Here is a 288,358-nt window from a genome sequence, read left to right as displayed (position 1 = left end):
ACCACTGGGCACTTATGTTAAAAAGTCTTAGTTACTGGTTTGAAGACGACAAAATATCAGCCTGGAAAGGTATAGAGCAGTATTTATTAGCACCAACTAGGTTGCAGGATTTTCTTCTGGTAGGTATATCTTCCAAAAAAAGTGGTTTGTACTATGGTCCGATTCTGTCTCATGTGCTTCAGGTGTTTAGAGCAGCTGAAAAATGTTTAAAGGTTAAAAAGGTGTGGTACAAATCGTCACCACTATGGTACAATAATCAGTTACTAACAGGTGGAAAGCCTTTTGTTAATAGAGAGTGGCAGAATAAGGTTATTAAAGTGCTCCAGGACATTAGTGGGGCAAATAATATTCTTGACTTCCAAGAAATGGTGGCACGATATGGTATTAGTAGGAACTCCCAGTTTTTCTACTTTAGAATAAGATGAGCTTGTAAAGCCTATCGGGTTCCCTGGGGGACAGAATTAAAAGACCACCACATCTTAGAATGGATACAGAATGCTCCCGTATGTACAGTTTCATACATTTATGATAAGCTGAATTCTCAGAAATATATGCCCACAGCAGGAATGAAAGCCTGGGAGAGAGATTTATCAGATTCGGGGCAAAACTTAGACTGGAAGACGATTTGGGACAATGTTATTGGAGCATCAAAAAACCCTAATCATCAATATATACACCTGAAATTCTGTCACAGAGCATATCTAACACCTAGAATTAGACATCAAATGGGATTAACTACGGACCCATATTGCTCATTTTGTCCCCTGGGAACCTTTGGCTCTTTTGAACATGTTCTATGGGAATGTCCGGGGATTTTGGATTTATGGGAGAAGGTAATTAGCACAATAGCAGTGCTAACAGGGGTACAGTTACCAATGGAACCTGCTCTACACCTTCTGAATGATGACTCCCAGCTCTCCCTTGGGGGAAAAACACGTAAAATCTGGTTGTGCGGACCACAACATGAAAATCTGCCATTAATCAGCTCAAAACGCAGCGCTTACTTCCTGTTGCCAGTAGGTGGCGCTATCACTATGTCTGAATATTGTCATGTACACGTGTTTAGGGCAGGACTGTTATCAAGCATTTGAAGTGTGGAGCCGATTGGACAATGTACACTCAAGTTATAGTGAATTCGTGTTTTGTGGCGGTCCATCAAAATTTCCCGCCACCCCACAGACACGCCCCCTCACCACAGTCAACACATATCATCAATGTGTTTTGCATTTTATAAGTAAATTTCAGCTGGATCTGATCATCCTGCGAGGAGTAGAACATGAAAGTATAAAACGTGATACTTCCTGTTACCAGTATGTGGCGCTATCACTATGTCTGAATATTGTCATGTAGACGTGTTCAGGGTGGGACTGTTATCAAACACGTGAAGTTTCATTGAGATTGGATCATGTACGCTGAAGTTATGAGGACGTGTTCAGGGTGGGACTGTACACTGAAGATGAGTACTATCTGTTTGATGGCCAATCGGTGGAATTCGACACGTCGTCACGGGCACACGGTTAAACATACAGTCACAAATAGCACAACTTTTGATAACCAATGTGTGTAGATTGAAGTGATCGAATTTGAAGTCAATCTGATAAAATCTGTAGGAGGAGTTAGTTAAAAGAGAAGCCCTTAAATGCAGGAAATAGCATCACAGTTTGACATTCGATTCAACCTGGCCAACTTTGAGGGAACGCCACGAACACGCCCTTTAACGTACATAATACCAAATAAAATTGACTTTTCGTATATATGTTCAGGGGGGCGAAAACGCAATCAAAAGTGCTAAAAATAATAAGGAAGAAGAAACAGCAAATAGGAGTCATTTCTGTCTTTTGTATCTGATGTGTTGGTAGGAGCTAAGAAAGCAGCTAACTGCTCAGATATTATCAGGTTAGTGGTGGGGGCAGCTGAAAGGTTCCTCGGTATAACGCAGTTGCCAGAAGAGTTACATCAACACATGAAGGAGAGTCAACCTATGGATAGGTCACAGTTGGTGAGGGTTAGCAGTATGGAGGATGTTGGTGAAGTGGAAGAGGTGGATCCTCATTAGCATCTTAATGTGGTATATTCTTCAATGGAATGCCCGGAGTCTAATAGGAAATGGTCAGGAGTTAAAAAGGTTTGTTGATGAATTTAAAGAAGCTCCAGAATTGATGTATCCAAGAGACTTGGTTAAAGCCTTCTCTAGCTTTTGTAATCCCAGGGTATGAATGTTTGAGAGTAGATAGGTCTGATAGATCAGGTGGGGGCTGTGCAACTTTTGTTAATATTGGGCTGCACTATAGGAGAATTGATATTAATTCCAATCTTGAGTGTTTGGCTGTAGAGATTTGGAGTAGTCAAAATTCTATTACTGTGCTAAATTATTATAACCCTTGTCAACCTTTGGTATTGTCAGATTTTGATGAGTGATCATAGGGATAAAAATGGTGTTATTGTAGAAGAATTTATAGATAAATATGAGTTAGTAGTGTTAAATGATCGAAGGCCAACTAGGTATCATATTGTCAGAAATACCTGCAGTCATATAGATTTGTCAATTGCTTCGTCAAACTTAGCTAGAGTTGGTGAATGGGATGTTATAGACACGTATACATTGGGTAGTGATCATTATCCTATTTTATGCAGGTTTGGTAGGGATTTGAGGAGCGAAGTGGAAAAGAAAGCCCCTAGATATAACTTTTCTCAGGCTAAATGGGATAAATGTCAGGAGAGGGTTCAGAGCTTAGTAGGAGAGATTGATAGTGAGGGTACTGTAGATAGTTGGAATACATCCATTAGTCTCATGATACATGAGGCCGCTTGTGGTACCATTCCTCTGAAGCAGGAACCTAGGACTCGTAAGCTGGTTCCTTGGTGGAATAATGAATGTGATCAAGCTGTAAGGAATAGGAATAGAGCATATAGAAGATTAAGAAAGTTTCCAATGTTGGTTAATGTAATGGAGTACAAGCGGCTAAGGGCAGTAGCAAGAAGAGTTATAAAGGATGCAAAGAGGAATAGTTGGAGGAAGTTTTGTGGTACGCTAGGCCCTGAGACTCCTGTAAGGCATTTGTGGTCTGCAATACGTAGAATGTCAGGGGTATATAAAATAAGATTGATACCAGTATTACAGAAAGGTGAGACAGTAGCAGTTTCCAATAAGGAAAAAGCAGACATGTGTGTTGATAGTTTTCAAGCAGTGCAGTTAGAAAACGATAATCCTATTAATCTGTTTTTTACTATAAAAGAGCTGAAGGATGCAATTATGTCTGGGGCAAATACTACCCCGGGGAGAGATAGGTTGTCTTATGAGTTTTTTAAGCATCCGGATGATATTGTACTTGATGAAATCTTAGCTTTGTTTAATATGGTGTGGGCAGAGGGTTATTTGCCCAAGGAATGGAAACATGCAGTTGTGGTCCCTATCTTGACGCCAGGCAAAGATCCATCTGACCCTAGTTCATACCGCCCTATAGCGCTCACAGCAGTGGAGAGTAATGGAGAAGATGGTAACCAACAGACTAGTGTGCTTCATAGAAACCAGACGACTCTTTGTTGATGTCCAGAATGGCTTTAGGAAGGGAAGGTCGACAATGGAATCAGTGTCAGTTTTGGATCAGGATATCAAAAGGGCATTTAGCAATAAGGAAATAGTATTGAGTGTATTCCTGGATATTGAGAAGGCGTATGATTCTTTGTGGATGGAGGGATTAATGATTAAAATCTTTGACTTGGGAATTAGGGGACGAATGTTTAATTGGATTAAGGATTTTTTAATGAAAAGAACAATACAAGTAATGGTTGGTAGTGTCTGTTCAAAGACTGTAGAAGTAGAGAACGGAACCCTGCAAGGAAGTGTTATCAGTCCAGTTTTATTTAATATAATGATTAATGATATCTTTGGCAAAATAGAGAGAGGATTTGGGTTGTCTCTATTTGCAGATGATGGGGCCATCTGGAAAAGAGGGCGTAATGTAGAGTTTGTTTTAAAACAGATTCAAAGAGTATTATTGTCTATAGAGGAATGGGGGAACACATGGGGCTTCACAATTTCTGCATCTAAGACTAAATATGTTGTATTTGGTTTTAAAAGAAAGTTACCTAATAAAGGGCTGTATATGTATGGGTCTTTATTGGAGAAGGTAAAGGTTTTTAAATGTTTGGGTGTATGGTTTGAAGAGCGTATGACTTGGGCTGTGCATGTAGATAAAATTGTGCTGAAATGTGGAAAAGCTCTGAATGTTATGAGAAGTCTGGTTGGGTGTGAGTGGGGGGCTGAGAGGGAGACGATGTTGCTAATTTTTCAGGCCTTGATCAGATCTGCTCTTGATTATGGGAGTTTTGTGTATGGATCTGCTTCTAAAACTGTTCTGGCTAAGTTAGATGTGGTGCATGCAAGGGCGATGAGGCTTTGTTGTGGGGCCTTTAGAACTTCCCCAGTCCCTGCCCTGCTCGTTGAAATGGGAGAAATGCCCTTATGGTTAAGTTAAGTTAGGGTTACAGTACTGGGTTAAACTTAGGGGGTGTAGTCATACCTTTCCAGCAAGGTGTCTGTTACAAGAGATTGCACGTAATAAATATAATATTTTTTTTGTCACTATAAATCAGTGGGCTAAGAAGCTGGGCTTGGAACGGGGAGGTAGAGCACACAAGATGGCTACCTATGCCCTATTGGGTGATGCCTGAATTTAACATTGAGCTTTCTTTTCTTCAGGAAAAAGATAAGAGGAAAGTGACTCCAAGAATAGTGGAATATCTTAATTCAATCAATGAGAGTACTTTAATTGTTTTTACAGATGGATCTAGAGATCCAGTTAGTGGGAGAGCCGGCTTTGGGGTGTATGTGGAGCAGATTGGGTTGAAGATTGGTCGACGTATTTCTAATGGAAGCTCTGTTTTCACTACTGAGTTAATGGCAATTCTATGGACTTTATGGTGGATTGAGGAAGCCAGACCTAAAGAAGTCACTATCTGCTCTGATTCTGCAGCTGCTCTGGAAACTTGAAGAGCAGGAAAAACTACAGCTCGTCCTGACATTATGAATGACATTTTGAATGTGGTTTTTAGAATTGGGTTTGCTTGCAGCATTACTTATTGCTGGGTTCCAGGGCACGCTGGGGCTAGGGGGAATGAGCAGGTGGACCACACTGCAAAGGAAAGCTTAAGCAGAGAAGTAGATGTCCATTTATCCATGGGGAGAGTGGAATTAAGGGAAATAATCAAAGAGGGCTTAACAAAACAATGGCAAATAGGGTGGCAAAGGGAAGCCAGGGGTAGACATTTCTTTTCTATACAACCTAAAATTAGGAAAATATGTTTATGTAATTCTCTGTCCCGTAGGGATTCAGTGAAACTCTGTAGATTGAGGTTGGGTCATTGTGGGTTAAATGATTCTTTGTGCATTGTAGGAAAACATGTTTCTGGCTTGTGTGAATGTGGGATCCTTGAAACAGTAAGGCATGCTTAACATTCCTAGAATGTTGAAAGTATAGGGAAGAGAGAAAGGTATTCTTTGTTAGATTGACAGGACTTGGAGTTGAGGCTTTTTCTGTTGTATCTTTGTTTAGACACAGTGAGAAATACAAAAATACAAACTCCAAAGCAGTTCTGTAGTTTCTACATGATACAGGACTGTATGTGAGAATTTAGATCTAAATCTGACCTGTGGAGGGCAGTAATACGCTTAACAGCGTCTACACTGCCGAAATCCTATAAGAAGAAGAAGAAGAAGAAGAAGAAGAAGAAGAAGAAAAACCACGGAAAATATGACAAGATGGCGGAGTGTGAAAACAGCAACGATGTTCGACAGCCACAACATTCAGATACAGGGCCTCTTAAATTATCTGACTTACTAGATCGTGGGTGGAAAATATATGAGGAGGTAGACAGCACAAATGAACCGCTCGGCTCTAACAGTGTCCAGGTCAGAGTTAAACGCGGTATGAGTTTGTTGGAAGAAGCCTCTAGAATGGTGGCTCAGCTCGACCTGTTCAGCCGCAATGAAGAGCTGGAGGAGATAGCCACGGTGGACCTGAAGTACCTGCTGCTGCCCGCTCTTTTAGGAGCTCTGACCATGAAGCAGAGCGGCCGAGACAAACGACTAGAGATTGTCCAGACAGCCAGGGCTTACTTCATGGACTTCTTGAGGAGATGTAAAGAGTATAACATATCCCCGTTTGAACTGCCAAAGTCGACAAATGAAAACAGAAGTCCTAGTGAAGAATCAGAAAATGGACGCTATGCAGCTAAGGTAAGTGCTGTAGTTTGTTAGCTAAAGATTACACTAGGTGTTTTTTGTGCAAACCCTGAACAGTAACGAGTGCGTTACGTTAATGGTGCACAATGTACAACGTGCGAATGTAACTGGGGTCATCAGAATGAAGCAGTTAAAGCAGCAGTTAGTGTTGTTATAGCAACAGCAGTGACGGTAGTTTATGTAACAGCAGCATCAGTACCAGAGGAGTTCGAAAAGTTGCGAATGGAGAGCTGCTTTTATTCAAAGTTCACACCCTCGCTCCACAATTTCTATCAAACCTTACTGAGGCGACATTCACACTGCAAGCCTTTGCGCTCAACTCTAAAGTGACATTAAATATAAATATGACGGTGCAAAAAATCAGACCTGTTTCTGATTTGGACCATAAATGAAAGCGGCTGACTTAGAATTGATAAGGTCAGATTCTATGTGATTACGTTTTTTAATTAGTACAAACAAATAATGCTGCTTTGTTGTTTTTATCTAAAAATGGCCACATTATTAATCGAATGCTCAAATCTCTCGCAAATAGTTCATTACACTGGAAGTATGTGCCGACAGTGCTTGCATACACTCACTTTTCTACACTTTTTCCATAATCATAGGTAACACAAAATCTGTAACACTCCCATGCAGCTGTCTGAAAGGATGCTGGGGGATCTTCAAACTGTAGGCTACTCGGTGTGTCCGCTTGCCATTTTTTACTTGAAGTGTTCCATCCCTAATGATTAAGCAACTGATAAAAAAGCAGAGATTTTAGTGAAATAAAGGTCAGCTCAACAGCATCAGCAAACTTGTGATGGTTAATTTGCCCTAAATCAATCACATTCCTTTACTAAAGCCTTGGTTACACTAAATGACTTTCAGAGTCATCAGATCAGATCACACACTACAAGATCTGACAAGTCTGACTAGTGTCAAAACTATGGACTATATTTAAGAATGATCAAATTTGAACAATTCCTAACGTGTCCGTAACAACAAGTAACTCTAAAACACGTTGACAGTCTTTTTGTCAGTTCGGTATCAATATAATCCATAAAGATAAACTGTATTCTGCATTTTGTTGCCTCAGTGCTTTTAGCCTCTGTTGTATCTGCACTCTTTTCAGTGTGCGATGATTCACCGTCCATTATGTGTGTCGGTATCTAAGGAGTTTTTTCAGCTGTTACTACTGGTTACAAACCGGTGGATCTGTGGTTCTGGAGAGAGGCTGCCTAAGCCTTCTCTCACTGGCTGTAAAGCAGGCAAGTGTAAAATCAGGCCTAAAATGGTGTGCTGTGAACTTGGCATGAATTTCACTCCATATTTTTACCCTATGACCCACAGTTTGAGAACCATTGCCCATACTAAGTGGTAATATTATGGAGCATCGTGGAAGTTCACACCTCATAAGAGCTAGCTCAAAGTTCAGTTCAAACAGCAATTAAACAATAAAGTAGTTCACATTCCTACTTTTTATATTCCCTGAATGCCTTGTTTAGCAGTGTCTGTACTAGGCTGGGCGATATGGCTTAAAAATAAAATCTCCGATTTTTTCACACCAAACCCGATTTACGATTTTAATCAATTTCTTTGTAGACTGTTTTTTTAGCGGGTGTCTGTGAGCTGCAGTCCTGTATATCTCGCAGAGAGCAACATTTCTCCCACTCGGCTGCATGCCTCTGCTTGAGGTGCTGGAATAAATTGGTCGTACTGCTACCTTTGGTTGCAACAGCTTTCAAACAAACTTTCCAGTGGGTCGTGGTTTGTTCGCTGTCGGACGCCACAAAACCAAACCAGTTCCAAACAACCGACGACACTGTGCCTTTTTTGGGGACAAGCTCATCCTGGCTTGCTGCCATGTTGTGTTTATCTGTGGAGAGGTGGGGGGAGGGGTCAGCGCACTCTGACCTACGGGAGCCCAAACCTCACATACCACCACAGATCATAGTTTGAGAACCAGCAAAATAATTACCTTGGTTAGGAGGGCTGGGTAAATTGACTCTCAGTTCATTAGGTTTGTAAAAAAATATTGTAGATATTATAGATATTTTATTTTGTGATATTGTATCGATTCTCAAAATCAGTTTTTGTGTTTAAACCCTCACTCGCTAGCAGTGTTGTAATCATAAACTGGTGTTGGATGTCGCAGGGACTGTGAATAATACAGAAAGAAGGAAAAACGTTTTTTATATATTTTACTATTTCACAGTACCAGCTGACTATGAACAGAGCAGAATAGAAAGTAATGGAGTTCCTGGTGGGGCAGTGCAGGAGAAAGTAATAGTAATAAATAGACCCATTATGCACAAGTAAATGGATGTAGAGGAAACACACAGAAAGAAAGGAGCACCGTGACTAATTACATGAGAATATTAAAGTCAGCATAGTTTGAAAATGAAACGTGTGATACCACGACCTGTGATGTGTGCTTGTTGTTCCAGTCTGCCCCCTGCTCGTCAGACCTGGTTTCCATGGCAACACAGAGACAAGCCAAGATTGAGCGGTACCGCCAGAAGAGGGAGCTGGAAGTCAGACTGTCAGATGTTCGAAAGGCTGTGGACAACGGGCAGGCTGACGATGCAATCAGCAGAGATTTTTACCTTCTGAATGTCCGGAGATGGGTCACTCTGTGTCTGGAGGAAATAGAGAGCATCGACCAGGAGATGGAGATACTCAAGAATATGGATGGTCTGAAGCAGGGTGCTGCCAAACAACCAGCTCGGCCAGCCAGGCCTCCCATGAAACCCTTCATCCTCACAAAGGATGCTGTACAGGTGAGACTGTGTATATGTAATTCTGATTTATTAATGTACAAAATGACGTATTTCACTGTACTTTTTTCTTTATGATGGAACAATACATTGTGCCCCTGTGCACATTTCACTGTCCTGGCTTTATAGCTGAGTTGTGTTTTGTTTTGTTTTGTTTTGTTTTGTTTTGATGAAACAAAGGGGGCCTACATGATCTTATTTCTACTAGGTTATCTCTTATCTCACCATTTGAATTCTACTTAATTGTCCACCTTAATAATAAACTATGTAGCTCACCTTGCCTTTCCCTTTTCCGTACTCACACATATATACACCTACACAGGAATGGTTGTTGACAGAGGTATTTCATCATAGTTTAATGAAATCAACAAATAAAATAGCAAATTCCTATCACGTGTAAAGGTACTAAGCAGTAGTACATGTTGTAGTTTCATTAGCATGCTGTGCAACAGTGTTTGATAGAATGTATTTGCTTCAACCACAGGCCCGGGTGTTTGGGGCTGGTTACCCCAGCCTTCCCACCATGACAGTAGATGACTGGTATGAACAGCACAGGAAACAAGGAGTCCTGCCTGACCAAGGGACCCCCAGAAGGGTTGCTGTGGAGGAAGACACTGATGCAAATGAGAGGGAAGAAGAAGAAAAGGAGAAAAAGGCTGAAAACGATGATGAGGAGTCTCTGCTGAAAGTCAGAAACTGGGATGACTGGAAAGACACTCATCGCAGAGGTTACGGAAACCGCCATAACATGGGCTAACTGATCCCAACACAGTGTTCAAACAAACATGGCTCTGCCTTCATTTCAGTTCTAATAATGTGAAGGTCACCAAACCAAAAACATTGCAGCATCACTGACAACCCCTTTCCACCAACGCTAACCTAGTGCTAGTTCCAGGCTGGTGCTTGTGCCTTTTCGGACTTGACAACCTCCTAATAACCAGTTTGCTTTTCCATGAGCTAGAAAGCCATGTCATTACATGGAGTAACATTAGCTGACCAACAGCTAACTAGCTAGTCTGCTAGCTCAATTATACATTCAGAAAATCTGTTACGTTGGTATCATTGATGTGAGAAATGAGTAGCTTGTTAAATAGCTGATAAATACATAGCTGACTGGCAACAAAGCGCCCACAGACCCTGACATAAGTGGTTCTTTGTTCTAAACCAGCAAGTTGTTGGTGTTCCCGGCTGAGAGCCAGTTCAAAACGCAAAGAACTGGTTTGAGATTAGGCACCAACCGGCCCTCAACCTGCTTTGGTGGAAAATGGGTAAAACAAACCTGTTGAGTTCAGTGATTGGTTTCTTGGTTTAAGACACTATAATGATTTACTCATGTTACATTTTCTGTTGTCAGTCAATTACAAGGTTGGACTCAACAATCCTCGACCATGTTTTTGGTTAAGTATCTACAATTTGGCTGGATTGAATAGAGCCCAGCCATGATGTCAATATTTCTGCTCTGTATTTCCCTAACACTGTCATTGGAAAATAAAGAGACTGGTGGAGCAAGAAAATCAGTGTGTACAGACTATTGTAAGAATCTTTATAGTAACATTATGTGTTTTTTCTGTTGTTGATCTCCTTTCTTCATGCCATGATCAAACACCATGATTATCTATTTAACTTATAAGAGGGATCTGAGTACCACAGAAGTGATTGGATAGCTAAAATGCGGGCGTGGTTTAGGGAATATAGCCCCATAGAGTGCTGCTGGCATGGCATATTTGTGTAGTGTCCCAGGGATGCTGGAAGTCAGTCAGAGTTGGGGGTGCTGAGAGAAAGTCGGTCTATATAATCATATACAAAATGCGAAATGCATGACATTAATGATTTTTGTATACATTTTTTTGAAAAAAAACTATCAAACCAATAAACCAATTTCCTGCCAAATAAACTAGATGTAAATCCCAGTAAAAAAGTAGAAAGTCATTAAGGTTTATGAGTTAACATTTTTTATGTACTAATGGTTTTCATTATGCTAGATTTTAGTGGGTATTGCAGCTACCTCAGCACCCCTACTTCCTGCACCCATGTCTAACCCTGAAGTGAGCATCGGCTGGCTCCTTCAACAAGAAGCCAATGGGATCATCTTGTTAGATTCTGGATTGAGCATGAATGTGATCTCCAGAAGTACAAAGCTAACATTAGGCTATAAACAACCTGCATGACATCAACATCACCACCACTAGACATCTAACTTTTAATTAAATCTACAAGTAGTAAAGTTTGATTTAGAATAGTTTGCAAGAGTGCAAGTATAAACACAAAGAGGCTTGTGAAGGCAGACTTTTGAGTGGATATGTCTCAACCTCTGTCGTCTCATTTAGCCACTTGTAGCAACCGCCTTTTTTAAGACACATAAAAGCTTTGACATTCACAGGTGGGGTATTTACTGACGTATTTTATGTTTTTTTAGACATCTAACCAGAAACCCATATAAAAAATACTGACCATTGGTTTTAGGACTAATTTCTGCAGCACTCTAATCAGGGCTGCAGACGACTGTTGGGCTCCACACACACTTCCCTCACCCATGTTGTATCTCAGGGAGGAGAAAAACGACCTCATCCATCTTCGGGAATGTAAAGTTCAGTTCTGCCAGCTGAAATCTAAACCCTAAGATATTGCTCTGCTAGCAAGCCACCGGCTAACGGTAAAGTAACTAATTTTATGTGATGGCCCGTGGTTAGGTAGTCACCCTAAATCAAATTTGATTGGATAAATGTATGTTACCACCCTGAGCTTGAGATGAGTCCTCAAAACTATTGAATTCAGTTTTATATAACGCCAATTCATAACAAAAGTTATTTCAGGACACTTTTCAAATAGAGCAGGTCTAGACCAAACTCCTTTTTAAAATTATTTACAGAGACCCAACAATTCCCACCATGAGCAGCAAGGAAAAACTTCCTTTTAAGAGACAGAAACCTCGGACATACCCTGGCTCTAGGTGGGTGGCCGTCTGCCTCGACCAGTTGGGGTTAGGGGGGGAATTGAATCAAGCAGGACCATGGCAGCAGGCACCACAGTGAGAACCTGCAAGGCAAGAAAGCACAAAACTTCAGGGGAAGAAGTGAAGTTAGTAACATGCATTATTGGGACATGAATGTGTGCAGATAGAGAGGGAGAGGATGAGAGGAGCTTAGTGCATCATGGTGTTATGGAAATGTTCTTGTTCACGTGTGAGCTTCTCTTGCAAGAAAGGTCGGGGAAGAGCAAGGTCAGGTTTCTACATAACTAACAAAGTGTCTCTATTCCCTATCAGTTGGCACCTGTGGGACTCCAATTAACTATGGGTCTGAGAGTATCACCAGGTGCAGGAGAGATAAATCTGCAACTCTTGTGACCCCAACATGGAGGATACATTTCTTGCTAAACCAAAGGAATCTCTGCTGGGGTACAGACAACATAAAGAACTATAAAACATCAAAGAGACAGTAACTCACAGGATACACTGCATAAACATGGTCATAAAAAGAATATATATTGTATAAACATGGTCATGGAAAGGTTACATTGTATAAAGCACACATGGAAAAGGCACTTTATATAGGGTAATATAATAATTTTCCGTTACAATGGGAAGTCCCCCGAAAGTCTAGGCCTATAGCAAATTGCTCTGAAGCTCAATTCTGAGGCTGTTCTGTTAATATGTTTCTAATAAATACAACAGCTTTTGCTCAATCTATATCAGTTGGTCTTGCTTGGCACCCGCGGCCATCAGTGTGTGAATGGGTGAATGTGAATGCAGTGTAAAGCAGTCGGAAGACTGGAAAGGCGCTATATAAATTACCATTTTTAGTCTATTTGTGTGGTCCCTTCTGGTTCCTCTCAGAGTCCCAGGTGGATTTATCATTGCTGATATGATCCATAATAAAGATTCCAAATTCTCATTAGACACTCAATATGTAAATTAATTGTTCAGTGCAGATTTTTCCTAATGATTTTCAGGATTTGATTTCAGGAAAAACAGGATTTGGAATGTATGTAGTGAATATTGGTATTCAACAAAGCAACTACCTTTCTAAAAGACTTCTGTGTTTACTGCAAAGTTGATGGCAACCCTGTGGGCTATGTGGTGGATTAAGAAAACAAGATTCTGCTGCTGCTTTGTTTTACCTAAAAAATGAGACATGGACGGCTTGTCCTGACCTGCTACAGGAGATTTTGCACTGTTTATTCAGAATAGAGAGGGTGGCATTCAGGAATAGCGGGTAATGAAGTTGCTGTGAAGATTTGCTTTAAGGCAAACCCAGATGCAGACACAGACACTGAGAGAGCAGTTTAGTAAGATGATTTAATGAATTAGATTTGGATTGATTTGTGGTCAGGGGTCAACAACCTTTTCTATCTAAAGAGACATTTGTGTCCACAAAAAAGAAAAATCTTTGGAGCCACAACACATATTTGAGGATTATAATGCTAATTTCTCCCTGCAGGTCAAGCATACATTGCATAGCATTGGTGGTGAACGCAAACAAATCAGTCCATGGTCCATCAGGTTTCTCTATTTTCCTTTGAAACTTTTCTTTATTTGGATTTGGAATCCATAGGTACCCTAGCTAGGAATACTCAAGACAAGTAGCCACCACAATTGAGGTTTGGCAAAATATAGAGGAAAAGGCACCAGGACACAACTTATGATGCACATTTTAGTTGACAAATTGTTAAAGGACTAGTGTGTAAGATTAAGAGGCATCTAGTGGTGTAGTTACAGATTGTAACATAGGTGTTTCACCCTCCCCTCCATGTGAGGGAGGAACTACAGTTGTGTGTATGTGTGTATGATTAAAGTTTAAGTTAAAAGTTTTCTTACACCCCTTAAAATCCAAAAGGCCTTGTGACCCCCGTGAAGCTTTAGCGACCCTGAATGGGGGTCCCAACCTGGGGGTTGGGAACCACTGTTCTAATGTCAGGAAAATTATTCTTATATTCTGGCGATTATACACTAATGAAAACATTTCCATGAATATTCCATTCTTATATTCATATTATATTTCTGCCAAATGTTTTGCCAAATGATAATAACTGTTAATAATTTTCATACAATTTTTGTCAGATCCACAGGGAGCCACTGGAGAAGGGCTAAAGAGCTGCAGGTTGCCTACCCCTGGACTAGGTCATTGTGGCCTAGCAAGCTGTTCAGGGCGGGACTCTTATCAAACATGTGAAGTTTCATTGAGATTGGATCATGTAAGCTGCAGTTATGACAACTTCCTTTTTCATGGTGAGTCGTTGACATTGGACACCACACCACTGGCACGCCGTTTGATGCACAGTCACAAATCATAATGGTGTTTACATTATACTGACCAAATTTGATGTCGAGTTGATAAATTCCCTAGGAGGAGTTTGTTCATATACAACATGTGCAAATCACCTAAAATGACCATGAAATTCAAAAGGGCCGACTTCCTGTTGGGTTTGGGTTATGGGTCCAAGAGGCTTTTCTGCTTGTCCCATCATGAGACAAATGCGTACCAATTTTCATACATATCGGTCTTACGTGTCTTGGGGGCTGACTTTAGTCCCTCTGAAATTGATAATCTTGTCGATAGTACTGCAGGCTCACTACGATCAACATTAGACTATCGCTCCTATAAAAAGGAAATTATTAAAACATAGGAGACTAGCACCTTGGTATAACCACCAAACCCGCCAGTTAAAACAAATAGCTAGGAAATCTGAAAGGAAATGGCGCTCTTCCAAATTATCAGAATATCGCTCAATTTGGCATGATAATCTTAAAATTTATAGAAAGGCCCTCCGTAATGCCAGAGGAGCCTATTACTCAGAACTAGTAGAAGAAAATAAGAATAACCCTAGATTCATCTTCAGCACTGTAGGCAGGCTGACAGAGAGTCACGGCTCTATTGAGCCACATATCCCCATAAACTTAAGTAGCAATGACTTCATGAGCTTCTTCTATAATAAAATTATTACTATTAGAGAGAAAATGAATCACCAACTGCCATCAACAGCTATCAGTGGCTCCCCAAGTTCAGGGACTTCTGCCAATGTAAACTTAGATATATATTTAGACCATTTTTCTGCTATCGATCTTCATCAGTTAACTTCAATCATTTCTTCATCGAAGCCATCAACCTGTCTATTAGACCCGATCCCAACTAGGCTGCTTAAAGAAGTTGTTCCCTTAATTGGCACTTCTTAACTGGATACGATTAATCTTTCTTTATTATCAGGATATGTACCACAGTCCTTTAAAGTAGCTGTAATTAAACCCCTTTTTAAAAAGTCCACTCTTGACCCAGGGGTTTTAGCCAACTATAGACCGATTTCTAACCTCCCCTTCCTCTCTAAGATTCTGGAGAAAGTAGTCGCCAAAGAGTTGTGTGACTTTCTACATAACAATAGTTTATTTGAGGATTTTCAGTCAGGATTTAGAGTTCATCACAGCACAGAGACAGCTCTGGTTAAAGTTAATAATGACCTTCTGACTGCTTCTGACAATGGACTTGTCTCTGTACTTGTATTATTAGATCTTAGTGCTGCATTTGACACCATTGACCATAATATTCTTTTACAGAGACTTGAGCATCAAATTGGCATTAAAGGAACCGCACTAAGCTGGTTTAAGTCATATTTATCAGATCGCTCGCAGTTTGTACATGTTAACGATGAATCTTCAATAAATACTACAGTTAGTCATGGAGTTCCACAAGGTTCTGTACTTGGACCAATACTATTTACTTTATATATGCTCCCTTTAGGCAAAATTATTAGGAATCACTCCATTAACTTTCACTGTTATGCAGATGATACGCAGTTATATCTATCAATCAAGCCCGATGAAATTAATCAATTATCTAAATTACAAACATGTCTTAAGGACATAAAATCCTGGATGACCTGCAATTTTCTGATGTTAAACTCAGAAAAAAACGAAATTCTTGTTCTTGGCCCCAAAAACCTTAGAGACTCACTGTCTAAAGATATAGTTACTCTAAATGGCATTAACTTGGCCTCTAGCACCACTGTCAGGAATCTTGGAGTTATCTTTGATCAGGATTTGTCATTTAACTCCCACATAAAGCAGACCTCTAGGACTGCCTTCTTTCATTTACGTAATATTAGAAAAATTAGACACATACTATCACAGACAGATGCAGAAAAACTAATCCATGCATTTGTTACTTCAAGGCTGGATTACTGCAACTCTTTATTATCAGGTTGCCCCAATAACGCTCCAATTAATTCAGAACGCTGCAGCACGAGTACTGACAGGAACTAGAAAAAGAGAGCACATCTCTCCTGTACTAGCTTCTCTGCATTGGCTCCCTGTAAAATGTAGAATAGAATTTAAAATCCTCCTCCTCACCTATAAAGCTCTTCATGGTCAGGCCCCTTCATATCTTAAAGAGCTCATAGTACCCTATTACCCCACTAGAACACTACGTTCTCTGAATGCTGGGCTACTTGTGGTTCCTATAGTCTCTAAAAGTAGAACAGGAGCCAGAGCCTTCAGTTACCAAGCTCCTCTCCTGTGGAACCAGCTTCCATTTGTGGTTCGGGAGGCAGACACCCTCACCACATTCAAGAGTAGGCTTAAGACATTCCTCTTTGATAAAGCTTATAGTTAGGGCTGGATCAGGTGAGTCCTGAACCATCCCTTAGTTATGCTGCTATAGGCCTAGACTATCGGGGGATTTCCCATGGTGCATGGAGCTCCTCCCTTCCTCTCTCTTTCTGCACTCATTCATGTTCCATTTATGCATGTTACTAACTTCACTTCTTCCCCGGAGTTCTTGTGCTTTCTCGTCTCGCAGGTTCTTGTCGATCCTGATGGAGCCTCCTGCCATGGTCCTGCTAGATTGCCATTGCCAATACTGTTGTTGCTGTGCACCTGTCTGTCTGTCTGTCTGTCTCTCGCTCTCTCTCTCTCTCTGTCTCTCTCTCTCTCTCTCTCTCTCTCTCTCTCTCTCTCACCCCAACTGGTCGAGAAAGACGACCACCCACCTAGAGCCGAAGGATCTGTCCTAGGTTTCTGCCTTTTAACAGGCAGTTTTTCCTTGCCCTTGTCGCCAAGTGCTTGCTCATGGTGGTACTGTTGGGTCTCTGTAATTAATGTTTTAAAGAGTTCGGTCTAGACCTGCTCTATTTGAAAAGTGTCCTGAGATAACTTGAATTGGCGCTACAAATAAAATTGAATTGAATTGATTCTGGGGGGCGTGGCTAAGCCATTATGCAACGTCCATCTGCGGGACCAAGACAATACCTTAGCCACGACAAAATTTTGTGCAAAGTTTCATGATGTTTTGGACATGTTTAGCCCCCCAAAAGGTGTTCAAATGTTAACACAAAGGCTGATTTTCGCTGCGTCGCCATGGCAACATGGTTCCACGAAATTTCTTAAGATCCATAAGATGTAATCGCCATTGTCCTAAGGGATCGCTGACAGAATTTCAGCTGGATCTGGTCAATCTTCTAGGAGATATACATAAAAGTGGAAAAAAATCCCTTTCACCACTAGGTGGCGCTATCACTATTAGTGAATGTTATCACATAGATGTGTTCAGGGCGGGACTCTTATCAGACAAGTGAAGTTTGGACCCCAATGGACAATGTACACTCATGTTATAGCAAACTTGTGTTTTGTAGCGGTACATCAAAATTTCAACAATGTGTTTTGCATTTTATAAGTAAATGCCAAACCACTAGGTGGCGCTCTCACTATTACTGAATATTATCACCTCGACGTGTTCAGGGCGGGACTCTTATCAAACATGTAAAGTTTCATTAAGATCGGATCATGTACGCTGAAGTTATGACAACTTCCTTTTTCATAGCGAATTGCTGGAATTAGACGCAGCTTAGCCATTTGGCAGCGCCCGTGCACGGGGACAATTGCATACTCGAATTGTTGATGTTTGAAATTTGTGCAAATTTCCCTGAGCTTTCGAGCATGCTGCGCCATCCAAATATGCAGTAGAATGGGTCAAAAATAATAATAATAATTTCTAGAGATACAAGAGGGACCTCACAGTGGTCGCTGGCTCGGCCCCTAATAATATAAACTAGAAAATTCCTAAAGAAATTTTGAGTGTGCCTGCCTCTGGCCCATATGTTAATACCATGTCATTGTCCCTAGCTAGCGCTAGCATATTAATAACTTGTAATCCTCCTTAGCTAGTTGGGCTAGTACATTTTTTTTTTTTTTTTTAAGCTTTATTGAAAAAGTACAAAAATAAACAATAAACAATTCTGGCACTTTTCATAGTACATACACTTCGCAAGTGTAAAGAGAATGCCAGGTGAATATCATCCAACATTAGTGCAAGCCAACTCACAATAACAACATGCACATTAGTGCTTCAATACAGTAAATTCGGAGCAATTGAAATAAAATTAAAATAAACATCTCAAAATAAATAGTCAAAAATAAAATAGAATAATATTATAATTATAATATAGAATAAACATTGCTTTCATAAGGGGGATTCAAGTCAATTTTAACTATCCATTTCAGTGGGAAAATTCTTTAAGTTATCCTATAATTTTTGTGCCTTAATTTCTGTTATAAATTTTAGAGATTTCATGTACAATTTAAATTCATTCATGAAGACAATAAATTTGGGTGATGAGTTCATAACTCTATTCTTGTGGATGAAAAATTTGGCTAGACAAAGGATTACATTGCAACAGAGTTCATCATTTTTGTTTTGCAAGATCATACCGAAAGTGACATCATCTCTAGAGATAGCAGCTGGAAATACTATTTTTTGTTTGATCCAATTGTGAATGTTAACCCAGAATGTTTGTATTATATCACATGAGAATAAGATATGGTCCGCGGTTTCAATGTCATTTTCACAGAATGTGCATAAATTGTCACCGATAAAAGCGTAGTCTAAGTAATTATTTAGAAGGATAAATGTTGTTCATAATTTTAAAGTGTGTTTCTTTCATTTTGGGGGGTATAGGACATTTTAGGTACATTGTTCTTAGTTTATCAATTGATTTATTATCAAATTTATGTAGGATATTGTTTTTGTTTTGTCTACCAGGGAACAATGTTTCAGTGAGGCAGTTTCTTATAAAATGATTGTTACATTTTTTGTCCATGATTAAAATCCCCTGTATTGACAATGGGCAATTATAGTTTGGTGGGCCAATATATTTTTTGTAAGAAATATAAATCCACAAGGAAGTGCTTTTTGTAATTTAATAAAGTCTGATTTGGAAGGGTTGAATTTATGTTTAGTGCAAAATTGTTGATAATCTAAGAGTTGATAATCTAATCTTAACTAGCATTACCATTGGCATCCATTAAGTCAACCACAGACCATATATTCCTCTCATACCAATCCTGATAATATAATGATTTATTTCGGTATAAAACATATCTATTATTCCAAAGCATAATAGTGTGAGGTGAAAAGTTATGCACATATAGCATTTTCCAATATAATAGAATTTGTTTATGAAACTCTGACAATGGTATAGGTAATTTATCGATGTTGAAGTCTGCCAAAAAAAGACATTTTAAACCTCCAATCTTATTGAATAGGGAATTTGGGACACAGTACCAATATGAGTTACTATGTTTGAGCCAAGATTTCAGCCAATTAATTTTTAAGGTTCCATTGAGGCAATCAAAATCAATAACTTTTAAACCATCATCTTTAATTTCTTTAACCATATTGCTTTTTTTCATATAGTGTGGCTTGTTTATCCAAATAAATTTCAGATTAATTTGGTTAATAGATTTGATTAGTTTTTTTGAAATGGCATTAGCGTAGGCTGGGTAAATGCACCTTGATAAACATTCCATCTTGGTTAGGTAAATTCGGCCACGTATTGAGAGGTCTCTTTGGAGCCATACATTTAATTTGGCTTTACTCTCTTTTATTTTTTTTTCTACATTCAAGTATTGACTTTGTTTTTGGTCTTTTGTAAAGTGTACTCCAAGGTATTTAATTTCTGACTTGATGTTACAGATGTCTTTTAGAGTTGTATCATGAATTTGCAAATAGTTCACATTTGTTTAAGTTCAGAGTTAACCTTGAAGCTTTGGAGAATTTTTTTATTTTTTCAATTGTTATTGGAATTTGGTGTCTGTCTTGTACAAAAAGTGTTGTGTCATCCGCAAGTTGGCTGATGACAATATCGGTACCACATTTACATTTTTTATTTCATTACAATTTTTAATATAAATTGCTAACATTTCTGTGACTAATATGAATAAATATGGTGAAATGGGACAACCTTGCGGAATTCCCACATTAACATTAAAACTGGGGGTGGTGCCACAAGGTAGCATGACACAGCTGTTGATATTCTGATATAATCCACCAACTAAATTCCTAAATTTGACTCCAAAACCTATATGTTCAAAAACTTGGAAGATAAATGGGTGCTCTACGGAATCGAACGCTTTATAGAAATCTAAAAAGAAAAGAAAACCATCATGTTCAATTTGATTTCTATATTCAATAATGTCCATTACCAGCCTTATATTGTTGTGGATTGATCTTCCCTTTAAGAAACCAGACTGTGTTTGTGCAATACGATTTGAAATTCCTGTCTGAAGACGAGTGGTGAAAATGTAGGTGAGTAATTTATAATCAGGGTTTCTAAGAGTAATAGGTCTTTGCCGGGCTTAGGAATTGAGATGATGAGCCCATGTCTCATTGTGGGTGGAAGTACACAAGTTTCAAATATTTCCAGGAATACTTGATGTAGCAATTTTTTAATATCTTCCCAGAAATGGCGATAAAAGTCTCCTGTGAGTCCATCCGAGCCCGGTGCCTTGTTAAGAGATAGGCGGCCAATTACTCTGTCCAGTTCAGTAATTGTTATTTGACTATCACATGTTTGTTTAAAGTTATCTTCAACTTTGGGAATATATTTTTCTATATCCTTAAAGAATTTATGGCAGTCTTCATTAGAGAATTTAGAGCTGTAAAGCTGTTTATAGAATTTGAGGATTTCTGAGGAGATTAATTTTGGTTCTGTGATTTCGATATCATTTACTATCAAGGAACTGATGTTATTTTTTCCTTGTCTCCTTTTTTCAAGACCACAAAAGTATGCTGAGTTTTTTCCCCCTCCTCTATCCATTTAGCTCTCGATCTAATGAAAGCCCCTTGTGCTCTTTGAATATACATTTCATCCAGTTTAGGTTGAAGATTTAGTATTTTCTGTTTATAGCGCTAGTACATTAATACCATGTCATTCTCTTTACCTAGCTAGCTAGCGCTAGCATATGCATACCATGTCAACCTCTTTAGCTAGCTAACTAGCGCTAACATAACCTTGTCATTTTCTTTAGCTCGCTAGCTAGAGCTAGCACACATAAACACATTAACCAAAGATAGCGCTTAGCTAAGCGCTAATCGCTAGCTACGCACTAATCGCTAGCTAAGCCCTAGCTTTGGTTAATGTGTTTAATTGTATTATGCTCCTGAAGGACTACTAATGTTAATGAAGGAACAGCTCATAGCAGGGTAAAATATTTAAGGTGCATTGCACTTATTTTGTGTTAATATTAAAATCATTCAGCTTTAAATTGTTTGCTTGTTAGCCACCTTCTAATTATCTTTAGCCAGCCAGCTGGCTAGCGCTAGCTTATTAACACCTGAAATACTCCTCTGTAGCTATGGAGGACTGAAAGTGCCACAATTAAATAAATAAATACACCATTAAATAATTAATTAAATGTGTCATTCATTCATTAAAATTGGAATTAAATACATAAATGTGTAATTAAATATGTCATTCATTAATTCAAATACCGATTAATTTGATGTAAAATACATATATAATTATTTCACTATTTACATTTACATGTCATGGTCCTGCCTGGCAGTGCTTCATGAATTACTTAAAACTGTCAAACTCATCCATCAAAAGTTGGTAGGCGGAACCTAACGCCTGATTGGTTACCCTGCGCATCAAGCCAAGACAAATCAATTCCAGATAATGGATCGATGCAGAGCTAGTGAACACATTCCAATACACTGGGTGGCGCTATTGGACTACTTCTTCTAAATCTGCAGTCACTCTGTGGTCAATATCTTGGTCAGAAAGTGCTGAAATAACTCCAAGAACTTCAATAAGTTCCTCTGCTTTACTCGCTACATGCTCTGGGTCAGCAGCTCCTGCTTCCACATCCTAAAGTCTAAAAAATAAAATAAAGTGTTTAACTTTGAACAATAAAGTGTAGCAGCAGCTTGAGTTTCCCTTTTTCTTTGTTAACTGTTTCATATCTTGATTAACAGTCTCAACAAATTTTATAAATGAATATCAACACATCTTTACAATTGAACAGTTTCTCTTTCTTTCCCTTTTATATCTTTCTATACACTTTCTGTTGTTCAGTGAGAGAATTGAGCTCTAACCTCTCTCCCTCGTTGGGCAGTGAATGAATGGGTCAGGATCAGTGTTGTAAGTAATTAGTTATAGTTACAAATTACTTATCCCAAAAAGTAACTGAGTGAGTAACTCAGTTACCACATTGTAAAAGTAATTAGTTACACAGCAAAGTAACTGTAACGTTATTTTTTATGGTCTATAATTACATTCTATAACATCTTCTATAACATTAAAGATGTTTATAATCACTGAATAAAGAATAAAACACTATATACAGTATTTTAGAACATTTGGTATTTATTTGAACTCAATAGATTGCGTTAGTAACGCCATTATACTTAAACACCGTTACTCCCAACACTGGTCAGGATACTGGTTGACTGATCATATTGGGATCTGAGCCTGCTTATTTTCTGTGACCTTGTTCAGACTTGAGGGGGTATGTTTGATGAAAACTTTGTGTTTTGTCTCATAGTGGCGTTTCACACTGACACTTTTAATCAGCGCCACGGTCTCTGAACATATAAGACACACTGGTTATGTGCTCCCAGTGGGAAGAATGAATGTGAATGAATCTGTCCATTAAAAGCTCAATTTTCTATCCACTTTTCTCTTCTTAGAGAGCGCCATAAATCTTCTGTTCTCTCCATGTATCTGTGACGTCTCTTTCCGTCTGTCTCTCCTCTCTCATCGCTCTCATCTCTGTATTCAGTCGCGCTGTTTAAACAGATTTGATTGGCTGAGCAGCATCACGTGGGATGACTTAACTAGCATGCGATTGGTCTGTGAGCTTCCTGATCTGCTAAACAAATACCGTAAAGACTAAAAAAGCTGTGCTGGTTAAAATAGAAGCTCCCCATCAAAATTTAGAATCCTCAATAATGAATTGATTATAGGTCTGGGTCCGCATAGGACGGTGTCTGGGTCCAGACTCGCCTGTTAGCGACCTCTACCCTAGAAAGTTCCTGGCACTCTACTTCAGACCAAAGCAATGGATCAGGCTAAATTCGCGTTGGCCCCACCCACTGAGTTTGATGGTTGGCTTTGACAGTTTTAAGTAATTCATGAAGCACTGCAACGCAGGACCATGAAATGTAAATGTAAATAGTGAAATAATTATATATGTATTTTACATAAAATGAATCGGTATTTGAATTAATAAATGACACATTTAATATCACATTTATGTATTTAATTCCAATTTTAATTAATTAATGACACATTCAAGTAATTATTTAATGGTGTATTTATTTATTTAATTGTGGCACTTTCAGTCCTCCATATATAGCTAGCTATGTGTGTGCGTGTGCGTGTATGTGTGTGTTCACTGGCAGGCTTTGGTTGTCGTGGCAACCAGGGGAGGCCACAGCAGCTGCGCACTCTCTCTCTCTGTCTCTAACTCCTCAGAGAGACAGAAACATTTAAAATGAATCCCCTCGAACCCATGGCCAGGAACGACCGAAATGAAAACCGAAAAGACCGTGAGCGTCGTCATCTTGTTGACTATAGCAGTGCCGAGTTTCAGTGGCTAAAGTTAAAAAATGTGACCTGGGGAGATTGAGAGAGAAGAGGTTCAACGAGCTCCTTTAAACATTTCTCCTCTACATTTTAACATGGGAGTAGATGGGGCCCTGAGAGGGTGTTGCTGGCGCATCAGTGCGTCTCCCGCCAAAACTATTTGTCTGACAGCTTCAGGAGTGGTATCACTGCGACCCCAACGAATTTACCTACGTGTATCTACAAATTATTTCTGTAGAGTGGCATTTGTGGCCTTGAGAGTGGTTTACAATTTTTCTTTTTTTTGACAAATTTTTCTCTCACTCTCCACTCTAGGGATGATGTCACGCACTCTAGCGGTTGAAGATTCTCGCAATACACACGCATTCATTTTATCAGCAAACCGTTTGGCGACACGCTTAGAAAAGTCATAGCACTAATGTCCTCACCGAGCTGCATGTTTTGATACCTTTTTTGTGTACGTGCGACCAAAACTGCGGGAGAAGCACGCCGAAAAACATACGGAAGAATAATAACACACACGGCATAATAGTAGTGTGCTGTCCCAGGCACACTAATAAAACACAGGTGTTACAATGATACTAATTAAGGGTCCATTCCATTTTGTGTAGAAGAGCCTTTCCAGTGAGCCAACATGCACAATGACAGCACCAAGACCTGTTTGACCTGAATGGAATAGAACCTTATTTAATATAACTGTAATGTCTGTGTTTTGTTTTTGTTTTGTTTTTGGTGTTTATTAAGCTTCCTCAAGTAATCAGGAAAAGATCAATCGATGGATGTTAAGAATACCTAACAATAAATCCATCCGAGCAGAAAAGAGATTCAATATGATTTTGACAAAATATACATTACTATCTTTATTAAATCTTATTCTTCAGAATTCACTGCATGCATATAACGTTATATCATTAAATGTTTTTAAATTAACCTCCTTCATGTAAGGTAACGGAAATTAGAGATATCATGTTCCAACTTGAAAATCTTTGCAAAAAAACCCTTTAACGCTTGTGTTTACCCTATGTCATGTAAAAATGGCTGGTGTAAAAAAGGTCGAGCGCTGGGGGGCAGCCTGCGTACAGCATGCCGGAAATGGATTAGAGAAGAAGACGGCGCAGTCCACTCACTCGCCCTCGGAGGACGGTAGCTGTTAGCTAACTGCTGCAGGAGATCCACAAGGATAACAGACAGATCCGTGTATAGTCTGAGGTAGTATAACGTTGCTGTTACTGTCCGCTGTATGTATGTCTGCCTGTTTGCCTGTCTGCCTCAGTCACGCCCTGTCGGTCTGTCTGTACGTTGTCTGAAGCTAAGTTAGCTAACTTAGATAAGTTGAACTTCGGATATCAGGCATGTCCTTTTTACAGCATATGTTAGAGCTGATGTGTGCGATAATGTCATTAGTTTTCATATTTATCACACAGCCCCCTAAATGAGCTTACATAACATAGTATAATGTCAGTCACTGTTACACTTTGTTACGTTGAACAGTCTCATCTGTGACATTGTTAACTGTCCTTGCTTCAGCTGTGAAAATGCCATCTTTTAGTAGCCATGCATAGGTCAGTGCATCATTCTCCATACTACTGAAGTACTAATAGTAATACTATTGTATTTGTCCCGTTTGAATGCTTCCACAGGACTTGAGCCCCATTCTGACGGGACTACCCTTACATTTTAATAAACATCGTACCGCGGTTAGTTTAAAGTTAGATATTCAACAAACATTTAGTTCAAAGCCAGAATGAGTTTGGAAGTTAAATCTCAATATCAAGTAGAGAAAGAAATCAGTGGTGTCAATGTATGTAAGAAAGTTTGTGCTTGCATTGTTTCATGAGGCTGTGGTTGTTCTAGAGGTCATAATAGCTCTTTTTATACAGTGAGCTCAAGTTTCAAACAATGGTCCCACTACAATGAGATGGCTACCTTGGGGACAAACATTATAACACATGAATACAAACGGGCAAAAAAAAAAATCATAGTTTTTGCCCCAAACTGCATGACATTAGCATAAAGTTGGTATGTCTGCAACAGGGAGACTCATGGGTCCCCATACAACCCCTTTTCATTCAGATATGTTGAGGTCAGAGGTTTGAAAATAACCATACCAGTTTTTCCATTGCCAAAATGCAGCCTAACTTTGGAGCATTAGGTGTTAATGCTACACAGGGCGTGTTTTGGCAAGAGAAGTAGTGGGATTAAGCATCGGGGCAGCTGGGGTTCAGGAGGTGGAGTGGGTCGTCCACTAATCAGAAGGTTGACAGTTCCTACTGCTGCATGTCGAAGTGTCCTTGACACTTGACAAGATACTGAACCCCAAATTGCTCCAGATGCTGTGCATTGGTGTGTGTGTTGGCTCTTAGTCTAAAAGATTGTCCTGATCAGAAGATTATATCCAACATCTCAAAATATTCAGTCCAGATTAGGTAAAGTAGTGTTATCCTTCAGATGGAAAGAAAAAATAACACGCAGGATTCTTCAAGGCTGAGAGTAGAATAGAGCTTTATTGTCTTAACAGACAAACAAAGCCCGAGGCATCCATGGAAAGACTGAATTTCTCATCTCAGAGCATCTCCTTTTATACTCTTCAGGGTTTTACAACATTGTCATAGGTCCTGCCCTCTTCTCAACTTTTACTGACCCATGACATAATGGTGTCACTTTCCATGACATACCCGCATATGCCAGGGCAAATCTATCAAACTGGGGATTTTCCTCTCTATTGGTGTCTTGTCTGTGTCCCGTTCAGCCATCTCACACCTGCTTGGGCCTGTGCTCTCTTATCAGTAACCTTGCAGGCTTCTTGGCCTTCAGCAGTATGCCAAGACCTTTTCTTTTTACTCTTCTTTCTCCATGATTACACCATTAACATCTATTTTGCTGTACTTCTATTTAAAAAAAACCTATATTACCATTTTCTTACACCATTTTGTCATAGATGTCTTTTACTGTATCTTTTAAAACTTTATAAACTTTACAATATGACAAGAAGCTTGTTTTACAATCATTCACATACTTTTGGTACAAACATTACTTGTTTCTTGCTACAACTACACATTCGATATTTTTCTACACATTAAATCAAACTTTCACTAAAACCATGGTGCTTACTACTTCATTAACAGTGTGCTCACATAAAATCATCTTTACTTAAAACATAGTGCTCTTTTACTCTAATTCTAGTGTTCTGTGTGATTAACACATAGTGCTTATAACATAATTATCAGCACTTTATAATTAAAACTTATTGCTCTCTATCTGATTTCCAGCATATTGTGTAATTACTTAATTTCCAGTATTTTGGCATTCACCAGCAAGGATTAAACACCAAATTTTTATACTACATGTGACTGAATTACTTTTAATTTGTGAGGGCCTTTATCATCACGTGTATGAACGGGTGAATGTGGCATCTAGTGTACGGCAGTTTGAGTGGTTGAAAGACTAGAAATCCAGCCCAATCCAATCCAACTTTATTTGTTAAGCACTTTAAAACAACCAAAGTTGATCAAAGTGCTGTACAGGAGAATAAATAGAAATAGAAAGGCAGTCCATTTGCCATAATTACACCTGAGTGGCAGCTTTTGAAGTTGCAGTATAATTGTAGTCACATCAATATGTTGTGTAGTAAGAGTGAAAGACAGAGTACTATAACTTTATCATACTGCTATAAAATTCAATACAAAGACTTTATGGATCGAGGATGTTTTTACATTTTCTGGCATCAAACAGGCGAAAATTGCATGCATGATAAACAATGCAACAAAGTTTTAGCCAAACAAGAAACGGTAGAGTATAAGTATATAGACCACTGGTTCTCAAACTATAGTGCGTGTTCCACTAGTGGTACACGGAAGAATCTCTGAAATATATTTTTTTAAATGACACAACTTAATGAAAAAAACCTACAAAACTGTCAAAATATGTTTGAATGAAAATACTTAATGTATAACGTTGCTGAAATGTAATTTAAAATAAGTTTAGCATTTCCTGTAATATTAAGTTTCAATGTTCTTTCTTAGATTTTGTGCTGGGCAGGTAGTATAGCTTGTATAGCGCCTTTCTAGTCTTCCGACCACTCAAAGCCCTTTCACACAGCGATGGCAAAGTCCATCAAACAGAAACTAACTCATTCATACACTGATGCTGTGCATCAGGAGCAATTTGGGGGATACTTCATCACGTGGCAGGAGCAGCCGGGGATCGAACCAACAACCTTCCAATTAGGAGGACAACCTGCTCTGCCTCTGAGCCACAGCCGACTCACTTGCACATGAGGACATATTCACTCTGACTTCTTTCAGATTTTATGTTAAATAATACTCGAGGAAGCATTTTCTGTACATTCTGAAGGAACTGTGTGTCTCTCTGTGTAGATGCCAGGTGCTGGTCCATGGGTGTGAGCAGACTGGATATATTTTACAGACGGCTGCTCCTAACCAAACTCTTCATAGGGGGATGGGGCAAGCCTGAAGACCTCAAGAGGTATGGAAAACCGAGAACACAACAGAACACAGCTAGAGATATCACGTCACTGGACACGTGCCCATGTGAGCAGTGTGTGACGGCTACCTCGCTGAACTGCTGCAGCTCACACAGGTCTGGTTTGGGGAGAACCGTTTTGAAACTTAGAATTCTGCGTTTTGGCCGCAGCCAAAACGTGACGTACTGCGAGTTGATCGACGCTCATTGCCTGCGCATTTTTGACTTGTCCGGTAAAACAGTAAACGGTACACTAAAATGTTTCTGAAGTGATTTTAAATGAGAAATGGGCAACGCAGTAACATAATCTTGCTTCGTATTTGATCAGCACTGCCTAGTTTGACAGTTTGATTTGACTTTCATGCGCTGAGATGGACAGACTTACTGAGAATGACCTCTCAATCAAGAGATAGCCCCACCCAAAAGCATACCCTGTATCGTCTAGTTTACTCTAAATGCGATACCATATTAAATAAATGAACATCATAATATATTAAAGAAGACGTAGAACTATTGATTGAGGCCATAGACTCATTAGAAACTGTTTACTGAGCTCATAAATGAAGTGACAAGTCTGCTCATTCTCTATTAGAGTGAAAGGCATCGGTGTGTTATTGCAGTCAATGGAGCTCCCCCTGCTGGCCTTTACATAGAATGGTTTTAAGACACTGCCGTGTTGGCTTCACTTTTCAGATCCAGAAGCTCTGTCCATACCTCTGCTAAATGCTGTGACATTCATTCACTGGTAGACAGCCTAATTTTAATTAATAATAAAACATTTTTATTTATTTATTTTAAAATTTTTATTTAACCTTTATTTAACCAGGAAAAGTCCCATTGAGTTACAGTAACTCTTCTCCCAGGGAGTCCTGGCCAAGACTGGCGGCAAAAAGTTTAATATATATAATATATATATATATATACACACACACACACACACACACACACATAAAAGACAGGACAAAGGTTACATACTACACCACAAATCTCAGTACATACACTATACGTACTAGAACACAAACAAGTTGACTTTAAAAGGTTTTTAAAAGTATTGAAAGGTGGAAGCGATTCTAGATTTAGGGTGTTTTGAAATTCATTCCAGACATTTGGTGCATATGATGAGAAAGCTGTTTTTCTGTTCTTGTTGATGGAATAACTAATAGTATTTTTTCTGACGACCTTGTCCTGTAAACACTATTATGGTGAGAAAGCAAATTTGAAATGTAGAGGGGTAATTTACCCATTAGAGCTTTAGCAATGAAAATCAATAAATGGAATTTCCTTCTGAGGGAGAGGGAGGACCATTGACAGTTTCATACAGAATGCAGTGGTGAGTCCTGGCTGCTGCACCTGTAATGAAACGCAAGGCTGAGTGGTATAATACATCTAGTTTTTTTAAATAAAGATGAAGAAGAGTGCATATAAATTAGGTCACCATCAACACTGATAAGAATGTGCTCTGCACCAACCTTTTCCTTGCTGAATAAGGAAAGCACTTCTTTAATCTAAAATAAAAACCTAACTTGAGTTTTTTTAAAAGGCTCTCAATATGGACCCCAAAAGACAATTTCTCATCCAACCAAACACCTAGGTATTTGTAGAAAGTTACTCTCTCTATTGGAGTACCATTTTGTGTTGAAATAGTGAAATCTATAGGAGAATGTGAACGTGTAAAAACAATTGATTTTGTTTTTTTAGCATTTAATACCAATTTTAATCCTACCAGAGATTTTTGTACCTGACTAAAGGCAGACTGTAAATGATGAATTGCTTCTTTCAATGACTTAGCAGAAGTGTACAAGATAGTATCATCTGCATAAAGATGACCCTTTGTTTGATTCAGATTCATACCGAAATTATTTATATAAATAGAAAATAAAATAGGACCCAAAACTGATCCCTGGGGGACATCCATTTTTACTTCTAGCAAGGATGAGGTACAGTTATCGAATGCCACACACTGAGTTCTATCACTCAGGTAATTAGAAAACCAATTTAGCACAGTGCTACTAAAACCTATGCTTTGCAGTCTTTGCAGTAAAAGATGATGGCCAATAGTATCAAAAGCTTTAAATAAGTCAATGAAAAGAGCAACATAAGACTTTTTGTTATCTAAAGCATTAACAATATCATTTGCAACAGAGGTTACAGCCGTAATTGTACTGTATCCTTGAAACCAGACTGAGTAGGACTTAAAATACAGTTGTCAGCTAAAAAATGTTTTAGTTGCTCATTTATAAGAGATTCAAACCGTTTAGCCAAGACAGATAGTCTGGAGATTGGCCGGTAGTTGTCTAAGGCCAACGGGTCTCCACTTTTTAATAGTGGGAGAACAAATGCAGATTTCCATGACTTGGGGATAGAACCACTGTATAGACTAAGATTGAAAATGGAGGAGATAGGACCAGCAATCAAGTTTGTAGCAGTTTTGAGGAAATAGGGCTCAATCTGGTCTGGGCCAGCAGACTTTTTACAGTCCAGGCCTAACAGTGCCTTTCGTACTTCAGAGACAGATATAGGAGTAAAGTTGAAATTATTCAAACTTACATTAGACGAGTCTGTGATGGAGGTTACACTATCCGTAGGGTTGGCTGGGAGTGTTGACTGAGTAGCTATTCCTGCATTAATAAAGTGCTTGTTGAAAGTATCTACTATATTTTGTTTACCCCTTACTTCACCCTGGCTTGTTATTATAACTTCAGGGATAGTGGGGGGTGGCACGTCACCTGAAGAAGATTTAATTGATTTCCCAAATTTTTTGGGGTCATTAAGGTTTTCATTTATTCAATTCAGATAATGTTCACTTTTTGTACTTTTTATTAGCACAGTTCTGAGACCCAAGATGAAAGTCTAATTATATATACTGTCAATGGTATATACGGGAAAAAATTCTGCAGTGTATCTTTTTAATTTGTGTCTGGAGGAATGTAAACAGCAGTAACACCATAGGGATCATAATGTGGTTTCATCTCCACATAAAAAGAAGTTTTCATCTACTTTGACATCGAGAACCAAACATCACTGCATCGTTGAAAACACAGAATCCACCTCCTCTTGTCCTGGGCTCTGTTGGCCCGGAACACAGTCCACCCATTAAGTGCTGGATCTGGGATGTTGATGGAGCAGGTCTCTGTAAAGATGTGGGCACAACTGTCTCTGATTTCCTATTGTTTGGCCAGTCTCATTTCGTCCAGACCGGACAGCATTCTTCAAATGCTGTTGTGTAATCAGTCATGAAACAGTTGGCTCTGTACTGATGTTGTACTGATATGTTCCTTACATGTGTTTTGCAGACTCTTTGAGTTCCGTAAAGTCATTGGAGACAGAGAGAAGTGCAAGTCTCTGGTGCCTAAGGACTATCCAGTTTACATAAACAAGGTACTCCATAGAGGTGGGAATCTCTAGAAACCTCACAACTGATGGATTTGATTCTGATTCACAGGGCTTTGATGCAGTTATAAAGCAAAAGATGTTGTGTTTTTGTGCAGTAAGCAGTGAGGCCCGGCCCCAAAAATACTTTGCTCCGGTGTTTGTGGGTTTTTTCAACCTAATTGTCTCAAATTCAGTTCCTTGAATTGCTAGTTTAACACAAAATCAATGAATGAAGTTCATGCTCTTGCAGAGGTCCACCATTTTCTTTGCAGCTAGGTACTTTTGAAATTATTACAGGCGGTCATGTCGAGAATTTAATTTTTAATTTCCAATTGTTGAGTTTCCTGCAACGCGGCATAATCGTTCAAGAGAGAATCACACATCTAAGAATCAAGTTTTTGTCCCACCCCTAGTACTCCATCTGTTTTCTCTTGACTAGTATAACTATTTTTTGTAGATATGTATTTGTTTGTGCCTTTGTGTCCAGACTGAGGAGCACACTGACTGTCAGATACACGATGGGTTCTTCATATCTCCTCTGGAGCACTTGGTCCCTGGAATCCTGCCGCCGGAGGCTGTCAAAGCCAGGTACAGAGTATGATGTCGACCTACTTCTACTGCTAATGTGATGATGTCACAGCAGCACATATGAGCCCTGTGATCACTGGTAGCTGTAAGGGAACTGTCTTTCTTGTTAAATGCAAGCTTAGGAATGGCAATTACAAAACTTGAACAGAAAGTTGCAACAGATAGAATACATATTAACAAAGCAAATGTAATCCAAAAATCTATGAGGTCTAATACTGATGTAGTGATGCTAATAAGAAGTAAATTAAAGTGTTAGAGAAAACCAGAGAAAACAACAAGCAGAACACAAACTTGGTTGGGTATGATTACCAAAGACAGGCTTTATTGAAAACCAGCTGAAGAAACAGTGATGTGACGCTTCTGCTGGCAGTGGTGAAAGGATAATGTCTGAGATCCAGACAGTGTGGCTGATAGGAAGGAGCAGGCAGGTAGCTGAAGAGAAGGTGATGATCCTGAGGCACAGGAAAAAACAAGATTAAGTATGTCAGCACAAGGGGGAAAAAACATATCTAACTGGTCAAGAGAGTTGCTACCAGGCATGTAGAGACAATGATCTGGCAGAGAGTGGATGAAGAACCAGAGTTCAAAAATGTGTATCAGGTATCAGGAGAGTGTTCCCACCTGCTTCAAGAAAGCCACCATCGTTCCTGTACCTCAAGTCTGTAGTGTCTGGTCTAAACGACTACTGCCCTGTGGCACTCACACCCATTGGGATGAAGTGCTTTAAGAAACTGGTTCTCCAGCACATAAGTAATAACATCTCCTCCAGCCTGGACCCTCACCAGTTTGCATTCAGAACCAACAGATCTACAGAGGATGCCATCTCCACTGCTCTCCACTCAGTCTCAGCCTCAGGGCTGTGTGCTCAGCCCCCTCCTGTACTTGTTAACTTTTACAGAGGAGTGATAGAAAGCTGGAAACATCACAAACAAGTGAAAAACTCCCAGAAGATTATTGGTACTCAGCTACCCAGCATCAGTGATATCGGTTATGCAGTGTGCCTGTGCAGAGCCCAAAGGATACTAAAAGACAGAACACTCCCTAGCCACTACCTGTTCACCCTGCTGCCATCTGGGGAGAGATACAGAAGTGTCCACTGCTGTACCACCAGAATTAAAGACAGGTTTTCCCTCAGGATGTGAGACTGCTTCATTCATCCTCTGCACTGTATAAATATTTGTTGTTTTGTTTTGTGTGTAGTATAAAGGGACTACATCTTGAATTTATTTGTACAACCCTGTGTTGTTAAATAAATTAACCTTGAATAAATCAAATGCCAGGTCTTCACTTTCCATGAAAAAGGTGCCAAGTGGGTGGTGTTTTGGGGTGGAGGAAGTTGTAGCAAACCCAGGCCAGACAATGGTGAAGCTTACTGATGTTTTAAAAGAGTTTTCTGAAATAATCATAATACTACAGCTGCATATAGCTTTGTTTCACAAAGCCAAATATGTTATGTAATCACTGATAAGGATAAGTCAATCTCAACGTGTGTGTGTGTTTTTTCAGGTTCCAGTTTATAGTTCCTAAGAGGTGGCAGAAGAACAGACCAGTATGTATCCACCTGGCTGGGACCGGAGACCATGTAAGGCTCTTAACCTTTTAACCTCAACATAGCTTGAACCTTAGTGTGCGCAGCCCCCACCAAACAGAAAATACTGGACAAGATATGGCCAAACAGTACTGCAGTCCTGATATTGGCCTTGTTTTTCTTATTGATTTTCTTTATTAGTATGTGTTTTTATATGAATAAGAAAGTGTTTAAAGGACCAGTGTGTAGGATTTAGTGGCATCTAGTAGTGTAGTTGTGAATTGAAAAACACAAAGGCACCTATCTAGAGCCAATGTTTGACCATACTGTCAATGATTATAACCTACAAGAAAGGTGGAGCTGGCTTTGAGAAACAGGCCTCAGACAACAAAAACCCATGAGCAACAAAAAATAAAATCTTGATATTGGTATGCAGCAAATGTATGGGAACAAATTAAGTGATCATGATTTGGACCCCAAATCCTTCTAGCAGCAGATTATTTTGATGTTTTGATGTTTTGATATTTGTGTGTGTGTGTGTGTGTGTGTGTGTGTGTGTGTGTGTGTGTGTGTGTGTGTGTGTGTGTGTGTGTGTGTGTGTGTGTGTGTGTGTGTGTGTGTGTGTGTGTGTAGTTTTTCTGGCGCCGGCGGACCCTGATGGCCAGGCCCATGATCAAAGAGGCAGGAATGGGTTCACTGCTTCTAGAGAACCCTTATTATATCCTTCTATTGTTTTTTCACATCTGCTTTTTTTTTATTTCCCTTGAAAGTAACTGATAAACTATATCTTCTTTATACTACTGTGTTTAAAGTTATTAAGGCATTTTTACTACGTTCGCAAGGATTAAATCAAAAGTAATAGCATTTTTCGAATGTGATCATTTGAAGCAAGTAATTAGTATGATAAATGGTCAAATGCTGAATGTTAGCTTGCTTTAAAGGGGCAATTCAGTGATATAGTGTTGCACTTCCATCAAGTTGAGACTCACAACAGACAAATGATTAATCCAATAACTTGAATACCTTGTAGGCTGACTGGCTTAGCACTGCTGATGCTTTGGAAACAATAATTAAATTCAATTAAATTCAATATTATTTGTATAGCGCCAATTCATAACAGAAGTTTTCTCAGGACACTTTTCAAATAGAGCCAAGGTCTTGCTCATGGTGGTACTGTTGGGTCTCTGTAAATAATGTTATAAGGAGTTCAGTCTAGACCTGCTCTATTTGAAAAGTGTCCTGAGATAACTTCTGTTATGAATTGGCGCTATACAAATAAAATTGAATTGAATTGAACCACCACATGGAACTAGCAAGAGGAAAGAATTGAGAAATGTGTCCTGACAAGTGTGACCATGTTTTTATTCCCTGACTGACTGTTTACATGGCTACCGTAAACCCAAAGACCAACTGTAAGTTAACTACCCTTCACACACACACACACACACACACACACACACACACACACACACACACACACACACACACACACACACCACATAGTAATGTGATTGATTTAATTGAAAAGAATCAACAGTTTAATCAAATATTCAATTAATTGTTTGCTTGTGATGATTCAGATACCAAACTAGAGTTTTTTGAAAAATATATCACACTTTTTGTTTCATTTGTTTTTTGCTGGAGCAGCTGCACTACCCATGTGAGGTGTTTGTCTCAGGCGTGCCTGCAGCGCCGCTTCACTAGACAGTCTTGCCTATTTTTTCAATGTGCTGTTACCAGCCATAATCTGTTCAGAGTCATATTAACCTTATACCACCAACATATACACTTTTCACTATCTGTAGAATATGTCACAGACATTTTTTTTTTAACTCAACACCTCCTGTATCTGTTTCACATTAAAAGCTGGTGTTTTTTGTGGACAGAATCCATTAATTTTTAATGAGGCTTTTATTTATTTATAGAAATGCTCTCTGCATGGACACACAGACGTGCAAGCTGCAGCAATTCAATGAGACAGCCGTCATGCACTGCTCACGCGTGCAGTGTGTCCAGACTGTAAGATAAAATATAGGTATAAAAAAAGTTAGATTTAAATCAGTTATGTCCTGGTTAAACAAGGTTATGAATCTGACCAGACACGATTTTTGTACCTAATCTTACACAAAAGCCAAGTGAATAAATGTATATTTTTGGATACTCTGTGCTACAGACACGTCAGTCTCTACCACAAACTTATAACAAGTCAGTACCCTGCCTTAGTGGCAGTGTGTAAGCAAGGGTGGAAAATTTAGGAGAGAATGAGTCAAACCCAGAGCAACTTTTGTCCTGCAGTTACACTTCTGGGAGTGCAACTGGACCTTTTTAAAGCTTGAACTGGGATTTATTCAGTGTAAAAGTAAACAGGGACGTTATTTGTGAGCATTTTAGGCGGTCCAGTCTAAAGAATGTGTCCGACCTGTTTGTGATGGGAGGGGCTTTGATCCTGGAGTCAACAGTGCTTCTCCGTTGGCTGGAGAGAGAAGGTTACTGGCCACTAGGAATGACTGGCATCTCCATGGGAGGATATGTGAGTCACCACTTTTATTAAACCCATATATTCTACCAGTATTGCACTAAATAACTATTCAACATGATCACATCCTGAAGACCCATAGTCCCCTGCACCTTGCTTAACCTTTGAAAGTAAATATTTTACATGCAAGCCCATGTACAAATACAAGTGGGTCCAGTATAATATCCAAAGACCATATTTTTCATGAAGTTCCTTGTGTGTCTTTGTGTCCAGATGGCATCCCTGGCAGTGACTAACTGGCCAAAGCCCATCCCTCTGGTTCCCTGTTTGTCCTGGTCCACTGCCTCTAGTGTCTTCACCACGGTAACACACTTGTTCTACTTGAGATCAGTAAGGAGGCATTCGGTTATTAGCAGCTTTAGTTGACATAATAACCAAACATTGTAGTAGAGGTGCTTTAGAGGGTTTTTCTCTATTTACTGGTTGATGAAAACAGTGCAATAATGAAATATTGCACTAATGACAAGCCAACTGCAGGGGATGGCAAGCTACCGCCTTAACCGCACGTGATGTCACATCATCACATCACGTTCAGTATTTGTTTTTAAGACAGAAAAGGCTAAAGAGACTTGACACAGCAGATCGCTGTCTGAAATGCAGTTCTACTCAGTATACCTCAATTCACAGCCCAGGATTACAAAACCACACAAGAAAAAGTCATGCAGCCCCCGTCTTACTTGCTCTGGAAAAACTTGTGACCGGAAACACCATCAGAATCGTGGTAATTATCCCAGTTGGTCTTTTGATGCAACAAGTGACCCAGTGAACTTTCAGTCAAATATGTTAAGTAACAGGATCAAAGACTCAGGAGGCAGGAGGAGGGGAGAGTGCAGGTGGTTAGTACAAGCAGGTACTGAGATTAAACATTATCCCACTGTACCCCTTACAGAGTAATTGGCAAAAACAACAAAAATGACAATAATACTGCATACTCCGCTGTTGAAATGCCCTAAATCACTGCAGCGGAAATTCCTTCAACTTCTTTAGATCCTTGATTAGATACATTTTACAAACAGTAGTCTGATGGTTGGAGTATGAAGATCACATACCAAATATTCTTTTCAATTTTTTAACTAAAATGGCCTTCCTGTCAACATAAACTGTAGCAATAGTCTTAAGTTTGATGAGATTTTATAAATCCTTTGTATATGCTCTGGCTTGAATGTTTCACCAAAATGTCAGACAAAGGACATATGGTAACCTGAGGTAAATTTATTCATTTATTTTGAAAGTGCTGACATTTTGAAGTTATAGTTTTTTTTTTTTTTTTTTATTGAAACAAATGGAAAATTTGATCATAGATGAGTTTTTCAGAGCAAGAAAGTCAAATACAAACACTATGACATCTGATATTTCTGTGATCATGGGATACATTTTTTGGGGTTCCTCTCCATGAAGAAAATACACCAGCTCAGCATAATGGTCCTCTCTCATTCATAGTGCTGCAACTTAAAAATCCACCTTAAAGAATAGCTTCACAAGTTTGTCTTAAAACAATACTTGACTAGTGTCTATATGGGTTATTAGTTGCTGTAATGTCAGGGCACAGGTAGTACTGGTAAAAAGATTAGTTTTCAGGTCTAGGGTTTTTAATTACCAAAAAATGCCATCTGGTTGTACCAGCTACTAACAGGCCATACACACAGAAATGCTTTAGGTTGTCAATGAACATGAATAGAATACTGGCCTTATAAGCTTCACTAACTTTCTCCCGTCGCTCCACTCTATGTGTGAGTATTGCTTTAAGACAGCCTTGACAAAATGTCAATGTATTGTTTGACATTAGAATGAATTGGTTTGGATGCAACTCTGCAGAAATGTGCTCTGAAATTCTGAAACTTTAACTTTTTCTACCTTCATCACTAAAATTGAAGCCCAGTGGCACTTTGTGTGTGTGTGTCTGTTTTCTATCACATATTGTCCCCAAGTAAGTAAGTAAGTAAGTGTGTGTGTGTGTGTGTGTGTGTGTGTGTGTGTGTGTGTGTGTGTGTGTGTGTGTGTGTGTGTGTGTGTGTGTGTGTGTGTGTGTGTGTGTGTGTGTGTGTGTGTGTGTGTGTGTAGGGAGTGCTGAGTAAAGCAGTGAACTGGACGGAGTTGGAGAAGCAGTATGCCATTAACTCAGTGTATGAAGAGGAAATCATTAAACTGTTGGAGTACTGTGGGGTATGTTATCCTTCAACTTGAAGATCACTCATACTAAGTGACTGAACATTTTTATACAGTGTTTGAATTTCTCCAGGGAGGCACAATTGGCTATAAAAAAAGGTAATATGGTGTTTTTGCTCATATGTGACTGAGATCAGATCTTTTTTATTTAAATCACATGGAATCTGGCCTTTGCCATGTTCACATGTGGTCCAAATCAGATACAGGTCATATTTTTTGCAATATGACCTGTGTGAAAAGTCATATCAGAATTCATGGGACTCTTTTGTCACTCTAGATCTACATTTGTCATGTAGGTCATTTCAGGACCTAAGGCTTGCAGTGTGAACATAGCCTTTGTTTAATGTTAATATGAAGCAACACTTCAGGTTTTTTTGTTAAATAATGAGACCACATTAGAAATCTTTAAGCTCCGTTGGGCTCTGGTAACATGTGAGGGGCATTTGTCAATATTTTAGTCAGAGAAATTTTGCTCTTTTAAAGAAGAATCAGAGAAGCAACAAGGATTGTGCTGGAGAACTAACCCTCCCTTACCAAACACATACATGAGCACACACTGGCATTAATAAGAACATTGTTTCTGTCTTTTGATCTGTATGTCCACATCTGTCAGGCTGATTCCTTTAAGATGGGTCCAGAACTTATGAAGAACACAGACTCTTTAGAGCATCTTCTAGGCCTGTCCGGAGAGGACAGTGTGTCAGTGGGCCACAACTCCAAAGCTGGAGGAGAAGCGGAGGCTGGACGTGACCTGTTGATTGGTAAAGGTCCTGAGGGGGGCGGGGCAAGAGACAGAGTACACCAGTTCTTATCATCAGTGAACAGCAGTGGGACAAGCTTGGAAACTCCATCAAGGTAATCACTTTAAGTTATTGTGAACAGATGTGTTTGTTTGCAGTGGTTTAAGGACATTCTTCAAATATGTTTCATCTAGATAGCACTGCTCGAGTGGTAGCCCGTTGACACAGGAAAGTTTGTATTTGGTGGTTTTTGTATGTGTCTAATTGCTTTGATTTTACTGTTTTTTACCTCATTTTAGTTTACTTTGTCACCAAAGATGGATATTATGTTGTTTTAAACCTTGCTTTCCCTTTTTCCTATACACACACACACACACACACCAGCAACTCTGCACCTCTGCTGCACACACACTGGCTAGCCCTGCTGTGGGGGAGGGACCGAAATACGCAGACTGTGGCTGTGTTCCAATTCAGGGGCTGCATCCCTGAATTGAGCTTTTTTCTATACAACGTTGCACAACAGAAAATGAAAAGAAAATTGTTTCCCCCCGATTTTATTATTTTTGAGATTGTTTGGCCCCAAAATCGTAATCATGATCAAATTTCGATTAATTGAGCAGCCTTAGTGCAAAGGGATTTACCTGTGGAAACTGTAATAGATCAGTGAATGATTTTGTAGACCAATAAAAAAAATAAATGCTGTTGCGGAGATGATAATTCACTATTAAAACATTGTGTTATCACAACACAACCTAATTACCATACTATGTGGGAATGAACCCACAGTGTGTTCCAGTTTAAGTCATTTTTTGTTGTTTGTTTTGTCTAGCTAAATGTTTGAATGCTCAGAATCCTACTGTTACCTGTCACTCCAGTGACACTGTTTTCATCATTTCATTTCATCTAAAATCTTTTTTCTTTTATTGTAAGCCTTCACGCAAACAACATACTGAATGGTATGAAGACGGATTCAGCCAAATGCTGTCGACCATCTTTACACAGAGAGTCTATAGGCTTCATGAAGGGAGTGATGGATGAATGTACACACATGGCCAACTTCTCTGGTGAGTTTAATGGTGCAGTATAAAGAACTATATTAAACTATACTATACTTATACTATACTATAATATAACATACTATACTATACTATACTATACTATTATATACTATACTATACTATACTATACCATGAGATAATATACTATGCTTTTTTTTGTTGCTTTTATGTGAACATAGAAAGGGTGAGGTATTACAAAGTAAGGATAAGCCAAAAGAAAAAGTACAAGTACAGGTCATTGAAAGGTCTAGTTAGAAAAATAAAAAAATACAGTACACATATACATATATATTATAGATCTACATGGTTGTAACAGTCCCATGTTTTCCAATATTTGTCTCCCTTCTTCTTTTGTAATCGAATAGTTAAAGTCATTTTCTCCATAATGCGTATAGAGTTGATTATATTGATAAGAAGGGTGATGGTAGGAAGGTTCCTCTGGAGCCAGCATTTTGTAATCGCCCTTTTTACTGGCGGCCAGAAAGATCTTCAAAAGGTATGAGTCACTCTTATTGAGATCCTTAGGAATATGTCAAGTTACATTGAGGTAAAAGAAAAGTCAAATCTCAGATCCAGGATCTCTGAGACCAATCGGCCCACTTCTTTCCAGAAAGGCAACACATAAGGGCATGACCAGAAAATGTGAGCATGAACTGCTGAAACTGATCAACACTCCCTCCAGCAGGAGCACTAAGGCCCACTAAACTTGGATTTTTGGTTGGGGGTAATAAAAAAACTGAGTTAGTAGAGGTAGACTGGGTCTCCCATATTTGAAGCCACACATCCTCAGAGATTACTATATTGGTTTCCTTTTCCCAGCGCTCCCTTATATAGTTAGTTGAATTTTTATATAATGTATGTTAAGGAAAAACCCTTGTATAATTTGCCTATGATACCTTTCGTGTTTTTTGAACTATAAGCATCAGTAAGTATCTGGGTTATTCTTGAGGGCTCAGTAGGATCAGAGGGCCTTATTTCCTTTAAAAAAAATTGTCAAATCTGTAGGTACCGGTAGAAGTCCTCTTTGCCCAGCTCATACGCCTGGCATAAGTCCTCAAAACTATTAAGTCTTCCATTTGTTAATATTCAGCAGAAGGCAGTAATACCTCGCTTAGCCCATTGTCTGTACCTGTGGTCCTGTGACGCTGGAAGGAACTGTGGATCGTATGCCGGCCAGCTCAATAATCTTATCTCTCCGTGTAGCTGAAATCTCTTCACCACCTTCAACCATACCCTCACAGAGAAAGCAACAAACTGATTTTGAAGCTGGAGAGCCTGTTTAAGAGGCACCTCCACTGGAAGTGCTGTGAATAGGTATAATAATCTTGGAAGAATGTTCATTTTAATTAGGGCTGCTCGATTATGGAAAAAATAATAATCACGATTATTTGGGTCGAAATTGAAATCACGATTATTCAAACGATTATTTTTTGTTCTTGTTCGACCAAACTGCGCTGTAATCCTCCTGCTGTCATGTTCCATTCAGACAAGTGTAGCTGGCCGCGTTACCTGTTCCAACGAAAACAACGTGATTGACTCATGTGCAGTGCATGCTGTGGGGGAGGGACGGAAATACGCATGCGCGAAATACGCAGACTGTGGCTGTGTCCCAATTCAGGGGCTGCATCCCTGAATTGGGACACAGCTTTTTTCAATACAACGTTGCACAACAGAAAATTAAAAAAAAATTGTTTCCCCCCCGATTTTATTATTTTTGAGATCGTTTGGCCCCAAAATCGTAATCATGATCAAATTTCGATTAATTGAGCAGCCCTAATTTTAATTGTCCTTATTCTGACACCGAGGTCAAGGGAGCAAGCCCCACCTATCCAAGTCATCATACACTTTCCTGTTAACCTGTTTATAATTAACCTCAAACAACTGTGACATGTCCTTCGTAAGAAGCACTCCCAGATATTAATGTGCTGCTGATGCCAATCAAACGGTTGTTCCTCCATCAGCTTTGGAGAAGGTGCAAAATTAAAGGCTAAAACTTGAGTTTTCTGCTTGTTCAATTTATAACCTGAAAATCTCCCATATTTCCTGAGGATCTTCATCAGCAGTGAAACTCCATATTCAGGATTTTTAAGTGTTATAAGCACGTTGTTAGTGTATAAGTAAATTTTGTTTTCTACTCCCTCTATGGAAATACCCTCCAGAGCTGACTCCTCCCTGATAGCCTGGGCCAGATGTTCAATAAAAAGGTTGAAAAGTGATGGGCTGAGTGGGCAGCCTTGTCTACATCCTCATTGTAGCATTATAGAATTTGAGAGACTCCCATTCATTTTTATCCTCGCTAATGGGGAGGAGTAAAGTGTTCTTATACATTGTATAAAAATTTCACAAAAGCCAAATCTTCTCATAACTTGAAATAAGAAGTCCCACCCAACCGAATCGAAGGCCTTCTCAACATCAAGACTGAGAAGAACCGCACTCAATTTTGTATCAGAAATGTGGTTAATAATATGGAGGACTCTTACAAAGCCCGTCTGGTCCTCATCTATCAGGAAAGGCATCAATGTTTCCAATATCCTGGCCAATATGGCTGCATATAATTTATAATCTGTATTTAAAACACTGATTGGTCTATAGCTCTTACATTCTGTTTTATCTTTTCCCTCTTTTGGTATGACTGATATAAATGCTTCCCTCCATGATGGTGGGAGGGCTCCTCCCTTAAGTATATAATAAAAAGGATTTTAACAAGGGGAGCAATGACTCTTTCATACATTTATACCATTCTGATGGGAATCCATCTTGTCCACCCATTTGTTACTCCTGAGCCCTGAAATTGCACTATCAATTTCTTCTGTTGAGATTTCAGACACAAGTTTTTCATTTTAGGCTTTACCGATGGAGGGGAGATCTAATGAGGTCAGAAATGTTTTAATTGTTGACTCGTCTGCCTTATCAGACTGTGTATATCATTTGTAGTATGTTTCAAATGCTTTCTGAATACCCTCCAATTTAGTAGTTACCTTATTTGTTTAGGGATCCCTGATTCTTTGAACTGTACTTTCTGCTTGTTGTTTCCTAAGTCTCCATGAAAGTAGTTTAGATGCTTTAGGACCTGCCTTATAATAGCTTTGCTTCATGAATGTAAGTTTTTTCTCAATTTCCTCACTAAGAATCTTGTCGATCTCCTGCTTAACTGGTCTCATTTGTTTAAGTATATCAATGCCTTTACTGATACTGTGGGCTTGTTCCATGTTCTTTAGTTGTTTTTGTAGGCCTAGCAACTTTTCAGCTTTAATCTTTTTTAGTCTTGCAGACTTAGCTATGACTTTCCCTCTAAGACAGGCTTTATATGCATCCCACAGAATGGCTGGGTTAACCTCCCAATATCATTATGTTCCAAGTACATTTTTAATTCATCAGCCATTTCACTTTTAAATGTGTGTTTAGTCTCCATAGAGTAGTTTTTGGTTTCCCATCTAAATTTATTTTCAGGTTTAATCCAGTATGATCAGACATGTCCCTCTGTCCAATTGTGCAATCTTTCACTTTATGATAGTCTTTGTTAAACATAAAAAAGTAGTCGATTCTTGAGTGAATATTATGTCTTGCAGAGTAAAATGTGAATTCTTTATCAGATTGGTGTAGGTGCCGCCAGATATCTATCAGTCCTAATTCCTGCAGCATCTTGTTTATTTGTTTTTCTATGAGACTCTTTTTCCTCATTCTATTGGTTGTGTCTAGCCTGGAGTTCAAAAGTATATTGAAGTCTCCTGCACAAATATGTGTGACATATGTTTCTGCTGCAATCAGACTGAATATCTTTTTGAAGGAGGTGAGATCACTACCCGGTGGGGCGTAAACATTACACAAAGTAACTTCTTTATGTCCCAGTTTGCCCCTTATTAAAATGAATCTATCTTCTTTGTCTTTATGTTCTCAAACAAGTTTGAAGCATACATAATTTGAAATCAGTATAGCAACACCTCTTTTGTTCCCAGATCTATGGGAAGAGAAAAAGGAATTTCTGAAGCCCATTTTCTTCAGTTTCTCAAGTCAGATAAATGTGTTTCTTGCCAGAAAGCAACACTCATTTTTTCCCCATTTTAACTTGGCTATCATTTTGCTCCGTTTGATGGGACTGTTTATACCAGTAACATTCAACGATTGTATGTTGTGATACTGCATGATCATTAGCAAGTCTAAACCTGTATTCCTGTACCTGTAGAAATGTGAACCCAGACCTCAAATAACACAAACACAGTAGAACATTAACAGAACATGTAGTGAACAACATCCAAATACTGAACAGGGCTTCCAATTTAGAGTGGCCTTTGTCACCTCACTGTGAGGAGGGGGGAGCTGCCACAAGGTGGGGCCCCTCAGCTATTACAAAAAGACAAAAAAAAAAAAAAAAAATTACCAAAGAACATACTAAAAAGAGAAAATAGGGTGGCTAAGATTTAGTTTGCATTGATTATTGTTATTGCCCAAGTTTAAAGGGAGGTTATCAAATCAGTCACAACTATTAGTGTAATTGTTGCTACTGTTGTTGCTGTGCAACTGTCTCTCTCTCTCTCTCTCTCTCTCTCTCTCTCTCTCTCTCTCTCTCACCCCAACTGGTCGAGACAGACGACCACCCACCTAGAGCCGAAGGATCTGTCCTAGGTTTCTGCCTCTTAACAGGCAGTTTTTCCTTGCCCTTGTCGCCAAGTGCTTGCTCATGGTGGTACTGTTGGGTCTCTGTAAATGTCCTGCTCTTCATGTCCATACATAAACTATAATAATATAAAAGTTTTGTTTAATGAAGAGCATTATTCTCAGTTTGAATTAAGGGTGAGGGGAGTAAGACAAAGTTTCTTAGGAACTGAGCCAAGATTCATTACTCATCCATCACCGCATCCTCTCTGTCCACTCTTTGAAACTCCTTGAGCCTCTCATTAAGGTGGGTGATGTTAGGTTTAAAAAAATCTAATTGGTAAGGTTATAATATGTGCTACAGGGTTTAAGGAATTGAATATTGGTGGTTTTAAGTTAGGGATTTAAGTTTAGGCATTATAATATGTGCTACAGGGTTTAACTAACCATTAACGCATGTCGATGGCACAGCATTTGGAGCAATTTGGGGTTCAGTGTTTTGTCCAAAGGAGCCGGGGATTGAACCGCTGCATATCACAGGCAATGGATTAAAAAAATTTATTGGCACATTCACCTACCTCTGTAGCTACATATTTTGATTTACACTACTGCATTTGTATACATTCCATGCTGTCAATCATTATGTGAAACCCCCCTTTTTATAGATTCAAATAACTAATTAAATCCAAACTGATAAGAAAAATAAACACTTAACATCATTGTGATAAGAACTACCTAAAATGCCAGAAATATCTTTGGGAAAAATGTATTTGACTTTTATGTAGATTTTTTTGTTTACTCCATGTCCCATCTGCTAACATGGAGGCAGCAGGCTTTATTAATATTAGTCTATACTGCATTCAGTCAGGGGGCGATTGAGATGTTTTGGCTTCCCGTTTGAAGAGCTCACATTTTTACCTATATGTACTGTGTGGCATGTTTTGTATGCATTAAGAATCTAAAAAAAATTGTCCTTCCATCTGTCCTAGTCCCTGTAGACACCAGTCTCATTATTGTGGTCCAGGCCAAAGAGGATGCCTACATCCCTCGTACAGGGGTCCTCAGTCTGCAGGAGATCTGGCCAGGTTGTGAAGTCAGATATCTGAATGGAGGACACATCAGTGCATACCTGTTTAAACAGAATGTCTTCAGGTAAACTACTATCTCAAAGTCACACATCATTCATATTTGGCTCCTTTGTAGTATGACTTCTGGAGGTGAAGTGCTGCTGAGTGACCACTAACAAAATCAAAAAATGACCTGCAACTGGACTTTGACTTCAAAACCAGTGACTCATGACTGCACTTGGACTTCAGCCTTTTGACTTAGAATGCCTTGTTATCATCCACGAGCCAACCCATGTTAGTGTAGAGCAACAGACGGACAACAGAAGTTAAATCAGATTATCACATTCGTATGATCTTTTCCTAAAAAAAAGAAGAAGAAAAGGGCTTTGTTTTTTCCTTATTTCTTGGTAGATTAAAAACTTACAACAACCAGAATACACTGGGCCTTTTCGGGTAATGAGTCAGGCGGGGGTTGCTGAAGTGGAAACATCCCCAGCTCCTAGAAACAGCCGGTCAGAGCCACTAACATTAGGCTAAACCCAGATAGCACCTCCAGGTATCAACCTGGGGCAATGTATGTGCTAAGCTAGCCTTGGACGGGCCTCACAGTTGGTGCTACCCTTACTATCTGCTCACACATCCATAACCCTAACCCTAACCCTTTCCCCCGCTGACTTCGGATGTTTTTTCCAGTTTCTTTTCAGGATCCTGAAGTATGTCTCAAGCACTTCTCCTTGGTGTGACCTTGCACTTGTACCCCTTCCTCTGTGATTCACCAACTTCACCAGTGTACATTTAGCACAGCAGCACCACCAGCTCTGTATCCTCACCGGCTGCCCGTGCCTGACTCTTGGCTGTTGCGGCCTTCTTCCTGTATACGGCGTAATTCCTCTGCACTGCAGTCTGGGTCTGATTCCAGCTTTACATTATTAAATCGTTTACTTCCATATCTGCAGGAACATTGCCTTGGTGTTCCAGCAGTTGTTCTAGCCTGTACAGGATGTTTTGAAAGTAAACAGCAGTGTTTTGCAGTTAGATGTCCGGATTGTTTTGGGGTGTATCCTTGTGGTCTTAGTGATGATTTCGTGTATTGGTTTTCTACCAGGCTGTCAGAGTTGAGGAGATTGTGTTATTCTTACAGTAATTCAGTTTCTTAATGATGATTGTGGTAGGAAAGCAAGGTCTGCATTTGTTTTACATTGATTTTGTTAGTTGTGCTTTTGGGTCTTTTTGATTTAATATTGTCGTTGATTTGACAAGAAGTAGTTGAGACCTTGGTGCTTTGGTAATATTAAAGTATTTTTAGGCTATGTTGTGATCTACAATGTATCTCTCCATACACATTTTCCAAGCTAACTAATAAAAAAGGATCCAAGTTGAACTTTTGTGAAATAAAGGTCCACACAATAGCAGCTATGAGTCAGTCAAAATACAAATTAAAATAGCCTAAAACCAGAAGCCTCAAGAATCCATTTCAGAGCTGCGGAGTTGGAAGCTTCAGATAAGGTAATCAGATATTGCTATCCAGAATTCCTTCAATTTTATCGTTTTATCATACTGCTGTTGTGAGTGGTTCAATAAAAATGGGAAATAGGGATGTTGAGAGTGGGCGTCCTTGTCTGGTTCCCTGATGAAGTGTGAAGGATGGTGAGGTGACCCTCTTTGTGATGATTGGCCCTCGGTGAGTCCAGTTGATTTTAGCCAATGCTTTTTTGGCATCTAATGACACAATTATGGTTTTATTTGTTTTTGTTGTGATATATTGATTAACATAAAAAGCCTTTGAGGCGTCTGGTTAGCTCAGTCAGTAGAGCTGGCAACCCATATACGGAGTTGCTGCAGTGGCCCGAGTTCGAATCCGACCTGTGGCCCTTTGCTGCGTGTCATCCCCTCTCTCTACCCCCCTTCCCTGTCAATCTTCAGCTGTCTCTGTCCAATAAAGACATGAAAAGGCCCCAAAAAATAACTTGGGTGTTATCTGAAGCATACTGAATGCGTGGACTGTACACACTGCACCTACACACTGTACCTTTTTAAATAAACATTTCGCAAGTATTCAGTATTTCTGTAAATGTGTAAAATCGTATTATATTAGGTAAGCACTTGGACTGTACTTACATAGCGCCTTTATAGTCTTTTGACCACTCAATGCGCTGTACACTACATGCCACACTCACCCCATTCACACACATTCATACACTGATACTACAGTTAGTCATGGAGTTCCACAAGGTTCTGTACTTGGACCAATACTATTTACTTTATATATGCTCCCTTTAGGCAATATTATTAGGAATAACTCCATTAACTTTCACTGTTATGCAGATGATACGCAGTTACATCTATCGATCAAGCCCGATGAAATTAATCAATTATCTAAATTACAAACATGTCTTAAGGACATAAAATCCTGGATGAGCTGCAATTTTCTGATGTTAAACTCAGAAAAAAAAACGAAATTCTTGTTCTAGGCCCCAAAAACCTTAGAGACTCACTGTCAAAAGATATAGTTACTCTAGATGGCATTAACTTGGCCTCTAGCACCACTGTCAGGAATCTTGGAGTTATCTTTGATCAGGATTTGTCTTTTAACTCCCACATAAAGCAGACCTCTAGGACTGCCTTCTTTCATTTACGTAATATTAGAAAAATTAGACACATACTATCACAGACAGATGCAGAAAAACTAATCCATGCATTTGTTACTTCAAGGCTGGATTACTGCAACTCTTTATTATCAGGTTGCCCCAGTAAGTCCATTAAAACGCTCCAATTAAGTCAGAACGCTGCAGCACGAGTACTGACAGGAACTAGAAAAAGAGATCACATCTCTCCTGTACTAGCTTCTCTGCACTGGCTCCCTGTAAAATGTAGAATAGAATTTAAAATCCTCCTCCTCACCTATAAAGCTCTTCAAGGTCAGGCCCCTTCATATCTTAAAGAGCTCATAGTACCCTATTACCCCTCTAGAACACTACGTTCTCTGAATGCAGGGCTACTTGTGGTTCCTATAGTCTCTAAAAGTAGAACAGGAGCCAGAGCCTTCAGTTACCAAGCTCCTCTCCTGTGGAACCAGCTTCCAGTTGTGGTTCGGGAGGCAGACACCCTCACCACATTTAAGAGTAGGCTTAAGACATTCCTCTTTGATAAAGCTTATAGTTAGGGTTGGATCAGGTGAGTCCTGAACCATCCCTTAGTTATGCTGCTATAGGCCTAGACTATTGGGGGATTTCCCATGGTGCACTGAGCTCCTCTCTTCCTCTCTCTTTCTGCACTCATGCATGTTCCATTAATGCATGTTACTAACTTCACTTCTTCCCCGGAGTTCTTGTGCTTTCTCGTCTCACAGGTTCTTATCGATCCTGGTGGAGCCTCCTGCCATGGTCCTGCTAGATTGCCATTGCCAATACTGTTGTTGCTGTGCACCTGTCTGTCTGTCTGTCTGTCTCTCTCTCTCTCTCTCTCTCTCTCTCTCTCTCTCTCTCTGAAGATGGATTAAGTTAAGATTAAGTTTTTGTTGACACAGTGTCAGACAGCTTTTGATTGATTGATTAATCTCCTGTCTAACTTATTTTCCATGAATGGGGATTGTATTCTTTTTGCATGGGAAATGGAATGCTTGCAGGTTTTATAATTGACTGCGTATCTTTTTCATTTCCAGACAGGCCATATATGATGCATTCAACAGATTCTGCCTCAAGTATCCCAACCTGAACTAGCAATGACAGACTGAAGCCCTTTCCTCCCTGTAACAGCAGCAGGACCTGTGCCTGGACACTGGACAAAGCAATGCCTGTCCACAGACCAGAAGCATCAGCATGAAGTATGGTAGTTAAGATCTCTTCTACTGAGACGTGATTTGTCTGAACTTTACAGGCTGTCTTTAGATTAAGGCCACTTTTCAAATTTCCTACTTCTAAAAGGGAACCCTGGTGCACCCAAACAAATATAATCAACTGAAACTGAATTTAGTTGTTGATGTTGATCCGTCTCTGCTTGTCGAAAGAACACTAAGGCCTCTTGTTTCACTCTGGTATCAATTCACTGGTCCACACCACCAGGCTGGATGTGTCCATCCTGATGTGTTCTGTTAGGAAACACAGACAGTGCCTGTTATATTGATATCATATCATATCATATGAGCAGAATATTAGCTACTGCAGAATGTAGATTACTGCAGTATATGATGAAAATACTAGGTATAAATGCAATACTGAAGACAGAGAAATATAAGAATATTGTAAAATATTATAGAATTGTTAGTTACGTCAAAGAATATAAGTATATAAGTTAAGCTCACTGTAAAGCTGCTTTCATGACAGAGAAATTCAGTAACTAATAAATAAGTCTAAGGGATTTTTCACAGTTATGGAAATGGAAATTAAATTTAAAAATCCTTATAGTTTCGTTGACCCTGTCTGATATACCTGTAGTAATTTTTTGTGGCAGAGTCTGCCATTCCCACACATTGTTAAAATGGCCTGCATACACATGCAGTATTCTCTGCTGCCTCGTATCACTCCACTAAGCCCTGCCCACCAAACCCACAAACGTCTCTGAAATGGCCTGTGATTGGCCAAAGTCTCCTGCAAAGGGCTGAATTTTGTAAAGCCTGAAAGGTGCAGAAGACTAGTTATCTCTCGGGCCACATTTTTGCGCAGAGATACCAAGAACAGCTGCCCAGCTATAAGTACTTTGTGGTATTCCTCACACTAACAACATTTAGTGTTCTGGTGTCAAAATATCAAAAATGATAAAGCAATTCTAATGTTGTACTCTAAAAAGTTCATGGGGTTGCTAGAGACCTGGGTATGTAAGAGATGCAGGTAATGTTGTGTTTTTCTGTTTGGCATCATGGTGGCACTGTTTACTCATGGTTACTATGAATAAATAAAGACACAATGATTAAAATGTTTGATGATGGAGCAGCAGCTTTAGTGCAAGTCAGCAGTTTCTTTGAGATTGGTAAGGGTTTTGTTACTGTGTATATTTTTTCTAATTCTTCCACCCCTTAAAATCAAGAAGGCCTCTGAGGTGAAGCTCATTATTTCTAATTAGCTCCACTTGTCTTTCTGCCAGAACAAATCATTTTCAAATGATAACATACCATTTTGAAACAAGAGGCCTCAGTGTTTCTGACAGAGACATACTGTACATAACAAGACAGTAAAATATGGTAACAGCTTGGCTTCTTTGGTCCAGATACCATATTATGTGCTACATTTCAGTAAATTATACTGAAGTGCATCAAATGCCACACATATGTATGAATACAGTATGTGAAAAAAAGCACAGGTTTTAAAGTGTGTTTCCTCAGAGCAGACAGGCTCTCTGGACTGACTACTCATCCTCTGCTGTCCACCCACTTCCTGCACCATGTGACCGCTGTTCATCCAAAATTTTCAGTTTGCTTGTGACAGAGAAAGCTCATTGTAGGTTCCTTTTTAATTTAAAGATGTGTAAACATGAAATTGAAATAAAGTCAAACCTACAGAGCAACTACAGGAGCTGTGATTAGTCAGATTACCAGCTCCTGTTGCCTCTCTGCGGGTTGAACCTGGAATTTAATTTGCACACTGCTTACACATCTTTCAATGAAAGTGGTCTGTAAAACTGTAAAGCAGGCAGCAGATTAATTGTGAGATGGAATAAGGTACATTGCACACTGGTAAATGAAATATGAAATTAAATGCATTTTTGCTTTTTTGATTATAAAATGAAATTCTTAATCATTTAAAGTCAGAATAAGGCATTTTCTTTGATAATATTATTTTGCTTTTGGGTTCATTAGTGCATTATTAAATAAAACAATTTTTAGATAATGTTTTGAAGATCCACTGTAAAATTTAGGAGGATCTATTGTCAGAAATTAAATATAAGCATTGTTGTGTTTTTATTACCTTGGAATGGGTGACATGAGCCGACAGATGCTGCGGGTCGTCTTTCATGGAGTTCGCCATGTTAAACCACCATGTTTCTGGCAGCTGGTGTGGAAACAAATTGACAGATGTGTACAGCCTTTCTGATGTCTGTTGTATTGTCATTCCCTTCATGGAAAGAGTCAAACTTGAATTTGACAGAGCACAGTCCTGACTAATGTTCAGCAAAAATGTCTTTAAAAGACCACACTACTGTATTTTTTTTTTTTTTTTAAAGTTTTAGCTTCTTAACTATAAATCATGTATGCTTCACATTTTGCTGACTATTTTGATTTTATACTCTACATGTTATAGCATGGCTTCTCCCTTTCTGCAGTTAATCATCTTATAATTACAATCAAACGTTGTATATTGAAAAATTGATGCAAACTTGATGCAGATGTCCATTGTGACGGGTTACACAACTCAACTAACTTTATTGTCATATTGTACATAAATAAGATGAAGACAATGGCTGCCTGGAACACCTAAAACATACCTAAAACAAAATAGTATGGTTTGTAAAATGGTTAGCTGTGATGTAAAGTGTAATTGATTTGTAGTAAATGGGCTAAAACATGGAAAACCACTGATTGGGTCCTGTAAGAACCTGCTGATGCTGCTTTCTGGAAGAGATCACAGTATTAGGTTCACAGCGTTTGATGTTGATGTTGTAGCAGGAAAAGTACAGATGGAACTAATATTAGTTTTTTGCATCCGTTCCATTCATTGTCCCAGTCTATAGCAAATAAACCTCCATAAATCAAAAATTGTAGGGAAAAAAAAGCTATTTAGACCTTGCCTTAGAACAATCAAGTTTTTAAGTTTTCTACATTGTTTTTATAATTCCAGTTTGCCTATATCAGCAAAAAACAGGCCTCAAAATTGTTGCAGTACCAACATTACAACAGCATATTTGCCTGTACGTTGGTGTTAACGTGATATTCTTAATTTTTACGCAAAAGTCAAATTCCACACAGATATGATGAAATGCAGTAGAATGGAAAAAAAAGATCTACTTGAGAAACAAAAGAACATTGCTGTAGGGTGTGAATTAGAGAAGGAGCAGCCAGTTCACAAAAAAAGGTGGCTGTTGTGGCTGTCATTATTACTGGGGTGAAAAAATGACCCGCTGTGGCTAACTGCTGTGGACAGGATCAACATCACTGGTAATGTTAAAATCACCCCACCTCCCCTAGAGACACAAATTAGTGTTTTTCTTTGATGATTTTTTGAGTGTTTAAAAAAATTTGGGAATGTTTCTTCACCCACATTCATTATCCAGTGAACTGTGCCATGTTGTTCCATTTATATAATGTTAATGTAATGTTGCCACTGACACAGCAGACCTTCTTTGTTCTGACCACCACAGTTCCAGCTAATTCAGCAACTAGATGTTTTTTTTATATCTGTTCATTTGTACAGTTAGTGAATCATGCTAATTTAAAATCTATTGTTAGAACCTAAAGAAGTCAGTTTTTTTTTTTTTTTTAAATGACGTGCTCAGATTTCTATTGGTTTCAACACATTTTAAAACCTCAGCTGCACTGATGCCAAGTGCTACAGACCCAGAACACAGCGGCTCTGCATCTATAATGTCTGTTTATTCCGAATTAAAAGATAACTTCTGTATTTTTCTTCTTTTGTATTGCTCCTACTAACAACTACTGTGTGTGTATCAAAGCCTATTATATCTTCTTCCTGTGTGCCATGGAGGTCCATTGTTGTCCAAAAAGTATTAAACACATCAATGAGCCACACTGTTGCACTGTTCCTTCATTACCATGAAGACACAGTGTAGTTAATTTTGATCCCAATCCCAAACACCGTCATGCTGCCCTAAATACCCACTAGACCAGTGGTTCCCAACATTTTTCCTCTCCATATTTTATTCAATGCATAACAGTAACAGAAAACAACTGATAAACTGTACAATGAACACAAACAGTGAACACAATAACTGCAGTAGGTTTGTGTAAACCCTGAGATTTGGATGAATTTTCAGCATTATACATTTTTTTTATCAGAACCGGAAATCTCAAATACACTAGGCAAAATACCACATGCAAAAAACTGCATGTTTTTTGTCCAATTGTATGGGATTAGCATAAAGTGGGCATGTCTGCACCCCCCAACTCCTTTGGGTGAAAGCAGTGCCTCTATTTTGTCTTGTAGTAAATGCAAATTCTGAGGTCTTTGGGGATTTTAATACCATAAAACAAGAATTTATCTCCACTTCCTACGTCACATTATGCTGCTTACAAGGTTCATTATTAGAAGGTAGGTTAGCTCAGTTTATGTGAATTATTAAAGTTTAAACACCCTCTGCTGCACTGTCAAACCAAACTCCATTTGTAAAGCAGGTGTTTCATGGATTTTTTTCACAATAAAAGCTTTATTTACATCATCACTAAGACTCTTTACTGATTCACTTAAATCTACAGTTACAATCGGCACATCATCATTCATCATCATCATTTACTCAGTAAAATCATTAACTTAACCATTAACTGTTTGCCACAGGCTGACGCATACTGACTGTCTGGTTCCCGCAGTTAAACATTTTTATCCTCTGCGGATTGCCTGAAGACAGATATTTTCTTTTACTGTCTCTCCTTGATTAGGAAAGGAAATACAATTGTGAACTGGCTTTTTTTATTGTTTGCATCAGGAAGGGTGACAATAGGCACAATTACAGCGCTTGCTCCACCTAAAAAGAGGCTTATTTTGAAGACAAGAAAGTGACATATGGCTGCTCTCTTCTATGATTGTGATGGTAAATCAGATTTCAGTGCCAGTGACACCACCACCCAACCCCGCTGGAAACACCCCTGTATAAACTGTCTTTTAAATTAAATGATCTATTGTTCTAGTTTTATTGTTTTTTTTTTTAGTCTGGGTTTTTCTTTTCAGTTTTCCTTCCTTCCTTTGTACTGCTTGTGAGTCAGAAATAAAGACTGAGTTGAATTAAAACTCTTCAAGACTTTTATTTTGTAGCTTGTTTACATGGGCGAGGTGGAGCCGGATGTGTCGTCATCTCCTCTGTGTACACCAGCTGATCGGAGCAGGAGCAGGTCCGTCATTATTATCGTTATTTGTAGAGAATATCTGGGAGCACGCAGGGTCTGGGTCTCTCTCTGCGCTCGCGTTCAGCGGGAAACAGCAGCGCGTACAGCTGACACCGAGCCTCGCGAGGCTTGTTTGTTTTTGTTCATACATCACCAAGGCCTACCTGCGATGCTAAGCTAATTAGATAGCAGGATTCATGGAAGTGAACCGCTGATAAACGAAGCGAACGGCCAGGGAATATCTTCCCAGCCACCCTCGAGCTAACGATGGAGGTGTGATGAACGTACAGATATCGATTATTGAGCTAATATCGGTCGTCAATGGCTAGAGAGTGATCGGAAGGTGGCCACAGACAGGCTCTGACAGACGAACACAGGTACCTGGTGGCAGCAGCGCTCTCCTCTAGCTGAAGATGTGGCTCAAACTGTTCTTCCTGCTGCTGTATTTCATGGTGCTGTTCACGCTGGCGAGGATTTTTGAGGCAGTGGTCTGGTATGAGACCGGAATGTTCGCCACCCAGCTGGTGGACCCAGTTACTCTCAGTTATAAGAAGTTGAAGACCATCCTGGAGTGTCGGGGGCTGGGGTACTCCGGACTGGCTGAGAAGAAGGATGTGAGCGAGCTGGTAGAGAGATCAGGTAAAGGTCAGGGTCTGGGCTGGGGGTGTTTGCATCGTAATCATCTGCACATCAGCACACAATGATGAGTCATAGTTCAGTTTCTAGGGGCAAAAACTGATACTTCATGGTGGGCCACTGCTCATAGCCCTTAACAGTCTCTACAGAAACCTCAGATATATGTTTGGGGTCAAACCGTGTCCTAATAATATGATGATTTAGGAAAACATGTTTGTTTGGCACAGACAACCAAAAAGTTCACATGATAGATAGATATATACTTTATTAATCCCCTATTGGAGGAATATTTAGAAAAGAAAATGAATAAAGAAAATGAAAAGAAGGTGTGACAAATAATAAATTCTATTCCTCAAAGTCAGTTCTTTAAGTTGTATGGGCCTTATCCAATCTGATCCAATCTTGTTAACCCATATCCGTATAAGCATGATATCACTTCTGCGTTTGAAGATAAAGTTCCACCTTATTGAGTAACCTGAATGATACATAGTTTACCAAGCTGGATGTACCTATACGCTATGTGGCGGAGGCTTTCCAATTCATAACAATGAGCTTCCATCCCAGTCTGCCTCAGATCTATGGTAAATGGCCTTTCTAGTCTTCCGACCACTCAAAGCGCCTTTACACTACGTGCCACATTAACCCTTTCTTACACATTCACTCAGTGATGGCAAAGCCCATCGAACAGAAACTAACACATTCACACACCGATGCACGGGGTTCAGTATCTTGCTCAAGGATACTTTGACTAGTGGCACCAGGAGCCAGGGATCGAACCAACAACGTTCCGATTACGGGATGACCCGCTCTGCCTCTGCACCACAACTGCCCAGGGTCTCCCAAAATGTACCAGGCTGGAGTGAAACGGACATCTTTGTCAATAATTGTTTAAATGTAGTCATTTATATTAACCAAAATGCATTGAGGTAAAGACTTTTTTAACTTTTATTCCATTTTTGGGAAGTTGGGGAAAAAAGGGAATAAATAATTCAATTTTCAATTCAATTTTATTTGTATAGCGCCAATTAATTACAGAAGTTATCTCAGGACACTTTTCAAATAGAGCAGGTCTAGACCGAACTCTTTAACATTAATTACAGAGACCCAACAGTACCACCATGAGCAAGCACTTGGCGACAAGGGCAAGGAAAAACTGCCTGTTAAAAGGCAGAAACCTAGGACAGATCCTCCGGCTCTAGGTGGGTGGTCGTCTGTCTCGACCAGTTGGGGTGAGAGAGAGACAGACAGACAGACAGACAGACAGACAGGTGCACAGCAACAACAGTATTGGCAATGGCAATCTAGCAGGACCATGGCAGGAGGCTCCACCAGGATCGATAAGAACCTGTGAGACAAGAAAGCACAATAGGGTTGGTTGTTTTAATTGATAGGTTTATGACAATATATGATTCTAGTTGATATATGATCCAGTCTACATGTGCTCTGATGCTGCTTTCCATTTGTCTCGTGAACTCGGAACCCGAGTTGTTCTGCCGCGAGAACGTGACGTCATTGCCTGGCTTGTACCACTTATAGTGTTCCAGTTTGTCTTTGGGCATTACGAGTCGGAAAGAAGTGCAGCAGCTGTCTTATTATTGCTTGTGGCTCTTCTAAACAAGCTCAATGTGAAATAATAATATGTTTTTCTACAGAAACACTAACATTTCAAGTAATTCCGTTATTGCAAGTCTTACATTTCAATAATATTTTGCCATTTTCGCCTATTTCAATTTCAATAAGTGCTGTGGCGTTTGTCTCGAGCCACCAGGGGCAGTGGCGGGCTAGTGTTATTGTTAGCTACATTAGCCTATTTAGCAAACCAGCTCGAAAACAAAACTTTACATTGTATTGCACGCACAGCAACACTGTGCAATGCATAAATTGGTGACCGGACTAAAGCAGCAATGTAAACAAGTGTGTAGGAGCATTTAAAATCGACATTAAAACGACCAACATGGTACAAATACAAAGAAAATACATCTTAATATGGGTGCTGCCATCTTTGTTTTGCGGGTCGTATGTGACCCCCCGTCCAGCTCGGGGTACCCTGAGGCACCCCGAGCTGGACGGCTGAAATTCCGACCAAAAGGGGGTGTGTCTCGGTGAAATCTCGCGAGATTTACACTTTCCAACTCGGATTCCGAGTTCACGAGACAAATGGAAAGCAGTATGAGGATTTGGAGGTCATACGCCTTGTATGACCGGGTTCCCCAGAATATTCTGTGGGAGGTGCTGCGGGAGTATGGGGTAATGGGGTCACTTCTCAGGGCCATTCAATCCCTGTACTTCCAAAGCGAGAGTTGTGTCCGGATGCTTGGTCGTAAGTCGGACTCGTTTCCAGTGGGCACCAGGGCTGTGCTTCGTCACCAATCCCATTTGTGATTTTCACAGACAGGATATCGAGGTGTCGTCGTGGGAGGGAGGGGTTGCAGTTCGGTGGGCTGAGGATTACATTGCTGCTTTTTGCAGATGATGTGGTCATGAAGGCATCATCGGCCTGTGACCTTCAGCATTCACTGGATCGGTTCACAGCTGAGTGTCAAGCGGCTGGGATGAGGATCTGCACCTCTAAATCGGACGCAATGGTTCTCAGCAGTAACAGGTGGATTGTCTACTCCGGGTAGGGAATGAGTCCTTACCCCAAGCATCTCAGGGTTTTGTTCTCAAGTTTTTTTTTTTTTTTCCGGGGGGTGGCCAGCGTTTCCCTTAGGGATAGGGTAAAAAGCTCGGTCATCCGCAAGGGACTTTGAGTGGAGCCGCTGCTCCTTCGCATAGAAAGGAGCCAGTTGAGGTGGTTCGGGTATCTGGTGAGGATGCCTCCAGGGCGCCTCCCGAGGGAGGTGTTCTTGGCATGTCCAACTGGGAGGAGTCCCCGGGGCTGACCGAGGACCAGGTGGAGAGATTATATCTCCACACTGGCCTGGGAACGCTTCGGGATCCCGCAGTCAGAGTTGGCCGATGTGGCCAGGGAAAGGGAAGTTTGGGGTCCTTTGCTGGACCTGCTACCCCTGCGACCTGACTCCAGATAAGCGGATGAAGAAGAAGATGATGATGATGATGATGATGATCCTAGTTTGATCATTGATTTAGTATGAAGACTTTATTATCTTTAAAAGTAGAAATTTAAATATTTCTCTGATTGGATTCCTTAAGATAGATTCCCCTCAAGTCTAACAAAAAAAAAACAATCAGAGTCAAGAAAGATAGTTGATTGAGTCTCATTCCAGAGGAACCAGATTTTTTCACAGATTATCTGTCTCTTGTACTACTGTCAGGACACAGTGAAAGTTTCAGAAAATATGACAAAAAGTTGTTAAACAAAAAGTTGTTAAACAAAAAGTTATTAGTTATAAAATTTGCCTACTGCAGCTTTAAAAGTAACAGTAGGATGGGCTGGCTTCTACAGAAGCAAAGCCATTAAATTTTTTAAAATGCTGTTATGTTGTGATTACGATTATTTTGTTATCTTGTCAAACCTGTTGCTAAATGCATGGAGAAATTACATGCATCATGCCAGTTAATATTCATTTTCATACTGACCAAAATGAGCCAGCAGCCAAGAAAAAGTGCATGAAAACACATTGCAGGGCTCATTTAATAAATCTCAATATTTCCCTGATATATTTAGTCAGTATTATAATAAATAATGTCTTAAATAAACTCTCAGATGTACATTTGGTCAAGAACTTTTCAGTTCAGTTATGAATTCTCCGACCTGATGTTGAAGGATGAAATCAGGTGTGATCAAATGAGCAAGACATTTTCCAGCTTTCCGTAATTATCCCGTGGTCTTAACAAACCAGTAGGCCTTCTGTTTTCTCAAGATATGTAGATAAATTAACTTCGTTATAGAGTATATATAACTTAGTTATTACAAAGACAAGTTAAAACTATTCCTCATTAAGACCCTGTGGATTTAGTATGTAAGGGTGTATGCAAGAGAGGATGCTAATTATCGGTTTTAAGGCTGATCCGGTATTGGCAATCTTAAAGCTGATCAAAAACCTGATCCTTTCTTTACTGAACTCTCATTTATTTGCTGTAACCTCCTGTGTTTTGTTGACCTCAGCTTGCTAGTGTTGCAGCACTGCCCTTCTTTTTACTCGTGAAAAAAATGAACTCCTCTCTGACTCCATGGATCCGCTAAGCTCTGACCATAACAAATCTGTTGCAAAACAAAAATAGTAGGTATGAGTCTATGTCTCATGTCGCTGTATCCACATTTCCCTAACTTACGTCTTTTCCTTGCTATTAGTCCCTCCCACCAGGGATGCATGGAGAGATGCAAGGAAATGAGGAGAAGGAAAGAAGGAGCAAGGAAATATGTTTTTAGTGAATTGAGATGTCCTTTCTTCTGAAGCATCACATGAAGCAATGTCCATTTCTGATGACAGCATCACACATACTTTCATACAGCCTTAGACCTAACTGGTCACCACATCCCTTCAAGCTGAACATGACTAAACTGGCCAAAGTGTGATGAATGGTTCCCCCACAGACGTACCAAGCACAGAGTGAGACATACAACCAGACGTCATATCCCTGAGGTATGACAGCACAAGTTAGAGATGTGAGACCGTGAAGAAGCCAGGCAATTTCATTAAACATGGCCCGTAGAGTTCGGTTTACAAAGCAATGCTTGATGACACCGTCGTAGCATTTAGCCGTGAACACACACCCAAAGCGCCCAATACACCCTGGAAGTGGAATGCATTTTAGTGCAACAATTGTGGCTGGGAGACGGATGCTGCTAACAGTTTTTCTTAGGCCAATCAGTTTTTCTCGACCCAAACCTAAATTTAGAATTGGGTTTGGATAAATACGTCCTGAGCCCTTTTCAGATCATGGCACTTTTTTATTCCCCTACAGGAGAGCTGACACAGGGGGAGCTGTACTCAGCCATCAAGAAAGAGAAGGAGCAGACAGAGGCAGGAGATGCCAGCACTACACACTTCAGTGGAGAGATGCACTTCTATGAATTAGTGGAGGACACTAAAGATGGGATCTGGCTAGTTCAGGTAAAAACATGCAATAATGGTATATTGAAACAGTAGGAAAATCTCTATCATCTCTAATCAAATACTCATTTATCACAACATGAGCCATTCTAGTCTGAATATGTCATTGTATGCTGTCTTCATTTTTTCCATTTTTCTTTTAATTGTGTCCCCAATATTTATGGAAGCAATACCAAATAACATTGGGATTGGATGTCAACCAGGGGCACAAAAGCTAGTTGTGACTCTGCTTTCACACGCAGATCAGAAATGGAGTAGAGATGTCCTGAGTTCACCATAAGTATCAGTACTTGGGTAAAAGGCTGTATACCGGCTTAGTAGTACACTTTCAGAGTAGGGTGGATCATGACTTCTGGGGAAACAAAATGGTGAACAGGATGCTGCTGGGAAGCCTTTCCAATCTTCCAACCACTCAAAGCACTTTTACACTGCATGCCACATCCACCCATTCACACACATTCATACAATGCCCAGCATTGGGAGCAATTTGGGGTTCAGTATCTTGCTCAAGGACACTTCAACATGTACTTTATAGTTGCAGTGTCCCTTGACAGATTTGTTCAGTATTACCTGTCTGACCCTTTCCTGTCCCTGTGTGAACCTGCAGGTCATTGCTCAAGGCCGGGAAGCTCTGCTCAGTCAGTCCAACTGGGAGAAAATGGTTCAGAAAGTGTCTCAGTTTGGGATCAGAACTGGAACCTTCAATTGCTCTAATGACTACAGGTAGGCAGCAGGGCCTTCCTCAAATGCACCAACACTTTCCATTCACTCCAGGGCTCACTGACACCAGACAAATAGTATTTAGTATTGGACCAGTTATCCTAGTAGGGATGTGAGATTTCTTCTTGTTCTTGAAAACATTCTGCTCTTTGTGTACAGAAAAAATGTGTGTATTTGTCAATAAATCTAATAAAATAAAACATTTAGATGTCAGGCAGTGTTTAGAAGTGTGAGCTTATTTTTTCCATTACTTACTGCTAAAGGTGAAACGAGCTCAGCTCCAGAATAGTGCAGTTGCATTGAGATTTCATCTATAGGTGGTGCTATAAATCTGCTGTACTTGGATTGAGGAAAAACCATGACAGCCAGCCAATCAGCAGTAATTTGACACAGCAATTGTGTATCAGCACCAAATATTTTGAGTATATGCAACAGTGTGAAAGCACAGCTCCCACTCAGGGATAAATTGACCACTGGAGGCGCTAAAGATCCACTTTAATCATCTGATAGTGAAAACAAACTTTTACCTATGGATAGGTCGAGGCAGACGGCCACCCACCTAAAGCCGGGGTCTGTCCTAGGTTTCTGCCTTTTTAAAAGGAAGTTTTTCCTTGCCGCTGTCGCCAGGTGCTTGCTCATGGTGGGAACTGTTGGGTCTCTGTAAATAATTTTATTAGGAGCACGGTCTGGACCTGCTGTATTTGAAAACTGTCCTGAGATAACTTTTGTTATGAATTAGGATATTAGTCTCACTAGCCAGTCTCTAAGCGCTTTGCTCAATAGAGACTGCAGGCTTTCCCAGTATATAAACCTGTATTGCAGTACCAATCCAAAGTATTTAGGGCAGAGGACTTGTGGAGGTGCTTGTAAAAACTGTCGTACAAAATAATATTGCTCTGGACACCATTTTCAAGGAACCCATTCAATTTCAGTTTCAGTGGTAACACTGCTGTCTGTGGATAAATGAACTAACCCTGTCATAGTTAAAGTGAAGTGAATGGTGTCCTGTGACTAAACAGTACAGAAAAACATAACAGGGTGTGCATTAGTGCACAACCAAAACTTTGTTTAATCTCCATAAAAACAGGCAAGGAAGAGTCACAACCAAGAAGGAGAGCTCATTATGTGAAGAACTATGTATATGGTGATTCTCGTCAGATTAAATGTGGGCAGTAAACAGGGGACAGAACGCTGGTGGTCCAGTGAGACTGATAAAGAACATCCCGTTGTCTGTTTTCATATGCCATGTGTATCACTAGATTAATACCTGTCTGTTACACTGCTCTGTGCGGTCTCTCTACCAGGTCATGTATCAAGCGTGGCTGGCAGCGCTCCACTCTCATCATGTCTGTTCCTCAGACTTCAGCGTCAAAGGGCAAAGTCATGCTCAAGGAATACAATGGCCATCGCATTGAAACCGAACACATCTTCCGCTGGATGACCTCACATGTTGCTCATCGAATCAAAACCCTGCGTCGTTCTGTGCAGCTGGTGGAGGAGTGGCGCTCTGACCCAGCCCACCCAGTAAAGATGTTTCTGTTCGCCCGTCTGTCCCAGCCACCTGCCTTCTTCTCCTCGCTGTCCATCAAGTTCACTGGCAGGATCGAGTTCATCTATGTAGACGTACGTCACTGGGACAACCGCAGCACCCTATCAGAGATCGGTGTGACACATAGCCCCGCTTACATCCTCAAGATGCCTGAGGGCATTTATCGCTATGGCAACAGGTAATGTTTGAACATGGAAATGATAATGTTATCCATTATCATACAAATACAGATCTCCTTTAATTGTCTCTCTTTTTTCTTTCCACTCCACCTCTCCTGATCTTCTCCTCCTGTCCTCCATCCTACCTCTTCTTATATTCTCCTAATTTCCTTAACTCCTCTCCTCCTCCACTCTTCTTCTTCATCTTCTCTCTTCCTCTTCTTTTTTTTAAATTCCTCCTCTCCTCTCCTCTCCTCTCTTTAGTACCGGGGAGTTTCTGTCCCTGGCTGCCATGGATACTTTCCTGCGTTCTGTCCAGCCAGAGGTCAATGACCTGTTTGTCCTCAGTCTGGTTCTGATCAACTTGCTGGCCTGGATGGACCTCTTCATTACACAGGTCACTTCCTGTTTTGTCCATTAGATTCAGTCAACTGTGTATCTTAAAAGCACACTATACTCCTTTACTCAAATACAATTTTGAGATACTTATACGTGGAATTTCCATTTAATGCGACTTTATACATTTCAAAAGAGAAATGTTGTAGTTTTTACTCCAATACATTTATTGACAGCTATAGTAAAGCTGGCAGCATGCTTCTTGCAATGGGCTCTGCAAATACGTGCCCATGCCTCTCGATATTTGAGTTGTCACTGGGTCTTTGGCTGCTCCTTGCTGATGATTAGAAAGTAGAAAGCAGCGCATATGCTGTACAGTGGAGACATACAACCACTATAAAAGTTTAAACTAAAAACAGTCACATTCAGCTTTTCCTGCTTTCGTCTTCTACAGCAGCCTTGCTGTGTCCTCTCTGTAGACTGGTCCATAGCACCCCCTACAGTGTGAGACATCAATGGATGAGAAGTAGGGCTCGCGGCAGTATGTGCACATAAATTGTTATGGACGGTGCACACACCCAAAGATGGGCGCAGGTCGCCACAGGAGCATGCTGGAGCCCTTACTATTAAACATCTTATACAGAGTATTGGAATAGAGAGATACAGTTAGTTTTGTATTTACTGTGCTGGGCGGCTGTGGCTCAGAGGAAGAGCGGGTCTAATCGGAAGGTTGTTGGTTCGATCCCCGGCTCCTGCCGCCACATGTCACAGTATCCTTGAGCAAGATACTAAACCCCGAATTGCTCCAGATGCTGTGCATTGGTGTGTGAATGTGTGTGAATGAGTTAGTTTCTGTTCGATGGACTTTGCCATCACTGAGTGAATGTGTGTGAAAGGGTGAATGTGGCACGTAGTGTAAAAGCGCTTTGAGTGGTCAGAAGACTAGAAAGGCGCTTTACAAGGCTTACAAAGCTATACAGGTCCATTTACCATTTACCATTTCTTTACCCTGTATTCATTTTCACGGACAGGGAGCAACAGTGAAACGATTTGTAGTTCTGATCCGAACACTTGGAACCTACAACTCCATACTGCTGGTGTCCTGGCTTCCTGTTCTGGTAGGAAGTCCTCTATACCACTCGGTTCTCGTAACTGACTTCATCAACAACTTGTTATTTTCCACACCTGCCTTTTTCAGTGACATTGTCACATCATGGGCCTAGTTGTTTCCTGTTCTGATGGGCCTGTTCCAGAAAGGTGGTTAACAAACCCTGAACCTAAACCAGAGCTATAAGTTAACTGAATACACTTTTTCACTAATTACCAAATAACTAGCTAATATAAACAAGCTTTTGGTATGTAGGCATGCAACATTAAATATTCATACCTTATTAAACCTCACTATTAGTATTTTAACTGATTGGAGAGCTGAATTGATGATAATTTATCACTAATCACTCATTTGTCACTCCCCCCAGGCTCTCCTCCAGCTGCCCTATCTGGACACTCTGTATGGATACAGTCTGAAGCTTCTTCGTTATGCTGACACCACCACACTGGCCAGCCTGGTTAGAGCTGACTGGACATTCTACTCGTCCCACCCAGCTCTCTTCCTGTCCACCTACCTGGCCCACGGCCTGCTTGTTGACTACTTTGAGAAGAAACGTCGCTGTGGCATCAGAAGCCAAGAGGACAGCACCACCAACTTAGAGTGGCTGGCCAGTCTGTGGGACTGGTACACTTCCTACCTGCTCCACCCAATTGCATCACTGCAGCAGGTCCCATCTGACCACTCAGACTGGGAGGATGATCCCAACTTCCTTTTTGAGCGTTTGGCTTTCCCTGATCTCTGGCTTCGCCCATTAGTAAACATGGACTACATTAAAGCCCTGCCAACTTGGAGGTTCAGAGCTGTAGGTCTGCACGGGGGGGAGGGGTCTGGTGGAAGGCTGGATGATGAGACAGATAGTTCACATTCAGACACAGAGAGCAGGGAGCAGAGAGATTCCCCTCCTGCAGGTCCCAGCAGCTGCAGAAGGCACGAGAAATCATTGTGCAATCAGGACAACAACACACAGCTCTCTGTGTACAACAACATGGACTCTGCCTCTGCCACTGCCGCTGCATCGTCCTTCTGCTGTCGTCATGGGAACAGAAGCTCACCATCAACCGACGAGGTGAAGGAGGATAGCTGCCTCACATTTGAAGGTGTCTCAAACCATCAGCACTGTGATTGGTCAGTGTGGCCCGTTGACATTCTGCAGTGTTCAGAGTGTGTGGTGTGTCTGGAGAACTTTGTCAGTGAGGAGCTGCTGATGGGTTTGCCCTGTGGCCACGCCTTCCACCAGCAGTGCATTGTGGTGTGGCTGGCAGCAGGCAGACACTGCTGCCCAGTGTGTCGTTGGCCCAGCTACAAGAAGAAACAGCAGAGAGCTGCAAAGAGCAGCTCTACTAAAAACAGACTGCAGGACTGATGAGTAAATCTAACTGAGCCCTTCTTATCTTCATGTCTCCTCTCTTCTCTCTCTGTTCATTGGCACCAAGCTCACTGGGCATTGAGACTGTGTCTGTTATCATCACAGCTTGCTTGGGTGAAGTCAGGACTGGGGAGGAATGAAGTAGGATACATCAGTCAGTTGGGCTGATGTTGTCATGAGCCATCAATCAGCTTGTTTCCATTCCTGTTGAAGGCAATGTGCTGGCCATCATAGCAGACAGACGGAATGAATGCCCAGTCAACTTGCTTTCTGAATACAGAGGATATTGAGTCACAAGAAGTTGCTTACTATATCAAGTCAACTGCATCAAAATACAATTGTATAATAACACATGTACACTGTCTGCTCCACCCTGTATCATGACTGACAAATGCAAAAACCTCTGTGTTTGATTTTGTATGTTAATTAGACTTTTGTTAAGAATAGAGGGAAGTCGATAGCTCTTACTGAACCCTCTCTCATAACAAAAGAAACGTCAGTCAGCACAACAATGCAATTCAAATTAATCGGTGTGAAAACTACTTCTGTTTCTGAAGGTCTTGACATGACCCCATTGACATCTCCTCACAATGTACATTTTTACATGACTTAAGTATTTATTTTGATTATCCAGAAAGAATTTGCTTAAACCAAGTTTCCTACCCCAGCAGTGTCAATAGTTATGACCTAATTCCTGCTCTAGTTTGTCTCTCTAGTGTAAACATGCAGCACTTGAGTTGTGATTTATCACTAAGAACCGTTACACATACTGTTAATAGCTGTTGTAAACCTTGATTTTAGATAAGGATACAGAATACAGCCAGGTGGTCTAAGGGTCTTTTCACACATGAAAGTCCAAACCAAGGTTTGCGTTTTTGATACACTGTATAACTTAGATCCAGTTTAATTTGGTTTCACATTGCAACTATGCGAGTGCATTAAACAACTGTATATGACATACCTAGATCCTGTTGTCATCACCTACATGGGCTGCGTCTCCCAATACTGGCAAGTGATTTCTTTGTAGACAGGCTTAATGTCAGTTCAGCAGATGGCCTTCAATTGCAGTTTGAATGAATGGACAAACATGAATGAACAGCTTCATTTTGTTGCCGCTATGATAGTAATAATGTCAATTAAACATTCAATCTCCTCTTCACATGTACTACCACAGCTAATTTTGTTTTATTGCGTGGTTTTTATATTTGCTCGGTCCTGATGATAGCCTGCCAGGACTTCCTGTAATTGACCCTTTTTAAGTTCCGCCCCTTTTTGCTCTGTGCTCCAATAACAGCTGATCAAGCCTCAATAAGAACCTCGGTCAACTTCCTCCTTGCCTTTACTTAGATATGCTGGCTCATCTGTGTTGAAAAGACAACCACATTTTGAAAATGGTAAAAAGATTAAAGTTTTACACTTGAAAATACTATTTGATCTGGACTGAGACCACCTCTTTACGTCTGACCAAGGTTCGGCTGTTAAGCCAGACCGTGTGACAGGGCCCATAATGTGGATACAGTACCTAATCACTGAGCCATGTAAGGGCCTCTAGATCACCCTCATTGTGCGTTCCTTGTTCTAAGTAGCTTGATGTTCACTAAACCACAGACGATGACGGTTGCCCACCTACAGCTGGGGTCTGCTCGAGGTTTCTGCCTTCTAAAGGTCCAGTGTGTAACATTTAGGGGGATCTATTGAAATCTACAGAAATGGAATATAAATATAAAGATGTTTTTAATAGTGTATAATCACCTGAAAATAAGAACTGTGTCTTTATTACTTTAGAATGATTACATGATTATATCTACTTTATATCTACATAAACCGTGGGCCCATGGAGTCTGCCATGTTGAACAGCCATGTTTCTACAGTAGCCTAGAACAGACAAAACCAAAGACTGGCTCTAGATATGGGTGTTCACATTTTATGTGCATTTCACATCCACCGAAATTCCTCCTTTGTACTTCCAAGGGGAGGGTGAAGCAAATGCAAACTACACTACTAGATGTCACCAAATCCTACAAACTGGTCCTTTAAAATCGACGTTTTTTTCCTTGTCCCTGTCGCCAAGTGGTAATAGTGGGAATTGTTGGGTCACTGTAAATAATTTTACAGTATGGTCTAGACCTGCTGTATTTGAAAAGTGTCCTGAGATAACTTCTGTTATGATTTGGCACTATACAAATAAGATTTAATTTAATTTAATTTAATTAATGATTTTAAAGGTTATACTATAACAATATAACATTTTAGAGATTAGTGATCAGAGGCCACACCCACAACATTCCACAGCATAGCCAGTACCACAGCTGAAAAACACATGAAAGCTGTGATAATCAATACAACATATCAATATAACAATCAACATATTATTAACATATATTAACAGTGGGTCAGTAGGTTGTCCTTTGAATTTAAACTCTCACCTCATTTTCAGTGACCGGCTCCAATAAACCCAATGCACACTACCTGTCCAGCAGCAAACAGCCTTTTAAAAACTAGCTGTTGAACATAGTAGAGACACAAGCAGCTAAAGAGACAGATATTTCCCCCATGAGCTGGTGAAGATGAAAACAGCCAGAAGGAGAGTGACTATTGGACTTATATTCATCAGGTTGATACAAACACCACTACAAGCATAAGGAGTTCGGTCTAGACCTGCTCTATTTGAAAAGTGTCCTGAGATAACTTCTGTTATGAATTGGCACTATACAAATAAAATTGAATTGAATTGAAATACAATGATCATGTTCCTCTGCAGCAGTTTTTATCCACTGTTTCAACTTCACTGGGTGATGATACGGATGATAAGGACTACGGTCGAGACCTGCTCTATTTTGAATAGTGTCCTGAGATAACTACTGTTATGATTTTGCGCTATATAAATAAAATTTAATTGGATTGAAAAATTTAATTGATATGTAAGATGTGTTTTGAGCTTGCAGCTTTAGTGATATTATTTAATGAATGCTGTATCAGGACTTTAAACCATGATGTCAGTTTTCCAAATTGAATATTTTAAAATTAAGGCTAAAAAAGGTTTTGAACTCTACCATTTGCTGTACATCTTTCAGATGTCCAATGTGGTTGTCTCTGTGAGGTATAGTCTGCGTGGCTGTTATTGGCTGACCCTTGCTTTTACCAGAAATGGACCTGTGTTAGTGAGAACTGATATGAATTTAACATTGTGGGTATCATGTATGAAGGTCCCAAGTCTTTACTTACATTGACAGATGTAACAGAAGGGCCCCACAATGATGCTCAGTAGTACAGAATAGAATAATTAATCCTTTTAAAAGGTCCAGTAGATATTTTTTATAAAAGTATTTGTATCATATTTGCTGAAACTTTCACTATATCTCTAAAGTAGTACATGAGACAGATAATCTTTGAAAAAATCTGGTTCCTTTGGCTCCTCCAAGTGCTCCTAATGGCATTTGCTAGAATTCAACAACCAATCAGTGCCAAGAATGATTATTATATCTTTCCCTGGACATCGAATGCAGACACTTTGAGACCCTGGGAATGAAACTCAACAATCATCTTTCTTCAATCCTCCAACCCAAAGCTTCCTTGTATCTTTTTCAGCTCTAATTGGTTGTTTTCACCCAGCCCTGTTGGATTCTTGAGCATTAGGAGTAGCTAGAGTAACCAGATTTTTTCACAGATCATCTGTCTCAGGATATAATGAAAGTAAGCAAATAAGTCAACAAATTATTTTTATAAAAACTGACCTATAGTGGCTTTAATAAACAACGCTCTTATTAAAAGTGAATTTCTTGTTATATTGAGGATTTTTAAACAAATCAGTATAAATGACTTGCAGATATTAGAATAAGACTGGATAGTCCTGCTTCTGGCAAATATAGAAACTCCAGCAAGTTAAGGAAACATATTCTCTGTATTGGATTGCATATTGTATAAGTTACAGTTTACCTTTAAAACTCACATGTCTTGCTGATGTCATTCTGTCTAAAATCCTACTTGTGGAGCTGTAGCAGGCTGTTTCTTTACCTGTATTGTTTTAAAAAAAAAATCCTGATTTAAAACTGTAATTTATCAACTTTTTTTAAGGGTGCTTAACTATAATCGTTCAGTTCCTTCCTGTCCTCTTTCTGTCTGTGAAGGGCAAGAAAAGAAAAATGATATGTAAAGTAGTAATACAATAAAATAAAAGATGTTTCAGCAGTTTGAGTTGTTCCGCATTCTTCTTCTTCTTGGTGGTGAGGGTCTTTAAGTGTAAAGAGAAGGTCTGATTGATACATCAGATCACAAATGCACAGAGGAACATAACCACTGAAAAGGTAATGTCATCAGTACTTTTATTTTTGTGGAGTTCGGAGGGTTTAGCAACATTAGGAAGTTCACTGACAATTTTTCACTAAATAAAGATGGTGGGTAATTCATAAGGTGAATCATCCAGTGATTAAGACTAATTTAATTTGATGATTATTAGGCCAACAAACATAAATATATCAATAAAGGCCACTACTACACCTGAATGTGAGACCTAGCAGTGTGGACGCTTTGAAACTTTTAGAAATTTAGATCTTCCTGTATGGGGGTGATGTTGTTCATGATAGGCACCTTAAACGCTAGGCAAGACTTAGATATAACTGAAAAGTTAACTGATTAAAAAAATAAGAGAAAATTCAGATGATTTTAAAAAATCTGAGATTTTTTCTTTTGGTTTGTCTTCAGAATTATCTGATGGTGGTGTGTTGGGGGACTTTTTCAATTTCAAAAAATCTGGCTATGTCTCTGCATAGGAGCTACCTATAGTGGGCTTTCACTGGAGCAAGACAAAGGCTGGGTTACCAACCAGAAAAGGTATACAACTGCCCTTGGCCCCCAGGCCCTATGATCACTGTGTGGCCATTGGTTTTTGGTTACACATAACAGAAATTTACACAGTGTTCGGAGAACGACGGTCAACTTTCCATGATACTTCACAATGTTTTGAGTGGTAACCAGTGAACAATTGAGGCATGAATGAGGAGCCAGCTGCTAGTGAGTTCTAGTGGAAGAGGAAAAACAGGCAAAAGAGGCAAGTTCCCATGAAGACAGAGTGATAAGGTCTAGTGATTGTGCAGAAAACTTTCAGTAACACATCACAATAAGGGACACAACATTTTGAATAGTTACAAATTAGGTACTAACTACGAGTAAACAATGAGTTAATGAGTAAGTCCTAATCAAATTTTATAGAGTAGCTAATGATTAGTTAATGATTAGTTCATTAAGAAACAAGTGAGGAACAAATCAGGAATTACTTGATAATTGATGAATTGTTAATAAGTATTTCCCTAATAATTCCTAATGGAGGACTATATAGTAGATATTGATCAGAGAGAGAGAAAGAGGTAACGACAGAGACAGAGACAAAGGCGCACAGCAACAACAGTAGCAACAACTGCACTAATAGTAGTGACTGATGATGATGATGATGAACATGAAGAGGATGATGATGACAACGACAACAACAACAACAACAATGGGGGATAATGAGCAGTGATTATAGTAATAATAGTATCTGTAGTAATAATAATAGTAATAATAATAATAATTAAAGCTGCAAGCAGCGTTGGGCGGGACCTCGCACTCCACGCAACTCGGGGCGTGCTGCAGCCGCGTCTCGTGCCGTCGTAACACGTGCGGACCACAACACGAAAATGTCACGTAAATCAGCTCAAAATCACCACGCAGCGCTTACCTCCTGTTGCCGGAAGGTGGCGCTATCACTATGTCATGTAGACATGTTCAAGGCGAGAAGTTTCACGTGAAGTTTCATTGACATTGGACCATGTACGCTGAAGTTATGAGGACGTTTTTCAGGGCAAAACTGTTTCAGAATATATGAAGTTTATTGGAGATTGGACATTGCACACTGAAGTTATGAGCCCTATTTTATGGCGAATCTGCTGAAATGGACAAGTTGTCACTGGCACGCGGTTTAATGTACAGTCACAGCTCAACTTTTCTATCAGTTTGTATGACGACAGCATTCAGTGGCCAACACTGACCTCACGCCATTCGACGCCGTTCAACGTACAGTCTCAAATAGCACAACTTTTAATCAGCACCATTTTTTGACTGTACTGACCAATTTTGAAGCAGATCTGATAAATTCCCTAGGAGGAGTTTGTTCAAATACAACGCGAAAAAATCACCAAAAATGCGCACGGAATTCACTATGGCCAACTTTGAGGGCACGCCACGGACACGCCCTTCAACGTACATGCACAAATAGCACAACCTTTAATCAGAACCATTTTTTGACTGTACTCACAAATTTTGAAGCAGATCCGATAAAATCCCTAGGAGGAGTTCGTTCAAATACAACGCGAAAAGTTCGCCGAAAGTGAAACTTTAAATCAAAATGGCCAACTTCCTGTGGGGTTTTGGGTATGGGTCCAAGAGGCTTTTTTGTAAGTCCCGGCATGTTACACGTGCCTACCGAGTTTCGTACATATCGGTGAAACGTGGCACCGGGCCTGCTGTTTTTTTATTCTGTAGGGGGCGCTACACACACGACAAACACGATTTTTGGTATGTGAGCTTCAGGCACTACTCTACACGTGCCCTGTGAATTTCATATTCATAACTATTGCGGTCTCCGCACAGTGATTTATCATGCCAAAAGAGCGCCACCTAGTGGTGTATTTTTTTGTCCTTTTTAAGTGAGCCTCAGGGAGCCACGGGGAAGCGTACCAAGTTTCATCTTAATCACACATACCATTGTAGAGATATAAACTTCTTCATTTTAAAGAGCGCCACCTAGTGGAAATGGCCTGAAATTATGCACAATGCTTAAGGAAGACATGTGGAACTATGGACCCAAGTTTGGTGTCAATCGGACAAACCAATGTGGAGAAATGGTCCACTTCCTTTTTTGACGAAAAATCCACAGGAAGTGCTAACTTTATAGCGTGCCTATTGTTTGAAATTTCAAAAATGTTCAAATTACTTTTTTTGCCAGGGTGGTCCCCAAGTGCTAGGTGAAAAATTTTGTGCGAATTGGACAAAGCGTGTAGGAGGAACACGAAAAAGTAGTTTAAAGACATTTTGCGCTCTAACGAAAAAAAATTATAGGCGGAAGTGGGCGGGGCCTATATAGGAAGATTCACCTCCATTCACCGAACGCGTGGATATACGTTTTTTTAATGTGCGACAAACTATGCAGAAGTTATTAAACGCATTTTTCATGATAGTAGCGCCACCTAGTGGCCAACCCGAAAGCGACGCATAGAATATAACATTTTTCACCAGGCCTGACCACTTTGCCAAATAAAATTGACTTTTCGTATATGTTCAGGGGGGCAAAAACGCAATCAAAAGTGCTAAAAATAATGAGTAAGAAGAAACATAGCAAATACAATAGGGACCTCCAGCGGTCGCTGGCTCAGTCCCTAATAATAATAATAACAACAACAACAATATCAGTGATATTAGCAATGGGTGTCAAGCAGGACCATGGCACGAGGCTCCACCAGGATCCATGACAACTGCGAGACGAGAAAGCACAAGAACTCCGGGGAAGAAGTGAAGTTAGTAACATGCATTAATGGGACATAAATGTGTGCAGAAAGAGAAAGAGAGGAAGAGAGGAGCTCAGTGCATCATGGGAAATCCCTGATAGTCTAGGCCTATAGCAGCATAACTAAGGGATGGTTCAGGACTCACCTGATCCAGCCCTAACTATAAGCTTTATCAAAGAGGAATGTCTTAAGCCTACTCTTAAATGTGGTGAGGGTGTCTGCCTCCCGAACCACAACTGGAAGCTGGTTCCACAGGAGAGGAGCTTGGTAACTGAAGGCTCTGGCTCCTGTTCTACTTTTTGAGACTATAGGAACCACAAGTAGCCCAGCATTCAGAGAACGTAGTGTTCTAGTGGGGTAATAGGGTACTATGAGCTCTTTAAGATATGAAGGGGCCTGACCATGAAGAGCTTTATAGGTGAGGAGGAGGATTTTAAATTCTATTCTGAATTTTACGGGGAGCCAGTGCAGAGAAGCTAGTACAGGAGAGATATGATCTACTCGTGCTGCAGCGTTCTGAATTAATTGGAGTGTCTTAATGGACTTATTGGGGCAGCCTGATAATAAGGAGTTGCAGTAATCCAGCCTAGAAGTAACAAATGCATGGATTAGTTTTTCTGCATCCGTCTGTGACAGTGTCTAATTTTTGTAATATTGCGTAAATGAAAAAAGGCAGTCCGGGAGGTCTGTTTTATGTGGGAATTAAAGGACAGGTCCTGATCAAAGATTACTCCAAGATTCCTGACAGTGGTGCTAGATGCCAAGGTAATACCATCTAGAGTAACTACATCTTTAGACAGTGAGTCGCTAAGGTTTTTGGGGCCAAGTACAAGAATTTCGTTTTTTTCTGAGTTTAGCATCAGAAAATTGCAGCTCATCCATGTCCTTAAGACATGTTGACTTATGTTAACTTAGATAACTGATTAATTTCATCGGGCTTGATTGACAGGTATAACTGGGTATCATCTGCATAACAGTGAAAGTTAATGGAGTGATTCCTAATAATATTGCCTAAGGGAACATATATACAGTGAATAGAATTGGTCCAAGTACAGAACCTTGACCAACTTTAGTATTTGTGGAGGATTCATCATTAACGTGTACAAACTGAGAACGATCTGATAAGTATGACTTAAAACAGCTTAGTGCGGTTCCTTTAATGCCGATATGATGCTCAAGTCTCTGTTAAAGAATATTATGGTCAATGGTGTCAAATGCAGCACTAAGATCTAATAATACAAGTATAGAGACAAGTCCATTGTCGGAAGCAATTAAAAGGTCATTATTACTTCAACCAGTGCTGTCTCTGTGCTGAACTCTAAATACTGACTGAAAAATGCAAAAGTTTTCTCTAGTACATTGTTCTTTCATTCATCAGAAAATGGACATTTTTATGGACATTACATTATTTTTACCTTTATAAAGAGGATTAGGGCCATGTGAAAAATTTATTTGAGTATTAATAATTGTATTAATGCAGTAGGTAACTTTTATAGAAAATAACGTTGTCATATTTGCTGATTTATTCCACTAAATTCTGACAGTAGTACATGAGACAGATCATCTGTGAAAAATGCAGGTTCCTCTGTAGTGCTCCTAATGGCATTTACAAGAATCCATTGGGTCTGCACAAAAACAACCGATCAGAGCGAAGAAATATACAAGGAAGCTTTGGGTTGGAGGGTTGGAGGGTTGGAGATAGTTGATTGTTCTCATCAAATGCAGACACTTTGAGACCCTAGGAATGATACTCGCAAATCTTTCTTAGTTCTGATTGGTTGTGTTCATTGGGCCCAGTGGATTCTTGTAAATGCCATTGGGAGCACTAGAATGAACCAGAGGAACCTTATTTTTTCACAGATTATCCGTCTCATGTACTACTGCAAGGATCTAGTGAATTATTATTAAATTATATATATTATTCTTGTATACAAGAATATTATTATAAAAAGTTACCTTCTGCAGCTTTAATGTTAGGATTCTGACATTAAGATCAAGTTTGAAGATAAAGTTTTGAGTACTTTCTTATATTTCTTTTTAATTTCAACTTAGAAGTGAAATCAGTTTTTCTCATGTGGCCCTAATCTTTATCCCTCGAACAGCTTTATTTTGAATGTCTTACGGTGTATTTTTGATTGGGCAAATTCAGTAAAGCGTAGGAGGGGGTCCTGCTTCACGCCAGCAAGAGGCGCTATTTCTGTAACTGAATAGAAGATCATCTCTCTTTTCCTTTATTCGAGTCTCTTGTTTGCTACAGCGGCTGCTAATACTCTCTTTCACTCTCTCTCTCTCCCTCTGTGTGTGTAAGTGAGTGAGTGAGGCTCGAGACAGATCCAGCCAGTCAGACGCCAGCAGTTAAGAGGAGCGCGAGCCGCCTCTGCTCTGTAACCACTCAGCACCACTCTGAACGCTGCACGCGCTGTTGTATTTCAGGACAGGCAGGGAAGCAGGACCCCGAGAGACCCGGACGACCGGACCAGGACCAGATCAGCTCAGAAGACACACCAGTGGACTAGTTAAGCATTAATTACTGCGAATACTTAGTGTAGTCCAGCGGACTGTACACTGTGTTGCACACTGTTACACACTGTACATAGTACCGATGTCGGAGCTTTCTTCAAGAAGGGACCCTGAGCTTCAGTGAGGGATGGATCGGTGCCGGGGAAGCATGTAGGGGACAGGATCATTTTGGAATAGTATAGACCTGCTGCTGTGACATTTTGACAAAGGTGTGGTGGTTGAACTCTGTGGCAGATCAAGTTTGGAAGGTGTTTTTGTTTCATTCTGTAAATAATATAAAATAATAAGATTCTGTGACTTGTGGTTGAGCTGTCCTGTAGAGCCTGTCTGCTCAGTGTAACTGCATGTGGAGCTGTGATTTTGTCCTGTTCATGTGCCATTCCCATTATTGTGTCCAGCAGCTGCAGCTCCACTGCAGCCTATCTGTGCTCAGTGTGTGTATCAGTGTGGGTTATTCACAGTGCTGCTATGCAGACTGACTGGAGCCACGCTCAGACAGCTCCACTGTAACCCTGATTCTGGGGCACAGGCCTGGACTGCTTGCACAGAAAGGAACCTTTACAGCTGAGGAAAAACTCCCTGCAAGTGTTGATCCAGAGGGACGACTCGTGCGGAATAGCAGATGTTACACAGCTTTGTGTCCTAATGTAGCAAGATTATTCAGGATGCTGCTATGCAGACAGAGTGGAGCCACGGAAAACCTGCTGGTGAAGTTAAAGTAACACACACAACTGCAGATTCTGTTAGTGCAGCTAGTGTTACACAGCTGAAAGTTTGTCTTATTGAACCAAACTCACACTAGTTGAGTATGAGTACATTCTAAATTAAAGTCTCACATAGACTGGGACCAAAGGTTGTGTCAAAGTCCCCACTGACTTTCTTACAGTAATGAAGCAAATGCTTCCAGCAAGAGAAAGTTCAGAAAGATGACATTCAGTGAGTGAAATATTTTGTTGGACAGGCTTTAGTTCAGTTTAATTTACATTTTGCATATTGAAAATAAGATTTGTTGTTTCACTTCAGCTTGTTAGTTACACTAATTGTTGGAAAATGAAGAACCCTCATCCACTGAGTAATACCTGGAATAGATCCTTGAACAAAGACCCAGTACTGATCACTGCGCCAGGCACTAACAAGAAGTTCAAGAGGAAGTCCCGGGAGCCTAAGAGGCTTTTCAGCGACCCTGAGCCTGAGAAGATGAAAACCTACCCAGCGGACATGTCTGATGCGGACTCTGTGGATGAGACAGAGGCCTGTAGTGTCAGCAGGTTGGCTCCGTTACAGAGGCAGCTGATGATGTCACAGGAGGCGATGGCCAGCACTGCAGGGATTCTGTCAGGACTGCCAGAACGCAACGTAGCTCCAGCTCAGAGTGGTGCCATAGACATGAGAATTGGGATTAATGTGCCTGCCATCACTTCTAAACCGTCCCAGTTACCTGCCTTCTCTAACCCAGAGATCTCCCACTGGCCCACGGCCATCTCCCAGCCTCTGTCCAACAGACTCAAACTGGGCCTCCGCTCCACTTTCCCTCTGTCAACATCTACCAGCAGCCATAGCCACTCACCCAGCCAGCAGGTCTTCTCCCTGGATCCCCCTCAGTCAGGCCAGAGTGCAGCTCTGTCAGTCCCTAGAGCCTCCCAGACCTCCCAGTGTCACGATCACACGACGCCCCAGGTCCAGTCACCTAAGGTGAATGTATGGAGTGTCACTATTTTACCTATGAAATATCTATGATATATCTGTTATGAAATTACAGCTGAAATAATTAATCAGTTAATTAATTACAGAAAATTAAGAAGCAACAATTTTGTAGTCTATTAATAGTTTAATTATTAAGTTCCAAGCATTGACTGGCTGATTTTTGTGTGAGGATTTGCTGCTTTTCTCTCTCTTGATGTCATTGTAAACTAATCATCTGTCTGTTAGTCAGACAAAACAAGATATGTGTCACCTATGTGACTCACTATTCACTATTTTCTCTCATTTTATAGACTGAGTGGATTAATGGATTGAAAAATAATAAATAGATTAATCAGCAATTAAAATAATCATTAGTTATAAGTATATTACTCCTGTGCAACTGCTGTGCATCTCACCTCTTTTCAGGTTTATCTTGTGCTAATCAAGGATGAAACGATGCTCAACTTGTAGTTCAATTCGCGATTTTGGGTTCAAAATTTGATTTTGATTTTTGATTTTGATTTTAACAGTAAGTAAGACTGAAGACCAATTATGACTGAAAAAAATATTTATTTTGATACACACACACACAACATATTTTCTCTTATATTTTCTTTATAAAACTAAAGAGTCATTTTTATTTCTGAGGTAGGGTATAAGCTGTCCAAAATAATGCATATTAGGGCTGCATGATATGGTAAAAGGTCGAGACAGAAGACCACCCCCCTAGAGCCGAAGGATCTGTCCTAGGTTTCTGCCTTTTATCAGGCAGTTTTTCCTTGCCCCCGTCGCCAAGTGCTTGCTCATGGTGGTGCTGTTGGGTCTCTGTAAATAATGTTATAAGGAGTTCGGTCTAGACCTGCTCTATTTGAAAAGTGTCCTGAGATAACTTCTGTTATGAATTGGTGCTATACAAATAAAATTTAATTGAATTAAAAATATTATACTGCGATTGCAATATGATTCACAATTAGTGTTGGAATGACCATTTTTGCATCACACATTTAATTTGTATTAAGTATTAAAATCATGATGATGGGGGTCTTAAACAAACTAATATGTTTTACTAAATCTGATGAATAAGATTTGTAGAACTATACTACTTCTTTAATGCTGTTTGTCACATTTGACCTTTATCAAAAATTGCAGCTTCTGCAATTTGGATATTGCACTGATATTGATATTGATAATATTTAGATTAATCGTGCAGCTCTAATGCATATTTCCTTTTCTTTGCAAAAGTGAAGCTGAAGATATAACCCTGTGTCAACTACAGAAAACAGCCTCATATGTCTTTCCATGTCTTGTCTGTTACCTTCCTACCCTTTTCATTTTCTGACTGGGTCAAAAAGCAAGCTCCCACAACTCCAAAGTTAAACAGGATGGTAAATCTTCAATTTCAAAGTCTTTACCTGCGACTGCCATGTATTTTTGCCTTGATACAGCTACTGATGTGAGTGATGCAGGATGTTGAACAAGCAAAGTCAAAAGTAGAAAACGCTCTCTTCTGTTTAAAAAGAGCATCATCCTTCCCGATACTGATTCTAATACCTGAACTTTGCGTATTGTACCAATTAGATACATGTAAATTAAAGAAATATATATATACTGTATGTATATACTACTGCTATACTACGTATTGTTTAAGAAGCATACACTACTTAGCCTATTTTGCTGTCATTGTTGTATGTCCTAGTTCAGGTTAGACTGTTTATCAGGGTCAGAGTGGAGCGGGTCATGACTGATGCTATCCTGGGGGAAAATAGTGAACTGGGACACTGCTGGGAAGTAGGGACCCTGCTACTTCCCAGCAGTGTCCTGTTTTGGGGCTAATAAATTATGTGGTTACTGGCCAATACTAGATAGCACATTTTAGGCAGTTAGTAACTGTATGCTGTCTATGAGTACAGACCTGAGAGTAAGTGAACTGAACTGTTCCAGTGAGCTGCAATCAGTCTGACATTGTGATTAAACAAAAGCAATATGATGCCTCCTTGTTTCCTGGTTGACATTATGAACTCACCACAGAAAATCTGGCTTAACCAGTTATTTCCTCCTCTACTGAGTCCAAAAATCGTAAAATATCTGCCCACCCAGTGAAGGAACATTTTTTTTGAAAGTGTTTTTTTGCCTTTTATGATAGAGACATCTGAAGATAGACAGGAAAGGGGGACAGAGAGAGGGGATGACACACAGCAAAGGGCTGCAGGTCAGATTCGAACCCTGGGCCGCTCCAGCACTTTTAACAAAACAAGGGAAAGGCCAACAAAAGTTTTAAACAGGACTTACGTGAGACTAAATGACTGGTTCAGATGGACTGTTATATTTACTAATGTTTCTTCATCATTTACTGTAGTTCAGTTCATATGATCCAGATTATGGATTATATGGTTATATGGTTCTGATTATGGTGAGGTGTTAACCAGGTTGGGTCAGAATAGTGAACTGCTGCCACCTGGATCTGAGAGAATGTATCCATGGGCCTGGGTCGCAGTGTACCATGCGTGGTACATCCGTGATGTCCTGTGTTTCTGCTATAGCCTTACAGCAGGTCATAGCCGCACTGTGCTGCACTGCTGTGTTAATGTGACCACAGCCAACCCAGGAGAGGAAGTCTGTGTTCAGCTCTCAGTACCTAAATGTCTGTGGTTGGGAGTTTACTTTTACTCCTGCGTACCTGTTTGTACTTTCACATATCAGCCTTATTTTACTGTTAATGGTGGCTTTCAGCTGTATTGGTTTTACATTACTGCTCATACAAACAGAACCTTTCCTACTGTTGTTCTTAACTTTTTAGGTGGATGCTTTTATTGTGGAGAATGTGTTATGTGTTCGTCACAAAGCAAGCAGAGCTTCATTATAGTGGTGCTAGTCTTCAATACAAACAAAATCAACCAGATATAGATAAATTCTGCGCAGTGGATCATTTTAAAATATTGTAGGGAGGAATGTGGCTCAGGATATAGAGTGGGTTGTCTCTTATTAAAAGGTTGGAGGTTCAATCCCTGGCTCTTCCCACTGCATGTCAAGTATCCTTGAGCAAGATACTGAACCCCAAATTGCTCCCGATGCTGTGCATTGGGTGTGTGAATGGATTTGTTTCTGTTCTGATGAGCTTTTTCCATCAGTGTGTGAATGTGGCATATAGTGTAAAGGGCTTTGAGTGGTCAGAAGTAGTAGATCTAAAAAGGATGCTATATAAATGCAGTGAAGTCCATTTAAGACAAACAGAAGCCACCACAGTGAGCTGCAGGCGACAGGCTCTTATTGGGGTTTGTGACTTGCACAACTCTAATATGTCATCAAGGTCATCAAAGTTTTTCTTGCTGTGTTTTGCAGTGGCAAAATACTTGCAATAGTTACTGTGCCAGTCCAGCTCGCAGCTTTTCACAGTATGGCTTGCTACAATCCCCTCAGTGAAAGTTGAAGGTGCTTTGATAATAAAAAAAAAACTCAAGATGTTGAAAGTGCTTGGATTTAGCCAGACACTCATGCACTGTGTCATTTCAAAATTCACCTATGATTAAATTTTTAAACGTCTGGAGCGTATGATGATGTAATAAAATGACCTCCCCCCGATTCTACAGCCAACTATTTAAGGTAAACCATTCAAAGTGTGTGCTGTGAAGGGTGATTGATAAATGTGAACATGTAGGTGAGTTATTGGCCCTATAATTTGTCCTTGAAATGTATCATTACAAAAGAGTGGCATCCCTGCCTCCCTGCCCCCCCCCCACAATGCAAAACTCCTATGTGGGTGAAAATATCTTTTCTAGAGAACTAGAAGTTGCCACCTAGAAGTTGGATACTAGTGTGCTGTTGTTCAGTTCAGAAAAACAAATTGGTAACGACCTACTTTTGAGCAGTGCTATTATCTCTCTTCTCTTCTGCTCTCAGGAGTCTCCCAGGAAGCGGCTTGTGGGGTGTGACGAGGGCCCTGGGCGTCTTCCAGAGGTCAAAGCCATCCAGCAGACCAGGAGGCTACTAGCCAACGCCCGAGAGAGGACCCGTGTCCACACCATCAGTGCTGCGTTTGAGGCCCTAAGAAAGCAGGTCAGACTCACTGTCCACACTGAAAACACATAAACAACAGTGTATAACAGCGTGTGTAAGCTCAAGCACATACAATCTGTACTCAGAATCCCATACAAGGTGTTTTTGGTAACAATATATGTGTAGAGGATGGTCTCAATGTGCAGAGATCATCTGCAGTCTGTAACTAAAATGATGCATTTTTTTCTGATCCCAAGTTCTCCGAGTTTGTCATTTGAAGCACTGTATAATCACACCACATCCAGTGCCGCAGTGTAGACCAGTGCAAAAGAGAGATTATATTAAGATCAGATTGAAAATGTAACTGTTGTGTTATGATTGTACCATTTTATCTGTGAACAATAGGCTGCTGAATTACAGAAGCTAGTGAACCAGGCTATGGAGAAAAATATATGAGATACAGTCAGTCAGGCTCAGGGTTGGGATAAGGCTGGAATTTGTGTAGCTCTTAATTTTTTTTTTAGCAGTCTTGCTTAAGAAGGCAAAACGCCTCATGAATCTCCCATAAAGCTCCACTGTGATCCACAATTGACAGAACCATGAAGGAACCATGTGAAGAGTGTGAACACAGAACTGGGCATGTTCATTGACCTCTGACACTGAACTACTGTTGAAGAATATACACTTGTACTGTATACATGTGTTTGTATGTATATCTCCCCTGGAATAAGATGCACCAAAAACAATTAAATGTGCTTTGTTGTGGTTTTTCTACAGGTCTTCCATCGTCCTTCTCTTTGTTTCCATTCTAATTAATGTGCCAATCAACAAGTAAAAAACATCTTCTGCCCATCTGCCTCCATTTCCTCCTCTCTCCAGGTGCCATGCTATTCCTATGGGCAGAAGCTATCCAAGCTGGCGATTCTACGAATAGCCTGCAACTACATCCTGTCTCTAGCTCAGTTGGCTGAGCTGGACTACAGTTCAGACCACAGCAGTTTGAGCTTCTCTCAGTGTGTGGAACAGTGCACCAGGACCCTGCAGGCCGAGGGCAGGAGCAAGAAGAGGAAGGTGAGGCTGCGCTCTTTCACTATTCTAAAATAGTGGCTACAAAAACCAGTGAATGAGGCCTTTATTTCTAATTTCCTCTGCTTTATAATTATATATTGATTATATTTTAGTAAGAAGCCTGCTTGTTGCTAGGCCCTTTGTCCCACTGTAACCAGTCCACTTAACCTGTCTGTCCCACTATAACCAGTCCACTCAACTCACTGCCCCACTATAACCAGTCTACCTAACCTCTCTGTCCCACTATTATTTCGCCAGGCTTCCAACAGGCTGTATAAAAGAGCTTATGATGCTTAGTGTTGAAATGTAGTCACAGCTGATGGACAATGTTTCCCACATGTCAGATTTTTAATTTTAAGATGCCAGCCGTATTATCTGCCTGGAGATTTCACCAGTTGTTGTTTTTGTTGCTGCTGTTTATATTACTACACATACAAGGAACTGTATGAGGTCATCAGCATTCACATGACAAAACAACCCTATTTTTATTAATAGACGTCAGAACTGTTTTACCTAAATTCCACCAGCATGTCCACATCCCCACCAAGGAAACATTATCACAGAAAACTTTCCTGGGGGCCTGGACCCTTGCCAGTTTGCAACCAACAGATCCACAGAGGATGCCATCTCCACTGATTTCAGCTCAGCGTTCAACACAATCTCCCCCGTAAAACTGATTGGTAAACTCAGTACTCTGGCCCTGGGTACCACACTCTGCAACTGGATATTGGACTTCCTCACAAACAGACCCCAGATCGTTCGGATTGGTGGTCACACACCAATCACTCTAGTGCTCAACACTGGAGTCCCTCAAGGCTGTGTGCTCAGCCCCCGCCTGTTCATGTGACTTTTTGTTTGCATCTGTTAACTTTGTAACAGATGCATCTTAGAATGTAGCAAATTATAATACTTGTTATATAAAGTACAAGTAAAATGACTTGAGAAAAGTACACAAAAAATGACTTTGTTACGGTAATGATAATTGATAATTTGCTCCTTAACGCTTCAGTACCACCAACAATACACTTTCTGCCCATGACAGGCTACAGTGCAAGTATAAGTTTACTTTGTCTCTGGTTCCCTACAGTGGGACCAAAAGGAGTGTTTCTATATAGTTTTCTATATCTAGTGTTTCTATAGAAGGATAGACCTTTTTTTCTTCCTTCTAAAAATAAAAAACATTTTAAAACATATTTAAATTATTTGTGTCTCCAAAAAGGGATGACTAAATGATATTTCAGTTGGACTTTGTTTCTAACAAAGCGATACAGGAGCAAGACCGAAAGGGCCAATATAACACATTCAACACCCTTGAGGTTAAAAAATAAATATATTTCAAAGTGAGTGTACAGCTCTCCTCCAGCTCTGCACTGTTGCAGCCATGTTGCTCTTTTAGATGCACACTAGCTGAGGACTTTTTCCCTGTTTGCTTTGCTGTTTCTCTGTGTGCATGCTGGCGTTTGTGTGTGTGTGTGTGTGTGTGTGTGTGTGTGTGTGTGTGTGTGTGTGTTCACAAAGTCCCAGACACCAGATGTTTAGAGTGGAGGGGAAGTGGAGCTGGCGCCATGAAGGGCAGAGGGCAGGGAGAAGGCACGCGAACTGAAACCACACACACACACACACACACACACACACACACACACACCTTGGCACATTCCCCAGCAGTCTCTCCAACACATTCCCCCACTCTGCCTCTCCAGGCCATCTGCTCCAACATACTTTGAAACAAGGAGGGGAAAAAACACAGTCATCATCAGCTTGTCAGACAGCAGCAGCTGGTGGAAAGAGAGAGAGGGGGTTGGGGGTGGAGTGGTGTGTGTACGTTGTGGGGGGGGGGGCAAGAATTAAATGCTTTTTTTTTATTGTCTCAGAGCCACTGAGTCTTGTGTGTGCACAGTTTGCAGGGGAAAAAATACTTTTTTGCTTCATTGTGATTTTGCCACCACCATAGGCCACCTCAGAAACAGCAGGACAAACCTCAGACCTGGAGCCTGACTGGAGGAAAACTGTGTACTAACTGAGTAATAATGTGCTGTATAGAATAAGTATATATTTTACTTAAAGAGGAACTCCAAACTAAATCATGGGGGGGCTGTTGGGGGGGACCATGGTAGCAGCTGCAGCTGCAAGTATAAATAGTGCTGGCTGATCGTAGCCATAGCCCCAGTCTGTGTCTCTTACTCATAGCTGCCAGTAGTGTTTGCATGCTGTCGTACATGAAAGAGATATTTATTCCTCTTCATCCTCTTTGTCTTAGTGTATTGTATTTTTTGATACATTTCCTTTCAAATGGTTTACATTATCAAGTGGAATGATTAGGTTTTCTTTTCTGCTACAGAGTTGGTAATTGTCTTGTCTTCTTTCTACCCAAAATTCAGATTTACGATGATTAAAATACAGTTTTGTTTGTTAAAATCAAAGTAATGGAAATATCCAGCTTCCAAACTAGGTTCTTCCATGATTACAAAAATGAATCCAAGGATGTGGTTGGATTTCAGATCAGTAGGGGGTGACAACAAGGTTGTAACTATTTTTTTTATTTTTCATTTTTAGTTGGTTGGGGGATTTATTAGTAATTAGTTTTTGTCATATACTGTATGTAGTTATACTACGAACACTGTGTAAGGATGTCCTCACTGTGTGGGATTTAAAGATTTCGGATTTCCATAAAAACTTCACCAGTAGATGTTTAAACCAGGAGCAGTCAGAGCTGATGAGAGTGGCCTGTTTTAATGGACTCTTTCCTCTGTGTTTCAGGAGTGAAGCTGACAGCAGTGGACAGGTCCAACACATACCCCTTTGACAAAACTATGTGGATGCAGCACACTGGGAGGACGAGAGGAAATGGACAAATGGACAGGATGATTTATACATATGTTGTTATGAGTTGCTTTCACCACACATTGCCAGATTAACTAACATATCTAAGATGAAAAGTTCTGTATGTCGAGGCCATGACAGCTAACTGATTAAAAAGATTCAGCAAACAGAATCCTTCAGCAATAATCTTCACTCAACTATGCATACAGCTACACATATTGCATTACTGTGCTCCAATTCTGCATTTTCCACTGCCACCCTTTCAATTCCATGTTTGAGTCTGTATTTCCTGGCAAACCTAATTTCTGTGCTGAAATCATCAGAGCATGCAGCTGGTCTGGTGGCAGGTGTGTAAAAAGCTCCAGTTTAATGAGCAGAAAACATTTGAAATCAAACTGCAGTTCAAGAAGCTCATTCATTCATTGGTTTTTATATTAGACGTTTGCTTTATAGTTTATGTGCCTGTTATATTTCAAAATATGCAAATTGTTTATTCAATAAAAATAAAAATAAAAAGTAATACCTCTGCTGATTTTTCACTGACACCAATACAATAGCTCTACTATACATTGTATTTCTCACCATGTGCATTAACATTAATGCCACAACAACAGATACAACCAACAGTAATATTAAAGGGGAATTACAGTGAAAAAATCTGTGCATCACTGGATTCCCATAATACAACTCGATTGCCCATATTCCATAGCTTTGATATCCTGATACCGTCAGACACATCAACAGGGTGATTTTCTCAGACCTGACTAACAGCTCCTCCAGAGCCACAGAAGCAATGTTGGGAGGTAACTCAGTAAAACTAGTAAGAATATTACTTTCCCCGGTAACTAGTAGTGTAACTACATTGATTTGAAATCCAATGATCCGACCACATCCTTGGATACATTTTTGTAATCAAGGAGGAAACTAGAGTAAACTAAGGTATTACAACAAGTAGTGCAACAGGTTATTTTTGGCAGAGTAATACGTTTTCAATTACTTTTGAAAAGACTAATGAGTAATACATTACAAGTTTTAAGTAACTAGCCCAACACTGCACAGAACACATTATACAAGTGATTTCACAAGCTGAGTAGTGGTGACCATGGCTGGTACACTGATGTTAATATTAATATATGGTGCTGTTGATGCAGGAGGATGATGTGCATGAGTGACAACACTGACAGAAAAGCAGAAAGGACCACACAGCAGCAGACTCCGGCTCTTCGAGGGTCAGGGGGGGAAAAAATAAAAAGGGCATCAGTATGCAGAAAGGTGATGCATTCATGGTGAAACAGTTTAGTCAGGGTTAGGATCGGCAGCCTAGATGATAGTTCACCACATTTATCCACTGGAAGGGCACCCTAGAGCAATTTTGTATCATGTTTTATCTACCTAAGGGGCATCCATGTTTTTTCAGACATATAAATGTGAATATTATGCCTGCTTCATAGATAAATACATTTTTTATTAAAATACAAATTCTCCAAAAGCTCCAACGTTTGGGGCTCCATTTTCCTAGAACAAGGCACTGATGCAAAAAGCATCAGATGAAGAGATGCTCATCTCGATGAAGCACCTGAAGTTTATACACTGAACAAAATTATAAACGCAACACTTATGTTTTTGCCCCCATTCATCATGAGCTGAACTCAAAGATCTAAGACTTTCTCTATGTACACAAAAGGCCTATTTCTCTCAAATATTGTTCACAAATCTGTCAAAATCTGTGTTAGTGAGCACTTCTCCTTTGCCGAGATAATCCATCCACCTCACAGTGTGGCAAATCAAGATGCTGATCAGACAGCATGGGTATTGCACAGGTCACTAACACAGATTTTGACAGATTTGTGAACAATATTTGAGAGAAATAGATCTTTTGTGTACATAGAGAAAGTCTTAGGTCTTTGAGTTCAGCTCATGATGAATGGGGACAAAAACAAAAGGGTTGCGTTCATAATTTTGTTCAGTGTAAATAAAATAAATTCACCTCACCCCACACAATATACATCACATCTAACAGGCTGTCAGTGGCAGGATGAACAGAAAAGTATGTTAGTGCCTCAGCTGCAGGAATTTTGGTGGTGCTGGTTACATCAATCATAAAAGCCAATTAATACATTTAAAGTGAGCGCCTCTTCTCTCATTTATATATGAAGTCCAATAAATATAAACACGTCCATATAATGAAAAAAAAATTAGAGGCATGCTGGTGACTGTGTGCTGTAGCTCAGGGGTTCCCAACTTTTTTTCTGCCGTCAATAACTGCGGAAGTTTGTGTAAACGAGCAATTTGGATGGATTTTGAGCACATTATTTCCTGTGAATGTTACATCACAGATGAGTTTTCCTGATAATTTTATAGTTTTTTTTATACAATTGTCTGTATTATGGATTATTTATTTCTGAACAATCATACATACTTAATAGCCTTTTTTTTTGACAAATCCTGTTTTTTCTTCTCATTGTTCTATTAGATTATTTTTTTCAACATTTAGGAGGATCTGTTGGCAGATATGGAACACCACATTCATGTGTATGTTTACATTGGTGTATAGTCACCTGAAAATAGGCATTGTTGTGTTTTTGTTACCTTAGAATGAGGTCACCTTGTATGGAGTCCGCCATGTTGAACCACTATGTTTCTACCATAGTTTCTCTTACATGCTTTACAGCCCGTTCTCATTCCCAGGTCGTCAGATACAGACACCACTGGTGTTCAGTTAGTTGCAATCTGCAACTTGACTACTAGACGCCACTAAACATGGAAATACTACTAAGTAAGTACATCAAAAAGTACTTATTTACACCCGCCACTGGCTTCAAATGTATATCGTTTCCAAATATCAGTTACCTTTATTACTAATAATCGTTACCTGTATCATCCATAATCGTCGGCCCTTAATGGAGGGTCAAAGTAACAAATGACATATAGAATAAGATGAAAGGTGAAAGAGAGGAGGGCACAATCTCAGAATGTAAATGCTTACTTGAACTGCTCTTTTTTTTTTTTTTTTTTACGTTTAACTTAGTTTTAAAAGGAACTCCCTGACTTTCAGGGAAATGTGCTTGTTTACAGTCTTGCGTGGTTACAGACGAGAAGTATCAGATTCATCTGTGGAGTCCTGCCCAGATACTGTAGGCTTCAGATGTGTTTACATAGCTAAGCACAGAGGCTAGAGGAGCTGCTGGCATATAACACAACAGTTATATTGAAAAAGTTTGAGTGGTCGGAAGACTAGAAAGGCGCTGTACAAGTACAGGTCACATGGCTAATTTTAATATTCAAATAAGTATTAAACTAATTTGTCTGTAACTAAAAAATAAATGTAAATTAATCTGTAACCTTTTTTGTTACAGTCCGCATTTAAATGCCCTGTCCTGCAGCCGGACACTCATTTGTCCTCCTTTTGAGAAAATAACAAAAACGGTCTGTCTTTTGACACATTACCTTGTTAGTTTAATACTTATTGGCTTAAAATGGGTGTCAAAATAAGTAATTTCATAGGTTACATTTTTTTCAACACATGGCTAATTTTAATATTCAAATGAGCCATGTGTTGATTGCCACAACACCTGATCTGTATCTAGTGCTCACAAGATAGTGTCCAGTGCGCACTAGAAATGTTTCTTTTTTCTTTTTTTTCCCCCATGTCCCTTTAGGGGCTCCGTATGAATCAACACAATGCAATGAAAAATAATATGATGCTATGCAACTCAATGTGGTACAGATCGTTTGACTTTATTATTTTGGTTCTTCTTCAGCAGCTTGAGGAACAGTTTAGAGAGGAAATATCAATCTACAAATAAAATTACTGGTCACATTTCTGTATAATAAAGGCTTAGGATGTCAACAAATAATTATATACAAATAGTTTTTTACCAATGCAAAGATGTTAGAAATGATGCATCATACTAAAAACATCAGCACTGCATCTTCAACTTTTGGTTGCACCAATGGGATCTGTGAATCTTACCATATCTAACAGAAGTGAACTTTCTTCACTTTCACTCTCACTGACAGATTTAGAATATAGGTTAGGGCCTGCTGGGCTCCTACATTGCACCTTCACAAACACATTTATGGCTATATAACAGTGGCATGTTAACATTGCTCATCATGACCACTGTTATATTTTTAAAATGTATCTTTAAAAAAAGATGAGAATTACATTCACTTTTGATATGATGTTGGACTATTTTTGCCTATTTTCCTCAGGGCTATAAGGCATAAAGCTAGCATCAATTCTGCTTGCAATCTCTTTCCATGCATCCTTTAATCCGGTACTAAACTGCCCTTTTATTTTACATTTTCTCTTATGTACCCCATCTACCTACTACCTACCCTTGTTGTAACTGTTTGACCAAGTTTAACAAATTCCCCCCCTGGGGATCAATAAAGTATTTCTGATTCTGATTCTGAAGTTTAAAGGTTCAGTGTGTAAATTTCAGTGGCATCTAGCAGTGTAGTTGCTGTGCGTTTGTACAATTTTGATGTACCTATGAATATTGTATTCCATTTCTGACAATAGATCCTCCTAAATGTTACACTGGACCTTTAAACTAATAAAAAGGATACATGCGTTCTGTATACACAGTCCCCATGATTCATATTTTACAACACAAACAAATATTTCATTGCAATGCAGTGGTATAAAACACACACACCAACAACACACATCAAAGCTTGTATTAGAGCAGAAAAGAGAAAAAAGAAAACTTCTTCCAGTGTTGCCACTCTTTTACATAATTTTCCAGGAGTAAATTCCGGACACAATATAATTTATCGGTAGGCGTAGCATTAACTTTAAGTTCAGTTTTATGCCTGCCTCAGGTTCATTATGACACCACAAAGACTGCTGCAAATCTGCTCCACTCTGCGTCTGGTGTGAACAGTTATATTGCCTGACATGGCCAAAAGGAAAGGGGAGCATTAAAAACGTTTTTCCGTTCTGTTTCACGTCTGGTTAACCCACTTTGAAGTGTCACACCACGCAGCTACCAACTGTAGGCAACCTGAGTGAGGGGCTAAAATACAATTAACATTTTTCAGGACAAAATAGATTATTTAATTTTAATCAATTTCCAGGTGTTTCCATGACTGTAAAACTAGTCTCTAAATTTCCAGATTTTCCAGGACGCACGGACAGTCATTATTTGGGCAATTTCCCCAAATTTCAACAACTGTCCTATTATTCAAACCACAACTGAAATGATTGAAGGATGCTGATACCAGTAATTAAAATCCCTCCGATACTGCCTAAAATGTGGGATTGGGTATCAAGTATGCCATCCAATACCACATCATTTATTAGCCACCTTCTCTGAGGATTGGTTTACCCTGACATTGTCAGGTTAAAAAAAAAGTACAATTTCCACATTAAAACCCTTGGAGTCATCTACTCCTTCTACCTCATTAAAAAACTATGAATATACAAATTTGGGTCAATTTTGGGTTTTCTTGCTAGACACACGATATCTAAGTCCATTCTCAGTGTATGTGCACTGGTGACTTCAAGTTTCTAAATCATATTTTTCACTTTGATTTTCGGGATCACACACCAAACAAGCAAAATGTCACACTGATCATGCCACTTTACACTATGTTAAGATTCAAACCAAATGTTTTTGAAAGTGTTACATCATTACTCTAAATGATCGCTCCTTATTGAAAGCACAGAATAGGCAGGTACATAACCAAGTTCAGTCCAGTGTCCTGTCCATTCCTTCTCCTCCAGAGGATTTTTGCTGTATGTTGCTTAAAAACGCACCTCACTTCAGATCTGTATGTGGGTCTTGTCAGCGCACCACACAGACGTCCAGTATACAGAATCTGGCTCTACAGGTGGGGCAGGGGACCCTGCTGGACAACCAGGTCTCAGGTCTTTGCTGGTCTTGGCGGCTTGCAAACCATCGACCCAGACAGGAAAGACACCACATGGGTCTACAGAAACACTGCTGGCACTCATTCTCAGCTCCTGTAACACACATCAGTCACAGTCAGAGGCACAGCCACAGTAATACACACACGCACACGCACGCACACGCGCACACACACACACGCACGCGCACGCACGCACACACGCACGCACGCAAACACACACACACACCTTCTGTGTGGCAGAGACTGACGAGCTTGGTGTTTGCCGGAACCTGCATACAGCCGATACAGGGCTCCATCTCCTGGAGAGAGGTTTTCATTGTGATCACACAGACAGGACTATTAAACGCAGCAGTTACAGAAACACACATACAGTAGTGTACCTGTCCACTGGGGAGCGTGTATGGCTGGTTGAGGTCCACCTGAGCTCTGAATGTTTCCAGGAAGAGTTCACTGATGGTTTGGTGGATCACTACATTGGCTGAGTTTCTGATGGGAGCATGGAGCTTCTCTCTGAGCTCTGCATACTCTGTAGAGTTAAGCCTGGAAACACAGAAAAACTTACTTGGGTTTTTGAGACATGGCATTTGCTGTTTTGTCGTGACAGCTCAAGATCCACACTGGTCTAAAACACACCTGATATCAAAGGATCTGACAGCCGGGTTGATGCTTTCCACTCTCAGAGTCAAGATCTGTGCAGGGGAGACCGAGTCTGGACTAAGCTGGTGCTGTCTAGACTCTGTCACAGTCACATGACAATCACTCTGTAAGGCCATGTAGACGTGATATGTGGTCACCTAGAGAGTGTCAGACATGTGGATGAATGTAAATAGTTTTTGATTTGCTGATTTGGAATACTTTCAAAATGAAAACGGTAAACAAGACATAACCACCCTGATGAAAGCAAGATAATCGGAAATGTTGAATAATGGACTTTCAAACTGGTGTAAGCTGTTAACATGGGCACCAAAAAAAGCAAAACGTTCTGCAATATGAGCAATTATCTCTACATCTCTGTATATATAGAAAGTGTATATATAACTCTCATTTTGTATCTGTATTATTATTACGTCTTCTATTTAGGGACCGAGCCAGTGTCAAACACTGTGAAGTCCCTCTTGTAATCCTAGGAGTTATTATTATTAACTCCTGGGGTGAATGCATATTTGGTGGCCTAAACATGCTCGAATGATGATGGAAATTTGCACAAAATTCAATCATTTCCAAACTAACAGTATACAACTGTCCCCGTGCACGAATGCCATCAAATGGCGGAGCCCCCGCCCCCCCCCAAATCAGCCCCCAAGACCTGTAAGGCCGACATGTACGAAAACCGGTACGCATGTGTATCGTGATAAAAGAAGCAGAAAAGCCTCTTGGACCCATACCTTAAACCCAATAGGAAGTCAGCCATTTTGGATTTTATGGTCATTTATGGCGATTTTCTGCGTGGCATTGCATGCAGGGAATTTATCGGATCGTCTCCACACTTGGACACAGCCATCTAAAGACCTTCATGACTAAAAGTCGCACTATTTACGACATTCTGTTGAACAGTGTGGACGTGGCGTGGCGTCACGTGGCATCCAATTTCGATCCTCGCCATGAAAATAGGGATTATTCATTACTTCAACGTCCATGATCCGACTGCAACGAAAACTTCACGTTTGATAAGAGTCCCGCCCTGAACACGTCTATGTGATAATATTCAGTAATAGTGAGAGCGCCACCTAGTGGTAACAGGAAGTATAACGTTTTATACTTTCATGTTCGACTCCTAGCAGGATGATCAGATCCACCTGAAATTTACTTATGAAATGCAAAACACATTGTTGATAATATGTGATGAATGTGGTTAGTGGGCGTGTCGGTGGCGTGGCGTCAAATTTTGATGTACCGCTACAAAACACTAGTTTGCTATAACTTGAGTGTACATTGTCCATTCGGCTCCAAACTTCACTTGTCTGATAAGAGTCCTGCCCTGAACTCATCTATGTGATAATATTCACTAATAGTGAGAGTGCCACCTAGTGGTGGAATTCATTACACTTTAACGTATTTCTCCCAGCAGATTGAACACATCTGCTGGGTCAGAAGACCCTAAGAATGTGGACAATGACATCTTACAAATTACAAAACGCATTTTGCGCGGGCTAAACAGGCTCAACACCTCATGAGACTTGGCACACACGTCCCACATGGCAGCATTTTAAATTTCATATGGATGTTGCCTGTGGGTGTGTCAAAATGACTCGATAGCGCCCCCTACAAACTTTCAAAAAAACAGCCCTGGTGTCCCGTTTAAGGGACATGAATGAAAATTGGCAGGCATATATAGCAAGTTAGGACGTACAAAAAAGTCTCTTGGACCCATACCCCAAACCCCACAGAAAGTCAGTCATTTTGATTTTCATTTTTGGCAGCCATTATGATTTTCATTTTCGGACAATTTTTGCCAAGTATTTGAATGAACTCCTCTTAGGGAATTAATGTGATCTAAACGCTGTGCTATTTGTGACTGTACGTCAAAAGGCGTGTCCATGGCGTGCCGTCAAAGTTGGCCATTTTGAATTCTGTGGTTACTGTCAGTGAATTTTTTGCCTTGTATGTGAACGAACACCTCCTAGGGAATTTATGTGATCTCCTTCAAAATTGGTCAGTACAGTCAGAAAATGTTGCTGATTGAACGCTGTGCTATTTGTGACTGTACGTTGAAGGGCTTGTCGGTGGCTTTCCGTTAAAGTTGGCCATTTTGAATTCCATGGCCATTTCTTGCGTTGTATTTGAATGGACTCGTCATAGGGGACTTATCAAATCTACTTCAAAATTGGACAGTACAATCAAAAAATGTTGCCGATTAAACTTATTTGTGACTGTACGTTAAAAGGGCGTGTCTATGGCGTGCCGTCAAACATGGCCATTTTGAATCGAATGTCAAACTGTGATGCCATTTCCAGCATTTCAGGGCCTCTATTTTAACTAACTCCTCCTACAGATTTTATCGGATTGACTTAAAATTTGATCACTGCAATGTAGACACATTGGTAAGTATTTACTGTGCGTCAAACGGCGTGTCGGTGGCGTGGTGCTGAATTTCCATGGTTCGCAGTGAAAAGTCTCACTATGAACGCCTAAGTCTTTTGCATGGTGTCTGAAACGCGTGGCGACGTAGAGCACTCTCCCTTGGCTTCTGGCAATTAGGGCTTGGGCGTGGGTGACATGGCTTGGCGTGGCCACGCCAGGCGACCACCTTGCAGGCCCCGACGTGGGTCAATGGCAAGGTCCCGTCCAATGCTGCTTGCAGCTTTAATTTTATATTGGATTTTTATTTTATATGTTTTTACTTACTTACTCTTTTTTGTATTGTGCTATTTCTGGAATTTGCTCTAACAAGCAAATTTCCACATTGTGAGTGCCTTCTTATAAATTTCTCAGCATAGACTACAAATGTTGAGATATTATTGATGAGCCATACTGCCCAGCCTTACAGTTGCTTTTTTACACATACAGCCGACAGAGATCAAGATTTGCATTTATTTAGTCCTGGTGAATCCAAGTCCAATATTCACTCTCCTCGCCGATTATACACATAAGCAACAAGAGGACCTGCAGTGTTATATAGTGATAAATGTCTGCAGGTTCATGAATCAGTCACTTCTACAACCTCACACAGTAATTTGAACTTTCTGAAGTATTGCTGATGTAGAACACATTGATTAAGGCAGCTTTAACTGGACTTTCTTACATTTTGGTTGCTGGAGGCCAGAACCTTTCCCCTTACATACGGAGAGAGTGGGATGAGAGTGGGGTGTGCTGTCTCTATAACAAATATGAAAAAAAAAACAGTGATGATTGGGCCCTCGCACTCCACGCAACTCGGGGTGTGCTGCAGCCGCATCATATGCCAGGGTAACACGTGTGGACCACAACATGAAAATTTCACATAAATCAGATCAAAATCGCAGCGCTTACTTCCTGTTGCCAGTACGAGGCGCTATCACTATATCTGAATACTGTCATGTAAATGTGTTCAGGGCGGGACTCTTATCAGACGTGAAGTTTTGTTGAGATTGGATCATGTACACTGAAGTAATGACAACTTCCTTTTTCAAGGTGAATCGTCGAAATTGGACTCCACGCCACGGGCCCCTTCGCACGGTCATTGCTCGGGCCCTAATTAAAAACCTTTCTTACTCTGATTAAGACCTACATGAACTTAGAGGTTCCAGGTAGTCTAGCCAACACTGAGGGACAGCAGGAGCAAACCAGAGGGTAAGTGCACTGCTACCCGCTGAGAATGTTACAGTATATACAAATGTTTTTATTTCTACCAGGGGTGTCAAAACTTTGATGCCAGAGGCCACATGGAGAGTCAAATAGTATAGTATATAGTCCTGGGCCATGAGACTATCTTAACAAGTGAGTTTTAAACACACTCAGCAGAATATATCACTCCTAATGGGAGTGGGTCAGGTGGAAGTGCTGTAGTGGAGATTTGAAATACATCATGAAGGTGGCCGTCAGTCATCTTGGACCTCAATCCGCAGAGCGGGTTGACCACTAATCAGAAGGTTGGCGGTTCAATCCCCGGCTCCTCTCGCTGCATGTCGAGGTATCCTTGAGCAAGTACAGTCCATTTACCATTTAGCTCAGCTGTGGAAATCTGGACTAACGTCTGTTGAACTCTAACTGTGGAAGCTGCTGGACGCTGGAGAGTTTCATCACATTACATTTCAATAAGAACCAACTGCAGGTCCTCCTGTACTCCTTCCACACAAACAGAGAGAGGCTTCAGTCACATATTTCCCCCATTTTCAAATAAATGTTGCAAACTGAAGCTAATTTCCCACAGAAGTTGCCTTTCAAAAACTTAAAGTTTCACAGTAAATGATTTCATGTGTGCATACACACAAACAAGTCCTTTTTTTTTTTCTAAAAACAAAACAAAAAAACATAAAAAGTCCATTTCAGATGGAATAGCTCTGCTCAAGGACTGTCCTATAACCAAGCTAGTGAACATCTGAGTGGTAGATTACGTTCTCTGTATTGTGTGTCACACCTTGCATTCACAGTAAGAACTGCATTTTAATATAACCAGAAGACGAAATCTAAGTTTTCATTTAAAATAAACTCCTATAAATGAAGGTATTGGGCAGCACATAGCTCTCGGGCCATAGTTTGGACACCCCTAATGTAGACCAAAGCAATATGGACACAGGTGAGTTTTTTTTTACTCACCTTCACCACCCAGCTGTCAGTAACAATGACTCTGGCTCCAGGCGCCCCTGTAGCAAACTTATCTATGCGTCTGAACTCAGTGTTTATGCTAGTTGCCACAGCGCCCCAGTTGGAGTGAGGAGGCTGTACGTGGGCCTGTAGGGCCCGGCTCATTGGATGGTTGTGCCAGTGACGGCGGGACCAGTAGATGACGAGCGTCCAGCTGGCCAACTGGAGGAAGAGAGAGAGGAGGAGAAAGGCTCTCCAGCTGTCTCTCACCTGGTGAAACAACAACACAGCAGATACTGTAGACCGTAACTACTACCAACAAAGTAGAGTGCAGAACATACATCAACAGACACACAGTCAGTCAAAGATTGTTAATTTCATTGCTGAGGCAAAAAAAAACAATAATAAAATCTCATAACAGCACCAAATCACTGCTGTTTGGATTGCCATGATGACAAATTAATATACAAATCCAACCCAAAGCGTCTTTATTTCTTTCTCGGCTCTGATGGGTTGGTTTGTCCAGGTACAATGGATTCCTTGCAAACACCATTAGCAATGCTAGAATGAGCCAGAGGAACATGACTTTTTCACAGATTATCAGGACACAGTGAAAATTTCAGCAAATATAGCAAATGAACTAAACCATGTGCATCCTTCAGAGGGGTATGGCTCCTGAGAAGAAAAAGTTTGTAAAACTATTTATGCAGCCAACAATAACAGTTTACTTGATAATGTAGCCATTCTAAATTGCAGATAAAAGCATAAAAGGGTCGGCTGTGGCTCAGAGGTAGAGTTGGTCATCTACTAATCGGAAGGTTAGTGGCTCCTCTCGCTGCATGTCGAAGTGTCCTTGAGCAAGACACTGAAATTGCTCCTGCATCAGTGTAACAGTGTGTATGAATGATTAGTTTCTGTTCAGGCGAACAGTTGGCACCTTGCATGGCAGCCACTGCCATCAGTGTATGAATGTGTGTGAATGGGGTGTTGATGTGGTGCATGTAGTGTACAGCGCAGTGGTTGAAAGACTAGAAAGCTATATAAGTACAGACCATTTACCATACTTTTAATTCCATGATTCTTCACGCCCCTGTTGACACTACTACATGCTACTACACCAGGGCTTTCTACATGTTTAAACAGGCTAAATTTAAGACTTTTTAAAACCATTATGAATTCTATAGAAGATTTAAGACCCATTTTATCACCATACTGGCAAAAAAGTACTGAGTACGCAGGATATAAAATAAAGTATCAGTATCGGCTCCATGATGGTTATGTTTTTTAGTTTTTAGAGCATGATCAATTCAAATCCCAATTCCCAAAAACACATTTACAGCCAGAAAAAATTTTATACCAGTAACATTGACTTCATTCAGTGGCAGAAATTAAATATTGTACAATTAAGACAGCAAGTATTTTTGTGCAGCTCCACAATAAATCTCATCAGTCACATCATGACAAACTTTACATAATCTGAATTATGGGAAATTAAACAGAGCAGAGTGTGATCATAAATCTGCAGACAGAAAGGCTGACCTGGTGAATGTATCCCAGGTTTTTTTCTGGAGCAGCGATACACATCCCCATGTAGTAACCTAGAGAGATGAACAACAACATGGACACAATCAACAGCATCAAATGACCCATCGCAAACAGATTACACCCACAACAGCACTGTGATAGGTTGATTTGTCATCTGTACTGTTGGATGGTAACTGATTACACATTGTCAGGATTATGTAATCTCAGATTGCAAATCATAAATAACTATAATCAACCCAGATTACAGTTGACAAATGTATAATTAGTTCATAGTTACATTGTCAAGGATTAACTGATTATATCTTTGTCTTTAAAATATGGCAATTTAATTTTCTTTATGATAACAAATTCTCTATGAACCCTCTGGGCTCTATAGATCTTGATAGTGGAATAGGGTCAATATCATGTTATTCCACTGTCACAAAGATGCCCTCACAGCCTCAGATTGGTTGACAAGTCAGGAACACAGCCTCTGATTGGTCAACAGACATAACCCAAGGCATCATGGGACTGCTAGTGGACGGCGGACAACAACAACAATGATTTTCAACAAAATAAAAATGTATCAATAATCACAGAAGACTTTCATTTACAGTTTGATTGGACAAACTGTAAATGCTGAAAATGCTAAATTTAATTTGTATTGACTGATGTTTAAATTGAAATCCAAATGTTTTTGTAACACACACACTGGACATTGTTGGTGTCCAATCAGCTGCAGGTTCATTGCATACACTGTTAATTCACTTTTTATTTGTATTTGTTCTTGTTCTCTCTTGACTTAGTCTTATGTATGTATGTATGTATGTATGTATGTATGTATGTATGCATGTATAGACAATACATCTTGTGCTTTTGCATAAGCATAAGCTTTTGCTCTTCATCTTTTCTCTGTGATTTTCCCTAATACTCCATGTATTGTTATTTGCAGTGTTAATATTGGTGGTAATATTACTATACTGTTAATAAAGAAGGCAGAAGAACAAAAAAACAAACATAAAAGTATTGCCCATTTGACAGGAGCCATATGTAGTTAGGCGCTATACAAGTACAGGTCCATTTACCATTTACATTAAGCCATATAATTTTGAAAATATAATATTAGTGAAGAAGTTAATGAAGTTAATTATGTAAATGTGATCTGCAGAGATGTTTGGATTGTTATTAATGAGATTTACATCAATCTTTGGTAGTATACTTTATCAATTTCTCCTGAAAGGTTCTTCTGTAAATCAAACCAAAACATGACAAACAATCTACAAATACGTGTTCCATGGTTGGTTTAAAAGATTGCCCCCCTTGTATACGTTTGTAGATACTGATTTTAAAACGAATTTAACAACTACTGAAAACTTAAAACTCAAAGACCATAAATTGGCAAAAACTATTAGATTATTTAGACATTTCACATTTACTCCAATTGTTTAGCAAACCCCGAAGGTTTAAGCGTTTGTTTTTTCAGGGCTGAACAATTAATAAAAATATTACAGAAATCACAATAAAGCCAAAAAGCAAATTGCAAAAACTGTAATTAATGAGATAAAGGAAAAATAAGACAAAACAGAAAATAAAGAATTACTGTAGTTCTGAAGAGATACCCTAGCCTACAAGTCTTGTTCTAACGTTACAGATGTAAGAAAACATATTTGTTTGGTACAGGCCCCAACAAATTTCACCTCATCATGATTATGAAATTTTTTTAGTAAAAATGTATCCTGAATCATATCTCAATCACACTATTTAAAAATAATCGCTAATTTATTTCATTATATTTGTATTTGTTTAATATGAAGTATACAGTAGTTGCACTTTTTATAATGTTTCGTAAACTCATATAGTTAATGTATTGGATGAACGGAATTACTTTTAGGTTATTAAGGTACATTAAGCTAAGAGATGTTGTTAAGAACAAAGTTTGTTATTAACTTTTAACAAAATACAAATATGGGACTTTTAATGCTACATTAGCAACATGGCCACTGCTGCGAGCTGTGTGCGAAAGTTAAGGTTAACTTCTTCAGCATTTGAATGTGTCTATGATACACATTAGTTCTGCCCCGGTCTGTCTGTCTGTCTGTCTGTTTGATTGAATGTTAGCTGTTACCTAAAGGAAGTGCGGAGTGGACCAGTACGGTAATGCTGGTCCTCCTGATGTGGTACTGGGTGAAGCCCACATCCTCACTCCCCAGCCAGGACGAGAACAGGTTCTGGATGGTTAAACCGGCCGTTCGGAACTCATTGGGCGTAAACACGAAGCAGAGAGAGAACACTATGTAGGCCAAAGTAAAATTTAACTCTGGACTCTCCATACTTTATCTACGTTCACTACTGCCGTCTACTTCCTCATATGTTTCTTCCTCTACGCGTCACTATCTTAAGACAAATGTAAAAGTGCTGCCACCTGTTGCTCCGAAAGGGAACTAACGTTACTAGATGGTCCGTGTATGTTTTGGTCATTGGATTTTCCTTTCAGAAACGGGTATTAAAAAACAGAAAACGAGTGGTTATTTGATTTTCGTTTTAAAATACAAAAATTTAAATTGAAATACAAGGCGTTATTCTTTTTCATGGTCAGAAAGGGACAAGCGAAATTAAAAAAAATATTCGATTTTCATTTTCTATTTCATATAACAAAAAATAAAATCACTAGAAAACAGAAACGGAAAAAAAGCCTGTTTTTTCATATTCTGAGACCGGATGTTATCATTTACAGGACGGTGCTGTGTAGAAGAAACAGTAGGCTAGTAGACTGAGACTGCATATTTGACCATATTTGAGGTACTGTAAAAACATATTGCTCAGTGTTTCCTGGCTACTGATGGTATATTTGACTTTTACACATATGAGACTACAAACATACTTAATATCAAGCATTTTTACTGTACCAATTTGGAGAAATTCAACAATAAAAGTCCATATTTGTACCTCCAAGTGGTATTTTCATATATTTGAGCTACTGTAAAAACACTTTGCTCAATAATATCCATATGGAATCTGGAAGTATAAATATGGGACTTTTATTCTTCAATTTCTCCAAATTGGTACAGTAAAAATGCTTGATATTAAGTATACTTGTAGTCTTAGATGTATAGAAGTCAAATATACCATCCATAGCCAGGAATTATTGAGCAAAGTGTTTTTACAGTAGCTCAAATATATGAAAATATGCCACATGGAGGTACAAATATGGCTTTTATTGTTGAATTTCTCCAAATTGGTACAATAAAAATGCTTGATATTAAGTATGTTTGTAGTCTCATATGTGTAAAAGTCAAATATACCATCAGTAGCCAGGAAACACTGAGCAATATGTTTTTACAGTACCTCAAATATGGTCAAATATGCAATCTCTAGAGGCATAAATATGAGACTTTTATTTTGGCATTTCTCCACACTGGTGCAGTAAAGATACTTGATATAAAGTGTTTTTTTATTCATCAGGGGCGCATGACACACTTTAATGTAACATATTTTAATTATAGCTTACTGTTCTAAATACCTTTATTTTGAAAACCGGAAGTAAATACGCTGTTTCTCCGCATTTACCATAATGCTGAGAATACTTGTACACTCGAAATTTAAGTGCGGCTGATTTGACCCCGGAGGTCGGACTCACGGCTGGATTGACCGCAGTCTACTGCTCTACTGTTTCTTCTCCACAGCACCGTCCTGTAAATGACAACATCCGGTCTCAGAATATGAAACAACAGGCCTTTTTTCTGTTTCTGTTTTCTAGTGATTTTATTTTTTGTTATATGAAATAGAAAATGAAAATCGAATCATTTTTTAAATTTCGCTCCCTTCGAAATCCCTTTCTGACCATGAAAAAGAAAAACGCCTTGTATTTCAATTTTAATTTTTTGTATTTTAAAACGAAAATCAAATAACCACTCGTTTTCTGTTTTTAATACCCGTTTCTGAAAGGAAAATCCAATGACCAAAACATACACGGACCCAAGATACTGCTATCCATTTGTCTCGGGAACTCGGAATCCGAGTTGGAAAGTGTAAATCTTGCGAGATTTCACCGAGACACACCCCCTTTTGGTCGGAATTTCAGCCGTCCAGCTCGGGGTGCCTCAGGGTACCCCGAGCTGGACGGGGGGTCACATACGACCCGCAAAACAAAGATGGCAGCACCCATATTAAAATGTATTTTCTTTGTATTTGTACCATGTTGGTCGTTTTAATGTCGATTTTAAATGCTCCTACACACTTGTTTACATTGCTGCTTTAGTCCGGTCACCAATTTATGCATTGCACAGTGTTGCTGTGCGTGCAATACAAGTAAAGTTTTGTTTTCTAGCTGGTTTGCTAAATAGGCTAATGTAGCTAACAATAACACTAGCCCCACTGCCCCTGGTGGCTCGAGACAAACGCCACAGCACTTATGAAATTGAAATAGGAAGCAAAATATTATTGAAATGTAAGACTTGCAATAACGGAATTACTTGAAATGTTAGTGTTTCTGTAGAAAAACATATTATTATTTCACATTGAGCTTGTTTAGAAGAGCCACAAGCAATAATAAGACAGCTGCTGCACTTCTTTCCGACTCGTAATGCCCAAAGACAAACTGGAACACTATAAGTGGTACAAGCCAGGCAATGACGTCACGTTCTCGCGGCAGAACAACTCGGGTTCCGAGTTCACGAGACAAATGGAAAGCAGCAGGAATGCTGCATTATGCATTATGCATTATGCTGCTTTCCAGCACTGTAACCAGGCTGACAGAGTCACAGCTCTATTGAGCCACATATCCCCATAACTTTGAGTAGCAATGACTTTATGAGCTTCTTTTAATAATTAGGGACCGAGCACTAACAAGTGCAAGGACCCTATTGTTCCTCTAGGAATTATTATTATTATGGCATGAAAATTTGCACAAAATTCAAACGTAGCAAAAATACCGATAACATTGTCCCCGTGCACGGGCGCCGCCAAACGTCTAAGCCACGCCCCCCAGAATCAGCCCCCAAGACACGTAAGGCCCACATGTACGAAAATTGCTACGCATGTGTATCATGATAAAAGAAGCAGAAAAGCCTCTTGGACCCATGCCCCAAAACCCACAGGAAGTCTGCAATTTAAATTTTTAATATTCATCATTTTGTGGTCATTTTGACTTTTTGGGCTTGTATTTGAACGAACTCCTCCTAGGGAATTTATCGGTTCTGCTTCAAAATTGGTCAGTACTGTCAAAACATGGTGCTGAATGAACGCTGTTCAATTTGTAACTGTACGTTGAAGGGCGTGTCCGTGGCGTGCCGTCAAAGTTGGCCATTTTTAAGTCCGTGGTCATTTTCGGTGAATTTTCGCCTTGCATTTGAACAAACTCGTCCTCGGGAATTTCTGGGATCTGCTTCAAAATTGGTCAGTACAGTCACAAAATGGTGCTGAATGAACGCTGTTCATTTTTTCACTGTACGTTGAAGGGCGTGTCCGTGGCGTGCTGTCAAAGTTGGCCATTTTGAACGAATGTCACACTGTGATGTCACTTTTGGCATTTCAGGGCTTCTATTTAACTAACTCCTCCTACAGGTTTTATTGGATCTGCTTCAAAATTGGTCAGTGCAGTCAGTTTTTTTTGTCCAACATTGTGCCCGTGGCGTGGCGTCCCGTGGCATCCAATTTCAAACCTTCGCCATGAAAGAGGGATTCGTCATAACTTCTGCGTACATGATCCGACTGCAACGAAACTTCACATGTTCGATACCAGTCCCGCCCTGAACATGTCTATGTGATAATATTCGGTAACAGTCAGAGCGCCACCTAGTGGCAACAGGAAGTATCACATTTTATACTTTCATGTTGTACTCCTAGCAGGATGATCAGACCCAGCTGAAATTTACTTATAAAATGCAAAACACATTGTTGATGATATGTGATGACTGCGGTGAGGGGGCATGTCTGGAGCGTGGCGGGAAATTTTGATGTACCGCTACAAAACACGAATTTGCTATAACTTGAGCGTACATTGTCCAATCGGCTCCAAACTTCACATGTCTGATAAGAGTCCCGCCCTGAACATGTCTATGTGATAATATTCAGTAAAAGTGAGAGTGCCACCTAGTGGTGAAAGGAAATGTCATTTCTTTATACTTCCATGTTCTACTCCTAGTAGGATGATCAGATCAAGCTGAAATCTAGTCAGAAAATGGAAAACATGTTCTTGATGATATTTCTTGATTGTGGTGAGTTTTTGTTACAGGACGTGTCCATGGCGTGGCGTCAAACTTTGATGTACCGCCAGAACACACAAAGTTGCTATAATTTGAGTGTACATTGTCCAATCAGCTCCAAACTTCACATGTCTGATAACAGTCCCGCCCTGAACACATAGTGATAGCGCCACCTAGTGGCAACAGGAAGTAAGTGCTGCGTGGCGATTTTGAGCTGATTTACGTGAGATTTTCATGTCGTGGTCCGCACGTGTTACGACGGCACGTGACGCGGCCGCAGCACGCTACGAGTTGTGTGGAGTGCGAGCTCCCGTCCATCTCTGCTTGCAGCTTTAATAATAAAATTATTACTATTAGAGACAAAATTAATCACCAAATGCCCACATCAGGTATTACTGGCTCTCCAAGATCAGGAACTTTAACTAATGTAAAATCAGATATATATTTAGAATGTTTTTCTGCCATCGATCTTCATCAATTAACTTAGATAATTTCTTCATCCAAGCCATCAACCTGTCTGCTAGACCCGATCCCAACTCGGCTGCTTAGAGAAGTCATACACTTAATTGGCACTTCTTTACTAGATATGATTAATCTTTCCTTATAGTCAGGATATTGTAAGATGAGATTTATTTTGTGAATTACTTTACTATGTTTATTGAATTTGCATGAATTAATTAAGGGTAATTACATATATAAGCATATTTGTATTCTGTTCTGCAATGTAGATGAGGAACTACATAAGGTGCATGTTACCTGGAATGTTACCAATGGTTAAGATTGGCGGAGTGATATGATGAAAAGTGGTGTTCAGTTGTCCTACTGTTGAAAACGGACATTAAAGTGGATCGAGTAACCAAGATGAAGTTTTCCCCGTGCTCTTGCTTCACCCACGACCCAAAAAGGTAGTTAATATAGTAACTATCAAGTTATAGTTAACGCTAAGAGTAACCAGCATTACAATATGTACCACAGTCCTTTAAAGTAGCTGTAATTAAACCCCTTCTTAAAAAGCCCACTCTTGACCCAGGGGTTTTAGGCAACTATAGACCAATTTCTAACCTCCCCTTCCTCTCTAAGATTCTGGAGAAAGTAGTCGCCAAACAGTTGTGTGACTTTCTACATAACAATAGCTTATTTGAGGATTTTCAGTCAGGATTTAGAGTTCATCACAGCACAGAGACAGCTCTGGTTAAAGTTAATAATGACCTTTTGATTGCTTCCGACAATGGACTTGTATAATAAGATCTTAGTGCCGCATTTGACACCATTGACCATGATATTCTTTTACAGAGACTCGAGCATCAAATTGGCATTAAAGGAACCGCACTAAGCTGGTTTAGGTCATACTTATCAGATCGTTCTCAGTTTGTACACGTTAACGATGAATCTTCCATAAATAGTACAGTCGGGGCGGCTGTGGCTCAGAGGCAGAGCGGGTCGTTCCTAAATCGGAAGGTTGTGGGTTCGATCCCCAGCCCCTGGTGCCACATGTCAAAGCATCCTTGAGCAAGATACTGAACCTCAAATTGCTCCCGATGCCGTGCATCGGTGTGTGAATGTGTATGAGTTTCTGTTCGTATTAGTTTCTGTTTGATGGACTTTGGAATGTGGCACATAGTGTAAAAGCGCTTTGAGTGGTCGGAGGACTAGAAAGGCGCTATACAAGTACAGGACCATTTAGTCATGGAGTTCCACAAGGTTCTGTACTTGGACTAATTCTATTTACTTTATATATGCTTCCTATGCTTAAACCTAAACTAAATTATAATTCATTTGAAAGCCTTGTTCTTAGTCTTTCTCACCCAAACTGGAAAACACTGCAGCCAGTTCTATTTGTTATAGTGTACCGCGCTCCTGGACCGTACTCTGATTTTATATCTGAATTCTCAGAGTTTTTATCAAGTTTAGTCCTTAAATCAGATAAAGTAATTATTGTAGGTGATTTTAATATTCATGTGGATGTTAACAATGACAGCCTTAGTAATGCATTTATATCATTAATAGACTCAATTGGCTTCTGTCAGAGTGTAAATAAACTAACTCATTGTTTTAATCACACTCTTGACCTTGTTCTATCATATGGCATTGATATTGAACATTTAATAGTCTTCCCACATAATCCTTTCCTATCTGACCATTATTTAATAACTTTTGAATTTATATTATTAGATTATAAGCCATTAGGCAAAACTTCCTACAGCAGATGTCTATCTGACAGTACTGTAGCTAAATTTAAGGAGGAGATTCCTTCAGTGTTTAATTCAATGCCATGTCTGAATTTAACAGAGTCCTATAACGACTTTAGTCCCCCTGAAATTGATAATCTTGTCGATAGTGCTACAGGCTCACTACGATCAACATTAGACTCTATCGCTCCTATAAAAAGGAAATTATTAAAACATAGGAGACTAGCACCTTGGTATAACCACCAAACCCGGCAGTTAAAACAAATAGCTAGGAAATCTGAAAGGAAATGGCGCTCTTCCAAATTATCAGAATATCGCTCAAGTTGGCATGATAATCTTAAAACTTAAATTGGTCTATAGAAAGGCCCTCCGTAATGCCAGAGGAGCCTATTACTCAGCACTAATAGAAGAAAATAAGAATAACCCTAGGTTCCTCTTCAGCACTGTAGCCAGGCTGACAGAGAGTCACAACTCTATTGAGCCACATATCCCCATAAACTTAAGTAGCAATGACTTCATGAGCTTCTTCTATAATTAAATTATTACTATTAGAGAGAAAATTAATCACCAACTGCCATCAACAGTTATCAGTGGCTCTCCAAGTTCAGGGACTTCTGCCAATGTAAACTTAGATATATATTTAGACTGTTTTTCTGCTATCGATCTTCATCAGTTAACTTCAATCATTTCTTCATCGAAGCCATCAACCTGTCTATTAGACCCGATCCCAACTAGGCTGCTTAAAGAAGTTGTTCCCTTAATTGGCACTTCTTTACTGGATATGATTAATCTTTCTTTATTATCAGGATATGTACCACAGTCCTTTAAAGTAGCTGTGATTAAACCCCTTCTTAAAAAGCCCACTCTTGACCCAGCGGTTTTAGCCAACTATAGTCCGATTTCTAACCTCCCCTTCCTCTCTAAGATTCTGGAGAAAGTAGTCGCCAAAGAGTTGTGTGACTTTCTACATAACAATAGTTTATTTGAGGATTTTCAGTCAGGATTTAGAGTTCATCATAGCACAGAGACAGCTCTGGTTAAAGTTAATAATGACCTTCTGATTGCTTCTGACAATGGATTTGTATTATTAGATCTTAGTGCCGCATTTGACACCATTGACCATGATATTCTTTTACAGAGACTCGAGCATCAAATTGGCATTAAAGGAACCGCACTAAGCTGGTTTAGGTCATACTTATCAGATCGTTCTCAGTTTGTACACGTTAACGATGAATCTTCCATAAATACTACAGTCGGGGCGGCAGAGCGGGTTGTTCCTAAATCAGAAGGTTGTGGGTTCGATCCCCAGCCCCTGGTGCCACATGTCGACGTATCCTTGAGCAAGATATATTCGAATTGAATTCCTTTAGGCAATATTATTAGGAATCACTCCATTAACTTTCATTGCTATTTAGATGATACACAGTTGTGTATCTATCGATCAAGCCCGATGAAATGAGTCAATTATCTAAATTACCAACATGTCTTAAGGACATAAAATCCTGGATGAGCTGCAATTTTCTGATGTTAAACTCAGAAAAAAACGAAATTCTTGTACTTGGCCCCAAAAACCTCAGAGACTCACTGTCTAAAGATAGTTACTCTAGCTGGCATTACCTTGGCCTCTAGCACCACTGTCAGGAATCTTGGAGTTATCTTTGATCAGGACATTTCCCACATAAAGCAAATCTCCAGGACTGCCTTCTTTCATTTACGCAATATTACATAAATTAGACACATCTTATCACAGACGGATGCAGAAAAACTGATCCATGCATTTGTTACTTCTAAGCTGGATTACTGCAACTCTTTATTAGCAGGCTGCCCCAATAAGCCCATTAAGACGCTCCAATTAATTCAGAACGCTGCAGCACGAGTACTGACAGAAACTAGGAAAAGAGATCACATCTCGACATGTTGTCGTTGTCACTGTCTTCTTCATCTTTATCATCATCAGTCACTACTATTAGTGTTTTTGTTGCTACTGTTGTTGCTGTGCGTCTGTCTGTCTGTCTATGTATCTCTCTCTCTCTCTCTCTCTCTCTCTCTCTCTCTCTCTCTCTACCCCCAACTGGTCGACCACCCACCTAGAGCTGAACGGTCTGTCCTAGGTTTCTGCCTCTTAACAGGCAGTTTTTCCTTGCCCCCGTCGCCAAGTGCTTGCTCATGGTGGTACTGCAGAGACCGTAATAGTTATGAATATGAAATTCACAGGACACGTGTAGACTGGTGCCTGTAGCTCACACACCAAAAATCGTGTTTGTAGCACCCCCTACAGTATTTCAACAAAGCAGCCCCGGCGCCACGTTTCACCGATATGTATGAAACTTGGTAGGCATGTGTAACGTGCAGAGACCTACAGAAAAGTCTCTTGGACCCATGCCCCAAAACCCACAGGAAGTCGGCTATTTTCATTTTCATTTTCACTCTCGGCGGCCATTTTGTGGTAAATTTAAATTTTTTTGGCTTGAATTTGAACAAAGTCCTCCTAGGGAATTTATCGGATCTGCTTCAAAATTGTTCAGTACAGTCAACAAATGTTGCTGAATGAACGCGGTGCTTTTTGTGACTGTACGTTGAAGGGCGTGGCCGTGGCGTGCTGTCAAAGTTGGCCATTTTGAATTCCGTGGTCTTGTATTTAAACGAACTCCTAGGGAAATGATCGGATCTGCTTCAAAATTTGACGGTACATTAAAAAAATTTTACTGATTAAAATTTGCGACTGTATGCTGACTGTCTGTGGCGTGCCGTCAAAGCTTGAATCAAATGTCAAGCTGTGATGCCGTTTCTGGCATTTCAGGGCTTCAATTTTAACTAACTCCTCCTACAGATTTTATCGGATTGACTTCAAATTCCATCACTGCAATCTAGACACATTGGTGATCAAAAGTTAATCAAATATTTACTCAAACATCAAACGGCGTGTGCGTGGCGTGGCGCTGAATTTCCAAGTTTCGCAGTGAAGAGTCTCACTATGAAAGTGTAAGTCATTTGTAGTGTCTGAAACGTGTGACAACGTAGAGTGGTCTCCCTCAGCTTCAGGCGATGAGGGCTTGTGAGCATTTCATGTTGTGGTCCACACGTGTTACGACAGCACGTGACGCAGGCGCGGCACGCCCTGAGTTGCGTGGAGTGTGAGGTCCCGCCCAATGCTGCTTGCAGCTTTAATTATCAATATTATTACTACAGTTACTGTTATTACTATTGTCACTGCTCATTGTCCCTGATTGTTGTCGTCGTCATCATCTTCTTTATGTTCATCATCAGTCACTACTACTAGTGTAGTTGTTGCTACTGTTGTTGCTGTGCACCTGTCTGTCTGTCTGTCTGTCTGTCTCTCTCTCTCTCTTTCTCTCTCTCTCTCTCTCTCTCACCCCAACTGGTCGAGGCAGACGACCACCCACCTAGAGCCGAAGGGTCTGTTCTAGGTTTCTGCCTCTTAAAAGGCAGTTTTTCCTTGTCCCCATCGCCAAGTGCTTGCTCATGGTGGTACTGTTGGGTCTCTTTAAGATTTCAGAAAAGCAGCAAGAATTTCATGGTATGACATTCAGAGGTGAAAATAAAACTTGATAAGCTGAGTTCTCTCCATTATATGACAGCTGTGTGCATCTGAAGCCGTTAGAGATGCATATGAATTTATAGTAAATTATCTTGTGCGCACAAGATAAAAAGTATTTCCTTTAGGGGACTTTAGGGGCTCCGTAGTAATCAAACAAAAAATTAAAATTGGTTTAACCTAGGGGCATTTCCTGACTGGGTACTGACTTGATGACTTAATGGAATGCTATATTTACTAAAAATATGTGTTGCCTAAGAAAGAACTATTATTTAAAATCATACATATATTATCCGATAAACTTCATTCAATTCTATTATATTTACTTATAGCGCCAATTTATAACAGAAGTTATCTTATGACACTTTTCAAATAGAGCAGGTCTAGACCGTAAGTTTCAGTTGGATTTTTAAAAAAAATGCATTTTGGAATTTTTTTTTTTACTTAAAGCAATTTTAAAATAGAAAATCAGGGTAAAGGAATTAAAACGCAGATACTCACCTGACCAGGAGTGTGGAGGGCCAGAGGGGCCAAAAATATGTCCTGTCCTGTTGAACACGTTTCATCCACACATATGTTCCATAAGGCCATATACACTTAAATATCAAAGAACATTTTAAATTGTCACTAAATCGAAGTTCAGTGCTCACTGATGTGCAGAATAGAGACACCCCAACTGATTTAAGACAAGGAAGAAAGCACTGCGTGGCTCCGACCACTAATTACTTTGTTGTTACTTTGTCACCATCTGCTGGACTGCTGGCATCCATTACGAAAGAAAATAAAAAACAGACCAATTTTGATGTTAAATTCCTCCTATATTGCTTCATTTCAAGTCACTCAAGTCATTCTTGCTGATTCTGGATTAAGCTTTATGGATGGTGCACATTTTTCTCAATAATTAAACAAATGTCAGGAATCAAACAAAACAATAATAAATTGAAAATTAATAAAAATAATTTCAAAGGCAAAACTTAAAAGGATGCCCCATTGATTACAATATTCTTCACTTTTCATTCATTGATGACTAGAGTTCTATTTTACTATCACTTAAGGGACCCCTTTTCTATCATTGAGTAAACTGATGACCTCCCAGCAAAGGGATATTTCATTTTACATAACAACAATAGTAGAGAACAACAATTTAAAAACAATCATACATTATTACTAGGCTTCTTTTTTTTTTTTTTTTTTTTTTTACACATTCCGTGTTTGAATTGCTGAGATATAGATCTCCTTTGTATGTTTTTTTACATTTTCTTACACGCCTGAAATTCAAGAAGGCGTCGCTCTGGTGACATGTGGATCTTGACTCACGGCTCTAAACCATGAAAGTTACACCTATCTCATGAAGCTGGAGGTATGACACCTTGAAGGTTCTACCCCCAACTTTGAATGGTAAAGATTATGTAGTCTTATCATCCATGCTGCAACTCATCTACTGTTATTATTCAGCAGTTTTGCTGAGTGTGCAAAAGCTACAACCACAGGAACAGGACGAGGAGTTCCTCTTACATTCAAAGTTAAGCTGAAAATTCAAACTATGTAATGCAGTAATGCAGAATATGTAAAAAATACCAGTAGTGCATTAACGCAACATGTGTCTGCTGAAATCCACCCCTAATTGTTTTCCATAGAATTAAATGAATTACAAAAAAGAAGAAATAAAATAAAAAAAATGACTAACCAATGTGGCTCTGGCCTTTTGCATGTATTATATTTAATAATTATATTTTGTGTTTCTGTGTTTTGAGTTGCATGCATTATCTAAAGTTTGCTATTTTGCTTTAGATGTCATTATATAAGTTGGTTTAGTTCTTGCAAGTATTGTGTTGAATTTCAGTGATTCACAGTTTCTACATCTTTTAACTTTTTTAGTTTTTATGTTACCAGTTTTACTATTTGATTGCATTTGTTTTATTGAGTATTTTAAAATAAATTCTCATATTTGACGTCCTAGGCTCTCTCATAATGACATTGTCATAAAAATATATCTTAACCAGGCCACAAATGCACTTAGAAAGTTTCCACATTACATCCCTTAGTGATATATTTGATTTTAGAAAGAAGATGTTATTCTTCACAAGGCTTAGTTATGGCCTTTTAATGACTGAAGTCTGACTTCTAACACTTTAGGTTTGGTCTTCAGCTCTCTGCCTAATGGCAATGACCATAATGGCAAAATCCTTTCTCACTTTTGTCAATTTCTGCCTTCCTTGGAGCAGCATAAGGTATTCCTTTGTTCACCTATGCCAGAAAATACCAGCCATACATTGGACCTTTTTCCAGCTGAGCCTGGCATAAAGGTCAGATTTCAGGAAAGTTCCACAGGGAAGTTTAGGTTGTGTTTCTAGCAGGAGGATATGATTTGGAGTCAGTGGTTCCAGGTTGTGTGGATCAGAGGACATGGTGGAGAGGGGACAGTTATTATGGATTGACTCTACCTCTCAGAAGAATGGAAAGATGATTTTGGGATGTGGCATGGCACTTCTGCTGGAATCATGAGCATTGTCTAGAACGGGTGTGATCAACTCTGGTAGCCACAGCGCATGGCCACACCTAGTGGAATTCAGGGGTTAGTATGAGAATTGAAATATAAGCATCTATAGGTAAGATATAAGGGTGCTTGCTTGGTTTCATCAGGCATTGCAGATCTATGTCGATGGCCACCTTCTTCTTTTGCCCTGTGGTCTTAGGGAATGGAGGCTAGAACTACCTTACTGAAACTCACCTTTGCTGCATAATGTAGTGGTGGGTCTTGTACTAGCTGGATGGCTTCAGATTCTTTGGACACTGATCTAACACAGTTAACAATGTAAGAATTGTGTCAGACTGTTTCAGCTACCTACGGAGGAAACTCATTGTCATCAGCTGTTTTTGTTATACAAAACTTTCACTATTTGGGGAGGACACAGCACCATGATATGTGCTCTAGCAAGTGGTATTATTTGAGGGATTGATTGGTATCACCCTGTGGCCACTAAAAGAGGTTCTAGTAGTCCACGTTATATTTTTCCACTCTTAACATGATGGAACACGGACTGCCAAGGATAAGGGCAGACTGCAGCGTATGATTCACTCCCCCATACTGTCTTGCTTACTGCTGAAAAAAGACTTACTTATTTGATGTTTTCTGTCTATATGACATATAAATGTGGCATAGGTTGTATTTATGAAATAAACAAAAAATATTTCAGCAGTAAGCGAGACAACTTTCATCTAGTCCTCAATTTTCTATTTCTTTCTATTTTTTTTGTACTTACTATATCTATTGTTATGCACCAAAACCAAGGCAAACTCCTTGTACTGTTTCTCCCTGGAGTACTTGTAAGATCATTTTGATTTGATATTCAATTCAATTAAATTTTTTTCAATTCAATTCAATTCAATTTTATTTGTATAGCGCCAATTCATAACAGAAGTTATCTCAGGACACTTTTCAAATAGAGCAGGTCTAGACCGAACTCTTTAAAACATTAATTACAGAGACCCAACAGTACCACCATGAGCAAGCACTTGGCGACAAGGGCAAGGAAAAACTGCCTGTTAAAAGGCAGAAACCTAGAACAGATCCTCCGGCTCTAGGTGGGTGGTCGTCTGTCTCGACCAGTTGGGGTGAGAGAGACAGAGAGAGAGAGAGAGAGAGAGAGAGAGAGAGAGAGAGAACAGATAGAGAGAGTTATGCAGATGATACGCAGTTATATCTATCAATCAAGCCCAATGAAATTAATCAATTATCTAAATTACAAACATGTCTTAAGAACATAAAATCCTGGATGACCTGCAATTTTCTGATGTTAAACTCAGAAAAAAACGAAATTCTTGTTCTTGGCCCCAAAAACCTTAGAGACTCACTGTCTAAAGATATAGTTACTCTAGATGGCATTAACTTGGCCTCTAGCACCATTGTCAGGAATCTTGGAGTTATCTTTGATCAGGATTTGTCATTTAACTCCCACATAAAGCAGACCTCTAGGACTGCCTTCTTTCATTTACGTAATATTAGAAAAATTAGACACATCCTATCACAGACAGATACAGAAAAACTAATCCATGCATTTGTTACTTCAAGGCTGGATTACTGCAACTCTTTATTATCAGGTTGCCCCAATAAGTCCATTAGAACGCTCCAATTAATTCAGAACGCTGCAGCACGAGTACTGACAGGAACTAGAAAAAGAGATCACATCTCTCCTGTACTAGCTTCTCTGCATTGGCTCCCTGTAAAATGTAGAATAGAATTTAAAATCCTCCTCCTCACCTATAAAGCTCTTCATGGTCAGGCTCCTTCATATCTTAAAGAGCTCATAGTACCCTATTACCCCTCTAGAACACTACGTTCTCTGAATGCTGGGCTACTTGTGGTTCCTATAGTCTCTAAAAGTAGAACAGGAGCCAGAGCCTTCAGTTACCAAGCTCCTCTCTTGTGGAACCAGCTTCCATTTGTGGTTCGGGAGGCAGACACCCTCACCACATTCAAGAGTAGGCTTAAGACATTCCTCTTTGATAAAGCTTATAGTTAGGGCTGGATCAGGTGAGTCCTGAACCATCCCTTAGTTATGCTGCTATAGGCCAAGACTATCGGGGGATTTCCCATGGTGCACTGAGCTCCTCCCTTCCTCTCTCTTTCTGCACTCATTCATGTCCCATTAATGCATGTTACTAACTTCACTTCTTCCCCGGAGTTCTTGTGCTTTCTCGTCTCGCAGGTTCTTGTCGATCCTGGTGGAGCCTCCTGCCATGGTCCTGCTAGATTGCCATTGCTAATACTGTTGTTGCTGTGCACCTGTCTGTCTGTCTCTCGCTCTCTCTCTCTCTACCTCTCTCTCTCTCTGTCTCTCTCACCCCAACTGGTCGAGACAGACGACCACCCACCTAGAGCCGGAGGATCTGTCCTAGGTTTCTGCCTTTTAACAGGCAGTTTTTCCTTGCCCTTGTCGCCAAGTGCTTGCTCATGGTGGTACTGTTGGGTCTCTGTAATTAATGCTTTAAAGAGTTCGGTCTAGACCTGCTCTATTTGAAAAGTGTCCTGAGATAACTTCTGTTATGAATTGGCGCTATACAAATAAAATTGAATTGAATTGAATTGAATTGATTCCTAATAATGTTGCCTAAAGGGAGCATATATAAAGTAAATAGTATTGGTCCAAGTACAGAACCTTGTGGAACTCCATGACTAACTGTAGTATTTATGGAAGATTCATCGTTAACATGTACAAACTGCGAGCGATCTGATAAATATGACTTAAACCAGCTTAGTGCGGTTCCTTTAATGCCAATTTGATGCTCAAGTCTATATATATAGTCTGTAATCTCAAGAATATTATGGTCAATGGTGTCAAATGCAGCACTAAGATCTAATAATACAAGTACAGAGACAAGTCCATTGTCAGAAGCAATCAGAAGGTCATTATTAACTTTAACCAGAGCTGTCTCTGTGCTGTGATGAACTCTAAATCCTGATTGAAAATCCTCAAATAAACTATTGTTATGTAGAAAGTCACACAACTCTTTGGCGACTACTTTCTCCAGAATCTTAGAGAGGAAGGGGAGGTTAGAAATCGGTCTATAGTTGGCTAAAACCCCTGGGTCAAGAGTGGGCTTTTTAAAAAGGGGTTTAATTACAGCTACTTTAAAGGACTGTGGTACATATCCTGATAATAAAGAAAGATTAATCATATCCAGTAAAGAAGTGCCAATTAAGGGAACAACTTCTTTAAGCAGCCTAGTTGGGATCGGGTCTAATAGACAGGTTGATGGCTTCGATGAAGAAATGATTGAAGTTAACTGATGAAGATCGATAGCAGAAAAACAGTCTAAATATATATCTAAGTTTACATTGGCAGAAGTCCCTGAACTTGGAGAGCCACTGATAACTGTTGATGGCAGTTGGTGACTAATTTTCTCTCTAATAGTAATCATTTTATTATAGAAGAAGCTCATGAAGTCATTGCTACTTAAGCTTATGGGGATATGTGGCTCAATAGAGTTGTGACTCTCTGTCAGCCTGGCTACAGTGCTGAAGAGGAACCTAGGGTTATTCTTATTTTCTTCTATTAGTGCTGAGTAATAGGCTCCTCTGGCATTACGGAGGGCCTTTCTATAAGTTTTAAGATTATCTTGCCAATTTGAGCGATATTCTGATAATTTGGAAGAGCGCCATTTCCTTTCAGATTTCCTAGCTATTTGTTTTAACTGCCGGGTTTGGTGGTTATACCAAGGTGCTAGTCTCCTATGTTTTAATAATTTCCTTTTTATAGGAGTGATAGAGTCTAATGTTGATCGTAGTGAGCCTGTAGCACTATCGACAAGATTATCAATTTCAGAGGGACTAAAGTCGTTATAGGATTCTGTTAAATTCAGACATGGCATTGAATTAAACACTGAAGGAATCTCCTCCTAAATTTAGCTACAGCACTGTCAGATAGACATCTGCTGTAGGAAGTTTTGCCTAATGGCTTATAATCTAAGAGTATGAATTCAAAAGTTATTAAATAATGGTCAGATAGGAAAGGATAATGTGGGAAGACTATTAAATGTTCAATATCAATGCCATATGATAGAACAAGGTCAAGAGTGTGATTAAAACAATGTGTTGGTTTATTTACACTCTGACAGAAGCCAATTGAGTCTATTAATGATATAAATGCGTTACTAAGGCTGTCATTGTCAACATCCACATGAATATTAAAATCACCTACAATAATTACTTTATCTGATTTAAGGACTAAACTTGATAAAAACTCTGAGAATTCAGATATAAAATCAGAGTATGGTCCAGGAGCGCGGTACACTATAACAAATAGAACTGGCTGCAGTGTTTTCCAGTTTGGGTGAGAAAGACTAAGAACAAGGCTTTCAAATGAATTATAATTTAGTTTAGGTTTAGGGTCCATCAAAACGCTCAAATCATATATGGCTGCTACTCCACCTCCTCGGCCAGTGCCTCGAGGAATGTGAGTATTAATATGACTGGGGGGGTGGATTCATTTAGGCTAACATACTCCTCGTGGGACAACCAGGTCTCAGTAAGACAAAGTAAATCAATATCATAGTCTGATATTAATTCATTCACTAAAACAGCTTTAGAGGACAGAGACCTGATATTTAACAGTCCACATTTCATTCTCTTATTTTGTGCTACTGAGGAGTTGGTTTTAATTTTTATTAGATTTTTATGTTGAACTCCTCTTCTTTTTATTTCTTTAAATAGTTTAAAATAATTTTCTAAAGAAAGCGCAGAGAAGTGTGTAAGACAGCAGCTCTGCTTCCTGGTCCCAACTCTGGACTGTCAGGTTTTAGAAATAAACTTCGCCATATTTCTAGATAAGAGAGCTGCTCCATCCAAAGTGGGATGGATGCCGTCTCTCCTAATCAGACCAGGTTTTCCCCAAAAAGGCTTCCAGTTATCAATGAAGCCCACATCGTTTTCTGGACACCACCTCGACAGCCAGCGGTGGAATGACGACATGCGGCTATACATGTCATCACTGGTCACATTGGGCAGGGGTCCAGAGAAAACTACGGAGTCCGACATAGTTTTGGCATAATTACACACCGACTCCACATTAATTTTGGTGACCTCCGATTGGCGTAAACGGGTGTCATTACCGCCGACGTGGATAACAATCTTACTATATTTACGTGTACCTTTAGCCAGCAGTTTTAAATATGATTCAATGTCGCCCGCTCTGGCCCCAGGGATACATTTAACTATGGCCGCTGGCTTCACTAACTTCACGTTTCTGACTATGGAGCTGCCAATAACCAGAGTTGGTTCCTCAGCGGGTGTGTCGCTGAGTGGGGAAAATGTATTGGAAACGTGAATGGGTTGGTGGTGAACTGTGGGTTTCGGCGTTTTAGTCTTCCTTCGCTCAGTCACCCAGCCTCCCTGTCTTCCCGGCTGCTCGGGAACTCCTGGAGGAACTACCGGGGGAACTACCGGAGGACGGCTAACAGAAGCTACCTTCGGTCGGACCGCACCGGCTACTGGGGGCTGGCTAACTATAGCGGCTAAAGATATCTCCGTGGTGCAGTGCCGTTCCTCTAACTCACTAAGCCTCGCCTCCAGCGCAGTAAATAAACTACACTTAATACAGGTACCATTATCATTAAAGGAGGCAGAGGAATAACTGAACATCTGACACACTGAGCAGGACAGAGGAGAGGGAGAGGGAGAAGCCATAGCTAACTGCTAATGCTAATAAAGTTATAATATTAGGTCTAAGAGAATAAAGTCGTAACATTACGAGAATAAAGTCGTAATATTACAAGAATAAAGTAATAATATTAGGTCTACGAGAATAAAGTCGTAACATTACGAGAATAAAGTCTTAATATTACGAGAATAAAGTCATAATATTAGGTCTACAAGAATAAAGTCGTAACATTACGAGAATAAAATCGTAACACTGCGAGAATAAAGTCGTAACATTACGAGAATAAAGTCGTAATATTGCGAGAATAAAGTCATAATATTATGAGAATAAAGTCGTAATATTACGAGAATAAAGTTGTAATATTACGAGAATAATGTCGTAATATTAGGTCTAAAAGAATAAAGTCGTAACATTACGAGAATAAAGTCGTAAGATTGCGAAAATAAAGTCGTAACATTACGAGAATAAAGTCGTAATAGTACGAGAATAAAGTCGTAATAGTACGAGAATAATGTCATAATATTGCGAGAATGAAGTCAAAATATTATGAGAATAAAGTCGTAACATTGCGAGAATAAAGTCATAATATTGCGAGAATAAAGTCGTAATATTACGAGAATAAAGTAGTAATTTTATGAGAACTGTCAGCCTGTTGGTTCACCCAGCAAAACTGTTTAACGACGAAATGATCAATATGAGTTTAGCTGTTGACTGTACGGTACGACTGAGACAAACAGCGGCTGCTGGGCTCAGGATGAGGCTGCTGTTTGGTTGAGCTGGTCACGTCAGATCTTGATAACTCTATCAAAGCTTTTTTCTCTCATTAAAATGACTTTTTTTCTTTTATTATTATAACATTATTCTCGTATTATTACGACTTTATTCTCGTAATATTATGACTTTATTCTCGGAATTTCCCAAAAAATTAAATAACACATGGCTTGGGGGAAACTCTGTTGACAGGGTCTGATGTCAGAGCAAATGCTGATAAACTGTTACCCACGTCACAACTACTATGGGGTTTTCTCCCGGTGAGGGGACTAGTCCTTTGCATGTGTACACACATGATCTATTATTGCCTCTGTCTCTCCTCTCTTTCTGAGCCCTGCAAAGAGCCCTCCATGAGCAGTGCTCTGACGCACCACATGTCACATGATATCAACCCTCCGCTGCTGCTGGATTATGTGCAGACCAGATAAGATGCCATTTGTTGGTATGAATCACATTGTTGTTTGCAATGTGTCTTTATGCTTGAACTACTTGTATACTTCCCAGCAGCAGCAGCAGCAGCAGCGGAACTAACATAGAGGAGTAAGGGCTTTCTGACTGTAGGAAACAGTGTATCATGAATAAAATATAAATGATAAAAACTGTGCTCCATTGAAATAACTATATTCTAAAATGTTCTTTATTCCAAAATACCCTGTGCTATTTGTTACGATATAACTTGTTCTCTTCTAGGCATTGAAAGCAGCCTCAGATATCTACTTTCAACTCCCATAAATCTAAATATGCCTTCATTACACTGCTGCATTGTATGCTTCCCAGGCCATTCAAATACCAAAATTAATAAATGGGCAGAGCAGGGAAATACCAATATGTAGCTGGATGTACCAGACTTTGAGCTGAATCTTTTAGTAGTGTATGAAAGCAGCAGACAACTGAAGAAGCTGTAGTGACACTGCAACTAAATCGACTGGATTTATACAGCACCTTTCCAGTCAAAGAGCCATGCCATGTAAGGTGCCAACTACTCATCAGAAATGGAAACTAATTCCAATCAGGAGCAATTTGGGGTTCAGTATCTTGGACACTGGAGTGGAAGGTTGAACTGCCAACCTTCTGATTAATGGCTCTATCTGCTGAGCCGTAGCACAGTAAAGAAATCCACTAAAACGTTTTTTTGTCTTTTCTGTCTTTTATTATTACTCTAGAGTAATACTCAAATCACACAGATGTCTAACAAGCAAAACAATAGCAAAACTTAGCTGAAGTGAGCTGAAAATGTTGAATACCATTGCTAATACAGTAACCAAGAATGGGCACCAAAACCAAAACATTACTTCTTTGATACCTTATTAGTTATTACCAGTTAATGAAAAAAAAGACAAAACAAAAAACATCTTAACAAAACCAAAACAAAGCAATAACCATAAGAGAGAGTAAAGCACCTCAAAGATTAATGCGAAGAAAATGTAAATGGTAAATTTTCTCGAATGGCAATCACTGTGAAATACTCGGTGGCTGGGCAGTGAGGAGTGCAGCACTGGGCACCTCATTGAGACCGAACTCACTCAGTCTTCAACTGTGAAACTGTGACGACTAACAGGTGAACCCAATTGCAGAACACAAGACTCAGTGAAGAGATGACCAATATAAGACTTCATTGCAAAGTAAGGGAAATAGAGGATGAGAGGAAGAGACATGGTGGAGGGTTAGGGGAAAATGGAGGATGGCTGAACTGAAGAGGGTAGAGAGTGAAGGCTGAGTGGCAGGCATAAATGAATTAATGGTAACTACATATATAAGCATATTTGTATTCTCTTCTGCAATGTAGATGAGGAACTACATAAGGTGCATGTTACCTGGAATGTTACCAATTGTATCCTTGAGCAAGATACTGAACCCTGAATTGCTCCCGATGTTGTGCATCGTTGTGTGAATGTGTATGAATGATTAGTTTCAAGAAATGATTTAAGTTGATAGATAGAGTTATTAAAAGAAAACAACACAAAAATGTTGAACAATATAAGTCTGTCTTTGCTCATACATCTCATTAAGAAACTTGGTTCTCATTCACACTGCCTCTGGGGTCCACTGATACACTGAAATCTTCTGCTGATTTCGCCTGAGCTTCTACTTGGAGGCACAGCCACAGTCTTGATATCCAGTTTAGAGTCTTATCTAATATTACAAAGTAGTAGTATTTAATTTCCACGATAAACTTGGCATTTGACCCGAGGTGTCTGACATCACCCTGTGCCATACTGCACACCAGAGCACAAAAACGTGTAAATAAAAGAGGAAGTGTGAAGGTGTATCCTATGTTTAATTGTGGGCACAGATCATATCTCTATAATGAGATGCATCTTGGTTGCTTGGCTGTGGTGTGTCAGGATCATCAATGTCCTCTCTGAGTTTAATGGCAAATGGACTGTACTGGTATAGTGCCTTTCTAGTCTTTCAACCACTCAAAGGGCTTTTACACTACATGCCACATTCACATTCACACACGATGGCAAAGCCCATCACAAACAAAACTAACTCATTCACATCACAGCATCAGGAGCAATTTGTGGTACAGTATCTTGCTCAAGGACACTTTGACATGCAGCAGGAAGAGGCAGGGATCGCAAAACTTCTGATTAGTTGATGCCCCACTCCACCTCGTGAGCCACAGCCTATTCTATACAAATTACGTGAAGAATGCAACATGCTGTGACTGTTGCACTGATACTGTGCCTCCTGAACTTGGATTTCATTAACAGAAGTTATCTGGTAGTCATATGAAATAATAAAACTACAACCTTGTTTTAAGCTTTGTGACAATAAAAGATTATTCAGTTGTTCATCAAGTCCATCTTCTGGGAAAAGTACGGAGATTTCTTCTGCTTCAACATCATCAGGGATCACTGCATACACTATTTCTCAGGCTATAGCTCAGACTATGGTCTAAAAACTATAAGTAGCCTACAGATGGATCTAACAAAATATAAACATTTCTGTTACTTCCAGTACTGTATATTCTTTCAAGGCTGCTGGAAATATTCAAAGTTTCATTACACATTTTTTTAAGTTTCATTTAAACATTTAATATACACACACAATGAAACTTGAATATATGGAATGGAAGTTAGTGTATATATATTGTATAATATTATTATTATTAATATTCTGTGTGTCACTATGAGTGAGTTAGCACGAACTCTATTAGCAGTCATTGTAAGTAATGAAGATATAATTAACACCCAGTTTGAAATGGTCGGTGAATGATACTTCTAGAGCAAAGGTGCTCTATGTCTTTCTATGAAATCTTTTAAATAAAGCCAGTTAATTATTCACTACTCTGTATTTCTGTGTACTTGCGTGTTCCTCTTTGTTTTCTGTCACTATGTGTTTTATGTATTTCTCAGTTTGTGTGCTTCTACAGCATCTGTGACTCACAGACAAACAAGACAGCAGGTGGTGTGTGATGTAATATGGGGCACATATAAGTCTGCTGTCTATCTGCTGGATCTACCTGAGGAGGAAGCAAAATTGGGGAACAAGAGAGCAATCATTGGCAAACGGGATCCCTAATGGGTTCACTTTTTAGAGATGTTTAAATATGCATACTGACATTTTTGTCTGGGCTTTAAAAACAAAAGTTGAGGCATTTTCTTCATGTTATTTCTCTAGAGAGACTGAAGCTGGAATTTTTTTAATGACCATTTTTGTTCCTACTAAGTGAACATTCCATTGGCCTTATAAATTCACAATAGTTGTGTACCTCTTTGATTCCTGGGATTGGCGAGCATAGGATGTCATCGTCAAGATCCAGGCTGCCTCTGCTGCTGTATGGGGTCCTCCTGTGCAGCTTCTTTGCTCCTCTCCCAGTCATCAGCAATAAGAGACAACCCATACGTAACGCAGTGGTTTGGGCCAGGGGCAGCTCCTGGGACAAGAGGGAGGTGATGGCTAAAGATGGAGAATACCTGCTGGGGATAAAGAGACTAAGAAGGCTTTACTGTAATGTGGGCATCGGCTTCCACATTCAGGTCTTACCAAATGGGAAGATCACAGGTGTGCATAATGAAAACAGATACAGTAAGTATTTTGCAAATTCCTTTTCAAATGCATGTGAAGTGTGCTCATGGTGGTACTGTTGGGTCTCTGTAATTAATGTTTTAAGGAGTTCGGTCTAGACCTGCTCTATTTAAAAATTGTCCTGAGATAACTTCTGTTATGAATTGGCGCTATACAAATAAAATTGAATTGAATTGAATTGAATTGAATTGAAAAAGTGTCCATATTGATAGTTAGTAAAAGTGTGTATAAAGTGTGACCATGCATGAAAATAGACAAAGAATTTCATGAGCATAAAATGAAAATGAGAACTCTACAGGTTGAGTTGGATATGGATTTGGAAGAGAAAGCTATATTAAAAAAGATAAAGTAATGACACAATGAATAGTATCCAGGGTGAACATGATATGTTTATCATGTGTAAAAAATAGATTTTAATTCAATTTAATTTTAATCACCACAAACTACATTTTAAACCTTGTTGTTTGTGTGGAAATATGTTTAACTTCGCCACCGCAGTAATCATTGCTTGAGAGTGCAGCACATAAATAAACACAAAATACCAGATTTGTCTATAGACAATGTCCATTTAAATGTCTTTGTACGTGGGACTGCAGAAAGCACGCAACCTTCAACAAGAAGGCATCAGGAGAACAGGTCAGGTTCCAACCATAAAAAAAACTTTCTGTGTACTTCCCAAAATTATCAGAGAAATAGTGCAATGTTTACACTTTCTTCTGCATTTTTTTCTGTATGTGTGAGCAACAGTTTAAATGGCTGACAAATAAATATCCTTTAAAGACTTTAAAACAAATATAAATATGCATAGATTCACACAGGAAGTGCATCACCCATGCAATCTGAGTCTAATGACTATATTTAGTATGTGCAAGAAAAGCCTCACAGACTCTGTTGGAGTTGTTAACTCAAAATCTGCTGTGGAAACTCTTGAGACATGTGGCTACACATGACAAAATCAAATGTTTTGATTCTAAATATATAAAATGTATTTAAAAAATTACATTTTGAGATACAGGAATTTCTGTATCATATTATATTTAGTCATTAGTCTCCAGTGGTTACTCATTTTATCCCATAGCAATACATTATAAAATGTCACTAAGGTCTGCACAATGGAAATACTGGACCAAGGAAAAAACAACAGATTATTTTCTTGCCTTATTTTCTTTTTAAATCTATAATGTAACAGTACATAATATGTGTGTATCAAAAAATATTAAGGTCTGAAATTCCTAACCTGTTGTTCTAGAGCCCTTTTCCTGAAAAGTAAAAAAGCAATCCCTTCGGATGACAACGACTAAAGAAGGATATTGAGATATCCTTGTGCTCTTACTTTGACTGATTTGAAAGTTTTTAATGGATTTGTGCTTAGCTCAGCTGGTACTTTAAGTGCTGTAAAGTAAATTATAATATTCGGTAGTGGGAATAAACATTATTCAGGTGCTTTCCCACTTTTCCTGTTCAAATATTTTTGGGACTATAAAGCACTTCAGGTGATTATAGTGGTAAAGCGGTATTGGCGTTCCCTTTATAATTTTCCGTTTTTAATTGTATTCTATTTATTGCTGATCATTCTCATGTTTTATTGCAGGTCTTCTAGAAATTTCCCCAGTGGAGAGAGGAGTGGTGACTCTGTTTGGGGTGAGAAGTGGTCTTTTTATTGCCATGAGCGACAAAGGGAAACTCTATGGTTCGGTAAGAACTGATCAGGGCTTGCTAATTTGATGATGATGTGTGAATTTTTGCACAGTTGTTTGTCCAGAAAAAAACACAACCAGTATATTGATAATGGTGTGAGGTCATCTCCATGCTGGAATGTATCAGGTGAGGGTCACTGGTTTCTACACACTTCAATTTTAATTATTTTGAGAAACCCTCATTGTTTTCAAGGGGGTAATTAAAAAATGAAAGGAAGTTTAGTAAAGTTCATCAATTAACTCCACCGACAACCCCCAAAACATTTTTTCTATATGTACACTGCTGGCGCTAATCCAGTTTTATGATCCTGATCTCATAATTATGAGATATTTCCTTGTAATTATGATGACATGATCCAAGAACTGAAATATTCTATTAGAAGTAAATAATAAACAATTTATAACCATTCATTAAATTTAACAATTAACTTAGAAACAACCTATATATATATATATATATATATAATTAAATCATTTAGAACAATCAGTAGACTTACATACAGAAACTTGAAAATATGATTTTAACACAACTACTCCATGTCACAGTTAATTGTAGGTCTTTTCCTTTTGGCCATAAGCCATAGGTATAATGTTGTATTTGGTGATCAGCTCTAGTTAGAGTCGTTTGAATACTGAGGCCAACTCTGCCATAAGCTAAGCACCAGTTAGTCATCCAACAGTTAGTCATCATCTAACAGCAGTCCTGCATGTACAGAGGTAGGTGGTTCAGTAGGGTGGGGGGAGTTAGGTTGACTTTAGGCTGGAGCTCCTCCCATACCTCTGTGGGGGAGTCCGCCATGCCACTGAGTTTTCCCCCTTATATTAGCATACAATATAGTATTATGAGGACAGCTCCTGAGCCTGATGACATACAGCTAGGATGTCTATGCCAGACTCTTGTCTGTCATGAGCAAAGGTGGAAGTAGCTTGACACATTTTACAAACACCCACAAAATCCAAATCGTGGAAAACAGGCATTTCTCACATTTAAGAGAAGAGAAAGAATGATTAGTAGTGACGTGATAAATTACTGTTTTCTGTTCACCCTTTCCTATCCACAGGGCCACTACAATGACGAATGCAAGTTCAAGGAGAATCTCCTGGCCAACAACTACAATGCTTATGAATCAGCTGCCTACCCTGGTATGTACATAGGCCTCAGCAAGACTGGAAAAACTAAGAGAGGCAACCGGGTCACACCCACCATGACCATGACACACTTTCTTCCCAGGATATGACGTTTAGGAACAAAACTCTCAGTACTACAGAACAAAGCTTCTGTTCGGTCAGATTCTACTGTTGGACTACTGACGTTCTTCTTCTACAGCTATCACAATGGACCATAGAAACTCAGAAACCATTGGAAATGTTCTTGCCCAATTACAAGCTAACCAGCACTAGAGAAGCAATGTTTGTATAAACTGTTTACTATGCACTAACCAGAACGAACATTAATGTGTGATCAGCATGGCTGTGAATGAAGACTCCAATAAACAAACTTGCAAAATACAAAGCAGTATCAGTGTTAACACACAGTAAAACACATCAGTAAAGTCGTAAAATGTCTTCTTCCACAAGTTTTCGATTGTGATTATTGTTGCACATGGAGTTTTGATTTATGCTACAGGTGCTAGAAACAATCAGGGTCCAAATCAGGTCTTAATGATTTTGTCTGATAGTGTTCCAGTGGAAATGGTTTTGTGGTATTATTACATGTGTCACATATATAGCATAACACTTTAATCCATACATAGATATTTTAAGCCCCAAATCATCATGTAAAGGGTTATAGTCATTACACACACAGCAGGTGCGGAGTGAAAATGAACAACCTATCTTTTTGAATGACTCTTCTTAGTGTCTGGTATATACCGGGACAACCTGAGCTAACTGCTCATGAAAGGCATAAATCCCATGCCCACTGGCTGTTATTATAGGGTACTGCTGACGCCACCTGCTACACTGAGGTGCACTAGCTCAAAACATAGGAACCAATGAATGAGCCAATGAATAATACCACAGCTTGGGGACTGGACCACACTGGAGTAATAGAACCTTTCTTGTGAGACAACATGCTATTGTGCATTGTGCACTGGAAAGACTCCACTACACTGACTGGAATGGAGCCTTAACTAGTACCATTGGTACTGGCATGTAGAGGTGTAGTTTTGGAATCAGAAAGGTGTTGGTTTAATCCCTGGCTACTCCACGGAGTTAAAGACTAGGTAATGAGATAATGGTTAAGTAATGGGGCTCCTCCAGACTAGATAATTGAGGAAAGTGCTTGGTTAAGGGACAGGCATTGATTTTGTCTTTGATTCATTCACTCATTTCATAGAGTCACATGTGGGGTCGTGGAAGGGAGATGCTGCACATGGACAAGAAAACTTAAGTTGCGTCTGAATTCAATCATTTTCTCCATTTCTCATTGTGTGTGTGCATGTGTGTGTGTATGTGTGTGTGTGTAGGTGTGAGGCAGGCACCAAAAAGAAAAGAGAAGGAAGAAAACATGAATGCAAGAAAGGTAGTCAACTTTAGATATTAGTGGGACTCTTTCTGTTGATACCTTGATGGACAGATGGATGAATAAGAGCCCCACCTAAAACATTAAACCTTGCTTCGTTTGGTGGTGGTGTAAGTTTCCAGCCATGTGCCAAATAATGATGTTGAGTGTTGCTCATTAGCTATCACACTGACGTAGGCTATTGAAATAAAATAATAGTGAGTGTAAATTAAGAGTTTATGGTTGTTAACAGGCTATATGGTTCATGACTTTAGCATAGAAAGCAACTATCTGACGACGAATGCAAAATTCTATTTGAAAATGACTTTAGTATCCCTATAGCAGATTCCTGCAATGTACAGATTTTCTTAACAGTGAACATGCAGACCCTTGGACCCCATCCAGAGTATTGGCAACACAATATCAAGATACAGGGGTTACGATTCAATATACTGGGAATTAAAAAAATAACCAAAACTTATTTTTTTTTTTTTTTACATCTGTCTTTGTCCTTCTGTTGTTACCTCTGTCTCTGTCCTGTCGTTACCTCGCCACCCACTTAGAGCCGGGGTCTGTCCAAGGCATATTTTCTTATTTACCTACTTATAACAGATGTGAGGGAGGAATGAAGAAATCCAACAGACAACATTCTTATCCATGATTTATTGTAACGTGCAGTATTGACAAAAATAAAATGCAGCATGACAAATTCTTTTATCAATGTTAGTATTGATTTCCCATAACACTTGGGAAAATAGGAATAAATACCTAAAACAAATTTGTGGGGCTGAATTGACTGGGTGCATTATATTTTACAAATAATTGTCCGCAGTGACTTAGTGCTTTAAGGAAAATGAATTTATGTTGCATCTTAACATCCATCACTTGATTAACTTCACTTAACTTAATGGAATATGACACTGAAAAGTGGGTATCTGAGTATTGAACACTCCGCCCTAGCTGTTGTGAATCCAAACTGACTACAGCTGCCTTCCCACAAAGATGTAAGCTACAGCTTCTACAGTGGGAGACTACTGGATACTCAAGATTTTCAGTGTATTGTTCCTTTAAGGACTGCCAGGGAAAATGAGTGGCAGCCTATGGAGCCTGGGTGGTTCCTAACCCCACAGCATTAGCATACGCAGACAGCAAACTGACTACCTGCCTGGTTTCCAGTGTGAGTCTGGCTTCAGTCAGCCAGTCCTCCACCACTCTCCTGGCCTCTCCTCTCAACTGGTTCACCAGTTTAGCTGCTAACTCCAGATCCCCATGCTCTAAGCAGTAGCTTGCATATGACAGAAGCTTGAATGGGTCTAAATCCTCACTGCACAGCTGGGCAGGTGGCGCCTCCTGTTTCTCCTCAAACAGCAGGGCAGCTTGAAGGTAGGACAAGAAATACTGGTACAAGGAGTTGTGAGATTCATCAATGAGGGCGACCCGGCGTGCGAGCGATCGTAGGGAGTTGAAGCGAGCACGGAGAGAGGCCTCGCTGTACACACCGCGGTGCAGGGATTCCTCTGGAAGAGCTGATGATAGAGCCAAGGCAAAGTCGCTGTCGTGGCAGCTATCTCGCACGGCCTGAGCAGCACCCTCTAGAGGCACAGTGGGGATGTCAGCGTTAGCCGTCTTTAAAGTGTAGTTGAGAGCCTCCACAGAGAGCCAGAGCTGGTGAGCTTTACGGGCCTCCTCCTCCGCTACCACATGGCCTGCATTCAAAAGACAAGAAGGTGTTTACGTGACGTGGTTTAACGAAACACGAAGAACATGTGAAACATCAAAATGTTTTCAAAGCTCCTATTATACCTTTAGATACTTAAACATTTTAACCCAAAGAACAAGAAAGCCATAGAAGGTAAATGGACTGTACTTGTATAGCGCTTCTGACCACTCAAAGCACTTTTACACTACATGCCACATTTGCCCTTACTCACACATTCACACAGTGATGGCTCTACCTCAGAGCCACAGCTGCCCCCTAGACAGCATGCACACAGTGTATTTAAAGTCAGGATATGGTGCATTATATTTGTGACAACACTGAGGCTGGGCACTCAGACAAACATATCATAGCTATCTGCATTTCGTCCATCGCCAGTTAGGTTTTTTTGGGCTGATTTTTGTCATTTTATTTTCCCTCTCTTCCCACTCTTTTTAATAAACAATTTTACCTTTCCAGAACATTTTCCAAGACTTTTTCTAGACAATACAGGACAGTACTTGCTCACAAACAGTCATATAATTTACCAATAGGTGTAGTATTGACACATTTAACCCTAGTTTTATGTCTCCTTGTTTAATGATGCAGCGTTTCATTCAGGTGGGTAGCCGGCACTTATGGGACACTCACATTGGTGGCATGTTTGGCTGTTCTCACCCAAGCAAGCTGCAGTCTCAGTGGAGTGGTCTCCAGCAAACTGACTGCACTTTACTACAGTTTGTAAAACTTGAGATTGTAAAATATGATGCACTGTTGAACATTAAACCACAAAACAGCACAGGAGAGAGCACATGTTGTCACCAGAAGTCAGATTGGCTGCAGTTACGTTTTTAACCTGTATGGGTCTGACAATATCAAATGGTCTCAGTATTTCTAGCCTTTTTCCAGAAAGTGGTGTGTGTATGTGTATGTCTATGTGTAGCTTACTGTCTATGGCCTCCTCCATTCCCTTCAGTCTTGCGTAGGCAGTGTTCATATCCAGAGTGAAGTTATCCAGTTGTTCCTGGCTCAGCTGACGGTAGCGGGTCTCCTGTTCCAGCATCTTACTGCTCAGGACCTGAACACAACACACAGCAGAACTTTGAAGGATTGCTTGCAGCTAGAGAGTCAGAGACATGCACCACGAGAAGCGAGTAGAGTGGATGTGTGGATGTTGCAGACACCAAGGCCCTGTTTAGACCAGGCATTAATAAATGGATCTTGACTGATCAGCTGAATGTCCATTACTACTGTCCACTTGGCTGTTCAATAAAAACATTGAAAAATGTGTTACTTGTTTTTTTCAGTGTAGCTTCTAAATCAATCTAAGTCGCACGTTTACCTGCACTGTCAGCAGGTTAGGATTTCATTACTATACAAGCAGGACACACACTTTTACTTTCTTCATCACAGGGGATGAAGAAAGTAATTAATGCCAGAGAGAGTAAAAGTGTGCCTCCTACTCGCACCACAGTGCGTCTCCCCTGCTGGGCCTTGTGAGCCACTCAGTGCAGGGCAGTAGAGGAGGTTATACCACAGTCACTTGTGATCCAATCTCAGTCCCCTGCTCTACATGCAAAGAAACACATACATCATTGCTGTTTGAAAAGATGAAATGCATGGTTTTTAACCGACAGATTGAGAAAGAAAAAACTTAATGTGTTGTTTTTCAGCGTTTCGTAAAGTTTCTCCTCCCTCACCAACTCTCAACATTGTGTGATTTTTCAGTTCTTTTGAGATAATCGTCATCGGCCGATGTCTGCACTCACAAGGCCAATAAACAAAAAATGCCTTCAGACATGTAGGGGAATTCTTCCATAATCTGGAGAGTTGCTAGTTCTCTGAAGAATTACAAACCCAGTGTGGTGAATCCAATTCCTTTACTCATGCAGCATGGAGGGAAAACTACAGCATAGACGTTCCCTCACGACTTCCAGAATGCTCTCCCTTATATACTCCACAGTACATCATTAAAGCAAAAACACACATGTTGTCCTATCTACATTCCTAATCTAAATTATACATGGAAGTTTGAGGTCTTTCACAAAAATGGTCCTTCAATCTGACCCTATGACTGTGACCAAATGCTCATCAGTCACTCCCTTACCATAAACTACAAACCTCCTTAAGCACTCTCTATACATTACCGACCCCTCCTAAAACATCCATCTACCACAGACACATCTGCTGGCAGCCTGGAATGATGATGTAGTGCTCCCCTTTGTCAGTTTTGGGAAGGTGGTGAAAATGTTGGTTTCAAGCCCTGTACTATAACTCTCATACAGCTTGCTATAAAACCTTACTTTTCTTTCTTTTGATATCGGCATATATATATATATATATATATATATATATATATATATATACACACATACATACATACACACACATACACTTACAGTGTGTGAGAGTGTTCTTGCTTTGACGATTTAATCAGGTAGTTTGTAATCAAGGAATAAGATATAACGAAGCAGCAACTTCCAGTAGTTTGTGATAGTTGGTACACAAGACTGTCAATACTCAAAAAGTACTGACGTTCACCTATAATTCACTGCTTTGTATGCTGTGATATGTATGGTATATGTAGAATGCAGAGCTGTGTCTATCTACCTGCTCAGCATCGACTCTCAGCTCCTGCTCCTGGACTTTGAGGACATCTCGGACGTGGTCTGTGTGAGCAGCTGCCTGACGCCGGAGCTGAGTCCTCATCTCTGCCTCCATCACTTCTCTTAACTCAGACAGCTACGCGCACACGCACACACACACACACACACACACACACACACACACACACACACACACACACACACACACACATTTAATTACTGATACTGTATTGACTCTATGTATTTCACATAGCACTGTTCAATTTTGGCGGTTTAAAAAAAAAAAAAACCCTGAACCACCCTCTGCCCCCTCCATACCTTCCTCTCTTGCTCCAGCCGGGCCTCTTCTTTGATGTGCTGCAGGGCGGTGCTGACAGCTTTCTCCAGTGCTTTCTGGTCCTCCAGCTTCTGCTGCTCCAGCGCTGCATCAATGTGGATCTGCTCTCGGACTCTCTGTTCAGCCAGCTCTCGATTCAGCTGGTCAATGCGGCGGTGAGCGTGGGCGATCAGGGCGTTCAGGTCATCCGATGACAGTTTACCAGCTCACACACAAAGACACAAAAGGATTTTGCAAAAATGTCTCTTTGATCTAAAGAACTGCAACTGTCAAAAATAATTAAGTTTCTCAATGATTAAATTAATATTCTATTTAATGCACCAAATAGTTATATTAAAATAAATGTATCAAATTTCTTTTTAAATTTGCTTCTGTATTCATTTACCTACTTTGCCATTTCATTTTCTATTGAATTGATTTATTTGTACATTTTAAAATATATTTATCTAAGCATTATTTCCCCTTCCAGCCTCCATTTATTTCCCCAAACTTATTTATTTCTGTTTTCTTTTTAAGTTTCTGTATGCATTTCCACTTCGTTATGCAAATGACGGAGTAAATGGTAAATGGACTGTCCTTATATAGCACCTTTCTAGTCTTTCAAACCACTCAATGCTCAGTGTACACTACATGCCACACTCACCCCATTCACACACTGATGGCAGTTGCTGCCATGCAAAGAAAATAAGCATTCACACACAGTCATGCACAGCATCAGGAGCAATTTGGGAGTCAGTGTCTTGCTCAAGGACACTTCGATATGCAGCGTGAGGAGCTGCGGATTGAACCGCCAACCTTCCGATTAATGGACGACCCGCTCTACCTCTGAGCCACAGCCGCCACCAACAGCCGGGTGTCATTGAAGGTGTGTAATTCGGTCAGGTTTTTGCCCTTTGCTTGATCAACATCAGGGTGGAGGGTGTGTGTTTTTGTCACATTTTATAAATCAATTAATTACTTTATTTATTTGAATAATATTTTTTATGTATTTAATGGCACAAGATATTTATCGAGTCATTTATTTATCTCTCATGATTTTGGCAGCAGCAGTCCACCGTGAAAGTTACTTTTAACAATTAAATGATTATCAAAATAGTTTTTTTTTTTTTCAGTCGATTAGATGCAACTCTGATAAAAAGTCAGTTCTGGATGGACACTGTATTATATCCAGTCTAGTGTTATTATGTATAATCAAGTGTCCAGGTGAACTAATCTACCATCTTACTCCGCGTGCTCCATTGGAACACTGCCTGCCTGCCTGCCTGTGTGCGTGTGTGTGTGTGTGTGTGTGTGTGTGTGTGTGTGTGTGTGTCTTACTGAGTCCTTTCCAGTTGGCCTGGATCTCTGGAGTAAGGCTGCTTACTTCCCTCTGGAACTGTTGTTTGGCTTCATTAACCAGTTCACTGTACTGGGAGACAATCTTAGCTTCTGACTCTGCAGAGTGCACCTACATACAGACGCACACACACACACACACAGACACACACACAGGTTGTCATTTGTATTGATTGACAATGAGAAGTAGGTACAGCTAAATTGAGTAAAAGAACTCAACAACACATGATGGCAGATTGTGCACCACCCTAGCTGCAAAGAGAGTCATTTGCTCTCTCTCTATCTACAAAGCGCAGTGTGTAAATAATTTAGTAGTGACAAATCATCATTCGTACCTTAGTGACAACTTTATCCAAGTCCACCACCATGTTATGGAGATTCTCTTCTGCTGCTAAAACCAATGGACGAACGGCAGAGACCTTCAACCCTTTAGACTTGTCAATCACCGACTTTAGACTATCCAATGCTTCACTACAAGGAGAGAAACAAGGCAGAGTTAAGGGGAGGCAAGATTGGAAAAAACAACAACTGAGATACTCCTTACACAGTGTGTGTGCATGTGTGTATGCGTTTATACAAATATCTTACTTGGCTTTGGACAGAGCAGTTTCAGCATCGTTCACAGCACCAGTTCTATCAGCAAGAGCAGCTTCTAGATCCTTCCACTGGGCTGACTTCTCCTGAGGTGGAACCTGGATTTATAACAACTCTTATCACTCTATTGAGAAACAATTATTTTGCCTATTAAAACGTGTCTAGAAGCACAGGAAATACTGGTAAAAAGTTTTGGAGGGCTAGGGGATTTAATTACCACTAACAGGCCACAACATGCAAAGAACACCTTCAGTGGCTTAAAACAATAGAGGTCACAGGCCTCTGAACCCCAGTGACTTTAATACTTCTTATCCACTTGTTGTATGCACTAAATTTAGCATCTCAGTTCATTTAGATAAACAAATAGACACAAACTACGCTGGCAGATCAGACTGCTTTACCTGTGGCTTAGTGGTTACCAATTTCGCTCACAGCAAGAAGGTCCTGGGATTGAATCCCGGCTGGGGGCCATTCCATGTGGAGTTTGCCGGTTCTTTCCGTGTTTAATCAACTGAACACGGGTTTGTAATACAGTGCGCTGTGCAGTTGGGCTTACAGAATATGGAAAGTCTAGGTTGAGTGCCAAAGAAAAAGGCTGTGTGATGGCGAGGTAAAGTGGTGAAAATAATAAAGAAAATAATTAACAGCATTATAAAGTATAAAACACTGGAGATGTGTTAGTGGATGAGATGCACTGTATTAAATAATTAAATTATTAATTGTTGTTGACCTTTTGTGCACAGTGCACTGTACTACCCTCCAACATGAAAACACACCAATTCACATTTGTACCGGCATTACTGTAATCACATCACATCCTAATGGTCAGTGGTGTGGTGTTCTGTACCTCTGCTTCCATAGCCTCCTTCAGTTTGAGAGTGTGCCGTGTGATAGCCTGCAGGGCTGCCTCCTGAGCTCCAATCGCCTGCAGTGTAGCTTTAGCTGAGCTGGTCAGTGACTCTTCAAGACTGGCTGATACAGCTGCAAAACAGTCCGAAACATAGACAGGCAGGAACATAAGACGATGTCAGACAGTGTAGAGTAGGATGAAGAGGATGGCATATTGACACAGCCAGCTGTGGTCAGATGGCGCAACAGGCAGACTGAAATGTATATTTGCTCAGTACATTCACGACTTAGAACTAAGTTATCATAAGGAGATGATAACATAGAAATAAGCGGCATACTTAGCAAAACATTGGCAGATGATGAACTCAGTGATGAACTGCATGATTCATTGCTCTACTTAGTCCCCCTTGGCTTGGAGAGGCATCATGATATGGAAATTTTGCCACAGGAGGCCTCTTTATGAAAATGTTCATACAGGCCTCCAAGTGCTGTCCTTGCAACCTGTTCCTGAGATCTTTTACCCTACCAAAAGTTAGGAAAATATTTGAAATACTTAATTTAAGGATAGTGTTATATTGCTATCACACGCAATCATGAAAATATTGTGTGAGTTGTAGCCCGGTTCATGGTAAATCACGTTCTTTAGTTGTTGTGCAAGTTCACCCTTCATAAGAGTGAGCTCAAAGTGTAGTTCACATTGATAAAAATTTAATGAGTTGCTTTATAAAATACTGTGAGTTTGATGTGTATGGAGGAAACTGTTGGCTCATGGTTTTATCCTTTGATAATTCAATTCAATTTAATTTAATTTGTATAGTGCCAATTTATAACAGAAGTTATCATCTGGGCGGCTATGGCTCAGAGGAAGAGCGGGGTCGTTCCTTAATCGGAAGGTTGTGGGTTCGATCCCCGGCTCCTGGTGCCACATGTCGAAGTTTCCTTGAGCAAGATACTGAACCCCAAATTGCTCCCGATGCCGTGCATCTGTGTATGAATGTTAGTTTCTGTTCGATGGACTTTCCCATCACTGAGTGAATGTGTGTGAAAGGGTGAATGTGGCACGTATATGGTGCTATACAAGTACAGGTCCATTTATCTAGACACTTTTCAAATAGAGCAGGTCTAGACCGTACTCCTTATAACATTATTCATAGAGACCCAACAGTTCCCACCACGAGCAAGCACTTGGCGACGGCGGCAAGAAAAAACTTCCTTTAAGAGGCAGAAACCTAGGTGGGTGGTCGTCTGCCTCGACCTCGACCAGTTGGGATGTGAGAGAACGAAAGAAAGAAAGAAAGAAAGAAAGAAAGAAAGAAAGAAAGAAAGAGAGAGAGAAAAGAAGGACAGAAGGACAGAGACAAAGGTGCACAGCAACAACAGTAGCAACAACTACACTAATAGTAGTGACTGATGGTAATGATGATGAACTAGAAGAAGATGATGACGATGACGACAACGATGGGGGACAATGAGCAGTGATTATAGTAATAATAGTATCTGTAGTAATAATAATAATAATAATAATAATAATAATAGCAATAATATCAGTGATATTAGCAATGGGAGTCAAGCAGGACCATGGCAGGAGGCATCACCAAGATCCATGAGAACCTGCGAGACGAATAATGATTTCTTGCAATAAATATATTTGGTTGTCCATAACCGTTACAGCTGTATTCCTTTTTAGGAAGCACTATAGTACTAATGCGTTCATATGCTTGTGCTCCGCAGTAATTCAAATGGATTCTGAGAGCAGTGGCACTCACTTCCCAGGCAACAACACAGAGGTTGACTCACGTTTCAGAACAGCATTGCACAGATGCGCACAAAAATCCCCTATAAGCCCACCAGGCCTGTGGGGGAAATACTGAACTATACAATACCTGTCTGTAAATGTTGTATGCTCAGGGGGTTGATTGCCACTGATTCTCTATTGTGTGTGTGTGTGTGTGTGTGTGTGTGTGTGTGTGTGTGTGTGTGTGTGTGTGTGTGTGTGTGTGTGTGTGTGTGTGTGTGTGTGTGTGCCTACATGTCGCGATGTCCTGTTCCTCCTGGTCTTGTTGAGCCAGTATGGCTGCCACTTCTTCTACTGGACGTTCTTTCAGTGGTTCTGTTGCTGTAGGTGACTCTGTGTCAGGGTGAACTGCTGCCGTCACTGACGTATCCTGATGTTCATGGCAGTCTTTGTACTCCTCTGGAGAAAACGTGCAGACACAATGTCACATTAGCCAACGTGGAAGTGTCTGAAAACCTGCATTCTATGTAAAGGCCAGCAGGGGGAGCTCCATTGGCAGGAATAACACAGATGCCTTTCAGTCTAATGGAGAATGAGCAGACTTCTCACTTGTTTTATGAGCTCAGTAAACAGTTTCCTAATGAGTTTATGGTCTCTATCAATACTTTCATGTCTTCTTCAATACATTATGATGTTTATTTAGTAAATTATAGTCCAATTTAGAGTAAAACAGACAATAAAGCCGCGTATGCTATCGAGCGTAGCTACCATGTGATTGACAGGCCACTCTTAGTAAGTCCGAGAAACTCAGATCAAACTGTCAAACTAGGCCGTGCTGATCAAATATGAAGCAAGATTCTGTTACCGCATTGCCTATTTCTCACCTAAAACTGCTTCAGAATGTATGTATACAATACACTCAAGTTCTTGCACACTAAACTCATCAAACCAGGTCTTTATGGTTAGGGATGTCCGATAACATCGGCCCTCCGATATTATCGGCCGATATTCACTAAGAAATGTAATCCCGGGAATTATCGGTATTGGGTTTTTATAACCGATGTTTGTTCTGTAGGCTTCAGCATTTCTGAGCCTGCATGAACGCAGCATGGGACATTTACCGGCGCGCTAGATGACGTATAACAACAACAACTACACGCTAGACTGGTTGGTTGCTAACCGTGGCTAACAAGCAAACAATTTAAAGCTGAATGATTTTAATATTAATACAAACACATTAACCAAAGCTAGCGCTTAGCAAACGATTGGCTCTTAACTAACGATTAGTGCTTAGCTAGCGATTAGCTTTAGTGCTCTTTTCAGTATTAATACAATGAAAGTTGAAGTTGTTCTCTTATTTTGCACAGACAGTGTTTACATTTGGAAAGCCATGTTGCATTTATGTATGCATCCAGTGGGGCATCAAAATAAAATTAGGCATAATGTGTTAATTCCACAATAAGAGATATGTTATGTTGTTACCTAACAGTTTTGGTGTAAAAAGCCTGCATATATCGGTATCGGGTGATATTGGTATCGGAAATTGAGAGTTGGACAATATCGGAATATCGGATATCGGCAGAAAAGCCAATATTGAGCATCCCTATTTATGGACCTTGCTTTGTGCTCTGGGGCGCAGTCATGTTGGAACAGAAAAGGGCTTTCCGCAAACTGTTGCCACGAAGTTGGAAGCATAGCAAGGTCTTGGTATGCTGAAGCATTAAGATAGCCCTTCACTGGAGATAAGGGGCCTAGCCCAAACCCTGAAAAACAGCCCCATACCATTATCCCTCCTCCACCAAACCTCACAGTTGGCACAATGCAGTCAGGCAGGTAAAGTTCTCCCGGCATCAGCCAAACCCAGAGTCGACCATCTGGCAGCCAAACCCAGAAGCGTTATTCATCAGTCCACATAACACGTTTCCACTGCTCCACAGTCCAGTGACAATGCGCTTTACACCACTCCATCCGACGCTTGGCATTGGACTTGGTGATGTAAGGTTTGCATGCAGCTGCTCGGCCAGGGAAACCCATTCCATGAACAGTTTTTGTGCTCACATTAATGCAAGTGGAAGTTCGGAACTCTTCAGCTATGGAATCAGCAGAATGTTGATGACATTTACGCACCATGCGCCTTAGCAGTCGTTGACCCAGCTCTGTGATTTTACGTGGTCTTCCGCTTCGTGGCTGAGTTGCTGTTGTTCACAAACGCTTCAACATTCTAATAATCAGTGGAATATCCAGCAGGGATGAAATTTCACAAACAGTCTTATTGCAAAGGTGGCATCCTATCACAGTACCATGCTTGAAGACACTGAGCTCTTCAGAACGACCCATTTTGCATCACAAACGTTTGCAAATGGAGACTGTATGGCTAGGTGCTTGACTTTCGGACAGGTTTCCCCCCACTGCTAAAAAAAAATCCTAGAGGAAACACTGGAATGGCTGATGGCCATTTTAAAAAGTTAATGTCCTAGCCTGATTCAAACACTCATCTAAAAGAAATATCTGCTCACAGAGACTGCCACTAAGTCATTGTCAATAACAGTAAGTATTGATACTTTGATTCCAAAGGGCTTTAACTTTAAGATCAAAGTACTGATGGCGGGACAGGTGCAGCCTGATGATGTTACCTTTCACTGCTGCTCCCTCTGTGTCACATGGAGCAGGAACTGATGTGACCTCACTGATGGCTGAGATGATGTGAGTCGCCTCTGCTGAAGCCTCTGGATGGGACACAAATACAGAAAGACACAGGTGGACAGTGAGGTTGCATGTTTGTGCGTATGTGTGACAAGACTGATGTATAGACTTTTCATGGGCAGTTGTATTTTAACAGAAAACTAAAAAACACCAATCATATAATTAAAGGCCAAATATTACTAGTAACAACATACCTGTTTGTGGAAAGGAAAACCAATCTTATTTCCTGCCAATTGATATCAGTTTAAGGACTAAAAGCCAGAACACATCAGCAGTGGATCACGTGCATCAAAACACCCACACACATTGTTTTCACAGGCCACAACAGGCGTCAAATTGAAACTTGTGATAAGATATAACATAAGAAAATATTGTATCGTGATATTTTATAGCGATATAGTACTGGTTCTTAAAAACAGTACTTATTTTTTGTGTTTAAACCCCCAACAGCTAGATAGCAGTCTTGTAAACATAAAGTGAGGGTCGTGATGTTGGATGTGACAGGGACTTTCTAAATACAGATGCAGATCCCACTGTTCTGGTTGCATAAAGAACCTCCGAAATTGATAATCTTGTTACTACGATCAACATTAGACTCTATCGCTAATATAAAAAGGAAATTATTAAAATATAGGAGATTAGCACCATGGTACAACCATCAAACCCGCCAACTGAAGCAAAAAACAAGGAAATCGGAAAAAGAAAATGGCGAGATAATCTTAAAACTTATAGAAAGGCCCTCCGTAATGCCAGAGGAGCCTATTACTCAGCACTAATAGAAGAAAATAAGAACAACCCTAGGTTCCTCTTCAGCACTGTAGCCAGGCTGACAGAGAGTCACAGCTCTCTTGAGCCACATATCCCCATAAACTTAAGTAGCAATGACTTTATGAGCTTCTTTTATAATAAAATTATTACTATTAGAGAGAGAATTAGTCACCAAATTCCCTCAACAGGTATCACTGGCTCTCCAAGTTTAGGAACTTTAACTAATGTAAACTCAGATATATATTTAGAATGTTTTTCTGCTATCAATCTTCATCAGTTAACTTCAATAATTTCTTCATCGAAGCCATCAACCTGTCTATTAGACACCATCCCAACTAGGCTGCTTAAAGAAGTCGTACCCTTAATTGGCACTTCTTTACTGGATATGATTAATCTTTCTTTATTATCAGGATATGTACCACAGTCCTTTAAAGTAGCTGTAATTAAACCCCTTCTTAAAAAGCCCACTCTTGACCCAGGGGTTTTAGGCAACTATAGACCGATTTCTAACCTCCCGTTCCTCTCTGGAGAAAGTAGTCGCCAAAGAGTTGTGTGACTTTCTACATAACAATAGTTTATTTGAGGATTTTCAGTCAGGATTTAGAGTTCATCACAGCACAGAGACAGCTCTGGTTAAAGTTAATAATGACCTTTTGATTGCTTCCGACACTGGACTTGTCTCTGTACTTGTATTATTAGATCTTAGTGCTGCATTTGACACCATTGACCATGATATTCTTTTACAGAGACTTGAGCATCAAATTGGCATTAAAGGAACCGCACTAAGCTGGTTTAGGTCATACTTATCAGATCGTTCGCAGTTTGTACACATTAACGATGAATCTTCAATAAATACTACAGTTAGTCATGGAGTTCCACAAGGTTCTGTACTTGGACCAATACTATTTACTTTATATATGCTCCCTTTAGGCAACATTGTTAGGAATCACTCCATTAACTTTCATTGCTATGCAGATGATACGCAGTTATATCTATCAATCAAGCCCAATGAAATTAATCAATTATCTAGATACACAAACATGTCTTAAGGACATAAAATCCTGGATGAGCTGCAATTTTCTGATCTTAAACTCAGAAAAAAACGAAATTCTTGTACTTGGCCCCAAAAACCTCAGAGACTTACTGTGTAAAGATATAGTTACTCTAGATGGTATTACCTTGGCCTCTAGCACCACTGTCAGGAATCTTGGAGTCATCTTTGATCAGGACATGTCCTTTAATTCCCACATAAAGCAAACCTCTAGGACTGCCTTCTTTCCTTTCTTTCTTTCTCTTCCTCTTTCTGCACTCATTCATGTCCCATTAATGCATGTTACTAACTTTACTTCTTCCCCGGAGTTCTTGTGCTTTCTCGTCTGGCAGGTTCTCATGGATCCTGGTGGTGCCTCCTGCCATGGTCCTGCTTGACTGCCATTGCAAATATCACTGATATTATTGTTATTATTAGGGACCGAGCCAGTATCAACTGGAAGGTCCCTATTGTTTTTGGTATGTTTATTATTATTAGCCCTTTTGACTGCATTTTTGACCCCCTGAACATATACGAAAAGTCTATTTAATTTGGCAAAGTTGTCGGGCCTGGTTTAATCTTGGATATTCTTTGCGTCGCTTTCAGGTTGGCCACTAGGTGGTGCTACTTTTAGGCAAAGTTCGATAGGCTAATAACTTCCGCATCGTTTGTTGCACATTCAAAAACCTTATATCCACGCGTACGGTGAATGGAGCTGAATCTCCCTATATAAGCCACGCCCACTTCCACCTAGATTTTTTTTCCACTAGAGTGTGAAATGTCCATAAACTACATTTTTGTGTTCCATCCATGCGCTTTTGTCCGATTCGCACGAAACATTGCAAGTAGCATCCGGGTTTAATTTAAAGTATTTTGATATTTCAAAAATTAAGCACGCTATAAAATGAGCACGTCCTGTTGATTTTTCGTCAAAAAAGGAAGTGGGGCATTTCTCCACATTGGTATGTCCGATTGACACCAACCTTGGGTCAATAGTTCCTCATGTCTTCATTAGGCATCATGCACAATTTCAGGCCATCGCCACAAAGTGGCGCTCTTTAAAATGAAGAAGTCTATATCTCCACATCGGCAAGTGTGATTAAAACGAAACTTTGTACGATGATTGCCCATGGCTCCCTGAGGCTCACCTAAAAAGGGAAAAAAATCACTCCACTGGGTGGTGCTCTGGTGGCAGGGTAAATAGTTATGTATATGAAATTGACAGGGCACATGTAGAATGTTACCTGTAGCTCACATACCAAAAATCGTGTTTGTAGCGCCCCCTACAGTATTTCAACAAAGCAGCCCCGACGCCACGTGTCACCAATATGTATGAAACGCGGTAGGCACGTGTAACGTGCCGAGACCTACAGAAAGCCTCTTGGACCCATGCCCCAAAACCCACAGGAAGTCGGCTATATTGATTTTCATTTTCACTCTTGGCGGCCATTTTGTTTGTCATTTGCACATTTTCGCCTTGTATTTGAACAAACTACTCCTAGGGAATTTATCGGATCTGCTTCAAAGTTGATCAGTACGGTCACAAAATGTTGCTGAATGAACAGCGTGCTTTAAGTGACTGTACATTGAAGGGCGTGTCCGTGGTGTGCAGTCAAAGTTGGCCATTTTGAATTCCGTGGTCTTGTATTTGAACGAACAAACTCCTTGGGAATTTATCAGATCTGCTTCAAAATTAGTCAGTACAGTCAACATACACTACTCACAAAAACTTAGGGATATTCGGTTTTCGGATGAAATTTCAGAATGTACATAAAATGCACTATAACCTTTCCAGGTGATCTTAATTTGACCTTCTACTTAAATGCCCTACTTTCATGATATAATATCACTGTAGCATCAACGTTTTACATTTTCCATAAATTTCAGCCGATATGTTGCTGATTAAGAGTTGTGCGATTTGTGACTGTACTTTGAAGGACGTGTCCGTGGCGCGCCGCCAAAGTTGGCCATTTTAAATTCTGTGATCATTTTCGGTGAATTTTTGCCTTGTATTTGAACAAACACCTCATAGGGAACTTATCAGATCTGCTTCAAAATTGGTCAGTACAGTCAAAAAATGTTGTTCATTAAAATTTGTGCAATTTGTGACTGTACGTTGAGGGGCGTGTCTGTAGCGTGACATCAAAGTTAGCCAGGATCAGTCGAATGTCAAACTGTGATGCCATTTTCAGCAGTTTGCAGTGATTTTCAAAATCGATCACTGCAATCTAGACACATTGGTGATCATAAGTTAATCAAATATTTACTGTGCGTCAAACTGTGTGTCCGTGGCGTGGCGCTGAATTTCCACCTTTTGCAGTGAAGAGTCTCTCTATGAAAGCGTAAGTCTTTTGCAGTGTCTGAAACGTGTGACAACGTAGAGTGGTCTCCCTCAGCTTCTGGCGATGAGGGCTTGGGAGTGGGGTGACGTGAAAATTTCATGTTGTGGTCCACACGTGTTGCGACGGCATGTGACGCGGCCGCAGCACGCCCCGAGTTCCGTGGTGTGCGAGGTCCCGCCCAATGCCGCTTGCAGCTTTAATTATTATTATTATTATTAGGGACCGAGCCAGCGACCGGCAAGGTCCCTATTGTTTTTGCTTCGTTTCTTATTATTATTATTTTTAGCCCCTTTCGACTGCATTTTCCCCCCCTGAACATATACGAAAACTCAATTTTATTTGGCAAAGTTGTCAGGCCTGGTGAAAAATTTTAGATTCTATGCGTCTCTTTTGGGTCGGCCACTAGGTGGCGCTATTATTTACGAAAGTATTTTCACTTTTTGGTTACTTAATAACTTTTGCATATTTTGTCGCACATTCAAAAAACGTATATCCACGCGTTCGGTGAATGGAGCTTAATCTCTCCATATAGGTCCCGCCCACTTCCGCCTATAATTTTTTTTCGTTAGAGCGCTAAATGTGCTTAAAGTACCTTTTCATGGTCCTCCTACACACTTTGTCCGATTCGCACAAAATTTTTCACCTAGCACCTGGGTACCGCCCTGGCAAAAAAAGTAATTTGAACCTTTTTGAAATTTCAAAAAATAAGCGAAAGCAAATCAAAATTTGTGAGTACAGTCAAAAAATGGTTCTGATTAAAAGTTGTGCTATTTGTGCATGTACGTTGAAGGGCGTGTCCGTGGCGTGCCCTCAAAGTTGGCCATAGTGAATTCCGTGCGCATTTTCGTGAATTTTTTGCCTTGTATTTGAACTCCTCCTCCTAGGGAATTTATCGGATCTACTTCAAAACTGGTCAGTACAGTCAAAAAATGGTCCTGATTAAAAGTTGTGCTATTTGTGCATGTACGTTGAACGGCGTGTCCGTGGCGTGCCCTCAAATTTGGCCATAGTGAATTCCATGCGCATTTTCGGTGATTTTTTCACGTTGTATTTGAACGAACTCCTCCTAGGGAATTTATCGGATCTGCTTCAAAATTGGTCAGTACAGTCAAAAAATGGTGCTGATTAAAAGTTGTGCTATTTGTGCTTGTACGTTGAACGGGGTGTCTGTGGCGTGAGGGCAAAGTTGGCCACTTTGAATTCTGTCATCATACAAACTGATAGAAAAGTTGAGCTGTGACTGTACATTAAACCGCGTGCCAGTGACAACTTGTCCATTTCAGCAGATTCGCCATAAAATAGTGCTCATAACTTCAGTGTGCAATGTCCAATCTTCAATAAACTTCATATATTCTGAAACAGTTTTGCCCTGAACACGTCCTCATAACTTCAGCGTACGTGGTCCAATCTCAATGAAACTTCACGTGTTCGATAACACTCTCGCCTTGAACATGTCTACATGACAACATTCAGACATAGTGATAGCGCCACCTACTGGCAACAGGAAGTAAGCGCTGCATGGCGATTTTGAGCTGAGATACGTGAAATGACCGTGCCGGTGACGACTTGTCGAATTCAGCCGATTCGCCATAAAACAGCACTCATAACTTCAGTGTGCAATGTCCAATCTCCAATAAACTTCATATATTCTGTAACAGTCTCGCCCTGAACACGTCCTCATAACTTAGGCGTACGTGGTCCAATCTCAATGAAACTTCACGTGTTATAACAGTCCCGCCCTGAACTTTTCTACATGACAATATTAAGACATAGTGATAGCGCCACCTGCCGGCAACAGGAAGTAAGCGCTGCGTGGCAATTTTGAGCTGATTTACGTGAAATTTCATGTTTTGATCCGCACGTGTAACGACGGCACGCGACGCGGCCGCAGCACGCCCCGAGTTGCGTGGAGTGCGAGGTCCCGCTCAACGCTGCTTGCAGCTTTAATTAATATTATTATTACTACTACAGTTACTATTATTACTATTGTCACTGCTCATTGTCCCCCATCGTTGCTGTTGTCGTCGTCGTCATCGTCATCATCTTCTTCATGTTAATCATCATCAGTCACTACTATTAGTGTAGTTGTTGCTACTGTTGTTGCTGTGCAACTGTCTGACTGTCTCTGTCTCTCTCTCTCGCCCCAACTGGTCGAGGCAGACGACCACCCACCTAGAGCCGAAGGATCTGTCCTAGGTTTCTGCCTCTTAACAGGCAGTTTTTCCTTGCCCCCGTCGCCAAGTGCTTGCTCATGGTGGTACTGTTGGGTCTCTGTAAATGTTATGAGGAATTCGGTCTTTACCTGCTCTATTTGAAAAGTGTCCTGAGATAACTTCTGTTATGAATTGGTGCTATACAAATAAAATTGAATTCAATTGAATTGAACAGCTGATTCTTCCACTTAGCGGAGCAGAGCTGCAGTTTCCACTAACTGTAACATTCATTCAGCCAGAGCCCATAAATAACAGTTCAAATCAAGTAGAATGTATTATATTTTACAGAAAAATCTATTTAACCTTTTGCAGTGTGAGGCTCATACTTCACAGCTTCAGCGTAAAACAGGCAGACACTTTCCAGTGTTTTCAATAAGCCACTTTTGGAGAGGTTTTGGGTTACTAAGAGATAAAAAAAAAAAAAAATAGAACAAAGGGTTTTTTTATGAGTAATTTTTGTAGTATTGTTGAAATAAACAAAATAAATTGTATTATATACCTCCAGAGACCCATAATGTAATTCGGTTACCAGGTGTCCATTTGGAAATCTGCCTAGATATTACCCTACAAAAAACACTGCTAAACACTCATATTTTGGTGTTTTTCCATCTACTTTGTACCAGGATTTGGTCAGGCATGTGGCTGTGGCTCCATTCAGTTTCTAGGCCTAAATACCACAGCCACAGGTAACTGTCTATACTTTTTAGGTGAGAATAAAATTGCAATTTCCACTGTGTTTGAGCTGGTGTTACTCAGTGTCAGTAACACTTAGAGTAAATCTGGAGAAGAAACTTCCAAGGGTTAGCTTTCAGGAATGATCAAGCCTGTAGTCATAGGGGTTCAAGAACAGTAACCATTTTATTTTGGGTATGTCGTTTTCAGCCTTGTCTTCAAAAATAGGACGGCCGTCCAAAGTGTCTGTTGCACATACAATTAGCAACCACAACAACAAATGTAAATTTGTTAATAGGCTGTATGCATTTTGATGTAACTATCTACAGCATTTCCAAAACAGACTTGATGCCAAGTGGTGTGAACAGCTCTGACATGGGAGCAGAAATGAAAAGTAAGTATTTTTTTCTGTTCCAGTTAAGTGTCTGGTAAACCTGCTTTGAAATATCATAGTGCGAAGTTTCAAACAAAATACATACCCAGTTTTAAGTAATCTGAGTGAAGGGATTAAATGCAATTTAAAATATCAAGGACAGCATCGATTTTTTCCAAGATATCTGGTCATTTTAGTCAATTTCGAAGTGTTTCCATGACTGGCAAGTTAGTCTCTAAATTTCCAGGTATTCCAGATTTTCCAGGACGCGTGGGAACCCTGAATGAATAAAATCAAGTTGAGTGTGTAACATCTATTCTATAGGATCTATTGTCAGAAATGGAATATAATATTCATAGGTATGTTTTCATTAGTGTATAATAACCTGAAAATAAGAATTTCTGTAGTTTTGTCTTGAAATTAGCTGTTTTTTTTTACTGTCAGTATTCTACAGTAGCCCAGAAGGCACAAACTAAACACTGGCTCTAGTTTCTCCTACACACTTGGAAGGAGAGGATGAGCCAAGAATGTTGCATTGAGTAACTATTCCTCCAGATGTCACTAAATCCTACACACTGGACTTTTAATTGTTTCAGGTCTAAAGCATAGTGAAAGGCACAGGAGCAAAGCATTCTATAGCTAAAGTAGGACAGAAGACAGCTTACCCTGGGATACATCTGTGGGTGCATACAAACAACAGAGTGCACATAAATCCTTTAAGCAAAACTAAAATGAATCACATACAATAACAGTGAATCGTAGGATCCAACATTATGGCTCAATCTTTCTCCCTAAGACTGTCCTTACCTGTAGGTCTAAATATCAGAACCAGTCAACCTGAGGTGATCAAAACTAGTGTTATTAGCTAACTGGTCAAAGGCAATAACTGAAGTCATTAGCTTCAAGAAGACAAGCAACATGAAAATGCCTCATTTAGAAAGATTTCATTGACATATTAGCCACCTATACTGGATGTTGTACGCTGGATTTCTACAACACTGTGCTGTAGTCTCTAAAGCCTAAAAAAGCCAGTCGCCCCATTGGCCTAGTGGTCTAAGATGGCCTGAGGGAGACCTGTAGTTAAATACATTTTGAGATGTTCTGATAGCATCTTATTCGTCCTGGTGGTACTATGCTGACACACTGCTGGCCTCTAGTGTCCCCCAAGCTACAAAATACCACAGGGCACTTTACTGTACAACTACTGTAACAGCAGTAACTCAAAAACATTACAGTACATAATAAATGCGTCTCAACCAGATCAGAGACTTACCCTCTATGCTCTGTGCAGGCTGTATTGGGACAGGACTCATCTCACTGGCTGGACTCTCTGCTGCCTCCTTCACCTTCTTCTCTGACTTGGCTTTGGACACATTCGTCTGTTTGTCCATCATAGAAGGAGGCTGCGCCAACTCCTTCTGGACAGCAAGGACAGCAGCCACTTTGACACAATCATTTTGAAGGCCAAAACAGCCAAAATCCCAAATAAATGAATTACCCAATATCTAAATATACCATTAAATGCACACAAAAAATAAATATGGGCATTAATTAATTCATAAATGTGACATTGATATTTCTGTTTTAATTTGCTTCTGTAATGCAAGGGTAAATAAATAAAGAAACAAATTACATTTCTATCATAATGCAGAATTTTTGTGTATTCTTATGTATTGTTGGTTGTCCCATATGGCAGTACCAAAGATGCATTTCCATTTTATGTTAATTTAATGGACAATAACCTGATCTGAATCTGTACAGCCAGTCACAGATACTTCGGATCAGCTCGGTGTATCTCTAATTAAAAGTAACTGCATTTATTTCCCAGCTGTATTTAGGAGTGGATTTTTCTCTTCTACACCCTATTCTCCAAACAGTCTGATCTGATAAAGAAGAGATTCCAGCCATAGCACATTGTCCAAACGTGCAGTTAATACATCCTGACCTGTTTCTTGATGGGGAGGCCAGATTTTGGAGAAGGCGGACCCAAAGCCAAACCCAACAGCCAATCTGAGTATGGAACATTGTTCTCCACAGCCGCTCTGAACTTGTTGTCCCATTTGGCGTAGAGTATTGTACCTCCAATGCCACCTCCGACAGTCACCAAGCCAGCAGCAACCACTTTAGCAGCACCACCACCACTGAGGAAGAGACATCTGTCAGTCTATCATATTTGTCAATATGCACTCTTCCTATAGTCAAGATGGTTAAATGTGCAAGCTCTCCATTTGACTCACATCTCTGTACAGTGTGTGTGTGTGTGTGTGTGTGTGTGTGTGTGTGTGTGTGTGTGTGTGTGTGTGTGTGTGTGTGTTATAATACCTGGTCTCTCCTGCTGTGTAGTGCCGGCAGTGTTGCAGATTGGTCAGACGGGTTTTCCCGAAGTTATTCTAGAGAGAGAGCAGGAAAGGTAGATAAGAGAGGAGGAAGAAAGTCAGTATTAGACAGACAGGCAGTTCATGCTCTGTTACTGCTTGACCTGCTATTAAATGTGTTTACTTCTGTGTACCTTGTTTCAGTTTTACAACCATTATGTTTCATCCACTGGATAACAACACATTACTCTTGGCATAAAGAGAAGCCACTTTCTGGAGTTTGATGGATTGAGGATTGAATGAGTTTTAGTCTGACTTGTGTTGTTGTTCAGCTGACAAAAGCTGAAATTACCCACAAGAGAAGCATCCACTGTCGGCCAGCATAATCATCACTACGTGACGTAATCTGTATTTTAGCAATTTTTCTATTTTGGAAGTGAATGATAGAGTCAGAGGATTTATTACTTTACTTAAGAAAGGGAGAACCTGAGCACTCAGATAAAATGAATGGCACCTGGCAGAAACATTTTGTAATAGGAATGTGAAGACAAGGCAAATATGTGAAGATCCAAATAAAAAATGTTTTTCACTTTGGTCCTTCGATGTCTGCTATCACAGAGTGATAAACATAAAGTGTCTTCAGACACATCTGCTGACAAGGCTGTCAGTGTGGCTGCTAAACTACAGGTTATGAACTCAAAATGTAAAGAGCAGGTAATTATCGGTAATGGTGTCCGTAAAAAAAAAATCCATAACGTGCATCCCCAATCATCATGATATTAATAGTCGTTGTTCACTGAAAACTAAATTTGTGATGCAAAAAGGAAAATTCCCACACTAATTGTGAATCATTTCGCAATATATGTCAGTCTGAACAGTCGCAATGTGATGTTTTTACCATATCCTGCCGCCCTATAACAACATACAGTATGCCATGTAATAAACATCAGAAAAATGTATTAATTAACCTTACATTATACACAAAAACATGTAGTGCTCTGTTACAGACGGCGTTTTACAAGCACTATGGCCCGGAAGAAGCCCGTGTGCTGGAGCCTCTGGGTGAGATCTGAGACCTGAGCCGTGGGACAGTGCTGGCTCCTGGCTCCTGGCTCCTGGCTCCCTGCTGGTGGACTGTAGTGGGGACTTTCTCAAACATAAAGCCGATACGAAAAAGCCTATTTGTGGGAGTGAAGGACAGCGGGGAGCTTTTCGATGACATTACGTAGCTGAAATGGGCTGATACTAACCAGATATAAACTATGTAACGTTATTTCTTACAAGATTGCAGATCAGCGGAATGTTGTCACATTTAACAATGTTGGTTGATATATTACATGCTTTCTATCAAGCGTTTACTCTTCTACCGACATGAAAATAAAAACAAAATGATGTCTGTTCATTTTAGGTTGACGGCAGTGACTTTTTGTAGACGGCTGTTTGACCTCCCCAGTCAACTCGTTAGCTTGCTTATGGTTGAAATTGTATTAGCCTTCTGTCACTGGAAGCTAGCCAACCGGCTAGCTCTGCTGTTATGCGTTGTTGACATCGGTTCTACCTGATAACAACGTCAATAACGTGCCGTGTTCATTCTGAACTTTAACATTAGGCAGCATTTAGAGTAAACAAGCCAAGCTTATTTACAGTAAAATCCGCTATGGCACCTTGAGCCAGGCTGTGGGTCACTGAATGACAGCACGCTAATGCCAACATGGTAGCTAGCTGACTGTAGCTAAGTAAAGGAAGACCTACCCGGGCTGTGGCATTAGCTCCTCTCAGACAAGCTCTCAGCATGGTCCTCAATCACTTTGTCTTGAAATGCTTGTCAATTTTACCTTAACACTAACTAACGCAGCTCTTTGCTTCTCTCCTTCTTTGCGTTTTCTTTTTCCTTCTACTTCTTCGGCTTTGTAATTTAGGTAGTTTAAACGCTTGTGTGCGCAATACTGCCTCCCTTAGTCAAAACTAGAAATGAACGCACAGTTCTCTCAAGCTCCATGTCATTCCTTATTGAGAAAACAGATATTAAAGTCCCCCTCCAGTCAGTCTTGTTCCTACAGTGTGATGTTTGAATGATGTATTTGCAGAGTTAGACACAACAAATGTTTTTTTTGTTTTTTTTTTACACTGATCATCAACATCTTATCTGCTGAAAGTGTAAAGTTTCTCTGTTTCTCTTGAAAATCTAATTTAAGGGGCGGGGCAAATGCACATGATTTGTGACATCACAAATAGTTTGGAGGTAAATAGACCTTTATCACAGCAGTCATGACATGAAATAGTAGGGTAAACATCTACACACAGACCACTTGCACAGAAACATGCAAATGGTCTAAGGCTTTGTGTTTTAGTATAAGCCTGCAACTCTTGTTGGTTGAATATTTTAAAGCTTTTCTGTGTATTGCAATGGTTTCACTCCCCATCAGTTTTGGGATTTACATCCACTTACCTAATTGCCTTTGGAGTGGGTTGGAAAACACCATATGTTAAGTTTTTGACAGGGGTGTCTGTTTTTTTGTCAGTGCAAGAAGGAGTGCTACCGCTGGTCCTTCATCCCAAGACCTTTTAGACTCTTAAACTCTTTGCACTATTTAATTCATTACTTGCACCATTAATACTGTATAGTTCAGAGAATTAAATTAATGCTGTCTATGCATATGATTGTAATAGTAGACCACAACCATGGGGAAGGAGAGCATAGAAGAGGAAAAATAAATAAATAAATGAAAAATAATATTAATAATAATTTAATAAAGAAAAAAGGAAAAAGAAAATAAGTAAACAGAATAAATGAAAATTAAAACATTTCACCTTTCCATTTTCCTATACAGTGTCAATATTCATGTGTATACACCATTTGGACCAATATTATGTATGGATAATAATAATATAGAATTTATTATACAAACTTGCTGAAACATTGAAATTTCCCCATTGTGGGACAAATAAAGGAATATCTAATCTAATCTAATCTAAAGCCTTAGAAAAAAGGTCAGTTTCTCCATTTCATAGATTTCTTTTGTTTTTGTTATCCGCTCTCCTTTTGTTGGTGGGTCCTTATCTAACCATTTGTTAGTTGGAATATTACCTAAATATATTGTGTCAAAACTATGTTCCATCTCAAAACCCATTATTGTTTTCATTTCTGTTACTACCTCTAGCCAATAGGATTGGATTACTGGACAATTCCAAAATATGCGAAAGTGATCAGCCATTTAATTTTTACATTGTCTCCAGCATTGCCCAAAATCTGCTCTACCATTCTGTAACTATTTTCTTATTGGAACATTAAAAAAGCTGATAATATTCTTCCATGAAAATTCTATCCACTGGCCAGAACTTGAAGTGGTGGATTGTATTTTACATACAGTATATCTAGTCACTCCTCTTCAGTCAGTGTTCTGTATGCTAACTTCTCCCATTTTGCTTTAATATATAAAATTGAGTGGTTCTTGGAGGATTGTATGCAGTAGTAAGTATCTATAAAAATCCTGTCTATCTACATCATGAGTGTCAGTAAGATACTAAAGGCTTTCCAAGCCTGTATTGGTTGAGATTAAGCATCCATTGTTTAAACCTCAAATCCAGTAGTGCAGGTTTAACATTCTTTGTATCAGATATTAAGAGGAACCACTGTCCAATAACTTAATTTATCTGAATGCATTCTCTTAGAATTTTTATCACCCATAATTGATTGCAGGGGAATATCCAATTGGCTTATTTGTAGTTCTTTCCATTTTGCATTGGACTTGGTGATGTAAGGCTTGCGTGCGGCTGCTCGCATCCTATCACAGTACCACGCTTGAAGTCACTGAGCTCTTCAGAACGACCCATTTTGCCTCACAAATGTTTTCAAATGGAGACAGTATGGCTAGGTGCTTGACTTTATACACCTGTGGCAAGGGGTCTGATTGAAACACCTGAATTCAAGAATTAACAGGTGTGGCCAAATACTTTTGTCCATATAGTGTATATTGTGCTGTTTCTTTAACTAGAACTCCTGTTATTTCAACATCGTCTTCAGTCCCTTTCCTGTAATCTAGGATTCTGTGTCTCTCTGAGTTGAACATAATAAAGTAATCAAACCTCGAGTGGACATCATGGGAGTGGGAGAAGAAAATAAACTACTTTGCAGATGGGTGGAATTCCCTCCATATATCAATTATAACAATCCTTTAAGCATTTTTCTTACATATGACTCAGGGTTAATTTTTTGTTGCTGGATTTGTAGAGTCTGGGGTGCAGCTGTACATTCCAGTCCTCCACAAAACAGGAACCTCTGAAGCGATTATATCAAATATTTTCTTAATTAATAATTTGTTAAGCATATTTTTTATCATATCATGTTTTTTCTATTCCATTTTTTATTTAATGTGTACTTTTCTTACCGGTTGTGTTGTATGTTGTATGTTGTAGTAATGTAGCTGTGATATGAACAATGTACATTGTTATGGTTATAATTTCTTACTATAATTTGATACTTAAGGTGTACAACATTTTTTCAGTTTTTAGATGGGGCAATGAACATAAGACAAAGGCAGTTGAGGAGTATTGGTAAAAATATGCCGATATGATACGTTGCGATACGGAGAATTCAATATATTGCAATATATCGCAAGCAGATTGATTCTTTTTTTAAATGAATCGGTGAATGAAAGATTTAATTCACAGACATGACCAGTTATTCATTAATCCATCATTGTCATTAAATAATTGATGGAAATAACAATCCAGTGTAGTAACACTTTTTTCTAATGTTAACCAAATTTGTCAGTGCATAGCACACATGCACTGTTACATCTAGGGGTGACTGTTACACTGTGCTCAGCTCTGCACATTTGAATTTCAATTATACTTTGTAGTATGGTGTACCGATTCGGTGCCTCACCGACAGAGCTCTCCACATAGATCCTAACTGATGCTTTTTCCCTTTAGTAAAAGCTAGGATCTTAAGCTCAGCATTGTACAGACCAAGATTCTGCTATACCAAAACCTCTATCAGCCAGTATCACATCACCTGGGCCAAGCTGATCCAAAAAAAAAAATCCACTTCTTTCAGTCAATTGCTGGTTGGACTTTCTTGTGGTTTTTATGCAAGTTTGAGAGTCCTGCTTAATAGGCATCTTGGTATAACCTTTTACATTCACACGCTTTGATAAAACCCAATTTGATAGTAGTTTTAGTACAAACGGAAAATAGCAGCTAAATATGCAGGCCTACTAATCAAACATATACACTTAACAGTATTGGAGCAATGGTGTCACACGAGGATGACATGATGAGTAATAATCCAAAGACAATGAGACATTCAAGTTTGTTTGTTTTTATTTGAAAGTCTTCACCATGAAGGAAACAGCAATAAGAAACACAGTAACATTAGTATTACAAAACAACCAATGTAAAAACAAATCACAGCCCAATATAACTGAAGCAATGGTCTTCAGTACTTCAAATTGTACTTGGAAAAGAATCTGGTCAATATTATTAAAAAGGAAAATACTTTGGTTTGCCCATTTCCTTTAAACTCTTCAGAGAACCATTTGAGTTCAGCCAGTTTTTGTATATTCTTGCATTAAGCAAGTATAAGCAGGATGATTCAACATTTGCACATAATGTACAAACCACAGGCCACAGATCAGTGCTACTAGTGTTTCTGTGATCTAAACCATTTAACTGACTGAAGCTTGATGCAACTGTAAAATCCTGCCATAAAAGAAGACTCCCTGAGTAGATTAGTCATTTGTAAAATGCCCCAACCTAAGAGTTAAGAAGCACTAGTGTGAATGGAGAAACAATACCTAATATGTTGTGGGGGGGTGAACATGGTGTATTTTCTTGCAGAGGGGACCAATGATGAGCTATGCCATGTCAGGCTCTGCTGTGGTTTCTGTCTTCTGCACTTTAACTGGAGTACCCAAACAATCTTCACCCTGAGCAGGAGAACACAAGCAATCAAGTTCAATAAAAAAAAACAGATCTTCATTCAAGTATTATTACAATCTCTGCTTCAAGTTTCGCATTTAATGACCCACACCTCAGATTTACAACACCATATAAGAAGAAACAATAGATGAAAAGAAAAGGCTGAATGTTGTATGTCTATTGTTTTCACTTCCATCTGTTTACAAGTCTTCATTATTCTCATCAAGCCTGGAACTGGTTCTCCCTCCTACTGCCATGCTAAGTTTTGTCAATGCAATGACATAAGAAGAATAAAATAATATATACAAATAACAAAAAAGACAAACATCACACGGGACTATATTAAATCCTATTCAGAAAGACTTTCTGGCAGGGGGATTTTGGATCTTCCTTATACATTTATTTAATGCAGTGACAAGTATGCATGTTATATTTGTTTATAATAATATTATTATTAACCAGAAATTACATTTGTTTATTATTCAAATGTACTCCAATTTAAACAGATAGAAGGGAAACGAAATTTATATTTATGGATTTGGAAATGAGAAAATCATGCAAGGCTCTTTATCAAGGCTTTGGATGGTGTCAGTGGAAGTTTAAAACATAAAGAGTTCTTCTCGTTAAATTATTATTTAAAATTTAAATATTTAGCAAAAATTGCCCCAAATGTATTATTGCAAATTGTGTTGTAAAACAAAATCAACCAAGCCAATATTAATATTTTTTAGTTTAGGTAATGGCATGTTATCTACATTGTTTTTGAGTAAATGAACAAATTTATATAAAAAGGTTATCCGGATCTGGACCCGGTTGCCTTCCTATCCCGACCCGGACCTACAACTAATAAATTAATGAGAATTTTAACAGAGCATTTATATTTTAACCAGCAGAGCTTTTGTAGCCTTTATGGCACTAGTTGAGCAGACCAGGACCCTCACAGACCAACTGCACGTGGAAATCATCTCACACAATGCTACTCAGACAATCAACCTGTGCATTCCGATAAGATCTTTTGGTCCTTCAGTTTTTTTTCTTTTCACAAAACAGGTTTTAAAGAAACTGAGAGGTTAACTGATGTTTGTTTTTCATTTACATTTCATGGTCAATAAGCAATTTTCATTCTCTAACAAAATACAAAATCAGAAAAAAAAGTCTTACGTTAACCAGTGGTTGCATAACAGCAATGATTTCTCACGTTATATCACACATCATGATTCAGTGAAGTTTTATTTGATGATTTCCCATTCAACAAGTCCTCATTTGATAGAACCGTTCCCATAATAGAAAATGATAGGTTAGGTCAGCTCAAATTACATTAAAACTTAACTTGGCTAGATTTTTATGGCTTTTTAATGCCATTAAACCTCAATACTATGTCTACAGTGTTATGTGTGTTTGAGCTTTATACGTGCTACAACTCACCTCCAGTGATAGGCTGTGTGTGGTGAGAGAGGCTGGGACATTCTGGGAGTCTGACAAGATAGGAAAGTCCAGCTCAATGTCCATTACATCATCAAGACCCAGCTCGTCACTGCAGGAAAAGGCGAAAAACAACACTTGAGCAACACTTAGACTGTAAATGGTAAATGGACCTGTACTTTTATAACGCCTTTCTAGTCTTCCGACCACTCAAAACGCTTTTACACTACGTGCCACATTCACCCTTTCGCACACATTCACTCAGTGATGGCCAAGTCCATCGAACAGAAACTAACGCATTCATACACACTCACACAATTTGGGGTTCAGTATCTTGCTCAGGAATACTTCGACATGTGAACGATCGAACCAACAACTTTCCGATTAGTGGACGACCCGCTCTTCCTCTGAGCCACAGCCGCCCCATAGTGTATAGTGTGTGTATAGGGTCTGTGCTTTGTGGGCCAAATATCTTCTTACATGTTATCGAGGACTTTGTCTTGGCTGCCCTCAGTTGGGGGGTCCCAGGCGTGCAGTTTGACCTTCCACAGTTTGATCTGCTGGTCCCAGGAGCGACGGCTGTACTTCCTGAACTTATTGGGAGTCTTTGGGTGAACACCCGGCTGACGCATGTGTCTGGAAACAAAAAGGGAAACCAATAGGATCATGTTTTTTATTTATTTATTATTATTTAGTGCTGTCAGTTAAACGCGTTATTAACGGCATTAAGGCAAACCCAGTTTAACAGCGTCAATTTATTTATCGCGAGATTAACGTTCTTTTTGGCCTAGCACACTTTGTAGTTTTTTTTCACATGCTGTTGCAACAACTAGTAACATTAGAAAAACTACAAAACCACACCGGATCTAGCTAGACCGGAAACAAAACAACAGGCACTCTTGTTTAAGAGTAGTAGACGTTACGTTTTGAGTAGATGGCGAGCGCAAGACGCTGAAATGGATGCCAATAATATTCTGAATGGAAAGTTTACTTTTAAAAAGTTGCCAAATGGTTCCATTGACAAGACCAAAGTGATCTGTGTGTTTTGTGGTTGTGAACTGAGCTATCATCACAGCACGTCCAGTCTGAAATACCACTTGATGGCCAAGCACACAGCTGATGCGAATTCTCCGCCCCCTTGTCAAAGCCAGGCAACAATGGATGATTTTTCAATAAAAACAACATTTGCACAAAGCAAGTCGATCCACTTTTCCATGTTGATAAGAGCATTAAAATGAGAAAAAAAATAATGGGACAAAAAAATCAAGGGACATTTAGAATAGATAAAAATGTGCGATTACTTGCGAGTTAACTATGACTTTAATGCGATTAAATATTCTAATCGCTGGACAGCACTATTATTATTATTATTATTATTAATAATTGTATTAACACATGACCCTTTAGAGCAACATGTGATAATGCCACTATGTAACCCTTAAAGTCCCCATGAACAGAAAGCAGATTTGATTACTCATGTTTACGTGTTTCCTATAAAAACAGGCAGCTGGTGGGGACTTACATATACTTATTGACTGGTTTACCAGAAGCCAGTAGCACTAATTGTGCATTACATTGGATGTAAAATTTGCATACACCCCAGAGTGCAGGGCGAGTCATCAACAGCTGTTATTGTTTGGCAGAAATTACAAAGTCTGATATAGCATTAACAACACCGGAAAGTACCCTAAAAAATGAGTCATTGTTGGAACAGATGCTAGAGTATAGGTGACGTATAGCACAAGACGTAATAAAAACTTTTGACTTCACTTCTTTCTCGTACAATAACCCCTCTCGGTCTCTGCACAACAGTGACTCTCTAGTATAACATTTGATGTTGCACATATGGGCTCATGATAGTTTAGTAGCTGTACGGATTGAAGGGTGGGTTTGTGTAGACCTACTTTGGGACTTCTTTGATGTATCGATCGTAGGCCAGTGTGTTCTTGCCATAATTTATCTGCTTCTGACGCCGTAGCAACACTGCCTCGTCTTTCTCCATGTTTTCCCCCTCTCTGGAATCACAGCTGCAACAGATACCACCCATTCAGAGATTTGGAGTCAAACAATAAAAGGCATGACAGGTTGCTATTAATTTGTCAATGGAAGCAAATAGCAGCTGTAATGTAATCTACAGCAGTGATTCTCAACCTGGGGTGTGGGGACCCCAATAAAAACAGCAAATACTTGACACAATTATTTTATTGACTAGAGGTTATTGCAATGAGAGAATGTCTAAGACTGACTATGTTGTTGCCTGCCTGATGAGGTTGAGAACCAGTGAGCTATAGCATGTCGACATGTGTTTACAAGTTTTATCAACAAATGAGTATTCTCAGTTGAATGGTCATAAAAAGACAATATGAGAGATGGTGAAATACCTTCCAGAAGAGCCAGAGGAGGTCTTTCTCTCTCTCTGGGTGACCTCTCCACCCAGTATCCTCCTCCTGTAACTGGACACACAATCACTCATTAAAGAGGGTGCTTTGAATGAATTGGGCATAAAACCACTCAAATTGAAGTAGGGTTTGGTTACCGCTGCATGTCTCTGTGGACATCTCGCCTCATCTCATCATCCTCCACCTGGCTGCCCCAGTCAGCCTGTCTGCCCCAGCGAGACACTGGGCCTGCACTCTCTGGAGTGGTGAAACTAAGGAGGAAACGCAAAGTGTTACGGATGCACAGTTATATTGGTGCATCATGGGATATTCCTTCAGATATTACCATTAAGTAGGCTTAATGGCATAATTTAACTGTCATCTTAGCAAGCATTTGCTTGACACTGTGTCACCACGTCTGTGAGCATATGTCTGCAGTGAAGTCTTTTAATGCAAAGTTGCTATTTGAAGTTATTGCTCAGCGTTGGCTGTTCCTTCAACACTGCAAATTTAATGACCCATCTCACATCCATCTATGAATGTAAATCTAGGTCTGTTGTAGGTATATACTCTTACCTGGTATGTCTGTTGTCAGAGTTGCCATCATTTTCCCTCTCACCACCATCTGGGTCTCTTTTGGTCCGCAGGCTTCCATCGATCCCTCTCTTCCTGCAGTGGGACCACCGAGATGGCCCATAGCTCCAACGCAGGGAAGACACAATAAAGAATTTAATCATATGTTCGACAAAATTTAAAGCAAGTCACAAAATGATGTTTCTATTAGAGTCAAATAAACCACTAAACCAAAAGAGCACAAAATGCAGCATTACACAGCCAAAATGGTTAATAATGATAATCAGGTTGTCACAACCACAGCACCGTAGTTAATCTAATAGTGAGCTAGAAACCGCTCAAGGAAATGTCTGAATGTAGTCTATTACATTAGTTTTGTCGTGAATCTGAGAAGACAGGAGGAAGTACTGCTACTGATTGATGACTGAGTTTGCTGTCAGTTGTATTTATTTTACTGAAATGTCAGATGTTTCCACTACATATTATTGAGGGTATATGGTGACTTTTATTTTAATTTAGTTAGATTTATTATTTAGAGAAATTCTAATCCAGTTCAGGACAATTGTTTTGGTAATGTCTGAGTAATGTGAAAAACCACAACCCATGTGGTTATTATAATTCTCTTCTTTAATCAAATATAAAAAAAAACACTGACAAAAAACAATGATTTACTACTGAAGCTGGTAACATTGAACATTCATCCGTCAGCAGCTGGTAAAAGAGGCTCATTTTCCACCCTGTAGAGACGAGAGAATATTTGTTCATTCAGATGCCTAAAGTTAGAGTCCTCTGAAAACACCTTAATAAGAGTGGCGACTGGTTTTAAACGAGTTTCTGGCCTTTTCTAAATTTGCCGTCTGAACGTTAAGAAAATGATGGTTAGGTTACCTCTCAAGTTAACTTGTCTTTATTGTTTATACAACAGCGCTAATTCGTTTAAGTTTCTCCCGCCACATAATGTAACTTCCTACTTCCGGTTATCCATCCATTATCTGTCCGACCTGATGGTTTCGGGTTGAGAGGAAACGTAACGTTAGGCATATTAATTCAGTTGTACCCAGAGTAACTATTAGTCAGCAAAACGTCTGTCATCTCCCCTGACTTTACTGTGCATGTTCCATATTGTACTCCTGTCAAATAGCATTTTAGCTGTGTGTGCACAAACACACACACACACAATGCCTAATTATACCCCACTGTGAACCACTTTTACTCGAGGTTAACGCCAGTTAACGTCAACAAAACATGTTAGCCCCAAAAGAGCCACGGGTTACTAACGTTAGATAGATGTAAGCGCTAACGTTAGTTAACGTTAGTATATTAGGAGTCGTACTAACGTTAGTTAACGTTAGTATATATATAGGAGTCATACTAACGTTAGCGCAGGAAGGACAAAAGGTTGAACTAACTTACTTGAACACGTAACTACAACGTTCGTTCAAGTTATAATCAGCTACGCATGTTACCAGCAAACGTGTTTTGTGCTAGCAACTCATGTAGTAAAACATATTTGAAAACAAGTTTTCAGCTAACATAAAGTGGAAAAAGACACAACGCAAGCTTGTAAAACGTAATTTTAAGGGGGTGAAACGACCGAATTCAAAACTTACCCATTTTCATGTTCGCTGCTTTGAGCCTCGCGCCGTCTGCCTCTGGTCCAGTCAGACATTTTCTTTATAGTGAATATTTGGAGCAGTAGAGTATTTGTGTGGACAACCGACAGGCTCTGCAGCACAACAGCCGGCTGGCAGTTTAGATACCCGCCAACACTGAAAGACGCGCGACCCCAAACAATCCAAAAAGTCACATGACCGGAAAGGGCGGCTGTACGTCTATGGTTCCTTCCGGATCATTGTTCCGGATGCGGCAGAGGGCAGCGATACTCTGGCTGCGTTTCATTAGTAGTTCCACTTCCCCTCGTTCACTTCCCGTCAGCCCTTGGTATGACGTAACAGCATACGTCGCACGGAGGCCACTTGGAGCGCGGAGGGAAAGTGGGCGGGGAGGAGCGGGGGATTTAAATGAAACGCACTTGCTTGTTATAGCGGCAATGACGTAAACTGCAATGCATTGTGGGTGATATCCACCTCGGAGTGACCATCGTTGTTCACTCGCTCCCTCAGCCCTCCGAGGGTCCATCTCAGACAGTTGGAACGACACTTATGATGGCGGCGGGGATTCCCCCGAGGGCAAGTGCCGAGGGCGTGTTGAACGACTAATGAAACGCAGCCATATTCTCGTCTTCTTTCTGATAGCTTGTCTTCTTCGCGTTTTCTGGCGAATTGCAATTTTAACTGCATAGCGCCACCTACCATACAGGAGTACGTATACAGGATCCAGTTAAGTTTACAGTAGTCTATAAAGAAAACAGTCTACTATATTCTATTAAACAATATTGTGTGCTCCCCACAACTCATCTCTGTTAGCCAAATGAACTATCTTACCTACCTACCAAGCTCTTATTCTCATCCTGAAAGTATTTGAAAAGCTGTCAATTCCACCAATAGCAATATCAACAGTGTATCTAAGTATGTATCAGTGAATAATCTCTGACAATAGAGGTATGTTTAATTTTAACAAGCACCATTATTAGTGGTAATGTGCCCCCTTGCTGGTCATGTCCAATAATGGAGGGCTTGTTGATGAAAAGCAGATATCTAGGCCTACAGGTAGTTTAAAAGTCACAACTTTAAAATAAATTTACCAAAATCTTTGAAGATTTTGGATAGAAAATCCGAACCAAAAACTTTTACCTTTTCTAACTTAACTTTGTAACCATTTTAATTAGATGGTGTTACTCATTGGCTTAGTCAGTTGCATCTACCCACCTTCCAAAGAAACCAAAATACCAAACCAAACACTGGTTCTACATAGAGCCGTTCACATTTTTTTAACGCAACTACACCACTAGATGCCACTAAATCCTACATACTGGTCCTTTATTCTATCAGCAATCAGTATTCAGTAGAATAATAGGGTGAAGATAGTCAATAGTCTATATAGCTATAAGAGTTATTTATCCCTGCTTCATTGTAGGTGTCCTACTTAAGTAATCAAGGAAATGTATTTATCATTATACAACACAAGATTGTATAATGAAATAATAATTTCATTAAAACATAACATAAAAGTTTATAAAATAAACCAGTACCATAGTTATTTCTATACATATACATATACACAGGAATTACTTCTGCAAGGAATGTACAGCAGTAACAAGATATTGGCTGTGTAACTAAATGTATTCTGATTAGTTTTCTTTAACATGCATCCTGATTAGATGTTTCCATATTGGCTGTTAGCTAAATGCTTTCTGATTGGTTAACTGTCTGATTGTCTGTTTGAAAAATCCATCCTGATTGGTTGGATGCTAAATGCCTCCTGATTGGGTGTCTGTTAAATACATCTCTATTTGCTGTTTATTAAATGCATCCATATTGAATGTAAAAAGCATTATCTTGCACTCCACGCAACTCGGGCGCCACGCCACGTCACCCCACTCCCAAGCCCTCATTGCCAGACGCTGAGGGAGACCACTCTACATTGTCATACGTTTTAGACACTGCAAAAGACTTACGCTTTCATAGAGGGACTCTTCAATGCGAAAAGGGGAAATTCAGTGCCACGCCACGGACACACAGTTTGACGCACAGTAAATATTTGATTAACTTATGATCGTCTAGATTGCAGTGATCGAATATGAAGTCAATATGAGGAAATCTGTAGGAGTTAGTTAAAATAGAAGCCCTGAAATGCCGGAAATGGCATCACAGTGGCCGACTTTGACGGCACGCCACAGACACGCCCTTCAACGTACAGTCACAAATAGCACAACTTTTAATCGACAACATATGTTGACTGTACTGACTAATTTTGAAGTAGATTTGATAAGTCCCCTATTTATCTTGCAATTTAATACTTGACTTCCAGCGGTTTCCTACAATACTCCACGAACAATACTCGGTAGGAATTATGGTTTGTAGATGTAGCTAGTGGAAGGGGTAAGCTTTTTCACAGTATCTATTGGTCAGATACTGTTGGTGCAGCAGCTATGGTACAGACATCTTTCTGTCTTTTCCATAGGACTCGGTTGAAGATTGCATTCTTCGCGATTGCAGACATGCAGCAGAGTGGGTTGAGGCCAACAAACAACTGTTCTCTGCCAAAGTGGACCTGCTTGATGTTCTGTACATGGGGGAGGAGAACCAGGCTGAGGCTGCTCTACAGTATGGGAGGTTGTGGAAAGATCAAGTGGATGACCATGAAAAGGAATCAGTCCTGGAGCCCTTCAAATTCACATTTTACACACTGAGGACGTGGAAATTCTGTGAGGAAATAATGGACAAAAGAAATAATTTGGCCTATTGTGAATGTCACACAGATGGGGTTGTGGGCTACAGAACCTTTGATCATGTTGTGACTTGGTGTGTTTGTTTTTCTCATTGATCACTTAATAATTCACTGGGATTATACTGTAGATATCAAGAGTTAGGGTTGTATCTAGTGGTACTTAGGTGTTCCAGCAGCACAAGAACATAATTAGCATAGACATAGAACCAAAAATGAAATTTATGGTGGTTAAGAATAAAAATACAACAGAAAAAAATTGAAAAAAAAAAGGAGAAAAGAGCAGTGCAATAAAGTCAAAGTTAAATGATAATGAAAAGGCAGCGAAGTACTGTATAAACTGTAAAGTACACAATAAAATGTATAGGCCTATGACATCTTATGAGATTGGCTTATGAATGAGTAATAACTTAAAAGAAAATGTGTGCACTGACCAATGTTATTCTTGGCCTACATTTTTTTCAACAATTTGACCTCTTTTCAAGATCCTCAGCTTTATAGTAGGCTACAAAGACAATTGAGCCCTGAGTCATATCACCCACCGTTTGTTTTTCATAATGACTAAGTTGTAAAGTTACGCAGTGCATATGTGTGTATATTAGTCTACATATACGGCAATCATTAATGAGAAGTGTTTTGAAAAAGACAAAGGCTAATGCTTCAATTGTCCAAATCAAAAGCTTTATTTTTTACTTTGAATTAATACAGGTTATGGATGGCTTTTTGTCCTAGATTTGGAAAGAATAAATCAAAATGTCCACGTTGGGGCTCATGCGCACCGGCTACTGGGGGCTGGCTAGCTGTAGCGGCTAAAGATATCTCCGTGGTGCGGTGCCGTTCCTCTAACTCACTAAGCCTCGCCTCCAGCGCAGTAAATAAACTACACTTAATACAGGTACCATTATCATTAAAGGAGGCAGAGGAATAACTGAACATCTGACACACTTTTTTTTAAAGCGAAAAGTCGCTAAAAGAAGGAGTAACTCCGAGTGTTTAGGTAGAACTAGTCTATGTTTAAATTTTAAGCGGGAAAATAACCGCTGTACCAAGTAAAACAAATTTAGATTTAGCGTTCACCGACAGAGCTACAGCACCAAACAGTGTACACAGAGCAGGAAGTAAACCGGAAATGAGTCAGTACGCTTACCGTAGCACGTCAGCACGTATCCACACTCCTAAATGCCTCCTGTTGGGTGTCTGTTAAATACATCTCTATTGGCTGTTTATTACATGCATCCATATTGATTGTAAAAAGCATTATATACTACTAATTGGCTGGTTATTAAACGTCTTCTGATCAGCTAAAGCTGTTGTTTCTCATTGGCTTTGGCCCATGCCACAATTATGATTTTATTTTTTAAATGTTTGTTCATTTTATGAAATAAAACAAAACAATCAATGAATGTTTGCTGCAAATATTCTGTTTTATTTTTTTATTTATTTGTCAAATTTAGGATTATATGAAGCAATGTCCTGACTGTCTTTAGAGGATGCATGAACCATTATGCACAGGGGACAGCATGTTACAGTCATTTTATCTTCTCAGCAGCTGATTGTCATTATGCTGTAGGAGCTTACAAGCATTGGCTTAGTATCTCAAAATAATGAGAAATCTTTTTAAAATATTGACTTAGTATCTCAAAATAATGAGAAATCTTTTTAAAATATTGACTTAGTATCTCAAAATAATGAGAAATCTTTTTAAAATATTGACTTAGTATCTCAAAATAATGAGAAATCTTTTTAAAATATTGACTTAGTATCTCAAAATAAGTCATTATTTTGAGATACTAAGTCAATGACTTTTCAGAAACCTTTTTTTTTTTTGTCACATTGGCGGGATTGGGCTTCCATACTCTATTTTGCACTGTGCCAATGTGTAGATGTCATTTTAGTAAAGGTCAAGAAAAAAAGCCTTCTCTGTTTTCCATGACAACCGGAGACGCTGTCTCCTGATTGGCTGCTGCTACATCCTGTGTTTTCAGGCTTCAGTTCGCTAGCAGATGCTATTTTAAACTACACTTCCGTCGTGAGCAGTGGATTAACAAGTACATCTTAGAAAAGACGTAAGTCAATAATAAGAGAGTTGTCTTTCGGCGGCCATTTCAATGAAGGAATTTGATAAACATGACTGATACAAAAAGCCGTTCGTTGTTGCTACACTGCTAAACAGCTAGCTAAGTGTGGTGCTACCAACAGTTGTGTAGGATTATTAACGTTAACTGGATGTGAAGATTCTCAGTCAGAATAAAGACGAGGCAGTTGTCGGAACAGGTCGTCTTTGTCACTGGGATGCAGCTGGGATGGACGTTTGGACGCCATTTCTAATGTCGAGTAAGAATAATGTATTGATAATGAATATTAGCTCTCGAATCCATGTTTCTGCATGTCACCTGTTTATCTTAAAGCAGTCATACGTCAAAGGGTCAGTTTCAGGAAGAAAAGCGTCTGTGTGAATTGAATGTTGTGTGTTCTTCTTCACAACAAGTGAAACCACCGTTCAAATAAATATTAAAGATATTAGCCTTACGCCCTAGAGGTTAATATTAGGCATCAAGTATTCAGATTGATTTAAAGTCCTCATTTTCTTTTTGTTCCTACAGTGTGCTTTTTGAATGATATTAAAGGTGGGGCCTACAAGCATGATCTGTGACATCACAAATAGTTTGGAAGTCAATCCTGGTCCAGTATGCAACTTGTACAGTGTGACGTAGAAAGTTGCAGTCACCATGGCAGCTTCACCATTATACTATATACGGTCAATGGTGCACATACACTGAGAATGGACTTTACAGTGAAGCAGACATATTTTATTCAGCAGGAAAACCTACAATCCACATGAAACTGAAATCAGAGTGCCATTTGGTTCCTCATATTTATTTTTTTCCTGTAAAAACAGGTAGCTAGGGAGGGACTTGTTGTGGAAGCCGACAACACCAAATGTGTGTTACTTCCGACAGCCATGCAGCTATAGCAATTTGACGACAGGGAATACAGTACCGAGGTGTTTCTTTTGCCTGGTTTGACTCCTAGCACTCTGAGTCAGCTAATGTTAGCTGCACAAGTTAACTAGGTAATGGTATCTAACATGACTCTTAGCTAGTTAGCTGCTTTAGCAACATGTCCATCAGGAAAGTCCATACACCACCTCAGTATCATCAAACTAACCTCCATCTGTCTCGGAGGCTGTATTTGGCCCTGGTCCAGCTGCTGAGCCTGGTTTCGTTGTATGCTAATGGAAGCTACAGCAGCAGTTGATGCAGAGCAACCGGGGGACGTCAGAGGGAAAATCAGAACATATTTTCTTTATAAAATATGATACAGTTTTACCAGAGCCCGTCTACGGAGAGCCTGGCCACTCTCTGTTAAGTCCCATTGTACCGAATTTTGGTTGCAGTTCCACCAGAATTCCACTGGGGGCGATCGCCCATGAGTGCAGAACGAATGGGAGCAGATGGAGCTAGACGGCTAAATTTGTCTCTTTCACCTGATTGTCGTTGAGAAATCTCAGATTTGATTGTAGTTTTTAAAGTTCAACATGGGTTATAGGTCGAAAGTTGAATGAACGAGTACTTATGTCCATTCGATTTCTTACAGGACGAGTTGTTGTTGCCCATAACATGCTAGCATTCTGCTAATGAACTCTGATTGGTCAGTGAAGGACTGATTACGACCAGAGATCCCGCTTGATGGCATCGTGGCATCCGAAGCGGGACCAGAATGTTAAGGCGGATTTTTTCGCCCAAGTCCTTTCTTCTTTCTTTTTTTTGGGTTGCTGGTACTTTTATCTGCCTATCGTTATGTCTGTGTTGTCGATGCCTCGAGAGAAAAGGAAGTGCAGAGCGCGGAAGCACAAAGTGACTCGAGGCTTGCCGTAAAGCAGTATCTCTGGCCGTACGATGTGTATGACGTCATTGACATTTTAAAAGACTTTTTAAAGCAAATAAGTGACTCTAAAAAATCTAACACCCAGCAATGTGTCATTTCTATGCATCCCCTTTTGAATGCAACATTCAAATTACTAGACAAAAAATGATATCCTGAGAAAAGTGGATTTTGAGGGGTATAGCTCCATAGACCGCCATTCATTCTGCACTCATCCTGTGAGCGCCCTCATATGGAACCAGAGTGGAACTGCAACAGTTCAGAAGCCGGAAGTTTACTGAGAGTGGAACTTCTCTCCTTATTAGACATTCTCTGGTTTTACCCAAATCTCTGAGTTGTCTTTTGTACAGTGATAATAAAGTTGTGTTTTGTACAATGATAATAAAGTTGTGTTTTTGTACAGGGAGGTCAGGCCCCAAGAAACACTCAGCTTTGGCACAAAGCCATGTTGTTGCTAACAGACTAAGCCCTGGCTACACTGCCTACCTGAGCGATGTATAACAGCTATGGCGCTGAACAGCTCCAACCTCTACTCTGTTGTGAAGCATCGCTGCTGCTGTAATTAATGAATCTTCGCTCTAAGTTACTAAAAGTTGATTAATGGGTGGATGTCATGATATTATTGGTTGAAATTGGTTGTTTCATGTTTAAGCAAGCAGATGTCACATTTTGTTTTACAGGAAGAAAAAAATATCTTGATGCAATATGACTCGTGCAATATGAGTGGGGATGTAATCTTAAAGGGTTAAAAAGGAAAATAAGTAAAAGTAGCATGCAAGGGAGATATACACCATAACAAGTAAAGGTCTTATTAATATATGACCTAAAGATAGTACCATCAAAAAAAGCTATGTGTAGCATTTTACTGTTGGTCGAGGTAAATCTAATTTAAGTACTTTATATACAGTTTGGTTAATTTGATCTATAATAATGCATCATGCATTTGTTCATTAAATGGTTTGAACGGGAAATCTGCATATGTAAAGTAACCCAGATAAATGTACTGAGGTAAAAAGTACAATATTTCCCCCTGAGATATGGTGGAGTAGAAGTCTATGGTAACATATAGTGATAATAAAAATAATTAAAGCTGCAAGCAGCGATGAATGGGCCCTCGCACTCCACGCAACTCGGGGTGTGCTGCGGCCCCATCACGTGCAAGTGTAATATGTGCAGACCGCAACATGAATTTTTGTATAAAGGATGTGATCTACATGTGTACCACCTTTCATACTCATAGGTGAAACGTGCCGTTGGGGCTGCTCAATAGGGGGCGCTGTCGAGCCATTTCCCCGTGCATTTGTCCGAGACCCATAAATTCGCCAAGTCTCGCCACAGCTGACCTGTATGCAGAATTTCAGGACTTTTTAAATATGAAAAAGCCTCAAGAAAGCCATTCAAAATGTCTGAATAATAATAATAATTCCTACAATTACAATAGGGCCTTCGCACGATTTGTGCTCGGGCCCTAATAATAATAATAATAATAATAATAATAATAGTAGTAGTAGTAGTAGCAGCAGTACCAGTAGTGGTAGTAGTAGTAGTAGTATTTTAGGCAGAATGTCCAGCTGTGACATTTTGCTGAATTGCTCTATCACAGACACCGTGGAACAGTATTAATGTATTATGTCTGTTCACAGCTCTGCTGCATTGTCTGGGATGGATCACAACCCAGAGACTCTGAAAGACCCTGCTGCAGAGTCTGGTCCGACAGCAGGTGATGTGCTTGCACACACACACACACACACACACACACACACACACACACACACACACACACACACACACACACACACACACACACACCACCCCCCCCACCACACAGCTTGCTTCATTGTCTGTTTTACTTTAAATGGGACCATAATTTTCTAAATGAACATCATGCTATAGGGAAGAAGACTGAAAATAGAGATTGAGACCATAAACTCATTAGGAAACTGTTTACTGTGATAATTAGTTGTTGTGCTAACCTTAGCCAACTATGTTTGGGAACTTTTTTCCATGTTTTTTGTCCGTGTGTCTCATTCTTGGGACAATTTTTCCCGACCGCGTCTCCGTCTGGGCTCAACAATGCGGTGGGTCTATTGTTTACACCCGAGATCAGCTGTTGTCGCTACAACCATTGGCGTTGATGCGGGAGAGGCCTGAAATCCCCAGAGAACTGAGCAGGAAGTACAGGGGATGTAAGGCTGGACATAAACACCGGGAAAAGAAGCGGAGATATAAAGCATCTCTCCCTTGGGGGACTTGCTATTCTTATTAACAACAAATGGTGTCATGGTCACGTTACTGTAAAGGAGCTTGTGTGCAGCCCGGACATTGAACTGCTTGCCGTGAGTCTGCGGCCATATTATCTGCCAAGGGAGTTCTCACACGTGATCATCCTGGTTGTTTACATTGTTTACAAACGCGGTGCGTGCGAGTGACGTCATCCACACCGTCGTGGCGGGACTCCAGACACGGCACCCAGACACATTAATTGCGATATCAGGGGACTTCTATCACATCACTCTGGCTGCAACACTGCCCACTTTCAAGCAGTTTGTGGACTGTCCCACCAGGGAAAACAAGACACTGGACCTGCTGTATGCCAATGTTAAGGAGGCTTACAGCTCCACTGCCCTTCCTCCACTTGGAAGATCAGACCATAACCTCATCCACCTGCAGCCCCTGTATAAGCCCCAAGTCCAGCGGCTTCCTGTGACCACCAGGACTGTGAGGAGATGGTCACAGGAGACCGATGAAGCTTTGCGGGGCTGCTTTGAACTAACAGACTGGGAGTTGCTCTGTGATTCGCATGGAGAGGACCATGATGATCTCACGGACTGCATAACGGGGTACATCAACTTCTGTGTGGACAGTGTTGTTCCTACAGTGACTGTACGCTGTTTCCCCAATAACAAGCCGTAGGTCACCAGAGACATCAAAGTCCTGCTGAATGAGAAGAAGAGGGCCTTCAGAGATGGGGACAGGGAGCAGATGAGGCAGGTTCAGAGGGAGCTTAAGGAGAAGATCAAACAGGGTAAAGACAGCTACAGGAGGAACCTGGAGCACAAACTCCAGCAGAACAACTTGAAAGACATGTGGAGCGGCATGAGGAGCATCACTGGCTACATACCATCTGGCAGCCAGACAATAGGAGGTGGTACTGAACGAGCCAACGAGCTGAATCTGTTTTTCAACAGATTTGATGAGGGCCCCGGACTACCCCTCCCCCAGCTCCTCTACAAAAATCCACCTCCAAACCACCAGCCCTGCTGCCCCCCCTCCCCCTCCGGTCCTTCCTGACTGTGCCCTACCTGTTCTCTCCCCCCACTATCACCTCTCCCCACCCCCATCAACACACATGGCACAGACCTTCACTGCAGAGCAGGTGAGGAAGGAGCTGTGCAGACTCCACCCAGGCAAGGCAGCAGGTCCCGACGGTGTCAGCCCAAGGGCCCTCAAAACATGTGCAACCAAACTGAGTGGAGTCCTGCAGCACATCTTCAACCTGAGTCTGGAGAGGGTCCCTGTGATGTGGAAGACATCCTGCCTGGTACCAGTACCGAAGAAGGCGCGTCCCAGCTCCTCCAACGACTACAGACCGGTGGCGCTGACGTCTCACCTGAGTCCTGCCACCTGCAGAAGTTTGCGGACGACTCTGCAATTGTTGGCTGTGTCAGTGAGGGGAAGGAGGAGGAGTACAGGGGCGTTGTGGACTCCTTCGTTGAGTGGTGGCCAACTAACCATCTGCATCTCAACTCCACCAAGACTAAGGAGCTGGTGGTGGATTTCCGCAGGAGGAAATCTACCCCCACACCCATCTCCATCAACGGTGTGACTGTGGATGTTGTCCAGGATTACAAATACCTGGGAGTACACCTGGATAACAAACTGGACAGGGCCAAGAACACTGAGGCTGTTTACAAGAAGGGCCAGAGTCGACTCTATTTCCTGAGGAGGCTCCGGTCATTCAACGTATGTAACATCATGCTGAGGATGTTCTGACAGTCGGTGGTAGCCAGTGCCATCTTCTTTGCTGTTGTGTGCTGGGGCAGCAAATGTCACTTTACCATTTTTTACACAATTTTCACTTCATCACTTTATTTAGTTGTACTGTACCATAGTTAATTTATGCTGCTACAATTTTTATCACTTTTACCACTGTTACCACTTTATCCAATTGCTTCTTATCACTTAGTTAGTTTGTACTTATTTTATTTCAATTTATGCTGCTAAACTGCACGGTGCATATTGTTGTATATACTGTACCTACGTTTAACCACAATTTTTGTTGCACTTTGTCACATTTAGTTACTTGTTTTCTTCTTTTCTACTTATGTTACCTGTAAGTGCTTGCATTTTGTTGCATTTAGTTAATTGTTTGATTTTTTTTGTTAGCCTTTATTTTAATTTAATTTAATTTAATTTAATTTAATTTAATTTTATGTTAGCTTATTTTTACTCTAACCCTGTAGTACCTTACTTTACCACCTTTGTATTGAAACTGTTGCACAGTAATTTCCCTTGGGATCAATAAAGCTTCTTGAATCTTGAATCTTGAATCTTGAATAAATCAAATCAGAAGTAGGGTATTTTCTACATAAGACTGCATTCAATTCAATTCAGTTTTATTTGTTTAGGACACTTTTCAAATAGAGTAGGTCTAGACTGTACCTAACAGTTCCCACCACGAGCAAGCACTTGGCAATGGCGGCAAGGAAAAACTTCCTTTTAAGAGGCAGAAACCTTGGACACAGCTCTAGGCTGTCTGCCTTGACCAGTTGGGGTTAAAGAGAGAGGGAGGGGGGTAGAGGGGTAAAGAGAGAAGGACAAAGACAGAGACAAAGGTGCACAGCAACAACAATACTAATAGAAATGACATATGATGATGATGATGATGAACATGAAGTAGAAGATGATGACAACGACAACAGCCACAACGATGGGGGACTATGAACAATAATAATAGTAGTTAAAACTGCAAGCAGTGATCATCGGGCCCTCGCACTCCACACAACTCGGGGTGTGCTGCAACCACATCATGTGCAAGTGTAACATGAACATTGGCACGTAGATGTGTTTAGGCCAGGGCTCTTAACAAACTTGTGAAGTTTGGCTGCAAATGGAGAATCTGCACTGCAGTTAGGTTTAGCAGTAGGGTTAGGGTTTCCATTGTCATGTCAAGGCTGATTTTTGAAGGCACGCCGTTTAACCGAATTAACAAATGTAACATCCTGAACTTCTCCGGATTGTACTCACCAATTCTAAAGTTGTTCTGATAAATTCACTTGGAGGAGTTTGTTAAAATAGAAGCCCTGAAATTATCAGAAATGCGACACAGTTTGACATTTGATTCAAAATGGCCGACTTTGACGGCACGCCACGGACAAGCCGTTAAAATTTTTTAACTGTACTGGAAATTACCACGAAATTCAAAATGACCGACTTCATGTTGTGTTTGGGTTATAGGCCCAAGAGGCTTTTTGGCTTATCCCATCATGATACACATGCGTACCAATTTTCGTACATGGTAAATGGTAAATGGACCTGTACTTGTACAGCACCTTTCTAGTCTTCCGACTACTCAAAGCGCTTTTACACTACGTGCCACATTCACCCTTTCACACACATTCACTCAGTGATGGCAAAGTCCATCGAACAGAAACTAACTCATTCATACACATTCACACACCGATGCACAGCATCTGGAGCAATTTGGGGTTCAGTATCTTGCTCAAGGATACTTCGACATGTGGCGGGAGGAGCCGGGGATCGAACCAACAACCTTCCGATTAGTGGATGACCCGCTCTGCCTCTGAGCCACAGCCGCCCAAGGCAGGTATGACCGACATACTTGTCTTGGGGTCTGATATTGGGGGGTGTGGCTAAGCCATTTTGCGACACCCTTCTACGGGACCAAGACCGTTAGCGTTTGCTACGACTGAATTTTGTGCAAAGTTTCATGAGTTTGCATGTTTAGCCCCCCAAAAAGTGTTCAAATGTTAACACAAAAGCTGATCGTGTGTTCTGGCGGTTCATAAAAATTTGATGCCATGCCACAGACACGCCCTTTAACAAATATAGCACAACTTTTAATCGTGAATGTCTTTAGATGGCTGTGTCCAAATCTAAAGTCGATCCGATCAGTTCCCTAGGAGGAGTTCGTTCAAATACAAGTGTGTAAATCGCCAGAAATGACCGCTTAATCAAAATGGCCGACTTCCTGTTGGGTTTGGGATATGGTGTCCACTGGATTTTTTGTTCGTCTGGATATGCGTGTGCCGATTTTTATGCATATCAGTGAAAGGGGCCCCGGGTGGTACAGTTTATGGGCCCCTGAGGGGCCATGCTCATAGTGGACCCCTAGAAAATACAAATTTTTTCACCACAACTGATGTGTGTATCATGAGTTTTCGAGCATTGGAAAGCCTCCCAAAAAAATCAGGAAATCAATATAGAACCAGAAGAGTAGTTCTGGTGCCCTGACTTTAGAGGACGCTTCAGTAAACGTTTAAAATAAACTCTAACTCTAATAATCTCTTTGGTGCTTCCGACTCTGCTGTGTAGCCTGTTAGTGGGAAGTGTTAGGTGTTATGTGAGATTATTCAGTTTTGACAGCCTAAAAATTAGAAGATCAGAAGAGCTTGTGTGGTGGGATTTGTATTTGACTCATGGTTCTTAACCGGATTATTTAGATTACTGTGATGATTGGCAAAATTGGCCTTTTTCAAAGCAGTCATTTTGACATGAAATAGTATTATTTGGTTCTGTTCTATTCAGGTCAAATGAAACCAGGGTCCTACATGATGGCCCACTGGAAAGGCTCTGCTACACTAAATGGAACATGAACTTAATTAATATTATTGGTTACATCTGTGTCTACCCTACTATTTCATGTCAAATGGGCTGCTATGAATAGGCTCATGCGAGAACAGCCGGGCATGCACATAATCGATCACCGGTGATCGCCACACAATGCATGCCCTTTAGATTTGTGTCCCACTTGATGCTGACTTGCTCTGATGTTATGCACATGAGGGCATCGAGCCACAGTTTTAAGAGCCAGACGCTGCAGTTGCTCCCACCGACTGCAAGGCCTAGGGCATGATTGGAAACACCTGGCTGTTGCTAATTGGTTCTTAGTTTTGACCATGTTTTATAGAAAATCCTAAATGTTTTTCTTTCCAGACGAGTTTCATTTCATCTCCAACAAGCCTAATATCTTTAGTGGTGACCTAATGCTCCAGGAGAACTAAAAGCTAAAGGAGTTAAAGGAGTCGTAGGACCTTTCAAAAGCATCTCTTCAGTTATTTTTTTTTTTTCCTAACCTTTATTTATTACATTTCATCACCTTCATGGTTCTTTAGGAACTGTGGAAAATAAAACAAGAACCAGTCTCTGTCTTCTTAAGGTTCCAGATCCCCATGTTGTTTCTTTGTAGGGGAAAGGGGCCAGAGGTGGTGACAGTGTGATGTTGATGTTTTCTTTGTTTTAGCTATTGTCTGATTATTGTGGGTTTTGTGTGTCCCTCTCTTTCAGACTGTGACAATTTTGAGTCATTCCGCACAGAAAAGGAGCAGGTAAGGTTTTTTTTGTTTTTTTTTGTCCAAACCTGAAAGTACAAATTTTGATTTTATTTACTCTTCATTACACTAAAACAGTTGTTCCAACTGTTGTTTGTACGATGTAGCCCCACAATGTTTTACAAAACACTTATAACACTTCCCAACATCAACAATGTGCATTGTGCAAATAACTTCATCATAGTGCAATGCCCATACTACTGCCTGCCAGACTGATGTGCTTGAGCTGACACTCTTTTAGTTGGCTAACTGAGCAGTGAAAGCAGAAATCATTGAGATTTATTCAACAATATAACAGAACAATTGCAACTGCTTACAAATTTAAGTGTAAAAAATTTAACTATTGAGCAACTGTAAACATCACTCACACTGTGGTCTTTGGACTTGTGTGTCATCCAAGGTACGCTTATATCTCCTCTTCACCTGTTGTTTACTAACTGCGTCTGCGACGCCATGCAAAAAGATAGTGATGGTGCGTTCAAGGCGCCTCGAAAACACGCGTGCAGAGGAGATAAACTATGTAATAATCGATGTAACCCTGGGTTTTACCGATGCAGACACGCAAAGAGAGATACATTGCGCATTTAGCCGGCAGTTGTATCCGATGCACACTGAAGCTACCGGTGCACTCGCATCGCAGACGTCTGTCTCGGACCACCGATTCAAATCGGTGAATCTCTCCATCCCTATTGTGTACAGCAGCAGGCAGCTTGTTGTTCTCAGTGAAAAAGCTCTGATGAATCCAGTGTACACTACCTGCCCAGCATCAAACAGAAGACATACTAAGTTAGAGACTAGCTGGTGTAGAGAATTTTGCATTTTCTCTATGTGGCCAAGCACTTCCTCATTATCTACCAAGGAAAAGTGTATACACTAAAATGTTTCATTCAAGTCACTATCGATAATTATTAATGATCTATTTTTAGTAGACCAGGTGAAAATGTATGCCTTGTGTTCGTGGGTCAGCCCTTTTTAGAGAACAGCAGCTGTCTGTGGTGCTGATCAAAGGTTTGCAGTTGCAGAGTTTTTGTGTGTCTATACTACTTGTACACAAGTGTGCTTTTTGGGGCGGGGGGTGGTAGGGGAAAAGAAAAATATTTGCATCGGGGCCAGTCACAAATACAAATATGTTATGCTGCTGGTACCCACTTCATGTTTCAAGGCACACAGGTAATACTGTTAATGTTTTGGCATTGTTACTGAAGAGTTCTCCATTGTGGACTGCCTGTGTGTTGTTTCTCGAGATGTAAAATGTAGGACATGACTGACAACATGCTGCATACTCACATATGATTCACTCATAACACGCTCTAACAAAGGATATGATATTTATGAGACCGGTATGAATTTCATGCATTTAAGTGAGACAACTGAACAGTTTTCTTATTGCCAATAATGAAATATCTATTGACAATACATGTTGCTCTTGTTTATTGCACAGGCCCAGCAACTGTCACAAAGTGTCGCACAATAACAATTAATTAATTTTCTCTGTTTGTCTTTCAGAGGAAATGCAGTTCCTGCTTGGTGACAGAGGATGTGTCCACTGATGGTACAGTGTCTACATGTGACAGCAGCAGATAAAGCCTGTACAACACTGCAGCATGAAAACCACACACTCTTGTCAGCCAGCAGCACTGACCACATAAGTTCTATCCCAAATCCTTTCTACATACTAATTCCACACATTATGTACTACATACTAATTGTCATTGTATACTGTTTTAGAGGTTGGTATACAAAAAAATAAAAATACTTCGAAGCTTAATACTAACTGGAAATTATACAAATCAGATGACGTCAGATGTCCATCACACTGCAAAATATCACAGCAAAATAAACTTCACAAATAGAAACCAAAATGCCTCTCTTAAAACCCAAATTTCTTTCTGGAGCTGTTTCACCCCCATGCACGATTACTTTTTTAAAATCTCTTTAAACAGCATCTCTTTAAACAGCAGCTCCATTTTATAAAGCGTGACTTTTAAAAGCCAACTTACTGTAGTTGCAGGTTGGCTTTTTTTACACTGCAGTAAACTAACCGATCTTTTATTGCAGGTTTTTTCAAGAAAGAAACAATATTTAAAGTTTCTATATCTAACTTTCAGAAAACTGTTGTTAATAGTGATACCATTAAGTGGCCATTAAGTTAACTGCAGTCAGCGTCCTGTTGCTCACGCTCGGCACCAGCCAAAAGTGACATACACTAGACTGAACGCTGGAAAATAAATGACAATCATCTGAAATGTTCCTATATATTATTTGGACCATTGACTCCATGCTACAAACAGCGATCCTTCATATAATTGATGCAACTGTGTCTTACTCTATCAGCTCTTTATTTCCTTTTTCATTAGAATGCACAAAGAATGACATGTCTGACACTCAAAATCTCATGGGGAAGGACCCCTAGGCCCCTGCTTGATTTGTGTTTCCCGCAGCATGAAACCGTTGCCAAGATGTTGCATTTTTTTCCATGTTGAAGGTGGCAACCTTGCTGCCAGCCGCCCTGCAAACACCAGCCTATAAAATAACCCGTAAATGGCAAGCCAGCCCAGTCAGCCCCTAGAGTGTTGATGAAGCAAGCTGACAGTATTTTGCTAAGTGGCTCAGTGGCAGAGCGGGTCGTCCACTAATCGGAGGGTTGTTGGTTCGATCCCTGGCTCCTCCCACCACGTGTTGAAGTATCCTTGAGCAAGATACTGAACCCTGCATTGATGTGCATCGGTGTGTAAATGTGTATGAATGTGCTTTGCCATCACTGAGTGAATGTGTGTGAATGCCGTGTAAAATCGCTTTGAGTGGCCGAAAGACTAGAAAGGCGCTATACAAGTACAAGTCCATTTACCATCCATTTACCATTTCCATTAGCTGTCTAGCAATTCCGCGTTAGCCAGCAAGCTAACATTACCCAGCTAAAACCACAATATATTTCACAAGCTTTGCCTTAATCCTAGCTTTAACTTTGTGTTGGACTCTGTGTTGTGGTGGATGTCAGTCACTTGTTGACATTAGCGGACTCTATTTATTTGCTAATGTTATCTAGTGTTGCTCACTGTTGACACTGTAGGCAAGTGGGGAGAGAAGGCACTCTGGAATGTGCAGAAACATCACATCCTTTGGATTTTCACTGACAATCCGACCCGCATTACTACATAGAAACCCATATAAATCAAGAGAAAATCAGGGAAGGTCTAATTTTTTTTAAGTCACGTTCCAACCCGTTCCACAAAATTGCAATAAATCTGATTGTAAATACTTCAGAATCTTACATATGGAACCTTTAACTTTGGTCGGTACGAAATATGCATACCCAAGAATGTCACCTATTTTTCCTGCAGGTTGTTTTTTTTTTTTTTAACTGTTGAAAATGTGTATTGACATTGCAGATAACTGTTCCTCTAACTCACTCACTCTCGTTTGCTTGGATGTGTGTCCCTCTAGGTTCCTGGTCACAGAGGTCCATCTCCCGTTCCTTGCAGCGAGCTGAGACTTTACTCAGAAGCACCTTAAATCCCAGTCTGAAGTGGTTGTTCCATGACCGCAGTCAAGATGAAGAAGAGGAAGAGGGACATTTTGTCGTCGCTCATAACCTGGTGTCCCGGTCCTCTGCACGTCTCCTACATCTCCAACAAGCTCTTCTGACTGTTGCACGCCAGTGGCAGCTGGTTGGTGGGGCACAGGTGCAATCAGCCCAGGTGAGTTTCTGGGATTACAGAGAAGCTGGATTTAAGGTGTAATGAAACAAGAACTGTGGCAGTCAATATGAGATCTGGAAGACCAAGAAAACTCTTGGAGAGAACTGCTCGTTGGAGACAGAGGAGACAAATTGTATAAATAATTGTTAAAAATGAGAAGATAAATATATGATTAAGATTAGTTATATTATTGCTTTTCAAATAAGAACTCTATATTAATTAAAACTTTGGAAAAACAGAGAGAAGATCCAGTGTCATAATGTGAGCTGTCCTGATCACTGGAAAAAAAATATCCTCTCTTCCTCGCCCATCAGGTGTGTGTTCGAGGCCTCACAGCAGAAGGCAGTGTTCTCCTCCTACCGTCCTCCCCCTTTGTACAGGGGAACTACAGAGCTCTGTGGAGGCTCCTTGAGCAGCGATCCCTGCTGCTCTTCATACACGAGTACACCAGGAGGGCTCGTCTAACAGCAGTATACGTATCCAGAGTGAGCCACCTGCTGGAGGATTATTTGAAGAAACCACACCAGGTGAGGCAAAACTGCACGAGTTTCTCAAACTGTTTAAAAGTTTCTGTAACCAACTTTACAGCTCCTTGCAGCTTTCATAAGCTCACCAGCTACTCTCAAAATGTGTCTGTTTCTGTTGCGCGCTTGCCGGGCTCCAGTTCTCATGCTCATTCTCCTATGCTAGCTCCTATGCTAGTAGTGTAAACAGACCTGCCCCTGTTATTTAAGCCATACCAGTCCGGGTAGATACTGTGTTACAAGAGAAAAGGCCTGTGTTGCAACCATTGAAAGTATATATTTATATATTTTTTTGTTGTTGAACTAAAGTCCCCTGATACTTTCCTCCCAGTGAAGCTCCGGAACTGAGCCTGACACTTTTTTTTTTTCTGTGACTATTTGACTAATGAAAAGTGGGTCGACTAAGACTCTTCTCAATGACCAATGGTTTAGTGGACTATTAGGGGGCAGCCCTAAAAGTTAGAGAGATTTTTTTTATTGTGTAGTTGCTGTGACTATGGTAAAAGGACAGGTTGAGGTATTTGCAGTTATGAATGACACTTCTGGGCAACACCATCAGATGTCATGTCAAGCTGTTGTGAGCATTACTTCAACTTCCACAGATGTGGCACGAAGGCATCATGCATATATATACATTTTCCAGCAGCAAATTACGTACATTCTCTCTCCTGAAGTTTCACAGCGGCACACTGCACGGCGGCATACAGAATTTCATGGCAATCCAGATATTTCGGTCTGGTGGTGCACTGACCATTGCCACCCCTAGATGCTATGAGAAAGCTGACATCAAATGTATGCTCAGCCTTATAAGCCTTTTTGACCAGATAGATTTAGAGTTGTGTAGTGGATGAGAACAGGACGTCAGAGAATATCGGTAACTGTAACGTTAGATGGACAGTCCCTCCAGAAAAACGTGATTATGCGATCGTATAATTCAATGCATAATCAGCCAAAGTCCGCATATTTATGTGGGGGCCGCATTTTTTCAAATACGCCGCACTTTCGCAGCATAAATTGCCGATTTCCGCGCAAAATACGCGGGGCTTGCATGATTTCATAATCCCCGCATTTTCGTTGCAAAAAAGTCGCATATATTTTAGCAGAAAGTTGAAAAATGTTGTTTACTTCACACAAGAGCAGCCATTTTCCCCTGTTGCCATGGGAATGTTATGAAGTCACGTAATTACGCGACGTGAACATCATCGAAAAGCTGCAAACCCCGCGATGAAAACCTTACAGTTGTAAGCATATTAGTAGTATGTAAATTTACGTTACAGTAAGAGATTGCACTTTGTGCATTGGAAGAACCTATTTTAACAGAAGATGTCTGTTTTGTATAACTACCTCTGTAAACAGGAAGCACACATTTTTATTTTTTATATTTTATTTATTCATTTTTACAGAAGTTGTAGCATATTCCTTTTGTAAAGCTACAAAACTTGTTTGACTCATCAATGTTTTGTAAGTTTGAGTCATGTGTTTATTAAGGTCTGAAATAAAACAAGATGACAACTTAAATATTCCCAGCACTTTCTGTGATGTAAATGGAGCGCTTTTACACTACGTGCCACATTCACCCTTTCACACACATTCACTCAGTGATGGCAAAGCCCATCGAACAGAAACTAACATTCACACACATTCACACACCGATGCACGGCATCGGGAGCAATTCGGGGTTCAGTATCTTGCTCAAGGATACTTCGATATGTGGCCCCAGGAGCCGGGGATCGAACCCACAATTCCGATTAAGGAAAGACCTGCTCTGCCTCTGAGCCACAGCCGCCCGTATGTATGCTTGCTTATCATAGGAAGTAATAAGAAATGACTCTTTACATTTAGGTAGTACCCTAGTGAGAACAGGGTGTTGGGGAATCAATTTTTTTTCTCTTTTTCATCAAACCGCAGTTTTTGCAAGTTCCCGCAATTTTTGCAAGTTCCCGCAATTTTTGCAAGTTCCCGCAATTTTTGCAAATATCCCGCATATTCCATCGCATTTTTTTTGAAAACGCGCCGCATAATCAAGGATTTTTGTCCGCAACAATCACAAAAAAACAATTTTTCTGGAACGACTGGATGGAATTTAAATATTTTAACTAAAGCCCTGCCTTTCCGTCGGACAGTTTGATTGTTTTCCCACGCTGTTCAGAATCTGCTGTCTGTCTGCCTGTATCCATGTGAATGCAGCATTATTCCCAGTGAGAAAAGAAAAGAGTTTTATAAAATATGTTTGCATTTCTCAAAGTAGTAATGTTTGTATCTGTGCTGAAAGTCAGGTAGGTAAGTGCTTGTATAGAGACACCTGAAGTGATGCTTATTCACAAACATAAGCATTCTCCTCTCCTTTTCAGACCCTGTCCACCTGGTCTTCTTTCAGGCTTGGTCTTTGCTCTCTGAGCCAGGAGCTCCGGGTCCATCTCAACCACTGGTCTTGTCTGTTCTCCAAAGTCCAGTCTGACCACTATTTGAGACCTGCTCTGGTCCAGCAGACAGGGATGCTGGTGGAAATGAAACATAATCTGGATTTACTTGGTCTGCAGGCACTGGTTTTGATGGAGCATTATGTGTATGTCATTCTATCTGCTGTAGCCCAGACTGAATTAGACTCTGTACCAAGAGAAGTCCTGGAGGATATTTTAGCAGGTGCAGAGCTGTATAACCAGGCAGTGTGGGAGAGAGCACAGCACAGCACCACCCAGCTAAGGACTGCAGTGTTGCAACAGGCACATTATTCTACACTGGATTCTGGTCTTCCAAACAGCAAAAGGCATCACCCTGCTGCCTTCTCAGTCAAAGAGCTGATGATGATTTTAGCAGCTCATCATGCAGAGACAGCAGCCAAGCAGCTGAACAGCTGGGCTTCTGACCAGAGCTGTCACATTTGTCAAGACCACACAAACTACAAGGCCTACACATGTTCTGATAGCTGTGGGACCTCTGCACTGAGATCTGAGTGGACCTGGCAACAACTGCAGCATGCTTACCTTATCTCCTCTCCTCTGTTTTCTACGAATAATCACCCCCCGTTGCAGCCATCACCTTGTCAAAACTGCCATAAAACTCCTCCTGTTTACATCCCTGATCCTCATCCGGACAGCACAATCTTGGAAATCCACCATCCTGTATTAGCCAAGCAACATAGAACAGAGGGCTCAAATACAGACCAAACGAGCCAGTGCCAAACATACATATCCCAGACTGGAATAGCCAAGACCAGTGTAGAAGCATTAGTCTCAGTACAACCAAATGTAAAAAGACAGAACCGTTTAGAAGACTGTAAACCCCTGCAGACCACTTCACCCCCTTCATCCACCTTCCACCATCTCTCAGCCCTGCCTCTGTCAAGGGTTTATCAACAGGATCATTCCTCGGCAGAGCTACTTTTTCAGCTGCTGGTTTCCTCCACTGACCTGCTTGCTCCACTGGCATCACATACACCTACACCAACTGAGCACCTGCCCCCAAATACAAAAACTAATGTGCTATTACCAAGTGTAAAGACTGACCCAATGACTTTAACTGCTCCAAGCATAAATACAGCTGATTCAGTGGTATTGAATAGACTTAGTACAGAACTGAACAAGAACCAACCTATGGACGGAACTCAGCAGGAATGGGCTGAACTAGAAATAATAACCAGGCCAGAAGCCACTGTCAGGTAATGTAAAGATTAACCAGCCACTGTCTGTTGTGTTGATTGTTTATTCACTGTTGCTAGACATCCAAGGTCTCATAATGCTTTGATCAAATGCTTATCAGATTGTCTGAAACCACCTTTTCTGACGACAGAATTAGACATATTTGTAACTCCACTTCACATAGTAAAGTATTTTTTTAATTCTTTGCACAACTACTTGTGGGCGGCTGTGGCTCAGAGGAAGAGCGGGTCGTCCCCTAATCGGAAGGTTGTTGATTCGATCCCCGGCTCTTCCAGCCACATGTCGAAGTGTCCTTGAGCAAGATACTGAACCCCGAATTGCTCCCGATGCTGTGCATTGGTGTGTGAATGTGTATGAATGAGTTAGTTTCCTTTCTTTGCCATCACTGTGTGAAAGGGCGAATGTAGCATGTAGTGTAAAAGCGCTTTGAGTTGTTGGAAGACTAGAAAGGCGCTATACAAGTACAGGTCCATTTACCATTTACTTCCATCATTTCTATCTCCATCAAGGAGAGAATCTGAAATGTACCCCATTACCCCATTCTATTGCCCAAATGATACTTTCTGCATCCTTTTAGCCCAGAGTAGGGCTGGGTCACTTACGTCAATACTTTTATGGCACTGACCGAATTGCATCCATACTACTAGTATTGAAAAATGCCTCAGCAACGGTATCAAATTTCGATACCAATGGAGCAAAACTTGTCAGTGCGCCAAGAAGCGTGCAGCATTTTTTCTGTTTATATATACACACAAACAATTAGTGAACTTTGTGCTGCTTGTTAGCTAGCCAGTGCAGCTAACCTGTATCTGCTCATCTGTGAGTCTGTTCACCTCATTGTCAATTGGGATGGAAACCTCAGCACATCCTCACCTCACCAGATATACACCAATCAACCATAACATTATGAGCACTGACAGGTGAAGTGAATAACGTGGGTAGGATATTAAGCAGCATGTGACCATTTTGTCCTCAAGTTGATGTGTTAGGAGCAGGAAAAATGGTCTGCAGTGGTCTGTCTATCAAAAGTGGTCCAAGAAAGGAAAAGCGGTGAACCTGAGGCAGGGTCCTTGGGAGCCAAGGCTCACTGAACTTTCAGAACGTTCAGGAACTGTTATTAAAGTCAAGGTATTAGTATCAAAAATATTTTGAACAATACCCAACTGTAACCCAGAGAATCAGTGCCAACAGTCCAAATGCAGTGCAAAATGCATGACCACAAAGACTATGACTCTCTTTACACCTTGCATTAAAACGTGTCTCGTATCCAGGTTGTATCTAGATATGATTTTAACCTGATTACGTATATACTTGGTATTGATATATCCACTGTGTCCACATTGATACATTAAAACAGTCCAGAGTTGGGACCAGGAAGCAGAGCTGCTGTCTTACACACTTCTCTGCGCTTTCTTTAGAACAGTCACCCACCCAAAACCCCATAGAGACTGTGTCTGTCCCCCGACCACCTAAATTATTTAAAGAAATAGGAGAGGAGTTCAACATAAAGATCTAATAAAAATGAAAACTAACTCCTCATTAGCACAAAATAAGAGTATGAAATGTGGACTGTTAAATATCAGGTCTCTGTCCTCTAAAGCTGTTTTAGTGAATTAATTAATATCAGACTATGATATTGATTTACTTTGTCTTACTGAGACCTGGTTGTCCCAGGAGGAGTATGTTAGCCTAAATGAATCCACCCCCCCAGTCATATTAATACTCACATTCCTCGAGGCACAGGCCGAGGAGGTGGAGTAGCAGCCATATATGATTCGAGCGTTTTAATGGACCCTAAACCTAAACTAAATTATAATTCATTTGAAAGCCTTGTTCTTAGTCTTTCTCACCCATCCTGGAAAACACTGCAGCCAGTTCTGTTTGTTATAGTGTACCGCGCTCCTGGACCGTACTCTGATTTTATATCTGAATTCTCAGAGTTTCTATCAAGTTTAGTCCTTAAATCAGATAAAGTAATTATTGTAGGTGATTTTAATATTCATGTGGATGCTGACAATGACAGCCTTAGTAATGCATTTATATCATTAATAGACTCAATTGGGTTCTGTCAGAGTGTAAATAAACCAACTCATTGTTTTAATCACTCTTGACCTCGATCTATCATATGGCATTGATATTGAACATTTAATAGTCTTCCCACATAATCCTTTCCTATCTGACCATTATTTAATAACTTTTGAACTCAAACTGTTAGATTATAAGCCATTAGGCAAAACTTCCTACAGCAGATGTCTATCTGACAGTGCTGTAGCTAAATTTAAGGAGGAGATTCCTTCAGTGTTTAATTCAAGGCCATGTCTGAATTTAACAGAGTCCTTTAATAACTTTAGTCCCTCCAAAATTGATAATCTTATAGTCTATCTAATAGTGCTGCAGGCTCACTACGAAGAACATTAGACTCTATCGCTCCTATAAAAAGGAAATTATTAAAACATAGGAAACTAGCACCGTGGTGCAACCACCAAACCCGCCAATTAAAGCAAAAAGCTAGGAAATCTGAAATAAAATGTCTCTCTTCCAAATTATCAGAATATCGCTCAAATTGGCAAGATAATCTTAAAACTTATAGAAAGGTCCTCCGTAACGCCAGAGGAGCCTATTATTTAGCACGAATAGAAGAAAATAAGAATAACCCTAGGTTCCTCTTCAGCACTGTAGCCAGGCTGACAGAGAGTCACAACTCTATTGAGCCACATATCCCCATAAACTTGAAAAAAGCAATGACTTCATGAGCTTCTTCTATAATAAAATTATTACTATTAGAGAGAAAATTAATCACCGACTGCCATCAACAGTTATCAGTGGCTCTCCAAGTTCAGGAAGTTAAACTAATGTAAACTTAGATATATATGTAGACTGTTTTTCTGCTATCGATCTTCATCAGTTAACTTAAATAATTACTATATCGAAGCCATCAACCTGTCTGTTGGACCCGATCCCAACTAGGCTGCTTAAAGAAGTCGTACCCTTAATTGGCACTTCTTTGCTGGATATGATTAATCTTTCTTTATTATCAGGATATGTACCACAGTCCTTTAAAGTAGCTGTAATTAAACCCCTTCTTAAAAAGACCACTCTTGACCCAGGGATTTTAGCCAACTATAGACCGATTTCTAACCTCCCCTTCCTCTCTAAGATTCTGGAGAAAGTAGTCGCCAAAGAGTTGTGTGACTTCTACATAACAATAGTTTATTTGAGGATTTTCAGTCAGGTTTTAGAGTTCATCACAGCACAGAGACAGCTCTGGTTAAAGTTAATAATGACCTTTTGATTGCTTCAGACAATGGACTTGTCTCTATACTTGTATTATTAGATCTTAGTGCTGCATTTGACACCATTGACCATAATATTCTTTTACAGAGACTTGAGCATCAAATTGGCATTAAAGGAACCGCACTAAGCTGGTTTAAGTCATATTTATCCGATCGTTTGCAGGTTGTACATGTTAACGATGAATCTTCAATGAATACTATAGTTAGTCATGGAGTTCCACAAGGTTCTGTACTTGGACCAATACTATTTACTTTATATATGCTCCCTTTAGGCAACATTATTAGGAATCACTCCATTAACTTTCACTGTTATGCAGATGATACGCAGTTATATCTATCAATCAAGCCCAATGAAATTAATCAATTATCTAAATTACAAACATGTCTTAAGGACATAAAATCCTGGATGAGCTGCAATTTTCTGATGTTAAACTCAGAAAAAAACGAAATTCTTGTACTTGGCCCCATAAATCTTAGAGATATAGTTACTCTAGATGGCATTACCTTGGCCTCTAGCATCACTGTCAGGAATCTTGGAGTTATCTTTGATCAGGATTTGTCATTTAATTCCCACATGAAGCAGACCTCTAGGACAGCCTTCTTTCATTTACGTAATATTACAAAAATTAGACACATACTATCACAGACAGATGCAGAAAAACTCATCCGTGCATTTGTTACTTCTAGGCTGGATTACTGCAACTCTTTATTATCAGGTTTCCCCAATAAGTCCATTAAAACGCTCCAATTAATTCAAAACGATGTAGCACAAGTACTGACAGGAACTAGAAAAAGAGATAAAATCTCTCCTGTACTAGCTTCTCTGCACTGGCTCCCTGTAAAATGTAGAATAGAATTTAAAATTCTCCTCCGCACCTATAAAGCTCTTCATGGTCAGGCCCCTTCATATCTTAAAGAGCTCATAGTACCCTATTACTCCTCTAGAACACTACGTTCTCTGAATGCTGGGCTACTTATGGTTCCTATAGACTCTAAAAGTAGAACAGGAGCCAGAGTCTTTAGTTACAAAGCTCCTCTCCTGTGGAACCAGCTTCCAGTTGTGGTTCGGGAGGCAGACACCCTCACCACATTCAAGAGTAGGCTTAAGACATTCCTCTTTGATAAAGCTTATAGTTAGCGCTGGATCAGGTGAGTCCTGAACCATCCCTTAGTTATGCTGCTATAGGCCTAGACTATCGGGGGATTTCCCATGGTGCACTGAGCTCCTCTCTTCCTCTCTCTTTCTGCACTCATTCATGTTCCATTAATGCATGTTACTAACTTCACTTCTTTCCCGGAGTTCTTGTGCTTTCTCGTCTTGCAGGTTCTTATCGATCCTGGTGGAGCCTCCTGCCATGGTCCTGCTAGATTGCCATTGCCAATACTGTTGTTGCTGTGCACCTGTCTGTCTGTCTGTCTGTCTGTCTCTCTGTCTGTCTGTCTCTCTCTCTGTCTCTGTCTGTCTGTCTGTCTGTGTCTCTCTCTCTCTCTCTCTCTCTCTCACCTCAACTGGTCGAGACAGACGCACCTAGAGCCGAGAGGATCTGTCCTAGGTTTCTGACTTTTAACAGGCAGTTTTTCCTTGCCCTTGTCGCCAAGTGCTTGCTCATGGTGGTACTGTTGGGTCTCTGTAAATAATGTTATAAAGAATTCGGTCTAGACCTGCTCTATTTTAAAAGTGTCCTGAGATAACTTCTGTTATGAATTGGCGCTATCCATTACACATTTTATACAAATAAAATTGAATTGAATTGAATTGAATTGAATTGAATTGAGATCCGATTGAGATCCAATTGCTTTGTAGTTCACATTCATTTCAGTTTTTCTTAAAATGAACGAAATTCTGAGTTGTGCTCTATAGCTAAAAACTGTAGAATCACTTTATGAACCATCTCTGAACTGCAAAAGAAAACACCACATAAATCAGAAAAATACATATGTTGACTATGTGACACAACTTTTGTTGTTCATGTCAAGACAAAAGACAAAACGTAACTTAATAGTTGGTGCTCTAGAGGTAAAGCCTGCCCATTCTTTATCTGTGGAACAGCTCACTGGACTTATTAAAACCACAGACAATTCAATACCTGTATGTGGCGGCTGTGGCTCAGGAGATACAGTGGGTTGTCCACTAATCAGAAGGTTGGTAGGTTCGATCCCCGGCTCCTCCTGCTGTCCTCAAGTAAGATACTGAATCCCAAATTGCCCCCGATGCTGTGCCATTGGGGTATGAAAGTGTGTGAATTAATGTGGCTCTCTTTCTGATGAGCAATTTGTTCCTTGCATGGTAGCCTCTGCCATCAGTGTATGAATATGAGTGAATGGGTGAATGTGACATGTAGTGTAAAATGCTTTAAGTTCTTTGAAGACCAGAAAGGCACTATCGTGCAGTCCATTTATCGTTGCAGATGTAGTAAAATTAGAGATTTAAGAGATAGAGATAGATACATAGGTACATACATAGAGGTTGTTTCACACAGCAACTTCGAAACAGTAACACCAGGAAGGGGACTCAAAAGGAGTACGGTCTAGACCTACCTGTGGAACATATACTTCATATCATATGTGTTAATATATACCATGTTGATATTATATATCATATTTATACAATTTATTATTATTATATTAATAATAATTATATTTTTAAAGCTGCAAGCAGCGATGAACGGGATCTCGCAACCGGCGCGCGTCGGGGCGTGCTGTGGCAGCGTCACGTGCCGTCGGGGTGTGCTCGGGCCACGTCACGTGCCGTCGTAACAAGCGCGGACCACAACATGAAAATGTCACGTAAATCAGCTCAAAATTGCCACGCAGCACTTACTTCCTGTTGCCACTAGGTGGTGCTATCACTATGTGTTCAGGGTGGGACTCTTATCAGACAAGTGAAGTTTGGAGCCAATTGGACAATGTACACTCAAGTTAAAGCAAATTCGTGTTTCGTGGCGATACATCAAAATTTATCGCCACGCCACAGACACGCCCCCTCACCACAGTCAACACATATCAACAACAATGTGTTTTGCATTTTATGAGTAAATTTCAGCTGGATCTAGGAGTAGAACATGAAAGCATAAAACGTGATACTTCCTGTAGTTCTTCATTTTAAAGAGCGCCACCTAGTGGTGATGGCCTGAAATTGTGCACAATGGCTAAGGAAGACATGGGGAACTATGGACCCAAGGTTGGTGTCAATCGGACATACCAATGTGGAAAAATACTCCACTTCCTCTTTTGAACAAAAATCCACAGGAAGTGCTAATTTTATAACATGCTTATTTTTAGAAATATCAAAATTCTTTCAATTAGTTTATTATTAGGACAGTCTTCAGATTCACCGGAGACACGCGTGGATACAGGTTTTTTGACGAATGTGTGACAAACTATACAAAAGTTATTAGCCTAAACGCACCTTAAAATATAAAACGTGATACTTCCTGTTGCCACTAGGTGGCGCTCTGAGTATTACTGAATATTATCGCATAGACGTGTTCAGGGCGGGACTCTTATCAAACATGTGAAGTTTCGTTGCAGTCGGATCATGTACGCAGAAGTTATGACGAATCCCTCTTTCATGGTGAAGGTTTGAAATTGGATGCCACGGGACGCCACGCCACGGGCACAATGTTGGACGAAAAAAACTGACTGCACTGACCAATTTTGAAGTAGATCCAATAAAACCTGTAGGAGGAGTTAGTTAAAATAGAAGCCCTAAAATGACATCACAGTGTGACATTCGTTCAAAATGGCCAGCTTTGACGGCACGCCACGGACACGCCCTTCAACGTACAGTCATAAATAGCACAACTTGTAATCAGCAACATTATTCAAGAGTACTGTCAAGTTTTGAAGCAGATCTGATAAATTCCATAGGAGTTTGTTTATTCAAATACAAGACCACGGACTTCAAAATGGCCAACTTTGACGGCACGCCATGGACACGCCCTTCAATGTACAGTTCAAAAATGAACATCGTTCATTCAGCACAGTTTTGACTGTACTGACCAATTTTGAAGCAGATCCCAGAAATTCCCTAGGACAAGTTCGTTCAAATAGAAACCCTGAAATGCAAAAATGTCATCACAGTGTGACATTCGTTCAAAATGGCCAACTTTGATGGCACGCCATGGACACGCCCTTCAATGTACAGTTCAAAAATGAACAGTGTTCATTCAGCACAGTTTTGACTACTGACCAATTTTGAAGCAGATCCGATAAATTCCCTAGGAGGAGTTCGTTCAAATACAAGCCCGAAAAGTCAAAATGACCACAAAATGATGAATATTAAAAATTGAAATATCAGACTTCCTGTGGGTTTCTGGGCATGGGTCCAAGAGGCTTTTCTGCTTCTTTTATCATGATACACATGCGTAGCAATTTTCGTACATGTGGGCCTTATGTGTCTTGGGGGCTGATTGTGGGGGGCGTGGCTTAGACGTTTGGCGGTGCCCGTGCACGGGGACAATGTCATATCAATATTTTAGCTACGTTTGAATTTTGTGCAAATTTTCATTCCATTTTGAGGATGTTGCGGGGGCCAAATATGCGGTTGAACTTCCAAAGGTATAATAATAATAATTCCTAGAGGAACAATAGGGTCTTGCACTTTCAGTGCTCGATCCCTAATTATTATTATTATATTGTATTATATTATATATATATATATATATTATATTATATATCCACAATATTACAATATATAATATATTATTTATTTTATGTATATCTTTCTTGTATAGTCAAGTATCTATTATTTTATTATTATATCTCGTATATATGTGTACATATTATATATACATATTATTATTATTATTATATACTGTTATTAACAATAACACTACCCTTTATATCATCAGTACTATTACCACCATCTTGCAACTACAACTTCTTTGCACCTTATCTATCTTTTTTATCTTTTATACCTCAGTATTTTATTCTGTTGTTGTATTTTATTGTATTTAAATGTACCTAGCTGCTATGATGACCCAATTTCCCTTCGGGGATTAATAAAGTCTATCTATCTATCTATCTATCTCATCCATCCATCCATCCATCCATCCATCCATCCTATTCGAAAAGTTTCATGAGATAACTTTTGTTATGAATTGGCAAATAAATACAATAAAACTGAATTGAATTGAATTAAATTGAATTCAAATAAAAGTTGTCCAATGGCAGGCTTTTACCTATATTCACAGCCTACTTCCTGTGAGTCAGACTGCTCTTTAGGTGACCACACTGACAGTTACAGGTCCTCATGTGATAACTACACACTGTTTGTGTCCTTCAGCTCAGGTTTTCAGAGCGATGAAGTCCCAGAGAAAGAGGGGACTGTGGCAGCAGAAGGGACGACAGTAGAACCAGACCGTCTTCGTTGGCCTCACTCTGTACAGTGGCTGGACCTCGGTCAGTCGCTGGTGTTTGATGATCTGTTTGGACAGTACCGCAACCTGCTGTGGACTCTTTGCAGCAAAGCCCTGGGACTGCAGCTGCATGTGCCACAAGCAGGAAACACTACAGGAAGCATCAACCTCCAAGACATTCACAGGAGGTTCCAAATCCTACACAGGATGAGTCAAGCGTCAAAGATGGGTAAGGACAACCAGCCATTACATATTTATTTGTTTATCTGTTTTTCATTAACTGATTGTTGAATTACTCACCCAGTCTCTGCTTCTCAATCCTTGCTAGGCACTTATTCTCGGAGGCTTCTGATTGTACCTTGTTTGTCGCAAATGTAATTGTAATATAATGAAGTAAGATTTTTTGTACCGAAGCTTAACTTAAGACCAATGTAGTATTAAGTAATAGGGATGGACCATATACAAAATTATCATCATGGCTGAAGGCTCAGGTTGCTCAGGCTATAAGAAAGGAAATAAGATGCTTATCTGTGATGCAATAAAAATAATTGTTTACACAATGTAAGGTAAAGTATGGTTTAGTGGCATTTTAAGTATATTTTGGTGTTTTCTGCAATAATAAAGAAACTTTATTCTGTTGACCAGGATAATTGTGAAATAACATTTTCCCTAGATAGTTATTATAAAAACGTCACCATTTTGCATGTTGTTATCCAAGAAAATATTAAGGGTATTGGTAGAGTTTGTATTCATTTCTTGTTATGGCAAGTTTGTGAATTGTTGGAGTTGCTGCTTAAAATCAATAGTTTTTCAGAGCGACAAGTAACTACATGACATCTCTGGGTTTTGTTGTAGATCTGCTTCCAAAGGAGTGGAGAACCATGCTGGAGGACTTCAGTCTGTATCTTTTAGCCATTACAGCACATGCTCAGTGGGACTATGGTTAGTACACATATACACACTGACACACAAACAAACCACTCTTTGTGAAAATGTTCTTGTTGTGCAAATGCAAGACACAGAGACAGTAAACTTAATAGGCAAATTCTCTAGTATTTTTTAATCTCTTGGTTGAGATGGGAATGTTTTGGTTATGAGGATGGCAGATCCGTCCAAAGCTGAGTAGAGCCAGGTGGAAACCTAATTGGGGCTTGGAGGGGTCCAGTGAAGGGGGAACCAATCGTAAGAATGGTGTCCCGAGCAAAACCCAAAAGGAAACGACAGATGAGACAGGAGGGAGTTATGTCAGAGGCAGGACTCAGGCCCGGGAAGTGCAGGCCGAAGAAAATAGGAATGAGCAATCTACCAGATACATATGGAGGACTAAAAGTGCCACAATTAAATAAATAAATACACCATTAAATAATTACTTAAATGTGTCATTAATTAATTAAAATTGGAATTAAATACATAAATGTGCTATTAAATGTGTCATTCATTCATTCAAATACCGATTCATTTTATGTAAAATGGAATGGCGCCGGCCACAAGGCAGCCTGTCATGGCAGCTCCTTTCATTGTTGTAGTTTTAGTGTGTTTTCAGTGTGTTTTTGCTATTTTGAACTCTTTTCTTACTTTCTTACTCTCTTACTACTTTGCTCATGTCGCCTAAATACTTTTTTGGCGTTTTTGAGCACTTTTTATTTTTTGTTTACGCTGGTCTCCATGGCGACGGGGAGTCGCATTGTTTTCACCCGCGACCAGATGATCGCCCTGAGGCCCCCTAGCATCCTGACCGGAGAGAGACCCTCCATACCGGAGGAGCTGAGGAGGAGACGGTGAGGCTGCAGAGCGGGGGTTAAACGGAGGATGAAGAAGATGCTTTAAACTCTACATTCCTGCAATCATACCTGCAGATACCGGACTCCATCGTCACCATTCCTGGCTTCCAGACGGTTCGAGCCGACAGGGACACCACCGCGACCGGCATGAAGAAAGGAGGGGGACTGTCCGTGCTCATAAACAACAGGTGGTGTAACGCCGGGCACGTCTGTGTGAAAGAGCGTCTGCAGTCCGGACATCGAGCTTATCGCCGTCGGACTTCGTCCGTGTTGTCTGCCACGGGAACTTTCCAGTGTTGTCGCCATCACTGTCTATATTCCTCACAGTGGTCTTCATCATCACCATCACTGTTTACATTTATGATGTCCTATTTATTCTCCTGTACAGCACTTTGGTCAACTTTGGTTGTTTTTAAAGTGCTTAACAAATAAAGTTGGATTGGATTGGATTGGAAAATACATATATAATTATTTTACTATTTATTAAATTATTTCATGGTCCTGCGTTGTAGTGCTTCATGAATTACTTTAATCTGTCAAACTCATGAATTACTTTAATCTGTCAAACTCACCCATCAAGTTGGTAGGCGGAACGCCTGATTGGTTACCCTGCGCATCAAGCCAAGGCAAATCAATTCCAGATAATGGATTGATGCAGAGCTAGTGAACACATTCCAATACACTGGCTGGTGCTATTGGACTACTACTTCTAAATCTGCAGTCACTCTATGGTAAATGGTAAATGGACCTGTACTTGTATAGCGCCTTTCTAGTCTTCCGACCACTCAAAGCGCTTTTACACTACGTGCCCCATTCACCCTTTCACACACATTCACACAGCGATGCACGGCATCGGGAGCAATTTGGGGTTCAGTATCTTGCTCAAGGACACTTCGACATGTGGCACCAGGAGCTGGGGATCGAACCCAAAACCTTGTGATTAAGGAACGACCCGCTCTGCCTCTGAGCCACAGCCACCCCTATGGTTAATATCTTGGTCAGAATGTGCGGAAATAACTCCAAGAACTTCACCAAGTTCCTCTGCTTTACTCGCTACATGCTCTGGGTCAGGAGGTCCTGCTTCCACATCCTCTGCTAAGTCTAAAAAATAAAATGAAGTGTTTAACTTTAGAAAAGAATTGAGCTCTAACCTCTCTCCCTTCTTGGGCAGTGAATGAATGAGTCAGGATACTGGTTGAGTGATCATATTGGGATCTGAGACTGCTTATTTTCTGTGACCTTGTTCAGACTTGATGAAAACTTTGTGTTTTGTCTCATAGTGGCGTTTCACACTGGCACTTTTAATCAGTGCCGCGGTCTCTGAACATGAGACGCACTGGTTATGTGCTCCCAGTGGGAAGAATGAATATGAATGAATCTGTCCATTCTGGGTTAAAAGCTCTACTTTCTATCCACTTTTCTCTTCTTAGAGAGTGCCATTATTTTTCTGTTGTCTCGCGCTCACTCATCTCTCCGTTTCCTCTCCATGTATCTCTAACTTCTCTTTCTGTCTGTCACTCGCCTCTCATCGCTCTCATCTCTGTATTCAGTCGCGCTGTTTAAACAGATTTGATTGGCTGAACAGCATCACGTGGGATGGCTTAACTCGCATGCGATTGGGCTGTAAGCTTCCTGATCTTCTAAACAAATACCGTAAAGACTAGAAAAGCTGTGCTGGTTAAAATAGAAGCACCCCTTCAAAATTTAGAATCCCTCAATAATTAATTGATTATAGGTCTGGGTCAGGCTAGATTCGCGTTAGCCCCACCCACTGACTTTGATGGGTGAGTTTGACAGATTAAAGTAATGAAATGAAATAATTTAATAAATAGTGAAATAATTATATATGTATTTTACATAACATGAATCGGTATTTGAATGAATTAATGACACATTTAATAACACATTTATGTATTTAATTTCAATTTTAATTAATTAATGACACATTTAAGTAATTATTTAATGGTGTATTTATTTATTTAATTGTGGCGCTTTTAGTCCTCCATAGAGACAAGACATGAAACATTTAAAGCTGGATGCACAACTGACTGTGGTAACAGAGTTAACGATCTGGGGTGTTGAGGAGAAGACCAGGTATATGAAGCAGAGCAGGATGACGATGATAGCTGGCAGCTGGTGACCTGACTCCTGCACACCTGACTCCACTCCTGTATTCAAAACCAACAGCCGTGGAGGGCTTGCCATGGACTGGCTTTACATATTTTAATGTCAGCCTATTCTAGGCTAAGTGTGTGTTTTGTCTTTTTGTTTTTGATGTTATGTTGGATAATTGGTTATCAGGGAATACGCAGAATTAAATCACAAGCGGCAGATCATCATTTTCATTAAAGGTGTTATATAAATAAACCTAAACATATGGTTGTATGGATAAACTAACTGTCTGTTTTATTTTGTCATGCTGTCTCTCACACGCCTGTCTGACTTCCTCTCCCTGTGCCTGTCTGTCTTCAGTGCTTTGCAGAAGTTTAGGTACAGCTCTGAAAGATAAGTGTCTAAGAGACGTAGATCAAGGCAGCAAATCTGTAATGCCGTCATCTGAGCAAAATGGAGGTGTGATGATGTCAGTGACCATGGAGCACTTCCTGCTGCTGTCCCCTCCTCTCCTGTCATCTATGCACTGCCATCACTCAAAGAGTGGGGCCTCAGGTAAAATAAGTTTTGTATATGTCCCTCTCCACACACACACACACACACACACACACACACACACACACACACACACACACACACTTTTCAAACTTGTTTTGTAATTTCATGATTCCAAACATACCCAGTGGCTAGGTGAGGTGGTGCAGTGCGATTTTAGTACCCATTTACTATGAACTTGTACTACCAGGTCAGGCTGCAAAAAGTAACCGAGTAAACAGTTGAGTAGAGTAAATGTTGTGCTTTTGTGTCTTTCGCATCCTGGATGGATAGTAAGCGCAGAGAAGTTCTGAGATATACAGGGGTGCCTGCACATGTATGGCTTTAAAAACAAATAAAATAACCTTGTATTTGATGCAAGTACTGGTGTAATGCTGCTTTCCTGGTACCATTTAGACTGGTACCATTCTGCACCAGCTGCAAGCGAGGCAAAGAGGACTGGCCAACACCCAGTGACTTGAAGTTATCAAGCCTAGAGGAGATTTGTGTCGTGGCAACAGTTTTCAAACCATTGAGAGAGAGGAAGTTGGTTGTTATCCCCTGGGTTGAAAGAAACAGAAATTTGCATATCATCAGCATATTAGTTAAAGGAAAATATAGCTGAAAGGGAGCATATACAGAGCAATTAGAATGGGTGTAATTGTTTTCTACATTGTGTTCCACAGTATCTCCACTGTTCCTACACTTTACCTGTTATATGATGACCATAAGTGTGTTTTGGTGGTGTCCTCCCCAATGGGAATGTAAAAAGGTGTCTGTTGGTATGCTGGTTGCCGTCGATAAAGCTGTTCTGTTCTTTTCATCTTGTAGACATTATACATCATTTCAACGCACTGCTGTTTTTCTCTCTCTGTCTCTCTCCCCTAGGTTCTTGTAGTGTCTTCCCATCCAGACTCACTCTTCAGAGACAGACTGTTAGCTTGGCATTAACCACAGTACAACTGTCTACAGTCTGGGTCATGTCCAAGGCTTACCAGTTCCTCTCCTCATGGAGCCTCAACAAGTTCCTGCTTATTACACAGGGAGACATCAAAGTAGGTACTAGTATTCCTTTATATAAACCACTTTAGTTATAGTACAGGGCTGGAAACCAACTTTTTCACATCCTTCCCAAAACTGTTTGCAGTGTGTACTTTCTTTGTCTCTGCAGGTGCTGAGAGAGTCATTACAGATGATGGTGCATCAAACTAAATCTCTGATGATGAATTCATACAGTGACCATCATTCCACTCTTCATAACCACAACCAGCTTCTGCTGAGGCAGCAACTGGAAGCACTTGACAAGGCTGTATCTGAGCTGCAGGTTACCTGTCTAATTGATTCTACATTTCATAAAGAAATTGCTGATTCCTCTTTAGTTTTTTCTTGCTTAGCAGTAAGAGCTGTGCTTAGTTTTCATCAGCTGTGTTCTGACAGTTTACACATAGCTGATCAGAGGCAGAGATGATGACCCATTCCAAATGGAAAGCAGCAAAAACCAAAAAAATATGTTGACCTGTTGCAAGGTCAAAAATGAACGTTCATACATTCAGCAGCATCATATTTGACAGACTTCCCCAGTCAATTACTTACATTGAGACAATTGTTTTTCTTTAGACATGCAAATAGCCGTTATCAACTTAAAAATGTGCCATTTTTAGACATTACATTCATTTCAAACCTTCAGAATACAGATGGGGGAAAAAACTGGATGGTTTGGTGTATGTAAATGATGCTGAAGTGGAGACTGCTGATCTTGAGAAAAAGGCCTTTAAAGATATGGATTGTACATTTTTTTCTAAAAACATTTTTCAACAGTTTTAACACAGATCAGCCATAACATTATGAGCACTGACAGGTGAAGTGAATAACACTGATTATCTGGTTATCATGGCACCTTTCAGTAAGGGGGATATATTATGCAGCAAGTGAACAGGTTAATGTTAGAAGAAATCTACAGACTCAAACAGACAAAGCGTAGTAAAATAAAAACCTAAATTACGTTGAATTACCGACGTTACCTATATGTCACTTTTATCTTTTAACTTTGTGGTTGTCTTTTCAACATAGACAAGCTTAGTACATAACATAGGAAAGGAGACAGTTGACCGAGGTTCCAGAGGGGGCGGGACTTAGGATGAGTCAGTTGTTTTCAGCCCCATGTCCTTGCACATAGGCTGCTGTCAGATTTTAACTTTGATTCATATTATTTGTTAAAGGATTCAGGGTTATTTTATTGACATTTACAACACATTTTTGGATAATGAAATTCAGATCATAGTTCCCTTTATGCTGAAGTTGTCTTAGAACAAAGTGACCCACTTCTCTTGCTCCTAACCATTATTAAAGGTGAGCCTGTGACTGTAGTCCAGCAGTACAAATACTTGAAACAATTCTAGATGATCAACTTACCACTGACAACACTGCTTTTATTTTTAAAGGCTTTTAAAACTGTTCTATACTTTTATTGAGTCCATTTTAACATTTGCCACTTGTATCAAGTCAAAGCCACACAAAAAGCTCAAGCCATCTTATTGGACTCCCAGCACCCTTTATATAGTGAGCTCAGCTTGTCCCCCATCAAGGTGGAGGTTTTATTTTGCCTGATGTAGCTCTGGTACCGAAATGCCTAAATAAATGTTGTATTGAAGTTAGTGTGTGTAAATGTATCTTTCAAACCTTTTTTTTTATGCTACTTGCAAAGAAACATTCATAGCTAGCTATTTAATAATCAGTTAATAACATACATACATCAGTAGTAGCCTAACTTTACACATGATCCATAATGATAAAGATACAGAAAACTACAAATACATGGCAAAAATGACATCAAGGCTATCTATTGATCCCACTGATTCTTATGTCACTGCTTTGTGTCATTATCTATCAGACCTTCTCTTCTCTGATGCTGCAGACCTTCTCCAGTGACTGCAAGAGGATGTCAGGGGAGATCTTTGAACAGACCATGCCTTCTGCTGTACACTGGAGACCCAGCCTCAGGACAGGTACTGAAGTCTGACTGTTTTTAATGGGCAGTCTGTGACAGTAGTTTTTAACCTGGGGTCCTTGAGGGGATTCAAGGGGGCCTCTTTTTCACTGTTATTTTTGTTAATTGAAGTTCCCTAATAAGGGAATGTATACGAATGACTATAATAATAATAACTACTCTAAGCTCAAGCTGTAACTAAACAATACAGAGACCCTGTCTTCTTTGGTTTGAAACAAATTCTTTCTGCGTTTTTTGTGAGTTTCGCAGCCACTGTAGTTTCTCCTACGCACATGGAAGGTGAGCGTTATTCAGTTGGTTACAATCTGCAACTATAGCGCTGGATGCCGCTAAAAACTACACACTGGTCCTTAAACGTGAATACTTCAATAGGAATGCTCACCCAACCTTTGGTACATTTTACTGTGCATTGATAATTATGTTTCTCTGTTGGTGCACAGGTATTTCCAGCTCTCCCAGTGAGTATGCATCTCTGGCAGCTCAGACTGTGATTGGTCAGGTTTTAGAGGGTGTGGCACCATTGTCTGATGAGGCCCGTGTCCAAGCACTGAGCATAACAATGACAGCTTTCATGGAGGCATGGATGGAACACATCCTGAAACAGAAGATCAAATTCAGGTATGTTTTTGGTCATAGCATCATACATTAATTTCTACTACAGTGTTACCCACCAAATCCATGGTGCAGTTTAAAACAAAGATTAAGGAGTGTACTGAACGGGATGGCCCTGTACCCTACTGGTTACTGTGCTTACCACAAAACTGCAATATGCAGGGTTCGATTCCCAACTGGTGGAGATTCTTTGTTTTATGTCATACCCTTCTATCTGCCCATGTTTCCGGTCTATCTCTATACTGAATCTTGAATAAAGGCAAAACACCGAAAGAAATAATAAAAGATAAGAAAATAAATGTAATTGTTGTAAATGTAAGTGCTTTTTAATGCCTGTGTGTGTGTGTGTGTGTGTGTGTGCGTGTGTGTGTGTGTGTGTGTGTGTGTGTGTGTGTGTGTGTGTGTGTGTGTGTGTGTGTGTGTGTGTGTGTTTGTTTTCAGTTAACGCTCTGAGCAGTGTTATTCTGTTGTTCCTCCTCAGTGTGCAGGGAGCTCTCCAGCTGAAGCAGGACTTTGATTCTATCAGAGAACTGATCCAGTCAGACAAATACAGCCTGTCAGCTGAACTCCAACATGGACTGCTCAGCCTCCGGTACCATAATCTGTTACATCCTGCCTTTGAACTATTCTTTATAAACTTCACCTCACTGTAATGTAGCTTCAGTTTATTAACACCATACCAGGCTCCATATTGATTATATAGGTACTGTTCTGTAATGGATCTATGAAAGTGACTGACCAACATGTTTTATTGTAAGAAAGAAATCAAGCTTCACAGCTGTACTATTTACAACACATTCTTGAGATAGTTGGGAAAGGGTATTCAAGCCTTTACACCTGATCATCTCTTTGGGCCCTCTTTTGGGTCAGTTAATAAGCCATCCTCAAATATAAAATCGCTAGAAAATACACTGTTCAGCCATAACATTTTGACCACCTGCCTAATATTGTGTAGGTCCCCCTTTTGCCTCCAAAACGGCCTCCATTAATCAGACTTGTTTGTTCCAGCACATCCCACAGATGCTTGATTGGATTGAGATCTGAGGAACAAGTCTACACCTTGAACTCATTGTTGTGTTCCTCAAACCATTCCTGAACCATTTTTGCTTTGTGGCATGGCACATTATCCTTCTAAAATAGACCACTGCCATCAGGTAATACAGTTTCCATGAAAGAGTGACACGTACCATCTACCTAAGCATGGTTGCCAACCATGTACAAAGTAACGTCCACATGAATGGCAGGACCCAAGGTTTCCCAGCAGAACATCACCCAAAGCATCACACTGCCTCTGGCCACAAGATGTAAAAAAAAAAAAGAAAAAAAGCTGATTGATCAGACCAGACCACCTTCTTCCACTGCTCCGTGGTCCAGTTCTGATGCTCACGTGCCCATTGTAGGCGCTTTCAGCAGTGGAAATATGGTGTGCAAAATATTTTAAACAGTGTATAACTAACTGTACATGTGCAATTATTACAAGGTAAAGTTTGTGCATAGCAGGTAAAGGTTAAACAGTCTTAATCAGCAGAGGTGGGAGGTACTGGGTCCTGTGGAGTCCGATGGCTGATGGTACAAATGAGCCTCTGAAGTTAATAATGTTATGGCTGATCGGTGTATATTAAAAATATAACCTGGGGATCGGGACTCCCATTAGGGGTCGTGTGGCCTTGTGTGGATTTTAAATGGTAAATGGACTGTACTTGTATAGCACCTTTCTAGTCTTCCAACCACTCAAATTGCTTTTACACTACATTCCACATTCACCCATTCACACAGTGAAGCAAGGGCTATTTGAAACAGAAACTCATTCATCTACATAGCTTTGGGAGCAATTCGGGGTTCAGTATATTGCTCAAGGACATTTTGACATGCAGCAGGAGGAGCAGGGGACCAAACCACCAACCTTCATATGGTGGATGACCCACTCTACCTCCTGAGTGACAGCCTCCCGTTTTAAGGCGTGTAAGAAAACTTAAGAAAAAATATGAACAGCAGGCCTGTATGTCAGCATTTGGTTCACTTCTGTGAAGAAAAGTAATTAATCTAATATGACAGTAGTCAATATATATATATATATATATATATATAATCAACAGTAGAAATAAAACATCACCAAAGCAGACAACACAGATATACAAACAACATAAACTAAAGACACACATATTACAACAAAAGAAAAACCGCTGATGATGATGAAATGTAGCAAGGTACAACACAAACACAACACAAAATACCATCAAAAATGTCTTTGTTTCAGTAGTGAGAGTAAATATAATTTGTGACTTCAACCCTGGCTAACATGTAGAGATCCTATACCTGTGATTATTTTCCATTCCACTTTAGCACATTGGCTAATCCTTCTGTATGTCTGTGTGACTGCAGGGTTTTTCAGCAGGTGGACTCAGCAGTGGTGTGTCTGCTCCAGCAGCCGCAAGCCAAAACATACCTACAGTCCAGAGCCTGGGAGCCTTTCACACGCTGCTGTCAGTACCACACCAGTCACCCATGAACCACAACATAAAAATAAATAAAAATACAAAACAAAAACAAATATTTTATGCATTTCATTAGTTACTGATGTAGTCTTTATTTAAACTAGTTCTTGTTTGTCAGTTCTCCTCTGATGTCTCTGAAGCAGGACAAGGGAAGGAGTGCTACAGTTTTCCTTCTGCTAATAATCATTATTTATTTAAGTAACGTATAGCCACAAAGTATCTGTATTTTTTCCAACCCACACTCACTTATACATTAAAAGAGAAACGGCAAAGTTGGAAAATGTTCTGGCAGTTTTTTTGCAATGGTGGATAATTTCCTCTGATTCAAGTGTATGGCATTAAACAGTATGAGCGGTATATTTCAAGATAGATCCTAACATTATTCACAACTTAAAATAAAGAATAAAAAAAGGCATTTTGATGAAAGACAACTTTAATGGCTCAGTAATAGAGTGCTGCAGGAGTCCTAAAACCCAGACCTGAGTTAGCATTTTAACCCATTTTACCTGCCAGTTCCCAAGATTTACACCTTTTGTGCTACAACATAAAATACATCAGTAAATATCTCACCTTTGAATGTTGAAGCTTTTATGTGTCTTTAAAAAGGCGGTTGCTAACAAGTGGCTAAATGAGACTGCAGAGGTTGAGACTTATCTTCTCCCCAGTCCGCCTTTACAGGCTTGTTGTTTTCTCGTTGAGATGTGTAGAGAGAACACAAGTTTACCTGATTCCTCTTCCCGCAAATTCACTCCTGGTGTTTTTTTGTGATGATTCTGCGTTGGACTATAAAAATACATCATCCCTGCAGCACTCTACTTGTTGGTTTGAAAAAAAGGAGGCCAGTGGCAGTAACCAGTGTGTGTGACTCTTCAGGTCCGGCCAACATTAGCAGAGATAGCATTGATGCGGTGGTGGGGAGCAGTATAACCAACATGAGGTCTATGGAGGGTGAGGAGCTGACTCAGGCTGATCCCTCAGTTGTGACCACTCACGTACCTCCAGTGGACCCGTCCACCCCTGGAGAGTCCTACCTCGCTCCAAGGTACATTTTTATATCTTCCTACATGGAGGCAGTGTATAGTTTGGAATGGGTATTACTGTTATAGCTATTCCTTCCCTTACAGGACCTCAGTGGTTCTGTGTCATTAATGTGTTTTGGTGGACAAAAGTATTATTTCTGCTGCTGTGATGGAATTCAATAGTAAAAATTGTACTCTCTTTATTTTGTCCTCTCAGTCTCGCTCTGGGTGCTGCTCAGCAGGAGTGGTTGGACCTGAGGATCCACAGCAGCACTCGTCGTTGGAGGCTGCCAGGACTACAGTGTCTCTCCAAGTCTAAACCTTGAACGCAAAGACCCCAGGTTAAAGGAAATATACAGCAAAAACACAAGAACATTTATTCTTGTTGTTTAGACAGTGCACATTTTTGTACAAATAGTGCACAAATATTTGTTGGCCACTTGTCACCAAACATATTTTCAATAAAATGCATTATCTATTCATATATTTTATTTTATCATCATGGCTTTATAATAAAAAGAAATTCTGCACACACACATTTCTATAGTACTCACCAAGATACTTTAGTATTATTATTATTATTATTATTATTATTATTATTATTATATATTGACTGTAAACAATATCTAATCAAGCATGATTCAACAGTAAAACTCATCAGATCCATGTGTCTCTACACGTACCTGAGGAGTTGGCTTGTATGTAGCCTGCTACCTGTATGTCAACCAAGATTGGTTCATGGGCTTCTTGCCTTTATTAGGGTTGAAATGAGTGTCCGGCACAGATAATGTACTTTTTCTGAGTATCAAACAAGTTAAATGTTTAGACTTAAATGAGCAACTTGCAGTCAGTCCGGGTCACACATATTCTCGTATTCCAGACAAACAGCTCGCTAACATGTATGTTAAAAGAGAAATATTCAATGCTGCTCGGTTTACCAATACAAGATTATGTTATTAATCTTGATTCATATTTGATCAGCACTGCCTAGTTTGACAGTTTGATCTGAGTTTGGTGCGTTGAGCTGGATGGACTCACTGAGAATGACCTGCCAATGAACATGGTGCTGTATGGAAGAAGACTTGAAACTAGAGATTGAGACTATAAACTCATTAAGAAACTGTTTATTGAGCTAATAAATCAAGTGACAAGTTTGCGCATTTCTCCATAAGACTCAGTTCTATCACAGTTCTTTACTTTTATTTTTCGTAGCTTGTTAATACGTTTGTGCTACATAGGAGTCTCATTGTTGGTCTATTTGTTGGGAGTTTTCTTAAGACAGCAGCAAGATTAGGATCAGCCCCTTGAGAGCACTGCAGCAATCAGTCCAGAGAAACTGGTCTGGTCCACACAGCACATTAACTCCTCCATGAGCAGCTATTTTCATTCCTTGATGACCTTTGTGAAAGACTTGTGCCAGGTGAGGTGAATTCAGAATGTTTTGTAACTGTATGGAACGTGGCATTATAACTCTATAACTATAAACTTTTGAAAAAGTGAACCTGTATAGAGATTTGTGACTGTAAGAGTATAAAACTGTAATTTAGAGAAGAATTGTTTCAGAGTACAATGGAGGCTGACGGTTCACCTGCAGAGGGCAGTAGAGCTCTATGACACTGGTGCTGAAAGATAAGATGAATCTTGATGCTGGGAAACTGAACGGTTTCATGAAAAGAAATGGTCTCACTTAAGACAATACACAGATAAGTTAGAAACATTACAGGCATCATGGGGATGATGGGAACATTATCAGATGTTCGTGTTGGATGTAATGAATGCTGGGTGTCTGCACATATCTGCGAGATTGTCAGGGATGGATCAGGCAGGCAAACAACTCTTTTCTAGGTGTATTGGCCAAAGGCAGAAGACGGGGTTATCTGGCACTGTTGTTGTTCTTTATCTTTAGCTATCCTATATAAGTAAGTATAATGAATATCAATACTTTTGTATTGCATTAGTGGAATGACTTTATTTTAATTCTGTCCAACTACTCTATGTAAAAATGGCAAAAATGAAGCCTGCTGAAGTGAAGCAATGAGCTGAATCAGAAATTCCTTTCAGAGGACATTCAGCCTTTTCTAACTATGTCTATATAAGACCACAGCAAACAAAGCAATATTACATGTATTGTTGAATACAATCAGCTCCGAAGTGTGAGCGTTTGCTATTTGCTACCGTTTTATATTATTTTAAATTGAACTTAAAGATTATTATGAATGCAATCTAAAAACCTTTTTTACCCCCATGTCTGGCAGATAAAAATACAAAGGATAGGAAGGATGTGTTGGGCAGTAAGGCATTACTAGTAATAATATTACTTTCCGCAATAACTTATAGTGTTACTAATTACACATACATTTCAGTAATAATATTACAGTTACCCACGCCAAAAATAATTTGTTTTGTTACTTTTGTTGGCACTACCTTTCTGATTTGAAATCCAACAATCCAATCACATTCTTGGATTCATTTTTGTAATCGTGGAGGAACCTAGTTTTGGATGATGGAGACGCTTACATTCAGCAGCTGGAAATATTCCATTACTTTGATTTTAACAAACAAAACTAGATTTTAATCATCGTAAGTCTGAATTTTGGGGAAAAAGGACACAATTACCAATTTTGTGGGGAGTAGCATAAAAGTAATATAACTAGTAGTGTAACTAATTGCTGTTGACAGGGAGTAACAAGTAATGAATTACATTTTTTTAGTAAGTTGGTTGTTACAGCATAGTCAATACACATTTTTCCGAAAAAGACACTGACAAGCCAAATTTGAAAATACAGCTTTATAGAAGTAACGCTTACTTCATTAATCCAATCAATTTATAAGACCTGTCAAAACCAAATTTAAAGGTCCAGTGTGTAACATTTAGGAGGATCTATTCTTGGAATATTATTTTCAGAGGTATGTTTTCATTAGTGTATAATCACCTGAAAATAAGAATTGAGTTGAGTGAGTTGCAATCTGCAACTACACCGCCAGATACATTTAATGCTTAAAATTCAGTTGATCAGATTTTAGACTTTTTAAGACCCTGTGGACTGTGCTGTCTGGGAACTCTCTCTGAAATGTTATAGACAAAATTAAATTAGAAAATAAAATCTGCATATTAATCAGTAATGAAAAAAATCATTAGTTACAACCCTAAAAGGCACCATGACATACTGAAACAGTTTGACCCAGCAGCAGGGTACATTGTCACAGTTGGTACCGTGGAAAGAGTAACTTCTAATACTCCTGTCTTCCCTACTTTCTATCTAATAGGATACAAGAGGTCTCATGTTTTGATAATTGAGGCTCTGTTGTTCTATACATTCTCCAGTCCACGCACAACATCAACATATGAACTGGCAACTGGAAGCCTTGATTTAAAAAAAAAAAAAAAAAAGCATGCATGCAGAAATGCTGATGACAACGAGCAGATGGAGGAGGTGAAGCAGCGACATGGAGTGATGCATGGGCAGATGGTTGCTATGTGGACAGATAAATGGACACAGTGGATCGGGGAGGTATGGATGCTTCATTGGCTCTCATTCTGTCTCCCTAGCTGAGTTGTTAACCTCTCTGCTCCAGTGCTGATATGGCCAAAAAGCCAGTGTGTACACAAAGTGCCAAAATGCTAATAATCCAGTTTCATGCTTGACAGTCTCAGAGAGTCCAGACTTGGCATGCTTCAGCACTCCTATCAGTGGTTCTGTGAGGCATGCTCAAACAAGAGATGGTTCCTGATCCAGGGGAAGGAAGCACATAGGGCTGATCTTTGCCCTCTGCCCTGTTCAAGTGAACTGGTTGTCTGAAGCATGTCCTGTAACTCCTTGGTTCTTTGAAGTCCTGATATGAACAAGATTAAAGAACCAAAGAAAAGCCTCCCCATGGTATGTAGGCGGAAGACAGGGTCAGTGTGCTCTTATTACATTTTCGCTATGATAGTATAGCAGGAGAAGATATCATTAAAACAGCTTTGAAAAACTAATTCTTCCAGTTACACTGCTTCTGAAGGAGCACTGACACAGCGAGGTGCACAACAGAGTAAGCTTTAATACAAATCCATTAAAATAAAATTATGACGTGGCTCTAGATATAAAGTCAGTAGGTTTCATTCTCTGGGGAACGTGTCATGTTTTATGAACAGTATTGTATCCTTAACAGGTTTAATTTTTTTTAGTACAAGATAAAAATTTTATTTAGTCATTCTGTGCTTTAATTGGAAATGAGGAGTGTGAGGTGGTGAATGGCAATAATGTGAATAAAGGCTTTCCCATGAGATATGACTGTGAGTCATTAGTGTTTCATTGTTACAGAAACTGTATTTAACCTATTTAGAGATTACGGTCTTTTACTGTCATGGTATGACAGTTTTTCACAGTTAAATCTACTGACATTTTTGCAGTGCACTGCTCCAACCTCCCCTTACTTTTCACTGTGTGAGACTGTTGCTAATGAATGAAACTAGCTATAACAAATTAGTTGTATATGAGTTATTTTCAAACAAATGTTACTTCCTTTAATTGATATCCAACCTTAAATCCCAATATAGGCTCCTACAGTGGCTTGATGTGTGAGCATGCCTTTGCAGCATTGTTTGTGGATCTTGGTTGGTGTGTAAAGCTGAGAGGAATCTTGTAATCCTGATCTTGCAAATGTTCCAATGTGGCTTACAGTAGAGAGAGAGGACAAGAGACAAATATTTTTCACAATGTATTAACTGAAAGCAGCTACAAAGTAGAGGTTTTAAACAGGTTCCTACATACAACTTTTTTTAAGCTTGTTACACTGCTGTACTTCTACTTCCACAATGCTGGTTTTATAAAATGCAAGGGTGGTGACGCTTCCACATTCTTTCACTACCTAAAAAATTAAACCTTCTGCTTCTTCAGACTTGATGCATTGTATATTGTAATAACACAGTGGAAATAACTCATCTGGATGTCTACCCCTGATCATGCTGTAATTATGTGCAATGCTTTAAAATCAGAGATGTAAACATTTGCTGCTGAATGACTACAGAAGACAAAAATCATATTATTTATTAACAAATAAATACGTAAATAAATAATGCTGAAATAAATAAATAATTTAATAAACTAATTAAAGAATACATGTGTAAATCAATTTTGAAATAAAGTATATTAATTATTAATAAATGAAATCCAAACTGAATGATTAAAATAAAAATTGTATGAAAAATGAAATAAACTAAACTAAATAAAACTAAATGTAGAAACAGAAATAAATAACATTTATACTGTTATAACTAATACTGATGCCATCATCTTTCAGTTGCAGGCTAAGCATAACTGTGCTCATTGTGCTGGAGTGAAGCTCCTGCTGGTTATCTTAGCCCCATCATGGACAAACGTGGTTCTTTGTAGAGGATTGCATGCTGCTGGTGGTGGGGGGTTTGTGGCAGCTTGTTTGTTTTCCAGGGTGGGGGCAAGACTCTCTAGGACTTGGTTATGACAATACAGGGTATATCCCTGGGTGAGGTGAGCCAGTGAGAACATGTTTGTGGGATGCTGGCTTGAAAAAAACAAAAGGTGTATGAAGCTATGATGGTAAAGCTCAGTTGCCTAGCTTCTACAGAGTCGGTGCCAGAGCAGATCGACTTGAGGGGCATTGGGGCATTGGGTCATCGGCGGGGGGGGCACTGCTGTTTGAGAAATATTTTAACGCAGTGGCGACATCATAGTCCAACACAGCAGAAATGCTATCAAAAACGAAACACGTTTTTCTTTATAATTATTAATTATTATTAGTGAATTTCGTTTTTTTTTTTGTTAATTTCCATATCATGTCACTTAGTCGAGGCTATATGGTAGCCCTATGCACACAGTTTACGCAGTCACACACACACAAAGATGATAATAAAAGGCAGAAAGGGGTGGGGTAAAGTTATGACAGACGATCACTCAGAAGACACACAGCAGAGGGCTGCCTGTCGTGGAGGCTAAACGCAAATAAATGCAGTTTACCTACCTCTGACATGTCAGAAATAGTTTATCCACCTCTCAACAGTTTATGCAACTCCAGAAAACCATTAAGTAGGCCTACCACTGGTTATAAACATTAGACAACAGCCTCCACCATCATCAAAAACACCCCTGGACAAGATATAAGTAACAGGACAGGACCGCTGACATAAGCACATACTGAGGGTTTGTAGATCGTTGCTCTATGGCTGCGCTGGTTAAGTCCGTTGGCGGTTGTCCGGAGCTAGCATTAGCAGAAGGGCCAGCTCGGCTCTCAGAGACCGTGGCTGTACTGGTGGTGGTGGCCGCAGTGTCAGAGTCTGCTGCTGGAAGAGGCTGAGGAGGAGGAGGAGGTCCAAGCCATTTTCGTAAATCAATTTTTTTACAATAATTAGACTGTCTATGATATAGACGGACAAATTGTCTACCGTATTCTTTTCGATTTCAACCAACAACTTGAAATGGATTCTGTGCGCTGCACCTCAATGTTACGTTTAGAAAGCGAAATCAAATGTAATAAACAAGTTTACTCAGCGACCACTGAGCACTGACCAAGCCTAGTAACCTGCTATGCATGCACAACCAAAATTATGTGTTTTCCCTGTTCATTTCATTTTATTTCATTTAACTTACAGTTTGCACATTTAATAATAAAAGAATAACTAAAAGGGATTTTTTTTTTGGCCACGCCATGGCCTGTTGTAGGAGGGGCATCAATGACCCACCACAGCACCGACACTGAGCTTCTATGGCCCACACATACTTCCTCCACCAACATCTTTCTCCGTTTTAGTGCTGTGACACTAGGCCAGCTTTTCCAAGCTGGGCAGCTAATTGTTAGCCCAAGACTTCCTCTTCCTTCCTGAAGATGTCTCACAATGGGCAATCTGCTGCTGCCTCCTCCACTTCTTTGACCTTTTTCTCCATTTGCGCCCAGATGCTAAGGTTGGCACGTTGTTGCTCACCACTAAATCTCAGGATTCATCCAGTGTCACTTGAACTCCTCCAAGAGACTGGTGACACTACCACATAGAGGCCTATGTGGTAAGGCACTGTGGAAGACGATGTTGCCTGTGACCAGCGTTAGTGATTGCTGAACAGTGCTCTGTCGTGCGACAGTGGCAAGTGAATTTCGTACATATAAACTTTAAGTCATATGCCTTCTCCAAATTTGCCGTTGATGCTTCTCTATTTCTGCTGCTCTACTACTCCATTGGTGCTACTCCGTCGCTATAAAGCCTTTAGTTCTGACAAACCAATCAATAAGGGTTGACGTAAAATGCATCACTACTGGTGCACCAGCTTGGGAAAAATACAGTATACTGCGAAAAACAAAGTGATTTACTTGGCAGTGATAGGTTTAATCATGCAGCATTGTGTTAACGTGTTTTACAAGGGTTAAAATTTTAATGGATGTTTACATTAAATCACATTCATATGTTAAAGTCAAACACAACAATTCTTATTTTCATACCTTCACTATTTTCTGTTTCTGTTCCTTCCCTGTTCTGTTCTGACGCGTCTTTGAAAAGAATGTCTTTCTCTCCCTCTCTTTTATTGTCCTAAATTTCATGAATGACTCTACACCTGAGCTTCCTGATAGAAAAGTTGAAAATACAGGAATTAGACATTAGTTGCTCTTGCATTATTACGCTCACTATTCTCATCATTAATCAGGGCTCCAGAGCGCGACCAAAATTTTTAAGAGTGCGACTAATAATTTTTCTAGGTCGCACCGGTGCACCTGACGCTGCCCGAGTGAAAACATACTTTTATTTTGCAAGCGCATCATCTCTCTGTGTTCTCCTGTGACCGAACTCACACACTCATGGTAGGATCATATTGTGTTCTAAACCAATAAGAGACAGAGCTCGGGCGGGTCTTTGCCTCTGATTGGTTGTGGTCCTGTTCACCGCGCTAAGTTGTGTGTGTTTAAAAATTGCTGAGCCCCGGTCCATCGGCGACAGCATCAGACTCGGAACCAGAGGAGGAGACAACTGAGTCTGGGAAAGAGCCCGGCTCCGAGACCCAAATTAAAAAGATCAAAATATATTCCTTCAGACAGGACTGGCTGAAACAATTTCCCTGGCTGAGGTACAACAAAGGACGTAACGCAATGCACTGCGTGTACTGTCAGGAGTGCGGTCAGAATATGGCCGGAAATACTACATTCGTGAGCGGGTCAACAACGTTTCGTATCGAACTTTTATTTGGAAATGTTTTATTTTGCTTAGTGTTTTGTAAGCAAAATAAAAACAAATGTTCAATTTCAGCTCAGTGAAGCACTTTAAACACTTTATTTTTCTTTTTATATATAATTGTGTTTCAAATAAAGACAAGCATTTCTCTACACCTTATTCTTGTTTTAAAATCATTCACATTATATGAAAGCACGATGCAATGAAAAATTTGGGTGCACCTAAATTTTGTGCTGGTGCACCTAAAAAAAAAAGTTAGGCGCACCAGCGCAACCAATGCAAAAAGTTAGTCTGGAGCCCTGTTAATCTTTCCTGCCGGGCATTTATAACATATTTAATATACATAGTGCTGAGATGTACTGAATACAAGAACACAATTTTCAGTTTACCTGCACTAGTGCTTGACTGTGCATCAGGAGGTGCACTGGTGGTGGGCCTCTCCACAGGCGGTTTGTTTGCCTGATCTGTTACAAATTTAAAGTTTCTGCCACACAGACAACAAAAGTCAGAGTAAGCCATCACAGCAGTTCAACAGAATGGACAGTACATCTGTGAGGGGAAAGAGGAGATTATTATATAGGTTACGTCAGAGAGAGTGGATATTTTATTTTCCTGAACATTTAAATAAGACCTCTTAATATTCTACTTTCAGTAAATTATATGGGTGTTTGATTTGTGTTTTCTGTGTTGTGGTCTCATTTGAACCTCTCTCCACCGCCCTCCTCCTCTATCGTCTAACATTAGTTAATTAGAGATAATGGACACCTGGCCGGGCATTATCCCTTACATAAACACAAGCTCTTATAAATCAAAGTTTCTAGCATGCTAACATTAGCTACGTAACTATGCTGCTCTTTTATAATATTGTAAAAGATTACGGCCAAGACATAAAGGAAAACGTACCTCTCCTCTCCAAAACTTAGCCAACTTTCTTCTTCTTCTTCTTCTTCTTCTTCTTCTTCATGTCTTTCAGGTCTGTACCCACAGGACTGGTCCATCCCTCAGGTCGGGTCCCCCTAGTGGCCTGGCGCACTTCCATTTTGAGGAGTGAATTTGCAGCATTTCTCTCTTGCAGGTGTTTTGGGGTTTTGTGTGTTTTTGGTATTTGCAGGATTTTTCTTTGGCATTTGTTTTGTGGGTTTGTAAGTTTTTGGTTTTGCATCATTCCTGTGTTTGCAGTGTTTTGCCGTTGTCGGCCACCATAGATTATACACTAATGAAACCATACATTAATCTTCAACAACCTATGAATATTATATGCCAATAGATCCTCCTTAATGTGACACACTTATACATATAAAAATACACAGGACAGTAACAACAACTTTGGGCGAGCTTGTGGAATCTCCAGAAAGACAGCCACAGGGAAAATCAAACCATCCTGGTCATCCACTGGCTGATGGATTGTGACAGACCGAAAACTGGGTCCAGCAGTTGTGTGCATGTTTCTACTGCCACATCATTGTTGTCTTTCAATACCAACCAATTAGTGGACAACCCGCTCTTCCTCTGAGCCACAGCCGCCACCACCAAATCATCACAGGGAGACCTTCAATGATGGTCAAAACATTCCTCAGAGAAAGAATTCTCGCTCTCATGTTCACCAAAGCTTTGCTCTAATGACCTCAGGTAATCCTCCTTCATTTGTGTCTTTTTTTAATTTTTAGAAATGTCAGATAAGGAAGAGGAAATGGCAATTTCTTTTAGCTTGCTCCTCTTACTGTTCCATGTCCATCCTCTGCAAAAAACTGCCTTTTTAAAAATCCTGGTGCTTTCCCATCTGTGTCTCATGTTCGTCCACATCCCCATCCACATCTGCCAACATTGGGTCAACATGAACAACAGTTGTCCAGTTTTGTTCCGGTGTGTTTGTGTCCAGACATACTGGTGGGTTTTTAATCCATACTGGAGGGAAACCCACTACTACTGCAGCTGACTGTTTATCAGTGCTGTGGGTTTCTGGCAGGCAGTCATTAAAGTAAAATGGACACAAATTATGATGTTTCATGATCAGTTTTATTTCAACAACAGAGACTGCTCAAACAAGCTAACTCTGATACAATAGTGGAGCATGTGTGCATTTTTGCTTCCTAAACACACAGTCAGATGCATTGTACCTGTACTTAAAAAAAATTTCACGACCAAACTGCACACTTTGTCATTGTATCGGACTAATGATTCCACCAAAATTCCAAACATTTTATTATTATTTATGAGCCCAATGTCCTAAAAAGACATGTCCAACTCTTGACTCATGGGCGGCTGTGGCTCAGAGGCAGAGCGGGTCGTCCACTAATCGGAAGGTTGTTTTTTTTATTTTATTTTATTTGATCCCCTACTCCTGGTGCCACATGTCGAAGTATCCTTGAGCAAGATACTGAACCCCAAATTGCTCCCGATGCTGTGCATCGGTGTGTGAATGTGTATGAATGCGTTAGTTTCCATTCGATGGCCTTTGTCATCACTGAGTTAATGTGTGTGAAGGGGTGAATGTGGCACATAGTGTAAAAGAGCTTTAAATGGTCGGAAGACTAGAAAGGCACTATACAAGTACAGGTCCATTTGTCAACATGCACAAATTATTCTGAGGTGTTAATAAATTGAATATGTGTGTTCAGAGATGCATGAAGCTGGGATAGGGAGAACAATATGAGGTGATATGGGTTGGGGTAGTAGAACTACCACTCCTGTCTATACAGTACCTTCCTTCAACTCTCTCTTCAACATTCTACCTCTCCATTACTCTGTTTTGGGGAAATACAAGTTATCATTTTGTTATTTCATACCTTCTGCACTGCCTAATGTTGCAGGTTAGTTTTAGTCTCTCTGGGTAGAAAGTAAAGGGATGCAGAGCCAGGCGAAGTACAGAGAGGCACGCTGACACCGTCCTCCACACTTTAATATATGCTAATAGAAAAGACGTTTATCTGCATAGTTTTACATAAGAAAGGGGCCATCTGTCTAGGGTTTTTAATAATTTTCTCTAAAAAATGTCAGAGAAAGTCATAACTTAGCTGTTACACAGAATAAAATGTGCATTCTTATCTTAAGTGGCCATGATCTATTTAGAAAAATGATTAATTAAAGCATAAGAAAAGGAGGGGAGGCATGGAGATGGGTTGAGTACAGAGCAGTGGTGTGAAGGAAAATAGATCTAGAGCCCTATCAGAATAAGTCTACACTTCTAGTAAAGAGTTAGTGTTATTCATTGTTGCATACATCAGTTTATCACTGTCAGATTAACAGCAGTATTGGTATTATTAATGTATACAAATAAGACGATGGTGGACATGGTTGGTAGCCTAATTTTCACACTAAAGATACTCATTTTAGTGCTTGTGTTTTTCAAATTCAGACCAAATTCTTCCTGTCCCCAGCACCATTTGAGAGAGATGTTATGTTATTGTTATTCAGTCACATTATTCTCTATTTAACACTATGAGAAGTTTTGAAAATGTTTGCTACATTTATTGTGCTGTCAGTCTCGCCAGCAGAGGACGCTCTTGTTTTTCTATATTCTATTTTATGTTAAATAGGCAATAAGAATGTTAGTGAGAAGGCAAATTAGTCACATGTTCAGTTGTGATCGTCGGAGACAGACGTGATTTGGATCTGCATCCATCCTTCTTTGTTCGTCTTTGGAAATCATTGCCTGTGAGTATTTTCTTGAATTTCCCTCAGGAAAATAATGTCAGTAAAGAAGACAATACATCTGTTGTTTGTCAACAAGTTCATCTGTCTGCTTAGCTGTGGTCAGTTCTTCAGTGAAAGCAGAACAGTAAAAAAGCAGATCTATCAAGAGCAAACAGAATCACAGGTGGATACACACATCAGCTTTGCCACATAATGAAAATGTCTCAGCGGTCCGCACTCACTCTTCGAAATCTTTGAAATGCTCCAATAATTCATCGACGAGCATTGCAGCAATCAATGCACGTGCTAAAGCATAAGCAGCACGTGCAAGAGCAGAATACGAAATTGAAATGAGAGTATAAAGCGGAGCTCAAAGTGAGAAACACAAATTGAGCATAGCGTTAGTTCAGGCAGGGCACGAAGTCAGGCTTAGCTTTCAGTTACAGCTATATCATACGATCACAGCTAGTCATAAACATACATCAGCTGATTCCTCTAAGCTTCCCATTGGATACCATACACAGTCAGCTGACAGCTCACCTGATTTCCTCAAGCATCCAATTGGCAAACATCATACATGGCGCCTTGTCTTAAACTTTTCCATGTAGGCACATGGAAGGGCAGGGAGGTGTGCTCTCCCTGCCTTAAGATTTTCCACGTAGGCACGCGGAAGGACAAGGAGGTCCCAGAACAGAGCCATACCGCCAAATGTAAATTCTGCTTGGGATATAAAATATTTTGACGAAAGTGGTCCTGACTGAACTACTGGCAACACTGCAGGCACTTCATCCGCAGCATGATACAGAGGCCGCCCTCCTAGAGGCCCACGTATACAAGGCTGTAGCAGGTGAGGAATATTTACAGGAATATGTAAAAGACCAACTTTTCCAAAATGACAAATTCACTCCAAATTATGATATCAAGCCGCATGAGATGTCAGCGCGCTCCACGTTTTTTCAACTCAAGCACGAAGTTGGCATGTCTGACCCTGGTATTGGACCCCATATCAGAATCAGAATCAGAATCAGATTTATTGCCAGGTAGGTTTTTATACATACGAGGAATTTGTCTTGGTGCAATGGTGCTTAAAATATAAATCACACAAAAATATACAAATCACACAAGAATAAAGTAAAAATAAATAAATATTAATATTAATATTATTTTAAATATATAAATAAATAGGGCGTCCGGTTAGATCAGTGGGTAGAGCTGGCGACCCATGTACAGTCCTTGCTGCAGTGGCCCAGGGTTCGAATCCGACCTGCGGCCCTTTGCTGCGTGTCATCCCTTCTCTCTGCCCCCCTTTCCTGTCTGTCTTCAGCTGTAACTATCATAAAGGCAATAAAAGCCCCAAAAAATACTTATAGATAAGAAAAGATAAGAAGACTGTACAGAAGACGGGAGTGCATTAATGTAATGCATATATATAGGGTGGGTATAAGAGTCAGTGTCAGTGGGGGATCTGGGCCTTGTTAATGAGGCCAGCTGCTGATGGATCGCAGCCTCCTGCCAGAGGGGAGTGGTTCAAAGAGTTTGTGACCGGGGTGGGAGGGGTCAGCCACAATCTTGCCTGCACACCTCAGGGTCCTAGCGACGTACAGTTCCTGCAGTCTGCCCTTGTCCTTGGCAGTGGCAGCAGCGTACCAGATGGTGATAGATGAGGTGAGGATGGACTTGATGATGGCGGTGTAGAAGTGCACCATCATTGTCTTGGCAGGTTGAACTTCCTCAGCTGCCGCAGGAAGTACATCCTCTGCTGGGCTTTCTTGGTGAGGGAGCTGATGTTCAGCTCCCACTTGAGGTCCTGGGTAATGATGGTACCCAGGAAGCGGAAGGACTCCACAGAGTCAACTGGGGAGTCACACAGGGTGATGGGGCCGGGTTGGGCTGGGTTCTTTCTGAAGTCTACAACCATCTCCACTGTTTTCAGAGCGTTTAGCTCCAGGTTGTTCTGGCTGCACCAGGTCACCAGATGGTCAATCCCTCATCTGTAGGCGGACTCATCTCAACCAGAGATGAGCCCAATGAGGGAGGTGTCATCCGCGAACTTCAGGAGCCTGACGGACTGCTGACTGGAGGTGCTGCTGTTGGTGTACAGGGAGAAGAGCAGAGGAGAAAGAACGCAGCCTTGGGGGGATCCGGTGCTGATGGTCTGGGAGTCAGAGACATTTTTCCCCAGCTTCGCATGCTGTTTCCTGTCAGACAGGAAGTCTGTGATCCACCTGCAGGTGGAGTCAGGCACAGTGAGCTGGGAGAGCTTTTCCTGTGACAGAGCTGGGATGATGGTGTTGAACGCAGAGCTGAAGTCCACAAACTGGCGTAGGTTCCTGGGGAGTCCAAATGCTGGAGGGTGAAGTTTAGTGCCATGTTTACTGCATCGTCTACAGACCTGTTGGCTCTGTAGGCGAACTGCAGGGGGTCCAGGAGTGGGTCCATTATGGCTTTCAGGTGGGAAAGCACAAGGCGCTCAAAAGACTTCATGAGCACAGAGGTGAAGGCAACAGGTCTGTAGTCATTGAGTCCTGTGGTCCTTGCTTTTTTGGGGACAGGGATGATAGTGGATGACTTGAAGCAGGCTGGCACATGACATGTCTCCAGTGAGGTGTTGAAGATGTCAGTGAACACCTGAGACAGCTGGTCAGCACAGTGCTTCAGGGTAGATGGAGAGACAGAATCTGGTCTGGCTGCTTTGCGGGGGTTCTGTCTCTTAAAGAGTCTGTTGACGTCCCTCTCTTGGAGGCAGAGAGTCATCACTGTGGTGGAGGAGGAGGGATTCACAGAGGTGTGAAGTTGTGAAGTGGCCCTGGCTCCTGCTGAGCTGGGTGGGAGGGACTGGTGAGGTGGGGCTGGTGAAGGGTGTGACGGGGGATGGTGTCAGGACTGCTCCTTTGTCTATTGAAGTTAGTTTGCCAGGCGCAAGTCGTTTAATAATAATAATAATAATAATACATTTAATTATTAGAGGCGCCTCTCTGGGCACTCAAGGACACCGTACAACACACAAAAAAAACCCCAGCAAGAAATAAGAAACAGATAAGAAAAGACAATGTAGATGGTTAAGTGGGGTAGGCAGTTCTGAATAGGTGAGTTTTTAATCTTGATTTGAAGAGTGTGAGAGAGTCGAGGTTCCTGAGGTCCGGTGGGAGTGAGTTCCAGAGTTGGGGGGCAGAGCGGCTGAAAGCCCTGCTCCCAATGGTGACGAGGCGGGCGGGAGGGACAGAGAGGTGGACAGAGGAGGCAGATCTGAGGGAACGGGAAGGGTTGGCGATGTGGAGGAGTTCGGACAGATAAGGAGGGGAGAGGTTGTGGATGGCCTTGAACGTGAATAGGAGGATTTTGAATTCAATGCGGAGTTTTACCGGGAGCCAGTGGAGTTGCTGTAGAACAGGGGTGATGTGGTGGATGGAGGGGGTTCTGGTGATAATTCGAGCTGCAGAGTTCTGAACCAGTTGAAGTTTATGGAGGTATTTGTGAGGTAGACCGAAGAGAAGGGAGTTGCAGTAGTCGATGCGGGAGGTGACAAGGCTGTGTACAAGGATGGCAGTGGAGTGGGGAGAAAGGGATGGGCGGAGTCGATTAATATTGCGTAGGTGGAAATATGCAGACCGGGTGATGTTATTGATATGGGATTGGAAAGATAATGTGCTGTCGAGGATGACACCCAGACTCTTAACCTGGGGGGAAGGGGAGACAGAGGAGTGGTCGATGGTGAGGGAAAAACTGTCAGCTTTTGAGAGGGTTGATTTAGTGCCAATAAAAAGAAATTCGGTTTTATCACTGTTGAGTTTGAGGAAGTTGGAGGAGAACCAGGATTTGAGCTCGGTGAAGCAGTCAGTGAGGGAGGAAGGTGGGAGAGTGGAATTTGGTTTGCTGGAGAGGTAGAGCTGGGTGTCATCCGCGTAGCAATGAAAGTGGATGTTATATTTACGGAAGATATTGCCAAGGGGAAGGAGGTAGATGATGAAGAGAAGGGGCCCCAGGACAGAGCCCTGGGGCACGCCAGTGGTAACGGGGGACGGGTGGGAACTGAAGGATTGGAGTTGGATGAACTGAGTGCGGCCTGAGAGGTAGTAATTAAACCAGTCAAGGGCTGTGTGTGAAATACCAATGGAAATTAATCTGTTGAGGAGGATAGTGTGAGAGATGGTGTCGAAGGCTGCACTCAGATCGAGGAGGATGAGAATAGTGAGTAAACCAGAGTCGGCTGCCAGGAGGAGGTCGTTTGTGATTTTGATTAGTGCAGATTCAGTGCTATGGAGGGGGCGGAAACCAGATTGGAATTGTTCGTACAAGTTGTTATGGGTTAGATGAGAATGAATTTGGGAAGCAACAGTTTTTGCGAGGATTTTGGAGAGGAAAGGTAGATTGGAGATGGGACGAAGATTATTGTAATTGTTAGGATCAGCACCAGGTTTTTTCAATATTGGAGTGATGGCAGCAGTTTTGAAGAGTGCAGGAACAATTCCAGTGGAGAGTGAGGAATGGATGATGGCAGAGATGAGGGGGAGGAGAGAAGGGAGGCAGGCTTTCACCAGAACTGTGGGGAGGGGATCTAGCTGACAGGTGGAGGGCTTGGACTTTAAGATGAGGTCTGAGATATCTGAGTCAGAGGGGAGCTGAAAGAAAGAAAGTGAGTGAGAAGTCAGACAGGGTTCTGGAGAGGTGCTGAGGGAGGAGCTTGGGCCTAGGTGCAGGTGGATCTGATGAATTTTCTGATTGAAAAAGGACATCAGGGAGTTACAGAAAGCAGTTGAGTACAGGTGGGGAGGGAGAGAGGCCGGGGGTCTGAGAATATTGTTGAGAAGAGAAAAAAGAGACTTGGAATTGCCTTCGTTCGAACAGATTATGCCAGAGTAGTAGTTGAGTTTGGTTTGAGAAATACAGTCCTTATAGTGTAAAATATGATTTTTGTGCATGTCTTTATGAACAACAAGACCAGTTTTCTGGTATAGTCGCTCGAGCTGTCGTCCTTTGGCTTTCATTTGCCGTAGTTCGGAAGTGAACCAAGGGGCCGAGGTGGAGAAGGAGACGGACCTGGTTTTCATAGGAGCGAGAGAATTAAGAATGGAGGTGAGGCCGTTGTTGTAGTGGGAAACCAAGTCGTCGGGGGTGGATGAATTATGAGTGTTCAGGAGACAGCTGATATCAGAGGAAAGTGCATCAGGATTAATTTTCTTAATGTTACGGAATGAGATAACACGTGGGGGCTTTGTTGAGGACAGAGTGAGTTTGACATTGAATGACAGAAGCAAATGATCAGTTATAGGAAGTTCATCTGCAGTACAGTTGAAAGGAATGAGACCAGAACAACAAACTAAATCCAGAATGTGACCCTTTGAATGTGTGGGAAAATCAATATGCTGCTGGAAGCCAAAGCTGTCAAGACAGGATGCAAAGTCACGGGTAAGAGGTAGATTGATATTGTCCATATGTATGTTGAAGTCCCCCAGCAGAATTACATTTGGGGAAAGTGTGGCTAGGTGGGTGAGTAGAGCAGCAAAGTCATTGATAAAGTTATTGTTTGCTTTAGGGGGGCGGTAAACAGTTGCAACGATGGTGGGAACTGGACCAGAAAGTTGACACACAGTTGATTCAAACGAGTTGAAGGTAGGAGCAGATACCGGTAGTACTTTCCACTTCTCGCGGTGAATTATCGCGAGACCTCCACCACGCCCGGAGCCACGAGGTTTACAGGTGTAAACAAACCCAAAGGGCGTGGACTCGTTGAGTTGGGAAAAGTCGTTCGGTTGTTGCCATGTCTCGGTCAAGCAAAGAAAGTCAAACTTACGGTCGATGAGGAGATCCTGGATAAGATGCCCCTTGCTCGTAAGTGAGCGGATGTTTAATAGACCGACATGGACCGGGATGTTTATGAACGCTTGCTCCTTCTGCAACCGTAACTGTCTGAGTTTGGCTGTGAACCAGGGTTCGTCATTGTTATAACTCACCCTGGTGCGTAATGGTACACAGCAGTCCTCACAGAAGCTGATGTATGATGCCAGCCTCTGTGTATTCATCCAGACTTTCAGTAGCAGTCCTGAACGTATCCTAGTCAGTACACTCCAAACACGCCTGAAGATCCGCAGCTTCACTGGTCCACTGCTTTGATGTCCTCACAACAGAGCTTTAATTTCTGCCTGTATGTAGGAATCAGGTGGACCATAGCGTGGTCAGAGAGGCCCAGCATGATACGCTCTGCTGACTGTAGAGTAACAGTGATCCAGTGTGTTCTCCTCTCTGTTCGGGCATTTAATAAACTGTCTGTATTTGGGGAGTTCATGGCTTAAAGGAGCCTGACCTTGAAGCAGACTTCCCACCCATGCAACGAAGTCTGGGGATTAGCTACTTTCCAGGTGTCTGCCATGGAAAAGCCTTACACTCGCAGAGGCTTTGGTAAGAGAGCTTACTAATGAGACCTGCGAGTGGGACAACCCACTCCCTGAAACAAAGCTTAAAGGGTGGCGTGAGTGGAAAGACTCCCTCAAGGATGTGGAACATATCAGGATCACAAGAACATACACTTCCATCTCTCTCAACAGCTCCACAGACAGGGAGCTTTTCTGTGACGCCTCTACTCAAGCCATTGCAGCTGTGGCCTACATGAAAGTTACTGATGCAGAGGGCAAGAGTGAACTTGGATTTGTGTTTGGAAAAGCCAAGCTTGCACCGCAGCCAGAGGTGACAATTCCCAGGCTTGAACTCTGTGCAGCCGATCTAGCTGTGGAAATCACAGACATGCTCGTGGGGGAAATGGATGTCCAGTTTCATTCTGTGCGGTTCTTTACCGACAGTAAAGTTGTCCTTGGCTACATACACAACAAATCCAGAAGGTTTTACGTCTATAAGTAACCCTGTGCAGAGAATCAGAAAGTCATCCCGACCAGAACAGTGGAACTATGTTCGCACGCTGATCATGCGTCACGGTCAATTCCCGCAAACACCTTGATGTCCAGCACGTGGCTTAAAGGGCCAGATTTCCTGTTGAAACCAGATGGGAACACTGATGATAGTGACACTTCCTTTGATCTAGTCAACCCAGACTCTGACTTGGAGATCTGTCCTTTGGTGACATCTTATGCCACTCAGGTTGTTGATTCTCCCTTGAATCCAAGGCGTTTTGAGTCATTCTCATCCTGGAGATCGCTCGTAAGAACTATATCAAGGCTGATCCACGTTGCTGTCAGTCTCGCCAGCAGAGGGCGCTTTAGTTTTTCTATATTCTATTTTGTGTTAAATAGCCAAAAACAAAAAATGTTCAGGTTAATGAGAGGGCAAATTAGTTACGTTCAGTTGTGATCGTCGGAGACAAACGTGGTTTGAATCTGCATCCATCTTTCTTTGTTTGTCTTTGGAAATCAAAGGCATATTTTGTAGTGTTTATTACGCAGCACTTGTATTTAAGTTTGTAATGGCTGTATGTGTTTTTAATCATTGCCTACATATATTTTGTTTATATTTCTATTTTTGTAGTTTTACTCAGTTGGCATTTGAAGATAACTTGTCAATAAAGAAAGCGATACATCTGTCGTTTGTCAACAAGTTCATCTGTCTGCTTAGCTGTGGTCAGTTCTTCAGTGAGAGCAAAACATTTATGCTCAAGAAGCCCCTTATTCCAGTTTTGTAACAACATGCAGAACTGTACCAATGTGTGTGTAAAGGTGGACGTTACGTCTTCACTTCATCCCACTCTACAAAAATGAAGCTAAAATATCCTGGATACGACCGTTGCCATCTTTCTATACTCTGAGCCAGAGTCTGCGCAGTGTTTAGCACCACTTCTTCGATATAACACAACGGTACTGAAGTCACACAATCCAGTGCTTATAGTGTCCCAAACCAAATTTAGACTGAACATAAATGTTTCCCTTAGAAACGCAAGCTTGACAAAATAATCTCACAGTCCATTTACAAGATAATTTGTGGAGAGATTTTTTGTCATCTGCAGATGCAAATTTCATCTTCAGTTATTCAGGTGTATTATGTTGGCAGCTAATCCAGGTGTATTATGTAAAGTTCTGTACTCACCACTGTAATAACCTCTGGCTCGGTTTAAAGATGGGCTCTGGGGTCAGATGTCAAAGTCCTCCTTGATTGTTTACTAACTTGTGGTTTGTGTCTTTTGACCTCTTCCCAGTGGATGCTGTGAGATATTTTGATCTGGTGTTCATTCAGTCTCTTGATCAGGATCAGGTACCGTTTCAATGGTGTAGTGTTCTCCGCAGCTGTCACATCGGATGTCATGATGATGTTATACACCACTTTAGTCTCCTTTCAGTGGGGTCCTGTCTTTAGGGTGCAACAGCAGAGATCTTAAGTAAGATTTATGCTGACTCTGTGGTTTTGGAGTTAGATGGGGTTCATAGTGACCTCTTCAGGTCTACATTTAGATGCTTTTGGTATCACTGAGAACCATGAATATCCATAACATATTCACCTGCAGATAGAAACAGCTGCTAAATGCTGGCAACTAAACAGTAGTTAAAACTGCTCACTAATCATGTTCATTCACAGTCATCATTTCTAAAGATTACTGATAGACCTTTTCCACCAACAAGGAACCGGCGCGGTTCTGTTGTCTTTACAGGTTCTGAACAAATTTAGTTTTGGTCGAAATGGTCCTGGTTCAAAACTAGGTGTGGACCAGAATGGAGCTGGTTCCCTGTCAGTGGAAAAGGCCTATGAGAGTCCCTCGGTCCTGCTTATCTTTTCTCTCTTGCTGACTGACTCAGAAGGCATGAGATCTGTGCTTATATTTCCACTCTTCTCTTTTCATCTCTCTCATTTGTTTCCATCCCTCCATTTCCCTTGCCGTTTTTTCCTTTTCCTTTTTAATAATTTCCATTCCTGAGACTCAATAGAAACATGCAGTGTATACAGTGAACAAGGTGCCAGTGAAGTAGATTGAAGCTTGGTGGCATATTTAGAGAGGAATTCAAATGCCCTATGTATGGAATATCAGTCACATGATGACATGATCAGATGGTGGTATCTCTTTAAAGACTGTCTCTGGTGTTGTTGTGTTGGATTTGAATGTGTCAGAGTAGGACAGCTTTATCATTTTAAATATAGTTTATTGCATGCCTTGATTTTCTATTTTCTATTTCAGTTGTATATATTTTACATTTTTAATTAGTATCTGACTTTGCAATGTTGCATAGTTTTATGGACATGCTGTGTGTGTGTTTTATTGCATGTTGAACTGATCAGTGAAAAGCAAACAGCTGTGATTAGACCACACCCCAAAGCTCAGGATTGGTAGGCACAGAACAGTGTGGGTTTTTTAAGTGATTGACAAGGGAGCAGTCTGAGGAAGAAGGAATGTTGGGACTGCGAGCGAAGTCGGTGTAGCAACTGCGAACTGAGTGGGTGTAGAAGCAGTGTCACTGTCGGGTTTAGAAGTTTGAGCCACACTGATTGATTGGATCCATTTTATTTAGCTTATTTTATTTTAAACATTTTTTTTAATGAGCTGTGTTTTATATGGTGATTTTCTTTAGTCAAAATAAATTGTTGAAATTTCTTAGTTGTTCTTCTTACTCTTAACAGTGGATATAATTAATTGCTGGTATAGAACCTCACACTATATGTGACAAATGTCCTCCTTGACCTTTATCCACTTGTGCACGGACTCCTGACCAGTGACCTCTTCCCAGTGGATACTGTGAGTGGCTTTGGTCTGGTGTTTACAGATAGTTTTCTGCTTCTGGTCATTCAGCGTCAATTTGACGATATATACACACACACACACACACACACACACACACACACACACTATCTATATATATATATATATATATATATTATTTTTTAAATTTTTTTTATAGATTGTGTGACAATAGATGCAATGCAAAGCAAGTGTTTTACTAGTGTTCCAAGATCCAGGATCTATGCTGATACACCCTTTAGACAGGACACGCCAAAGAGGAAGACCAGAGTGGTGTAAAACCGACTTGGTGATTGGGGTTTGAATTGTATTTGGAGCACTTCTTCAGTAAGTAGAGGTTGTAATTTATGAAGCAAACTGACATGGGTGATAAGTAAGTGAGGTTTTACAAGGTTGGGCAGCTGTGTCAGTGACCTTACCTGCTGATATTACTCTGCTTCATCACCTGCACAGATGCTGTTATGTAATGAACTTTACCCTGGTGGAGCTAGATCACCACCTCCAATGGTGGGAAGAGGGACCCAGTCTTCTCTCCTAGGCCTCAGTTCCAGCTCACAGTGGTGGCAGCAGATACACAAATACTACAATGTAAGCAGAAAACAAAAAGTGGCCAAAAGGCCTCAAAATGCAGCTCATCAGCCCTCATATACCCCCAGATGGGCGTCAGTAGCACAAGGAAGGAGGAATCCCTAGATCTGAGTCCAACAGAGCCTGAGGAACATCACAGCACATGTTAACACAATTTTTAACAGTTACACATTCACCTATGGGGGGATGGAACAGACAGGCTGAAAGTAGAAACAGCACACAGCCAAAAATCCACAAACTGCTGCCTACATGCACTCTGAGCTCAACACACACCGTTACACACAACACATTTGAGCTTTGAGTGTTCAGCTTAAAGAAGACAATTATAATATCATGATTCTATTTTCATATTGCACATCTGAGACTCATTACACTAAGCAGGATTTTAATATTGACCTAACCCTTAAACCTTTTATAGTTTATTTTATTCACTGTCAGGTTGACCGTCATAGAACCACCTGCCTTGTGAACAGCCAAATCCACCACAAATGCAACAAATATTTTGGCCTTTTTACACTCCTTTAAACATTTGTCAGTTGAACACAGATGTGACATGATTCCAGGAGAAGTGTCAATAAAGCAAATAATGTTGATGGTGTAGCTACTGCTACAGCACAAAGTCATGCACCGTAAAACTTTAATTAATAGCCCAGGCTTTTATTTGCTTCAATCAATTCAATGAGCTCAACCTGCTTTTATTTGGGACAGGCGTCTTTATGCCTGACCCATATAGACGCCTGTCCCAAATAAAATTTAATTCCTTTTGCACAAAACTGTTGCTCAGCAAAACTGGGAACTACTATATTATATGTATTTATTAGGGACCAAGCCAGTATCAACTGGAAGGTCCCTATTGTTTTTGCTCAAATTATTATTTTTCAGAACATTTTTGACCCCCTGAACATATATACGAAAACTCAATTTTATTTGGCAAAGTTGTCAGGCCTGGTGAAAACAGGATATTCTATGCATCGCTTCTGGGTTGGCCACTAGGTGGCTCTACTACCATAAAAAATGTGTTTAGGCTAGAGCGCGAAATGTTCATAAAGTACTTTTTCGTGTTCCTACTACATGCTTTGTCAGATTCAGAAGAAGAAGTTGTTCACCTAGCACCTGGGGACCGCCCTGGCAAAAAAAGTAATTTAAAAATTTTAAAAATTTCAAAAAATAAGCACGCTATAAAATTAAGACTTCCTGTAGATTTTTCGTCAAAAAAGGAAGTGGACCATTATTCCACATTGGTATGTCCTATTGACACCAAACTTGGTTCCATAGTTCCTCATGTCGTCCTTAGGCACCGTGCACAATTTCAGGCCATCACCGCTAAGAGGTGCTCTTAAAAATGAATAAGTTTATATCTCTCTAATTCCGTGCTCATTTTCGGTGAATTTTTCGCCTTGTATTTGAACAAACTCCTACTAGGGAATTTATCGGATCTACTTCAAAATTGGTCAGTACAGTCAAAAAATCGTGCTGATTAAAAGTTGAGCTATTTGTGCATGTACGTTGAAGGGCGTGTCCATGGCGTGGCGTCAAAGTCAGCCATTTCGATTTTTTTTTTTCACTTTCTGTGATTTTTCGTGTTGTATTTGAACAAACTCCTCCTAGGGAATTTTTCAGATCTACTTCAAAATTCTATTGTATTTTAGTGTATTTTAATGTACCTGGCTGCTATGATGACCCAATTTCCCTCCGGGGATTAATAATGTCCATGTATCTATCTATCTATCTATAGATTGACCAGATCCAGCTAAAATCCCGTCAGAACTCCCTTAAGATGATGACGATGACATCTTGTGAATCTTAACAACAGATAGATAGATAGATAGATAGATAGATAGATAGACTTTATTAATCTGCTAAGGGAAATTGGGTCGTCATAGCAGCCAGGTACATTTGAATACAATAAAACACAATAGAATAAAATACAACAGTATAGTAAAATACTTAAAAATAAAAATAAAAATATATAATAGGTAGGTAAGGTGCAAAGAAGTTGTAGTTGCAAGATGGTGGTAATAATACTGATATGATGGTAGTGTTATTGTTAATAACAGTATATAATAATAATAATATAATAATAATAATAATTAAAGCTGCAAGCAGCGTTGGGCGGGACCTTGCCCTCCACGCCACTCGCGTGCCGCCGTAACACGTGCGGACCACAACATGATAATCTGCCGTTAATCAGCTCAAAATCGCCACGCAGTGCTTACTTCCTGTTGCCAGTAGGTGGCGCTATCACTATGCCTGAATATTGTCATGTACACGTGTTCAGGGTGGGACTGTTATCAAGCATTTGAAGTGTGGAGCCGATTGGACAATGTGCACTCAAATTCGTGTTTTGTGGCGGTCCATCAAAGTTTCCCGCCACCCCACAGACACGCCCCCTCACCACAGTCAACACATTTCATCAACAACGTGTTTTGCATTTTATGAGTAAATTTCAGCTGGATCTGATCATCCTGCGAGGAGTAGAACATGAAAGTATAAAACGTGATACTTCCTGTTACCAGTATGTGGCGCTATCACTATGTCTGAATATTGTCACATAGACGTGTTCAGGGCGGGACTCTTATCAAACATGTGAAGTTTCGTCGGATCAGAAGTTATGACGAATCCCTCTTTCTTGGCGAAGGTTTGAAATTGCATGCCACGGGAGGCCACGCCACGGGCACGGTGTTCGACGAAAAAAACTGAAGAGCACAACTTTTAATTTGGTGAATGTGTTTAGATGGCTGTGTTCAAATCTGAAGTCGGTCCAATAAATTCCCTAGGAGGAGTTTGTTCAAATACAATGTGTGCAAATCGCGACAAAATCCAAAATGGCCGACTTCCTGTTGGGTTTGAGTTCTTCATTTTTTTTTCTCTTTTCTTTTCTTCAAACTTCTTCATTTTAAAGAGCGCCACCTAGAGGCGATGGTCTGAAATTGTGCACGATGCCTAAGGAAGACATGGGGAACTCAGGACCCAAGTTTGATGTCAATCGGACATACCAATGTGGAGAAATGGTCCACTTCCTTTTTTGACAAAAAATCTACAGGAAGTTAGAATTTTATAGCGTTCTTATTTTTTGAAATTTCAAAAATGTTCGAATTAATCTTTTTGCCAGGGCAGTCCCCAGGTGCTAGGTGAAAAATTTCGTGCGAATCGGACAAAGCGTGTAGGAGCAACACGAAAAAGTAGTTTAAGGACATTTCGCGCTCTAACTAAAAAGAATTATAGGCGCAAGTGGGCTGGGCCTATATAGGAAGATTCAGCTCCATTCACCAAACGCGTGGATACAAGGTTTATGAATGTGCGACAAAACGTGTGATTGAAATGAAACTTGGTAGGATGCTTGCCCATGGCTCCCTGAGGCTCGCTAAAAAATGTGTCAACAATTCGCCACTAGGTGGCACTCTGGTGGCATGGTAAATCACTGTGTGGAGACCGTAATAGTTATGAATATGAAATGCACAGGGCACAACATGAACATTTCACGTAAATCAGCTCAAAATCTCAACGCAGCGCTTACTTCCTGTTGCCAGTGGGTGGTGCTATCACTATGTCTGAATATTGTCATGTATATGTGTTCAAGGCGGGACTCTTATCAGACAAGTGAAGTTTGGAGCCGATTGGACAATGTACACTCAAGTTATGGTGAATTCTTTTTTTGTGGTGATACATCAAAATTTCCCGCGATGCCACAGACACGCCCACTCACCACATTCATCACATATCAACAATGTGTTTTGCATTTTATAAGTAAATTTCAGCTGGATCTGATCATCCTGCTAGGAGTAGAACATGAAAGTATAAAACGTGATACTTCCTGTTGCCAGTTGATGGTGCTCTCACTATTTCTGAATATTATCACATAGACGTGTTCAGGGTGGGACTGTTATCAAACACGTGAAGTTTCATTGAGATTGGATCATGTACGCTGAAGTTATGAGGACGTGTTCAGGGTGGGACTGTACACTGAAGATTTGAGTACTATCTGTTTGATGGCCAATCGGTGGAATTCGACACGTCGTCACGGGCACACGGTTAAACATACAGTCAGAAATAGCACAACTTTTGATAACCAATGTGTGTAGATTGACGTGATCGAATTTGAAGTCAACCTGATAAAATCTGTAGGAGAAGTTAGTTAAAACAGAAGCCCTTAAATGCCGGAAATAGCATCACAGTTTGACATTCGATTCAACCTGGCCAACTTTGAGGGAACGCCACGGACACGCCCTTTAACGTACAGTCACAAATAGCACAACTTTTAATCAGCACCATTTTTGACTGTACTGACTAATTTTGAAGCAGATCTGATAAATTCTCTAGGAGGAGTTAGTTCAAATACAATGCAAAAAAACGCTGAAAATCATTGCAAAATGCCGGAAATGGTATCACAGTCTGACATTTGATTCAACCTGGCCAAATTTGAGGGCATGCCACGGACACGCCCTTTAATGTACATGCACAAATAGCACAACTTTTAATCAGGACCATGTTTTGACTGTACTGACCAATTTTGAAGCAGATCCGATAAATTCCCTAGGAGGAGTTCGTTCAAATACAACATGAAAAATCACAGAAAATGAGCAAAAAAATCAAAATGGCTGACTTTGATGGCATGCCACGGACACGCCCTTTAATGTACATGCACAAATAGCACAACTGTTAATCAGCACCATTTTTTGACTGTACTGACCAATTTTCAAGTAGATCCGATAAATTCCCTAGGAGGAGTTCGTTCAAATACAATGTGAAAAATTCACTGAAAATGTGCACGGAATTCACTATGGCCAACTTTGAGGGCACGCCACGGACACGCCCTTCAACGTACATGCACAAATAGCACAACTTTTAATAAGAACCATTTTTTGACTGTACTCACAAATTTTGAAGCAGATCCTACTAATTCCCTAGGAGGAGTTCGTTCAAATACAACGCGAAAAGTTTGCCGAAAGTGAAAATGAAAATGAAAATTGCCGACTTCCTGTGGGGTTTCGGGTATGGGTCCAAGAGGCTTTTTTGTACATCCCGGCATGTTACACGTGCCTACCGAGTTTCGTACATATCGGTGAAACATGGCGCCGGGGCTGCTGTTTTTTTATCCTGTAGGGGGCGCTACACACACGACAAACACAATTTTTGGTATGTTAGCTTCAGGCACTACTCTACACGTGCCCTGTGAATTTCATATTCATAACTATGACGGTCTCCGCTCAGTGATTTATCCTACCACCAGAGCGCCACCCAGTGGCCTGATTTTTTTTCCTTTTTAGGTGAGCCTCAGGGAGCCATGGGGAAGCATCGTACCAAGTTTCATTTTAATCACACTTGCCATTATGGAGATATAAACTTCTTCATTTTAAAGAGCGCCACCTAGAGGCGATGGTCTGAAATTGTGCACGATGCCTAAGGAAGACATGGGGAACTCAGGACCCAAGTTTGATGTCAATCGGACATACCAATGTGGAGAAATGGTCCACTTCCTTTTTTGACAAAAAATCTACAGGAAGTTAGAATTTTATAGCGTTCTTATTTTTTGAAATTTCAAAAATGTTCAAATTAATCTTTTTGCCAGGGCAGTCCCCAGGTGCTAGGTGAAAAATTTCGTGCGAATCGGACAAAGCTTGTAGGAGCAACACGAAAAAGTAGTTTAAGGACATTTCGCGCTCTAACTAAAAAGAATTATAGGCGCAAGTGGGCTGGGCCTATATAGGAAGATTCAGCTCCATTCACCAAACGCGTGGATACAAGGTTTATGAATGTGCGACAAAACGTGTGATTGAAATGAAACTTGGTAGGATGCTTGCCCATGGCTCCCTGAGGCTCGCTAAAAAATGTGTCAACAATTCGCCACTAGGTGGCGCTCTGGTGGCATGGTAAATCACTGTGTGGAGACCGTAATAGTTATGAATATGAAATTCACAGGGCACAACATGAACATTTCACGTAAATCAGCTCAAAATCTCAACGCAGCGCTTACTTCCTGTTGCCAGTGGGTGGTGCTATCACTATGTCTGAATATTGTCATGTATATGTGTTCAAGGCGGGACTCTTATCAGACAAGTGAAGTTTGGAGCCGATTGGACAATGTACACTCAAGTTATGGTGAATTATTTTTTTGTGGCGATACATCAAAATTTCCCGCCATGCCACAGACACGCCCACTCACCACATTCATCACATATCAACAAGGTTTTTGAATGTGCGACAAACGATGCGGGAGTTATAAGCCTAAATGCACTTTTCATGATAGTAGCGCCACCTAGTGGCGGACCCGAAAGTGACGCATAGAATATTACATTTTTCACCAGGCCTGACCACTTTGCCAAATAACATTGAGTTTTCCTATATGTTCAGGGGGGAAAAAACGCAGTCAAAGGCGCTAAAAATAATAATAGGTAAGAATAATAAGAAACATAACAAATACAATAGGGACCTCCAGCGGTCGCTGGCTCGGTCCCTAATAATAAGAAACGTAGCAAATACAAAAAGGATCTCCAGCGGTCACTGGCTCGGTCCCTAATAATTCCTAGAGATACAACAGGGCCTTCACACGATTTGTGCTCTGGCCCTAAATATTATCAGTGATATTAGCAATGGCAGTCAAGCAGGACCATGGCAGGAGGCACCACCAGGATCCATGAGAAACTGCGAGACGAGAAAGCACACGAACTCCGGGGAAGAAGTAAAGTTAGTAACATGCATTAATGGGACATGAATGAGTGCAGAAAAAGAGAGAGAGGAAGCGAGGAGCTCAGTGCACTTACCCCGTGTATGGGGTAAGTTGAGCATAGTAGCGGGGTAAGTTGAGCCGTATCCCTGAAAAGCAAGTAAGTAGACCTTGCATTGAGATTGTTTTCTCAACTGCTTTGAAATAATATGATAATACTATGTTCTTGAGGAAAAATATTGTTTTCAACTGCATGGAGCTCCAACATGCATTGAAGTTTGTAAGAAAACTGTAGTTTTTCTTTTTTTTGTTTCAACACTTCTTTTTCTATTATCCCTGTTGAATATATTAATCTGTGTTGGTTGGCTGATCAATTTTTGAGTGGAATGGCTTTCTATTAGATCAGACATGTGTGTATGCGTGTGTATGTGGTTGTCAGATTATGTAAACAGTGGCCGACAGCCCGTATGAGAATGAGGTATTTAATCTTGTGAAATGCACAAGCCCCTAATTCACACATTGGCCCATGTGACCTCACGCTGTCGGAGCTCATTCCATCACTGGGCCGTGCACTTTTCACCAACACTAAGGCATCTGAAAGCATCTGATGGGTGTATTCAGCCATATGGCCTTTGATTCCGAAGCCCTGTGAAAAGGGTAGAGGAAGTGAACAGAGACTGGGACCCAGGCAGAGCACACAAACAGATGCAACAGTGTCTGTGATTGGTTCTGGTCAAGCATGTAGAGGAGCCTTAACCAGATTTAACCAACGGCTGGGAAAATGCAAATGGTCAATTTCCTACCAATTGCTCCCATTCAGGTGTTGAAGTGAACAAGCAGATACATTGTGAAAGTTTGTGTCTAATGAGATCACTGATAGGCCTTCAGGGCAGAATCACATTGTTTCCATCTACTGTTTGCACACACACACACACACACACACACACACACACACACACCACTCATCCACACACATGCACAAAAGAACTGAGAAGGAAGTAATGTATAATGGAAGGAAGCCAGTGTGCTTCTGTTATCCTGTATCCATGTGTCCTGTATCCATGTATCCAACTCCACACAGACACTGATTACACATATGACCCAGCCCTGAGCCTCAAAGCGGTTTGGAGGCTTGTTTGTTCCATCTGCCATCAGACTCCACAATGCCACAGCACCCAGTACCTCCAACCCCCGCAGACAAAGACTGGTTTAAACCTACAACGCACAAACCTTTTGCACTATTTATATTTAATGTCCACTTGTACAGTTTAGTTTTAGTTTTTTAGTGTTAGTCAAGTTTAATTTTTCTGCTCATATTTTGCACTCCATGTCCTACTTTAACAATGCATAGTGTATATACTTTCATTTATAGGATTTATATTTAGGGACCTCGCAAGCGACCGCTGGAGGTCCCTATTGTTTTTGCTTCGTTTTTTTCTTACCTATAATTATTTTTAGCACTTTTGACTGCGTTTTTGCCCCCCTGAACATATACGAAAAGTCAATTTTATTTGGCAAAGTGGTCAGGCCTGAAGTTATTAGGCTAATAACTTCTGCATAGCTTGTCACACATTCAAAAACCTTATATCCATGCGTTCAGTGAATAGAGCTGAATCTCCCCATATAGGCCACACCCACTTCCGCTTATAATTTTTCTCCGCTAGAGCACAAAATGTCCATAAACTACTTTTCCATGTTCCCCCCATGCGCTTTGTCTGATTCGCGCCAAATTTTTCACGTAGCATCTGAGGACCCTCATAATAAAAAAGTGATTAAAAGAATTTTGATATTTCAAAAAACCAGCACGTTATAAAATTAGCACTTCCTGTAGATTTTTCGTCAAAGAATTTCTCCACATTGGTATGTCCGATTGACACCAAACTTGGGTCCATAGTTCCACATGTCTTCCTTAGGCATCATGCACAATTTCAGGCCATCCCCACAAGGTGGCGCTCTTTAAAATGAAGAAGTTTATATCTCTACAACGGTATGTGTGATTAAAATGAAACTTGGTACGATGCTTCCCCATGGCTCCCTGATGCTCGCTAAAAGATTTGTCAACTGGTGGCATGGTAAATCACTGTGCGGAGACCGTAATAGTTATGAATATGAAATTCACAGGGCACGTGTAGAGTGGTGCCTGAAGCTCACATACCAAAAATCGTGTTTGTCGTGTTTGTAGCGCCCCCTACAGGATAAAAAAACAGCAGCCCCGGCGCCACATTTCACTGATATGTATGAAACTCGGTAGGCGCCTTTGACTGCGTTTTTTCCCCCCTTAACATATAGGAAAACTCAATGTTATTTGGCAAAGTGGTCAGGCCTGGTGAAAAATGTAATATTCTATGCGTCACTTTCCGGTCCGCCACTAGGTGGCGCTACTATCATGAAAAGTGCATTTAGGCTTATAACTCCCGCATCGTTTGTCGCACATTCAAAAACCTTGTATCCACGCCTTCGGTGAATGGAGCTGAATCTCCCCATATAGGCCATGCCCACTTTCGCCTTATTTTTTTTTGTAGAGCGCAAAATGTCCATAAATTACTTTTTGGTGTTTCTCCTATGCGCTTTGTCCGATTCGCACAAAAGTTTTCACGTAACACCTGGGGACCGTCCTTATAAAAAACTTATTCAAAGAATTTTTATGTTTAAAAAAATAAGCGTGTTATAAAATTAGCACTTCCTGTTGAATTTTCATCAAAATAAAGGAAGTGGACCATTTCTCCACATTGGTATGTGCGATTGACACCGAGCTTGGGTCCATAGTTCCCCATGTCTTCCTTAGGCATCGTGCACAATTTCAGGCCATAGGCACTAGGTGGCGCTCTTTAAAATGAAGAAGTTTATATCTCAGCATTGTCATGTGAGATTAAAATGAAACTTGGTACAATGCTTGCCCATGGCTACCTGAGGCTCACTAATAAATCTGTCAACCATCCGCCAGTTGGTGGTGCTCTGGTGGCAGGGTAAATCACTCTGCGGAGACCATAATAGTTATGAACATGAAATTCACAGGGCACATGTAGACTGGTGCCCTCAAAGTTGGCCATAGTGAATTCTGTGCGCATTTTCGGTGAATTTTTCGCGTCGTATTTGAACGAACTCCTCCTAGGGAATTTATCAGATCTACTTGAAAATTGGTCAGTACAGTCAAAACATGGTCCTGATTAAAAGTTGTGCTATTTGTGCATGTACATTAAAGGGCGTGTCCGTGGCGTGGCATCAAAGTCAGCCATTTTGATTTTTTTGGTGATTTTCTGTGATTTTTCGCGTTGTATTTGAACGAACTCCTCCTAGGAAATTTATCAGATCTGCTTCAAAATTGGTCAGTCCAGTCAAAAAATGGTCCTGATTAAAAGTTGTGCTATTTGTGCATGTACGTTGAAGGGCGTGTCCGTGGCGTGCCCTCAAAGTTGGCCAGGTTGAATCGAATGTCAAACTGTGATGCCATTTCTGGCATTTAAGGGCTTCTGTTTTAACTAACTCCTCCTACAGATTTTATCAGATTGACTTCACATTCGATCACTGCAATCTAAACACATTGGTAATCAAAAGTTGTGCTATTTGAGACTGTACGTTGAAGGGTGTGTCTGTAGCGTGCCGTCAAAGTTGGCCATTTTGAATTCTGTGGTCATACAAAAGATGAAAAGTTGAGCTATTTGTGACTGTGAGTCAAACCGTTAGCCAGTGACAACTTATGCCATAAAACAGTACTTATAACTTCAGTGTGCAATGTTCAATCTCCAATAAACTTCACATATTCCGAAACAGTCCTAGCCTGAACACATCCTCACTTCAGTGTACATTATCTGATCTCAACGAAACTTCACGTGTTTGATAAGAGTCCCGCCCTGAACACGTCTACATGACAATATTCAGACAAAGAGATAGCGCCACCTACTGGCAACAGGAAGCAAGTGCTGCGTGCCGATTTTGAGCTGATTTACGTGACATTTTCCTGTCGTGGTCCGTACATGTTGCGAGGGCACTTGACGCGGCTGCAACACGCCCCGTGTTGCGTGTAGTGCGAGGTCCCACTCAACGCTGCTTGCAGCTTTAATTTCTATTATATTTTATATTTTGTAATATTTTTATTTGTGATATTCTTTGTTCTCTGTTTTGCACTACTTTGCCCTATTGCTGCTGGGTCAACCTGAATTTCTCCTAAGGGGGATAAATAAAGGAATATCTTATCTTATCTTATGTGTGAGAAAGATTTTATAGTCCTACTCAACCAATAAATACATAAATATATAACTTATTTACATTACAATATTTAATGACTTAGAATGATGGACATTTTAACAAAATAAAATACAAAAATGTCAACACAATTGCAGATTTTGTTGTTGATGTTTGTCCTCTGTTTGTCCTCTGTGAGGCGTTTACTTCAAACACCCTGCATGCAATCAAACAGACTCCTAATGGCCTGTCATGAGGTCATCTTGGGCTTTACAGTGATGTCATACACACATGGGTTTGCGGCCAACAGAGCACATTTTTAAAACTGGCAGGAATTGCAGCAAAACACGTTTTTGGCAGTAAGGGAGAAAGTGCTAAAGATGTTGTATCTGTTCTACATAAGGATGTGTTTTTTTATTCATGAGTCTTAACTGTATTATATTAAGTTCCAGTGTGTAGCATTTAGGATATATTGGCAGGAATGGCTTATAATATGCAAAACATATTTTTCATATTTTCATTAGTGTACAAATCTGTATCTGTACCACAAAAGCTGATCTCAACAAGGACACATCTATCTTAAGTAAGTTATGTAAGTTAACTTATGTACACAACTTAAAATGAGCCAACGCTGGCTTTTGGTTTCAAACGGTACACTAAAGGGACAGTAACAGCGGTTAAAGTCTTGTGTTTGTTCAACACAGTCTCACTCCCAGAACTCCCAGAACATAAAATAGCGACTGTCGGTAAGGGCACTTTAGTGTCAGTCACCGACGGAAAAAGTGCCCTTCGACGTTGTCTGCAGACGGAGAGGGGGTTCCATTCACTACAATGTTATGCCGTCCCCGGCGATATTTGACGTTCAGAGCGTGTGCTCCAGCAGCCCATTCACTCCTGTATTAACCCGACCACGGCTCTATTGGACGATGTGAGCATCCGTCCTATTGGATGGTATTAGGAAGATTTTATGGCTAGACAGACGTTTCAGTGACGTCAGGTTGCTAGGGGCTACGGCTGAAAGACGCTGTGACCACCTGTCCCATTGGATAACGGAGGACCTATCACCCGGAAGTACTGTCCTTACTGTCATTTTTTAGGTTTTTACCCTAACGATGATTTTACAATGATACCCGTGACGTTTCTAGTCAATAAAATAAATAAATAAATAATAATAATTAACCTAAAAATAATAAAAAGAGCCAAGGCACAAAGCCTTTATGATACTATTAAAGAGTTTTCCACAGAACAGGATGACACACGAGACAGAATTTGTTCCCCTTAATATAATTTTTCATTAATAATAATGTGAGTAATGTGAATAAAAGTGATTAATAATAAAACTAGTATCTCAAGACATCAACATTAGATTCAGCTCGCTTTTTTATTTTTTTTATTTTATTCAGCTCGCTGTTACATCTCATGTTTTAGTCGCAGTGCAATGCACGCTCCATGGTGTTTTTGATGATAGGCACCCCTTACCATAACCAACCATCACCAGCTGAATGCACCCTGCGCTGCCTTGAAGGCTCCGTTGGGGGCACAAAACACCAAACCACGCAGTGCACATTGGGAGTCGTAGTAAACGTGACTCATGTCAGGAGTAGTCGGGACCGGTCGTGACTCTTTGGAACTCTGATGATACTAGCGTACCAGACCTACCTACAGTCGCCGCTACACCAGACCAAGGTAAAAATTAAAAAAACTTTCTTTTTCATTTTAATCTCGACACAAATAGCCTAACAAAATTAAATATCTCCAAAACAAGGCGATTTGTGTAAGAAATAGAGGGAGAAAGAAACTTTCAGATAACTCGAACTCTGTACATTGATTTTTTTGTAAAGTGTGTTTTTGTAAAAGCTAGCGTGTTCAAGTAAAAGGCTAGCTAGGTTACTACTAGTGCTACTATTGCTAGTAAAATGTAGGCTAGTAGCCGTGTTGTTGCCAAAAACCTTTAATTAAAAATTTAAATTTTTTTTTAACTTTTTTTCTTTTATCTATTTTTATCATTTAACTTTAATTATCTCTTCATCGAAGCCATCAACCTGTCTGTTAGAACCTTTTTTTACCTACTAGTCTCTAATTCGCCCTTTTTTTTTTTTATTTTTTTTTTTTTTATATTACACCAGACCTTTAAAGTAGCTGTAATTGTAGCCCTTCTTAAAACACTGTTGACCCATGGGTTTTAGCCAACTTTAGACCGATTTCTAACCTCCCCTTCCTCTCTAAGATTCTGGAGAAAGTAGCCTAAGAGTTGTGTTTTTTTTTAAAAAAAAAATTTTTTTTTGGGGTTTTTTAGTCAGGATTTAGAGTTCATCAAAGCACAGAGACAGCTCTGGTTAAAGTAATAATGACCTTCTGACTGCTTCTGACAATGGACTTGTCTCTGTACTTGTATTAAAAGATCTTAGTGCTGCATTTGACACCATTGACCATGATATTCTTTACAGAGACTTGAGCATCAAATTGGCATTAAAGGAACTGCCCTAACCTGGTTTAAGCATACTTATCAGATCGTTCTCAGTTTGTACATGTTAACGATGAATCCTCCATAAATACTAAAGTTAGTCATGGAGTTCCAACAAGGTTCTGTACTTGGACCAATACTCTTTACATTTATATTATTAGGAATCACTCCATTAACTTTCACTGTTATGCAGATGATACGCATGATCTATCAATCAAACCCAATGAAATTAATCAATTATCTAAATTACAAACATGTCTTGCGGACATAAAATCCTGGATGACCTGCAATTTTCTGATGTTAAACTCAGAAAAAACCGAAATTCTTGTTCTTGGCCCCAAAAACCTTAGAGACTCATTGTCTAAAGATATAGTCACTCTAGATGGCATTAACTTGGCCTCTAGCACCACTGTCAGGAATCTTGGAGTTATCTTTGATCAGGATTTGTCATTTAACTCCCACATAAAGCTCAGGACCTCCTTCTTTCTTTACTTTTTTTACGTAATATTAGAAAAATTAGACACATACTATCACGGACAGATGCAGAAAAACTAATCCATGCATTTGTTACTTCAAGGCTGGATTACTGCAACTCTTTATTATCAGGTTGCCCCAATAAGTCCATTAAAACGCTCCAATTAATTCAGAACGCTGCAGCAGTACTGACAGGAACTAGAAAAGAGATCACATCTCTCCTGTACAGCTACCTGCAGCTCCCTATAAAAGTAGAATTGAATTAAAACCTCCCCTCACCTATAAAGCTCTTCATGGTCAGGCCCCTCATATCTTAAAGAGCTCATAGTACCCTATTACCCCACTAGAACACTACGTTCTCTGAATGCTGGGCTACTTGTGGTTCCTATAGTCTCTAAAAGTAGAACAGGAGCCAGAGCCTTCAGTTACCAAGCTCCTCCTGTGGAACCAGCTTCCAGTTGTGGTTCGGGAGACAGACACCCTCACCACATTCAAGAGTAGGCTTAAGACATTCCTCTTTGATAAAGCTTATAGTTAGGGCTGGATCAGGTGAGTCCTGAACCATCCCTTAGTTATGCTGCTATAGGCCTAGACTATCGGGGGATTTCCCATGGTGCACTGAGCTACTCTCTTCCTCTCTCTTTCTGCACTCATTCATGTCCCTTTAATGCATGTTACTAACTCCACTTCTTCCCCGGAGTTCTTGTGCTTTCTCGTCTCGCAGGTTCTCATGGATCCTGGTGGAGCCTCCTGCCATGGTCCTGCTTGACTGCCATTGCCAATACTGTTGTTGCTGTGCACCTGTCTGTCTGTCTGTCGCTCTCTCTCTCTCTCTCTCTCTCTCTCTCTCTCTCTCTCTCACCCCAACTGGTGAGACAGACGACCACCCACCTAGAGCCGGAGGATCTGTCCTAGGTTTCTGCCTTTTAACAGGCAGTTTTCCTTGCCCTTGTCGCCAAGTGCTTGCTCATGGTGGTACTGTTGGGTCTCTGTAATTAATGTTAAAGAGTTCGGTCTAGACCTGCTCTATTTGAAAAGTGTCCTGAGATAACTTCTGTTATGAATTGGCGCTATAAAAAAAAAATTAAATTAAATTGAATTGAATTGAATTGGAAATAACTCTCAAAAAGTCTTAATTTTACACATTTATGACATTTCATACACAACTTTATTAGTTTTGTTATATTTGCCATTTCATTTTCATTTTTTAAAAAGTCCATACACTAGGCTAGGCTATCCTGATAGACATTTGACTAATTATACGGTCATTGTTGCCCTCCCACTGGCAACCCTTACAGTACATCCAGATGGGATACATAACTTAATTGCCATTTGTCTTTGAATGTATATTTACAGTGCGCATAAATAAAACAAACACATTTTAACCAGTGGAAGTTTACTATGACAAGTATTGACTGCATATTATAGCTTCTATCACTCCAATTGCAATAGGACGAATATATATGAATGAAACAACGTACCATATTTTTGTATTTGATACTGTAATGAACTGACAGCAAACATTTCACTGTCATTTGCAGAATGACAAAGCCCAAAACGAGGCCGTGCCCTTCCTGCCAGGCCCCAAATTCCCTGAAGAGGAAGACCTGTTGGAGCTGCATCTGCCCTCTTCAGCAGAGCACTCCAGATCTAGATAGTTGGGCATCGGCTGTTAAGGCCAACAAGAACAAACACCGGACCTTGAAGTCTGCCCAGATATCTATGAGTTTTAATCTCTTCAATGTAACAAGGGGTTTGGCCTCTTACACATGTACATAATGATCATTATGTAAATTTGCAGGAAGATGCCTGATGTCCTAGCCTATAGCTTATACTGTGTATTACTCACAAAAATGTAGCCCATATTGATTTGTTTATTTCCTAAATGTTTGCATTTAATTTGGCCAACACCTGTTCCAAAAATATGTTCCATTATTAAAAATTTCCTAGATTATACTTTCAGGTTGCTGTGAAGTAGGCTAGCCCCCCCAAGCCAATGGTAGGGGAAACACTGTGCTTAAACTCCTGTTATATTTATTTGTCAATAATATCTGTGTAATTCCATATACTTTTTCTTCACCCTATATCTTGCAGGTTTCTAAACTAAATGCTCTTGGCTACTGCCCACTGCTTTTTGTTGGACAACGTGGTCGAAAGGGGCACATTAATGCCGACATGATTCACCACATCTTGGCAGATGGAGTTGTGCAAAAGATATTGAAAAAAATGGGGATGCTTTATGAGCACCTCCTGATAAGTAAGATCATTCTAGTTCAAAATGAGCTCAAATGTCTGTCCACGAGCCTCACATGTTGTTTTGATTTCAAAAACCCCCTGTCTAGATGTTAAGCGTAGTGGGTTTTCCTTGCCTGCCTCACCAACAGAAACGCTCTCATTTTAAACTTTCCTTTTACATTTTACTTTCTACCATTTTTATTTGCATTGTTGACTTGACTCTTGGAATTCACTAAACGTGCCCATCCCTAAAATATAAATGTTACATCTAGCCCATTGCAGCATTGAAACCTCATCTACCACCTCATCTATCTGAGCTTTTAAGAGATTAAATCCTCTGCTGTAGCCCTAAAGTCTTCAAACGTCTTGACCAGGACTCCCTGGGAGAAGAGTTACTGTAACTCAATGGGACTTTTCCTGGTTAAATAAAGGTTAAAAAACCAAAAAAAAAAAACCCAAAAACTAATTACTGTTTATTTTTCCTTGGAATTCATTTATTTATTTATTTCAATATTTTATTTGCAATATTTGCAGAGTTGCAAGTAGCTGGGACAACAGATGCTCGAGCAGGACCAGGACAAGGACCAGGACCAGGACAAGGACCAGGACCAGGACACGAAGAGGAATTTGTTCTTCACCTGGTACCTGTTTTAAGTGTGTTATCCTTTCTTCCTCTTGGTTTTCTGGTAAAATACAATGGAAAAACATTTAAGGTTCACAATCAATTTATTATTCATTCTACAACAGTGTTATATGAGGATTATATTAGAAAATGCAAATTGTCTTTTGATGTTTCAAAAGACAAAAAAAATGGTGTAGTGAAGTGCTGTCCCCGACTAAGGATTTACCCAGTCGAATCTGATTCGTCATGTCTTTCCTATAGTCAACTGATTGTCAAATCATGACGATTTTTAATCGCACAATCAAGGCCTCTACACATGATCAGCGGTAATACTCCTGATAATGTGCTGGCTGTCCAATTATTTTTATATGGAGAGGGCAGCCTGTGACTCCAGCTGTCGGCAGTGCTGTGCCATGATCCACTCTGGAAAGCAGCTGGTGGAAGGTGTTGATGGGCGAGGCATCAGGGCAGAGCACTGTTGGGCGGCTGGAGACCAAGGAGTGCCCCTGGTACAGATAATGCGCGCTGCGATGACACAAGGTAATGTGGTTATAAACCACAATAGGTTATAAACACTGCTACCCTTGTTGTGGCACTCCGCCTGGAACCCTTTACCCCCACATCTAAACTTTTGATGACGTATACCTGCACTCCGGCTCAGCTGTGCTGTTAGCTGCGCCCTACACAGTGGTTAGCGGATCTCAAAGTTCTGATGTGTAGGTCACTTAAGGAGATTGATTAAAAGCGTTTTATTAACAATAATATTAATAGGCTGATATACAGTATATACCACAATAGGTGATGTATCATTCCCATATTAGTGTGACTATTTACTGAATTGTACAATATTTGACTATTTGCAGTCACCCCTAGTGTAGTGTTGAGGATGGATTGAGGATTCTCCCTGTGTAACGAGAGAATCTGCTCTGTACTCTGGTACAGCAGCGAGTACTTGTGTATCTTCTTCCAGATGTCAGCAGTATGAACACTCTGTGGCTAGTGTCTTTTGGCATCCTTTGGGCTCTGTGCAGACATCTCACTTCACTGATAACACTGATGGTCTGTAGATGGTGATGTCCTATGACGTTCTGGAAAGTTTTATTGCCCACTGCAGAGCCTTTCTGTCCTGGGATTGGTTGCACCAGATGGACAGACACTCAGGCATAAGACAAGGCTTGAAAGAATAGAAATAATTGAAAGATTACCTATTCTACTCATGTTCAGGTCTTTGCTAATGTCTAAATTGGCATTTTTTGTAACGTCATTCCTGGGTCAGAAAAGACGGAGAATCTTAAGAGGTCCACGTAAACACCTGTTGTACCATAATGGCTAGTACTACATCTGAGACTAAATCATACTCTTAGTCAAATGTAGGTGTAAAGTGGTACGTCATGAGTAATTTCCAAGGGGACAATTGAAAGATTTTAGGGCACAAGATTTGGGTGAAAAATTACAAAATGTCACGTCTGACATACAGGTTACATAATCAGCAGGCTTTCAGGCTGAAATAATAATGAGAGAGCGCAACAATCAGTTGATTCAATCAGTTTCCCCAATATTAATTTTACAGCGGGGCTGCCCCCCTGTAATTATAAGCAGAAGCAGAGCATGCAGGGTTTCTCGTAGCTGGTTGTAGTTTTAGCTGTAAATATTTATCACTAGGCTGGACGTAGCCAACTCTGATGTAGGGCTTATCACCTGTCTAGACCAAACGCGTTTCAGATGTGTTTTTTTTACTTGTGCGTGTCGCGGCACACAAACACTCTCATGTTAATCTATGCAGCTGTGTCCACCAACACCGTTGGGCGCGTTTTTTCAGCTTTGCTGTCATAGGTGGTTTTTGGAAATGGATCAATTATTAAATATATTAAGTGATTTCATAGTACAGATATATTTATGAACTGTCTCTATCAGAAATGCAAGTTTCTCTCATAACTACTACTACTACTACTTAGTTCTTCATCATTTTTTTCTAATGTCATGCCTTTCAGGGAAGAGAAGAGGTCAAAGTGAGGTGGCAACCATGCTCTAAATGGTAAGTTCTTCCTAAATTACAACAAACAGGTGTGTTGGACAGGGAAAAAAGTATACAATACAGTTAAGGACAGCACACAACATACAGATAATGACAGGACAAACACAACAAGATAACATGCAGACAGATGATATAAGGTGTATCCCAATTCAGGGGTTGCATCCTTCGAAGGACGGTCTATGAAGGTGTGGCCTTCGTAGACCGTGAAGGCCGAACCGAAGGCCGAACGAGTGTTGTTAAGTAAGACGGTCTGGCCTACGCAGGACTTCCGGTTTGCGTAACAAGCCGTTAACGCCCTTACCCTTGCGTGACGACGTGCCGCTCCTCTCGCCTAGCAACCCTGACAGCTGCAGTTCCGACAGACAGCAGAGAAGACCAAAGATTGGTAAAGCTGTGTAACTTTACTTTTAACCAGCAGTAATGTTAACATTAAAGATGTTAGATTAATGTTAATTAGTTTATATGGCTAGCGTTAATGTCATTGAACTTTGACAATATAATTACATATTTAAAATAGTCCCAACCTTACTTTAATATTAAAAAATGGTTTTGTCATTAATCAGCTAAAACCGGTTGAGTAGCTTAACGTAGATAACTGTCAACTGTTAGATAACGTTAGATAATGTTAGATGGATAACTGTTAGATAACTGTTTGATAACTTTAACGTTAGATGGCTAACTGTTAGATAACGTTAGATGGATGGATAGATAGATAGATACATTTAAGCTCTCCACTCTTAATATCCAGCTATTGTTTAACAGTTTTTCTTCTCTTTCTTTCTATAAACCAGGCCAGACCCCTGTACTGCCGACTTAATTTAACTGTCCCTGTCCTGGACCGTTTTTTTAATGGCCAGGACACCAGACCTGATTTCAGGCAGTGCTGCTGGACCTTCTCCACCAGGAGCGGAGACATGGATGGGGTGCCACCATTGAGATCCTGGTGTTCCTGTTCTGGCTGGCTCGTGGGGCATCATACAGGGTGGTCTCCAGAGTGTTTGGGATGCCTCGTTCCACTGTCCACCGCATCGTCCACAGGGTTACTGAGGAGGTGGTGGCCATTCGCCACAAAGTATATTCTTATTTATTTTATCACTCAATCACTCATTTCCTCTACTTTTGACTCTTGAGTTGCTGTAACAAGTGAATTACCTCCCTGCCTACCTGTGTGGGATTAATAAAGTTTATCTTATCCTATTTTAAGGTCATCCACTTCCCGAGGACCCCAGAAGACCTGGAGGTAGTGACCCGTGGGTTTGCAGGGCTGGCAAGACACCGCGCTTTCCTCAAAGCAGCTGGAGCAATCGACGGCTGTCATGTCCGCATCAAGCCACCGAGCGGCCCTGATGGTCACTGCTACAGGAACAGGAAACTGTTCTCATCCATCAACCTGCAGGCTGTTTGTGACCATCAGGGCCGCTTCATTGATACATACGTGGGCTGGCCTAGGGTCAGTCCACGACTCTAGAGTCCTCCGTCACAGCCCTCTGTATAGGAGGTTGCTCTACCCTCCTCCAGGGCACTTTATCCTGGCAGACGGAGGGTACCCGTGCCTCCAACACCCACTCCCCCTCATCACTCCCTACAAGAGACCAGTGTGAGGTGTGGGAGCCCAGCGCTTCAATTCTCACCATTCCAGGGCATGCTCCATTATAGAGCGTGCTTTTGGGATGATGAAGACCAGGTTCCGGGCCATCTTCCTGCAAGCGCTGGAGGTGCACCACACCTTTGTACCTCACGTAAGTAATCACTCAACAGGATTTTTTATAATACTGAAGAAGAGTAAATCAAAAAGCATATATATGTATAAGCTATGATTTCTATTTATTTAAAATGTCTTGTAGAACAGTTTTGCCGAGATTTCTTTTGTCAAAATAAGGTTGTGAAGTAGTATTTTGTATGCACTCTCTCTTATTCTTGCCCTTTTTCGAAAACATCTTAGTGACATGGTAGCCGTCGATTAAGTCAGCCCTACAAACCCATTCGATTGACGATGCGGTGGACAGTGGAGAGAGGCATCCCCAACACACTCTGGAGACCACCCCAGATGATGTCCCACTGACAGGAGACAGACACCAGGGTCTTTATTGTGGCATCCCATCCAGGTCCAGCACCACCACCAGGGACTCCCTACTCAGCTGAAATGTTTTTTTTATTTTTTTTATGTACATTAATGTAAATAATTGTTGTAAATAGTTATAAATGAAATAAACAATGTATTTAAATTTAACAAACTTGATTTTTTTTTATATATACAATTATTTTTCTACCAGTCTCTCTAGCAGAGAGAACAGCCTCTCCATCCTCTCCCTGGTCTCCTGGGCTCTCCTCTCCTCTGCCTTCCTCTGCATCCTCATATCCGCCTTTATGAGGTCCAGCAGCTCATCATCTCTGCCCCTCTTTCTATTTGGCCCTTTTGGCCATGGCTGTCTTTCCTCCTCCTCCTCCTCCTCCTCCTCCTCCTCCTCGTCCTTATCCTGCTCCTCCACCTCCTGGTCACCCACTGCTGTACTTGGCCCTGGTGTGTCCTCATGGATGGTGGCAATTAGGACAGTTGGGTTGGTGGAATGCCGCTGTCCTAATACCTCATCCATGAGGACAAACCAGGGCCAAGTGGCAGCAGTGGGTGTCCCACCAGTGCCCTGACCTGTCCCTGGACACTTGCAATCCTAAGGCAGAGGAAATCAATCATGGCAGTTAACAACAACAGCAGCAGCAGCAAAACAAATTTCAGCAAAAGTGTGTTTATTAACTTGCATAGTTAAAACAAATAATTTCAATTTAAAATGATATGTACATCCCATTTTTTTTCTCCAGAATTGTCCTAAGAAAACAGGAGAAAAGGTAAACATTTATCAATCATGTTAATAGCCATGTTAACAATAGCCCTTTTGTAATATCTACATTTGACCATCTTGTAAAGGTTACAGTTAAATTAGCCCTCATCCTATACAAAGCCCATAATAATAAGACAACCAGTAGATGGGACAATACCCTTTTTCTTTGTTGTGTGTTTTTGTAGTGCTGTCACAGGGATGCAAGCTGTGACCTTTTTTGTCTTTCTTTAATAACCCAAAATAGGACATCCAAGTAAAGGATTTCTGGGGGATTTTGTGTCTGTCCTGCTCTTTAATGAGTGCTAATTTTACTGTAACCTTTACAAATGGTAAAATGTAGATATTACCAATGACCTATTGTTAATAATGATAATAATTGTTATAAACTTACGTTATAAAAAAATATATTGTTTCTTTACCTCCAAGCCACAGAGACCGAGTTTTTTTCCCCTGTAAACAGGTCATCCTTCTCCCCCCTCAGTTTAATACATTTTGCCGTATGCTCCTGGCTGAATCAAAATCAAATGTTAGAATTAGTTGTGCTTCACACCACCAGACAAAAGCAGCTTAAATAGCAAAATTTCGGTAAGATATAACCCTTTGGACCTCTTCTTTTACTTTCAATGTTTATAACGTTACTGTCTGAAAACCAAACAGGGTTCACAACCTATCTAAATGTGTTTGCCTTGGTCCATTTATCTAATGTTACATAATATGAAGTGCCGTTATATTAACGTTATCTATAAAATCGCCACAATTTTCGGTAAGATATAACCCTTTGGACCTCTTAAGTTTTAAAGTAACGTTAGAACGTTAGGGCTTAACGGTTTTTACTTTCACCGGCTGTAACGTTAGGTCGGATGTCACTAACGTCATGTAACATTACCTTACTTAGCCCTATTATTTTAACGAAAAATCTGAGGTTTTAAAGGCCATTGTTTTTTTAACACTTGTATCATTAGGTATTCGAGTTACTTGAAACCCAATACTTACATTTAAATATGTAAGCGCTTTCCGCTGCTGCTTCCGCCATCATCAAAAAATCACCGGCGCGCAATGAATCTTGGGATACGTTGGACCGTGAAGGATCCATCCGGAGGGCCCTTCAAATCGGGGAAAAGAAGGCTGCATTTCTCGGCCGCATTTGAAGGAGCCTTCGAAATGGGACAGCCTTGGCACGCCGCTGTGACGCAATTGGTCTTCAAATGCAGCCTTCGAAGGATGCAACCCCTGAATTGGGACACACCTATAGACAGAGTGATACCGAAGTGAATTATCTGGGTGTTTTGTTAAGGGCTGCTATGGCTGCAGGTACCAGGCTTTTGCCATAACGAGCCCTCCTGCACAACAGGGACCTGTACCTGCGTCCAGAGGGCATAATGGTGAAGTGGCAGTTGAGTGGATGTGTCCTGTGCTATTGTAAATGCGATGCGTGAGATTGCCTTGTGGTTCAGCGCTGACAGTGTGGGTGTGGGGAGACCGATTAGTTTGGCAGCTATGTTTGTGACACGTGTGAGTTTGGCCCGGTTTGTAACAGAAAGCATGTTGAAGAAGCAGGTGGAACAGTAGAGCAGGATGGGTTAAACAATACTATGATACAACAGTAGGAGGAGATGGTGGGGAAATATAGAGTCCTTTAAGTTTATGGATGACATACAGTCTTTGATGGCTCCTTTTCTGAAAGTCTGTTGTGTGCTGGTCAAAAGTGACTTTATTGTCTAATGTGAGTCCGAGGTATTTGAAGCTGTCAACTGTTTCAACTGGCTCGTTGTTAATGAGAATCAGGTGCTGTGGATATGGGATATTTAATGTTATTTATTTTGTTTTGGCTACATTGAGATGGAGGAAGTTTTGTTTACACCAGTGGGAGAAATGTGCGACAGTGTTGTGGTAGTCTAATACAGAGTGTAGCACCCCAACACTCAGTAAATGCCTATGTTAAAGGAACTCACCCTGGACTTGAATGATGGGGTGTTTGGGTTCGATTTATTAAGGTAGCTACCAAGAAGGTTTACCTGTTTTGTGTGAAGCTTTTTATAGCCTAATACTTTATGAATAACCAACAACACTGTTAGACTAAGCAGTGGCTCTAGTCACATGTACTGTACACTATTTTAAATAACTGACCCCAGACAACTCTTTCAAATAAATGAAATAATGTTTTACTAACCGGTGGTTTGCAGTGTAACACAAATAATATTTACTTTGTTAGTTAAGAAGAAACAAAAATGAAATAACACAATTACCCAAATTAGACTTCTTTAAAATACAAAATATTATAGTTGAAATACTAAATTGTAAACAAAATACCCTTTACCAAAATTGGCAAAACACTGTAGAAAATCAGACACTTATAATAAGCAAAATAGAATTGGCAATATCAAAATACTATTCAAAACTTAAATTATCTCAGGTCTCTAACATTCCTAGTTCTTACCACTTTAATATGATTTATCTGTACTCATCAGACTCAGATCAAATGCTACTTAACTAAACTCTAAACAAAACAGTGGGCCCACACACACACTCTCACACTCACACAAAAACAATAAAAGTTGCAGGCCTGTGTGTTGCTCGGTGCGGTGTGGCAGGCAAATCTTTATCCTTAGTGGCAATTAACAGTCACACAGAAAATCCAACTCACGGTCTGGAATAAGTCCTGGAGAAACAGTTCATGAAGAGATGAAAACCAACGGCAGCAAACGCAAAGTCCTCCTCAGGAAGCGCAAAACAGTCCTTCCCGTTCAGCAATGGCTTCCTCTTGGCTAGCAGCTCGCTTGCTTTAGCTTAGTTAGCACAGTCACTCTTGCAAAACTCAAGCGCCCTAATCCACTGTGATTAGGAAAAAAATGCATGTTACTGTCCTCAGCTACAGCTTCTTATGTTACTTAAACATTCAGCAAGTTATCTACCAAAACGTCATTACTTCTTAACTTTACTTTGCTCCACATTTCTCTCTCTGTTCTCTTCTCTCCTTCTCGTCGAGTCTTCCGTCTCTCTTGTTGTCGCTTTTTTCTCTTCCCGCCCCCTTTTCGCTCACTCCCTTACCTATGGTCAATTACCAACAGGTGACACTGAGTGACATATACAGCAACCAATCAAATGAACAGCATGAACCAATGACACAAATCTGAATATTCACGTTTGGTTTACCACACACTTTTCTTCAGCTACTATATAGAACAATTTTAGGTACTTACTTGATTAACTATTTATACTCTACTTTATTATGAATTTATGTTAATTTCTTGGTTAACATTTCATCTATCACTGCTTTTAATCAAAATTACTGTCAGCTTACTTGCATTACTAAATTATTTAATTAAATAATTGAAATAATTATTTGTATTACAAATGAACTTGTTTTAACCCCTGTACATTTACACCGGGCTACACCCTCCCCCTTCTAGAATATTTGATGTCCTCATCAAACTAAAGGTTTAGATAACCTGAATCTGTTGGGGCTTACTAGAGGGATTTAAACTACAATAAGAACATAAGGCCATAGGGTGACACCAAGTTGTTTGGCATGGGTTACATCTTGAATCTCTGTAGATGCTGCTTCCAACCAGCACACCATGACTCAGTACAGTCAATGGCTGGTTAGAAGGTTTTCCCAGCTCATCATAACTTAGTCTGATCACTGGTTTCTTCACTCGCTTTGAGCATTCCACTGGAAACTCATCCTCTTCAGCTATATCATCCTCAGGTACTTCTGCTCCCCCTTCTAAATCTCTGTCCTCATCCAGGTCAGTGATAGGAGGCAGATCAGCATCTGGAACATCAGCTGTCTTTCTTCCTTGTTCAACTTCCACCAGATCTCTGGCTGGTGAAGCAACTTGAACTTCATCTGGCTCTTGACTTGGTTGGCTTGGAACAAACTCTGGCTGTGATAACAGAGTTTCCCAATCTACAACCAGTGGTCTTGGTGGGTCCTCATCCTCAGAATCCGACTCTGAAGAGAGTGGACCTTCTCCATTATTGTCAATCTGTGTTGGACCTTGGACCTGTCTGTGATGTGTTCTGGTCACAGGCCTCTGTGATACTTCTGGCTCATCATCATCTGCAGGCATTCTCACTAGATAGCCAATGGGTAAGAGGTGATTACGGTGCACTGTTTTTGCAGCTCTAGTTCCTCTTTCTGGCTTCACTTGGTAGACAGGAAGGTTTGGCATCTTTCCAACTATGATGTATGGCATCGACCTCCATTTATCCTTAAGCTTGTGCTTTCCAGTGACACCGAAGTTTCGCAGCAGTACACGGTCTCCTTCTTCTAACACTTGTTCTTTCACCAGTTTGTCATGTGCTCTTTTGTTTCTCTGGTGATTCTTGTCAGCAGCTTCTGTTGCAAGTTGGTAAGCTTTCTGAAGATCTGCTTTCAACTTAGTAACATACTGCTGGTATGTCACATCCTTCTCATTCTCCTCTGCTACTCCAAAACAGATGTCCACTGGTAGACGTGCTTCTCTCCCAAACATTAACAGATAAGGTGAGTAACCAGTTGCCTCATTTTGGGTGCAATTGTAGGCGTGCACCAAATGACTGATTTTCTGACTCCACTTCTGCTTCTGATTTGGGTCCAAAGTTCCAAGCATGGACAGAAGGGTGCGGTTAAATCTTTCGGGTTGAGGATCTCCTTGAGGATGGTATGGGGAAGTCCTGGACGAATGACTAACATTCAACGTCTTTGATCAGTTTGCTTTCGAAATCTCGCCCTTGATCCGAATGGATCCGTGCAGGGAGTCCATAGTGAACAATGTACCGCTCACACAGAATCTTGGCAACAGTTGAAGCTTTCTGATCTTTTGCAGGAAAGGCTTGGGCGTACCTTGTAAAATGATCAGTCACAACAAGAATATTTGCAAATCCCTGGGAATCAGGTTCAAGGGACAGAAAATCAATACACACCAGATCGAGTGGGCCTTTACTGGTTATCTGGTTTAAAGGTGCAGCTCTCTGAGGGGGTGTATTTCGTGCTACACATCTACCACAGTTTTTGATATACTGTCCCACTTCTGTTCCCATCTTTGGCCAGTAGAACCGGTCTCTAATGAGTTCAGTTGTCTTTTCCACACCTAGATGCCCAGACTCATCATGGAGGGATCTGAGTACAATGGACAAATACTCGCTGGGAAGAACAAGCTGGTGTACTTCTCTACCAGGTGGTCTTTCTCTTACTCTATACAGCAGTTCATCGGATATCAACAACTTGTTTGCCTCTCTCAGCAGCAGTGCAACTCTGGGATCCTCACCCTTAACTGAGTGGAACGGGTGTCCTTTCTTGACTGCTTCTTTCACAGGAGAGATCACTGAGTCAGCATCTTGAGCTCTGATAAGATCTTTCCGGCTCATCTGAGTCAGACAACCAAAATCCAAGCATGTTGGAACCGATAACACTCAGGGATGACATCAGGGGAAACCCCTAACGCTTCTGCACAGTTGAGGAACTCTCCAACTGGCTTCTCACATCTGATCTGCTTACAAAGAGCTTGGACCCACTCTGGGGGAATGTGCTGCCACTCACCATCGTTGTCTGGAAGGGGGTTCCGTGACAGTGAGTCTGCATCAATGTTGCTACTACCTGGTCGGTACTGAAGGGTGAAGTTGTATGTCGAGAGTGCAGCAAGCCACCGATGACCAGTTGCATTTAGCTTGGCTGTCGTGAGGATGTATGTGAGGGGGTTATTATCTGTTCTCACAGTAAAACTTGCTCCATACAAATAATCATGAAACTTATCTACCACGGCCCATTTAAGTGCCAGGAATTCAAGCTGATGCACTGGATAGTTCTTCTCTGAGGCACTCAACTTCCTGCTAGCAAAGGCGACTGGCCTCAGCCCTTCTGGGTGTTTTTGGTTGAGCACAGCCCCTAAGCCCTTAAAACTGGCATCTATGTATAATACATAGGGCTTTGCTGGATCAGCGAATGCCAGGACAGGTGCGTTGGTGAGGCAGTTAATTATCTGCTTGAAGGCCTCTGTGCATGACTGATCCCACCGGTCCCCAAAGGGTTCACTCACTTTGTAGTAGATCTTGTCTGGTATCTTGGGTGTTTTTCTCTTCTTCTGGGTTGGTGGGTAACCCTTGCAGAGTTCTGTAAGAGGTCTGACTATGATAGAGTAGTTCTTTATGAAGCGCCGGTAGTACCCACAGAATCCTAAGAAGGACTGCAATGATGGGAGATCAGTGGGCTGTTTCCAGTAGGCTACCGCTGCAACCTTAGCCGGGTCTGTGGCTATTCCATGCTCTGACACGATGTGTCCTACATAGGTTACTTGTGGGCGACAGAACTGGCACTTGTCTATTGACAGCTTCAGACCAGCCTCTTCCAGTCTGTCAATCACTTTGAGGAGTCTTTGTTCATGTTCTTCCAGAGTTCTCCCGAATACAATCAGGTCGTCCAAGTACACTATGACCTCTAGCATGTGCATGTCCCCGACTGCCTTCTCCATAAGTCTTTGAAAAGTAGCTGGGGCCCATGTGATCCCCTGTGGCATCCTTTCAAACTGATAGAACCCCAGTGGACATATGAAGGCAGTTTTCTCCTTATCCTCTTCTGCCATCGGGATCTGATAGTAACCGCTGCGCAAGTCCAACACTGAAAACCACTTGCTTCCAGCTAGGCAGTCCAATGCATCATCGATACGGGGTACAGTGTACTGATCAGGGATCGTTCTTCGGTTCAATGTTCGATAATCCACACACATGCGCAGTTTTCCGGATTTCTTTCGTGCCAGAACAATGGGTGACGCATATGGACTTCTTGATTCTTTTATTATCCCTGCTGCCAGGAGTCCTTGGAGATGGCGTCGTAGGTCGTCCAGGTCAGCAAGCGATATGCGACGAGACCTTTCTCTAAAGGGGGTACTGTCATTTAGCCGTATATGATGTTCCACTCCCTTAGCTAATCCAACATCCCATTCATCAGTTGAGAACACGTTGGACCTCTCAGAGAGTTTCTGTCTTAGTCTGTCTTTCCACTCACTTGGAATGGGAGAGTCTCCAAAATCAAACAGTGATGTGTCAATCTTTGGGGGAGTCTCTGACTGTGAACTCGGAACCTCTGTCACCATGTCAGCTACATGCAGGTGCGCAATCACTGTGCCCATGGGGATGGAGGTGGCTTTTAATGACTCATTCCGCAAGAGCACTAGGAACTTGTTCTTGTCCATAATTTTTGAGAACAAGACAGTGGGCTGCACAAACACACTTGGGGGGAGGGCAGGTGATGAAGCACGCTCTGTGATAAGAATACTATCTTCCAACGTGTGTTTCTCTTTAACTTTACAGGTAGCTATATACTCACAGCCAGCAGGAATGACTAGGGGACCAGGCCCGGACCATTTGACTTCAGCTACAGGGCTATCATCAGGATTTACTTTGTGAGGTTTTGTAGCAGGTAAGGGTTGGGCTTTCTGCTCGGGGACACTTACTCTTGCTGACCAGATGTTCTCAAGCTCTGTGTCTACCTCATTGGAAGTGAATGGTCTGACTTTGTGAACATTGGTGCCAACAAGGATAGGGGTGTTATCTGAACAACGGGGGTCTGGGCAAACCAAAGCTAGGACAGGGACTGACTCGGCTTTGCCCGGTTTCTTCTCTGGGAGTTCTAATTCAACTTGGACATAACCTCTGTAAGGATAGCTGCTCTCTGATTCACTAAGTCCCCAAATGGCTAACCCACTGACTGGATGTAGGGGTACATGTGACAGGTGCTTGGCATACCAGCTGTCAAAGATTATGGTCACCTGGGATCCACTATCAAGAAGCGCAGTGCAGGGTTGGCCCTCAACTTTTACACAGGCGGTTGAGAGTGGCCCTATTAGTCCTTCTGGCAGGCGGCTAGTCTGGACACTGACTGCACTTTTCCTTACACTGACATTATGGCTGTTTCCTGCAGTTGTAGCACCTTTTTCTCTCTGACCTGCCCTGAGTTGTCGCTGAGCACGGATTAATTTCTGTATCACTTTTGGGTAGTTTTCTGGAGCACTACATTTAGTAGCAAAATGCCCATCCTCACCACAACGGTAGCAGAAGAAGTCACTTGAGTCTCTTTGAGATGAAACCCTCTCTCGCCTATGAGAGGGTGGAGAATCTTGACTGTGTTGGACTTCTCTAGGCACTGTGGTAGGTTTGACTGACATAACTGAGACCTGTCTTCTCAACTTTTTGACTTCTTTCTTTAATGCTTGGATGTTTTTATCTTCTCCTGAGACTTCGGCCTCTGTACAGATTGCAGGTTCTGGGGCAGACAGAGGAGACTGTGCTGTTGACAAGGCTGTAAGCTCTGTGACTTGTGATTTTAGCTCTTGTATCTCAGCTTTGAGATCTTTTATTTCTGACTCTGCTGGTATTGTAACTGTCTTGACATGCACTGATTTGGTTGGGTTCAACTTACGGTAGGAATGTAGGTGGTTGATCCCTTCGCTCCCTAAGCCTGTGGTTGAGCAGCATCATATCAGATCTGTTGGCCCCTTTAATGAGTTGGTCAAGACGTGCTTTGTCTGTAGAAGCTGGTGGTAAGCCTCCCTTTTGAACTACTTTGTTCAAGACTCTTTCCATCCTTCTCAAAAATGCTGAAAGCTTCTCACTTGGTTGCTGACACAACATTCTAAAGGCAATGTAGAGCTCTTCACCTGTTTCCGGTGCGCAAAAAGTGTTCTCAATGACATCAAGGTACTCTTTAGGAGTTGCGTCTGGGTTGTTGAAGCGGACAGCTTGCAGGATCTCTAGTGCAGGACCCTTTACACTTTCCATTATTTTCATTCTCTTTTCTCTATCTGGTCGATCACACTCCTCCATCATTAATCGAACTTGCTCTATCCAATTATCCAGCTGCTCTTCTCCAGGGGGTGTGGGGACGACACCAGAGAAAGTTCTCAATCTCCTATACGAGTTACTGTCACTAGTGGGCTTTAATGTTCTTTGCATTATGTCTACCACTGCTCTAATAATAGCTTCAGGTGAGGAGGCTTGAAGTGGAAAAGCTGGACCAGGTATTTGTCTCTGCTCCTCTTCAGCATCCCTTACTTGTTCACCAGTGGTTACGTCTTCCTGTTCGGAGGGCCCAAAAATCCTCCATGGCAAGTCACTGCCTCCTGGTAACACATCCAGAGGGATGGCTTTTGTGTTAACTTTCTCTCTGCATTCACATAGCACAGCTAGGCTTTGACTTTGAGGATCATACACCCTTCCTCTGACTCTAACACGTCCAAGAGCTTTTATGGACTCCAGTGTTTCTTCGATTACGTCAATTTCTGTGTCTTCTGGGACATCTTTGACCAATATGGCATATGCAGGGTTAATGCCTTCTCCTTTGCACCAGTTTTGCAGTTGTGCCATGGTGCCCCTCTTTTTACCTTGGTTAAATGCACTGTACTGTCTGTTTGAACCTAGCTTTCTGTAGTAGCACCTAACCTGAGCTCAGGGAAATCACTGTAGGTTATTTACACTAAACTGGTAACTAAAATCAAGTATTATTTATTTATTTATGTTTAACGTGAGAGACCTATGAACTAAAAATGTAGCATCTGTAATTTATTCTCTTTTTATTATTCTGCTTATCTCACCTCACTACTGGTGTTGTCTGGGTCAGGAACTAAAATGAAACTAATCTATCCCAGCGGTGCCTCCATTTTTATGTAGCACCCCAACACTCAGTAAATGCCTATGTTAAAGGAACTCACCCTGGACTTGAATGATGGGGTGTTTGGGTTCGATTTATTAAGGTAGCTACCAAGAAGGTTTACCTGTTTTGTGTGAAGCTTTTTATAGCCTAATACTTTATGAATAGCCAACAACACTGTTAGACTAAGCAGTGGCTCTAGTCACATGTACTGTACACTATTTTAAATAACTGACCCCAGACAACTCTTTCAAATAAATGAAATAATGTTTTACTAACCGGTGGTTTGCAGTGTAACACAAATAATATTTACTTTGTTAGTTAAGAAGAAACAAAAATGAAATAACACAATTACCCAAATTAGACTTCTTTAAAATAAAAATATTATAGTTGAAATACTAAATTGTAAACAAAATACCCTTTACCAAAATTGGCAAAACACTGTAGAAAATCAGACACTTATAATAAGCAAAATAGAATTGGCAATATCAAAATACTATTCAAAACTTAAATTATCTCAGGTCTCTAACATTCCTAGTTCTTACCACTTTAATATGATTTATCTGTACTCATCAGACTCAGATCAAATGCTACTTAACTAAACTCTAAACAAAACAGTGGGCCCACACACACACTCTCACACTCACACAAAAACAATAAAAGTTGCAGGCCTGTGTGTTGCTCGGTGCGGTGTGGCAGGCAAATCTTTATCCTCAGTGGCAATTAACAGTCACACAGAAAATCCAACTCACGGTCTGGAATAAGTCCTGGAGAAACAGTTCATGAAGAGATGGAGATGAAAACCAACGGCAGCAAATGCAAAGTCCTCCTCAGGAAGCGCGAAACAGTCCTTCCCGTTCAGCAATGGCTTCCTCTTGGCTAGCAGCTCGCTTGCTTTAGCTTAGTTAGCACAGTCACTCTTGCAAAACTCAAGCGCCCTAATCCACTGTGATTAGGAAAAAAATGCATGTTACTGTCCTCAGCTACAGCTTCTTATGTTACTTAAACATTCAGCAAGTTATCTACCAAAACGTCATTACTTCTTAACTTTACTTTGCTCCACATTTCTCTCTCTGTTCTCTTCTCTCCTTCTCGTCGAGTCTTCCGTCTCTCTTGTTGTCGCTTTTTTCTCTTCCCGCCCCCTTTTCGCTCACATGCTGAACAGCATGAACCAATGACACAAATCTGAATATTCACGTTTGGTTTACCACACACTTTTCTTCAGCTACTATATAGAACAATTTTAGGTACTTACTTGATTAACTATTTATACTCTACTTTATTATGAATTTATGTTAATTTCTTGGTTAACATTTCATCTATCACTGCTTTTAATCAAAATTACTGTCAGCTTACTTGCATTACTAAATTATTTAATTAAATAATTGAAATAATTATTTGTATTACAAATGAACTTGTTTCAACCCCTGTACATTTACACCGGGCTACAAGAGTTATTGTCCGATAGGAGAGTGAGGATGGCAGTGTCGTCAGAGTATTTGAGGTTGGTGGTGGTGGGAGAGGGGCTGGTGCAGTTATTGGTGTACAGGGTGTAGAGGAAAAGGCTTAGCACACAGCCCTGAGGGGCTCTGAGTTTGGTGATGAGTGCAGGTGATGTTGTTGTGCCAACCTGAACACCTTCCCGTCTGTCTGAGAGGAAGTTGTGCAGGAGATGGATCAGGATGGGTGGAGTGTTGAGGTGATGTAGTTTCCTTTGGATGGTGTTAAAAGCTGAGTTGAAGCTGACAAAGAGGATCCTGGCGAGATTGCCTGAGGAGTCTAGGTGCTGGAGGACAAGATGCAGTAGGCAGGCGACAGTGTCCTCTGTGCCCCTTTTTTCCCTGTAGGCTAATTGCAGGGGGTCCAATTGGTTTTTGACAAACGGGAGGATGGTCTTTTCTTATTTGTTGTTTTTATATTTTTGGAGCACAAGACAACAACATACATACTGCATAACGCCAATGTCTATTTACACTTGTGTAGTAGCAACTCTTTCCTGATCTCAGTCTCTCAGCCCCCATGGCCCGATTCCATCTCTCTATAATCGTTTGACACAGTGACCATTGGAACACACAAAAAGATTGTCTAGTTTGACACTGGCATAAGTGCACACAAACACTTAAATTGCTTTTAAGATGTATTATAGCATGACAAACTAATATGTAAGACATGTTTAATAAGCAAATTGTAAAAAAAAAATTTATGTCAGAATGAAGGTCATCTTTTAAGCTTTATTTCCTGTTAATATGTGTTTTCTCTTAAATTTCCTGGCAGTGGCAAGGACTGGGAGGACACGTGGGAGCCAGCTCAACATATACAAATGTAATAATATTTAGTTCTGTCCTGTTCAGTTTATTTTCATCTTTATGTTATAAATGTATGTATTTTGCATTACCATATTATATACTATTGGTTCATCCAGGGCAATCCTGTCAGCCCTGGGGAAGGGGACACAATGGCTATAAATGGTCATACTAAGTAATATGGAAATATTTATATGAAACATGAAGTAGTTTAAGGGGTAAATGGGGTCTAAACTGCTCCAAATTGAAAAGCATGACTAAGGATAAGGTCACCATCAATATGTTGGACACATTTTGCCACTAAATATCCCTTAAAATATGTTTTAGTGATTTTATCCATCTTGGCTCTATATAGGCTGTGAGAAAGTACACATCAAAGTGCCTTGGCAGTGAGAAAGATGAAAATGTCATCCTACTTTTTCGTAGGATGACAGTGAAGACATCGTTGGAAAGGTCTTGATCTGCAGAGCACAGATATACCACTGTGAACATTCTAGGTGGTTTCTGCTCCTCAGGAATGCCCTTTGAACCTTGAACCTAAGGCACTTTTAAAGGCTTACAGAAAAGCAACACAATGTGATACAAACAGGGGGAAAACATTTTTGGAAAGCTCTTGACTTCTTCTATCATGGCCTTCGTCAAGCCAACAGGGGGCGCTACTGGGTAGGGTTAAAACATGATTTCACCCAATTAACAATAGTAAAAATGAAATCTGACCAAATAAATGTGCTCCCCAGTCCCTAAAGCATATAATAAACTTGCAAAGTTCCCTGACACATTTTCACATAATAGGGAAAACACTTTAGAACTACAAAAACATGGCGCCGCGGACTTAAGTGTATTGTATTTTCCAAACGTTTGTAGTTTTTTGATTGATTTTCCGGCTTAGGGTTAGGGTTTTGCCCGTTTTTCAAGAGAGAAAGTATAATCTGAACATATTTTGTTCATATTATAGGGAGATTCAGGTTGTAAAAAAAAAAAAATATATATAAGTGCTTTTTTTAGACGTGTTTGCAGCTGCTTTGTTTGTCCAAAAGAACTGGTGCGTTCAAGGACGGATTGAGAAACGTTTTAAAATCAGAACTTTATGGATTTCGACCCCGATTTATTTTTTGTTTCTATAAAGTGTAAGTGCAGAGGGTAGTTTGATTACATGTCGTTTCAGAATGAACCGGTGTAGCACAGTGCAACTGCAATTTGTTGCAAAAGCATCACAAGCGACAGTAGCGGCCGGCTTTCATTCACTTCCTATGTATGGTTGCGACCACGGGCGTCTAGTGTCGGCTGCGTCGAGCAGCGCAATCTCACTATTCAATTACTACACGTATGTATTATAACCAAGCAAAATCTAGACTATTTGATGCTTGTGCAATGTGCCATGAACCTCTGTGTGCCTCTATCAGTCAAAACAGCCAGCCTGTAGCCTAAGGTTTTTAAAAGTAATATCTGAAGGTGTCATCGTCATATTAATCTACACACAGCATGCAGTGGCATAAAATGGTTATTGTATTAATGTAGTTCACATATGTATCTATTTTAACCAAGGAAAGTATGAATTATTTGAGGCTTTTTTATGATAATAACAACAATGTTGATAGTGAACTTTATTGGTATTTGTTAGAAAGACTTTCATAGTAGTAACTAAAACGAAATAAAATGACAATAAATGCTTTAATGTCATAAACAACCAATTGAATGACTTACTACATACACAAAGTAAGGAGGAATTTATGAATTAAATGCACATTTTCGAAAAAGTTTTTAAAAGAGAAAGATGTGCCTTACATTCAATAACCTTTATTTTCACTCGAAAGACAGCGGTTTCCCTCATTTACAGTGACGACACAATAAACACAATTACAAGGATAACATATAATGAACCGAGAACACAGAAATAAAATAGGATAAAAAATATGATAAAATATATCTAGAAAGTATATACAATACGAAAAAAAGAGCAAGAATAAAAATAAGATGAAATAAATACTAAATGAACAATGAATTCAGCTAAAACAGTTCAGTCAGATGTGTAAAATTCAGAAATCATAGATTTAAATAAACCAAAAGTAGGAAGAGCAGTCATTTTTAAGTTGCTCTGCAGAACATTCCATGAGTTAGGGGCACTATATGAGAAGGGTTGGAGTGAGCTCGGGGAACCTTTAGGAGGAGCAGCTCACTCCAACCTAGGAATAACTGCCTTCTCATATTCACGTCCTGTTCCCTGCAGCGTTCACTTCAGATCCTCAAGGTCAGAGGCAGAGTTGCTGTCAGAATATTCCTCTGAAAAGCTTTGAAGGAAGTTCTCTGCTCCAGTCAAAACTTGAAGGTAGCAGTGTCTCGCAAAAGCCATAATTTCTCTGACACGATGCAGCTTCTGTTTGGCGATGCTCTGCAGACCTTTCATCCCGTCTTCAGTCAAAGCCCATGGTGACTCTTGAACATAAAACCAAGCCAGTATTAGTGACTTTATCATCAGTCATTGATGTGTACATTCATGTGATGTCAAATCAAAAAACATACCTTGCATTGTTGTCCTAGTAATCAGAGAAGACAGCTCTTTTAAGGAATCCCCACAAACTGTTAAGGACCTCCAGTGGCGGTTCATCTCTGACAAAAGGATAGTTTTTTCTTCCCGATGTCTTCGTTCCGCCATGACACTGTCAAAAACTCTCCTCTTCATTCTGAGGTCGACAGAGTCTGTGAAGCATTTATGACAAGAATTTCATGGCCATGAGTGTTAACATGTCTGTACGCCCTACAACAGAAAATATGATGTTATCACTATTTTGCCTATTTCCTGAACCAAAGTTCATACTATGTGGCCAACTCACCTGCTTTTGACATATGCTTTGTCGTAACTGCTATCCTAGAGAGGAAGGCATTCACTTGTTCCACCTCCTCCCCAAGCGTTAACCCAGCCCCCTCCAGAAATGCTCCACTCCATTTGATCTGTTAAAATATATTAAAAAACAAGGCATGTTATAATTTGTCAATGTTGACGTTAAGGTTTTCACATAAAGTTATTCTGTCATATGGTGATGATTACTTACTTCACATTTAAAATCATGGGCTTTTGCATGAAACACCGAGAGGAAGGGCTTCATTTCCAGCAGATGTTTAAACTCAGGGCAGCTTCTAATGATTTTCTCCAGGTATGGCGAATACTTGCAGGCTACATCCATGCAAAAGAATGTAGACCAGCTTCTCCTGTAGAAAAAGGGGATAGGCAAACATTTCTCCCCTGTACATGTTGAGGGCACAGAGGAGGACTCCATGCCGACACACAGCCAGCTCCAGTCCCTCCTCGTCCAGTTTGCTGGCTGATTTTTGGGACGTCTCTCGAGCCGCCGACCATTCCCCACCACAAACAGCTCTTCCAGAGACCTACAATATTAAAATTGATTGATGAAAATGGTCTAGAGACTTACAGTTCATATCAATACTCTTTAATAGGAGATTATTGTATTCTTGGATATGTAATTATAATCTGCAATATTACATGTTTTGTCGTTCTGTGAATGTAGTTGACAAATTGTGTTACGTCTTCATCCTTTGCTATGAAGAGGTTATCAAAAATGGCCTGCTCCTCAGATCTAAATAAAACAAAAGGGACAGTTTATGATATCTCGAATTCTAAGGTTAATTGGTAGACATTAAGAGACTTATTTTTTGTTATTAGTTCAAACACTGTGACATCATGAATATTTTATTGTACCTTGCTGCGTTTTTAAAACGGTCATGCTTGCGGTTTCCATCCATGGAAACTGCAAGCATGACCGGGCTGCACGCTCAACAGGCCTTGCGGAGGCTGTCCACCTCATATCTCACAGCCTCCCACTCGAAGAAGCTTTTGATGAAGCTATCGCCTGAGATTTTCCCAGTCTATCACAAAAAGGACATCTTGATCTAATATTTAAAAACTAAAATAGAAGGACACAGCTTTTCAATGCACAATACAAACTGGTCAAAAACGACAAATAACTTCAATACTCACACGGCCAAAGCGGACAGCTCGCTGATCGAGCATTTTTAAAAATGCCTGACAGGACAGTCCAGGTGCAGACATTTTAATTTCTTCAAATGAGAAGAAAACATCTGTGGCATAGATTGTGGCAAAGTGAAGGGTAGCTGGCCAGTAGTAACTCTTTAGAACATCCTCAACTTCAGCAGTCCACGTGGCTTTGCATGCACTGCAAGCCAACTCTGGCATGCTGAGCTCATGTCGTCCTTGAAAAAAACAAAAAAAAACACTATAATGTAAATTTTCACACACTTAATTATATAAATGTTTTTTTTTAGAATATGTTATGCATTTCTCAATACAAAAAATGTGATGTTATGCACATCCATATGAGGCTGGGGGCTGGGCAGGACAAACAATACACATGCATCTAAAAAAAAAAAATCATGGAAAACGCCAAGCCTTCTTCTGTTTTAATTTAGATGAGTACAACAGGTCATAGGAATCAAAAATCTAGTACCTCAATATATTAGAATATTACATAAGACCAGTCAAAAGAATAATTTATCATACAGAAATGTCAACGTTATGAAAAGTACTGTATGTATATTTTAAATTCATTATGTATGATGAATCTGGAATTCACTCTTCACTTTTAGAATCAAATCACGGAAAGTAAAACTTTCAAATGATATTTAATTTTTTTGAAATGCAATCGATGTAGCAAAAAAAGGAAGCCGTCTGGCAAATTTGGTATTCCTCAGGGGATATTGAAATGTTGTGTCCTTTCTAGAATCAAAGTGTTTTCGAAACATTTACTTGTTGTGCTGACGTCACTGTCTTAATGCCTTACTCAGTACTCATGTTAAGATATCATACAAAGCCATTACAAACACCCGGGAGTTTGTGAGATGGGATAGATATTATTAAGAACAAACTTTTCAAACAGGACAAATGTTCTTCACATTCTTACCATTCACTGTGATCACAGCCACAGCCTTTCCTGGTTTGATCCTCAATGAGTCTGTTGGACAACCACATATTTTTTCAGGGATCTCCACAGGTACATAACGCACTGAAAAAAGATAATGTGGATAAAGAATCATTTGTATCGACTGGGATATACAACATTGTAAAGTGACAGATTTCTGACTAAAAAAGACTGAACTTTACTGTTGAAAATTAAAGAAGACTTGAAGAATATGAAGCACAATGCTGATAAGTATTAAAGTGAACATGAAGAAGCTAAAATTTTCAGTCCAGCAAGAAAATATATTTTGTACACTCACAAACCAGAAATTACCACAGGGGGAAAGGGCCTTATTCAGGACATAAGTTGTTGGGGGTAATGGCTGGAAGAATCCCGAAGTACTGCCATCTCTGTTGTGGAGGGGGTGTCTGGTGTGCATGCTGACATCACATTTGGCACAGAAGAAGCGGCGTGGACGGCAATCACAGCAACGAACAACAGCGGAATTGCTCGAACACTGTTGGCAGATGTGGCCTTCTACATTTTCTAGTGCCACTGTGGTCTTGCTGCCCTCCAGCTTTCTGAAAATATATTTTTGCTGGTGCTCCAGTTTGATGAAGCCAGAGGAGCTCTTGGAGATGGTGCTTCCATCTCATCTCCTGTGGCATCACACAATGAATGCTGGAGTTCTTGTAACTCTGTTAAAATGGTAAAAAAAAAAAAAAACATATTCAAAAGCACTAATATTTTTCTATTTTACAGTGTACTGATGTAGTGGCTGTTAAAGGCATAACTTTTTTTTCATAATTTTGATATACTGAATTTCAAATACAAAGATAGAGTTTACATCTTAACTATGTATTACATACACTGCAGATACAAGTAAAAATATCTGAACATAATGCTTTGGGCAACTGGAAGCAACGTAAAGTACATACCAATAGCCTCTGGAGCAAAGACCACCTCAGAGTTAGTGTCAGGAGCATCTACAGGAGGATGAGTCTTCTGACGGCAGCCAGCTGTACCAGAATAAAAAACAAACAATTATTCACAGCATTAAAATTGTCTACTTGTCCCAGCACTACTTGCACATGATAGCCCAGTTAACAGAGTAAATTATGAAATCCTCACCATCAAACATTTATCTAGAGGAGACTATGTGGAAGGGACAAGTGGATTTTCTTCCCACACATCATAATGTGGACATGTATTGAACTGTACAGACACTGACAGTAAATTAAAATACTGGCAACGCAATCACAACAAACTATTTGAAAGGCAGTCTTGCCAAGAACAATATATAATATATAATATAATACATTAAAAGCTTTATGTTTTCCTTGGTTTGGTATAAACGAAAATCAGGATCTTTAAAATATCATGAATGCGAAAACAATACTGACCCTGGTTAGACTGACGCCTGCTTGAGTGTGGCCTTCGGATTACGTTGCCATCGCTGTCCCTCTTCTTCCACCTTATTGTTGGCAGAGGTGCAGTAGCTTGCTCTTTCTGGAGCTCACCAAGCAAGTCATCCACCCCTTGCAGGTCATTGCTGAGATTTGCAGCCAGGTTATCTGCACTCTCGAGCAGATCCTAGAGCTCTGAATCGCTCATGATGAAGACAAACAGACAGATAGACAGACAACAGAAAGTTGGACAAATAAGACAAACACAAAGGTAAGGACAGGGACTGTGATAGAGAGAGAGTGTTAGAGTGAGTGAGAGAGAGGGAGAGAACGGCTAACAGGTAAAACACAGCAAGGACAGGTTAACAAGAAAGACGTGGCTCTAAAAGCTGCCTTTGGGTTGTTTTGTTTTCAATAAAACAGGAAAGGGTTGGTAGGATGACAAATTTGCAGGATCTGTTGAGAAAAGAGAGAGCAAAATTGGGAACTCAAACCTGGATGAGATACAGTACAGATTTTATTATCATAATTGACAGATAAAAGGTACCATTTCATTTGAAGGTATATGTAGGCTAGGTCTATGCTAGGTCACTGTGCAAAATAATCACAGCCTCCAGTCATTACTTGCCCCTCAGTGATCACTTTGTTGAACTTCTGGTGGTAGCATATCACTTCTAGATTTAAGTAGGCCTAGGCTACAACTTGTAATAATTTAACCTAAAATTGTGGAAACAATGATTAAAGCCTATTTTTTTGTGATTTTTCAGACAGAACCGTATTTATTTCAACAATTTTTATTCTGCATACATGTTGCTAATGTACAGAGATTATAATCATTATATGTATACTGTCTATGATCAACCACGGTAGGTATACATGTTGTAGGAGTGGAAAATAGTGTGGTAGACTTTTGGGTAGGCTGTCTAAATGCTTCATGTCCATCAAAGCACCTCTCAGTCATTAATGCCAGGTAGGCATCGCACACCACATTAAAGATTACATCATAATCTGATCGAAAACATTTATGAAAGGTGTTTCTTGTTCATGGCAACGGTCATTATAGTTTTATGCAAAGCTCTTCTAATAAAATTACACCAAAATAAAGTTGAAATTTAAAGACGCAGCCTTTTTCATCCTGTAGACCTACTAGCTGGCTAAAATACGTCTCTGCACATTTATGACAGTGCCTTAAATAAATCAGTCAAATGAATGATACTCTACAGTTCTAAATGGGCTACCAGCTACATTTGGGCTGATTCTATCAGTTTTTGTGGCGCAGATTTTAGTCCTATTTTTTTCTTTTTACTCTCTTAACCATGCACGCATGCTCTTACCTCAGAAGGAAAACTGCAACTGCCGCCAGGAACGCCCGTCGCATACCATGACGTTGTGAATCGCGCATTTCGTTTGATGGCGCACTTTTGAATGCAAATCTTTGTTTATAAAGATACGAACATTTTACACTGCGGTACAGAGGGAAAAATTAATGAGCCTAGAGAGAGATGGATCTATGCACAACTTCTCAAACTCTAAAGTGACAAGTACCACGCCCCCTGCCCTTGTGCCAGGTCAAAAAGGTCAAAATCGATCAATCAAAATCTGACACTTCGGTCAAATCGATGGATCAAAATCTGACACTTCAAGATGTCTCAGCCCAAAGAGTTCACCACCAGTTCACAATGCCCCCTTCCTACCCCCTACAAGTACAGAGTCAGCAAAGAGTTCACCACCAGTTCACAATGCCCCCTTCCTACCTCTCCCATTTGTTACTTTAAAACTTTTAAAAATACTTTGTTCTTATATGGTACGATGATAAGTGAGAGGGAGTACTCACTCAGGGCTGACCAGATAGACGACTACTCAGCAGTCCACAGCGGGTTGATTTTTCAAAACAAAAGTAGCCTTTACAAGACTACTTTTTCACACACACACACACACACACACACACAAACACACACACACACACACACACACACACACACACAACTGCACGCACACACACACACAAACGCACGCACACGCACACACACACACACACACACACACACACACACACACACACAAATCGATCAAAAATGTGGATAATGTGAAAAACATGTTTTACCAAACTCTGAAGTGAGGGGTTTTTAAAAGGTCTAATAGTTAATAGATTGTAATTACAGATGTCTTAGCCCCATTCACCCCATCCCTCCTTTTTATTAACTGGTTTGTCTTTTTAATTAGTAGCAGATGCGGGTTACGTACCCACACAGACTGTGTTAGGTACATTTTGTTTTATTTAAATTTTATTTTTTTAATTCTATTTTTAAAAAACACGCTAATTTGAACGGTGAAAATCTACTTACAGATTTGGGTGACGGTCTGGAGGACAGTTGGGATGGAAATGCCTTAAAATCCATTCAAGATGCCGAAAATCAAGCCTTGCGTTGAAGAAGACCTGAGGACCGGTGTTGAATCTCTGCCGACGCGGTCGAAAACACCACAGAAAAGACAACATCCTAGTGTGTTTCACGGGGAAATTGGGGGTATTTGTGAAGAGGGTACCCCTGCTGCAGCCCCTGCAACACCGGTACAGAAAAAGAGGAGAGACAGCCTCAGCCCCGGTTGTGTGGATCAGGCTCCTACAGCTGTCGTGAATCCTTCTCCAGAGGCCCCGCTGCAGAGGTGCGAGCGCCAGCAAAACCAACAGCGGACCCCGGATCCTGAAGCCAACGGATCACCAGACGTGCCGGGTGAGAACTTCTAATGTTTTACTATTTGAAGCCTTTTTGTGTGTTTTTGAGCTTTAAGTCATCTAAGGGGTGGTTGTTGAACCTTGCCGCTCCAGCGTTCAAATGAATCAATCATTACGTTACCGTGTCTGTAGCGTCATCCCCCCGTGATGATGTCTCGTATTCTTATGGGTTGCATACACAATGTATTCACACAGGCATGTGTAGAAACAGGTTAACAAAACATGTTTGTTATGAAATACCTCAACAGGCCACCGAGCTGTCACAACAGTGGCTGAGGTCCATGCAGTACCTCCACCCCGCTACCTGTTAGCAACCCCGAGACCCCAGACTCTTCCAAGCCGGTCTGTGTCACCAGCACCCCGCACACCTCTCGTGGTTCCCGAGAAACACCATCTAGTGTCCGAGGAAGATCACTGTGTCAACCTCAAAGCGGTAACGCAGCCAGAAGACTATTTGAAGGTACGTTTGGAAATAAATAAAATGTGTATATATACACATTGGGCCCTATCTTGCCAATCTAAAACGCAAGTATCAAACGCAAAACGCAAGTAGCTTTGTGGGCGGATCTCGGGCGCTGTTGCTATTATGCCGGCGAGATAAATGACTCTTGCACCCGGCGCAAATCTAAAATGGGTTGGTCTGAAGTAGTTACATTAGTCATAGGTGTGGTTTGGGCATAACGTGCAATAAACCAATCAGAGCGTCATCTCACATTCCCTTTAAAAGCAGGCGCGCTTGTTCCATGGAAGATTGCTATTATTACAGCGGATTTGCCAGGCGCACGCCAGGAGCGGTTCACAGCCGAGGAGACTGACGTTCTCGCCAGGGCTGTAAAATACAGAGAAGTGACATTATTGACATGAAATAAATGAAACACAGCCATACAATAAATCAAAACAATGTAAGGCAGCTCCGCAGGAAGAAGACCCTGGCCTCGGGAGCAGTGCGCACGGGCTAGCTGAGGAGGGAGCAGCGCAAACACTAAGGTGCAGAGGATCCAGACACACTACATGCCGGAGGCCCACCCGTTCCTGCAGCAAACCGGTTTTGACATGCTGGAGTGGGAGCTGTCCGGGATGCAGCAAAGTATTAATGCCCGTCTTGACCGGGTGGCGATGTTGCTGCTGCCTCTCAGGTGCATCCCCTCAAGTCTGTGCCCTTAAAATAGCATCTGAATAAGCGCCACTGATTTTAGACTAGGTTTTTCCTGGTCTGTGGCGGAATTGTTTTCTGAAACAGCAAAATAGCACCAGGGAACGTTTGCGCCGGAACACGCCTCCTCTTTTCGCTGAACCGCCCCACCAGAGCGCGAGTTCATTCCCTAATTTAAGGACGTGCGTCGGTGGAGGGAAAATTCCAATGTGCGTCGAGTGCAAAATAGGAATTATACAAGCGCCAGTGTACAAAGTCAATTGCGTGCAAGATAGAGCCCATGATGTTTTCAGAACGTTTTTCCAAAAACTGTAAGATACTTGAGGGGTAGTGATCAGTGACTGGTGAAAAACCATAAGAATCAAAAAAGGTAGCTCCATTGTTCATTTCCAGTGTTAAAGCTAACCAGTGCTCCCCTGGCATATGGGCCGGATGTGTGTTGACTATGAAGTAGGCTGGAAGCCTAAAGGATGAATTCAACAAGGGAAGCTGATCGGCAGCCCACATGCCACAAAATCCATCTCCCAGCAAACAGTGTAAAATATTTTCTATTTGAAGAGTATCCATGTTTCTTTTTTAATAATAATCCACCAGAACCTGTCTTGTAGAGTCGATCTCTAGAACCGAATCGTAACAGGCAAAGACTATGAGCGTAGTGGTTTGTGGCAGGGGTGCTCGGAATCTCATCTCCAGTCTCAAATTACCGTTTGAGACAGGGGAAAGGGCGTCAGTGTCATCGCCTGCTGTGAGATTAAACACAAACAACGTATACCCTGCGTTAAATTCTTCATGGTTGATGCTCAGGGGTAAATCCTTAAGATGTCTTCCGGTGGACAAAAACATGTTGTAAAACTCTCTGGCGGATTGTCTGTTGTTAAATTGGGGCTGGAGTGCCTTAGCAGGAAGCTGTCTGCCATTCTGACAGAGAGCCAGATATTCTACATCATTGTGCATGAAATCGAAGGGGGATAGGTCTCTTCTGCCTGTGAAAGCCTCGTGGTGTACCATGGCCAAGACTATATATTTCGGCATGACACCCAGAAAGAGATTCTCCTGGTTGCATATCCTAGAGTTCGCAGGGATAGAGTATGTTTTCACATTAACTCTTGAAAGCGGATAGAGTGCGTTGCCTTTCATTATGGCTGCTGCATGACCTAAGCGGACGGCTGGAGCCACAGTGACTTTTTTAACAAACAGCGATGCCCACATTATTTTCATGCAGAAGGTAGAGTCGTGAGCCGCTGTGAGACAGAAAGCATCGCTGGCGCAGGTCAGCTTGATTCTTAAGTCAACAGAGTTTAACAAAAGTCTCTCGCAGAAAAATATGTCCCCGTGCAGAGGACCCAGCAGATGTACTTCTCTGGAAACTGCCGTGAAATCGGCTCTCTTGTTCAAACCTTCTTTAGGGCCGTCATCGACGATTATGGAGTTCATAGCACCCGTTGTATCTTTGTAAAATAGACCTGCTGTGAACTGACTCTTGATAGTATCCTCTGAAAAGTTGAGCAGAGTCTCAATCATGGCTCTGTATGGGTGTGTGGCGCCAATTGTGAAATTAATCTATCCCCCGGAATAACGCATTGGCTGAAAATTGTATTTAGAGGGTAATTGATGGGACCCACAGCAGCGTCGTTAGCCAGGTTAGTGCCATCTGTGTTGGTGATTTTCACGCGGAGATGCAAAAGGGTGTTGTTTAGATCCAGATACTTTTCACCATCTCCGGGTATGAAAAACTCTATAGGACCCTGTCTGTGATGGCTGACACGGGGGAAATTTCTGTATAGATTTTATCGTCGATAGAAAGCGGCGTCATAGGGGCTGAAAATAAATCCAGCTCCGTCAGAGTACACTCTGGAGATTTCTGATGCAAAAGAGCCATGTTTTGTTTTTGTATTTTTGTAATGTAATATTGTATTGATCATTCAAATATATCAGAGCTCCGGCCAGGCCTCCTCTTCAACAGCCTACCGCTCAAGACTGATCTTTTCTTATTAGAGCTTGCGCGTTTATTAGAACCAGAACGTACCCCAGGGGGTCGCCTCCTCTTCCTGCGCGACAATACCATAATACCGCCTGAACCCTCTTGCGTCTGATCGTTGGACCTCCCCACAGCACGGCTAAACACATCCGTAGCAATGCTGCCTGCAGCCGTCTTAAGATGAGGTTTAGCTATAGAAAAACCTCTCTTTACCAGAGGGGCCACAAAGCGAAACAATTTGGAGAATAGAGATCCTAAGCCACGTCCGTACATAACAGGTGCCCCATAAAATCCGGGTAAAGCCCCGCCTACTTGGCTCTCATAATAATTTACAAAACGGTGAGGATCCTCTCTCATGCTTACCAACGCCATTTTTTAATGTGTAATGTGTCTTATTACTTACCGTTACTGTCGCTGCTCGGGCGATACAGAATGATGTACGTGTAGACACTGCCTTTTTAAGTTTTTGATCTAAAGTGAAGCCTCACGATAGTCTTCCCATACATAAATCTTATCGGCTTGTTTTGATCCGTTTTTAGCTCAATCTGAATGTTTTCAATGTGTTGTCTGGACACCGGTAAATAATAAGCAGGGTTGAAGCGCTCTGTGATCATACTACCGTAAGACCCCTTGATATCTACCACTCTGAGGAGTGGAGCATAAGCATCACCGACCAGCTGGGGGCGTACAACATCGCTATAACAGTATATGTGGTAAAATCCTGCGTTCATATCCGATGGCAGAGGTGCTGTAAATTGATCACATCTGAACCATTCTCCAGGATACATACCCATCAGGTAAGACACGGGAGCATCAAAGAGTAAATGTGTTTGGCCTCCTGCTTGCATTTCAAATCTCTTTTGAGATTCGTGAAAATTTAGATAGATATCAGAATTAATTTGCCTTAAATAAAGATCCATCTCTTTTTTAAACTGGTCTATGCTCCCTTAATGTCCCCCTCTAAACTTTTTTCTATGTACTTTAGACACGGTTCGTGGGGTCTTTGGGCTTTTCCCTCCAAAGAAAGTATGCTAAATCCGGTAGTACATTATACCAAGTGTGCGGGTATGAAATCTCTCTCAGGGCAACCTCCCATTCTCCTTCTAAATCAATATGTTGCGCCAAATCCACCCTGTAACTGGCGATCGTGTTATCTTTGAAAACGCCTAAGCTAGCGTTGGAAGGCAGGGTGATGAAAAACCCCTTATCCTTCGGACCGTACATGTTGGAATGATACACAACTCTCGTGTACACCTAGGTTTTTATATATTTTTTAAAGTGGAAACCTTGACCCAGCTGTTGAATTTTTCAGGCCAGTTTTTCCAACGTACAAAAGCTTGCTCTTCACCTCTGACTGTACGTCGTTTCAATATCTCCTCTACAGTGTAGACTTCTACGTCTTTACACGTTTTTACTTTTTGCAACTCTGCCTCATAAAAGGAACCTTGTATGATCTCATCATCATAATCTTTCAGTTTGTAAACAGGTGGTTCACGAGGAATGCATTTGTGTATTGTGAACACTTCGTCCGTAAAACTCTGTTCATATTTTTTATCAAACACCCCTCTCACTTTTGATATTCTGAGTGGATCCCCCTTTTTAAAATTCATTTTTAATTCACTTCTCTGAGTGGCTGTGGATGTACCGTACAGGTTTTGAAACATTTGGAAGGCATTCTCTGAGGTCACTTGCATAGGCTTCATTTTAATACTGCTGTGATAGCTGTGATTATAGCTTTTTTTATGTCTTGTAAGACATCGAGGTAGCGCATGGTGTTGTTTGCCGTAAAGTATCTCCACATTCTACTTTTTAAAGTATGATTAAATCTTTCAATCACAGAGGCCTTGAGGTCACTGGCTGTGGAAAAATGTATGATACCGTGTTTTTTCATCAAAGCCTTAAAAGCCTTGTTAAAAAATTCTTTCCCCGCATCGGTTTGTAGTTTTACAGGCGTCTGACTTTCTTCAAAAATAGATTCAAAAGCCTTTACCGCCTCAATGGCTGTTTTTCTCTTCAGAGCTTGTACATAAGCCTTCTTGGAAAACACGTCTATGACCGTTAATAAATAATTATACCCGTCATTATATTCTGACAGAGCTTGCATATCACACAGATCTGCTTGAAATTGGTTTAAAGGGCGAGGTACAAAAACTGTTTCTAATAAAATGTACTCTGGCTGGTTTGTGTAGAGTGTAAGCATCCTGCTCAGATAAAAAGTCTTTGACATTTTCAACTCCTACCCTCTCACGTTTCATCTTGAACATTTTTACATAGTCGTTCTACACCTCCGTTTCTCAGACATGTTGAAAACGGAATGAGAGAAAAATACGATGTACAAGTTATTTTATTAGAGGTTTGCACAGTCACAAATACAAAAGCACGTTATAAACGTACAAGACAAACTTTTCAGTTCTAATAACAAGTATAAAAATTTAAAGAATAGTAAACACACGTTATAAAAGTACAAGATAAACTTTTCAGTTCTAATAACAAGTATACAAATCTGTTCTCACTTGTTTCTCATCCGAGGGCCGTTCAGACATCACTAGCCTCAACACGGTCCAGTCGTTGGAGGTAAGAGTCAGTACATTTTTCATCAAATTACATTTTTCACCATCACCCAGCTGGTACAACCAGAGCTCGCACTCTTCATACTTGAACACATACCCCCAACATTCAGACGATCCATGCTGCAGTAAAGACCATTGTTCTCCCAGAGATTCCTTTGGAGGAGCCTGTGTACGCTGTACATACACCATACTTTTCCTCGGTGCGGGCGGAGGCCCTCTCACTTGCCGGTAGATGGTGACTGGTGTCTTGCAAATCACAGACATCTCATCTTCTGGTATATTCTCTTTTTCACAAACGTAAAACTTTACTTGTAGCATTGTGAACTGGTGGTGAACTCTTTGCTGACTCTGTACTTAGACACAATCTCTGTCCTTTGTTCACACTTGAGATTTAAAGGTTCCCGGCCACAGGGGCGGGGAGGGGGTGTGCTAATTAACTGTGTACAATCTATTGATTGTTTTATCTTAAAAAGATGTTCACCATCTGGATGGGGGGCTGAGACATCTTGAAGTGTCAGATTTTGATTGATCGATTTGACCTTTTTGACCGGGCATAAAAGGTAAGCGTGGGAAAGGGGCGTGGAAAGGGGTGTGGAAAGGGCCGTGGTACCTCTCACTTAGAGTTTGAGAAGTTGTGCATAGATCCATCTCTCTGAGCCTATTATGTATGCTGTCATATCACATCAGTAAGAAAATGTTTACAACATGAATTGTTTGGAGTTCACATTGTGGGACATAAATTGTGGTGTGGGACAGTAATAGTTGTTGTTGTTGTTGTTGTTGTTTTTGTTTTAAACAAACTTTATTGTCAATATTATGGCATTACACCATAAACAATAGTACAGTAAGGACAGTACTTCCGGGTGATAGGTCCTCCATTATCCAATGGGACAGCTGGTCACGGCGTCTTTCAGCCGTAGCCCCTAGCAACCTGACGTCATTGAAACGTCTGTCTGGCCATAAAATCTTCCTATTAACTATCCAATAGGACGGATGCTCACATCGTCCAATAGAGCCGTGGTCGGGTTAATACAGGAGTGAATGGGCTGCTGGAGCACACGCTCTTAACGTCAAATATCGCCGGGGACGGCATAACATTGTAGTGAATGGAACCCCCTCTCCGTCTGCAGACGACGTCGAAGGGCACTTTTTCCGTTAGTGACTGACGCTAAAGTGCCCTTACCGACAGTCGCTATTTGACGTTCGGGGAGTTCAATTCAATTCAATTCAATTCAATTCAATTTTATTTGTATAGCGCCAATTTATAACAGAAGTTATCTCAGGACACTTTTCAAATAGAGCAGGTCTAGACCGAACTCTTTAAAACATTATTTACAGGGACCCAACAGTACCACCATGAGCAAGCACTTGGCGACAAGGGCAAGGAAAAACTGCCTGTTAAAAGGCAGAAACCTAGGACAGATCCTTCGGCTCTAGGTGGGTGGTCATCTGCCTTGACCAGTTGGGGTGAGAGAGAGACAGACAGAGAGAGACAGAGAGAGGAAGAGAGAGAGAGACAGACAGACAGATAGACAGACAGGTGCACAGCAACAACAGTATTGGCAATGGCAATCTAGCAGGACCATGGCAGGAGGCTCCACCAGAATCGATAAGAACCTGCGAGACGAGAAAGCACAAGAACTCCGGGGAAGAAGTGAAGTTAGTAACATGCATTAATGGAACATGAATGAGTGCAGAAAGAGAGAGGAAGAGAGGAGCTCAGTGCACCATGGGAAATCCCCCGATAGTCTAGGCCTATAGCAGCATAACTAAGGGATGGTTCAGGACTCACCTGATCCAGCCCTAACTATAAGCTTTATCAAAGAGGAATGTCTTAAGCCTACTCTTGAATGTGGAGAGGGTTTCTGCCTCCCGAACCACAACTGGAAGCTGGTTCCACAGGAGAGGAGCTTGGTAACTGAAGGCTCTGGCTCCTGTTCTACTTTTAGAGACTATAGGAACCACAAGTAGCCCAGCATTCAGAGAACGTAGTGTTTTAGGGGGGCAATAGGGTACTATGAGCTCTTTAAGATATGAAGGGGCCTGACCATGAAGAGCTTTATAGGTGAGGAGGAGGATTTTAAATTCTATTCTACATTTTACAGGGAGCCAGTGCAGTAGAGATGTGATCTCTTTTTCTAGTTCCTGTCAGTACTCGTGCTGCAGCGTTGGACATATTGGGGCAACCTGATAATAAAGAGTTGCAGTAATCCAGCCTTGAAGTAACAAATGCATGGATTAGTTTTTCTGCATCTGTCTGTGATAGTATGTGTCTAATTTTTGTAATATTACGTAAATGAAAGAAGGCAGTCCTAGAGGTCTGCTTCATGTGGGAGTTAAAAGACAAATCCTGATCAAAGATAACTCCAAGATTCCTGACAGTGGTGCTAGAGGCCAAGGTAATGCCATCTAGAGTAACTATATCTTTAGACAGTGAGTCTCTAAGGTTTTTAGGGCCAAGAACAAGAATTTCGTTTTTTTCTGAGTTTAACATCAGAAAATTGCAGCTCATCCAGGATTTTATGTCCTTAAGACATGTTTGTAATTTAGATAATTGATTAATTTCATCGGGCACGTATCATCTACATAACAGTGAAAGTTAATGGAGTGATTCCTAATAATGTTGCCTAAAGGGAGCATATATAGAGTAAATAGTATTGGTCCAAGTACAGAACCTTGTGGAATTCCATGACTAACTGTAGTATTTATTGAAGATTCATCATTAACATGTACAAACTGCGAACGATCTGATAAATATGACTTAATCTAATCTAATAATACAAGTACAGAGACAGGTCCATTGTCAGAAGCAATTAGAAGGTCATTATTAACTTTAACCAGAGCTGTCTCTGTGCTATGATGAACTCTAAATCCTGACTGAAAATCCTCAAATAAACTATTGTTATGTATAAAGTCACATAACTCTTTGGTGACTACTTTCTCCAGAATCTTAGAGAGGAAGGGGAGGTTAGAGATTGGTCTATAGTTGGCTAAAACCGCTGGGTCAAGAGTGGGCTTTTTAAGAAGGGGTTTAATTACAGCTACTTTAAAGGACTGTGGTACATATCCTGATAATAAAGACAGATTAATCATATCCAGTAAAGAAGTGCCAATTAAGGGAACAACTTCTTTAAGCAGCAGTTGGGATCGGGTCTAACAGACAGGTTGATGGCTTCGATGAAGAAATGATTGAAGTTTACTGATGAAGATCGATAGCAGAAAAACAGTCTAAATATATATCTAAGTTTACATTAGCAAAAGTCCTTGAACTTGGAGAGCCAGTGATAACTGTTGACGGCAGTTGGTGATTAATTTTCTCTCTAATAGTAATAATTTTATTGTGGAAGAAGCTCATAAAGTCGTTGCTACTTAAGTTTATGGGGATATGTGGCTCAATAGAGCTGTGACTCTCTGTCAGCCTGGCTACAGTGCTGAAGAGGAACCTAGGGTTATTCTTATTTTCTTCTATTAGTGCTGAGTAATAGGCCCCTCTGGCATTACGGAGCGCCTTTCTATAACTTTTAAGATTATCTTGCCAAATTGAGCAATATTCTGATAATTTGGAAGAGCGCCATTTCCTTTCAGATTTCCTAGCTATTTGCTTTAACTGGCGAGTTTGGCGGTTATACCACGGTGCTAATCTCCTATGTTTTAATAATTTCCTTTTTATAGGAGCGATAGAGTCTAATGTTGATCGTAGTGAGCCTGCAGCACTATCGACAAGATTATTAATTTCAGAGGGACTAAAGTTGTTATAGTACTCTGTTAAATTCAGACATGGCATTGAATTAAACACTGAAGGAATCTCCTCCTTAAATTTAGCTACAGCACTGTCAGATAGACATCTGCTGTAGGAAGTTTTGCCTAATGGCATACTCCTCGTGGGACAACCAGGTCTCAGTAAGACAAAGTAAATCAATATCATAATCTGATATTAATTCATTCACTAAAACAGCTTTAGAGGACAGAGACCTGATATTTAACAGTCCACATTTCATTCTCTTATTTTGTGCTACTGAGGAGTTAGTTTTAATTTTTATTAGATTTTTATGTTGAACTCCTCTTGTTTTTATTTCTTTAAACAATTTAGGTGGTCGGGGGACAGACACAGTCTCTATCGGGTTTTGGGTGGGTGACTGTTCTAAAGAAAGCGCAGAGAAGTGTGTAAGACAGCAGCTCTGCTTCCTGGTCCCAACTCTGGACTGTCAGGTTTTAGAAATAAACTTCGCCATATTTCTAGATAAGAGAGCCGCTCCATCCAAAGTGGGATGGATGCCGTCTCTCCTAATCAGACCAGGTTTTCCCCAAAAAGGCTTCCAGTTATCAATGAAGCCCACATCGTTTGCTGGACACCACCTCGACAGCCAGCGGTGGAATGACGACATGCGGCTATACATGTCATCACTGGTCACATTGGGCAGGGGTCCAGAGAAAACTACGGAGTCCGACATTGTTTTAGCATAGTTACACACCGACTCCACATTAATTTTGGTGACCTCCGATTGGCGTAAACGGGTGTCATTACCACCGACGTGGATAACAATCTTACTATATTTACGATTATCTTTAGCCAGCAGTTTTAAATATGATTCAATGTCACCCGCTCTGAACTAGTCTACGTTTAAATGTTAAGCGGGAAAATAACCGCTGTAACAAGTAAAACTAATTTAGATTTAGCGTTCACTGACAGAGCTACAGCACCAAACAGTGTACACAGAGCAGGAAGTAAACCGGAAATGAGTCAGTATGCTTACCGTAGCACGTCCACAGGCTGGCCCCGCTGTGTGAGACTGTGTTGGTTTGTTTGAGCCATCCGTCCACCCTATGTCCTCCATATGCTGATTTTTTGTGTCTTTATACTACGTCAGGCGGGCACATCCATAAAGGATTCTTAAGGCTGGAGCCTTGCACATCCGTAAATAACCATAAGGGGTACCTTCAGCGTCATATTTTGAACCAAGGCCACTGACCAAGCAGCAGTATTTGACAACATCAGAGTGAGATAGGGCTGGAACAGAGGTCATCTAATGCCACGTGACCAGAAGATGTCACTGTTTTCAAGTTTCACTTAGTTGCATCTGAGTCAGAATGTTCTCAGTGTAAAATCCAGGGGGAATATGTTCAGTGGAACAAAACAGCTGGCTGAAAATGGTTTTCATGCATTTCTTATTTCTTATCTTCTTTTTGGGAGCAAAAACATATACTCCTAAATAATGTAGAGAGAGCTATGTAGAAGTGCCCAGGCCTTTGTGGAAGTTGTAACGTTACTCCATACCATATTACTCTTTTAAAAATATCCTGTAACATCATTTTTGATGATTGATTTGGTTCTTGTTGCGTTGATTTAAGTTATAATTACTAATACTTTTGCACTTCTGCAGCCAGCAGAGAACACAAAAGGGTGATGATCCTGCTTATTGTAGACTACAATAGACCAAACTATGTCCTAACCCCAAAGTGAATGGTCATTTTCTTCTACAGTTTTCACTTACTGTAAAACTTCTAATAACAGCAGGGTCCCAATACTAGGCTGGTGTGGCTACATGTTATAACAAATAAACTGAGTTGTAAATATTTTCATGTGAAGTTCGTTGCTCACTGTCTGTAATCTGGCTGGCTTAAATCTTCGGCTGCCATAAAACGACGTTCATATTCAAGTGTCATGGCGGCGGCACATAGAAAAAACTACGACCTAAAATTTACCGTAAGCTGTTAGTTGTAAAATTTGAAGAAGAGAGAGGCAGTACAGTTGGAGAGTATTTCGATCTGTGCTGAGCAAGAGTATTGTGGAAATACATGCCTGGCCCCAATAAAGGTAGGGGGAGTTCAGTGATTTAATCAAATAAACACCCAGGCTATTATTAAAGAAGTTTTAAGGTAATAGGAGAGTTTTTACATTGATATTATTTTATTATTTGAGAGCGTTTTATCAATAAGGCTTAATTAGATTTTCCTTCCAAGGCCTTCGGGGGTTGTTGGCAGTGTTGTTGATCATGTCAAGGTCAAGCAGATGTGAAGTCACATCACAACAGGATGATGACCTACTTCACTTGCCTACCAAATAAAAATGATAAGGTTGGTTTCATTATCATGTTTAACAATTAGGCTTGGGGACTAACAGGATAGATGTAACTGAATTATGTAATAAAGGTAACTGTAATCCATTACAGTTCCCTTTATCAGCAGTGGACACAGGCTAATGTGGATTTAGAGGATGTTGCCGTTGGTATGTTCTTTTGATTTCGTCTAGTCTCTGGTCTTTTTCTGCTAACTGGGGACGCCCAGCCCCCTCAAAGCAGGCACCCCCACTTAAATCCTCAACTGTGGTTTTGATGCTGAAAATTGAACAATTCCAATTATTTATTATCATGATTATAGCCCACATCATACACATAATCCTTAACAGTTGGCCCTTCCAAAGTCCCACCCTTAGTGCTCTGTGCTCGTCTTCGTTGAAAAGACAACCACAGGCCATGAACAATCTTAGAAGTTGAACTCAGATAGCTGTTTGTACCTCATGGAAATAGAATGTTTGTGTGTGTGTGTGTGTGTGTGTGTGTGTGTGTGTGATGGTGGTAAGTAATCAGCACTGTTGATAAACACCTGGAGATTGACAGCCAAATCTGGGGGAACATAATTGACTGAGCTTAAGGGCTCAGGCTTTTTTCTTTGCATACAATTTGCACAGTGCAGTGGTATAAATCACCTTTAAACCTATTCTAGAGCATATACTTAACTTCAGAAAGAGTCTGTGTCATTGTGTTTCTTTGTGTGTCAATTCAAATATAAATACAAAGGTGTAGCCCTCTTTAGGAGTATGTAGATATATGTGGGCACTAATATGGTCAACCTGTTGTAATGTAACATGAGTGGTTGCTAATTGATAAAAGAAGCCAAAAACAAAACAATTCTTTTTTTTGTTTTAATGAACAGTCTATGCATTGAGAGCTACCAGAAGCATCTAAACACATGAAAGTGCAATCACAAATACATAAAGAATGCAACCCACGGTGCATTATTTCTGTTCTTTTCTTCTTCCCCCAGTTTGTTTTCTGCTGATATAAAATTCCATCAGCAATAGAGGTGTTGTAAAGATAAAAAACAAAAGACAAGACAGAGAAAAAAAAGAGAGGTCTCCTTTCCTTTTTTTTCTCTGTCTAGTCTTTTGTTTTTTTCTCTCTCCTTCCCCTGATGTGACTGGCAGACTCTGCAACATAATTAGAATTGTAGACCTTCATGAAAAGAGTTTTTCCTCACTTGCCAAGCCTCAACATCTGAAATCTTATGAAGGTCAATTCTTATGTTCCTAAATATGTGTCACATTGTGAAATTCTTGAAGAATAATTCAGATCCTTTTGCAATTAGCCACAATGGCCCCGATATTCATTGATTTGTTGTTTTTCCTGGATCTCTACAAAGAAAGTGGTGAGCCCAAAATTGTAATGACCTGTAGAGATTCATGAGAATAACGGCAGGTTGAAATATAGTGCAATTTTCCTTTAACATGATGCATGTATCAACTGCACTTTCAAATATGGCTACTCGGGAGCACTGACCACATAGTCTCCAATGGTCCATCCAACCCCAGTCTGTTGGAGATGGCATATTTGGTGCCACCTCACATGCTTGTCCCCTACAGTGACCTCCTTGGTACACTGCTCTTTGCACAACTGCATCCTTGGGGGGATTTGCTCTGCATTCCTCCACCTTCCTTCCTTTGTGAACAACTCAAGACGAGTTTGATCAATGTTGAATTGACTGCAGGTTCAGTTATAGAGGAGAATTGTGAATCCTCCAATGGATGGAACAATGTCTTCCTCTGGAATGCTTTTTGGAGCCTTTAAAGAGCCACGGTTGCCATGTCTTCGACCTTCCAGGTGTCCCATGCTGTCTTCTTGGTTGAAAATCCACTGGTGCAGCACAAAGGAGCAGTGTACCAAAGAAGACAAACACTTGAGGTGGCAGCAAATATGTAATCTCCAACAGACAATTGAAGGCCATTTTGGTGAACTTTTCCACCAGTAAGCCAGTCCTTCCCTGATCTTAAAAATTGTGGCTACAAGAAAGGCTGCAGGAGATATTGCAGTAATATTTCTGTCAAGGAGACTGTGAAGAATATGTTCAACAACAACAAAACAAACAAACTGAAATGTGTTTTCTGTAAATTTATTTAGTTGTTATAGTTGTTAAGGCCATATTAGTCTGACTCAAAGAAAATAGGCTGTGGGTATACTGTTGTCCATTTTATTTTCATTTTGGTGAACATTTCTCATTTCTCTTTCTTTGCATGGCCAACCTTTTATTGAATTAATTAATTATGGCGTAGGCTTAAATCGGCTCATTCTAAGGTAACGAAAAGCACAACGATTCCTATATTCAGGTGATTATACACTAATGAAAACATACCTATAAATAGTATATTCCATTTCTGCCAATAGATCCTCCTAAATGTTACACACTGGACCCTTTAAAGGAAAAACATGATTCCAGCTGGCCCTCATCAAATGAATCACTTACTATAGTCACCGGAAAGTTCTCCCACAATTGCAGTCAACTTCGTGTAGCTGAGTTTAGCAGCATTAAACGCATTTGATGAACATAAAAAAAAAGGTGTTTTTATGCCAAACTGTGTGTGATTAATTTTCATGGTTGCTAATAGTGCAGAAAACAGTTATACACCATCAAAGCAGTCAATGTCTGTGCAGCTTTATATTTTATTAAAACATCACTGCGTTGTGTTTCAGCCAGAGGGCTAGTAGTGTATGTTGCTTATGTACAAGACCATGACCTAATAGGCCAAGAAAGAAAATCTCAAGCCTGTTTTTAATCACTACTCTGCAGATTTTGCCATGTCTATAGATAAATATGTTAATCTAGCTATTAAAAATTCAAGAACATCATATTTTAAATAAAACCAATCCAATGATTGTGTGAACAAGTTTTATCTTTACATAGTTTGACCTCCTGAAAGTGAAAAGTAATCAAGGATCAAGTGTAGCTTAATTATCCCCTAAGGACAATATGTTGTACAGCCATTAGTATCTACATACCCAGTATAACAAACATACACCCAACTCCCATTAAGAAATATTACCTATTAACATTTCTTTACATGTGTTTCTAGAGTTATGTTTTTTAAAGACAAGATAAAGTGTGTCATATGTCGACAGCCTTCTTGTCAATTCGGCATTAGTATCCATGAAGATAAACTGTATTTCTGTACAAACTTTACATTTTGTTGCCTCAAATTGCCCAGCCTGCATTGTAGCTGTGGTTAGTGGGAGAAGATCATGGCAATGAGAGATGAACCATTTCAAAAAAATTAAAGATTTCTCACTAAAATAAGTGCTGGTTGGTGGGTCACATATATGGTGAATTCAACACAACTGATAACACTGTTAATTCACCAAGTGTGTGTCTTTTGGTCCATGGCTGTTCCTGACTGAACCCTCATTAGTGTTAGCATTATATAAGGGAAAATCTTTTAAGTTAAATTCGAGATTTATAGATCACAGATGTGTAGGCAAGGTTTTTTATGCACACTGCCAGAAATTATGTTAAGAAGTTTGAGTATAAATCTAAGACTATCTAGATCTATAAATGAGGCCCCTGGTGTTTTGGGTTGATGTATAGGTTTTTTTTACCGCCACTGTTTGTTTTTGGACGAACACCTGACACATTAATGGAGCCTGCTGCAGTCCATTATTACACAAATCTGGTATGCTTTTACAAAGCTGTTTGTGAACTGTTGACAGTCTAAGTTTGCACATGCACAAAACCAGGCATGTCCATGGTAAATAAATGTAATCTTCAGAATCAGATCTCAGGTTTGCGATATTAATGTCAAACACCAGCTTCTCATCACACTTCAAAGATTATCCCAATGATTCATATCAAAAACAACAAGCTTTGGTTAAAAGATTACATTTTCATGCCGGTGCAGGTAAAACCAATTACTCTCCCCTCATAAACAACAAGGTCTCAGATTGCAGCCTGTGGGGAGTCCTGAATATTGAAAATAGAATTCCAGGATTGGGTGTGCGAGCATGCATGGCCCATTATAATCGAGCAGAAGTACACATGATGAAAATTAAATTCCCTGTGACAGGAGGCAGCTGTGCTGGAATGCTGCTGTCCATTTGACCTTTGCCCTCTGTGAATATGACAGGCAGGTGGTGCGAGTGAGGCATCTGTTGAGATATTTTACCCTTGGTTGGATTCCAAAAACAGTCCAGCCCATGCCTGGTGTACAGGTAGACACAAAGACGTTTGTTTTTCTCTCCATCCCTCCCTCCCTGGCAGTGGTGGAAATAAAAACAATTATCTCTGACGTCTCCCAGCCATTTGGGGTTGATCTTGGAGTTTCACCTCTGGAGTTGTGAAAGACACAGTTGCAGCTTGTAGAACCTTATTAGGATTCAGACAGATGGAATCTTCTCTCCTTTGTTTTTTTGGTCCTCACTTTGTCATTTATCCGTTTGTGTGAGGGTGCAGGGCACAAGGTGTTGGCTCAAGAACACAGGACAAAGAAAAGACCATATGCTTTTAGAAGAAACACTTTAATGTAATTTCCATATTCGCAAAGGTTATTTCAAAGTAACTACAACAGCTTATAGAGAATCTGTTCAGGGTGTCTTTTACAGTTGTGTGAGATAGAAAGAGAGAGAGTCATTCATCCATTTACCTTTGCTGTTGAGTTAAATTGTTTGATTTGGTTCGATTTCACTTTATCAGAATATTTTTCTTAAATTAATCTTGTGTCCAAGACATACACTGCTTCACATAAACAAATGCTTATCTTCATCTCAGATAATGTAAATAAGTTACTATTTTTCTACCTTATAATTGCTTTTTAATCCTCAACATATTGCTGAAGCCATTTCCACTGACATAATGTAACAAGCATGTTAGTGGCTTGTTATTTGCTTTATATTGAACTTAAACCACCGCCCTGCGACACTGACTTGGTTACAGTTGCCACTCCCCCCTCCATTTGCACTATACAAGCCTAAGATTTAAAGCTACAGTAGGTTTTTTTTAAAAATACATTTTTGTCTTATTTGCTGAAACTTTCACAATATCCTGACAGTACTAAATGAGACCAATAGTCTGTGAAATCTGGCTCCTCCTAGTGCTCCTAATGGCATTTGCAAGAATAGCAAGGGTTTATGACTGGTGGAGATTGATGTAGAACTTTGCACCTCATAAACAAATAACGTTCCTAGTTTAGGTATTGTTTCCTCCAATAGACTCAAAAAAAAAAGAATGCATATATTAACTTATTTTTCCTATTCACTGATTTGTCATTTAATGTTTAAAGAAACTTCTGAAGTACATCTATTATCTCCATACTATAAACAGTATATCATGTGCAGATGCACGTGACCAAAATTTATATAAAACCAATATGTTCTTACTCCCAACTCATCAAATACTGCCACTTTGTCAGTGGTATTACTCTGTAGGTTTCCCTCTAGCATTATTTCTGGACAAATGGGGCTCTGCAGTCAAATTAGCAAATTAGACTTTCAACTTGTTTCAAACTTGTCATATGGTCGCAGTTTGGTTAGATTTAGGCACAAAAACTACTTTGTTTGGATTAAAAAAAGATTGCATGGTACTTAATGTATCTAACATAACTTAAGTATGTAAGCTAATTGGCTTACGTTACTTAAAATAAATTGTTTACTTTGGTTTCAAATGGAACACGAATAGTGGTTTCCTTGGTTAAAGTCTTGAAAGTGTTTGTTCGAGCCACCCACCCACCCCACCACCTCCATATTCAGACTTTCTCGCTGTTTATACTACATCACCTGAGTTTGGCGGGCATGTCCAGAAATTACTCTAGAAGGATACCTACAGCATCATATTTTGGCAACTTGGGAGTGAGACCAGGAGTGTAATGCATTGCAGAAACAGACAATTTGTGAAAAGGAATAAATACCAACCTATGAAGACACAGTGGATCACATAATAATGAATCAGAACAATGATAAGAAGTTCTGCAGAAAGTTTATTTCCTTGTCCATGTCTCTTATTCAAGTGCAGTTTGGCAAAGCACTATTTGTATAAATAACACTATGTACATTGTTTTTATTCATATTATATGTCCTGCCGCTGCCACCTGATCTCTTTCCAGGCGAGGTGCACTTCATGTAAGTACCCAAATCCCCAGCAAAAGATGTGGGCTGTGAAGTCATTTTTGAGTAGTAGCAAAACAGGCAGAATAGCAAGAGTAGAGATGCCTTAAAAAATGCAAGGACAGAGGATTCTTGGAAACATGTTTTGAGATGAGATGAAACATCCCTGGCCTCACTTTTTTTCTTTTTCCTCTGTTAGACTACTAGCTTCCAAACAACACCAAACAAAGTCATTTGATATTAGAACATGTCCTTTATCATGTCTAGTAATTGGGCATGTATTCTAAATAAACTATATATTTTAATAGTTTGAGCCAAAACATGAACAGCCAGAGATTTAAATCCATGTCCCTTTGACTTTGCCCTTTCACTTGCAAGTATAGGCTCTTTACCCACTGGACAATGGCTCAGTGACAAGAAAACCTCAGATTAAATTATTATTATTATATTATTATTTAATAATCACAAAACTCAACAAAAAATCATCAAAAGCTAACTAACTCCACTATTGCTGCCCTCTGTAGGTGAGGAAAATATTATTTGTTCATAATACCATCATGAGACCACCAGATGGCAGCATCACATAACTAAATGGTAGAATGAAAGCCCAGCAGACCACAGCAAAGTGATATCATTTCTTCATTTAAAATAAATATTTTTTATATATTCAGCATCATCAGATTGGCATGGTAGGGGCCTCACCTCTACGTATGGCACTGGGTCTGGAACCAAACTCCATCTCTCCTTGCACAGAGTCACTCAGCAGTTATTCAGATAGCCATGAGCCCCCAGTTAAGCGCCACTGTGTTGGCGTTCTCACCAGAGAATGAGGGGGTCACCTTTATGCCACTGTCAGTCACTGTGCCTTTTGCATCGAACAGCAGGTTGGAATATCCTGCATTCTTGGTATCTCTGAATGGGGTCCTGGGAAGGAAGTCATCTAGGGACTGCTGGGGGATTTGAACATTCACATGAGCAACAATGGAGAAACTTCAGTAGTGATTAGGAGGGATGGCATGCCCAATCTGGACCAGAGTGGTACTTGACTTCTGTGCTAGTCATGGATTTACCACTACAAACATCACATTTGAACAAAGCGTACATAAGTGTACTTGGTACCAGAACACAGTAGGCCAAAGATTGATGATATCACGATTGCCACCTTGTGGTGAGATGGACCAGACGGTCAAACTGTTGACTCAGGGCTGGGATCAGGCTGTGTTCAGAAGGGGAAGAGAACAATTGACATTGACTGGGCACATGTCTGAATCTCACCAACATATCCTCTGTGGAGGAGGCAGAGTTTGAAGACTCGTGGAAAGCCTCACCCATATCCCTGGTAGAGGTCTCTGAGGTAGTTAATAAGCTCCACGGCAGCAAGGCACCAGGTGGGAGTGAGACTCACCTTGAGATGCTGAAGGCTCTGGACATTGTTGAGCTGTCTTGGCTGACAATGGTCTTCCTGTAAGGTTGGGGTAGTGCCTGCAAATGGTAGACCGGGATGGTGGTTCCCATTTTTAAAAAAGGAGGAAAGGAAGGTGTGTTCCAATCAGTGGCGGATCATGCATTTCACACCTAGGCCTTCAGTAGTACTCCGTCAGAATCAATCCACCCCTCAATAACTGTTTTATGGCTATAAGAACCATCTTATTATGCAGAAGAAATGCAGTATAAAGAGCTGTTGCATCGCAGATAGATAACTCGTATAGCCAGAATAAATGCCTTTACTGAAGAAACAAACCCGGGGTGCACAAGTCCCCTTCTACTGCAGCTATAGCTGCGACACGCATAAAAAAGCATCAATAATAACTTCATAAAATTGCAATATTATTTAGGAAAATAGCATTTTACTCACCAAAAATCCTGATTATTTCTACACAAAATCCATCCTCCTTTCTTTCCTCAAGAAGAGTTCAATTACTCTGTCGTACAGATTATCATGCACTTCAGTTCCATCAAGAAGTCCTTTTCTATCGCCATCGAAGCTGATGCTGAAAGTTGAGTCAAATTTACAAACCTAGTGTGGCTCCAAACACCATGTCGATCAGTGGCAAATAAGCACTCCCAGTAATACAATTTGCAGTGTTCCTCTGAGCCTGTGAGTCAGGGGTACCACTCGTAGTTAGTGGAATGAAAGTGGCGGACAAATCCTTTTCCCGATTGTGACAGGCTTGCTAGCTTCGGAGTTGCCCGACCTTTCTTAACGATGTCCAGCTTTTCTTGAAAAGTCCATCTTGAAAATGGCTTTGACAATAAATCTGCAACCAAATCCATTTCTTCTCCTCCTTTAGCCATTGTGGGTTGACAAAACAGCTATTAAATCAACACAACTATATTTCTGCTCGTGCAGCTCGCTACAGATGCAGTTTGCTAGCTCTGGCTAGTACACTGTCTCACTATCCAATCAAAGGGTGTGAATACGCTGACATCACTGTACGCCTGCTAGAGGGCCTTGGTGTCGCAAACTCAAAATCTGATTGGTTGAAGCAACAGTTTGATCGACACTTATTTTATGCTACAGGGCCCGCAGAACTGATTATGAAAGCCTCCAGGCAGATTTCTTTTACCCTGGCAACAAATGATGGCTGAAATGTGATTGGTTAAATGCTTCAATATGAAAATACATGTCTGGAAGCAGCGCAACCAGGGGAAAAGCTATGAAAGGAAGCGGACAGACCATTTGGAATTATTTAATAAGTATTCATGGACAAAATATAATTAACATCAGTCTGTGATTCAGATATTTTTTAGGCCAGCAGAGAAGGCCTTGCAAGCCCTGACGGCCCACCACTGGCTAGACATCAATGATTAATTAAAGCTCTTGTCTCAGACCAAAATAAAAAAGGTTTGATGTGCAGGCTATGCTATATTTCAAGCTTACATCATTTAGCAGATAAAGGTGGTCATTGTATTAACCCTTAGTGGTTCCTGGATACATTTTTCTACCATTCCGTTTCTTATT

General features: G+C 40.4%; 11 protein-coding genes across 23 annotated transcripts; 7 read left to right on the top strand and 4 right to left on the bottom strand.

The window, feature by feature from the left end:
• Window positions 1–5,744: 5,744 nt before the first annotated feature.
• Window positions 5,745–10,514, top strand: igbp1 (immunoglobulin (CD79A) binding protein 1). The gene is made up of 3 exons (XM_051421266.1): window positions 5,745–6,238; window positions 8,671–9,003; window positions 9,485–10,514. Exons 1-3 carry the CDS (start codon window positions 5,762–5,764, stop codon window positions 9,755–9,757), a joined length of 1,083 nt encoding a protein of 360 aa, XP_051277226.1. The 5' UTR covers window positions 5,745–5,761; the 3' UTR covers window positions 9,758–10,514.
• Window positions 10,515–24,934: 14,420 nt separating this feature from the next.
• On the top strand, window positions 24,935–54,311 carry abhd18 (abhydrolase domain containing 18). 2 transcript variants are annotated; one of them, XM_051421249.1, is made up of 14 exons: window positions 24,935–25,062; window positions 28,230–28,338; window positions 31,629–31,713; window positions 32,195–32,295; window positions 33,802–33,877; window positions 34,457–34,543; window positions 35,210–35,235; window positions 36,215–36,353; window positions 36,573–36,662; window positions 38,421–38,522; window positions 39,139–39,380; window positions 40,196–40,329; window positions 45,906–46,068; window positions 49,645–54,311. In XM_051421249.1, the coding sequence occupies exons 2-14, from the start codon at window positions 28,247–28,249 to the stop codon at window positions 49,700–49,702; spliced, it is 1,395 nt and encodes a 464-aa protein (XP_051277209.1). In that variant the 5' UTR covers window positions 24,935–25,062; window positions 28,230–28,246; the 3' UTR covers window positions 49,703–54,311. The 2 variants fall into 2 exon arrangements, with proteins under 2 accessions (XP_051277209.1, XP_051277210.1); XM_051421250.1 differs by having other exon boundaries at window positions 46,677–54,311.
• A 625-nt stretch (window positions 54,312–54,936) lies between these two features.
• rnf103 (ring finger protein 103) lies at window positions 54,937–70,051 on the top strand. Its single transcript, XM_051421230.1, has 7 exons — window positions 54,937–55,608; window positions 60,475–60,623; window positions 61,231–61,346; window positions 62,648–63,070; window positions 63,315–63,447; window positions 64,418–64,504; window positions 64,865–70,051. Exons 1-7 carry the CDS (start codon window positions 55,383–55,385, stop codon window positions 65,858–65,860), a joined length of 2,130 nt encoding a protein of 709 aa, XP_051277190.1. The 5' UTR covers window positions 54,937–55,382; the 3' UTR covers window positions 65,861–70,051.
• Window positions 70,052–75,682: 5,631 nt separating this feature from the next.
• On the top strand, window positions 75,683–86,005 carry atoh8 (atonal bHLH transcription factor 8). 2 transcript variants are annotated; one of them, XM_051421277.1, is made up of 4 exons: window positions 75,683–77,619; window positions 81,502–81,657; window positions 82,477–82,668; window positions 85,423–86,005. In XM_051421277.1, exons 1-4 carry the CDS (start codon window positions 76,972–76,974, stop codon window positions 85,426–85,428), a joined length of 1,002 nt encoding a protein of 333 aa, XP_051277237.1. In that variant the 5' UTR covers window positions 75,683–76,971; the 3' UTR covers window positions 85,429–86,005. The 2 variants fall into 2 exon arrangements, with proteins under 2 accessions (XP_051277237.1, XP_051277238.1); XM_051421278.1 differs by having other exon boundaries at window positions 75,689–77,613.
• A 3,197-nt stretch (window positions 86,006–89,202) lies between these two features.
• tmem129 (transmembrane protein 129, E3 ubiquitin protein ligase) lies at window positions 89,203–100,500 on the bottom strand. Of its 2 annotated transcripts, XM_051421263.1 has the most exons (7): window positions 100,238–100,499; window positions 98,128–98,186; window positions 96,601–96,858; window positions 91,999–92,159; window positions 91,746–91,905; window positions 91,592–91,664; window positions 89,203–91,459 (listed from the first exon to the last, which is right to left on the bottom strand). In XM_051421263.1, the coding sequence occupies exons 1-7, from the start codon at window positions 100,440–100,442 to the stop codon at window positions 91,281–91,283; spliced, it is 1,095 nt and encodes a 364-aa protein (XP_051277223.1). In that variant the 5' UTR covers window positions 100,443–100,499; the 3' UTR covers window positions 89,203–91,280. The 2 variants fall into 2 exon arrangements, with proteins under 2 accessions (XP_051277223.1, XP_051277224.1); XM_051421264.1 differs by lacking the exon at window positions 91,592–91,664 and having other exon boundaries at window positions 100,238–100,500.
• Window positions 100,501–122,739: 22,239 nt separating this feature from the next.
• Window positions 122,740–126,198, top strand: LOC127375272 (fibroblast growth factor 4-like). Its single transcript, XM_051421293.1, has 3 exons — window positions 122,740–123,025; window positions 124,617–124,720; window positions 125,784–126,198. Exons 1-3 carry the CDS (start codon window positions 122,740–122,742, stop codon window positions 125,958–125,960), a joined length of 567 nt encoding a protein of 188 aa, XP_051277253.1. The 3' UTR covers window positions 125,961–126,198.
• Window positions 126,199–127,873: 1,675 nt separating this feature from the next.
• Window positions 127,874–150,725, bottom strand: immt (inner membrane protein, mitochondrial (mitofilin)). 2 transcript variants are annotated; one of them, XM_051421227.1, is made up of 14 exons: window positions 150,546–150,725; window positions 148,801–148,868; window positions 148,424–148,619; window positions 147,752–147,893; window positions 139,011–139,103; window positions 136,672–136,836; window positions 134,641–134,774; window positions 133,788–133,891; window positions 133,535–133,670; window positions 133,182–133,311; window positions 131,846–132,069; window positions 131,532–131,663; window positions 129,870–129,999; window positions 127,874–128,931 (listed from the first exon to the last, which is right to left on the bottom strand). In XM_051421227.1, the coding sequence occupies exons 1-14, from the start codon at window positions 150,585–150,587 to the stop codon at window positions 128,324–128,326; spliced, it is 2,304 nt and encodes a 767-aa protein (XP_051277187.1). In that variant the 5' UTR covers window positions 150,588–150,725; the 3' UTR covers window positions 127,874–128,323. The 2 variants fall into 2 exon arrangements, with proteins under 2 accessions (XP_051277187.1, XP_051277186.1); XM_051421226.1 differs by having other exon boundaries at window positions 147,752–147,896; window positions 150,546–150,724.
• A 3,375-nt stretch (window positions 150,726–154,100) lies between these two features.
• On the bottom strand, window positions 154,101–160,927 carry slbp (stem-loop binding protein). Of its 4 annotated transcripts, none has more exons than XM_051421286.1 (8): window positions 160,699–160,918; window positions 159,092–159,214; window positions 158,674–158,787; window positions 158,519–158,584; window positions 158,042–158,164; window positions 156,618–156,773; window positions 156,141–156,249; window positions 154,101–154,723 (listed from the first exon to the last, which is right to left on the bottom strand). In XM_051421286.1, exons 1-8 carry the CDS (start codon window positions 160,755–160,757, stop codon window positions 154,652–154,654), a joined length of 822 nt encoding a protein of 273 aa, XP_051277246.1. In that variant the 5' UTR covers window positions 160,758–160,918; the 3' UTR covers window positions 154,101–154,651. The 4 variants fall into 4 exon arrangements, with proteins under 4 accessions (XP_051277246.1, XP_051277245.1, XP_051277248.1 ...); XM_051421285.1 differs by having other exon boundaries at window positions 158,519–158,590; window positions 160,699–160,912; XM_051421288.1 differs by lacking the exon at window positions 158,042–158,164 and having other exon boundaries at window positions 160,699–160,927.
• Window positions 160,928–165,401: 4,474 nt separating this feature from the next.
• Window positions 165,402–203,467, top strand: ccdc142 (coiled-coil domain containing 142). 3 transcript variants are annotated; one of them, XM_051421209.1, is made up of 18 exons: window positions 165,402–165,769; window positions 168,964–169,040; window positions 174,848–174,888; window positions 176,398–176,443; window positions 178,336–178,589; window positions 178,904–179,116; window positions 181,465–182,771; window positions 191,353–191,654; window positions 192,281–192,367; window positions 195,679–195,873; window positions 196,741–196,907; window positions 197,024–197,176; window positions 198,743–198,857; window positions 199,300–199,477; window positions 199,953–200,063; window positions 201,854–201,954; window positions 202,840–203,008; window positions 203,203–203,467. In XM_051421209.1, exons 2-18 carry the CDS (start codon window positions 168,983–168,985, stop codon window positions 203,309–203,311), a joined length of 3,606 nt encoding a protein of 1,201 aa, XP_051277169.1. In that variant the 5' UTR covers window positions 165,402–165,769; window positions 168,964–168,982; the 3' UTR covers window positions 203,312–203,467. The 3 variants fall into 3 exon arrangements, with proteins under 3 accessions (XP_051277169.1, XP_051277168.1, XP_051277170.1); XM_051421208.1 differs by having other exon boundaries at window positions 197,000–197,176; XM_051421210.1 differs by lacking the exons at window positions 174,848–174,888; window positions 176,398–176,443 and having other exon boundaries at window positions 197,000–197,176.
• A 56,664-nt stretch (window positions 203,468–260,131) lies between these two features.
• On the bottom strand, window positions 260,132–266,474 carry LOC127375264 (uncharacterized). 4 transcript variants are annotated; one of them, XR_007887341.1, is made up of 11 exons: window positions 264,819–266,474; window positions 264,354–264,434; window positions 263,735–264,113; window positions 263,419–263,520; window positions 262,479–262,711; window positions 262,200–262,366; window positions 261,984–262,077; window positions 261,535–261,868; window positions 261,316–261,433; window positions 261,005–261,181; window positions 260,132–260,917 (listed from the first exon to the last, which is right to left on the bottom strand). XR_007887341.1 is itself a non-coding variant. In XM_051421283.1 (5 exons), coding segments are annotated over exons 1-5 (834 nt in total). In that variant the 5' UTR covers window positions 261,986–262,188; the 3' UTR covers window positions 260,132–260,714. The 4 variants fall into 4 exon arrangements, 1 of the variants encoding a protein (XP_051277243.1); XR_007887340.1 differs by having other exon boundaries at window positions 263,749–264,113; XR_007887342.1 differs by lacking the exon at window positions 262,200–262,366 and having other exon boundaries at window positions 263,749–264,113.
• A 698-nt stretch (window positions 266,475–267,172) lies between these two features.
• LOC127375270 (uncharacterized) lies at window positions 267,173–268,179 on the top strand. The gene is made up of 2 exons (XM_051421291.1): window positions 267,173–267,553; window positions 267,804–268,179. Exons 1-2 carry the CDS (start codon window positions 267,226–267,228, stop codon window positions 268,106–268,108), a joined length of 633 nt encoding a protein of 210 aa, XP_051277251.1. The 5' UTR covers window positions 267,173–267,225; the 3' UTR covers window positions 268,109–268,179.
• Window positions 268,180–288,358: the final 20,179 nt, after the last annotated feature.

The sequence above is a fragment of the Dicentrarchus labrax genome, unplaced genomic scaffold (genome assembly GCF_905237075.1).
Source record: "Dicentrarchus labrax unplaced genomic scaffold, dlabrax2021, whole genome shotgun sequence".
In the NCBI taxonomy this organism is placed as follows: Eukaryota; Metazoa; Chordata; class Actinopteri; family Moronidae; genus Dicentrarchus; species Dicentrarchus labrax.
The sequence above is the reverse complement of the archived record's forward strand: the minus strand, read 5'-3'. Positions and strand labels throughout refer to the sequence as shown.

Bases quoted from the DNA above. Each gene is read 5' to 3' on its own strand.
- igbp1 (XM_051421266.1), top strand. From the start codon at position 5,762: ATGGCGGAGTGTGAAAACAGCAACGATGTTCGACAGCCACAACATTCA. The intron at 6,239-8,670 runs GTAAGTGCTGTA...TTGTTGTTCCAG, and splicing joins ATGGACGCTATGCAGCTAAG to TCTGCCCCCTGCTCGTCAGA. The intron at 9,004-9,484 runs GTGAGACTGTGT...CTTCAACCACAG, and splicing joins TCACAAAGGATGCTGTACAG to GCCCGGGTGTTTGGGGCTGG.
- abhd18 (XM_051421249.1), top strand. From the start codon at position 28,247: ATGGGTGTGAGCAGACTGGATATATTTTACAGACGGCTGCTCCTAACC. The intron at 38,523-39,138 runs GTATGTTATCCT...CACATCTGTCAG, and splicing joins AACTGTTGGAGTACTGTGGG to GCTGATTCCTTTAAGATGGG. The intron at 40,330-45,905 runs GTGAGTTTAATG...CATCTGTCCTAG, and splicing joins ACACATGGCCAACTTCTCTG to TCCCTGTAGACACCAGTCTC.
- rnf103 (XM_051421230.1), top strand. From the start codon at position 55,383: ATGTGGCTCAAACTGTTCTTCCTGCTGCTGTATTTCATGGTGCTGTTC. The intron at 63,448-64,417 runs GTCACTTCCTGT...TTTCACGGACAG, and splicing joins TGGACCTCTTCATTACACAG to GGAGCAACAGTGAAACGATT. The intron at 64,505-64,864 runs GTAGGAAGTCCT...CACTCCCCCCAG, and splicing joins TGTCCTGGCTTCCTGTTCTG to GCTCTCCTCCAGCTGCCCTA.
- atoh8 (XM_051421277.1), top strand. From the start codon at position 76,972: ATGAAGAACCCTCATCCACTGAGTAATACCTGGAATAGATCCTTGAAC. The intron at 77,620-81,501 runs GTATGGAGTGTC...TTCTGCTCTCAG, and splicing joins TCCAGTCACCTAAGGTGAAT to GAGTCTCCCAGGAAGCGGCT. The intron at 81,658-82,476 runs GTCAGACTCACT...TCCTCTCTCCAG, and splicing joins TTGAGGCCCTAAGAAAGCAG to GTGCCATGCTATTCCTATGG.
- tmem129 (XM_051421263.1), bottom strand. From the start codon at position 100,442: ATGGAGAGTCCAGAGTTAAATTTTACTTTGGCCTACATAGTGTTCTCT. The intron at 98,187-100,237 runs GTAACAGCTAAC...TCATCTCTCTAG, and splicing joins CCACTCCGCACTTCCTTTAG to GTTACTACATGGGGATGTGT. The intron at 91,460-91,591 runs GTGTGTGTGTGT...TGTGTGTTACAG, and splicing joins CAGTCTCTGCCACACAGAAG to GAGCTGAGAATGAGTGCCAG.
- LOC127375272 (XM_051421293.1), top strand. From the start codon at position 122,740: ATGTCATCGTCAAGATCCAGGCTGCCTCTGCTGCTGTATGGGGTCCTC. The intron at 123,026-124,616 runs GTAAGTATTTTG...GTTTTATTGCAG, and splicing joins GCATAATGAAAACAGATACA to GTCTTCTAGAAATTTCCCCA. The intron at 124,721-125,783 runs GTAAGAACTGAT...TCCTATCCACAG, and splicing joins AAGGGAAACTCTATGGTTCG to GGCCACTACAATGACGAATG.
- immt (XM_051421226.1), bottom strand. From the start codon at position 150,587: ATGCTGAGAGCTTGTCTGAGAGGAGCTAATGCCACAGCCCGG. The intron at 136,837-139,010 runs GTAACATCATCA...CGTTTTCTCCAG, and splicing joins AGAGGGAGCAGCAGTGAAAG to AGGAGTACAAAGACTGCCAT. The intron at 131,664-131,845 runs GTATGGAGGGGG...GTGTGCGCGTAG, and splicing joins GGCTGGAGCAAGAGAGGAAG to CTGTCTGAGTTAAGAGAAGT.
- slbp (XM_051421285.1), bottom strand. From the start codon at position 160,757: ATGTCTGACTGGACCAGAGGCAGACGGCGCGAGGCTCAAAGCAGCGAA. The intron at 158,788-159,091 runs GTAAGAGTATAT...TTTCCTCCTTAG, and splicing joins TCTGACAACAGACATACCAG to TTTCACCACTCCAGAGAGTG. The intron at 158,591-158,673 runs GTAACCAAACCC...TTGTGTGTCCAG, and splicing joins GTCCACAGAGACATGCAGCG to TTACAGGAGGAGGATACTGG.
- ccdc142 (XM_051421208.1), top strand. From the start codon at position 168,983: ATGGATCACAACCCAGAGACTCTGAAAGACCCTGCTGCAGAGTCTGGT. The intron at 191,655-192,280 runs GTAAGGACAACC...GTTTTGTTGTAG, and splicing joins GAGTCAAGCGTCAAAGATGG to ATCTGCTTCCAAAGGAGTGG. The intron at 201,955-202,839 runs GTCAGTACCACA...GTGACTCTTCAG, and splicing joins GGAGCCTTTCACACGCTGCT to GTCCGGCCAACATTAGCAGA.
- LOC127375264 (XM_051421283.1), bottom strand. The intron at 261,434-261,534 runs GTAAGTAATCAT...ATATTTTAACAG, and splicing joins CCCATGATTTTAAATGTGAA to ATCAAATGGAGTGGAGCATT. The intron at 260,918-261,004 runs GTATGTTTTTTG...TTTATGTTCAAG, and splicing joins TACTAGGACAACAATGCAAG to AGTCACCATGGGCTTTGACT.
- LOC127375270 (XM_051421291.1), top strand. From the start codon at position 267,226: ATGCCGAAAATCAAGCCTTGCGTTGAAGAAGACCTGAGGACCGGTGTT. The intron at 267,554-267,803 runs GTGAGAACTTCT...ATACCTCAACAG, and splicing joins CGGATCACCAGACGTGCCGG to GCCACCGAGCTGTCACAACA.